Source organism: Hyla sarda, chromosome 7, assembly GCF_029499605.1.
Source record: "Hyla sarda isolate aHylSar1 chromosome 7, aHylSar1.hap1, whole genome shotgun sequence".
NCBI classification, from domain to species: Eukaryota; Metazoa; Chordata; class Amphibia; order Anura; family Hylidae; genus Hyla; species Hyla sarda.
This window is the reverse complement of record NC_079195.1, coordinates 78042432-78330789: the sequence shown is the minus strand read 5'-3', so window position 1 is coordinate 78330789 and position 288358 is coordinate 78042432. Positions and strand designations below refer to the sequence as shown.

Genomic DNA, 288358 nt, shown 5'->3' with positions numbered 1-288358 from the left:
GGTAACTTTTTCTTGGGTTGGAGAACGGCATCACTGATAATTTTTTTGTCTGTTCTGGAGCAAGGATAGTGGCTCCCGTCCCTTTTGTATTTCGGATCAGTGATGCATAAGAGTAGCAGATTATAGTGGCATCATACAAACGGTGGTTGTCACGTTGACACCCTCTTTTGTTTGGTGTTTTAGTATAAATTTTTGGGCCAATCCACAGAGGTTTTTTTTTTGGGTGACTGTGTGAAGGGAAGGATGTATGGCTGTGTGAGAAGTGTGTCAGTGTTGTAAATTTAATTGTTGAGTAGGATTAATTGCCTTAGTGTCCCCTAAAGAATGTTCCTTGCTGGTTTTGTTACATGGTGGTTTGAGTGGACAAATGGCTGTGTGCATTGTGTTGAGGAAATTGGTGTTTTTGGTCCGGTGTGTGCAAGTGGTGGGAGCAGATTGTTGTAAATAGTTTGATAGGATTAGAGAGATTCTTGTCAGAATAGAGATTCAACGTGTTGATTGACAAGCAGGTGATTTGTGAAGGGAAAAGCATGTGAAAATTAAGTTAGTTGAAAGTTTGGAATACGGTATATTGGTGGTTAATGGATAGAGGTAGTCATATACAGCTGTGTTATATACAATATTTGAATACAGTTTTAAGCTGAAAGGCAAAGGAAATGAAAAAAGTGACTGCTGCTGTTTAGGAGGATGATGCTGCAGAAGATGCAGGCTGTTTGAGCAGAGCTGGAAGTGTTTGTGTATGTGAGATGATGGTACAGGAATGTAGTAAGTTCAATAAAGTTGTTGAAGTGATGAAACAGTGTTAATCCTTTAATCCTTTGTTCAGGAAAGTACTGAAGGTGTTAGGGGGGAAACTTGGGGGTCCTCTGGATCAATGAGGGAGATGAGTGAATGGAATGCAGATAAGGTATTAGGTCTCTGGGAAAGTTAGGTGTATGTAGTCATGTGCTGATGTTCATAAAGAGTTCTTGTGATAGAAAGTATGTTGTATATGTGTAATGTGTACTGATGAATCAGGAATGTATGGGAAATGACCAGTGAATGTTTCCACTATGAAGTTGTTTGTGTTGTAATGAATTTTGTTGTCAGAAGTGGAGGATATCCGCGTGGTATTGAATGAACCGTTTAATGATATTTCATTAAAGGGGTATTCCAGGCAAAACCATTTTATATATATATCAACTGGCTCCGGAAAGTTAAACAGATTTGTAAATTACTTCTATTAAAAAAATCTTAATCCTTCCAATAGTTATTAGCTTCTGAAGTTTTCTGTCTAACTGCTCAATGATGATGTCACGTCCCGGGAGCTGTGCATGAGGGAAAATATCCCCATAGGAACTGCACAGCTCCCAGGACGTGAGTCATCAGAGAGCAGTTAGACAGAAAACAACAACTCAACTTCAGAAGCTAATAACTGTTGGAAGGATTAGGATTTTTTATAGAAGTAATTTACAAATCTGTTTAACTTTCTGGAGCCAGTTGATATATAAAAAAAAGTTTTGGCCTGGAATACCCCTTTAATTTCCTTATCTTCACAGTTGTACGGATGGATGCCATGCCAAAAATGAAATGTATTAGAAAATGTGATTCATTGTCTGATTATATTACAGGAGTAACAAAAGAAGTTTGGGCAATAAAAATAAAATGAGACAAAAGGAAAAAAGTGATCACTATTCAATTGATAAATGTTTAAAATCAGCAAATTTTTTTCTTTCTTCCCCCAAAACAGCTCTACTTAACTTTTTCTTTTGCATTTTTTTTTTGGTGTGAATGTAGGCCATGTGTGTTATGTGGGCCCTGTGTGTTTGTATGTCGGTATTGTTACATGTTACATGTGTCTTGTATGTCTCTTGTTGTAAAGTAGCGCAGAAATCCAGTGAGATGCTGGACACTCAAAGGTTTTTGACAAATGAGCTAGTTTTAGGGAAAGCAGAGGGCCAGGCTCAAAGGGACGGTGACTGGTGACATAGAGGTTTGGGAGGAGTAAGGTGCGGTTTACAGTGAGGATGACAGCCCCCTCTTCTGAAAAATCAAGAATCAAACTTGAAGGAAATGTTTATATATATAAACTGAATATGTTTATAGGACCTGCATATACAATGTGATATATTTTCTACGTTGCATTTATTTGAATAATACTGATTTTGAATGGATAACTTTATAATAAGATATATAATATTTTTTCCTCTCTTTCTCCTTCCCCTTTTGTCAGCTTTGCTACTCTCAGATTATGATTAAAATAGTTTTGAATTCATGAGGTTAAGCATTCAAGAGCTATAAAAAAAATATATCAGGCAATCCACGGTTAATGCTGAGTTGTAAATGCAAGTTTGTTCCAAGTAATGTAAAGATGTAATACATAAGACAGGATATATGGTGACCACACGCTGAATGAAGTTCTACTAAAATAAACCACTCAATCTGAGCTGGTGGTTCAGAGAAGTAGAGTTGAAGATATTCACTGATATATGTAAGATATTTGAAGTTATGACAATGAGTATGAATATACTTTTATTACCGCCCACAAGTAGAAGGTTGAAGTTGGAAAGTTTTTTTTAATCCTGGGGCGAACCAATCTGTAGTTGCAATTCAAGTGTTCAAATCCGAGAGCGGCCTGAGGAAGTGGCCATCGTAAAGATAAAACCAACATGAAGCAAGCACCAAAAGCCAAGGGGACTGAATGGTAATGGAGGCTGCCATCTCCCCACAACTCCCCACAACTATGGTACAAAGTGTACAGGTGGATGGGGAGAGTGGATTTTCCTAGTTAGGTCTCATGCAGGAACCGAGAGAAACCAATGGAAGAAGAAGAGAGGTGGTATAGGACAAAGACAGCATCTGAAAGTTGGTAAGAAACTGTGTATGCCAGCAGTCTTGTACCTCATGTTAACATACGCGGCCTCATACACTAAACAGAAGGAATGTGTGTAGTAATGTCCATATATTGGGTGGCCTCAGGATTTAACAAGGCAAAAAGAGAGTTTATACAGACTTCATATATTGGCATCTGTTATAACTTAGGTAAAAATAAAGGTACCCTACTAACACACTCCAGAACATCTTGCCTATCTCAGAGAATATATGAGTAGACTTCAGCTGATTGTCTAAGGTGGACCACTGTAAGTATATTCTTTGTCTGACTGTACTAAACTGTGCTGTCCGGTGGACACAATGGAAATAAGTGTGAGGAAAAAATAGAGGTACATTGTAATATATATTTTCCCTAAATAATTTCTGATGAAGGAAGGAAAAAAAGGGTAGAACTTGCTTGTCACATATCCCCAGGCTTGTGTAAATATTTTCCTTTTCAGCTCACTGTGAAAGTTTATTATCAATATCTCATAGCAGTTTGTACCAATCCAAGGTCAAAATGTAATTCTAAGTAATAATAACTGAATTGTAACTTAAGTGAACATTAGAAGCTTAAGACATTACATCTAAATGCCGGACTAGAGGTTCTGGACTAGCAGCTGAATTTCTTAAATTAATAAGCAAGACATTTTTTCCTACCGTTGTCATTTAAATAATTGTGGCTGCCATTTGTACATATTCATTAATGGTTTACAACCAGTATTGACACGTTAATACACTGGAAGTGAAATTGCATAATTATATTTGCACATTGGTTATGTGTCGTAAAAGTACACACAATTTGTAGTCCATTTATTTTAAATTAAAGGTATGTTCTCCAGAATGTGATAGTGGAGAGCATTTTACCTCTTCTTCATTTCGGGTGAGTCAGTTTCCTGGTGTTTTAAATATGTTGTGCATTTTGATTGGATCAGAATGAAGTGGGGAGGCATGAGTCTCCATTTTTTGATCCTGGCAGCCATGTTTAAAGATAACCCTAAAATACCAAATGATTGAAATGAAATAGTGCATTACACAAACATATTTTATATTCACCTTCTGTATATAAGCTGTACACTGTATAACCCATGACACGTGTTTTTAACATTTAAATTTTAACATTTTTCAAAACAACATGATGTTTTCAAGCCCCATATCAGCTTTGTTTCGGATATCTCTTGTCCTAGCTAGAATGCCCTTTATAGTCAGACATGAACAATATTTACTTTATGCTTTGTAAATAAATCATGGTTTAATAAGTGATATATATAATTTCATGGTAATTCGCAGTAATGCAAAAAAAAAAACTGAACTAATTTTTTTCTTGTTTTGGCTTCTTTTTCCTCAAAGATACTGGAAGTCAAATTTTCTGTTTTGCATAATGTTTTCTTTTTAGCTACTTCATGTTGTGTGTGCTTAACAAATATCTTTTATGGGGAAATTGATAGGGATGACCCTTATGTTTCTGATTACTGACCAATATTTTAATACTAAAATGCCAATATGCCATTGTTGATGCTCGAGGAAAATATTTGTTAAGCTACCCTCAACCCATAAACAGTTATTATTTTGCTTTCAATTGTCAATCGATATATATATATATATATATATATATATATACACTGTATTTTTCGCCGTATAAGACGCACTTTTTCTTCCCCAAAACGGGGGGCGGGGGAAGTTGGTGCGTCTTATACGGCGAATATACGTCCGAGGCTGCTGCTGGCGAGAGCGGGAAGTCAGCGGTAAGTGCAGAGGCTGCTGCGGTGCGGTACAGTGCTGACTACCCGCTCCCTGCCTGCAGCAGCCTCATGACCGCAGGTGAATTTTTCCCCTCACACCGGCTATGTTTATTGCCCTACGCCTGGAACATACAGTTCCAGGCTCCGGGCAGGTGAATTACTAATAACTGAATACTAAAAACCAGGGTGCCTCCAGCTGTTGTGAAACTACAACTCCCAGCATGCCCGATCCGGCAAAGGCTGTCCGGGCATGCTGGTAGTTGTAGTTTCACAACAGCTGGAGGCACCCTGGTTTTTAGTATACATGAATTAGTTTTTACCTGCTCTGGCCGGCCCCCGCCTGCAGCCGCACACCGGAGCCAGCCCGGGCAGATAATCATAGGTTTTCCTATGCCGGACATCCCTGTGTCCCGAAAAATCTTTTAGGGACATAAGGATGTCTGCGGGTCACTAACCATTCCCCGGCCGATGCGCGTCCTCCTCCGGTCCTCCTGCGGTCTTCCTGCGATCCTCCGCCTCTCTATGGTTGTACGCACGGGACCTCAGTGACGTCCCGTGCGTACAACCATAGAGGCGCAGGAGGACCGGAGGAAGACGCGAGCTGGCTGGGGCCTGGTGAGTGACCGGCGGCGCATAATCTTCAGTGTTCTGGTCACCCCTCCTCCGGTCCCGGCACCTACTGCTATGGTCCATAGGCCATAGCAGTAGATTGTGACACTGGGCCAGAGGAGCGGTGACTGGAACACTGTGGGGGCAGCACACAGACATACAGCCTCCAGCCGTACACTGTATATGGCTGGAAGCTGTATGTCTGTGGGGGGAGCTGCCTACCATTGTGGGGGAACTATACTGCCAACTATTGTGGGGGGAGGTGCCTACCATTGTGGGGGAACTATACTGCCAACTATTGTGGGGGAACTATACTGCCAACCATTGTGGGGGGGGGCTGCCTACCATTGTGGGGGAACTATACTGCCAACTATTGTGGGGGAACTATACTGCCAACCATTGTGGGGGGAACTATACTGTCAACTATTGTGGGGGAACTATACTGCCAACTATTGTGGGGGAACTATACCGATCTAAAATATTTTACTACAGTATTTGGTTCAGAATCTTTTTTTTCCTAGATTTTCCTCCTTTAAAATTGGGTGTGTCTTATATGCCGGAGTGTCTTATATGGCGAAAAATACGGTATATATATATCATGCTGGAAAAAGGCTCCAGGAGGAGCTGAAACGTTGTAATGCTGACATGAGATATTAAATCACTTTTTTGTTGGAGTGCTGCGCCTGTATCTGGTTCTTATCTTGGATGGACTCTGATCAAGTCCTTTGGGACGCTGGCACCAATTTTTTGGTTGGACTGGATAAGTAGTGCTGCTTTATTTTGGAATTATATATATATATATATATATATATATATATATATATATATTAATACTGATATATTTATATGTCATTTCTAATGCTGAATGCATTTCTATTTGTTGAACTATGCACCACTTTTCTGAATAACCTTGGATCAATGCCAGACAGCCCAAAATGCTAAATACAAAAATTTCATCCTATCGCTTTGCCTGTAACTGAGATTAACCTTGGAATGAAGATTATGAATACAGGACAAATAAACATTGGACTTCGTGGAAAGATGAAGAAATCTCAAGCTAGAACTCTCACAAGATAAAAGACCTATGTTACGCCACAAATGACTTATCAGCATATAGGATGACGCATATTTTATCCTTCAACCCTATATACTCAAAATATTATCTGTTTGTGTCTCTGGACTGAAACCTTGTAATGGCGTCACTCAGGAGTATTAAGACAAAACATCTGATGAGCAGAGAACTTTTTCCAAGAAATTAATGGACACTAGATATGCAAGAATTTTACGGACGCAATATTTGAACAACCAATCAGAATGTAATATGCTAATTGTGATGTCATAATTTACCCTCCTACTTTGCAATATTAAAACCAACTGTTTCTTCCTGAATAAAGTAGTACTATTTAGGGAGCACCAGAGCTTCCAGCCAAGAAAGAGTGTATACCAACGTATCCTGTGTGGTGTATATCTTTTTGTGTCGACACTTGGCAAAGTGTATAGCAGCCCGGTCAATCACATTTGAAAAGCCCCCACTCGACCCATCCTTAACAATGTCATTTCCTGTAATGTGATGGGGCTTGTGGGTATTTTAAATGTATTGTATGTAAAAATAATGGGAATTCAAGTGGAGAACAAAACAGACATGGTCGCACATTACAACATGCACAGTGATCTAAGGCTTCTCAGCAAAATGTATTAAACTAACAGGTCATTAGTGTACTTTATGATCATGAAGTATAAGCCTGCTAGCCACATCATGACCACCTGTAAGTAGTGGGCCCCTAACATCCCTAGCATAAAATGGTGCCACACTGAGCGGCATGGTTACTGCAGAATGGGCAAAACAAAAATTGGAACAGGACCCTCAGTTTACGCAGAAGATTTTGTTCAGTGATGAGGCAAACTTTTATGTGAATTGGGAAGTTAACAAACAAAACCACCGCTATTGGTCTGACACTAACCCAGATTGGATAGATCCCTCCAAGACTGGAACACAAAAATTGATGGAATGGTGTGGTATATGGGGTACAAAGATAGTGGGGACATTTTTCATCAATGGAAACCTCAAGGCCACTGGATATGCGAAATTGCTACATGCTGATGTGTTTCCCTCTTTATGCACTGAAGCTGGCACGTTCCCTGAGTTTTTCCAGCAAGATGGTGCACCACCACATTATGGGTGTCAGGTCCGAGCATTCCTAGATGAACAGTTTCCTGGAAAGTGGATTGGTCGTCGTGGGCCATTTGAATGGCCCCCAAGGTCTCCCGATCTGACCCCCTTAGACTTTTATCTTTGGGGTCATCTGAAAGCAATTGTCTATACTGTGAAGATACAAGATGTGCAGCACCTGAAACTACGGATACTGGAAGCCTGTGCTAGCATTTCTCCTGCGGTGTTGCTATCAGTGTGTGAAGAGTGGGAGAAGAGGGTTGCATTGACAATCCAACACAATGGGCAGCACATTGAAAACATTTTATAAGTGGTCAGAAACTTGTAAATAACTCATGGAAGAATAAAGTTACGTTAAAACCAAGCACATCATTGTTTTTCTTGTGAAATTCCCAATAAGTTTGATGTGTCACATGACCCTCTTCCTATTGAAAAAAACAAAAGTTGGATTCAAAATGGCCGACTTAAAAATGGCCGCCATGATCCCCACCCATCTTGAAAAGTTCCCCCCCCCCTCACATATCCTAATGTGCCACAAACAGGAAGTTAATATCTCCAACCATTCCCATTTTATTAAGGTGTATCCATATAAATGGCCCACCCTGTACTCTGATCCATGATCCATGCTTGATACATCTTCACAAAGGTCAGTCTCTCCACATTTTTCATGGACAGACAAGTTCTCCTTGGTGTTACTATAGCCCCTGCCACACTAAACACCCGCTCTGATGGGCCACTACTGGCCGGGCAGGAGAGCTTTTCCAGGGCAAACTTTGCTAGTTGCGGCCACAAATCAAGTTTGGCTGCCCAGAAGTCCAGTAGATCTTCAAGGTGTGTAGGCATGGTCATGTCAAGGTATGCCACCACCTGCTGGTTCAGGTACTGCTCCAGGTCTACCTGCTGCTGATGAGTTGCTTCACTATGCGGGTGAAGAAATCTACTCATCAGCGACTGTAGACTCAGGCTGCTGCTGATGGAGCTGGTACTGCTCCTGCCACCCCACCCCTCCCCAGCAGCCATGGCAGTGGAATGTGAGCGCAGAGAGTCAGAGAGTCCCCTAAGTCAGACCTACGAGAGGATGGACGATGGTGAAGATATGCATTGGCCAGCTGATTACGTACGATGTCTCTGTAGTAGGTCAGTTTGTCCTAAATCTCAGTGGGTGTAAAAAAGCCCCCCCCCATTTTGTGCCGGTAGCGAGGGTCCAATAAGGTGGAGAGCCATAAGTCATTCTGCTGCCGAATTGTGACAATTTAGCTGTCACTACAAGCAATTGAGCATGCATCATGCAATTTGTGCAAGTGACTCGTAGGGACTCCCTGCCTCCATTTCCACTGCATACTGCCACGGTGTGTCTGGGTCCTCTATCTCGCCTTCGTCATAACCCTCAAGCTCCTCTGGCTGCTCCTCCTCTTCTGTCAGATGACTAGAAAAACTGCCCATTTCACGAAACCTAAACTGTGCTTCACTGTGCCCCACCCCCTCCTCCAGTTCAGCCCCCACAGGGCTCAGGTGGCCTTGAGATGTAGGTGCCATGTCTCCAGTACCCTGACCAGCCATCGTTTCTAACATCTGTTGCAGAAATGAAGCAGTGGAATGATGTTATTCATCCCATAATTCTGGTGACTGACTAATAATGTGGCTTCCTCAAAGGGCCTGAGCAAACGGCAGGTGTCATGTATGAGCTGCCACTGGTTGACATTGAAATTACACAGGAAAGTCCCCCTATCCTCTTGAATCATCAAGAAATCAGTGAACGCTTTTTTCTGTTCGTATAGTCGGTCAAACATATGAAGGGTGGAATTCCAACGTGTGGAAACGTAGCAAATCATACTATGTTGAGGGATACCGTTCTGATGCTGCAGCTCAAGGAATGTGTGCTTTGCGGTGTACGGGTGGCTGAAGTGCATGCAAAATTTCCTTCCCATTATTAGGATGTCTTTCAGATGGGGGACTACTTCAGGAACCGCTTGACAACCAGATTGAACATGTGTGCCATGCAGGGCGCATGTCTCAGGCTTTTTTGTCGCAGCGCAGACAAGATGTTCTTCCCGTTGTCGGTCACCATTGGTTCCCATTTCCAGTTTTCTTGGAGTAAGCAATGATTGGATTTCTTGATGAATGACTTTTAGCAGTTCCTCCTCTGTGTGACTCCATTTGCCAAGGCAAGCCATATGAAGAACAGCGTGACGCCGCCGTGCCCTGCATACATGGTATGCTGGAGGGGCACTGAGACTTGCCTGTGCAGTGGAGGCTGAAGAGACAGTTGAGGATGAGGAGGCCGAGTCGCACACTGTCACAGGACCAACGGCCTGAGAGCGTGGAGGAGGAAGCAGCGTGACCTGTCCAAGTTGCTGTTGTGGCTGTGCAGGAACCACATTCACCCAGTGGGCGGTAAAGGACATGTATTGTCCCTGAACGTAGTTACAGCTCCACATGTCGGTGCTGCCGTGCACTTTGGTACACACCGACAGGCTCAAGGACTGGCCCACCTTCTGTTCCCCAAAATTGTGCAGGGCTGATACTGCCTTCTTTGGAAAGAAATGACGGCTTGAGACTCTTCACCTCGGCTCAGCACAAGCCATCCGTTCTCTGAAAGGTGCAGAGTCCACCACTTGAAAAGAAAGGGACTGCAGCACCAGCAACTTGGACAGGAGCACATTCAGCTTCGGTGCTATTGGATGAGTGGGTGCATATTGTTGTCTAGTTGGACATGGCTTCACCGATGGATTGCTGACTCGAATGACTGACTCAAAGTAGGAGGAGAAGGAGCATTGAAGAACTTAAATGTGTCTGAAGGAGGAAAATAGAGTTATGGCTATTTGAAGGCAAGGAGGAGAAAACAACAGTGCAAAAATGAAAAAGGGGTTAAAAAGCTTACCATTTTGTGGACTTGGCTAAAAGAAAGCATAACTATAACATGACAGTTGTCAATTGTAACAACAGAAAGGATTATAAAACTCTATTTAGATACAAATTCAACACAGAATGTGGCAAAATATGTAGGCTGTTCCCAGTCTACATAAAATGTGTTACAAGTATTAACAAAATGGTTATAAAAGTAATGAATAAATGGTTAAATAAAGTTATAAAAGGAAAACATATAGGAAGACCAAGGAAGACGCCAAAGTGTTAGGACAGAAAGCTAAAAACAATAAGGGGAGATTTATCAAAATCTGTATATAGGAAGAGGGGAGCTGTTGTCCATGTCAACCAATCAGTAAAAAACTTAAATGTGCTAAAGAGAAGAAATCATAGAGAACCATCACTTTTCATGTCAAGTAAAGGATTAGGGAAGGGGGCGATCATTCCTTCATCAGTCAATGCTTGAGTAATCAAACACATCAAGAAACGTGTCATGACAGACTGGGGGGACAGGGAGAGTGAGCCCTAAACTGACCCTAAAACATTTCTCCCTGCCTACTTGCCCATCCATCCTAAACAATGGATCGACAACTGGGCGCCGGTCCCTTCCTGCGCTAAAGTGCAGTGGCGTAAAAACACATAATAGACATAGTCGGTCACAGGCCAGAAACGGAAAACAACTAGACAACCAGATATACCAGCAGAACACAAATACCAAAGGGTAGAATATAGTGAATTAACAAACAGTTCATAAACCCGATATCAGATAAACGGCAGACATGATAAAATGAACAAGACTAGGCATGATATGAGTATACCGCAGAATCCAGGAGATGAATGTGATAAACAGAAGAACTGAGAGCCAAAACACTAAACTAAACAGGTAACATAGAACACTGTTCACAAACAGGTAAGTACAAAGGACAAAGATCAGATCAACCAAACAGGATATTAATATAGGACACTGTTCACACTGGGACACAGAACATACAAACTGGACTCCCCACTTCACTATAGGAGTAGCCATCAATAATAAAGCCAAATAGACTACTGGCCAGCGGACACACTCCACCATGTGGACAAAATGCTGACCCAGTAGGAAACGGAAATATAATACATGAAACACTAGACTAGAACCGGATGAGTCTGAATAGACTCCAGAATAACAGACAGGAATATAACATACAGAGAACATACAGGGTACAAGCTAGACTCAGACACAGTGTGAACACACACATAGCAAAAAGGATATCCAAATTCTAAAACCGACTAATGTAACACAGACTAAAATACAAGGAGCATGCTATATAACCATGGCTAAAAACCCAGATAAAATGACAACATAAATACAAGGAAAATGCTCAAGCAGACATAGTCAGAATATAGCACAAAGACATAGTAGTATTGCACTCAATAATCAGCACCAGAATGCAGGAGAACTCTGGCTAAAATAGACACACCCGAGTTTCTCATTCGTTCAGAACATTAACCACTCCCTATCCAGGTAAAATAGCAAACTGCTCTGAACAAACTAGTGTGGGAATACACACCTAAACAGAAAAATAAAATAAAAAATAAACGGACATTACAATATGTTTCTAATAATGGTTTTGACTTGTACAGTGAAGGAAAAAAATATTTGCTCCCCTACTGATTTTGTATGTTTACCCACTGACAAAGAAATGATTACTTAGTGTTAATGGTAAGTTTATTTGAACAGTGAGAGACAGAAAAAGATTAAAAAAAAACATATTCCAAATAAGTTATTAATTGATTTGCATTTTACTTAGTAATAAGTATTTGATCCCCTATCAAACAGCAAGATTTATCGCTCCCAGGTGTCTCTTATACTCTCTTGAAGAGAGTGCTCCTAATCTTAGCTTGTTACCTGTATAAAAGTCACCTGTCCACAGAATAAATCAATCAGACTACAGACTCTCCACCATGGCCAAGACCAAAGAGCTGTCCAAGGATGTCAGGGAAAAGATTGTGGACCTACACAAGGCATGGAATGGGCTACAAGACCATTTCCAAGCAGCTATGTGAATGTATAAATTTATGCCTGCATTGTCTAGGGGTTAAAATTCCCCTAAAATAATGTGTAAATTGCAATGCTTGATTTGATAAGAATGAGAGTAGCTGTGGGTATCATGGGCAAAGCTAAACACTTCATAGACCTTCAATGGCTGCCACACTGTTAAGCAGACATATATTCTTCCTGACACCTGTATACCAATGCATGCTTGGATGAGCTTAGGGAAAGGGAAATACACCTCTACAAATTCCATCTGGCACTTGCATAAGTCTGAGCAGCAAGAACCAGGACATGTAGCATCTTATGAACTGAGCTGTAAATAACTTATGTTCACCCAACTGTAAGATAATAGGTAGTGTATTTTGAAGTACAATTTTGTAGTATGTGCTCTACATTCAAAATTCCATCTGGCAGCAGCTCATCTCCTGTGGGAACAATGGATCGGATATATTTGACTAAAGGGGGTTCACTGCATAATGGTTTATTATTAAGTTCAATAGGGGCAGTAAGGATTGCCTCTGTTTCTTTGTTCTTTGTAGTACCAGGGTCATATCATTTGTTAATGGTCTATCCCTCACTGCACAGAGATGTATACTGTTCCTAATGAACCTAATAATAAACCATTATGCAGTGAACCCCCTTTAGTCAAAAATATTCGATCCATTGTAAAGATGGATGATGTAGTACATGTAGAAAGATGGGAGTAAGTGTGGTCAGATGTGGACGTGAACTTATCTCTTAAGTGCAATGAAGGCAGATTTGGAGACCTGGTGCAATGGTCAGACCATCGCCTGGGTCCCATTTGCACCACCCTATTTACCAATATGCATATCCAACTCTCTCCCAGCTCTCCATGATATGGCAGTCCAGACCATGTGACCAATCTGTTTCAGAACTACCGCACATGAGCCATAACTACAGTACAAAGTACAAAAAAGCTATGTTTTTAAATCCTGGATAACCCCTGTAAAATTTCAAGCTTTACCTGGTGTCTAATGTTGCCTTGCCCAAGTGATGGTTATTATCATTAAGGACCATCTGGTCAACATTTTCGTCAAATTTCTACCAAAAACAGATTTTCAATGTGTGTTAGTTACATTCTTACATTCACAGAGCTATCCTATTGTCATAATCCAATTGGCAGGATATCATCTAATTTTCACTTCACAGGTTTCCTGGAACAATTTAGCATGTTGCACCTTAGGCCTTCACTTTATCAATGAACATATGAAAGGTGACTCTAGAGAACAGCGCCTGTCATACACATGAATACATTTATGAGTTTGATTAAGTGAATATAATATTTGCCTCCAGATGTTACATGGAGCTATACAATAAAGAAAAATGAGCAGTGTAGATTTTTTCCTGCAGCACACATGCCCAATTAGCGCCAGCCAATCTGCGTACTATACAGGAAAGGTTGGCTCAAGGAGTACCTCTAGAGGGTTAATGTGGCCCGGAAAATCAACTGTGGGTTCAACAACTCTTTGTTATGCACATTAGGCATGGGAATTATTAGATCTCCTTTTCACCTTCAGTGTCGTAAAGCTTTCTGACAAAAGCTAAGAAGAATCGCTTTCATAGCAGTTTGGCAGCATCCAAGCAGAAGATATATCAGCTTTTGTAGGCTGTTATGCAGCGGCTAGGATAATTTAATGCCGAGTCTTTAATAAGAGTAAAAAAAAAAAGCTTAGTGTTCTATTGGGAAATTATTTCTCGTTGCTTGAAAAACAGAAAGTGAAAATAATTAATGGAAGCAGAGATGGATGGTGTGGAATGTCTTCATAGCAAACTGAGCGGGAACATGCTGCCCGGCACAAGTGATCGCTTAATCCTTGAACACCCGTTTGTCATTTCTAATTGAACCAGTAGGGACTGGATAAGACATTGTAATGTAATAATTTAGCCAAACAGGGCTTAACCCACTAACTACCTGAAATAAAAAATAATTGGTCAGACAATAATGATGAAGGCCGAAAATACATTCCAGATTATTATCAAGTATAACGCACTGCAGTAACACATAACTATTATAAGCTTTACTTTACTACACACATTTGTCATGATCGGAAGCAACCAAGATGATCATAAAGGCATAGTCATTTATCCAAACTCCCAGTTAGACTTCTCTAACACCCATAAGGAGATGTTACGTGAATGTATGGACTTGGCAGGTCCACCAAAGCAGAAGCTTATAAAGAGGACCCATTTAGGTTGTCCTGATGGGTCTTTTAGAAAGGCAGAGGCAAAGAAAGACTAAATCCATATAGAAAATATCTTGTTAACTGGATCTTTAGTTGTGAAGTGGACTTTGATCTGAATCACCGGTAAGTGTCATGTAGGCATGTATGTATAACCTGCAATCTGGTTCAGTCCGAGGCACATAAAGGCGAATCCTACAGTATGTAGCATCTAAGATATTGAGGTTATGGCAGATATGGTTTGTAAAATACAGATGGAGTAGTAGGCAACAAACCTATAAGGTGAGCATCTACTTGACTATGTTTTACATATCTAAACAGTGTTACCCTATGAGGTGCTCTAACTTTTTTCTTTGTTTTCACTGTCTTCTTAGGCGACAACTAAGGAATGGATGTGAATGACATTTTATCTAACCAACATCCGATCATCCAGATATTATAATACAGCCAAAGTCAAGGAAAAGTGTAATTAGCACACATCATATGCTCTACTTTTGTGCATGGACAGCTGGAAGAAAATTTCAGGGTAATACTCTTAGGCTAGACTATCAATATGAGATGGGTCCAATTTAGTCCAGCAAGTCCCATGGATCAGCAGGACAAAAAGGCAATGGTGCTCTCTCTCCTCCACAGAATAGTTACAATGATCCTTTCATCCACATGGCTATTAGTGTTGAGCACGAATATTCGTAATGCTAATTTTTATTGCGAATATCGGCAATTCGCAATTTTGCAAATATTTAGAATATAGTGCTATATATTAGTAATTTTTTAGTTTTTTTTGACATGCAAATTTTATGTAAATTTTTCATGCACATTTTCATGTTTTTTTCACATGCAAATTTTTATGCGAATTGTTATGCAAATTTTTCATGCAAATTTTCGCATGGAAAGAAAAAGTGAATGAACATAGCGAATATGCGAATTTTGCGAACATAGGATGATTAATCGTCAATATGTTCGCAAAATATTGCGAATTCGAATATAGCCGCTGTTGCTCATCACTAATGGCTATGTCTGATACCAGGGCAGTAGCTTCCATAAGGCAACTGAGGCGATCGCCTCAGGCGTGCTGTTGTAAGGGGGCACATCGGCTAAAGATGTCCGGCACAGGGAGTCCAGCTCACATTACATTTGGCAGTGATGCCCAACCAGGGGTTGTGAGTGAGTCACGGGCATGCAGGCCATATGGAAGAGATGCCTGTGCACACTCCCGGGACTGGATGCTGCAGCTCTGATCCCCGTGTATCCTCCTTCTCCTGTGAAGCAGCTGTGGACTCTGGATTCTCCCTGGTCCCTCAGCAGAATGATGCGGATGAAGGGAAGGAGCATGGGCTGCGCTGACAGAGGCCTACTCAGCATCAGGTAGTGCACCCCCACCCTTCTTTCACTCCTCAACACCTCTCTGTATCCTTGGACACCCCTCTGTCACCCCTATAAACCCCTCTGTCACCCCTGTACACCCCACAGTTACCCTGTACACCCCTCTGTGACCCCTCTACCACCCATGTACACCTCTCTGCACCCCTGTCTCCCATGTACACCCCTATGTCACTGTGTAGGGTAAGGCTGGAGGCATTGTGTATGCTAGTGGGGGGGGAGTGGAGGCATTTGAGGGAGGCTGGAAACATTGGGGGAGAGTTATGAAAACCTGTGCAAAGGAAAAGTTGCCCATAGCAACTAATCACGTTGCTTATTACATTTTGCATAGGCCTTGTTAAAAATGAAAGAAGCAGGCTGATGGGCAACTGGGCAACTTTTCCTCTGCACAGGTTTTGATAAATCTTGTGATCTGGGGGGGACTCTAATTGATTGCAAATCAATGATTTATACTAAGTATAGACAATCTGGCCCTCAATATTGTTCTTGGCCCTGTAAAGAGTGTGGTGAGTAGGGTGGCGTGTATGTAGACTATGGGTGAAGTTACCTGGTTAGGTGTTCATGATACCAGGAGTGTTAACTCACCACACTCCAAGGATGAAGCGGTGTCCAGTGACAAGCGCCAGGTAAGGAATACCACAAATTCAAGGTTGGGGATACCTCTTTTGAACTGCAGACAAGGGCTATAACAGGTACAGTTCAGTTTTAGTGCAATTTCACTAAAGGATGTTATAGGGAACCACAGTTGCTTTATTGGCACTGTGGAACTTGTAGTCCTCCTCGACTAAAATGTGACTTGACTGGTCTGAACTTGACGTGGACAGTCTTGACTGAGCTAGCCATGACATGACTAAACTGACTGACTCGGATCTGACTAGGGTAAAGCTTGACTTGACTTGGATCAAGTGTAAGGATGGACTTGTATGACTTGACTTGGATCCAGTGTTAACACCAGGGTGGACTTGTACGGACTAGAGTCGCCGGATGCTTTCACTCACATTTTTCTCTTATTTGTCTATGAAGCCTGTCAGCTCTCTTGGTACTTCTCTTCAAAGCTGACTTATCTGAACTTGACGTGGAGAGAATTGACTAATGGATGACCTGGTCAGTGGAATCCTGGTGAAGGGTTATGTCGCTCAGGAACTGGAATCTTTTCAGCAACTGGGTCTTTTAGGGCTGTCCTGATTAGATGAGATACAGGTTACACAGCAGAGGTCTTGACAGGACCTCCACTCACTCTCCTCTACACAACTAACTACAGACTAACTAACTCCTCCCCGTCTAACATTAATGCTTATGCAGAATTATAAAACGACATCCCTTTCCCTTATCCCCTTACACCCTTCCCTTCAATTCCCTGGTTGGACTTAATGGACGTATGTCTTTTTTCAACCATACTAACTATGTCTAGGACAGACCTGGGGGAGCTGTGCAGGAGGCCCTGATTGGCTAAAGTAGACATGTGATCCCCTAAGCATCCTCTTGCACATACAGTTAACACTCCTGACAATCAAGAATACAAAAACATTAAAGTAATGACAATACATGCTTCAAAATACATTATGAAGCATATGACATGTAACCTGAGCTGTGGGCCAGAGCAGAAAAAATAAAGTGACATCTATCCGAAAGGTCAGGTGGACAAGTATGTTTCACTGGGACACCACAGAGGAAGAAAAGGGGAGTGAGAACTAACCTGGGATTATGGTCATGTAAATTGCATGACCAAGAAAAACATGTTTTGGTGTTAAAGGGGTACTCCGGTGAAAACCTTTTTTCTTTTAAATCAACAGTGGGATAACTGTTAGAGTTTAAACACCCTTTTTAATTTTTTTTTTTTTTTTCTCTGTTCCACCTCTAGGGGGAGGAGGAGTAGATTAGGCACAGGTGTATAAATCTTAGCTTGGGACTCTTATTGAAAGCTTGCTCTTCTGAGTGTTGCTGTGTTAGAGGGGGCGTGAAAGAGGAGTTACAAAAACAGGAGTTTGAAAGCAGGAGGTTGAGATCGCTGTGAGTGTTAATTTCTGAACCCACAAGGTCTACAAAAAATTTTAAGTGTCATTTTGACTGTCTGTTTTTTCCTATACATTTGTGAAATCCCCATAACTAGATGGCCTCCATGTTGGAAAATGCAGTCCAATGTACATCCTGTTCAATGTATGCAATCCTGGAACAACAGTTTGAGGGTGCATATTGTTGTGCGAGATGTGTGCTAGTTGTCCGTTTGGAAGCCCAGATCCTGGATCTAGAGGGGCGACTGGCAACAATGAGAAGCATTAACAACATGGAGAGGAGTCTCGTGCTCACTGAGCAGGCACTCTCGGGAATAGAGGTGGGGCAGGACAGTGGGACGGAGTTGCAGGACAGTCAGGCAGTTAGCTGGGTTACAGTTAGAAAGAGGGGTAGGGGAAAAAGTGTCAGGGAGGCTAGTCCTGAACTGGCACACCCCAACAAGTTTGCCCGCTTGGCAGATGAGGGGGATGCCATTACAGAGCTAGCAGAACTGCAGCAGGATACCGCCTCTGACCGCCAGGGGGGTGTCTGCTCCAGTAAGGAGGGAGGGAGGAGTACAGGGCAGGCCAGACAGGTACTAGTGGTGGGGGACTCAATTATTAGGGGGACAGACAGGGCAATCTGTCACAAAGACCGGGATCGCCGAACAGTGTGTTGTCTGCCTGGCGCACGAGTTCGGCACATCGCGGATCGGGTTGACAGGTTGCTGGGCGGGGCTGGAGAGGACCCAGCAGTCATGGTACATATTGGCACCAATGACAAAGTAAGAGGTAGGTGGAGTGTCCTTAAAAATGATTTCAGGGACTTAGGCCGCAAGCTTAAGGCAAGGACCTCCAAGGTAGTATTTTCTGAAATACTACCAGTACCACGAGCCACACCAGAGAGGCAGCGGGAGATCAGGGAGGTAAACAAGTGGCTCAGAAGCTGGTGTAGGAAGGAAGGGTTTGGGTTCATGGAGAACTGGGCCGACTTCTCTGTTGGTTACCGGCTCTACCGTAGGGACGGGCTGCACCTCAATGGGGAGGGTGCAGCTTTGCTTGGGGAGAAGATGGCTAGAAGGGTGGAGGAGTGTTTAAACTAGGGACTTGGGGGGAGGGAACCTACAGCAAAGAGGGGGAAGATAGTGTAGATAGAGAGGTGGGAATTATAAATGTACCTGGGGGTGGAGCGGAGGGAGGGGTTAGAATAGTTAATAGGAATAGGCTTCATAGGAAAATAAAACTTACACCCTTGAATCCCATTAACCCCAATAACATAAAGGATGGAAATGTAAAGTGTATGTTCACAAATGCCAGAAGCCTAGCAAATAAAATGGGGGAGCTTGAGGCCTTTATACTGGAGGAACATATTGATATAGTTGGGGTCACTGAGACATGGCTGGACTCCTCGCATGACTGGGCTGTCAATCTGCAGGGGTTTACATTGTTTCGCAAGGATAGAATGAACAGAAAAGGTGGTGGAGTCTGTCTGTATGTAAGAAGTGGTATGAAAGTCAGTGTGAACGATGCCATAGTGTGTGATGATTTTGAGGAAGTGGAATTACTGTGGGTAGAATTACAAAAGGAGGGAAATACTGAAAAAATAATATTTGGGGTAATCTACAGACCCCCTAATATCACTGAAGAGATAGAAGTTCGGCTTCATAAACAAATAGAGAGGGCCGCCCGGGCAGGTACAGTGGTAATAATGGGAGATTTTAACTATCCAGATATAGATTGGGGTCCGGGGTTGGCTAAAACTACAAAGGGGCGACAATTCCTAAATTTATTGCAGGATAATTTTATGGGCCAGTTTGTGAAGGGCCCAACAAGAAGTGATGCCTTGTTGGATCTGATCATTTCCAACAACGCAGAGCTGGTTGGTAATGTAACGGTGCGGGAAAACCTTGGTAATAGCGACCACAATATAGTTACTTTTGACTTAAAATGTAGAAAACAAAGACAGGCGGGGAAGGTAAAAACATATAACTTTAAAAAGGCAAACTTCCCTGGGCTGAGGGCTGCACTACAGGACATAGACTGGGGGGAGGTGTTGTCAAATACTGATACAGAAGGTAAATGGGACATCTTTAAATCAACTCTAAATAACTATACATCTAAATACAGGGGAACAAATATAAACGATTAAAACTAAATCCTACATTTCTGACACATGATGTTAAAAGAGCAATAAACAACAAAAAAATAGCCTTCAAAAAATACAAATCTGATGGGTCAGCGATAACATTTAAACAGTACAAAGAGCTTAATAAAATCTGTAAAAATGTAATAAAAACAGCAAAAATTCAAAACGAGAGACAGGTGGCCAAAGAAAGCAAAACTAATCCTAAATATTTTTTTAGATATATAAATGCAAAAAAAAACAAGGACAGAGCATGTAGGACCCCTTAATAATAATAATGGGGAGGTTGTCACGGGCGATCAAGAGAAGGCGGAGCTACTGAATGAGTTCTTTAGTTCTGTATATGCTAGGGAAAAAGGAGCTGACATTGGCCAGGTCAGTGCTGGTAACACATCATGTAATGTACTGAACTGGCTTAATGTAGAGATGGTACAAGGTAAGTTAAGTGATATAAATGTAAGCAAATCCCCAGGGCCGGATGGACTACACCCAAGAGTTCTTAGAGAGGTAAGTTCAGTAATATCTGTACCCCTGTTCATGATATTTAGAGATTCTCTGGTGTCTGGTATTGTGCCAAGGGACTGGCGCAAGGCAAATGTGGTGCCAATCTTCAAAAAGGGCTCTAGGTCTTCCCCAGGAAACTATAGACCGGTAAGTTTAACGTGCATTGTGGGTAAATTGTTTGAAGGACTTATAAGGGATTACATACAGGAATACATAGGTGTTACGCCGAGCGCTCCGGGTCCCCGCTCCTCCCCGGAGCGCTCGCTACACTCTCGCTATTGCAGCGCTCCGGTCAGATCCACTGACCCGGTGCGCTGCGATCCTGCCTCCAGCCGGGATGCGATTCGCGATGCGGGTGGCGCCCGCTCGCGATGCGCACCCCGGCTCCCGTACCTGACTCGCTCTCCGTCGGTCCTGTCCCGGCGCGCGCGGCCCCGCTCCCTAGGGCGCGCGTGCGCCGGGTCTCTGCGATTTAAAGGGCCACTGCGCCGCTGATTGGCGCAGTGGTTCTAATTAGTGTGTTCACCTGTGCACTCCCTATGTATACCTCACTTCCCCTGCACTCCCTCGCCGGATCTTGTTGCCATTGTGCCAGTGAAAGCGTTTCCTTGTGTGTTCCTAGCCTGTGTTCCAGACCTCCTGCCGTTGCCCCTGACTACGATCCTTGCTGCCTGCCCCGACCTTCTGCTACGTCCGACCTTGCTTCTGTCTACTCCCTTGTACCGCGCCTATCTTCAGCAGTCAGAGAGGTTGAGCCGTTGCTAGTGGATACGACCTGGTCACTAGCCGCCGCAGCAAGACCATCCCGCTTTGCGGCGGGCTCTGGTGAACACCAGTAGTGACTTAGAACCGGTCCACTAGCACGGTCCACGCCAATCCCTCTCTGGCACAGAGGATCCACCTTCTGCCAGCCGGCATCGTGACAGTAGATCCGGCCATGGATCCCGCTGAAGTTCCTCTGCCAGTTGTCGCCGACCTCACACGGTGGTCGCCCAGCAGTCACAACAGATAGCGCAACAAGGCCACCAGCTGTCTCAACTGACCGTGATGCTACAGCAGCTACTACCTCAGCTTCAGCAATCATCTCCTCCGCCAGCTCCTGCACCTCCTCCGCAGCGAGTGGCCGCTTCAGGCCTACGACTATCCTTGCCGGATAAATTTGATGGGGACTCTAAATTTTGCCGTGGCTTTCTTTCTCAATGTTCCCTGCACTTGGAGATGATGTCGGACCAGTTTCCTACTGAAAGGTCTAAGGTGGCTTTCGTAGTCAGCCTTCTGTCTGGAAAAGCTCTGTCATGGGCCACACCGCTCTGGGACCGCAATGACCCCGTCACTGCCTCCGTACACTCCTTCTTCTCGGAAATTCGAAGTGTCTTTGAGGAACCTGCCCGAGCCTCTTCTGCTGAGACTGCCCTGTTGAACCTGGTCCAGGGTAATTCTTCCGTTGGCGAGTACGCCGTACAATTCCGTACTCTTGCTTCAGAACTATCCTGGAATAATGAGGCCCTCTGCGCGACCTTTAAAAAAGGCCTATCCAGCAACATTAAAGATGTTCTGGCCGCACGAGAAATCCCTGCTAACCTACATGAACTCATTCATCTAGCCACTCGCATTGACATGCGTTTTTCCGAAAGGCGTCAGGAGCTCCGCCAGGATATGGACTTTGTTCGCACGAGGCGTTTTTTCTCCCCGGCTCCTCTCTCCTCTGGTCCTCTGCAATCCGTTCCTGTGCCTCCCGCCGTGGAGGCTATGCAAGTTGACCGGTCTCGCCTGACACCTCAAGAGAGGACACGACGCCGCATGGAGAATCTCTGCCTGTACTGTGCCGGTACCGAACACTTCCTGAAGGATTGTCCTATCCGTCCTCCCCGCCTGGAAAGACGTACGCTGACTCCGCACAAAGGTGAGACAGTCCTTGATGTCAACTCTGCTTCTCCACGTCTTACTGTGCCTGTGCGGATATCTGCCTCTACCTTCTCCTTCTCTACTATGGCCTTCTTGGATTCCGGATCTGCAGGAAATTTTATCTTGGCCTCTCTCATCAACAGGTTCAACATCCCGGTGACCAGTCTCGCCAGACCCCTCTACATCAATTGTGTTAACAATGAAAGATTGGACTGTACCATACGTTTTCGCACGGAGCCCCTCCTAATGTGCATCGGACCTCATCACGAAAAAATTGAGTTTTTGGTCCTCCCCAATTGCACTTCTGAAATTCTCCTTGGACTACCCTGGCTTCAACACCATTCCCCAACCCTGGATTGGTCCACAGGGGAGATCAAGAGTTGGGGTACCTCTTGTTTCAAGGACTGCCTTAAACCGGTTCCCAGTACTCCCTGCCGTGACCCTGTGGTTCCCCCTGTAACCGGTCTCCCTAAGGCCTATATGGACTTTGCTGATGTATTTTGCAAAAAACAAGCTGAGACTCTACCTCCTCACAGGCCTTATGACTGTCCTATTGACCTCCTCCCGGGCACTACTCCACCCCGGGGCAGAATTTATCCTCTGTCCGCCCCAGAGACTCTTGCTATGTCTGAGTACATCCAGGAAAATTTAAAAAAGGGCTTTATCCGCAAATCCTCCTCTCCTGCCGGAGCTAGATTTTTCTTTGTGTCCAAAAAAGATGGCTCCCTACGTCCTTGCATTGACTACCGCGGTCTTAATAAAATCACGGTAAAGAACCGCTATCCTCTACCTCTTATCTCTGAACTCTTTGATCGCCTCCAAGGTGCCCACATCTTTACCAAACTGGACTTAAGAGGTGCTTATAATCTCATCCGCATCAGGGAGGGGGATGAATGGAAAACGGCATTTAACACTAGAGATGGACACTTTGAGTATCTGGTCATGCCCTTTGGCCTGTGCAACGCCCCTGCCGTCTTCCAAGACTTTGTTAATGAAATTTTTCGTGATCTCTTATATTCCTGTGTTGTTGTGTATCTGGACGATATTCTGATTTTTTCTGCCAACCTAGAAGAACACCGCCAACATGTCCGCATGGTTCTTCAGAGACTTCGTGACAATCAACTTTATGCCAAAATGGAGAAATGTCTGTTTGAATGTCAATCTCTTCCTTTCCTAGGATACTTGGTCTCTGGCCGGGGACTACAAATGGATCCAGACAAACTCTCTGCCGTCTTAGATTGGCCACGCCCCTCCGGACTCCGTGCTATCCAACGTTTTTTGGGGTTCGCCAATTATTACAGACAATTTATTCCTCGTTTTTCCACCATTGTGGCCCCTATCGTGGCCTTAACCAAAAAGAATGCCAATCCTAAGTCATGGCCTCCTCAAGCGGAAGACGCCTTTAAACGGCTCAAGGCTGCCTTTTCTTCTGCTCCCGTGCTCTCCAGACCCGACCGATCTAAACCCTTCCTATTGGAGGTTGATGCCTCCTCAGTAGGAGCTGGAGCGGTTCTTCTACAAAAAAATTCTTCCGGGCATGCTGTTACTTGTGGTTTTTTTTCTAGGACCTTTTCTCCGGCGGAGAGGAACTACTCCATTGGGGATCGAGAGCTACTGGCCATTAAATTAGCACTTGAGGAATGGAGGCATCTGCTGGAGGGATCAAAATTTCCAGTTATTATTTACACCGATCACAAGAATCTCTCCTATCTCCAGTCTGCCCAACGGCTGAATCCTCGCCAGGCCAGGTGGTCTCTGTTCTTTGCCCGGTTTAATTTTGAAATTCACTTTCGCACTGCCGATAAGAACATTAGGGCCGATGCTCTCTCTCGTTCCTCGGACGCCTCGGAAGTAGAGATCTCTCCGCAACACATCATTCCTCCTGACTGCCTGATCTCCACTTCTCCAGCCTCCATCAGGCAAACTCCTCCAGGGAAGACCTTCGTCTCTCCACGCCAACGCCTCGGAATCCTCAAATGGGGTCACTCCTCCCATCTCGCAGGCCATGCGGGCATCAAGAAATCCGTGCAACTCATCTCTCGTTTCTATTGGTGGCCGACTCTGGAGACGGATGTTGTTGATTTTGTGCGGGCCTGCACTGTCTGTGCCCAGGATAAGACTCCTCGCCAGAAGCCCGCTGGTCTTCTTCATCCTCTGCCTATCCCCGAACAGCCTTGGTCTCTGATTGGTATGGACTTTATTACAGACTTACCCCCATCCCGTGGCAACACTGTTGTTTGGGTGGTCGTTGATCGATTTTCCAAGATGGCACATTTCATTCCTCTTCCTGGTCTTCCTTCAGCGCCTCAGTTGGCAAAACAATTTTTTGTACACATTTTTCGTCTTCACGGGTTGCCCACGCAGATCGTCTCGGATAGAGGCGTCCAATTCGTGTCAAAATTCTGGAGGGCTCTCTGTAAACAACTCAAGATTAAATTAAACTTTTCTTCTGCTTATCATCCTCAGTCCAATGGGCAAGTAGAAAGAGTTAACCAGGTCCTGGGTGATTATTTACGGCATTTTGTTTCCTCCCGCCAGGATGACTGGGCAGATCTTCTACCATGGGCCGAATTCTCGTATAACTTCAGAGTCTCTGAGTCTTCTTCCAAATCCCCATTTTTTGTGGTGTACGGCCATCACCCTCTTCCCCCCCTCCCTACTCCCTTGCCCTCTGGTTTGCCCGCTGTGGATGAAATAACTCGTGATCTTTCCACCATATGGAAAGAGACCCAAAATTCTCTCTTACAGGCTTCATCACGCATGAAGAAGTTTGCTGATAAGAAAAGAAGAGCTCCCCCCATTTTTTCTCCCGGAGACAAGGTATGGCTCTCCGCTAAATATGTCCGCTTCCGTGTTCCCAGCTACAAATTGGGACCACGCTATCTTGGTCCTTTCAAAATTTTGTGCCAGATTAATCCTGTCTCTTACAAACTTCTTCTTCCTCCTTCTCTTCGTATTCCTAATGCCTTTCACGTTTCTCTTCTTAAACCACTCATCATCAACCGTTTCTCTCCCAAACTTGTTTCTCCCACTCCTGTTTCCGGCTCCTCGGACATCTTCTCCGTGAAGGAGATACTTTTTTTTTGGTCGATTGGGAGGGCTGTGGTCCTGAAGAGAGATCCTGGGAACCTGAGGACAATATCCTAGACAAAAGTCTGGTCCTCAGGTTCTCAGGCTCTAAGAAGAGGGGGAGACCCAAGGGGGGGGGGTACTGTTACGCCGAGCGCTCCGGGTCCCCGCTCCTCCCCGGAGCGCTCGCTACACTCTCGCTATTGCAGCGCTCCGGTCAGATCCACTGACCCGGTGCGCTGCGATCCTGCCTCCAGCCGGGATGCGATTCCCGATGCGGGTGGCGCCCGCTCGCGATGCGCACCCCGGCTCCCGTACCTGACTCGCTCTCCGTCGGTCCTGTCCCGGCGCGCGCGGCCCCGCTCCCTAGGGCGCGCGCGCGCCGGGTCTCTGCGATTTAAAGGGCCACTGCGCCGCTGATTGGCGCAGTGGTTCTAATTAGTGTGTTCACCTGTGCACTCCCTATGTATACCTCACTTCCCCTGCACTCCCTCGCCGGATCTTGTTGCCATTGTGCCAGTGAAAGCGTTTCCTTGTGTGTTCCTAGCCTGTGTTCCAGACCTCCTGCCGTTGCCCCTGACTACGATCCTTGCTGCCTGCCCCGACCTTCTGCTACGTCCGACCTTGCTTCTGTCTACTCCCTTGTACCGCGCCTATCTTCAGCAGTCAGAGAGGTTGAGCCGTTGCTAGTGGATACGACCTGGTCACTACCGCCGCAGCAAGACCATCCCGCTTTGCGGCGGGCTCTGGTGAACACCAGTAGTGACTTAGAACCGGTCCACTAGCACGGTCCACGCCAATCCCTCTCTGGCACAGAGGATCCACCTTCTGCCAGCCGGCATCGTGACAATAGGGGATAATTGTATTATTAGTGATAGCCAGCATGGGTTTACTAAGGATAGAAGTTGTCAAACCAATCTAATTTGCTTTTATGAAGAGGTGAGTAGAAGCCTTGACAGAGGAATGGCTGTGGATATAGTGTTTCTGGATTTTGCTAAAGCGTTTGATACTGTCCCTCACAGACGTCTGACAGGTAAGTTAAGGTCCTTGGGCTTGGAAACTTTAGTTTGTAACTGGATTGAACACTGGCTCATGGATCGTACCCAGAGAGTGGTGGTCAATGATTCGTACTCTGATTGGTCCCCGGTAATTAGTGGTGTATCCCAAGGTTCAGTACTGGGCCCGCTGTTGTTTAATTTATTTATCAATGATATAGAGGTTGGTATTAACAGCTCTGTTTCTATCTTTGCAGATGACACCAAGCTTTGTAGCACAGTACAGTCTATAGAGGATGTGCATAAGTTACAAGATGACTTGGATAGACTAATTGTCTGGGCATCCACTTGGCAAATGAGGTTCAATGTGGATAAATGTAAAGTTATGCATCTGGGTACTAATAACCTGCATGCGTCGTATGTCTTAGGGGGGATTAAACTGTTAGAGTCACTGGTAGAGAAGGATCTGGGTGTACTTGTAGATCACAGACTACAGAATAGCATGCAATGCCAGGCTGCTGCTTCCAAAGCCGGCAGGATATTGTCATGTATCAAAAGAGGCATTATAAAGCATTGGTACGGCCTCACCTGGAATATGCTGTTCAGTTTTGGGCACCTGTCCATAAAAGGGACACTGCGGAGTTGGAAAGGGTGCAGAGACGCGCGACTAAACTAATATGGGGCATGGAACATCTTTGCTATGAGGAGCGATTAAAGGAGTTACAATTGTTTAGTCTTGAGAAGAGACGTTTAAGGGGGGATATGATAAACGTATATAAGTATATTAATGGCCCATACAAAAAATATGGAGAAAAACTGTTCCAGGTTAAACCCCCCCAAAGGACGAGGGGGCACTCCCTCAGTCTGGAGAAGAAAAAGATTAGTCTCAAGGGGCGACGCGCCTTCTTTACCGTGAGGACTGAGAATTTATGGAACGGTCTACCTCAGGAACTGGTCACAGCAGGAACAATTAACAGCTTTAAAACAGGATTAGATACATTCATGGAACAAAATAACATTAATGCTTATGAAGAAATATAAAACCCCATCCCTTCCCCAATATCGCGCCACACCCCTACCCCTTAATTCCCTGGTTGAACTTGATGGACATATGTCTTTTTTCGACCGTACTAACTATGTAACTATGTAACTGACTCCAGAAAGTTAAACAGATTTGTAAATTACTTCTATTAAAAAATCTTAATCCTTCCTGTACTTATTAGCTGCTGAATACTACAGAGGAAATTCTTTTCTTTTTGGAATGGTCTCTGATGACATCACGAGCACAGCGCTCTTTGCTAACGTTATTATAATAATAATAAGTCTTCATTTATTGTTGCCCTTAGTGGGATTTGAACCTAAGGCCCCAGCACTGCAAGGCAGCAGTGCTAACCACTAAGCCACCATGCTGCTCTTAGCATACATCTGCTATGCATGGTTGCTAAAATGGACAGAGATGTCAGCAGAGAGCACTGTGCTCGTGATGTCATCAGTGTTCCAAAAAGAAAGGAATTTCCTCTGTAGCATTCAGCAGCTAATAAGTACTGGAAGGATTAAGATTTTTTAATAGACGTAATTTACAAATATGTTTAACTTTCTGGCACCAGTTGATTTAAAAGAAAAAAGGTTTTCACTGGAGTACCCCTTTAAGGGCACCACTATTGCAAATGCCTGAATCTCTGTTTATTAAGCGCTTTCACAGTCCCTCCTCTTAGCTCTGAGTGAAAGCTCAGGATCAGACCTCTAGCGCTATCCCTCTGACTGGAGTGGTAAAGTGTTCAGTTCACAGAGCTCTGAGCACTTAGCACGAAGGACTTGCCTCCTAGGCACTAGTCATAATAGTGCCTGGGAAACTAAAACACATTCTGCTTGGTCCTGCAGCCTGCATAATCTTTATTCCAGAAAAGTTTTCATTACTCTCTCTGTCCTATATATAGAGATTTTCACAGCTGAGGGCCAACTGACAGACCTAAGAAATACCTCTAAAACTTAGCACGGTAAGGATGTCTGGTTTTTTGTCATAGCATGTCAGATATACATCCACCGCTGGAAAACCCTGTGTTTATTTTGGGCAGCAAGCTATGTAAACTAAATGCAAAAGAAAATAGATTGCAAAAAGAAATGTGTCTGAGAATGGAGACAAATGAGAATTTATCCTCTAGTGACTCAACGCTAGTTTATAGATACGCTTGCCGCCTCCGTATTCTATTACTAGAATGTCACCTTTATGTGTTTGTAGACACCTCCTTGTGCTCATTCCTATCTGCAGAACATGATGCTTGTCACAACTAGAGGGAAGACTAACGCTCCGAGACACGGTACGGTGTGCAGCAAAATGCCAATATTTCCCTACACTACAAGCCTTCCTTGTTATCCAGAGACTGAAACATATTTTTAATTATATATTGGCCATGGAGAATACACTACATGTCTTTTTACTTTCCTTTATTGCACATTTAATAGAAAAGTAAAAATTCCAGGACAGATTTAGAGAATCTCAGCCTGCGAGTAATTTCAGGATGGAAATTTGATGTTTGTGTGACAAATTTAGTTTGACACAAATTGCACAGAATCAAGCAGACATGTTTCCATACCAAAAGTACAAAGTTTAATGCACTTGAATTTGGGGAAATCAAAATGTGTTTTCTTTTAGATGCCAGACAGTAAGTGGAGAAGATTTTGAGAATAGTCTGCAAGGGGAAAACAAAGTGATGGAAAAACAGAGAAGGTAGTAGATGTCATAGAAGCTGTTGCAGATGTACTCTATTTCAAAAGAACCTGCTGTAAAATGGAGACATGTAAGATCCACAATCCCAGAGAAATTGTAAGTAAAAAGGTGTAAAAATTGGCAAAAGCTGTCAACTTTGGAACCTGAAAACACAAGGAAGATGACACCCATTTTAAATGATGAGGAACTCACGGAATTGAGCGACACTGATACTTCTTGGAGAGTCCATGGAGAAGTAAATTTTTTAATCTTTTCAGTTTTAATGCTGCAAAACATTTATCCTAAGCTGTGATTCCTGTATTTCACTGTAATCTGAGAAACTTAATAAAAATACCATACGTTGTTATCTTCTGAGGTGTGCAAGCATGCTTTAGAACAGGGCTAGCCAAATTACTGTAGACTTTAGGAGTGAGTTGGAAAATCTGATTTTTGTAGTAGTCAGACTATTACGCTCACCACTGACAAAGCCCATCACCACTGGTTAAAAAAGGCCCTGCTCTGCCCCCCTCGACATGTTTCGCTACAAAGTAGCTTTATCAAGAGGTAGCGGGCAGTTATGATAAAGCTACTTTGTAGCGAAACATGTCGAGGGGGGCAGAGCAGGGACTTTTTTAATCGCACAAGCGGAGGCCAGTAAATGGAAGAGCATGTAACTGCAGGCATGCTTCCTTAAAAACAATAATAAGAGAGGAATATTACTCCCCAAAACCACAGGTTTCACAAAACCTATATAACTGGCCCGAGCTGAGTGTAATTTTAAAGAGAGTGTAATTTCTTCATTTGAGCACTTTTCTAATAAAGCTTGTGGGAACACTGATAACACTAATATATGGGAACATAGGGATTTTTGGATTCCAATTAGGAATCTATGGGAAATATTGATTGACCCCTCCATATATATTGGTCTGTATTGGGATTAATAGCAGAAAATACCACCCAAAATTTGTAACACAATTTCTCCCGAGTACGGCGATACCCCATATGTGACTCTAAACTGTTGCCTTGAAATACGACAGGGCTCCAAAGCGAAAGAGCCCCATGTGCATTAGAGGCCTAAATTAGGGATTTGCTTAGGGGTGGACATAGGGGTATTCTACGCCAGTGATTCCCAAACAGGGTGCCTCCAGCTGTTGTAAAACTCCCAGCATGCCTGGACAGTCAGTGGCTATCTGGCAATACTGGGAGTAGTTGTTTTGCAACAGCTGGAGGCTCCGTTTTGGAAACAGTGTCGTTTGGTATAGTTGTTGTCACATATGGGCAGGGAAGAGTGAAGCCCTAAACTCACCCGCTCCAACTTGCCCTGCCTACTTGCGCACCCGACCTAGGCGACAGGTCCACAACCACAGTGACAGTCCCTGCCTGAATAAGTGCAGGGAGTTAAACGTCAACAAAATAAACTATAATACATAGTTACAGATGGAGGTCGGGATAATAAGGATGACCATTATGATTTAGATTTTTTGATTACTGATCAATATATATATATATATATATATATATATATATATATACAGTGGGGATCAAAAGTTTGGGCACCCCAGGTAAAAATTTGTATTAATGTGCATAAATAAGCCAAGGAAAGATGGAAAAATCTTCAAAAGGCATAAAACTACAGATTAGATATTCTTATAATATGTCAACAAAAGTTAGATTTTATTTCCATCATTTACACTTTCAAAATAACAGAAAACAAAAAAAATGGAGTCTGAAAAAGTTTGGGCACCCTGCAGAGTTAATATCTTGTACTGCCTCCTTTGGCAAGTATCACAGCTTGTAAACGCTTTTGTAGCCAAGTGGAATTCCATCAGCAGCAGCCTGAGTCTACAGTCGCTGATGAGTAGCTTTCTTCACCTGCATAGTGGAGCAACTCATCAGCAGCAGGTACACCTGGAGCAGGACTGGAACCAGCAGGTGGTGGCATACCTTGACATGCACATGCCAACACACCTTGAAGATCCGCTGGACTTCTGGGCAACCAGACTTGATTTGTGGCTGCAACTAGCAGTTTGCCCTGGAAAAGCTGTCCTGCCCGGCCAGCAGTGTGCCATCAGAGCGGGTGTTTAGTGCTGCGGGGGCCATAGTCATCCCAAGGAGAACTCGTCTGTCCACAAAAAATGTGGAGAGACTGACCTTTGCGAAAATGAATCAGGCATGGATCAGCCAGGATTTCCACCCACCAATCCCTGATGCATCAGAGTAGATTGACCATGGTGGTGCCACACTAACACTTCACAAATATGATCCCCTGGTTACAAACATTCCTCCACATCAGACCTTATTTCATCCACCTCCGTCACTGGGTACTGGTATTGTCACCCACCGCACCACTCTATCTATCACCGGGTCACTTTCAGGACTCCTGATGCCACCTCCAGGCTGTCTCATTCAGCCTCTATATGGCCTCTTCTCATGCTTCAGCCAACTCCACGCTATGTCATTCAGTCACTATATGGTCTCCTCATGCTTCAGCCACCTCCAGGCTGTACCATTCATCCAATATATGGTTTACTGATGCTTCAGCCAGCTCCAGTCTGTGTCATTCAGCAACTACATAGTTTAGTGATGCTGCTGGGCCTAGGACATTACCTATATATGTTTATGGTAGCACTAGGTACCATACATCTTGAATGGCAATTTCAAAATGAATCTTTCATTCTTAGAGATTGTGAGTCTCTATTGTCTCCTATTCTGCCGCCAACTCCAGGCTGTGCCATTCAGAAACTATATGGTCTCTTCATGCTGACACAAACTCCAGGCTGTGCCATTCAGCCACTATATGGTCTCCTCATGCTTCAGCTTCCTTCAGGCTTTGCCATTCAGCCACTATATGGTCTCCTCATACTGATGCCACCTCCAGGCTCTGTCAATGTGCTGACATGTGACTCCTTGTACCCACACACCGGGGCCCAGGACACTAACACTTGGGAGTAAAAATGTCAATTTCAAAATCCTCAATTTCAATTTAAAAATCTTAAATTTCTATAGTCTCCTCATACTTCTTCCAACTCCAGGCTGTGCCATTCAGACACTATATGGTCTCCTCATGCTTCAGCCAACTCCAGACTGTGTCATTCAGCCAATATATGGTTTACTGATGCTGCTGGGCCCAAAAAATTTTATGGTAGCACTAGCTACCCTAAATCTTCAATTTAAATTTCAAAATTCATCTTTTAATCTTAGGGATTGTGAAGCACTAGTGTCTACTCATGCTGCTGCCAACTCCAGGCTGTGCCATTCAGAAACTATATGGTCTCCTCATGCTTCAGCCAACTCCAGGCTGTGTCATTCAGCCAATATATGGCTTACTGAAGCTGCTGGGCCTGGATCTGGGCCTAAAATTTTTTACGATAGCACTAGCTACCCTAAATCTTCAATTTAAAATTCAAAATTCATCTTTTAATCCTAGTGTCTATTCATGCTGCTGCCAACACCAGTCTGTGCAATTCAGACACTATTTGGTCTCCTTATGCTTCAGCCACATCCAAGCTGTGTCATTCAGCCACTATATAGTCTCCTCATGCTGCCAACACCTCCACGCTGTGTCATTCAGCCACTATTTGGTCTCCTCATGCTGCCAACACCTCCATGCTATGTCATTCAGCCACTATATGGTCTCCTCACTCTGATGCCCCCCCCCCTCAGTCTAAAAGCGATGCCTGAAATCTGCATGTCATACTGAATAACAGTATTATTTCACTACCCCAGCACACTCCATATGCGTGTTAGAACAAAGCAAAGTGTTCTACACCCCTATTGGGGCTCTGTGTGGCCCAGAAACAGCAGTTTTTGTGGTGTCCCGATACCGCATCCTATGTGGTCCCTTTATGTGTATGGGTCCCCATAGCCAGAGTCCCTAGGACGTAGGGGTCCATGTTGTATAGTCTACCCCTTGTCACCTCTATTCCATCTAGTAAACCCGTAACTTATGCAAGGTTTATGTAACTATAGTTATATAAATGTAAATAAATAGTTAATTACCTGTGCGTAGCGTACCAGGACCTGCGGGTCATGTGACTAGGTGAACTTTATGGTATTTCTGCTTGAGGACCTGTGGAGGTCCCTATGACGTATGCAATCCCATCATCCTGTATACGAGTGAATGACAGGTATTCGGACCAATTAGATTCACCCTGCCCATATAAGGTATTGGCGGCCATTATTCTCTCTCTTGTTCCTGGGCTGTCAACCGAGAAGGACCTACGCAGCTATTCCCGCAGTGAGTAAGGCCTGAGCCTTGCGGCAAAGGCTGATCAATACTAAATCGAGAGTGTATCAATTCCCAGACACTCTGCAGCATCCCCGGACCTAATATAACCCCTAAATCCGGACGGATCTGCAATATCTACCCTAAATTCAGAGACTTTCTAAATACCTTAAGGTCCGCAACAACTGTCAGTCACTGAGCAATATAAGGACTGTTATATTAGACTGTTACTGTGCCTTGGATGTACCGTAAGCACTTAAGTAAAGTTGTTCAAGCTCAAGTTAGATCTCCTTGTGGACCTTCAGTCATTTCATGCACCTATCGTTACTGGGAAGGGCGGCGATAGGCCGTAGAATTACCTCAGCATACTAGCCCTCAGCCTGGCGTCACGAACTATAGGGTTAACATTAACCCCTCATATACCGATACAACATCCCCACTACTTTACATCCCCCAAGGGCTACCACAAAGCCTTTTTAGCGTTGCACGAACAGGAAACGGTCGCCATTAGTCGCCTACTACAGTCGCCATTAGTGAAAGTGTACTCCCCCCAGAAAAAGAACTTTATTCATGTGCTGTAAACCATGTTGCTGTGTACAGGAACGGTGCTTGTGGTGCACCATACAAGGGGGCCAAGAGAAAAGTAAGGGGGAGGCAAAAATTCTGTTACAACTAAGATGTGTAAACTGCGCAATGAGTTTATGCTGCGATCCATTGGTCCGGTCGGCACAGGCAGAGCCGAACTGCTGCCGGAAAAGCGCGCGAAGAAAGCCTGCGCTGTGTCACGCCCCGCCCCTGGGCGTGGCCACCAAGTTGCTGTGTCGCAGCCAAAAGGGAACTCAGAGATACAGGAGACATTTCTGGAGGGACCGGAAGTCTGGGCTGCACCGACAGTGTCCTTCCTGCCCAATGCCATTTCCAAGAAGCCCACTATAAAAGACGCCACGCACAGTGACCTCTTCAGTCTGAAGAAAGAGACGGAGAGTACAGACATGGCGGAGAGCAGCGTTCCACGTGGTCAAGTTGGTAAAATGGCGCCGGAAACACGGAAAGTTGTGGTAGTCGCAGCCCAACTTTTTCAAGAGCTTGCTGACCGTCTGCAGAGGTTGTCATTAGATGAAGAGGGGGCCTGCAATCTTCCCCCACTGCCTGATGATGACGACGATTGGCCAGAGACACCTCCAGCGAACAGTGCAGGGACACCTGGAGGTGCATCACCGGTGAGATTGTCCCCTCACCACAGGACCTGGGGCTCGTGGGCCGAGATCCCGTCGGAGGAGTCTGCTGTGAGTACCCCGCCAGAGGTGGCCTATTCTTCCTCCTCCAGCCCTGAGGTCATTCCTCGATCAAGCTTGCCAAGTGCACGACCGTGCTCAACAAAATTGCCGCAATGGGTGTTCGGAGATGAGCCGGAGCTGATCGAGTACATGCACAGAGTATTTCAACCATTACCTGGGAAGCGACTCCCATCAATCCCAACTGCAGAAAGGGAAAGGGCCCGTCAAGAAGCCGAGCTGGCCGAATTGATGGAAAAGCTAAAGGCCCGATACAAAGAACTCTATGCTCCCAAGCACGTGCATTTGCCTTATGAAGAAAGAGTGAAGTATCAAGAAAATACCAAAGAAATGGAGGCATTGTACATCCATAAATGGGATCACCCCTGAGAAGGGGAGGAGCCATTAGAATGAAGAATAGCAACTGTGGCCAAGTTCGACAAGGTCAGAGGTTATGGGACACTCCTTGACTGCCACACTGGGCAGACCATCCTCATAAACCGGCGAGCAGTGCAAAGGCCATATCTCCATAAGAAGTTCTACACCTTGGAGGTGGGTGAGATTGTGAAGTACGCCCCCGTCCGGAGCCTTCGTGGAGAATGGTCTGCAGCGGTCAATAGACCAACAGCCCCAACACAGCTTCCAATCAAATGTTTCCCGTCAACGGATTGGGATTCCGATCCCTTCAACTTGAGGCCGACAAGGTCTGCTCCTAAAGCCTCCACCAGCGCACCCAAGGAGGAGGAGCTTCAACAATCAAGTTCATCATCTTCTATGTACAGCAAAGAGCCAAGTTCTTCATTTTCTACAGATCGTCAAGAGTCAAGTCCTGCTCAAGTTCAAGAAAGCAAGCCCAAATTGCGGGCACCAAAGACCGTACCTAGGCCCTCTCGGAGCAATGAGAGTTTGCCTCCTGCACAGGTACCCACGTATGTACCAAGGCCCTCTTCTGACATGGAGAGTTTGCCTGCTTCCAGGGTACCAACAAAAGAGTCATGGGTCCATCCTGGTTTTGAGATGGTACTCAAGCCCTATTGCCCCACTGTGATTCCGGCTAGTAGGCCTATAACCCCTTCTCAAGCTGCCTTCCACAACTCCATCCTCACCAATGTGGTGTGGCAAAGCTATGTTAAGTCTAATCCTGCCCCTGATGTTGGCAGATATAGAGGAACCAGAAGAGGCACTACAAGAGTAAAGAAGAACATCTTCTAAAGAGACTCTAAAGTAATGTCATATTGTTTTTCTGTCTAACCATTTTTGTCTTCCAGTAACCAAGTTCAAGAATAGTGCCTAGCAGGACTGTGCTATGTTTTGTTCCAGTTCAAAGTTCAGCAACGTAACCACTAAGCTTGTGCCTGACTATTAAGTCAAGAGACTCCTAGCCTGTAGGAGATTCATTAAGGACTGTACCCGGCTGATTTGTGGTAAGGCCGTGTTTACCTTTCCCTTCCCATGAACTCCTTGTGTAGGTGGACTGCTGATCCTTACACGCCATTTTGTATATTTTCTTTGGACTCTTAGTGTAGGTGGACTACTGATCCTTACAAGTCTGCTTTATGTATATACCAGCAGCTTCATAAGAACTCTTATGCTGAATGTTACACTTATCGGGTGAATGCACCTGAAACATGTTGAAGTGTTGATAAATGTATAATAAATATGTATATGGTTCTGTACACAGGAAGGTATTCTCGTGTTTAATGTCTATGCACATAAAAAGTTAGTTAGAGCTGTACACAGAAAATATCGATACACTGCACGTTTACACTCAACACTAAAAACATAACTAATTCTTATACATACAAAGGTATAAAATGCTAAAGGTGTTTAGTAGGTAACTCAACAGGTGACACCCCGGCTTCTCCGTGGGTAGTATTAGTGCTGTCGCCCATCGCTAGCACCTGTCTCAACAAAAATAGTAGGGAGGATTCCCCTTAAAATAGTACTTGTACACATAGTACCCTAGATTACTAACTTAAATGTACTACCTCAAAATTTTCTAGTACATACACCAAAATAAATATCTCACTTAAGAAAACACTTAAGGAATTGTAGCATTGTAGCAGTTCCTGCCACTGTTATGTACATTTCTTCTTCTCTTTTATTGCGTGTGTGAGATGCTCTGCCTGGACAGTAGGTGCTCTTACTAATATAGAATTAAACACGTCATTCTAAGAATAACCTAGATAGGTTGTTTTGTAAGTGCTTTAGGGGTAAGTAGCGTGTAGCCGATAGACCCTAGCAGCCACCCTTACTGTGACCTAGCTTCCGGCTAGCCAGTATAACCTTATGTGTACTTACAGGTAACTTATTGTTGGCAAAGAAATAAAATGTGTGAGATAATAATAAAATTTTCTAGTCAGCTTGACGCTAAAGGTATATAGAGCTGAACTAATATCAAGATAGTCTCATGTGTAGAGAGCTGTGCTAATGTTCAGTTTAGCCTCATAAAAATAGTATGGAGAGCTAATAAAATGTCTTAGGAGCTAGCAACTACATGTCAAATAGCTGCCTAATTGTCTAGTAAACTTCAAAATGTATAATAGGTCTAATAAGGATGTATAGGAAGCTAGAAACTAAAGGATAAATAGCTTTGTTAATGTCTAGATAGTATTAAATTGTCTAGATAGAATTGAAATGTCTAGATAGATTTCTAATCCAGATACTAGGAAAGGTATCAAAAGAATGTAAATGTGTTTAGTTTAATTAGGATGTACACCAGATGTATAGATCATCCTGTTTTAAAGCATCCTGTTCTAGTCCTAGTCCCTCTGTCTCAGGGGACAGACGTCGAGGTCGACTTATCTTAAGTAAGGGGGTTTGTGGTGTCTTGGTACTGCATCCTATGCTGTCCCTTTATGTGTATGGGTCCCCATAGCCAGAGTCCCTAGGACGTAGGGGTCCATGTTGTATAGTCTACCCCTTGTCACCTCTATTCCATCTAGTAAAACACTAACTTATGCAAGGTTTATGTAACTATAGTTAAATAAATTTAAATGAAAAGTTAATTACCTGCGCGTAACGTACCAGGACCTGCGGGTCACGTGACTAGGTGAACTCTATGGTATTTCTGCTTGAGGACCTGTGGAGGTCCCTATGACGTATGCTATCCCATCATTCTGTGTACGAGTGAATGACAGGTATTCGGACCAATTAGATTCACCCCGCCCCTGCCCATATAAGGGAGTGGCGGCCATTTTTCTCTCTCTTGTTCCTGGGCTGTCAACCGAGAAGGACCTGCGCAGCTATTCTCGCAGTGAGTTAGGCCTGAGCCTTGCAGCAAAGGCTGATCAATACTAAATCGAGAGTGTATCAATCCCCAGAAACTCTGCAGCATCACCGGACCTAATCTAACCCCTAAATCCGGACGGATCTGCAATATCTACCCTAAATTCAGAGACTTTCTAAATACCTCAATGTCCGCAACAACTGTCAGTCACTGAGCAATATAAGGACTGTTATATTAGACTGTTACTGTGCCTTGGATGTACCGTAAGCACTTAAGTAAAGTTGTTCAAGTTAGATCTCCTTGTGGACCTTCAGTCATTTCATGCACCTATCGTTACTGGGCAGGAGAATTACCTCAGCATACTAGCCCTTAGCCTGGTGTCACAAACTATAGGGTTAACATTAACTCTTCATATACCGATGCAACATCCCCACTACTATACACCCCCCAAGGGCTACCACATTTTTAATACAGATTCCCTGTGAATACATTTGTATCGAACCAAATATTTTCAAAAAATTTGGCCAATCGGCCGAATCAAATTTTTCAAAAGTTCGCTCCAGTGTACAAGAAAAATATAGTGGAGCTGGAGAGGGTTCAAAGATGGGCAACCAGGGTAATACGGGGAGTGGGAGGACTATAGTACCCAGAAAGATTTTCAGAATTAGGGTTATTTAGTTTAGAAAAAAGAAGGCATAGGGGAGACCTAATAACTATGTATAAATATATCAGGGGGCAGTACAGAGATCTCTCCCATGATCTATTTATACCCAGGACTGTATCTATAACAAGGGGGCATCCTCTACATCTAGAGGAAAGAAGGTTTCTACACCAGCACAGACAGGTTCTTTACTGTAAGAGCAGTGAGACTGTGGAATTATCTCCCGGAGGAGGTGGTCATGGTGAACTCTGTAAAAGAGTTCAAAAGGAGTCTGAATGCATTTTTGGAGAATAATAACATAGCTGGTTATGTATACTAGATTTATAGGGACAGAACATTGATCCAGGGATTTATTCTGACTGCCATATTTGGAGTCAGGAAGGAATTTTTACCTCTAGTACGAGTTTTTTTTTTGCCTTCCTCTGGATGAACTCAGTAGGGACTCATTAGGAATATAGGTTGAACTTGATGGACTCTGGTCTTTTTTCAACCTTATGAACTATGTTACTATATATATATATATATATATATATATATATATACAGGGATGTGGAAATCCTATAGCCCGACGCCCGGGACAAGTAGTTTTGGGCGCCGGGCAGGTGAATTGTTTATAGATTTAGCCCTGTATTGGGCAGGGAGAGACAGACTTTCCCCTTACTTTTCTTTAATGCCGGTGTGAGGCGCAGGAGCCGATGGAAGTCTGCACCTCACACCGGCTCTGAGTGTATGGAGGGGGCGGCGGCCTCCAGCTGACTGCAGAGCCCCCTTATCTCCCCTCCCGGAGGATGGACAGAGCTCAGAAGACACAGCAGGGTGAGAGAGAGGATGTAGACAGCTCCGTGCACAGCTCCATCCCCCGCACACAGCTCCCCCCTCCCCCTCCCTCTCCCCGGCTCTGTCTAGACAGGACCTAATCCACCACAGGGCGGTTGCTAGTTTGCACGGGGAAAACACAGAGCAGGGGGGAGGGGAGAGGACGGAAATCTCACCTCACACCGGCCGGGACTACAGCTCTGATGTCCACTCATGGCGGCTCAGGTGAGGAGACCGAGAATACAGGCGGCGGCAGGAAGGGTGGTTGTATATGTAGGGTGTGAGTGTATGTGTGATGTGTGTATGTAATGTATGATGGGGGGGGCAGCGTAAGGTGTATGTATGATGTGTGCATATGTATGGTGTATATCAGTGTTTCCCAACCAGGGTGCCTCCAGCTGTTGCCAAACTACAACTCCCAGAATGCCCTGGGCATGCTGGGAGTTGTAGTTTTGCAACAGCTGGAGGCACCCTGGTTGGGAAACACTGGTGGATATGTATGGTGTGAGTGTATGTGTGTATGATGTCTATGTGTGATGTGTATGTAATGTATGATGTGTGTATAATGTCTAAGTGTGATGTGTATGTATGTGATGTATGATGTGGGGTGGGCAGCGGTGGGTGTATGTATGATGTGTGCATATGTATGGTGTATATGTATGGTGTGAGTGTATGTGTGTATGATGTATGTGTGATGTGTGTATGTAATGTATGATGTGGGGGGGGCAGTGGCGGGGGTGTGTGTATGTATGATATGGGGGCAGTGGCTGGTGCATGTATGATATGTGTATGCATGAATGTTTTGTATAGGAGCGGACTGTCACATCGGGCATTAGGGCAGTTGTGCCATCTAATTTTATTTATTTTTAGTGGCCCCCGCACTAAATTGCACCCCCAGAATACCGCCCCCTTCATACTTACCCGCCAACCAAGAGCCCCACGGATGCACGCAAACACGCCCCAACCAAAACTACAACTCCCAGCATGTTGGGCCATAACCTGAACTGTAGAACTATAAAGTGTAACATGCTGGGAGTTGTAGTTTTAGTTCGAGTCAGCTGCAGAGCCATAGGCTGCATCAGGGCATGCTGGGTGTTGTAGTTACTAACTGTAATTTCCAGTATTCCTTGACACAGACTATGGCTCTGCAGCTGACACAAACCAAAACTACAACTCCCAGCATGTTACACAATAACCTTAACTGTACTACTATACAGTGCAACATGCTGCAACACCCACACAACCATAGGCTGTATCAGGGCATGCTGGGTGTTGTAGTTATCTAGTACCGTATATACTCGAGTATAAGCCGACCCGAATATAAGCCGAGGCCCCTAATTTCAGCCCAAAATCCCAGGAAAAGTTATTGACTCGAGTATAAGCCTAGGGTGGGAAATACATCATCCCCCCCTGTCATCATCCAGACCCTCATCATCATCACCCTGTCATCATCCCCCTTTCATCATCACCGCCTGTCATCATCCCCGCTTTATCATCCCCTTGTCATCATCCCCACCCCCTTCATCATTCCCTTGTCATCATCCCCACCCCCCTTCATCATCCCCTTGTCATCATCCCCACCCCCCTTCATCATCCCCTTGTCATCATCCCCACCCCCCTTCATCATCCCCTTGTCATCATCCCCACCCCCCTTCATCATCCCCTTGTCATCATCCCCACCCCCCTTCATCATCCCCTTGTCATCATCCCCACCCCCCCTTCATCATCCCCTTGTCATCAGCCTCTTGTCATCATCCTCTTGTGAACTATCTGCCCTCAGTGGTCTTCAACCTGCGGACCTCCAGAGGTTTAAAAACTACAACTCCCAGCAAGCCCGGGCAGCCATCGGCTGTCCGGGCTTGCTGGGAGTTGTAGTTTTGAAACCTCTGGAGGTCCACAGGTTGAAGACCACTGCGGCCTTCGACATCATCCAGCCCCCCCTCACCCCATTTAGTTCTGTACAGTACTTGCCTCCGCTCGGCGCTGGTCCGGTGCTGCAGGGCTGACCGGTGGGATAGTGGTTCCGGGCTGCCATCTTCACCGGGGGCGCCTCTTCTCCGCGCTTCGGGCCCGGAATAGAGGCGCTGCCTTGACGATGACGCAGAAGGACGTTGGTAATGAACATACCTCTGCGTCGTCGTCAAGGCAACGTGACTATTCTGGGGCCGGGCCCGAAGCGCGGAGAAGAGGCGCCCCCGGTGAAGATAGCAGCCCAGAACCACTATCCCACCGGACGACCTCCCCACCGGACAGTCCTGCAGCACCGGACCAGCGCCGAGCGGAGGAGAGTACTGTACAGAACTAAAGGGGGTGAGGGGGGGCTGGATGATGTCAAAGGCCGCAGTGGTCTTCAACCTGCGGACCTCCAGAGGTTTCAAAACTACAACTCCCAGCAAGCCCGGACAGCCGATGGCTGCCCGAGCTTGCTGGGAGTTGTAGTTTTGAAACCTCTGGCGGTCCGCAGGTTGAAGACCACTGAGGGTGGAGAGTTCACTCGAGTATAAGCCGAGGGGGGTGTTTTCAGCACGAAAAATCGTGCTGAAAAACTCGGCTTATACTCGAGTATATACGGTAACTTAATGCAACTTCCAGCATTTTCTGACACAAAATGCACCATATAAACTGGAGAAGCAGAACACCCCCCAGTAACATAAGTCCCTATTGAGACTGAAAAAAAGTGATTAAAATATTTTAAAAAGTGCGTATACATGTGAATAAGCCCCTTTCCTAATAAAAGTTTCCAATTGTCTTTAAATAAAAATAATGTACAAAAATAAACATAAGTGGTATCGCTGCATGTGGAAATGTCCAGACTATTAACATATAATGTTAATTAAACCGTACGGGGAACGGTGGAAATGTAAAAAATAGTCCAGAATTGCTCATTTTTGGTCACTTCATATGAGAAATTTTTTATAAGGTGATCAAAAAGTCACATCTAGACTTTTCTGGGCTTGGCTCAGGCGTAAGAGGAGCTACAGCTCTCCCGCCGCTAATAGCCTGGCGTGATGCGATCGCCTATTAAACCATTAGATCACCGCTGTCAGCAGTGTCTAAAGGATCTTATATCCATCCCTGGTGGTCTAGTGGGGGGGATCAGACTATTTTGGTGAAAATTATTTTATCTGCCAGGACAAGTGGATTTTCTTGAGGGACAAGTAGATTGTGTTCCGCTTTAGTGCCTTGGACAAGTAGTTTTTTTTTAAATTTCCACACCCCTGTATATATATATATATATATATATATATATATATATATATAGGGTCAGTACTTTCCTCAGGGAGAGGACACCTCTTCAGGTGTAACGGAGATTCAGGTTAGGCCAATTAGCACTCCGCAGGCATTCTGGGTAGGGGAATATGTAAAGCAGCTCATTACACAACCTTTTCAGGTAGTGTTCCCTGGTATCAGCTATATATATATATATATATATATATATATATATATAGGGTGCGCCATTTATATGGATACACCTTATTAACCCCTTAAGGACTCAGGGTTTTTCCGTTTTTGCACTTTCGTTTTTTCCTCCTTACCTTTTAAAAATCATAACCCTTTCAATTTTCCACCTAAAAATCCATATTATGGCTTATTTTTTGCGTCACCAATTCTACTTTGCAGTGACATTAGTCATTTTACCCAAAAATGCACGGCGAAACGGAAAAAAAAATCATTGTGCGACAAAATCGAAAAAAATACGCCATTTTGTAATTTTGGGGGCTTCCGTTTCTACGCAGTGCATATTTCGGTAAAAATTACACCTTATCATTATTCTATAGGTCCATACGGTTAAAATGATACCCTACTTATATAGGTTTGATTTTGTCGCACTTCTGGAAAAAATCATAACTACATGCAGGAAAATTTATACGTTTAAAAATGTCATCTTCTGACCCCCTATAACTTTTTTATTTTTCCATGTACAGGGCGGTATGTGGACTCATTTTTTGCGCCGTGATCTGAAGTTTTTATCGGTATGATTTTTGTTTTGATCAGACTTTTTGATCACTTTTTATTCATTTTTTTAATGGTATAAAAAGTGACCAAAATACGCTTTTTTGGACTTTGGAATTTTTTTGCGCGTACGCCATTGACTGTGCGGTTTAATTAATTATATATTTTTATAGTTCGTACATTTACGCACGCGGCGATACCACATATGTTTATTTTATTTTTTTTACACAGTTTTTTTTTATGGGAAAAGGGGGGTGATTCAAACTTTTATTAGGGAAGGGGTTAAATGACCTTTATTAACACTTTTTTTTTACATTTTTTTTGCAGTGTTATAGGTCCCATAGAGACCTATAACACTGCACACACTGATCTCCTATGCTGATCACTCGCGTGTGATCAGCATTATCGGTGCTTGACTGCTCCTGCCTGGATCTCAGGCACGGAGCAGTCATTCGTCGATCGGACACCGAGGAGGCAGGTAAGGGCCCTCCCGGTGTCCGATCAGCTGTTCGGGACGCCGCAATTTCATCGCGGCGGTCCCGAACAGCCCGACTGAGCAGCCGGGTCACTTTCAGTTTCACTTTAGAAGCGGCGGTCAGCTTTGACCGCCGCTTCTAAAGGGTTAATACCGCACATCGCCGCAATCGGCGATGTGTGGTATTAGCCGCGGGTCCCGGCCGTTGATGAGCGCCGGGACCGACGCGATATGATGCAGGATCCCGCTTCATATCGCGGGAGCCGGCGCAGGACGTAAATATACGTCCTGCGTCGTTAAGGGGTTAAAATGGGAATGGTTGGTGATATTAACTTCCTGTTTGTGGCACATTAGTATATGTGAGGGGGGAAACTTTTTAAGATGGGTGGTGACCATGGATACCATTTTGAAGTCGGCCATTTGAATCCAACTTTTGTTTTTTCAATAGGAAGGGGGTCATGTGACACATCAAACTTATTGGGAATTTCACAAGAAAAACTATGATGTGCTTGGTTTTAATGCAACTTTATTCTTTAATGAGATATTTACTTATTTAATTAAGTTTCTGGCCACTTATAAAATGTGTTCAATGTGCAGCCCATTGTGTTGGATTGTCAATGCAACCCTCTTCTCCCACTCTTCACACACTGATAGCAACACCGCAGGGGAAATGCTAGCACAGGCTTCCAGTATCCGTAGTTTCAGGTGCTGCAGAATGGGCAAAACAAAAATTGGAACAGGACCCTCAGTTTACGCAGAAGATTTTGTTCAGTGATGAGGCAAACTTTTATGTGAATGGTGAAGTTAGCAAACAAAACCACCGCTATTGGTCTGACACTAACACACATTGGATAGATCCCTCCAAGACTGTTGGAACACAAAAATTGATGGTATGGTGTGGTATATGGGGTACAAAGATAGTGGGGCCATTCTTCATCAATGGAAACCTCAAGGCCACTGGATATGCGAAATTGCTACATGATGTGTTTCCCTCTTTATGCACTGAAGCTGGCACGTTCCCTGAGTTTTTCCAGCAAGATGGTGCACCACCACATCATGGGTGTCAGGTCCGAGCATTCCTAGATGAACAGTTTCCTGGAAAGTGGATTGGTCATCGTGGGCCAGTTGAATTGCCCCCAAGGTCTCCCGATCTGACCCCCTTAGACTTTTATCTTTGGGGTCATCTGAAGGCAATTGTCTATGCTGTGAACATACGAGATGTGCAGCACCTGAAACTACGGATACTGGAAGCCTGTGCTAGCATTTCTCCTGCGGTGTTGCTATCAGTGTGTGAAGAGTGGGAGAAGAGGGTTGCATTGACAATCCAACACAATGGGCAGCACATTGAACACATTTTATAAGTGGTCAGAAACTTGTAAATAACTTATGAAAGAATAAAGTTATGTTAAAACCAAGCACATCATTGTTTTTCTTGTTAAATTCCCAATAAGTTCGATGTGTCACATGACCCTCTTCCTATTGAAAAAACAAAAGTTGGATAAAAAATGGTCAACTTCAAAATGGCCGCCATGGTCACCACCCATCTTGAAAAGTTTCCCCCCTCACATATACTAATGTGCCACAAACAGGAAGTTAATATTACCAACCATTCCCATTTTATTAAGGTGTATCCATATAAATTGCCCACCATGTATATATATATATATATATATATATATATATATATATTTACTATTAAGAAAGAGAATGACAATTCAGTCACATTTTAGGAACTGTTCATGCAGAGCTCCAACTCAATTTAATATGCTGAGGCTCAAAATGCTTTCTAATAACCGTATATAAAGCAACATATAGGAATGACGAACTATGTAACTGGAGAGGTTAAAGAAGAGTCACACAATAAAAAGAGAACATTGTAAAATGAGATTAGTAGGAAAATGTTATAGTTCATTAAAAACCAATTCCATTTCATTTTGAATCACAGATATTAATAGCAGATTGATACGTATGTAAATGAGATGTACAGTTTTGAAAGTTCATCCTATTAAAATCTACAAAAATACCAATGTCTTTATTACTGACGTTTATCAGCGTATATTGGTATTAACTGTTTGGGTGCCTTGATGTACTGGCAAAAGTGCAGTGCTGGCTTTGGAACCATATTGCCACCTATTTCTCTGTAATGAAGGGGAAACAATAAGAAAACTAAGTAACTTAAAGTAAGGAATAAGGCTATGTTTTCATTATGAACATATGATGGAAAACCTGAGTAGCCCAACTGTAGTTTATTTCTTTCTATGTTTACCATAATATATATTTGTGGAACAAAACCGCACAGTCTACCACACTGTATTCAAACCAGAGTGCCTTCAGATATTTCAAAACAACAACTCCCAGCATGCCCAGACAGCCAAAGAGGCATTCCCAAGAAGCTGAAGTGCAGAGGGCTGGAATACCTCCTTGTTTCTCCTCCCATTTATGTCACTGCTTGATTGACAATCAGGCTACAGTTTCTAGCTGACTGTCAATTTCACTCTTTACTGCCACCTGTAGGGATTGTGTTGTAAGGAGGCATGGAACATTTTTATCATGATTTTTCTCAGCTAGTTTTTATGCAGAAACTACTAGAAGGTCTGTGGGAGGAGTCTCCCAAGTCCACCTCTCTGATCCCAGAGTGCTAGTACCAAATCACTTTAGCCTGGGGATGTGAGGGTGTCTCCCAGCTCTGCTCCTGATGGGTAGACCAGAGTCTAGTCTAGCTTAGGCTAGAGAAAAGACATGGCCTGCCTGGCTTCTTATGGGGCAGGTGAGGTGGAGGGATATGCCTAGTCAGTAAATAGTTTCCAGCAAGACAGCTACAAGCAAGTATCTAGAGTTGGGCAAGCATTTCAAAAGTTTTGTTTGCCAGGCTCAAAGAACTTTCTGAAAAAGTTCTATGCAAACCGGCAATGCAATAACCCTCAAAATGTGTATAATATTGCTTAAGAGCTCCAAAACCATACATAAGATTACTAGGGTCACCTAGAAATGTATTTTTAGTAGTTTTAAAGTGGCTTTAAGGCAAAGTTAATTTCAAAGTTACGGCAAACAGCTCGTTTAAAAACTCACTGCACTAGCAGTATATAGGTGCATAAAGTATCCTTGGTTGTCGGTAGAAGTCTGCCGGTGTTAAAATGCACATCAAGGTATCAGAAGGCAGAATAGCTTTTTCCAAGCCTTCCAAAAAATCATTTTGGGATAGCTTTTCCAAAATAGTAAAGAAATATCTTTTGTAAACATGAAAAAGTAAAAAAAAAAGTTATTGAAAACTCTCTTTGTGGGAGTTACAACAGGACTGGTATCTCAAAATGGTGAAGAAAAAATAGCTTTTGTAGAAAAAAGCTGAAAAAAAATCTCTGGGTTGTCCAAAAATATTCTCTTGTTGGGAGTTGCAGCAGGATTTGTGGCTGGCAACTGGGCACCAGTCCCTCAGCTGGACTACTTCACACATCCTCTTTGTGGGTACCACATATTCAGCCTTATATACAGCAAGTTGTAATGCACTATGTCTTCTGGAACTTTTTCTATCATAGCCAGCAGTAAGTTTTTCAGTAATGTGCTACAATAGGTCTTCTGCAGTATTGGACTAGATGCCTCAGTCTTCACTCCATAGGTGCATCAGTATTGTCCTTCTTGGTCTACTTTCAGTAGGAGTTGACTTTTACATATGAGGAACACCCTAGAAGACCTGCTATTTAGAAGATGCTCTGACCCAGTCCTCTATAGCTATCACAACTTGGCCCTAGTCAGGGTCACTCATCCTTACGTTTGCCTAATATATCCAACCTCTTGACAGATGCCGTTTTGTATATTGACGGTTAATATATACTGGTAACTGTATGGCTAAATATATTGTAAGCATAGGTTTACTCTGTGCAACAATTATCTGGGTTATAATGTCAAACCATTGATGTAGACTTTGATGTAACAAGCCAGGATAGTGTGAACAGCACATCTGTATGAGGCAGAAAGCACATCTGTGTGTATACCATATATTTCAGCCTTATGCTCCAGGCTTACTTCCATCACAGCTTTATAGCAGGATAGTAATATACTATATTGGAATAAGCATAATCTTTTTCTTTAATGAATTACATATTTTTCCCCCTGGTGCCCTGGTTGTATACTTGGACTCTGCTTGCTGATCTGGCTGAGCCCCTCTACATGACTGCCCACCTGCTCCAGCTGTTTGCTGGAGCACTTCCCGACTTGTCACCATCTCCATCCTGCAGCCCCATTATAAATGTATAGGGCCATTCAGATTTGATGGAGATTGCTCATAGTTGGTGAGTGAAGTGTTTCAACATGCTCCTTTCCTGGCTCATTCTGCTTATCAGTGGGGTCTAATCACTGAGATCCTGACTAGAGATGAGTGAATCGAAGCTGACAAACCCAAATTCATTACGAATTTCATGAAAAATATCGATTCACAACGAATGTGAATATTGCCGCGATTCGATCGCGCACATCGCTTCATTAAACTCCATTTTACAGCGTTCCAGGCTAAAGGAGACCTAAAATGGCAGATCCACATGTCAGTACATGGGGCAGGGGATTATGGGAGGGCGGTAAGCTGCAGTGGGAATGAAGGTAGGCGGGATGACCCTGAATCACATGTGAGATGCAGCCTATCAGCATCCATTGACCCCGGTGATGTCATAGCCCTATATAATCGGCAGCCATCTTGCCTCTCTTCATTTCATCCATGCACTCAGAGATAGAGAGGACGGGACTGCGTGTTTGTGAATAGCTTATACCACAGCGGTACACTGCAACTGCTAGTCACATCAGCATTGGGGAAACACAGGAGTGCAGTGCTTTGGTGTTCTCACTGAGAAGGATCTTTGATATATAAACCTCCTATTCACGTTATTATAGCATTGCATCAGAGAGGGGCAGATAGCTGTTAGCTGCCTCATACAGATCAACAAGCTGCCTGAACTTTATGAACCATCTTATCTCCTCACTTTTCAGTGCAATTCAGTGTTTTGTTTTGTTTTTTGCTCCACAAATCATCTGCTGCTCAGAATTGTGTGACAGAGTGCAATTTGGGTTTAATCCCTGTTTTTTTTTTTTTTTTGTGGTGCTGCACTGTTGGGTCCTGCTGCTGTTCACAAATAAGTTATTTTTCAGCGGACTGTAGTGCATTTGTCTGCCCTCATACGTGCATACCACATGCCTACATCAAAGCAGTCTACTATTCTGTATCTGTAACAAGTCTAGATACAGGGAAAGTCCTGACTCCTGGCAAAAATACTGATTTTTTCTGCGTATTGTTGCGCATATTTCTGCCCTCATCAGTGCATACCGCATACGTACACCCAAGTAGTGTTCCATCTTATACCTGTTAATCTGTCAAGAGCCTACATACTGTGAAAGTCCAAACAATAGTATTCACCGACTGGTGTTTTACAAAAATACAGATTTTTTTTCTGTGTATAGTTGTGCATATTACTGCCCTCATCAGTGCACACCACATACGTACATCCAAGTATTGTACCATTTTGTACTTATTAATCTGTCAAGGGCCTACATACTGTGAAAGTCCAAACAATAGTATTCACCGGCTGGTGTTTTATAAAAATACAGATTTTTTTCTGCGTATAGTTGCGCATATTTCTGCCCTCATCAGTGCATACCGCATACGTAAATCCAAGTAGTGTACCATTTTGTATCTGTTAATCTGTCAAGGGCCTACATACTGTGAAAGTCCAAACAATAGTTTTCACCGGCTGGTGTTTTACAAAAGTACAGATTTTTTACTGCGTATTGTTGTGCATATTTCTGCCCTCATCAGTGTATATTGCATACGTACATCTAATTAGTGTACCATTTTGTACCTGTTAATCTGTCAAGGGCCTACATAATGTGAAAGGACAGCCATAAGTAATCACCATCTGCTGTTCTAGACAAATACTGTTTAAAGAGTAGTGTAGCGTATTGTAATACCCTCCTATACGCACTAAGTATGTCAGGCAGAGAAGTGCCAGGACGTGCACAGAGGAGTGGCAGAGGCCTAAATACTTCAGGCAGAGTTGGCAGCAGACTAGGGGCGAGTTACAGCAGGAGTCGCAGCGAGAGGCCTGAGCTCCCGTTATCAGCCAGTGGTCGTGTTTCGACCAGCAACCCATCTGCCGTCGTCGATTGTTAACAAGCTCATCCACTTCATCACAAGTGACATCTGACACCCCCAGTCAACAGTTGGTGAGTTCCTCAGACACAACCCTCAGTTGGCATGGCCCGGGAGCAGTCCCTGTTCTCCCATTGCCTTTGTCCTATGCTGTTCCCTCTCCTAGAGAAGTATCTTATGCTGTGGGTTCAGCTCCACTATTCACTGAGGACTATCTAATAGAGGACAGTCAGCAGCTACTGCCCAGCCAAGTAGGGGAGGAGACATGCACCAGTTGCTCCGCTAGGCAGCCAAGTAGTGATGCGGAGAGTGACAAGGGAGTCGGTGTTGCCAGGGTTAAGGGTCCTGAACCAGACACTGTTGGGGAACCTGAGGAAGACATCAGTGATGTGCAGATAACTGTTGTTGATGATGAAGCCGATCACAATTGGGAGCCGGGTGCAGAAGGGGCTTCATCATCATCAGGAGAAGACAGTTGCAGGTTGCCCTCGAGGCAGCAGCTGAGCCAGCAAGGCGGTAGCATGGTTGGCAGTCAGTGTAGTGGCAGAAGTGGAAATACTGGAGCCAAATGTGCCCGGGGGAGACCACCTGCTTCGCAGCAGCCTACCTTTCCGGGAGGTAGTGGAAAAGGGGTTCCTGGAGACGGCGGCAGGAGCAGACAATTAGTGCGGACTGTAGGTGGAAAAATCAGCTACTTGGCGGTGTGGCAGTTTTTCATCAAGTATCCGGAGGAGGTTCACGTAGCCACATTCAAGATATGTCGGCAGAATGTGAAGCGTGGCCAGGGTCCCAAAGTTGGCACCAAGGCCCTGCATCAACACATGCTTCGCCACCATAAAGTGGCCTGGGAGAACCGTTGCTCCGATGTAGTGGTCCAGCCTGCTGCATCACCCAGTGGCCATCCGCTCCCTTCTTCATCCAGCCAAGGCTCCACCACCTCAGCCGAAGGGAGCTGTGTGTCAAACCCTCCTTCTGTCGCTCCAGATGCTCCTGCTTCTCCAGCTTTTTGTCAGCCATTCCGCCAACAATCCATCGGCAAAGCCATGTCCAACAGAGAACAGTATGCGCCCACTCATCCAACGGCGCAGAAGTTGAATGTGCTCCTGTCCAAGTTGCTGGTGCTGCAGTCCCTCCCTTTTCAAGTGGTGGACACTGCACCTTTCAGAGAATTGATGGCTTGTGCTGAGCCGAGGTAGAGAGTCCCAAGCCGTCATTTCTTTGCGAATAAGGCAGTACCAGCCCTGCATACGTTTGTACAAGAGAAGGTGGGCCAGTCCTTGAGCCTGTCGGTGTGTTCAAAAGTGCACGGCAGCGCCGACGTGTGGAGCTGTAACTACGGGCAGGGACAATACTTGTCTTTTACGGCCCACTGGGTAAATGTGGTTCCTGCACAGCCAAAACAGCAACTTGGACAGGTCACACTGCTTCCTCCTCCACGCTCTCGCTCTCAGGCAGTTGGTCCTGTGACAGTGTGCGACGCCGCCTCCTCATCCTCCACCGCGTCCTCGGCCTCCACTGCACGTCCAAGTTTTGGTGGCCCTTCATCGTACCATGTGTGTAGGGCACGGTGGTGTCAAGCTATTCTTCACATGGTTTGCCTTGGCGAACGGAGTCACACAGGGGAGGAACTGCTAAAATTCATTAGTCAAGAAATCCGAGTATGGCTTACTCCACGAAATCTGGAAATGGGAACCATGGTGACCGACAACGGGAAGAACATCGTGTCCACGCTGCGACAAGGAAGCGTGAAACATGCGCCCTGCATGGCACATGTGTTGAATCTGGTTGTCAAGCACTTCCTGAAGTCTTCACCCCATTTGCAAAACATCCTGAAAATGGCAAGGAAACTGTGCATGCACTTCAGCCACTCGTACACTGCAAAGCACACCCTCCTTGAGCTGCAGTATCAGAATGGTATCCCACAACATAGTCTTATTTGTGACGTTGCCACACATTGGAATTCCACCCTTCATATGTTGGACAGACTATACGAACAAAAAAAAGCTATCACCGATTTCTTGATGATCCAAGCAGATAGGAGTACTCCCCAGTGTAACTTCAATGTGAACCAGTGGCAGCTCATACGTGACCCCTGCCATTTGCTGAGGCGCTTTGAGGAAGCCACATTATTTGTAAGTCGCCTGGATTACGGGATGAACGACGTAATTCCACTCCTACATTTCCTACAACAAATGATTGAAACGATGGCTGGTCACGGCAATGGAGACGTTGCGCCTACATCTCAATGCTACATCAGCCCTGTGGGGGCTGAACTGGAAGAGGAGGATGAGGGGCAGAGTGGAGCACAGTTTCGGTTGGATGAGATGGCCGGTGTTTCTAGTCATCAGACAGGAGAGGAGGAGCAGGAGCAGCCAGAGGAGCTAGAGGGTTATTACGAGGGAGGTGAGACAGAGGACCCAGACACACCGTGGCAGTATGCAGTGGAGATGGAGGCAGGTAGTCCCTCCGAGTCACTAGCGCAAATGGCATGAAGCATGCTAAGTTGCTTGCGTAGTGACCCCCGAATTGTCAAAATTTGTCAGCGGGATGACTTCTGGCTCTCCACCTAATTGGACCCTCGCTACCGTCCCAGAATGGGGGCTTTTTTTACACCCACTGAGAGGGAGGACAAACTGACCTACTACAGCGAGATCCTACTTAGTTGGCCGATGCCTATTGGCGACATGGTCCATCCACTCGCAGGTCTGACTCGGGGGGCCCTCTGCGCTCACCTTCCACTGCCATGGCTGCTGGGGAAGGGAGGGATGGCAGGAGCAGTACCAGCTCCATCAGCAGCAGCCTGAGTCTACAGTCGCTGATGAGTAGCTTTCTTCACCCGCATAGTGAAGCAACTCATCAGCAGCAGGTAGACATGGAGCAGGACCTGAACCAGCAGGTGGTGGCATACCTTGACATGGCCATGCCAACAAACATTGAGGATCCGATGGACATCTGGGCAGCCAAACTTGATTTATGGCCGCAACTAGCAGAGTTTGCCCTGGAAAAGCTGTCCTGCCCGGCATGTAGTGTGCCATCAGAGCAGGTGTTTAGTGCGGCCGGGGCCATAGTCACCCCAAGGCAGTGTTTCTCAATTCCAGTCCTCAGGGCCCCCTAACAGGTCATGTCTTCAGGATTTCCTAAGTCTTTCACAGGTGATATAATTATGGTCAGTGAATCAGGCATCACCACAATTATATCACCTGTGAAAGACTAAGGAAATCCTGAAAACATGACCTGTTAGGGGGCCCTGAGGACTGGAATTGAGAAACACTGCCCCAAGGTGAACTTGTCTGTCCACGAAAAATGTGGAGAGACTGACCTTTGTCAAGATACATAGTTACATAGTTAGTACAGTCGAAAAAAGACATATGTCCATCAAGTTCAACCAGGGAATTGAAGGGTAGGGGTGTGGCGCGATATTGGGGAAGGAATGGGATTTTATATTTCTTCATAAGCATAAATGTTATTTTGTTCCAGGAATGTATCTTATCCTGTTTTAAAGCTGTTAATTTTTCCTGCTGAGACCAGTTCCTGAGGTAGACTGTTCCATAAGTTCACAGTTCTCATGGTAAAGAAGGCGTGTCGCCCCTTGAGACTAAACTTTTTCTTCTCCAGACGGAGGGAGTGCCCCCTCGTCCTTTGGGGGGTTTAACCTGGAACAGTTTTTCTCCATATTTTTTGTATGGGCCATTAATATACTTATATACGTTTATCATATCCCCTTTTAAATGTCTCTTCTCAAGACTAAACAATTGTAACTCCTTTAATCGCTCCTTATAGCTAAGAGGTTCCATGCCCCATACTAGTCTAGTCACGTGTCTCTGCACCCTCTCCAGCAACACAGTGTCCCTTTTATGGACAGGTGACCAAAACTGAACAGCATATTCCAGGTGAGGCTGTACCAATGCTTTATAAAGGGGGAGTATTATGTCCCTGTCCCTTGAGTCCATGCCTCTTTTGATACATGACAATATCCTGCTGGCTTTGGAAGCAGCAGCCTGACATTGCATGCTATTCTGTAGTCTGTGATCCACAAGTACACCCAGATCCTTCTCTACCAGTGACTCTGCCAGTTTAACACCCCCTAAGACATACGACGCATGCAGGTTATTAGTACCCAGATGCATAACTTTACATTTATCCACATTGAACCTCATTTGCCAAGTGGATGCTCAGACACTTAGTCTATCCAAGTAATCTTGTAACCTATACACCTCCTCTATAGACTGTACCGTGCTACAAAGCTTGGTGTCATCTGCAAAGATAGAAACAGAGCTGTTAATGCCATCCTCTATATCATTGATAAATAAATTAAACAACAGCGGTCCCAGTACAGAACCTTGGGATACACCACTGATTACCGGGGACCAATCAGAGTACGAATCATTGACCACCACTCTCTGGGTACGATCCATGAGCCAGTGTTCAATCCAGTTACAAACTAAAATTTCCAAACCCAAAGACCTTAACTTACCTGTCAGACGTCTATGAGGGACAGTATCAAATGCTTTAGCAAAATCCAGAAACACTATATCCACAGCCATTCCTCTGTCGAGGCTTCTACTCACCTCTTCATAAAAGCAAATTAGATTGGTTTGACAACTTCTATTCTTAGTAAACCCATGCTGGTTATCACTTATAATACAATTATCCCCTATGTATTGCTTTATGTAATCTCTTATAAGTCCTTCAAACAATTTACCCACAATGAACGTTAAACTTACCGGTCTATAGTTTCCTGGGGAAGACCTAGAGCCCTTTTTGAAGATTGGCACCACATTCGCCTTGCGCCAGTCCCTTGGCACAATACCAGACACCAGTGAATCTCTAAATATCATGAACAGGGGTACAGATATTACTGAACTTACCTCTCTAAGAAGATGAATCAGGGATGGATCGGCCAGGATTTCCAGCCACCAATGCCAGATGCCTCAGAGTAGATTGACCATGCTGCTACACCAACACTTCCCAATTATGGTTATGAAACCCTCTTGGGTTATCAATTAGGGTAATGAAACCCTATTGGGTAGTGCGAATGCCTGCTCCTGACTCATCCTGTGTCTTTCCGGAACTACTTGCCTCCATGATGCCTCGGGCCTTGGGCCTTTAATTTTTGGATGTTTAGCAGTAGCTAAATACATGCTTAATGCAAATTTCAACATTGATCTTTAAATGTAAGGTGTTATGAAACCCTCTTGGGTACTGTAAATGCCTGCTCCTGACTCATCCTGTTTCTCTTTCAGGAGCTACTTGCCTCACTGATGCTTCTGGCCTTGGGCCTTTAATTTTTGGATGTTTAGCAGTAGCTAAATACATGCTTAATGCAAATTTCAACATTGATCTTTATTGAAGGGGTTATGAAACCCTCTTGGGTACTGCGAATGCTTGCTCCTGACTCATCCTGTGTCTTTCAGGATCTTCCTGCCTCACTGATGCTTCTGGCCTTGGGCCTTTCATTTTTGGAAGTTTAGCAGTAGCTAATACATGCTTAATGCAAATTTCAACAATGATCTTTAAATTCTCAGCGCTCTTCCAGGGCCATCGCCTACCCTGCAGGGGCCGATCCGAGGACCCCACAAAACCATCCAATCGGTAGTAGAGACAGGTGGTGTGTACAAAGGGCAGGGACTTAATGAACACGAGCTCAGGACCCGCACTTTGTTGGAATTCTTCTTTCATGGCAAATAATTGCAATCCCCGATCCCTATCACGAACGAGGTTCAGCGGGTTACCTGCACCTGTCGGTGAAGGATAGACACGCTGTCCGTTCAGTGTAGCATGCGTGCAGCCCCGGACATCTGAGGGCCTCACACACCTGTTATTGCTCGATTTCGCGATTGATCGTGCAATGTAAAGGGTTATGAAAGCCTCTTGGGTACTGGTGATGCCTACTCCTGACTGCTCCTGTGTCTTTCAGAAACTACGTGCCTTCATGATGCTTCTGGGCTTGGGCCTTTAATTTTAGGATTTTTGAAATAAATACATACATGCTTAATTTAAATTTCAACAATCATGGTGCAATGTATAGGGTTATTAAACCCTCTTGGGTACAGTTTTTTTCAAATTTTCTGATAATTTTCTCAGTAATAAACTTGAATTGTCCAGAATAATAACCATTACACCACTGTACGCTTGTTGTGTGTGATTTTTTAAATAACATTTTCAAAAATAATACAGAGAGGGATGCTGTTACGCCGAGCGCTCCGGGTCCCCGCTCCTCCCCGGAGCGCTCGCTACACCCTCGCTACTGCAGCGCCCCGGTCAGATCCACTAACCGGGTGCGCTGCGATACCGCCTCCAGCCGGGATGCGATGCGGGTGGCGCCCGCTCGCGATGCGCACCCCGGCTCCCGTACCTGACTCGCTCTCCGTCGGTCCTGTCCCGGCGCGCACGGCCCCGCTCCCTAGGGCGCGCGCGCGCCGGGTCTCTGCGATTTAAAGGGCCACTGCGCCGCTGATTGGCGCAGTGGTTCTAATTAGTGTGTTCACCTGTGCACTCCCTATGTATACCTCACTTCCCCTGCACTCCCTCGCCGGATCTTGTTGCCCTTGTGCCTAGTGAAAGCGTTCCCTTGTGTATTACATAGTTAGTACGGTCGAAAAAAGACATATGTCCATCAAGTTCAACCAGGGAATTAAGGGGTAGGGGTGTGGCGCGATATTGGGGAAGGGATGGGATTTTATATTTCTTCATAAGCATTAATGTTATTTTGTTCCATAAATGTATCTAATCCTGTTTTAAAGCTGTTAATTGTTCCTACTGTGACCAGTTCCTGAGGTAGACCGTTCCATAAATTCACAGTCCTCACGGTAAAGAAGGCGTGTCGCCCCTTGAGACTAAACTTTTTCTTCTCCAGACGGAGGGAGTGTCCCCTCGTCCTTTGGGGGTGTTTAATCTGGAACAGTTTTTCTCCATATTTTTTGTATGGGCCATTAATATACTTATATACGTTTATCATATCCCCCCTTAAACGTCTCTTCTCAAGACTAAACAATTGTAACTCCTTTAATCGCTCCTCATAGCTAAGATGTTCCATGCCCCATATTAGTTTAGTCGCGCGTCTCTGCACCCTTTCCAACTCCGCAGTGTCCCTTTTATGGACAGGTGCCCAAAACTGAACAGCATATTCCAGGTGAGGCCGTACCAATGCTTTATAAAGGGGGAGTATTATGTCCCTGTCCCTTGAGTCCATGCCTCTTTTTATACATGACAATATCCTGCCGGCTTTGGAAGCAGCAGCCTGACATTGCATGCTATTCTGTAGTCTGTGATCTACAAGTACACCCAGATCCTTCTCTACCAGTGACTCTGCCAGTTTAATCCCCCCTAAGACATACGATGCATGCAGGTTATTAGTACCCAGATGCATAACTTTACATTTATCCACATTGAACCTCATTTGCCAAGTGGATGCCCAGACACTTAGTCTATCCAAGTCATCCTGTAACTTATGCACATCCTCTATAGACTGTACCGTGCTACAAAGCTTGGTGTCATCTGCAAAGATAGAAACAGAGCTGTTAATACCATCCTCTATATCATTGATAAATAAATTAAACAACAGCGGGCCCAGTACTGAACCTTGGGGTACACCACTAATTACCGGGGACCAATCAGAGTACGAATCATTGACCACCACTCTCTGGGTACGATCCATGAGCCAGTGTTCAATCCAGTTACAAACTAAAGTTTCCAAGCCCAAGGACCTTAACTTACCTGTCAGACGTCTGTGAGGGACAGTATCAAATGCTTTGGCAAAATCCAGAAACACTATATCCACAGCCATTCCTCTGTCAAGGCTTCTACTCACCTCTTCATAAAAGCAAATTAGATTGGTTTGACAACTTCTATCCTTAGTAAACCCATGCTGGCTATCACTTATAATACAATTATCCCCTATGTATTCCTGTATGTAATCCCTTATAAGTCCTTCAAACAATTTACCCACAATGCACGTTAAACTTACCGGTCTATAGTTTCCTGGGGAAGACCTAGAGCCCTTCTTGAAGATTGGCACCACATTCGCCTTGCGCCAGTCCCTTGGCACAATACCAGACACCATAGAATCTCTAAATATCATGAACAGGGGTACAGATATTACTGAACTTACCTCTCTAAGAACTCTTGGGTGTAGTCCATCCGGCCCTGGGGATTTGCTTACATTTATATCACTTAACTTACCTTGTACCATCTCTACATTAAGCCAGTTCAGTACATTACATGATGTGTTACCAGCACTGACCTGGCCAATGTCAGCTCCTTTTTCCCTAGTATATACAGAACTAAAGAACCCATTCAGTAGCTCCGCCTTCTCTTGATCGCCTGTGACAACCTCCCCATTATCATTATTAAGGGGTCCTACATGCTCTGTCCTTTTTTTTTTTTGCATTTATATATCTAAAAAAATATTTAGGATTAGTTTTGCTTTCTTTGGCCACCTGTCTCTCATTTTGAATTTTTGCTGTTTTTATTACATTTTTACAGATTTTATTAAGCTCTTTGTACTGTTTAAATGTTATCGCTGACCCATCAGATTTGTATTTTTTGAAGGCAATTTTTTTGTTGTTTATTGCTCTTTTAACATCATGTGTCAGCCATGTAGGATTTAATTTTAATCGTTTATATTTGTTCCCCTTTGGTATATATTTAGCTGTATAGTTATTTAGAGTTGATTTAAAGATGTCCCATTTACCTTCTGTATCAGTATTTGAGAACACTTCCCCCCAGTCTATGTCCTGTAGTGCAGCCCTCAACCCAGGGAAGTTTGCCTTTTTAAAGTTATATGTTTTTGCTTTCCCCGTCTGTCTTTGTTTTCTACATTTTAAGTCAAAAGTAACTATATTGTGGTCGCTATTACCAAGGTTTTCCCGCACAGTTACATTACCAATCAGCTCTGCGTTGTTGGAAATGATCAGATCCAACAAGGCATCACTTCTTGTTGGGTCCTCCACAAACTGGCCCATAAAATTATCCTGCAATAAATTTAGGAATTGTCGCCCCTTTGTAGTTTTAGCCAACCCCGGACCCCAATCTATATCTGGATAGTTAAAATCTCCCATTATTACCACTATACCTGCCCGGGTGGCCCTCTCTATTTGTTTATGAAGCCGAACATCTATCTCTTCAGTGATATTAGGGGGTCTGTAGATTACCCCAAATATTATTTTTTCAGTATTTCCCTCCTTTTGTAATTCTACCCACAGTGATTCCACCTCCTCAAAATCATCACACACTAGCCTAGCCTGTGTTCCAGACCTCCTGCCGTTGCCCCTGACTACGATCCTTGCTGCCTGCCCCGACCTTCTGCTACGTCCGACCTTGCTTTTGTCTACTCCCTTGTACCACGCCTATCTTCAGCAGTCAGAGAGGTTGAGCCGTTGCTAGTGGATACGACCTGGTTACTACCGCCGCAGCAAGACCATCCCGCTTTGCGGCGGGCTCTGGTGAACACCAGTAGTACCTTAGAACCGGTCCACTAGCACGGTCCACGCCAATCCCTCTCTGGCACAGAGGATCCACCTCCTGCCAGCCGGCACCGTGACAGATGCTTCTTTATTTCCGAAAACATTACTTTAGAGAAGAATGTCTTTTTGTGATCTACCGTCCTACATTATAGAGTCTTCTGGACTCTTGGATATGCACTTGTTCATAAACAAAGGAACAAGAAAAAAACAATGGCCGGACGCCAAGAATTTATTTGAAAATGATGGTGGAAAATAAGTATTTGGTCAATAACAAAAGTTAATCTCAATACTTTTGCTGGTATTTTGGCCCATTCCTCAATGCAGATCTCCTCTAGAGCAGTGATGTTTTAGGGCTGTCGCTGGGCAACACAGGCTTTCAACTCCCAAAGGTTTTCTATGGGGTTGAGATCTGGAGACTGGCTAGGCTACTCCAGGACCTTGAAATGCTTCTTACGAAGCCATTCCTTCATTGCCTGGGTGGTGTGTTTGGGATCATTGTCATGCTGAAAGACCCAGCCACATTTCATCTTCAATGCCCTGGCTGATGGAAAGAGGTTTTCACTCAAAATGTCACGATACATGGCCCCATTCATTCTTTTCTTTACATGGGTCAGTTGTCCTGGTCCCTTTGCAGAAAAACAGCACCTCAAAGCATGATGTTTCAACCTCCATGCTTCACAGAAGGTATGGTGTTCTTTGGATGCAACTCAGCAATCTTTCTCCTCCAAACACGACAAGTTTAGTTTTTACCAAAAAGTTCTACTTTGGTTTCATCTGACCGTTTGACATTCTTCCAATACTCTTCTGGATCATCCAAATGCTCTCTAGCAAATTTCAAACAGACCCAGACATGTACTGGCTTAAGCAGGGGGACATGTCTGGCACTACATGATTTGAGTCCCTGGTGGTGTAGTGTGTTACTGATGGTAGCCTTTGTTAATTTGGTTCCAGCTCTCTGCAGGTCATTCACTAGGTCCCCGTGTGGTTCTGGGATTTTTGCTCACCGTTCTTGTGATCATTTTGACACCACGGGGAGGGGGGGGGGGGGTAATCTTGATTGGAGCCCCAGATCGAGGGAGATTATCAGCGGTCTTGTATGTCTTCCATTTTCAAATAATTGCCCCCACAGTTGATTTCTTCTCACCAGGCTGCTTGTCTAGTGCAAATTCAGTCTTCCCAGCCTGGTGCAGGTCTACAATTTTGCTTCTTGTGTCCTTCCACAGCTCTATGGTCTTGGCCATAGTGGAGTTTGGAGTGTGACTGTTTAAGGTTGTGAACAGGTGTCTTTTTATACTGATAACAAGTTCAAACGGCTGCCATTAATACAGGTAATGAGTGGAGGACAGAGGAGACTCTGGCCATGAGTGCTCTCCTCCTTTTTCCTCCAGCACGCCCGCATGCGAATCGCGGGCAGTCACTTACCTTCTGCTCCTGCTGACTTCCCCGCTGGCTCTGTTCTCCGGCACGTGCGTGCCGCAGCTCTGAGATTTATAGGGCCAGTAGTTGCACCTGTCCTTTCCTTATAAGTTTTTGCACCTCCCTCTACCTCTTGCCGGATCTTTGTTTGCCCTAATGCAATTGTGAAAGTGGTTTCCTGTTTTGCCTACCTGTGTTCTGACCTTTTGACCTCCTGCTACGTTCCTGGCCACATACCTGTGCTGCCTGCACTGACCATCTGCTTTCCTGACTACGAGTTGCCAGATCCTTCCTGTGCCACGTACCCCCTCAGCAGCCTGTGTGGACGAGTTGTGTCAGGAGTAGCGACCTGGGTGCAGCCTGCCGCAGCAAGTCCATCCCGTTTTGTGGCGGGCTCTGGTGAAAACCAGCGGCACCTTAGACTCCGCTCCCTGACACGGCCATAGCCATCATCCACACAGGTACAGCGGATCTACTACCTCTGTGACTGTAACAGTAAGATATGGCCATGGATCCCGCTGGGGTGCCTCTGCTTGATGTCTCGGATCTTTCTACAGTTGTGGCTCAACAGTTGCAGCAGTTAGCTTGTCAGGCACAACAACTGACTCAATCGTCCTCCATGATGAAACAACTTCTTGCCGCCCAGCAGCAACAACAGAAACTTCAGCCGCAATCTGCTCCTGTTTCTCCTCCTATACCTGAAGCTCCTTCCAGATCCAAGCTTTGTTTATCCTTGCCCACGAAGTATGAAGGAGATCCAAAGTTGTGTAGAGGCTTTGTGACTCAGTGCTCTATGCATTTGGAACTCATGGCTGATCAGTTCCTGACAGAGCAAGCTAAAGTGGTGTATGTGGTCAGTCTATTGTCCAGAAAAGCCCTGGCCTAGGCTACTCCTCTCTGGGATCATAATGACTCGGTCTCCTCTAACCTGCCGCCTTCCTAGGTGAATTCTGCAGTGTATTTGAAGAACCGACACAAGCCTCCTCAGCCGAGACAGTTCTTCTGAACCTCAGCCAAGGGAACTCCTCCGTTGGCGACTACTCGGTTCAATTCCGCACTCTCGCCTCTTGTTACGCCGAGCGCTTCGGGTCCCTGCTCCTCCCCGGAGCGCTCGCGGCGTTCCCCTCTCTGCAGCGCCCCGGTCAGACCCGCTGACCGGGAGCGCTGCACTGACACTGCCGACGGGGATGCGATTTGCATAGCGGGACGCGCCCGCTCGCGGATCGCATCCCAATCCACTTACTTGTCCCGGTCCCCGGCTGTCACGTCCTGGCGCGCGCGGCTCCGCTCCTTAGGGCGCGTGCGCGCCAGCTCTCTGAGATTTAAAGGGCCAGTGCACCAATGATTGGTGCCTGGCCCAATCAGTCTAATCAGCTTCCACCTGCTCCTTGCTCATATAACCTCACTTCCCCTTCCCAGCATTGCCGGATCTTGTTGCCCTTGTGCCTAGATAAAGCGTTTCCTGTGTTTGCCATACCAGTGTTTCCAGACCTTCTGCCATCACCATTGACTACGAACCTTGCCACCTGCCCTGACCTTCTGCTATGTCTGACCTCGCCTCTGTCTAGTCCTTCTGTCCCACGCCTTCTCAGCAGTCAGCAAGGTTGAACCGTTGCCGGTGGATACGACCTGGTTGCTACCGCCGCAGCAACACCATCCCGCTTTGCGGCGGGATCTGGTGAATACCAGTAGCAACCTAGAACCGGTCCACCGGTAGGGTCCACGCCAATCCCTCGCTGACACAGAGGATCCACATCCAGCCTGCCGAATCCTAACAGTAGATTCGACCATGGATCCCGCTGAGGTGCCGTGGCCAAGTCTCGCTGACCTATCCACGGTGGTCGCCCAGCAATCCCAACAGATCGCCCAACAAGGTCAGCAGCTGTCGCAGTTGACCGCCATGCTACAGCAACTTCTGCCACAGCTACAGCAGCAACCATCTCCTCCGCCAGCTCCTGCACCTCCTCCACAGCGAGTGGCCGCTCCTAACCTCCGCTTGTCCCTGCCGGACAAATATGATGGGAACTCTAAACTCTGCTGTGGTTTCCTGTCTCAATGTTCCCTACATTTGGAGATGTTGTCGGACCAATTTCCCACAGAACGGTCAAAGGTGGCTTTCGTGGTTAGTCTCCTGTCTGGGAAGGCCTTGTCATGGGCCACACCGCTCTGGGACCGCAACGATCCTGTCACTGCCACTGTTCAGTCCTTCTTCGCTGAGGTTCGTAGTGTCTTCGAGGAACCAGCCCGAGCTGTAGGCGAATACTTCTGTAGGCGAATATGCCATCCAATTTCGTACCCTCGCCTCTGAATTATCTTGGAACGAGGCCCTCTGCGCGACCTTTAAAAAAGGCCTATCCAGTAACATCAAGGATGTGCTGGCCGCACGAGAAATTCCTGCCAACCTGCATGAACTTATCCATTTGGCCACCCGCATTGACATGCGTTTTTCTGAAAGACACCAGGAGCTCGGCCAGGAAAAAGACCTTGATCTCTGGGCACCTCTCTCACAGTATCCTTTGCAATCTACCCCTGTGCCTCCCGCCGAGGAGGCTATGCAAGTGGATCGGTCTCGCCTGACCCATGAAGAGAGGACTCGCCGCAGAGATAAAAATTTATGTCTGTACTGCGCTAGTACCGAACATTTCCTAGTGGATTGCCCTATTCGTCCTCCAAGTCTGGGAAACGCACGCACACACCCAGCTCACGTGGGAGTGGCGTCTCTTGGTGTGCAGTCTGCTTCTCCACGTCTCACTGTGCCCGTGCGGATTTCTCCTTCTGCCAACTACTCATTCTCAGCTGTGGCCTTCTTGGACTCTGGTTCTGCGGGAAATTTTATTTTGGCCTCTTTTGTTAATTGGTTCAACATCCCTGTGACCTGTCTCATCAAGCCGCTCTACATTTCCTCGGTCAACGGAGTAAAATTGGACTGCACTGTGCGTTACCGCACAGAACCCCTGCTTATGAGCATTGGTCTGCATCACGAAAAAATTGAATTTTTTGTTCTGCCCAACTGCACCTCTGAAGTCCTCCTCGGTCTGCCATGGCTCCAACGCCATTCTCCTACCCTTGACTGGACCACCGGGGAGATCAAGAGCTGGGGTGCTTCTTGCCTTAAAAAATGCCTCACGTCTGCTCCCAGTCCCGTCAGTCAAACCTCAGTGACTCCTCCTATATCAGATCTCCCCAAGGCCTATCAGCACTATGCCGATGTTTTTTGAAAAAAACAAGCAGAGATTTTGCCTCCTCATAGCCCCCTTCCTGGTAACACTCTGCCCCGTGGCAAGCTTCCCCCTCTGCCCCCCTCCCCATTCCCACTTCTTCTGGACTGTCTGCCATTGATGAATTTACCCAGGACTTCTCTGTCTTCCAGAAAGAAACTCAAGAATCGCTCCCAATGGCCTCGTCTCATGTGAAGCGCCAAGCAGACAAAAAGAGGGGGAGACCTAAGGGTGGGGGGGGTACTGTTACGCCGAGCACTCCGGGTCCCTGCTCCTCCCCGGAGCGCTCACGGCGTTCCCCTCTCTGCAGCGCCCCGGTCAGACCCGCTGACCGGGAGCGCTGCACTGACACTGCCGACGGGGATGCGATTCGCATAGCGGGACGCGCCCGCTCGTGGATCGCATCCCAATCCACTTACTTGTCCCGATCCCCAGCTGTCACGTCCTGGCGCGCGGCTCCGTTCCTTAGGGCGCGCGCGCCAGCTCTCTAAGATTTAAAGGGCCACTGCACCAATGATTGGTGCCTGGCCCAATCAGTCTAATAATCTTCCACCTGCTCCTTGCTCATATAACCTCACTTCCCCTTCCCAGCATTGCCGGATCTTGTTGCCCTTCTAGTCCTTCTGTCCCACGCCTTCTCAACAGTCAGCGAGGTTGAGCCGTTGCCGGTGGATACGATCTGGTTGCTACCGCCGCAGCAAGACCATCCCGCTTTGCGGCGGGCTCTGGTGAATACCAGTAGCAACCTAGAACCGCTCCACGGTACGGTCCACGCCAATCCCTCGCTGACACAAAGGATCCACATCCAGCCTGCCGAATCCTAACACCTCTGAACTGGCTTGGAACAATGAGGCCTTGTGTGCCACATTTAAAAAAGGATTGTCCAGTAGATTCAAGTATACTTTTGCTGCACGAGATCCTCCATCAACCCTGAGTGAACTTACCCATTTAGCCACTCGAAATGATGTGCCGAGAGGCAGGAAGAACTTCGTCTGGAAAGAGAACCTGCCCGAACGCGGCGATTTCCTTTTCTGGCACTTGTGTTACAACGTCCACCTCTACAGTCTTCTTTGCCTCCTGCCGAGGAGACTGTGCAAGTGGATCGCTTTTGCCTAATGCAGCTAGAAAGATCCCGTCAATGCAATGGGAATTTGTGCTTATATTGTACCAGTCTGGAGCACTTTCTCAAAGACTGTACTATATGTCCTCAGCATCCGGGACACGCTCGCACCTAGGAAACATTGGAGAAGAGTCCCTAGGGGTGAATACTACCTCTCCTTGTTTGACCATGCCGGTTCTAGTTTATACTCCTGACAAGACATCTTTCTCCGCTTCTGCCTTTTTGGACCCTGGTTCCGCTGGAGATTTTATTGATGCCTCCTTTGTCCATAAACATTGTCTCCTTGTGTCTTGACTTCCTAAGCCTTTGTACATTTCTTCTGTCATTGGAGAAAACCCGAACTGTACGGTGCTATTTCGCACTGAACCTCTCATTATGCAAGTGGGCGTGTTACATAAGGAAGAGATTGAGTAACATATACTTCCTCATTGTATTTCAGAGCTTCTTCTCGGTCTTCCTTGGCTTCAATGTCACACTCCACTTCTTGACTGGAAATCTGGTGAGGTCACCCGCTTGGGACCTTATTGCCAAAATCACTGCTTAAGTTTGTCTCACCACCTTCTTCTATGCCGGGTCTGCCTCTTCCATATGAAGATTATTCTGACGTATTCTGCAAAAAGCAAGCCGAGATTCTTCCACCACTTCGTCCCTACAACTGTTCCATTGACTTACAGCCTGATCGTCTTCGGGGGGGCCATGGTCTTCTCCAAGTTGGATTTGCGGGCAGCATATAATCTTATTCGTATCCGTGAAGGAGACAAATGGAAGACAGCCTTTAATACCCGAGATGGACACTTTGAGTATCTTGTGATGCCTTTTGGTCTCTGTAACGCTTCAGCAGTCTTCCAAGAATATGTCAACAATATCTTTCAAGATCTTCTTTACTCGTCTGTTGTGGTGTACCTTGATGACATCTTGATCTGCTCATCCAATTTTGAGGAGCATCGCTCTCATGTCCATCTGGTCCTACACGATCCCTATTACAGGGAGACTTCCCTAAAACTTAACTTTTAATGGTGCTCTAATAAAATAGCTTGTGACCAAAACGTTAAAAACTCATGTCAGGGCTCACTGTAATCTGGTAACTGTGAGTAAGATCACTAAGGTAAATGTATAGGGAACTGCAGTTTCCCTTTATCTAAGTGAACCTAGACAGATTTAAAACACTGACATTTTCCCCCCTCTACTAGTTTCGGCGCTGCTGCACCGTCCTCAGGAGGAACAATGGGCAAAATTGTTCCATTGTTCCTCCTGACGACGGTGCAGTAGCGCCAAAACTAGTAGAGGGGGGCAAATGTCAGTGTTTTAAATCTGTCTAGGTTCACTTAGATAAAGGGAAACTGCAGTTCCCTATAAATTTACCTTAGTGATTTTACTTACAGTTACCAGATTACAGTGAGCCCTGACATGAGTTTTTAACGTTTTGGTCAAAAACTATTTTATTAGAGCACCATTAAAAGTTTTAGGGAAGTCTCCCTGTAATAGGGATCTTGTGCCCTGGGCTTTTCCAATTTTGAGGAGCATCGCTCTCATGTCCGTCTGGTCCTACACGATCCCTATTACAGGGAGACTTCCCTAAAACTTAACTTTTAATGGTGCTCTAATAAAATAGTTTGTGACCAAAACGTTAAAAACTCATGTCAGGGCTCACTGTAATCTGGTAACTGTGAGGAACAATGGGCAAAATTGTTCCATTGTACCTCCTGAGGACGGTGCAGTAGCGCCGAAACTAGTAGAGGGGGGCAAATGTCAGTGTTTTAAATCTATCTAGGTTCACTTAGATAAAGGGAAACTGCAGTTCCCTATAAATTTACCTTAGTGATCTTACTCACAGTTACCAGATTACAGTGAGCCCTGACATGAGTTTTTAACGTTTTGGTCACAAACTTTTTTATTAGAGCACCATTAAAAGTTTTAGGGAAGTCTCCCTGTAATAGGGATCTTGTGCCCTGGGCTTTTCCTGCCCGGGCTTTAGTAATTTTTTGTAGAAAGTGATCCCTGACTTCCTTTGGGGACCAGTTGTGTTAAACGTCTGGTCCTACAGCGCCTCTGGGAGAATCATCTTTAAGCCAAACTTGAAAAATACCTATTGGAGAGATCATGTCTGCCGTCCCTGGGTTACATTGTTTCCCATCAAGGTCTTCAGATGGATCCTGACAAACTGACTGCTGTGTTGAATTGGCCTCATCCTACTGGTCTACAGGCTATACAACTTTGCTTTGCCAATTATTATCAGTTCATCCCTCATTTTTCTTCCTTGGTAGCTCCGATTGTGGCTCTCACTAAGAAAAACTGTAACCCCAAGACTTGGCCTCTTGAGGCCGAAGAGGCCTTCACTTGCTTAACCCCTTAACGAAGCAGGACGTAAATGTACGTCCTGGTTTGGTGGTACTTAATGCAACAGGACATGCATTTACGTTCTATACATGACCTCGAGCATCGGAGCGATGCTCGGGTCATGCGTGGCAGGTCCCGGCTGCTGATAGCAGCCAAGGACCCACCGGTAATGGCCGACATCCACGATTGTGCGGATGTCTGCCATTAACCCCTCAGATGCCGTGATCAATACAGAATGGGAGATCCGATCATCCAGAACGGCAGACGGAGGTCCCCTCACCTGCCTCTGCTGCCTTCCACGGGTCTTCTGCTCTGGTCTGAGATTGAGCAGAACAGAGCAGAAGATGCCCGATAGCACTGATCAGTGCTATGCCGAATGCATAGCACTGAACAGTATTAGCAATCGAATGATTGCTATAAATAGTCCCCTATGAAACCGACCTATGGCTGGAGTCAAAACACACACAGCAATTTGATTAGTTTAAAGCACTGAAAAAGGTTCACATTTTTTATTATATTCTTTCTGGGTCACTACTGGTTTCGGTAAGGTAGGTCTAAAATACTGTATGTGCATTGAGCTTAAAGGATAAGTATCATGAAGAAAAACGAATCCCCTATTTGAAGGAAACGGGATAAGTTTTAGATTGTGGGGGGTCCGAGCACTGAGACCACCCGCAATCTCTTGTTTGGAGCGCCGGTTCTCCAGCACAGGAGCACGTCACGACCCCTGTTAGAAGCGGAGGCCGCCACACCCCCTCCATAAAGCTCTATGGGAGAGCCATTCAACAATCTTCGGCTCTCCCATAGAGCTTTACGGAGGGGGCGTGGCGGCCACCGCTCCTGTGCTGGAGAACCAAGGCTCCAAACAGGAGATTACAGGGGGGCTCAGCAATCTTCCAATAGGGGTTGTGTTTTCTTCATGATACTTATCATTTAAAGTAGTATTCTAGCATAACAAAACGTATCTCCTATCCGCAAGAGTAGGGGGCACTCCAAAATAAAAGTGGGAGGGGTTGCACTTTTTGATGCAGTATTTTGTGTCAAGCCAGAATTGGATACAGCTGGAAGAAGTACTGTATAAGACACTGTTCACACTACAGATATTCTACTTGAAAATTCTGAATGGAATCTGTTTATATCACCCTCCAATGTTTTTAATGGGATTCTGCTGTTTGTTTTCCACTGCACAATTTCCATGGCAGAATTTCCATCACCATCACATATCTGGATTCCGGCAAAATAATTAACATGTTGATTTTTTTGTCAGAAAAGCCCATTGGTTATTTGGACTTTAATTTTCAACACTTATTTTTGTGGTAAAATTCAGCACGAAATAAGAACCGATTCCGGGATGGGCAGATCTGCTGAGGAAATGAAGTGGGCACCATCCATTGCGCGGACGTGCACTGTCTCCATGAAAGGCAATGCAGTCAGGTGGAATTTATGCCAAAAGAATGAACATGTTCACTCTTTTGGCGGGTCCTGAATCTTGAACTTCCGCTGTGGAATTCTGCTGCAAGTGGAATTCTGCGGCGAATTTAGTCGCCGGAAATTCAGCAGTGTGGATGGGCCCTAAGTTCTAGAGCTCCAATGCAGATGTAAACCTAGCATAGCAACCAATCACAGCTCAGCTTTCATTTCTTAAACAGCTCTGGTTAAATGAAAGCTAAACTGTGGTTGGCCGCTATGGGCGAATATGACAGTTTTTCTTTAAGGCTGGGTTCACCTTATAATTGTGCATACGCCGACAACCTGTTTGTATACGTGCACGGACAGTTAGTGACTACATTCTGGTCCTTTTCCATATACGTGTTTTGTCTCAGACACAAAAGGGTGGGTAGCAGCAACCAAGAAAATGACCAGAACAAAGGAGGAGATTTATCAAATCCTGTCCAGAGGAAAAGTTGCTGAGTTGCCCATAGCAACCAATCAGATCGCTTCTTTTATTTTTGAAAAGGCCTCTGAAAAATGAAAGAAGCAATCTGATTGGTTGCTATGGGCAACTCAGCAACTTGGAAAGGTTTTGATAAATCTCCCCCAAAGTCACTAGCTTACTATGGTTAGACCATTGAAGTCAAAGGGTGCCTGTACATGTTTGTGTAGGTTGGCATCGCATGTACCAATGTTTTGTACCAATGTTTCCTAACGAGGGTGCCTCCAGCTGTTGCAAAACTACAACTACAAGTTACAGTTTTGCAAGAACTGGAGAAACACTGGTTAGGTATCACTGTCATATACATAAAGGAGTTGTGTGTAAACCCAGCCTTAGACATTATTTTTTATAAACATTGACCCATTCTGCCAAGGTGAGTTTTTCAGAGCTGCAACAAGACGTCAGCAGCTTGTTGACTAACTTTGTGTATGTTGCCCAAAGCAACCAAGCAGGATGTAGCTTTGATCGTCTAACCAGGACTGTTATTATAAGACCATATGGTCTTGGTAGGACATATAAAAGTACATATTGCTCTTTTTGAGTTATGTGAATTAGCACAAAGTACATAAAAAGCTTTCCAAATTCTTCTAACAAAACTGAAATAATAAGTAGATAAAATACTAAAGGAAATGAGAAATAAAGCACTAGTACACAGAATTAAAAGTCATTCTAAAGCAAAGCGCTGCACATACCTCCCTTAACAAAGATGGCCACGGCAGTATCACAGCGCGTGACGTCACGTCTGGCCGGAAGTAGATGCGTGAATCCTTGTCAGGATCAGGAAGTGTCCTGTAAACATGGAGGCCGGGTCCCTGCCAGCTGTCATTTAACTCAGTTCTTCATCCCTGCGGTCCGGCCATGATTCCCTTTACCGTCAATATTAAACTGTCCACCAGGACGCTGACCGGAGCTCTCACCCAGCACAACAAGGGGGCGCTAGACTGGTAAGTGATTGCAGGAGGGAGTGTAACACGTGAAGAACTACAAGTACCAAAACAGCTGATTGGAAGTGTAGTGAATGAGACGCATAATGTGCATCATTAGGGCTGTAGGTGTGATGGACGTTACAGCCTAGATGTTACAGTGTAAAGCAGTGATCCTCAACCTGTGGCTCTGCAGCAAAACTACAACTCCCAGCATGCCCTGACAACTAGAATTTGTTTTACTTGGAGTAATTTTAAATACTTTTTCAGTATGTAACTCACTCCCATAGGCTGCAATGCAGTTTTAGTGAGATTGGTCTTTGAGTGAGCTGCATAACCTGTAGTTGTGAAATGGTAGAGGGTCTTGTGTATGTCTTGTGCTTACCTCTTTTAGGTGATGTGCCAGGCATGGGATAGGCTCCATATTGGATGTAAATTCATCATAGAAATGGTTCTATAATGCTGCCTTCATTTCCCATAAATCTTCTAGCTTTTTTGCATTGATAGGACTTATTGATCATTTTTAAATGATATAAAAAGTGACCAAAAATGCACTATTTTGGACTTTGGAATTTTTTTGCGCGCACGCCATTGACCGAGCGGTTTAATTAATGATATATTTTTATAATTCGGACATTTCCGCACGCATGGGATAGGCTCCATATTGGATGTAAATTCATCATAGAAATGGTTCTATAATGCTGCCTTCATTTCCCATAAATCTTCTAGCTGGGGGTGTAGAGTTTGATCACAGCACCTGGTCATCAAATCATGCTTCTAGTCTATAGGGGAAAGGATAGGGGATAAGTAGCTGATCGTGGGGGGTATCAGCAACTTATCTCCTATCCTGGGGAAAAGTTATTTTTCACCGTAGACCTCCTTTAAGCCAGATGAACACATTAGAACAGTGTTTCCCAACCAGGGTGCCTCCTGCTGTTGCAAAACTTCAACTCCCAGCATGCCCGGCACCAAACATTGCATTAGACTTATAAGTGGTTGAGGTGAGTACACACCACATTCAGTGCTCATGTGTTTTCTTATACAAAGTGTGTGTGCCTTTTAGCTGTAGGCATTGGATTTTTACTGCAATTTGGCTGTTTCTGCTGCAGTTTTCTAAAATCGAGGTAAATATACAATTGCTATAGATGAGTTTCTATTTTTACAAAATTTTGGAAAAGTCACAGCAAAAACAAACACAAAAAAAGGCCAGCAAGAAACACTGGCCCTGATTTACTAAAAATGGAGTGTAGGTTTCTTTTTGGGTTTTAATTCCCTACAATTTATTTTCCACGGTATTTACTAAGGTTTCCCTACATTTTCCACTTTCCCTACATTTTGCTTTTTTTACACAGGCTCTGATCTGTCAGGTTTTCCTCAGCTCAAATCCACCACATTTTCTGTGTAAACCTTAGTAAATAAGTTGTTTTTTGGTGAAAATGTTGGGGACACGGCCACTTTCCCCGACCACCACGCCCCTTTTTTCGGGTCTTCTCAGTAAAATGGAGAGTTAGGCTAGGTTCAGACTACGGAATTTCCGCCTGCAATTTCAAAGAGGAAATTCCGCTTGCTAAAATGTACTGTATAGTGAATGGGTTTCCGTTCATAAATTCACACTTGGAATTTGTGAATGGAAAATCTGCTTGGAAATTTCCTCCTGAAGAAAGGCGGTGCTCTTTCTTCACGCGGAAATCCACGCGGAACACATTACAGTCTATTGGAGCCTGCAGTGTCCACGCGGTCCTAGCGCCGACTGATTCAGTCAGCGCTGGCCGCACTCGTAATCTCCGGGTGGAAATTTTCTGCCCAGAGTTTCCGTAGTCTGAACCTAGCCTTAGTCAGTTTTTTTCCCTATTCTGGTGCAAATTCTGGTGCACAACCCAACTTAACATGTCGAGTTTACAATAGTAAATCAGGGCCAATGTGTGAACAAAGCCTCAGGGAAAGTGTATAACTACTATATATTCTCATCCCATTGAGATAACTGCAGCAGTATACGGATCTAAAAGGGGAGCAATCTGTGAGTTGTCAGAAGGTCACAGGAAGCCAGCTGACCCAAAACTTGACTTCCTTTTTGATGCATGAAGCCATGTAACTTTCTGGGAGCCAAACTGTTGATCACATGACCCAGTTACAGTAAAGAAATTCATAGATGCAGTTGTGCTGGAATAAAGCAAATGGAGCTGTAAGACTAGTCATGGTGAGTGTGCATGATGTGGGCAAAAAAACAAAAACAAACCCAGAGTGCTTCTTTAACCCTTTAAGGACCAAGCCCATTTTGACCTTAAAGGGGTACTCCGCCCCTAGACATCTTATCCCCTATCCAAAGGATAGGGAATAAGATGCCTGATCGCAAGGGTCCCGCCCCTGGGAACCCTCGCGATCTCTCCTGCAGCACCCCTGTCATTTAGTGCACAGAGCGAGCTTTGCTCAGTGCCTGATGACTGGCGATGCAGGGGCCGGAGGATCATGATGTCACGACCCGCCCCCTCAATGTAAGTCTATGGGATGTGGTGATTTGTGGCCTAAAGAGCATTTGAGAGTAGGAATTGTATACATTTTAGATAGGGGGGTTCAACCTATGAGCCAACAGCCAACCAGGCTTATCCCATTGAGATGGACACAATATAGATTTTTTTGTTTTGCAAACTTTGTACTGCTATATTAGTGAAACATATATGAAAGAGGTACACCAGATAGCAAAAAATACTCATATATTGTCCCTTCATGGCCACCAGACCAACTGTATTGTAATATACACTTATTACCTGTACTGGGCCATTTTCCCTGCTGGAATATGCTGCGGCATAATTGAAGAAAAACCTGCCATCCTCTGTCCACTTTGGGGGAGATTTATCAAAACCTGTCCAGAGGAAAAGTTTGAGTTGCCCATAGCAACCAATCAGATCGCTTCTTTTATTTTTGAACAGGCCTCAGAAAAATGAAAGAAGCGATCTGATTCGTTGCTATGGGCAACTCAGAAACTTTTTCTCTGGACAGGTTTTAATAGATCCCCTCATTTGTCTCCAAACCCCTCCCACTCAGAGACAGAGATCATGTGATACTTTGTACTGGCTTTTAACGTCTACGCCTTGTAAGCCACACCTCTTCAGACCTCATACTGACAAGCCACGCCCACTTTCTAATGGATAACCCCTTTCAGTTCAGTCTTACTGGCCTCGATCTTGCAAACCAGATGGGCCCTAATTGAAATTTATCTATCTAATTCCTATTCACAGATGTTTGCTTAGTCTGGTTGACTAGTAAATTGGTTTTATTTTCTTCCTCTCTGTAAAATGTTGAGACCATGATCCAGCCTTCAAGTACTCCAGTGGAAAACTTTTTCTTTTTCTTTTTAATCAACTGGTGCCAGAAAGATAAACAGATTTGTAAATTACTTCTATTAAGAAATCTTAATCCTTCCAGTATTTATCAGCTGCTGAATACTACAGAGGATATTATTTTCTTTTTGGAACACAGAACTGTCTGCTGACATCACGAGCACAGTGCTCTCTGCTGACATCTCTGTCCATTTTAAGAACTCTCCAGAGTAGGAGAAAATCCCCATAGCAAACATATGCTGCTCTGGACAGTTCCTAAAATTGACAGAGATGTCAGCAGAGAGCACTATGTTCCAAAAAGAAAATAATTTCCTCTGTAGTATTCAGTAGCTAATAGGTACTGGAAGGATTAAGATGTTTTTCAATAGAAGTAATTTACAAATCTGTTTAACTTTCTGGCACCAGTTGATTTAAAAAAAAAAAATATATATATATATATATAAATTCCACAGGAGTACCCCTTTAATGTATACAACTGTTTGCCGTGGCAATAAGGAGGGACACTACAAAAAAAATTCTATAGTTACTAAAACTGGATCATGATCCAATCAAGGAACTAAATACATTTTTGCTTTTAGATAAATGAATATGGAGCTGCACAGAGAGGAAAATCTGGTCTATTCTAGTAAAGGAGGAATGAGCTGATGAAAAATAAGTATGATCCCTAGAGGAAGATTTAAAGGGGTATTCCAGTTATTATTTTTATTTGACTATGCTACAGGGGCTGTAAAGTTAGTGTAGTTCATAATATAGTGTCTGTACCTGTGTGTGACGGTTTTCTCACAATTCTTCAGTGATTTTCACCCCAATATTTATTTTTACCAGCATACAAAATTACTGTTGTTTCAGATTTTTCCCAGGTTGCAATGCGGCCGAGACCTGACTCACTAGTCAGCTGATGACAGGGAACCTGTCTGCTTCAATGGGGGGAGTGATAGCTTGGTGGGAGGGAGATCAATCTGCAACTAATGCAACAGCTGTAGGCACCCTGATTGAAAACCATAGGTCTTTTGAATGGATGCAGCTCTTTTATGTTTCAATGGGTGGGGTAGCTGATGTCTGGGAGGGAGGAAAATGGAATTATGGGATTGGTAGTTAAAAAAAGAATACTCAAACAGGAAATACCAGTTCACGAAAAGCTAGCCACAATGTTATGGTAATCTCACAACATAGCCATTTAGCCCCAAGACAAGCACATATCCTTCCTAAGCATGTCCATTACTGTCTGGCAGGTACGTACTAATATCACCTTATGGTATAGTATGCTGAATACTACAGCGGAAATTCTTTTTTTTTTTTTGAAACGCAGAGCTGTCTGCTGACATCACGAGCACAGTGCTCTCTGCTGACATCTCTGTCCATTTTAGGAACTGCCCAGAACAGAATGTGTTTGCTATGGGGATTTCCTTTTACTCTGGGCAGTTCTTAAAATGGACAGAGATGTCAGCAGAGAGCACTGTGCTCATGATGTCAGCAGACAGCTCTGTGTTTCAAACGGAATAGAATTTCCACTGTAGTATTCAGCAGCTAATAAGTACAGGAAGGATTAAGATTTTTTAATAGAAGTAATTTACAAATCTGTTTAACTTTCTGGCACCAGTTGATTTAAAAAAAAAAAAGTTTTTCACCGGAGTACCCCTTTAACCGCTCGCCAAGCACCTAGCATATGATAAGACTGAAGAAGGCTACCTGAACGCAAGCTCTGTCCAGAAGATTTCAATTTTGATGCTCCCCTAAAAGTTTTATCTAGCGAGACATCCAAAGCTGAACTAAGATCACCTACCATAAAAACCTTCCCCTCCAAGTGATTAGCCAAAGTCTGAAATAAGGACTTCAAAATTAGTAGTTGTCCTACAAAATAACGGGCATTATAAGAAATAATTGTAACCGCATGCCTTGTATAGACCTATTGGCCAAGATATACCGTATTTTTCGCCCTATAGGATGCACCGGCGTATAAGACGCACCCAATTTATAGGTGCAAAATCTAAAAAAATAAAGATTTTTAACCCAATAGTGGTCTTCAATCTGCGGACCTCCAGATGTTGCAAAACTACAACTCCAAGCATGCCCGGACAGCCGTTGGCTGTCCGGGCATGCTGGGAGTTGTAGTTTTGCAACATCTGGAGGTCCGCAGATTGAAGACCACTGCATAGGAGGTAATACTCACGTGTCCCAGCCGCTCCGGACCCGTCACCGCTGCCCTGGATGTCACTCCATCGTTGTCGCCGTGTCCCCGTCGCTCCGGAATGTCTCTGCTGCCGGCCGGGTATCCTCGCTCTCCGTCACCGCCATCACGTCGTTACGCACGCCGACGCACGTACGCGACGACGTGATGATGAGGAAGGAGAGCGCCGGCCATACAGGGGATCCCTGAACGGAGAAGACACCGAGAAGGCAGATAAGGTCCCTCCCGGTGTCCTGTAAGCACTAACCCGGCTATTCAGTCGGGCTGTTCGGGACCGCCGCAGTGAAATCGCGGTGGTCCCGAACAGCCCGACTGAACAGCCGAGTTAGTGTCACTTTCCCTTCAGACGCGGCGGTGAGCTTTGATTGCCAAGTCTGAAGGGTTAATACAGGGCATCACCGCGATCGGTGATGTCCTGTATTAGCCGCGGGTCCCGGCCGTTGATGGCCACAGGGACCGCCGCGATAGGGGTGTATTCGCCGTATAAGACGCACTGACTTTTTCCCCCCAGTTTTGGGGAAGAAAAAGTGCGTCTTATACGGTGAAAAATACGGTACCTGCCATAAGAATCACGTATTACAATGTTGGAAACTAAATTAAAAAGAATATGCCCACTCTTTTCTTTTATGATTCCTTAGTTGGCTGGGTTTTCCATCTTGGCCAGAAGATACAGATCTATGGACAGCCTAGTGACAGCCTCTACTAAGGGTCACGTCTGGATTATTGTTTTTTTCAGAAAGAATTACAGAAGCTGCAAGTCAAGACCACAAATTTTTTATTAATTTACACTTAACGTAGTTGTTTGCTTCTTTTTTCTTCTTTTGTGTTGACTCTGACATCACTTTATTCACAGGGGCTGTCAAGGCCTAATTGCTTATGGCTGCCACTCACTGGTCCTTGTGGTGGACCCCAGCACCGCGCAGACACTTCAGGTCTTAGAAAAACACAAATCTGAAGTGGTTAAGGTAAGCAGGAACACTTGTTGGGTTGTGAGATGATGGCTTAGCTCTATACTGTAAAGTGTTGTGTATTGTCATTGTATAAGGAAGGAAACCATTATGAAGCCAGCTTTCTGGATCATATATGCACAGCATGGGAAGTTAGGTCTGTAGAATATTTGGGTTAAAGGTATTATCGAGATATTATATATATAATTTTTGTTAATTTTATTTTTTATAAATGTGCCTATGCTACCTGATAAAATAAAGTAATCAAACAAGCCTGCACTTACCCCTCTTGCTCCATTGCCACTCAGCCAATCACTGGCTGGGACGGGACACTGCCATGGCCAGTATTTGGCTGAGCGGCAGTATGATGTATTGCTTGCAGCTTTGGGAAGTGGAGTGCAGCGCAGACAAAGGGCCCTGATAACTGAGGCTGCAGGGGCAAGAGGAAGGTAAGTAATTTCTTTTATTTTTATTTTATGGGACAGCCTGGGCATATTTTAGTTATCAGCCAAGACAACCGCAACTGTATATACTGGTATAGGGTTTTTCATGGTGTGTAATGTCTGTGTTTTACAGTCTATTTGTTATATGTTCTTTTCAGTTCAACTTGTTTATTGAAGATATGTACATGAATACTTTTGTATGTATGCATGACCTGTTCACGTGTTAAAAACTCTTGAAAAAGAGTGGTGTTTATAACTTTCTGCTTGTATGCTATACAGAAAACTACGGAAAAAAAAATACGGAAAAATTCGCAAATTTGTTTTAACGCCACTTATTTTTAGAGAGGGTACATTAAGAACAGTTAAAATGATTGATAACTCATGACAATTATGAGATTGTGACTAAATATTTTAATCGAATAACAGCTGTACAAGATAACACAATGACAAAATGGGTATCATTGTAATCCTAAAGACCCAGAGAAAGGAGATACTATCCCCCCCCCCCCAAAAAAAAAAGGGGCAAAATTGCATGTAATCATTTTAGTTTGAACTATACATTGTATGGTTAGTTATGGCTCTTAGAAGGTGAGTAGGAGAAAATGACCCAGCTAGTTTTGGTCTCTTTAAGTGGTAATAACTTTGAACTGCTTTTACCAGGCAAAGTGATGATTCAGAGATTGTGAAAAATTTAAATTTTTTTTAATTTCTCTATGTTTGAAACTCTCTACTTGTAAGAGAAATAGTCATGCCCAAAAAATTGTTATGAGTGCACATCCACAACATGTCTACTTTATGCTGGCATAATTTGTTAAACATTCTTTTACTTTTTTACAACATTAGAAGGCTTATATTATTATGAGCATTTTTTTTCAAATTTTCTATAAAAGTTAAAAATCCAATTTTTACTTTGGGAACAATAACATTTTGAATGTGTGTGTGTGTGTGAGAAAATAAATATATACATTTTTTTTTTTTTTTATATATTATTATTATTTTTTTTTTGCTTCTCTACAACAGCTCCCCATAGTGTCTAGTGCCCAAAATATGCAGTATGCAGTACCAAGTTTTGGACACTAGGGAAAGCTGTTGTACATCTGAAAAAAAAAAAAACAAAAAAAAATAAGAAAATTAAAGTGAAAGTAAAGCATGCCGTCGGGCACAGCATCGGCAGCTCCGGACAGGTAAGGGACCCCGGGGGAAGGGGGACACTGGGGTCTCCTAGCAGAGCATTGTGTGTCCTGATCCCCATGATTGGGACACACACACACCATGCTGCTTAGGATTTTTATGTGCGAAACGCTGCCATCAGCTAGTCAGATTTGACTAGTTGATAGGAGCGATCGCTGTGAGGGGGGGGGGGGGGGAACGAAACCCCCCTAGGTCCCGAGGCAAGATGGCTGTCTATCAGTGATAGCCACCATCTTACCGGGTGCAGCACTGCACTTTTAGTGGCGGACAATATAATACATGACGTACATGTACGTCATGGGTCGGGAAAACCTTCCCTTCCATGACGTACATGTATGTCATAGGTCGGGAAGGGGTTAAAGAAAACAAATCTCCTGGCTAATCGCTCATTTTCTAAGCTATTCATACACAGCTTGATACCTGAACTCTTGTACATGTAATGTTCTGATGATGAAGTTGTAGAGTTTGGTTAGGTTGCACTCTCTGCTTGAGTCTATAAAACTGTCAGGTAATACATATCTTGAGCTCTTGAGTTCTTACTTAAAAGTAATTATATGTACATACATAAATATATACACATGCATAAACATATGTATATTTGATGTACTACATTACACGTGGTTATAGAGCAGAGATTCATCAGCATGGTTCTTTGTGTGTTGCATACATAACTTCTCTTCTGCACTTAGCCTCCCTGGAGTGTAAGATGGAGACGCATCCAGCCGTGGCTCCTTCCTCGATCTGCCTATGGCTTTAAGATAATTTAGTATGCGTCTGACAGCTGCTCCTGCATCCCTTCGACAGTCATGTCTTGCATAAAAGTGAACAAATTCCACTTACAGATTTAATGGATTTTATTCATGTAGTTTATTCCCTTTTTAACCTAGGTGGAACACTTGGAAATCATTCTCAATGGTAGATTAAAGTTTAATAGTTGTTTGATGTATCAAAGACTCTTCCTCTTGTTCCATATCATAGCTGAGAAATTGATGACTCAGGTCTGTGCCATGTCCTGATCATTAATCTGTATGGTAAAGGCAGCTGGAATCGAAATAAAATCTTCAACTGGGTCTGCCATTTCAATTTGGTAAACTCAAAGTATTACTATCATTTAAAAAAACTTTTGACTTCTCAGACAGACATGTCAAAAGTTTTGATTTGTCAAGGTCTCAGTGCTTAGACTCCCACCGATTGCTAGAGTTAGCCGGGAGAAGTGCGTTGCTTTGTGCTTCAATCGCCTGCTCGCCGCTCTATGCCACTCATTGCAGGAGATGTAGGTTTATGGAGTTTGTTTCCTGCAATGAGTCAGATCGAGCAATGCACCGGAGCAGGTCATCAATATCAGATCGCCGATCAGCAGTTTGCCAGAGCCTTGGCTCCTGTATATGCAGAGAACAAAGCTCGAAAGATATTTTCCATGTTTTGTTAGACCCAAATGCTTTAAAATGTGGGGCTTGTTGTGTGAATGCTGCTGCCAATCAGCAGTCTCACTTGTCATAGGCCGTACTTTTGGCATAATGGCTCCCATCACTGAGTGGTAATGTCAAAGTGCGGATCACCAAGGCTGACGATTGGCTGTGGCAGTCATGTGAAAACCCCACTAAAAGGAATACCAGGGTGCCAACAGGAGCTTGAACAAGTGATCACTGCGGGATCGGAAAGGCAAATAAGTAACTGCTGGTTTATTTCATAGGACTATTGGACTATTTTTTAAAAATGAATAAAACATGGACAACCCCTTTTTAGCAAACAGCTCTATACATTGTGTAGTTGCCATGCTGGGTTACTGCAACACAGCTTCTATTCACTTTCTGTATATATGGATGCAACAACTCTCGCAAAAAGATGATCGGCAGGCTACACCACAGATTTCATATTGATGGCCTAGCCTGAGGATAGATCATTAATGAATTTAGCCTGGAAAACCTTGTTAAAGGGGTACTCTGGTGGAAAATCGTTTTTTTTTTTTAAATCAAATGGTTCCAGAAAGTTAAACAGATTTGTAACTTACTTCTATTTAAAAATCTTAATCTTTCCAGTACTTATCAGCTGCTGTATGCTACAGAGGAAGTTCTTTTATTTTTGAATTTCTTTTCAGTCTGACCACAGTGTTCTCTGCTGACACCTCTGTCCATGTCGGGAACTGTCTAGAGTAGGAGCAAATTCCCAAAGCAAACCTCTCCTGCTCTGGACAGTTCCTGACATGGACAGAGGTGTCAGCAGAGAGCACTGTTGTCAGACAGAAAAGAAGAACTTCCTTTGGATCATACAGCAGCTGATAAGTACTTGAAGGGTTAATATTTTTTTAATAGAAGTAATTTACAAACCTGTTTAACTTTCTGGCACCAGTTGATTAAAAAGAAAAATGTTTTCTGCCGGATTACCCCTTTAAAATGAACTTTCATGCTGCCCAAACCCTAAGTCATAGAGGCGGATCTCATTGGCTTCTCCACTTCCCACTAGCCTTATAGAATGTGTGGGCAGATAAGAACCATTTGGCCCATCTAGTCTGCCCAATAATCTGAATCCTATGAATAGTCCCTGACCCTGTCTTATATGAAGGATAGCCTTATGCTTATCCCATACATGTTTAAACTCCTTCACTGTATTTAAAGTGACCACTTCTGCTGGAAGGCTATTCCATGCATCCACTACTCTCTCAGTAAAGTCATTCTTTCTGTTATTACTGCAGAAATATTTCCCCTCTAATATATCTATATCCTTCTAAAGATATGGCCTCCAGTAATGCGCACAATACTCCAGTACTTGATTTGATACATTTCTCCTTATTTGTATATAGTGAACCATCTATCGATCAAGGCTCTCCAGCAGGCAGAAGTCACCAAAAACTGCCCCAATAACTCCGGTCAAGGCAGCATAAACATGATGACAGATATCTTTTAAAAGTTCTATTAATGTCAACAGTGTATAGCATTAGAAACTAAAAATTTAATTTTCTTTTTTTTTTTTTCATGCCATCCATTCCATCGTCCTGAGATATGTCCCCAAGAAGATCCTCTGCTGAATTCAGTGAATCAAGCACAGGGGGCGGGACTACCTGACTTCACTTCACTAGGATGTGGAGTCACAGACAATGAATATGTAAATTGAGCTGACGAAGCCCCGCCCTCTGCGTACAATTCCCTGAATTCAGAAAAGGATCTTTTGGGGGACATATCTCAGGATCTACTGGACATATTTAAGTAAATGACCCCTCTTTGGACTCCTGTTCACCCACACTATAACATTGTGTATTGGGTTTAGTGTGGGAGTCCTGGTGGCAGGAAATTACAGTTTTGTATTTTACTTTTATTAAAATATCTTAGATAGTTGTATAGTTTGGTTTTGACTGTTTCTCTACACAGGCAGGAGTTGTCCCTTTCAAGTGACAAAAACATTTCCAAAAAACAATTTGTGATTTGCGCACTAATAAATGAACAGGTTGTGTTGAATGTATCTGTTTTTGCAGGTTAAATGGGCCAGAGAAAACTATCATCATAATTTGGGCTCACCCTATTCCCTACGTTTAGCATCTGCTGATGCCAGTGGAAAAATTGTGGTGTGGGATGTTACAACTGGTACAACTCGATGTGAAATACAAGAACACTCTAAACCCATTCATGGTAAAGTTGTCATTTTTGCAGTTCTTGCTTTCTTTTTCTACTATCTTTTTTCAAGTCTATCAACAAGGCATTGTCTTATAAACATTAGCATTGTTGATGACCTGTCCATTTATCCAGCAGCCCAGCTCAAGTTTACCCAGATGGAAAACTCCATAAAGATTTAAATGGGCACTGTCAGATCCAAAAACTTTTCATATGTTGTTACTGATGAAAATTAAAAACATTTTGTAATATGGTTGTTTGAAAAACTTTGAATATTTAATAAAGAACAGCTCCTGAAAATTTCACCACTAGGGGTTCCCATACCTCCTAGGACACTAACCAGTCCTGCAGCATCAGGCTTGTCCATGAGTCATGGACACGACACAAGAGGACTCCTGAAAAAGTCTGCATAAGTAGACACACATCTAACACTGTGAGCTGAAAAGAATGAAAAGAGCAATTTTTATAATAAATATAGGTGATGGCGGCATAAAAATTTGATGTACATGGTCAGGATTAGGTACTGAATAACATTATTAGTTAGTTATTTATTTTTTTGTGGGATCTGACCGTTACACTTTCAACATTTCCACATTTAAATGCAAGATTTTTTAACCCCTTAAGGACCCAGCCCATTTTCACCTTAATGACCCCGAGCATTTTTTTCACATCTGACCATTTTAAGCATTAATAACTCTGAGATGCTTTTACTTTTCATTCTGATTCCGAGATTGTTTTTTCGTGACATATTCTACTCTGTTAGTGGTAAATTTTCGTTGATACTTGCATCATTTCTTGGTGAAAAGTTTTGCATTTTTTAAAAACTTTGAAGCTCTCTGCTTATAAGGAAAATGGACTTCCAAATTTATATATTGATTCACATATACAATATGTCTGCTTTATGTTTGCATCATAAAGTTGAAATGTTTTTACTTTTGGAAGACATCAGAGTGTTTCAAAGTTCAGCATAAATTTTCCAATTTTTCACAACATTTTCAAAATCTGAATTTTTCAGGGACCAGTTCAGTTTTGAAGTGGATTTGAGGGGCGTTCATATTAGAAATACCCCATTATAAAAACTGCGCCCCTCAAAGTGTTCAAAATGACATTCAGTAAGTGTGTTAACCCTTTCGGTGTTTCACAAGAATTGCAGCAAAGTGAAGGGGGTCCCTGGCTCTCTCTCTCAGCTCTGCCCGCTGACTGAACTTGGTGGACGAGCAGAGCTGAGAGAAGGGGACATTAACCCCGCCTCTGTCGGCCGCTATTGGTCGGCTATCCTGGGGGGGGGGGGTGATTGGATCGCCACCTCCCCCTAGCTACAGGAGATTGGTGGTGAATAGTACACCGCCGGTCGCCTTCTAAATCCGGGTCATCGACCAATAACATAGTAACATAGTTCATAAGGTTGAAAAAAGACCAGAGTCCATCAAGTTCAACCTATATCCCTAATGAGTCCCTACTGAGTTAATTCAGAGGAAGGCAAAAAAAAACTCATACTAGAGGTAAAAATTCCTTCCCGACTCCAAATAGGGCAGTCGGAATAAATCCCTGGACCAACGTTCTGTCCCTATAATTCTAATATATATATATAACCAGAAATGTTCTTACACTCCAAAAGTTCATCCAGAGGCCTTTTAAATTCTTTTACAGAGTTCACCATGACCACCTCCTCCAGGAGAGAATTCCACAGTCTCACTGCTCTTACAGTAAAGAACCCCTGTCTGTGCTAGTGTAGAAACCTTCTTTCCTCTAGACGTAGAGGATGCCCCCTTGTTATAGATACAGTCCTGGGTATAAATAGATCATGGGAGAGATCTCTGTACTGCCCCCTGATATATTTATACATAGATATTAGGTCTCCCCTAAGCCTTCTTGTTTCTAAACTAAATAACCCTAATTCTGATAACCTTTCTGGGTACTGTAGTCCTCCCATTCCCCGTATTACTCTGGTTTCCCATCATTGTACCCCCTCCAGCTCCACTATATCTTTCTTATACACTGGTGCCCAATACTGTACACAGTTTTCTATGTGTGGTCTGACTAGTGATTTGTACAGCGGTAGAATTATTTCCTTGTCGTGGGAATCTATGCCCCTATTGATGCACCCAGAATCGCCGCAAATCGCCTGTGTGAATTCAGGGTTCAGGGACCCCCATTGGCATTGTTACGGAATGCATGCTGAACGATTTCAGCAGGCATCCCAGTTCGATCCCCACCTGGCACGCTGCGGGGACCGAAATTCCCACGGGCATACAGGTACCCCCTAGGTCCTTAAGTGCCAAGGAGCCAGGGTGTACTCTTACGCCCTGGGTCCTTAAGGTGTTAACATCACTTTTAGCTCATGAAACGTTTCAAGGGAGTAAGTAACAGTTTTCACATTTCAAAGGGGTGCTTCGGGGAAGATAAGAAAAATAAAAATGCTCCAAAGCCACCACAATACCTGTTCTGTGTCCACTGTACTTATGCTTGTGATTTTACCAGCTCCTGCGGCCCCTGTTGTCTCCTGAATATATATATTTTTGGGAAAATTTTTTGGGGAAAACAAGCATTTTAGGTAAAATTATAATATTTTTTTTTTTACATTTGCAAAAGTCATGAAACACCTGTGGGGTATTAAGGCTCACTTTATCCCATGTTACATTCCCCGAGGGGTCTAGTTTCCAAAATGGTATGCCATGTGCTTTTTTTTTTTTTTTTTTGCTTTTTTGACACCCTAGGGGCTTCCTAAAGGTGACATGCCCCCCAAAAACCATTTCAGAAAAATGTTCTCTCCAAAATCCCCTTGTCGCTCCTTCGCTTCTGAGCCCTCTACTGCGTCCGCCAAACCCTTTACATAGACATATGAGGTATGTGCTTACTCGAGAGAAATTGGGCTACAAATACAAGTAAAACATTTCTCCTTTTACCACTTGCAAAAATTAAAAAATTTGGTCTACAAGAACATGCGAGTGTAAAAATTGATTTTCATTTTGAATACTTTAAGGGGTGCAGTTTTTATAATGGGGTAATTTATGAGGTATTTCTAATATGAAGACCCTTCAAATCCACTTCAAAACTGAACTGGTCCCTGAAAAATATCAAGTTTGAAAATGTTGTGGAAAATTGCTGCTGAACTTTGAAGCCCTCTGATGTCTTCCAAAAAGTAAAAACTCATCAATTTTATGATGCAAACACAAAGTAGACATTAGAGATGAGCGAACTTACAGTAAATTCGATTTGTCACGATCTTCTCGGCTCGGCAGTGGATGACTTATCCTGTATAAATTAGTTCAGCTTTCAGGTGCTCCCGTGGGCTGGAAAAGGTGGATACAGTCCTAGGAAAGAGTCTCCTAGGACTGTATCCACCTTTTCCAGCCCACGGGAGCTCCTGAAAGCTGAACTAATTTATGCAGGATAAGTCATCAACTGCCGAGCCGAGAAGTTCGTGATGAATCGAATTTACTGTAAGTTCGCTCATCTCTAGTAGACATATTGTATATGTGAATCAAAAAAAAAAATTATTTGTCATATACATTTTCCTTACAAGCAGAAAGCTTCAAAGTTAGAAAAATGCAAAATTTTCTAATTTTTCATCCAATTTTGGGATTTTTCACCAAGAAAGGATGCAGGTTCCCACAAAAATTTACTACTATGTTAAAGAAGAATATGTCACGAAAAAACATTCTTGGAATCGGAATGATAACTAAAAGCATTCCAGAGTTATTAATGTTTAAAGTGACAGTGGTCAGATGTGCAAAAAACGCTCTGGTCCCTCCCCCCCCTCTAATTAATGGATTATCAGCCGCAGCGTGCTGTCCCCACAACTAATCATGTGTCACCAGCAGGCACTGTTCTGCTTCTCTTTCCCTCCCCTGGTTTATCAGCCCAGCACTGCGCTGTCCTCCACTTCGGGGAACTAATCATCTGTCACCTGCGAGCGCTGCTTCTCTCCCCCCCCCTGCCAAATAATTATCAGCCGCTGCTGATGTGGGGGACACATGATGATGGGGGGGGGGGGTAAATACCGTGGAACCGCTATAATTTACAAAAATGCCATGATACACATTTTTGGTCATACTGCCCAACTCTAGCTGATACACATTTTTTTTACTTTAATAGTCCAGTTTGTATGTTGCCTCCTCTGGGACTCTTCATGCGACTTTTGCCCCCGTGCGCCAAAATGTCTGACTCTGTAAACGTACTATTCACAGTCAGTTTTCTAAGCTAGGTCTGGACTGATGTACATTCGTGCCTCATTAGTGCAATTGCGCTAAAGATGTGATAAACTGAGAAGTTAAATTAAGACTTTGTTTTTTTTCTAAAAGAATATACTAAGGACAGAAGAACATCTGTCATCGGTTGGAGAAACCAAAAGAATCGCTTTTCCAAATGTAACTCCTGGAGCAGAAAGAAACTCCAAGCGTTTATTTATAAGCTCTTATAAGGCATTTAGAGTCCGGACTAGAGATGTAACATTTAAACAATAAACAATTCTTGTGATACATTCTCTTTTACAACAGATCACTGGGGATTGTCTCAATGGTTACCGTATAAGATGCACCCAATTTTTAGGGGCAAAATCTAAAAAAAATAAAGATTTTGAACCCAATAGTGGTCTTCAACCTGCGGACCTCCAGATGTTGCAAAACTACAACTCCCAGCATGCCCGGACAGCCGTTGGCTGTCCGGGCATGCTGGGAGTTGTAGTGTGCAACATCTGGAGGTCCGCAGATTGAAGACCACTGCAGGAGATGGTAATACTCACGTGTCCCCGCCGCTCCGGACTCATCACCGCTGCCCTGGATGTCGCTCCATCGCTGTCGCCGTGTCCCCGTCGCTCTGGAATGTCTCTGCTGCCGGCCGGGTATCCTCGCTCTCCGTCGCCGCCATCACGTCGTTACGCACGCCGACGCACGTACGCGACGACGTGATGACGAGGAAGGAGAGCGCCGGCCATACAGGGGATCCCTGAACGGAGAAGACGCCGAGGAGGCAGGTAAGGTCCCCCCCGGTGTCCTGTAAGCACTAACCCAGCTATTCAGTCGGGCTGTTTGGGACCGCCGCGGTGAAATCGCGGCGGTCCCGAACAGCCCGACTGAACAGCCGGGTTAGTGTTACTTTCCCTTCAGACGCGGCGGTCAGCTTTTATCGCCGCGTCTGAAGGGTTAATACAGGGCATCACCGCGATCGGTGATGTCCTGTATTAGCCGCGGGTCCCGGCCGTTGATGGCCGCAGGGACCGCCGCGATAGGGGTGTATTCGCTGTTTAAGACGCACTGACTTTTCCCCCCCAGTTTCGGGGAAGAAAAAATGCGTCTTATACGGCGAAAAATACGGTAGCTTTTTTTCGGGAGATCCATCTGACAATTCCATTATTAAGAATAAATTGGAAGAGCGAAAACTGGTTGCTGGATATTGTATATTTATTTTTATAGAGCCATTTGCTTTAGAACGCTGTACATATCCTAAGGGTTACAATGTATAATACAAATGCGAGTACCATGAATGTGAAACAGCAAATGACAGCCTGATATATATTTATAACTTGGCCTACAGATAGGTGAGGTTTTCAGGGATGGCCAATGATTAGTTGTCCCCTTTATAATATTTTACCTTCTCTACAGACATGCAGTGGCTGTGGAGTCAGGATGCCTCTCGTGATCTGCTGCTGGCGGTTCACCCTCCTAATCTCATTGTGCTGTGGAATGCAGACACCGGAACCAAACTATGGAAGAAAAGCTATGCAGAGAACATCCTGAGTTTTTCTTTCAATCCTTTTCAGCCTTCACAACTTGCCTGTGAGAATTGTTCATAATTTATTACCTATTATTACAGCACTGCGCTTACTGTATTTAAGGCACGCCAATCCCCTTGTACCCAGTGGGGCAGAAGATTTAATTTCCCCAGCTGATTCACTAGTATCACTTTCATAGGAAACCAATTTAATGTATGACTGTATTTTTTTGTATGCAGAAGTAGTCTGTGAAACTCTCAGACACCAGAAAATAATAAAGTATTGGCCCCATGCAGATGTTGCTCTGATTCTGTCCATGTCCTCAGGTGTTTACCGCTGAGCCATTCTGCCAGCCTAAAAGTTGTCAATAGCAGAATGTGCATACATGTAATGGGGACCTGTAAGCTCTTCGGATATGTTTATGTCAGTACTTGCATTGATCAAAAAATAGCAATTACGTAATATTTTTTTATTTTTATTTTTAAAGAAATCTTCATTGCCCGCTTCCTCTGCTAATCCTTCTGGAAATATTTAAACTGTACCTGTCGTTAACAAAAATGTTTGCTATAATGTAGATAATACCATTATATGTATATTTGTAATATACATTGATTAAATTTTTTTTTTATATTTTTGGGTGAAAAAATACTGTCCCTGCAGATATTGCCTGTGTGTCTCTGAGGAGACCAAATACAGAAAGTGTGGGCAGGTTAAGCAGAACTCTGTGCAGGCTCGTGGCTTGTCAATAATTCTGCTGTGTGAGCCGGGAGTGTGACATTGAGCCTCAGTATACAGAGCCCTGCTTGTCTTCAGTATAAAGAGCCCTGCTTGTCTTCAGTGTACAGAGCCCAGCTTGTCCTCGGTGTACAGGGCCCTGCTTGTCCTCGGTGTACAGGGCCCTGCTTGTCCTCGGTGTACAGGGCCCTGCTTGTCCTCGGTGTACAGGGCCCTGCTTGACCTCGGTGTACAGGGCCCTGCTTGTCCTCGGTGTACAGGGCCCTGCTTGTCCTCCCACACTTCCTGTATTTGGTCTCATCACAGAGACCCACATGCAATAGCTGCAGGGACAAAAATATATATATTTTTTAACCAATGTATATTACAAATATTCATATAATAGTATTATCTACATAATATAAAAAGTTTTTGTTAACAGGTACACTTTTTAAATGAATTACGGTAACAGCTCAGTGTTATCTTTCCCTGTGTCAAAGGAGCATATCCCCACATACTCTGATACTGTCAGTAATGACAATGTTGAACTCCATAAGTACACTCCCTGGTAACGCCCAATTGTCAATTTATAAATTTTTGCAAGAATAGCTGAGGAATATCACAAGGCAAGAAAAGTTGTAAGAAAGAGGTGCTTACGATTACATACAGTATATCATCATATTTGCATTAGGTTAGGTGGGTATCTTTGTCTAGTTTTGACTTTTTGCAGTTTTTATCTTGCAGTACTTACAAGTGAGGGCATTGTATTTGTATCCGACTTTTCACCATCTAAACCTCCAGCAAGTAGTGGACGCAAAGTTTATATCTCAAGCCCTCATTCCAGCCCTGCACATGCAAAGCCGTTATCTGCAACAGGTGCTAAGAAAGCGCTGAACAAGGTTAAGATCCTCATCACCAATGAGAAGCCTAGGTAGGTCAAGTTAGTACCCTCAGAAAGCTGTTCTCTCTGGAAATGTTTGTATGTTTTTTATTATTTTGACTTCATGTCTACTGAAAACAAATCATATTCAATAAAATATAAGAAACTTTGTATAATATCTTATTAGAGAAAAATTTATTTTATCATTCAGCTCCATTGGGGAAACAGGAACCTTGGGTATAGCTTGCTGACACTAGGCATACAAAAAAAGAAGTCGGCCCCTCCCGGCAGGGTATACCCCACCTCCTGTCTTAGAGACACTCAGTTTTAGCTTAGTGTCATAGGAGGCAACACGGATCTGGATTGCTCCAGGTCTGGTCTTTATTATTTTTTAGTGTTGGTGTTTAGACTTTTTCTTCTTTTTTATTTTTCTAGGTAGGGTCGACAGGAGCATGGCGCTGCCTTTTTCTCCACATGCGACTGAAGGGCACGGTACCATAGTGTATGATCCGTTAACCCTTCCTCGCCACCTGCCAGAACCAGGTTGTACCTTGGGTCCGGGTCACCTTTTGCCTCTGCTCGCCCTGCTTCAAGAAGCCTGGCATGATGCAGCAGGCTTAGTCTGGTGAAGACTTCTGGGGACAGACCTTCTGGAGGTAAGTATACCTCCATGTTCAGGTAAGTTTCTTACGCCCCTAATCCCCTCTCCCTCTTCTGTATAGGGCTTACCAAAGGGGTGCAGTCTTTATTGGGGGGGAGACCCCTTATAAGTAGGGAGGGACAGTAGTGACTTTGATCACAGTGCGTTTTCGTCTGGGGGTTGCAGCTCCTCACACATAGTGAGTCAGCTGCAGACCCCCCAGATAGTGTGTGCCATACAGTCTCTGGCTGCCGCTCTTGCAGAGGCAGCAGCTGCCGGTTCTGCCATGTCAGGGCGGCGCGCGCGGCCGGGACCGGGCCGCTAATTTAGCCCGCGACTCCGGCTCTGCCCCGCGGGCGGTCTCCAATGCGGGCTTCTCCGGCGCATGATGACCGGGACCAGGCCGCTGCTTGTCAGCATATGCACTGGTCCCGGCTGGGTTCCAGCGCCACGGACAATCCTCTGCCCAGGCAGCAGTCCCAGTAGAGGGTGACGGCTACCGACTTCTGCGCGTCCGTCTCGGCCGGTTACCAGGCCGACACTTTACTCCGCGGCTTCGGCCTGGTCTCAGCTGAGTGTAGCTCCGCCCCCTTCTTTGCGCTCTCTGAGCGCCAACTCTTGGCACCAGCACAGGGAGGGCTGATTCAGGATTCATCAGGATGCAGGCTGTCTCAGCCTCTCCCGTGCAAGCGCGCGAATGGTAGCTCCTCCTCCTCCTCCTTCTCCTTCGGGTCACGTGACCGGAGCCTACCTCACTCCTTCACACGCTGCTGCACGCTGCTCCTGTGGGCTCCATTCCAGCCGACTGTCCTATATCCGTGGGTGTGGGGATGTCCAGGAACCTGGGTGAGCTCATTCCAATTCTTCTGTCACTAATTGGCTGTACTTGGCAATGTCTGCCCCCAGCTTAGAACCTTCCCTCAGACAGTTGGCCCCTGCTTTGGTCACTTACTATGCTTGCACAGTGTGTAGGGTAAAATTTTCGGGGGCTTCGGCTGTACCTACTTGTTCTGCCTGCTCTTCCTCACACCCTACTACCCCCACCCAAGACGCTCCTTCGGGGTCCGTGGCTCCTGAACCGACACCGGTTTGGGTGGCTTCCCTCTCCCAGACTATTTCAGACCTGACGCAGGCTTCTAAGGATGTGGCTAAGGCCTTAAAGCAGTCTTCCCTGCGTCCTTCTCGGGAAGCGAGTTCAGCATCTTCGGACCGCAGGCGCTCCCACAGACGCCCATGGGTCTTGTATCCTGACTCCTCTCCTGATCATAGGTGCCGCTCGTGCTCCAGATCTCCCGCTACTAGGCGGCGTTCCCGGTCATGCGACCGCTCTCTTAGGGGCTGTTCCCCGAACCGCCAGTCTAGATCCCGGTCACCCAGATCAGGAGCCTCCACTACCCGTTCCCGGTCCCCGGGTGAACTGGCAGAACCTCATTCGGATTCTGAGGAACTGTCCTCCATGTCTGACTTGGTGGATGGCCTAGTGTCTGCAGTCAGGGACACTTTCCGTCTACAGGACCCTGGACCCTCGGACCCTGCTCCTGAGGTCTCCTTTGCCCGCACTCCTCGTTCTCCTAAGTACTTCCAGTCTCATAAGGAGTTTGATGTGCTTCTGGAGACAGCCTGGAAACTTCCAGAGAAGCGCTTCCAAGGCTCTAAAAAACTGAAGACTCTGTGTCCATTCCCTCAGGACCTTATATCTAAATGGACTGTTCCGCCGTTGGTGGACCCTCCGGTCTCCCATTTGTCCAAATCTACCATTCTACCATTGTCGGATGCCGCTTCCTTTAAGGATCCAGCGGACAAGCGGGTAGAAAATTTGGCCAAATACGCTTTTGAAGCTGTGGGATCCTCCCTGCTTTTTCTTCCACTTGGGTGGCGAAGGCCTTAGCGGTCTGGGCTTCTCAGGTTCGTCACGGTCTGTTGTCCGGGGCCTCCCCGGATGATCTGGCTGACATTGCCCGTCAGGTGTCGGACGCAGGCGAATATTTATGCCAGGTTTCGTTGGAGTCTGCTCGCTGTGCGGCTGTCGCGTCTGGCAACCTGGTCGCCATTCGGCGTTCTATGTGGCTCAAATCTTGGAAAGCCGATTCGGCTTCCAAGAAATCTCTGACGGCTATGGCCTTTACTGGTGGTCGCCTTTTTGGAAAGCGGCTAGATGACATCATCTCTGAGGCTACAGGAGGTAAAAGTTCTTTGCTTCTCCAGAACAAGGCTCGCAACACTGCGGCTCGTGGGGGTTTTCGTAAGTCAACCTCTTTTCGGTCAACCTCTTTCGGTTACCGAATCGAGTTTGCTTCTTTTCCCCGGGATCGTTTTTTTTCGATCCCGGCCTCCTCGTTCACCTACTCTGGCAAAAGGTTTTCATTCTGCCATCCACACTCTGCTGCAGCAGGGTGTTATCGTGCCCGTCCCGCCCCAAGACCGTTTCAGGGGTTTCTACTCAAACCTCTTTGTGGTGCCCAAAAAGGAGGATTCAGTCCATCCGATTTTGGACCTAAAGCTTCTCAATCGGCATCTTCGCCTTCGCCACTTCCGTATGGAGTCTCTGCGGTCGATCGTGGCATCCATGGATCAGGGCGAATTCCTGTCTTCAGTGGACATTCGGGATGCGTATCTTCACATTCCGATTTTGCCTTCTCATCAACGCAGGGTCACTTTCAATTTGTGGCTCTGCCCTTCGGCCTGGCTACAGCCCCCCGGGTTTTTACCAAGGTCCTGGCGGCTGTCATGGCCATTCTCAGGTCCCGGGGTGTGTCTGTCCTTCCTTACCTGGACGACTTGCTTATCAAGGCCCCGTCACGGATCCAGAACGAGGAGAGTCTCCACATCACTCTGCTGACCCTAACCAGCTTCGGATGGCTGATCAACGAGGAGAAATCCAACCATTCTCCCTCCCGATCTCTGGTCTTCCTGGGCCTCCGGTTCGACACCGAGAGCGCCCGAATCTTCCTCCCTCCGGACAAACGGAGTGCCCTGTTGTCAGGTGTTCGTCTCTTGAGACGCCCTTATCCAGTGTCCATTCGGACATGCATGGCAGTACTGGGCAGGATGGTGGCGGCCCTCACAGCGGTACCGTTTGCACAGTTCCGTTGCCGTCCGCTTCAGTGGGCTATTCTGTCTCTGTGGGACAGATCCCATCTGTCCTTGGACCATCAGATCCGCCTGCCCACCTCGGCTCGCCAGTCTCTTCTTTGGTGGTTCCACTCTCCCCTCCTTCAGAGCAGCCGCTTGTTTCTCCCATTGAACTGGCTGGTTCTTACGATGTGAGCCTCATCAGTTGGGGGGGGGGGGGGGGGGAGTTCTCCTGGACCGGACGGTCGAGGGCCGGTGGTCACCTCGGGAAACCAGGATTCCTATCAATGTCCTGGAGATATATAACTTTTGTCTCCGACACTGGGAGTCTCTTCTTCGGGGTCGCCCAGTTTGCATTTAGTCGGACAACGCCACGGCCGTGGCGCATCTCAACCGCCAAGGGGGCACTCGCAGCAGTACCGCCATGACCGAGGTGTCCAAGATCTTGACCTGGGCGGAGTACATGGTTCCCTCCATATCGGCAATTCACATTCCGGGGGTGGAAAATTGGGAGGCGGACTTTGAGTCGCTCCTCTCCCGACCCCAGGGAGTGGTCCCTTCACTTGGAGGTGTTTGAGTCCATCTCCCGTCGCTGGGGAATTCCGGACGTGGACCTCTTCGCGTCCCGCCTAAACCGGCAGGTTCCAAGCTTCATGGCAAAGTCCAGAGATCCTCTGGCGCTGGCTGCGGACGCCCTCTTCATTCCTTGGTCTCGGTTGACTCTTCCGTACCTGTTTCCGCCGATTCCCCTCCTTCCACGAGTGCTCAGGAAACTCAAGGCGGAAAGCATACCGGCCATCCTAGTGGCTCCGGATTGGCCTCGCCGATCTTGGTACGCCGACGTGGTTCGACTTGTGGCGGACATTCCATTCCAACTGCCAGATCGCCTCGATCTTCTGTCTCAGGGTCCTCTTTGCCACCCCAATTCACAGCCGCTGCGTTTGACGGCGTGGCGGTTGAAACCGCGGTATTGAAGGCTCGCGGTTTTTCATCTAGGGTCGTTCGCACTATGCTCAAGATTCTCCATCAGGACAAGGCAGTACTTCGTCCGGTTCCTTCTTTTCAACCGAAGGTGGTTTCGTCTTTTCATCTGAACGAGGATATCGTTCTCCCTTCCTTCTGCCCTGCTCCGTCTCATCCTAAGGAGCGTTCTCTCCACAATCTGGATGTGGTGCGAGTCTACCTCAAGGCCACTTCTTCTTTACGACTGTCGGAGTCGCTGTTTGTCCTTCCGGAGGGCCGACGCAAGGGTCTGCCGGCTTCTAAGGCTACCATCTACAGATGGATCCGGTCCGCCATTTCTGAAGCATACCGTTCCAAGGGGAAGGATCCTCCCTTTCGGGTTACGGCTCACTCCACTCGCTCTGTGGGGGCCTCTTAGGCGGTCTTTAGCAGGGCTTTGGCCCTACAGGTGTGTAAGGCGGCGACTTGGTCTTCGGTGCACACATTCACCAAGTTTTACCAAGTCCACACTTCTGCATCCGCTGACGCCTCTTTAAGGCGTAAGGTATTGCAGGCAGCGGTGGTTCGGCCGTCTGCTTGATTCTGGGTTACATAGTTTTCCCACCCCCGGGGACTGCTTTGGTATGTCCCACGGTTCCTGTGTCCCCCAATGGAGCTGAATGAGAAAAGGATATTTTTTACACTTACCGTAAAATCTTTTTTTCAGAAGCTCCATTGGGGGACACAGCTTCCACCCTGTGTTGTTAGTTGTGTTCTGAGAGGCGGTCGCCTGTAAATTGGTTGTTTCGTTGTTTTTGACAGGGCGCCCTCTGGACTCTGTATTTTTCAGTTTCTCCTATTGCTTTGGGACTTATAAACTGAGTGTCTGAAAGACAGGAGGTGGGGTATACCCTGCTGGGAGGGGCCGACTTCTTTTTTTGTATGCCTAGTGGCAGCAAGATATACCCACGGTTCCTGTGTCCCCCAATGGAGCTTCTGAGAAAAAGATTTTACGGTAAGTGTAAAAAATCTCCCTTTTCTCTACTCATGAGTTACTCCTCCTCCTGCTTTTAGATCCTACATGCTGTGGTAATTTACCTCAGCTACAAAGTGAACTGAGACTTTTACATGTGTGAGACTTTTACATGTGTGAACTGAGACTTTTTTTTTTTTTTTTAAATCAGAATTTTTTATTGAACATTTTGCATTATACAAACAAACATACAAAACCTTGAACCCCCACCTCCAAGTCCTGCGCCTTTTCCCCATATAGGAATCGGATTAAAACTACAAAATAGAACAATAGTGCGATATCTGTCCGTAGGTTGCATAGACATAATACAAATATAGCATAAAAACGGAGTCAAATAGACCTCTAAAATAGAGAAAGGAGGGTCACCGCCCTAGAGAATCCACGGCATGGATAGGTTGCATAGACATAATACAAATATAGCATAAAAACGGAGTCAAATAGACCTCTAAAATAGAGAAAGGAGGGTCACCGCCCTAGAGAATCCACGGCATGGACAAGTGAGCAAAAACATAAAAAGTTCAGGGGAAACTCAGGTAAGGCTTTGGTAGAAACAAAGCACACACAGAATCATGTAGCTTCCAAATAGAAAAACATTTTGAACAAACACAGGACCACGAGACACAAGACAGAGATGACAGACAAGACAGCAAGACACATTAGCAGGTAGACTATCCCGTTCCCCCTAACAACACCTCCATTGGGGTCCTCCATAGATATATAGATAGCAGACCCGGAGTATCAATCCAAGGTCCCCAAATAAGTTCAAATTTACGTAAAGCCTTTGTGAACTGAGCCTTAGTATCTGAGTGGATTGTGGATATCTTAATGCAGCTGCTAAAAATGTAATTGGTTGGAACTTTACCAGTGACGTCTGTCACACTCCAGTAGAAGACACAGTTCATGTTGTTCAGTATTTGAGATAAATTGGCATCACAGGTCAGCTTAAAATAAAATCTGCAAATTAAGTCACCTGTGGCCTGATTATCCTCTTGTGTTTAAGGCATCACTGTGTATCGTGACCGTTTTCTCTCTCTGCTTCCAGTGCTGAGGCTGTAACCCTGAACGAGTGTTTGCAGTTATCTTACATGCCTTCGAAACGCAACCACATGCTATTGCTCTATCCCAGGGAAATCCTCATCCTGGACCTGGAGGTCAACCAGACTGTGGGAGTTGTAGCGATTGAGAGGACAGGAGTGCCGTTCTTGCAGGTGTGTGTGTAATAGATAGATAGGTGTGTGTGTGTGTATATATATTTCTCACAGAAAAGGATTGCAGTAACACATGTTTTGCTATACACATGTTTATTCCCTTTGTGTGTATTGGAACTAAACCAAAAAAGTAGGGAAAAAAAAGCTAATTGGACATAATGTCACACCAAACTCCAAAAATGGTCTGAACAAAATTATTGGTACCCTTTTCAAAATTTTGAAAAAATAAGATTGTTTCAAGCATGTGATGCTCCTTTAAACTCACCTGGGGCAAGTAACAGGTGTGGGCAATATAAAAATCACACCTGAAAGCAGATGAAAAGGAGAGAAGTTCACTTAGTCTTTGCATTGTGTGTCTGTGTGTGCCACACTAAGCATGGACAGCAGAAAGAGAAGAGAACTGTGAGGACTTGAGAATCAAAATTGTGGAAAAAAAGTCCATCTCCAGAGATCTAGATTTGCCTTTGTCCACAGTGCGCAACATTATCAAGAAGTTTGCAACCCATGGTACTGTAGCTAATCTCCCTTGGCATGGACGGAAGAGAAAAATTGATGAAAGGTGTCAACGCAGGATAGTCCGAATGGTGGATAAGCAGCCCCAAACAAGTTCCAAAGATATTCAAGCTGACTTGCAGGCTCAGAAAGAATCCGTGTCAGTACAAACTATGTGACGACAGTTAAATGAAATGAAGCGCTATGGCAGGAGACCCAGCAGGACCCCGCTGCTGTCACATGAGACATAAAAAAGCAAGACTACATTTTGCCAAAATTAACTTGAATAAGCCAAAATCCTTCTGGGAAGACGTCTTGTGGACAGATGAGACCAAGATAGAGCTTTTTGGTAAAGCACATCATTCTACTGTTTACTGAAAATGCAATGAGGCCTACAAAGAAAAGAACACAGTATCTACAGTGAAATATGGTTGTGGTTCAATAATGTTTTGGGGTTGTTTTGTTGCCTCTGGTACTGGGTGCCTTGAATGTGTGCAAGGCATCATGAAATCTGAGGATTACCAACGGATTTTGGGTCTCACTGTACAGCCCAGTGTCAGAATGCTGGGTTTGCGTCCGAGATCTTGACAATGACCCCAAACATATGTCAAAAAGCACCCAGAAATTGATGGCAACAAAGCGCTGGAGAGTTCTGAAGTGGCCAGCAATGAGTCCAGATCTAAATCCCATTGAACACCTGTGGAGAGATTGCTGTTAGGAAAAGGCGCCCTTCCAATAAGAGAGACCTGGAGCAGTTTGCAAAGGAAGAGTGGTCCAACATTCCGGCTGAGAGGTGTAAGAAGCTTATTGATGGTTATAGGAAGCGACTGATTTCAGTTATCTTTTCCAAATGGTGTCCAACCAAATATTAACCCCTTAAGGACCAAGGACGTACCGGTACGTCCTTGGTCCTGCTCCCGTGATATAACGCGGGGTTACATGGTAACCCCTCATCATATCACGGCGGGCCCGGCGTCATAGTGAAGCCAGGACCAGCCGCTAATAGCGCGCAGCGCCAATCGCGGCGCCGCGCGCTATTAACCCTTTAGCCGGGCGCTCAGAGCTGAGCCGCGCGGCTAAAAGCGAAAGTAAAAGGTGAAATCGCGGCATCCCGAACAGCTTACAGGACAGCGGGAGGGCCCCTACCTGCCTCCTCCCTGTCCGATCGCCGAATGACTGCTCAGTGCCTGAGATCCAGGCATGAGCAGTCATGCGGCAGAATCATCGATCACTGGTTTCCTATGAGAAACCAGTGATTAATGATAAAGATCAGTGTGTGCAGTGTTATAGGTCCCTATGGGAGCTATAACACTGCAAAAAAAAAGTGAATGAATATCATTTAACCCCTCCCCTATTAAAAGTTTGAATCACCCCCCTTTTCCCATAAAAAAAAAAAAAAAAACAGTGTAAATAAAAATAAACATATATGGTATCACCGCGTGCGGAAATGTCCAAATTATAAAAAATATATCATTAATTAAACCGCTCGGTCAATGGCGTACGCGCAAAAAAAATTCCAAAGTCCAAAATAGTGCATTTTTGGTCACTTTTTATATCAATAAGTCCTATCAATGCAAAAATGGTACCGTTAAAAACTTCAGATCACGGCGCAAAAAATGAGCCCTCATACCGCTCCATACACGGAAAAATAAAAAAGTTATAGGGGTCAGAAGATGACAATTTTAAACGTATTAATTTTCCTGCATGTAGTTATGATTTTTTACAGAAGTCCGACAAAATCAAACCTATATAAGTAGGGTATCATTTTAATCGTATGGACCTACAGAATAAAGATAAGGTGTCATTTTTACCGAAAAATGTACTACATAGAAACGGAAGCCCCCAAAAATTACAAAACAGCGGGTTTTTTTCTATTTTGTTGCACAATGATTTTTTTTTTCCGTTTCACCGTAGATTTTTGGGCAAAATGACTGACGTCATTACAAAGTAGAATCTGTGGCGCAAAAAATAAGCAATCATATGGATTTTTAGGTGCAAAATTGAAAGAGTTATGATTTTTTTAAAGGCAAGGAGCAAAAAACGAAAATGCAAAAACGGAAAAACCCCCGGTCCTTAAGGGGTTAAGTTAAGGGTGGCAATAATTTTTTCCAGCCCATTTTTGGAATTTGGTGTGACATTATGTCCAATTTGCTTTTTTCCCCTAAATTTTTAGGTTTAATTCCAATACACACAAAGGGAATAAACATGTATATAGCAAAACATGTGTTACTGCAATCCTTTTCTGTGAGAAATACTTAATTTTCTAAATTTTATAGAAAAATGTCATGTTGCCACCAGTTATGGCCATGACTGTATGTGTGTGTATATATAGATATATATGTGTGTGTGTGTTGTATTTTCTTTTTTCTGTAATGTTATCTACTGGGTGATTTTTTTTATTTTTATTTTTTTTCTTCCTTTCTCTACATGTTTCTACCATATCCAGGTGACCCCTTGCTTTCAGAGAGATTTACTATTCTGTCTGCATGAAAATGGGTGTATCACATTACGTGTGGGCAGGCAAGGCTGTGGAAATTTGGGAGCCCCAAATGAAGAGGGAGGTAAGAGCCGTGATGTGTGTGTAGTCATTGTTTTTACTAGACTAAAGTCTCTGTTAGCACAGTGCATTTGTAGATGTATTTTGGAGTGTAAAACACTTGTATTATACTTCAGAAGACCTGTTTTTGTCCATGTTTCGTGTGTGTGTGTGTTTTTTTTTTATTTTTTTAAAGGGACTTGTTGCTTCTATTAATGTGTAGCTTGTGCATATTGCTTCAAAGAAGTTCCTTAAAAGCTTAAAAACCAAAACAATCTCTTAATTACATGTGTAAAACACATATTAGGAGTGTTTCTACCTTATGCACACACGTGCATTTTTCTTCTGTCTTATACTGTGTAAACATACAGTTTAGATTACATTATTAGGGATTAATGGTGACTTCTACTGCAGAGAGTTCGAGTGAGTGGTATTTCTGATTACTCTTTACACTGCATGTTAGTTTAAGATTTATATTATAATAATGTTATCTCCACTCTTAGTCAGGAAATGTATATTTTTTTGTTACATTCTTCCTCAGATATTCCTCAAACATGTGAAAGTTAATTGTTTTAACCAGTAATTACCAATGAAGTACATGCACATCATGGGGTCTTGCGGAGTGGGCTGAGGAGCTGCTCAGCCTGTCTTGTTCCTCGCAACCGTTGGCTGCTGTTAGCAGCAGAGAACAGTCACTGACCTTCATCAGTACGAACTCCGATCCCAATTATATTGAACCACCTAGATCGCGAGGTCAATGACAGCCATACTATCTAAGTGATCAGAAGCCATGTGCTGGTGTGTGATGACTCTCTTCCCTTTAGCCAGTTTGTTGTCATGGCAGCTAGGGCCTTTATGTATTCCTCTATGGCTGTCAGGGTTCTTCTTCTATTACACACTGGCCCATTGCAGAATGTAATTGAAGGCCATCAATAATTTCACAGTAAACTGTACAAGTGATAACACAAAGTAACACGTGTACAGGCATATGCCTCTTCGACTTCAGTGGTCCAAAGGTAACAAATAGTGACTACATTTGGGTATTTTCCTGAACATATATGTTTTGTACTGTGTTATGTGTTGTTATGTGTTGTACTCAAAAGTGGTTACTAGCTAACTAGGTTTGGACCATTGAAGTCTGTCTGTGTCATATTTGTCAGTATCCCATCACAGCTTATCTTGTCAGAGATAGAATATGCGTAGGAGAATGAGCTCAGGTAAACTGGCTTGTGGTATTGAGTTTTCATGTTCAAATGTGCAAAACTTTCTCTTCCTCATTGACTGGTTTGATTCAGTAGCAGATTTATACACATCATACATTGCAAATCTGGTAAAGATTAAACATAACAGATCATCTGCTGCCAATATAAACTAAGTTCTTCTACATAATCATCTTGGGCAGTAAGATAAGGCAACAAACCAGATGGTAAAAGGTCATATCGGAAAGCGTTTGGAGATTCAAGAATAAAAGTTTTATGTACAATTCCTTGGTCCCAAGTATTATTGTATTCGTACACATCTTTTGGTTGACACAAAGATTAATCTCCTACCTTAATACCAGTGTTTGCGGTCTTTTATCACTATGGCAACAAAAAGAGGCAACTGAACAAAAACTGAGAAACCAAAGGAAAATAAAGGGCAGCAGCATCAATTTTGTACTGTGTAACAGCTGCCGGGTGTCAGGCATCAGCATGGGATGAAATGAGTGCAAGCCATTCTATGAAGAATTAATGAAGATTCGGGGACACCTGCAGATGAGTCTCGCTTGCAGAGCCAGAAACCCAAAGTGTGAATTAGCCGCCTTCTCTCCTGAGCGGTATTTGTATTCCCTAATTCCTGTTCGTACAGCTTTATGAATTGTATTAATTTTTGCTTCCGGGAACAAAAAAAACTAAAACGCAATAGGGATTGAGGTCTGAAAAATAAGTTTGTTTTTCCTTCATAGATTAAATGGTGTAAAGCACAGCTTTAGGCTTGCCATTACATCATGGAAAATCATTGTATTTTGGCTATAGAGGCAAACTTAATAAACTATGCAAACTGCTGTGATTGTGAGCTCCCTAAATGAGTCCCCGGGGGGGTTGTTTTTAATAGCTTTATTCATCATTTTTACATGGAAGTCAAGCTCAACTTCTCCACATTATGTCATCTCTCCAATGGGACATGTCACTTTAACTGAATTAATCGTGTGTGTTTTTCTTTTTTATTTATTTTTTTATTCTTGCCAGAGTCTGATCCAGTGCCGGAGATGACTTATGATTTGCGCTGTCAATGTGATGCTATTCGGGTTACTAAGACAGTGCGCCCATACAGCATAACCTGCAACCCTATTAATGAGAATGCTGTCGCCCTTATTATCAGCGATGGAAGGGTCATGATTTGGGAGCTGAAATCTAGTGTTCCTGGGAGAAAGATGCGCAATACCAGGTTGGATTAAATACATTCTAATATACATTGAACTATTTTGATGTTTAGCTTATGCACTTTGACAGAAGATTGTTTGCAATGGTTTAGGGCTTGTATGAATTTTAAAACATGGCTGATTTATTTTAGAAGCAATATAACTCTTGTCCCTCTATGGACTATGTCTGATAGCAGCAATATTCACTGGTTAGGCTGGGTTTAAAAAAAAGGAAAAAAATCCTCCTTTTCGACTTCCCTGCCACTGCAGTTTTGAAGCTTACCAGATCCTGCTGATGAATTTTTCCTGTTCCTCTTGAACATGTCCATGCAGCCAATCACTGGGCACAGTAGTGAACCACCTCAGCCAGTGATTGGCTGAACAAGCGTTTCCTTGTTTAGAGACAGAGACTAAGAAGCTAGGAAGGAGATCAATAAGGACCTGCAAAACCTAGAGCTGCAGCCGCAAGGGTTTGGTAAGTGAGTATTTATTTTTTTTTTCTTCATTCTATTAAAATAAAAATCCCACTGGACAACCCTTTTGAGAGAGAACTGTGATTTACTGCTGCAAGCAAGATTAAGACTTATACTGTTTTGTTTTTAGCCTAAGTCATGTACTGTAATGTACCTATAGGCTTCTGTTCAGAAATATGCTTCTAGGGTCTCTGTTTGACATTTCCACCAGGGTACATTATAAACATTTATTTTATTGGATTTTTATTGGAGAAAAAAAACTTTATTTTATTGGACTGTCAATGGCAGTTGGATCCAAGAGTTATCTAGAGTTCAAAAACATATGCTCTGTTCACAGAATAGGGGAAAAGGCCCACTCAGCCAATCATTATTTGAGACAGGACATCAGTGCCTGAGATTTTTGCATCCTGTTTTTGCCGAGATGAATCAATCTTGGAAGATGTGGACCATTGCGCTCAACATGAAGAGTTGGGCCCCATTCTTAAAATTGCAGGGGTCCCATAGGATGGACGGACTGCCCTCCTCCCCCCCTCCAGATCAGACATTTGTCCCCTATCCTGTGAATAGGTCATAGGTTTTGAAAGGTGGGTAACCCCTTAAAGTTTGGGAATACTTTAAACCAGTGGTATACCAGTTAAGATGCAGTTGATGTTGTTGTACAGTGGACATATACAATTGTGATGACAAAAAAAAAAAAAAATTAACTCCCCCCCCCCCCCCCCCCCCCCCCCAAAAAAAGAAAAAAGTTCAAAAATGTAAATATACTTATGAGAAAAAGTTGACATTAAAAACAGAGTAAGGTGACTGACCACCCCCAAAAATCTAAGTGTTTGTACTGTGTACTACCTAATATATACTCTGGGTTTATAGTATAGAAAAGCTGACTCCTTTAGGCTATTTAGTAAAAAAAAATATATATATTATATAATTTTTTTTTCTTAAAATAATGTGTTAAAGGCAAATGCATATATTATTCATTACCTAATCAAAAAAATGGACATCTGTATATTTGCTAAGTTACCATAAAAGATTTCATGCATTAAAAAAACCACTACAAAATGTACACTATGAAGACAAAAATAATCTAATTAAAAGAGCAGTCCGCTCTGTATTGCAGGACCTTGTCAATAGTCACTTATACTTAAAGGAATAGTCTAGTGCAGACTCTTTCAACTCCGTTGTGCCCGGGCTGAAAAAAAAGGAAAATAAACTTTCACTCACCTTCCTGCGTTCCCCCAGAGCGCCACTACAGCTGTTTGGTCTTCCTGTCCCATCTTCTGCCTTCTTTCTGTGCACGGATCGGAATGCCTGTCACACAGCACTCAGCCTATCACCAGTGGCAGCGACATCCCGACTCGGCCGGTGATAGGCTGAACACAGTGTGACGATCTGTGCACAGGAAGAAGGAAGAAGACTGGACCGGATCAGCTGTAGCGGCGCTCCAGAGGAATGCAGGAAGGTGAGTGAAAGTTTTTCATTTTTTTTTCTTTTCCGGCTGGGCAGAACGGAGTTGGAATAGTCTGCACAAGACTACTTCTTTTAAGATAGGACTATTGTAATACAGCTGGAGAAGCCTCTCCATTGGCGGTGGGCGCTTCTGGGTCTTTAGGTTGTGCAAATCAAGTATAGTTGGCAGTGGCTGTAGGGAAACATATCTGAAGCTCTGATCCTTATTATCACAGTATCTGACAATTGGTACACTTTCTGGCAGTCCTCATCAGAAATACCTTCCACCTTTCTAGTCTCCTTTGAGAAAGATTAAGGGTCTGAAATGGTATATTTGCTGTATTCACAATGGAGTTAGGCGATAATACCTTTTTTAATATGCTGATCATTATGTACAGTAATGTAAGTTTTATCACAGCTCTCATGGAGTAGCTAACAGAATGTCAAACATACCGCATGCTTATAAGGTTGGTAGATTTATCTAAAGATTCTGCATCAAATCTCTTTTTATAGCACCTCAAAAGATTGCAGTCTCAGCTCTATGGCTTGTATCAGATGCCATTAGAATGAATAAGATAACAAATCTATATTTATCTGTAATGGAACTCAGGCTCTCTATAGAGTATGTATAGGTCTTTTGTTGGTGGTATACCACCAACATCATACCTGCAACAAATGGCTATGGTTGATGTCAAAATTTAAGAATACATATAGCCCCTTGCAGGGAAAAAAGCATATACGATTTTTTTGCAGCTTCTGTTTAGGAGAGAGCTATTTGTTGCTCTTTCCTACATACATTAGTTGAAGTATACTGCCAAAGTGCATTACTTTGTCCTTCATTATGTTAATAGAATCTTATGGATATGTTTTATAGTGCAAATGTCACTTAAAACATTTGACATCTCAATCTTTTTTCTTTGATCGGTCTGGGTCACTAGAACGCACTAGTTAAGTGCGTCTTTCTTCTCTGCAGCAGACTGGTTCCATAGACTTGTATAGATTTTATCTATTGCAGCAAGTAGAGAGACTGGGAGAAAGGCACTAAGCTGAATGCTTCTCCCCACTAATTCTAACCATCAGTGGGGTCTCCGCACCCAGCCTCCGATCAATCAAAACTTTTGACCAGTCTCTTTTCAATGTAAACAAAAAATGTTTAATCAGATTGCGTCTTTCATTTTTTTTTTTAAAAGGCCTGTGAAAAATGAAAGAAGAGATCTGATTGGTTGCTATGTGCAACACAGCAACTTTTCCTCCGGACAAGTTTTGATAAATCTCCCACAATGACTTTTCAGGATAAGCAGCCCTGTCTGTGTACATAAGGAGCAGCACTATCCTTGGCCATTATATTACTTGTATATAGTATTTTTCAGCGGATTTCTGCTCTGCGGGCTTCATCTGTAATTTATAGTTCTACCAGAGATGGTGGCCGGAGTCCCCCCCTCCATAGATTTGTATTGGCTTGCCTTGCAGACACAAGACAAAGTTGAGCTGATTTTCAAAGTGAAATACAATCTCACAAGAGGGAGAGAAGAAGTCTGGAAAAATAAGCATTTTTGTTTGATAAGATATATTACAAGGTTTCTTAAATTTGCTTGTACAGTTAATTGACCTGTGCAAAGTTTGTCCAAATGACAGTGCCTATTTAATGTATATCCTAGGAGCTAATTCCAAGAAATTCCCCAGACGCAGGGTTCAGGCGCAGTCTACTCAGAGCCTTCGAAGGAGGATACTTTTTAACAAGACCCAGTGCAGTATTAGGTTACAATGAATAATGCATTTTAATATAATGGTTCCGATGTGGGCATTTAGGGGTTTAGCATCCCTTTCTGAAGGATCTTTTGTCTGATACCATTCTAATGTACCCATATTCCCATGGCAACAAGACTTGTTAAACTCTGCCTTAAACTTGTATGGAGCGTTTCATTAGCATATAATTTGTTTTATGTGGTATCCAAGATGTGTGCAGGATAAGCTACGCATTTAAAAAGTGCCGCTGGTTACATTCCGAAGAAAGGCGACCTTATAGAAATGTTTCACAGAATCTCCTCCAGCTCTTTTATAATGTGAAGATTGTACAAAATGTCACTATTACTACCTTAGCTGCTATATAAGCAAATGTATCTCTTACCCTGCCCTCGCTCCCATAGTATTTAACATTCTCGGCTGGTGTATTTATTGAGTTCATCCGCACAGTGTTTATTCTGGATTATTAAACTCCAGCTTGTAGGCATAATCAAGTAATTATCTGTCATTTCACGGAATGCTGCCATTTGATAAGACGCAGAAGGATTCCCTGCAGCAGTCCATGTTATTAGCCTCCTGTATCTCCCTTACAATTACCATATGTTCTGCATTGGAGTATGTTCTGATGGGGAAATAAAGCCAGCATCATCTTTGGTAATAGAGCGCCTAAAAGTGCCTGACTTTGTGGAGAATGTGATGCGCTTTGCATTGTGGCCTTTCCTAATCCTCAATGCTCCGTTACATCCGTTGTGGTTGCTTCTTGTGATTGAAAGTCTGACATTTTTAAATGGGGGGGGGAAAAATAATCAATTATGTTAAGTCCTGATCCTGTTTTATAATCTGGAAATTAGGGATCGACTGATATCGTTTTTTTAGGGCCGATACCGATAATCGGTGGAGGTTAGGGCCGATATTCCGGTATAAGTTATCGGCTATTTAACCCCCTGCGACACCGCTGCAGATCATTGATTTAAAGCGGGCGCTTTAAATCAATGATCTGCAGTGGCTTTTGCGGGGCCATAGGCCGCCGCCGCCACCCGCTTCTCTCCCCTACCTGTCAGGGTGGTCCGGGCCTTCCATCCATCGTTCCTGTAGTGTCCGGGGGCGTTCCAGGTGGAGGGTGAACCGTTCCGGGCTGTCCTTCTTCTCCGGCGGTCATCTTCTCCACTCCGGGCAGGCTCCGGCCTAGTACGCTGCATAGACGCCGCTGCGCAGTGACGCCCGTGCGCAGCGGCGCACCTGACGTCACGGCGTAGCGGCGTCTATGCAGTGTACTAGGCCGGAGCCTGCCCGGAGTGGAGAAGATGACCGCCGGAGGACAGCCCGGACCGGTTCACCCTCCACCCGGAACGCCCCCGGACACTACAGGAACGATGGATGGATGGCCCGGACCACCCCCATTACGAGTGAGTTAAATTTTTTTATTGACCTGGGGAGGGTGGGGGAGGGGCAAAAATCCATAACTGTATACCGCCGAGCATCACGATGGGGGGTGCAACGCGGTGCGGTGGGTCGGGGGGGTGGCGGTCGCGGTGCGGTGGGGGCGGTGCGGGGAGCGGGGCATTATCGGCTTATCGTTAAGATAATTGCCGATACCGATAATGCCCAAAATCGTGATTATCGGACGATAATATCGGCCATACCGATAATCGGTCGATCCCTACTGGAAATCACTGCTTTGCCTAGTTTTTATAGCTCTTCAACAATTTCATCTCTTAGTACATTGGAAAGGTTGGTGATACACTAAACCGACTTTAATTTTATTTAAAACAGATTAAAGGGGTACTCCGGTGAAAAAATGTTTTTTTTTTTTTTTTTTTATCAACTGGTGCCAGAAAGTTAAACAGATTTGTAAATTACTTCTATTACAAAATCTTAATCCTTCCTGTACTTATTAGCTCCGGAATACTACAGCGGAAATTCTTTTCTTTTTTAAACACAAAGCTGTCTGCTGACATCATGACCACAGTGCTCTCTGCTGACACCTCTGTCCATTTTAGGAACTGTCCAGAACAGCATATGTTTGCTATGGGGATTTCCTTTTACTCTGGACAGTTCCTAAAATGGACAGAGATGTCAGCAGAGAGCACTGTGCTCATGATATCAGCAGACAGCTCTGTGTTTCAAACGGAAAAGAATTTCCACTGTAGTACTCAGCAGCTAATAAGTACAGGAAGGATTACGATTTTTTAATAGAAGTAATTTACAAATCTGTTTAACTTTCTGGCACCAGTTGATTTAAAAAAAAAAATAAAGTTTTTTTCACTGGAGTACCCCTTTAAGGCTAAAAACATAATATTCAAGTCAAAGTAAAAATAATTCAGATTTCAGACCCCACTATTTATTGACCCCAGACATAGAGTGCCACAATATATTTGGACTCCAGACATTGTGTCTCACAATTTATTCAGACCCCATGCGTCAGGCCCTACAATTTGTTTGGACCCCACAATTTATTCATACCCCATTTTGTCCTCAATTAATTTAAATCTCAGACATTAGAGCCTACAGTTTTAGACCCCCGGCATCAGACTCCACAATTTATTCAGAAACCAGAAATCAGCCTAATTCAGACCCCAGTTCAGAGGAGACAAAAAAGAAAACACCAATTTATTTATTTTTTATCTCCCTTGTGCCTGACTTTTCTTGTTTTCAGGACCCTACACACACAGATTCTGACATCAGCTGCCACTATGATCTTAAAGGGGTACTCCGCCTCTAGACATCTTAGGAAATAAGATGTCTGATCGCGGGAGTCCTGCCGCTGGGCCCCCCCCCCCCCACGAGGAGTGGTGGTATTCCGGCACTTGCAGGTCTAAGGCAGCATGCACAAGCAAGGACAGGTGTGAATGCCGGTAAGGTAGGAAGTGGATCTAGGCGGCGCAGCTTCAGTAGTAGTAAACGTGATATTGAGTCCAAAACGAAATTGCACTCATCATCCACTGGTTTATTCAGTACTGTACAGGCATAGATAAGCTGAGGCAGGGGTACACCGGGACAAGTTGGCAAGTTGTTTCGCGCTGGTTTGCGCTTCTTCTAGCCGGAGAAGAAGCCAGCTTGAAGAAGCGCGAAACAACTTCCCAACTTGTCCCTGTGTACCCCTGCTTCCGCATATCTATGCTTGTACCGTGTTGAATAAACCAGTGGATGGTGAGTGCAATTTGGTTTTGGACTCTTTCTTTGTAAATCATATAGTTATGGCAGGTTTAACAATACATGTCCCCTAATGGCACCGGTGCATGTGCATTACAAATAATCACAAAATAGGTCTGGAGCCATGGACAGTACATGGCATCTCCGACTGTAGGCAGGGTTTAGTTTAGTGTAAAGAGCATCTGTTATCTCTTTCGGTTTTATTAACCCCTTAAGGACTCTTAAATCATAACCCTTTCAATTTTCCACCTAAAAATCCATATTATGGCTTATTTTTTGCGTCACCAATTCTACTTTGCAGGGATATTGGTCATTTTACCCAAAAATTCACGACAAAACGGAAAAAAAATCATTGTGCGACAAAATCGAAGAAAAAACGCCATTTTGTAACTTTTGGGGGCTTCCGTTTCTACGCAGTGCATATTTCGGTAAAAATGACACCTTATCATTATTCTGTAGGTCCATACGGTTAAAATGATACCCTACTTTATATAGGTTTGATTTTGTCGTAAAATCATAACTACATGCAGGAAAATTTATACGTTTAAAAATGTCCTCTTCTGACCCCTATAACGTTTTTATTTTTCCACGAACAGGGCTGTAGGGGGGCTCATTTTTTGCGCCGTGATCTGAAGTTTTTATCGGTACGATTTTTGTTTTGATCTGACTTTTTGATCACTTTTTATTCATTTTTTAATGGTATAAAAAGTGACCAAAATACGCTTTTTTTGGACTTTGGAATTTTTTTGCGCGTACGCCATTGACTTTGTGGTTTAATTAACAATATATGTTTATAGTTCGGACATTTACGCACGCGGCGATACCACATATGTTTATTTTTATTTACACTGTTTTATTTTTTTTTATGGGAAAAGGGGGGTAATTCAAACTTTTATTAGGGAAGGGGGTTAAATGACCTTTATATGGCGTGTGTTAACATGCCTGTGATCAGCGTTATCGGCGCTTGACTACTCCTGCCTGGATCTCAGGCACGGAGCAGTCATTCGTCGATCGGACACCGAGGAGGCAGGTAAGGGCCCTTCCAGTGTCCTGCAAGCTGTTTGGGACGCCGCGATTTCACCGCGGCGGTCCCGAACAGCCCGACTGACTAGCCGGGATACTTTCGCTTTAGAAGCGGCAGTCAGCTTTGACCGCCGCTTCTAAAGGGTTAATACCGCACATCGCCGCGATCGGCGATGTGTGGTATTAGCCACGGGTCCCGGCCGTTGATGAGCGCCGGGACCGACGCGATGCTTCATATCGCGGGAGCCGGTGCAGGACATAAATATACGTCCTGCGTCGTTAAAAAGTTAAAAGGGTATTTCTGGATTTTTTTAAATTTGACTATGCTACAGGGGCTGTAAAGTTAGCGTAGTTCATAATATAGTGTCTGTACCTGTGCGTGATGGTTTTCTCACAATTCTTCTGTGATTTTCACCCCAATATTTATTTTTAACACTGTTGTCTCAGATTTTTCCCAGCTTGCAATGTGGCCGAGACCTGACTCACTAGTCAGCTGATGACAGGGAGCCTGTCTGCTTCAATGGGTGGAGCGAACGCTTGGTGGGAGAAAGATCAATCTGCAACTAATGCAACAGCTGTAGGCACCCTGCTTGAAAACCACAGGTCTTTTGTTTCAATGGGTGGGGTGGCTGATGTGTGGGAGGGAGGAAAATGGAATTGTGGGATTTGTAGTCAAAAAAAGAAAAGTCAAACAGGAAATACAAGTTCACAAAAAGCTAGCCAATGTATTTTTGTAATCTCACAACATAGCCATTTAGCCCCAAGACATGCGCAGATCCTTCCTAAGCATGTCCATTACTGTCTGCCAGGTACATACTAAAATCACCTTATGGTGGATCACCCCTTTAAATACTTGCATTCCTCATGAAATAATTCTGAAACTTAGACATACATTTTATTGTAATCTATTAAACTTTGTTATTTTGTACTGTTCCTGTGCTGCTGGTACCCACCTGTCCCTGGTCCTCTGTCATCTGTACAGGATGATGCTATCTCCTGATTAAAGCATGATCCTTTATGGTGTTTAAGACTTAAAGCATTAATAAAGAGAACATGGCATCACAGCATTGCTCAGAGGAATGTCCAAACATTCTTTCCAAATCTTTATATAAGGAAATCCTAAGGATGTATTATAATATTGTTGCGCAATGAATATAATATTGTGATTAAGTACTATTTAAGCATCTATACTATAAGTACCCTGTACATTAGGGTGCCATACATTGCTGAGAGTCTTTTTATGGGTAACCCCTGAGGACGCTGCATTATTGCGAGTACCTCTTATTGCTTGATAACTTTATTATTCTTGGTGCGACACTAGATACATGTAGCTGTATGCACTAAATGTTAAATCAGTGCGGTGACATTTGGTCCTCTGGTTATGGGCGACTCTATTTATGAAGTATGTTGTTGATATACAATTAAAATAATATACAACATTTTGTATTCAGTATAGAGCATCTGTATATGATCTGGTGGACTATCAATTTGGTCCAATCCTAAGATTAGATACTGGAAATCCGGCATATACCAGAATTTGCATTAAGCATCTCCTGGTATATTTTAAACACTTCACATTGGGTGTTTTTATCTTTTTGGTTTGATTCTTATTAGACTAATAAAGGTTAAGTTTTAATTTCTCCCCGCTCTAATCTGTATTGTTGTTTAGGCATAATTTTCCAAATCTCTATATAAGCAATTCAATTCTCGTTTCAAGCCATTTACACATTGCCATTGGCACTGTATAATTGTTCAGAGATCACACTTCTATCTTTAAGTAGTAGCAGTATGATCACCTTCTGAAAACTCTAAAGTTGACAGAATACAGTACGGTATTTTGGGGCAAGTGTGATACTCCAGGGACTCAACAAATCTTTGACATTTAATAAATTAGATTTCCATGTTTTCTTTACACGGCAGTATAACACAGCAGACAATGCTATTCTGCTTATCATTGGCAACATAAGTCTGAAAGAATTGAGTGTGAACATGGTCTAAACATAATCCCTTTTGGTCAGTTTTACATGTTCTGGCTTCTAGAGTGAGAGAAAAATGGCTACCATCACTAGGAACCTCTTATAGAAGCTTTCTGGCCATTTTTGCCCATGGCAATAACTATGCCATATTGAAGGGGTTATCAACCATAAGATGATTATAGTACGTACCTGCCAGACAGTAATGGACAAGGCTCAGGAAGGATCTGCACTTGTCTTGGGGCTAAATGGCTATGTCATGAGATTACCATAACACTGTGGCTAGCTTTTTGGGAACTGGCATTTCCTGTTTGAGTTTTTCTTTTTTTGCCTACAAATCCCATAATTCCATTTTCCTCACCCCCACACATCAGCCACCCTACCCATTAAAACATAAATGAGCTGCATCCATTCAAAATACCTGTGGTTTTCAATCAGGGTGCCTACAGCTGTTGCATTAGGTGCAGATTGATCCCTCTCCCACCAAGCGATCACTCCACCCAGTGAAGCAGACAGGCTCCCTGTCATCAGCTGACTAGCGAGTCAGGTCTCAGCTGAATTGCAACCTGGAAAAAATCTGAGACAACAGTCATTTTTTATGCTGTTAAAAATAAATATTGGGATTAAAATCACAGAAGAATTGTGAGAAAACCATCACACACAGGTACAGACACTATATTATGAAGTACACTAACTTTATAGCCCCTGTAGCTTAGTCAAATAAAAAAATTCCTGGAATACCCCTTTAATGCTAACTAAAACTAAGGGCATCTGCCAAAATAAAATTTTGGTACCACAAGGACACCTATCTTTTAAACCTGTTAAATGTAATGGTCCACAGTATTTTCTAATTCCTTTAAGTGCCCATACTTATCTATTCATTTTTGCTGTCAAGTGAACACTTTATGATTGGTGAATTGCTGTCAAAGAAGACTGTTGTCAGAATGCCCTGCAGGCCATGTGTATAGGGTGTTTAAGCTCGTGTGACAGCTATTCTGCTGATTAGCAATTGCTGGGTAAGAGCTGTCATGCAACGTCTCCATCGAAGTAGACTTGTGCTTATCGCTGCTGTCGGCAGCAGGAGGCTTAGTTACAAAGATTTGTAATCCGTCTGTTTGAGAGATGGAATAAAATAGGAAGGTTCAAACAAGAAAATGACACGGGTGTCATTTTGTGTGTAGGTCTAGTTAGTGTAAATACAAAAGGGAATGATGGTGGTTGCCAATGTCAGAATGTTTCTTTTTTTACAGAACATTCCAATTTAAAATCTGTAAATGGTGGCTCTATGTCCTGCAAAATGACTGAAGTGACAAAACTCAGCAAGAGACTTTATAGTGCTGTCTTGAATGGGAGGCCCATAAATAAGGGCCGGTATTTGCATTTTAGAAAATACATGGTTATGGGGATATCATGTTATAATTTTTTTTTACTTTATTTTTATGATTTCCGGTTTATTTGTGTATGTTAGGCATGTACAAATTGTCCCGGAAGTGAAAGGGTTACAGGGAAAGTCCACCTTCGCAAGCATTTTCTATTGTTTAGTGCATATACAGTAGATTTACTTTATTTTAACTATAGTACTGTTTCATATCTTCAGCTTCTCTGTAGACCTGTGTGTCACTATGGTAACAGACTACAAAGTGTGTAGTCTGATATTGCTTCCCTGCCATCTCCTAATAAATTTGCTAATTAACCAAATGTATGTTAGGAAGAAGAAGGGAACAGATGGAAGGTAATATGACAAAAAAATTGAACTACACAAGGTTTATTTGTTTTCTGTTGGGAAGAGGCATAGGAGCTGTAGACACAAAACAGTAGGATATGTTTAATGAAGACTATTTGCAGAGTTGCTTCATTTTATGTGTATTCGAAAAATAAAATAAATAGCTTGCAATTGTAAACATAATCTGTCCAGCTTGATATGTGAGTAGAAGGATCAGTGGCTGTCCACCATTTTTTCCTCTCTATTATAATAATCACACCTTTTGGTGCTATGGATATGTTTTGCCCCACAGCGGCTATACAATGCTAATCTAATGGGTCCCTGCTAGACCATTAAAAAATTGTCTGAAAAATCATATAAGATTTGATTAGTGGCAGCGCTATTGAGGACTTAATGAATCTGCTTGTCACACACATGGCAGCAAAATGGGCAGATCGCAGAGACCACGTCTCCCATATTCAAAACTTCTTTCAGATGACTAGAGAAAAGCAAGAGATACATCAAGGAGCAATAGATGAGGATCTAAATAAAGCCATAAATGATTAAAAAAAAAAACTGGAAGGACTTTTAATCTGTGAAATGAGGGATTTATGGGAAATAGCTACATTAGAAAAAGACTTAGAGTGGGATTTAGTACCAAAAGGATTACAAGTACATAAAGCCCTATCAGGAGACTTGGGGGATCCAGACACTTTGGAGGAATGCAACGGTATGTCTCATAATTTCTCAAAACAGGCTGTATTGTTTATTATACAACAAAGGAAAAACAACCTTTTGAATGCAAAAACAGAAATAGCACACATTTTTTGAAACCTACAGCCGTTTAAGGATTACCAAGAAATAATCCATCTATCCGGTAGTATCAAACATTGTATTAAACTAAAAGAAGATGAAATCTTAAAGAAAAAACTGAAGAAATTTGTGAGGGATGCAGTACCCAATGACTCACACCTATTTGTGGAAAATGCTCAGTCAAATGGGAAACTGTATACTGTGGATGAATCAAAAGGGGATACCAAAAGAGGCTCACAGTATGATTATAATTTTTTTTTGGAAAAAGAGAACAAAAAACAAGAAAAGAGGCACAAGGGGTGGGAAATTCACCCCAAAAAAAAAACTAACAACGAATGTGGACAAGGGAAGTCAATATGGGGATCAGGAAAATACGTTTGCTAAATGATTGGCAAACATGTAAACAACTTCGTCCCAACCCTACCAAAAAATTAAAAAAGAGCTATTCAATTTAACTATGGAGGGTTTAAAAAAAAAAAAACAGAGATGGATTTTATTTATATAAAAAATCCCCAAATTTCCGCCTTCTACCATATACCCAAGATTAATAAGTCAACAGAGAATCCTCCAGACAGGCCAATTATATCTGGAGTGTAATATCTAACTTCTAACCTCTCCAGATACGTAGACACGCACTTACAAAAATGTGTATCAAAATTACCTGCCTATCTAAAAGGTTCAAAGCATAGTTTACAAATTTTACAAGGTATTAAATGGGAGTCTGATTTTATTTTAGGGATTTTGGATGTCACGTCCCAATATACGGCAATTAAACATCAAAAGGGCCGAGCTGCTTCAGAATTCTTTTTAAATCAAGAACCCGAATTTTTAACCCCTCAGGTGGATTTTATTGGTCAATGTATTGATTTTATTCCCCATCATAACTATTTTATTTATGATGCACATTTTTACTTACAGCAATTGGGCACCACCATAGGGACCAGATTTGCGCCAAGTTATTCTAATTTATATATGGGGTAATGGGAACAACTCTTTATACATCCTGGTGCCCACTTGGTGACAAATCTGGTCCTATGGCGACGCTTCATAATTGACATCATTTTTATATGGAAAGGGGATGAACTCAGTCTGACCGAGGTTTTTAACTAATTTTAATAAAAATGAATTTTATCTTAATTTTACTCCAGTAATAAGTTGGACAGAGATTAATTTTTTAAACCTGACTCTTTATGTGGAAAATGGGTGTTTGCGTACTAAAACTTACCAAAAAAATTACCAATAGTAACAGCTTTATCTATGCCACAAGTTGTCACCTCCCCATATGGCTTGAAAACATCACCAGAAGCCAATTTGTGAGACTCCGTAGGAATTGCACACAGGACTATGAATAAAAAAATTTAAAAAAAAGAAGCCAAGGAGTTACAGAAAAAAAAATAATGATATTGATACCCTCACTCAGACCATAAATGATAAGAATATGAGTAAGCCAGATGCCAGTGAAAGTATAGGGGAAACAACAGTCAAAATACCAATAATCACCACCTATAATTCTTAGTGTCCTTCTTTAAAAGATCATTAAAAATATATATATATTTGTACCGAATGTATTTTACAGGGTGGTAGAACAATTGGAGAACTGCTGCCAAAAAATCCATCTTTTGTGTTCAGAAAAACACAAAATATAGGGAACTTGGTGGCGCTCACAGTAAAAAAAAAATCCTAAATAGAAAAAAAAAAATTCCCTTCAAAAAACAGGTTTCTTCCCCTGCCGTATGTGTAAAGTGTGCACACTTACAGGAATACCTACACCAAAACTGACAGTAAAAAATAGAGATGGGACTTTTGAGATGAAAATAAACACCCATATCAACTGAAAATCAAGGGGTGTTATATATGGTATTAATTGCCCATGTGGTAAAACATATATAGGATGTACTAAAAGATTGTTATCCAAACGTATTGGGGACACCTGTATAATATAGAGAGAAAATATCAGGGACACCCCTTGTCCAAGCACTGCATGGATAATATATATATATATATATATATATATATATATATATATAAAATCAATTATCTAAAGCTGAAGGCAGGTGGATATTCAACCTTAACACATTGGTCCCGTTTGGCCTTAATGTTGATTTAGAAATGTTTGCCGTTTTAGCATAAAAGGTAAATCATCGTCATGATCCCTATAACCATGTTCACATGGTGCATCTTTTTTTATATGCATTTTTTTTTATATCAAGACATTCAAGCTTTTTGGATTTCATTCAACATGCATGATCTATTATGATATAAATACATATATGACCGTATTGCCCAATATAAGTACAAGTCTGCAAACTAAAGTGAAGGTTATATATAGCTAAGTCTCAGGAGGCCAGGGTATCCCTGAGGAAGGAAAACACTTTTTCCGAAACGCCGTTGTAGTAACATTTTGGCCCAACCAACTATCTGTAGTGACGTACTATCAGTTATGTACTTATGCATGTGGATTACTACCGAGCAGATTCATTAAGTCCTCAGTAGCGCTGCTGCTAATCAAATCTTAAGTGATATTCCTCTATATTGTTGTGAATGTATAAGCATACGCTGCTATAATACTTGTTTTATCTCTACAGTGGCTCAAATGCATGCACATTATATGCTCCACTGTCATTCTGTGGGAAACCAGTGGAGCTTCTGCTGAAGAAACGTCCAGATCTCTCACTCGACAGTATGATTGGTAAGAGACTATTATAAGCTGAGACATCTCCCTGTATCGTTTACTGCATCACACAACATCTGACAGACCCCATTTTACTGTTAAAGGGAACCTGTTACAAAGTTTAACCCTATATAACGAGTGGCGACACATAATAGAGGTTAATATCAAGTGTCCTACAATGCCTGGATGTCTGCTGCCACATCTATAAATGTGGAGAAAACAACTTTTATAAATGTCACACGCGGTATGTAAATGAGGCTTAAATAGTTAGGCATGTGGCTGCTGAAGTAGTCATGGCTCCTCGGGCTGTAATCACTGAAGTAATCCCAGGGTGCCGTGACTGCTTCAGCAAGCTGCATGCTTTGTGACTACTTGAGCATGCCTGGTGACTACTTAAGACTCATTTACATACTGCATGTGACATTTATAAAAGTTGTTATCCCCATTTTCAGACATGCCAGCAGACATTCAGGCATGGCAAACACATATTACCTCTTTTACGTGTTGCCACTTATTACAGTATATAGTGTAAAACTTAGTGATAGGTTCCCTTTAAATGTGACAGAATTGGTAGAACAGCTTTTCTAATAGGATGGCAATATACCGTATATACTCGAGTATAAGCCGAGTTTTTCAGCACGATTTTTCGTGCTGAAAACACCCCCCTCGGCTTATACTCGAGTGAACTCCCCCACCCGCAGTGGTCTTCAACCTGCGGACCTCCAGAGGTTTCAAAACTACAACTCCCAGCAAGCCCGGGCAGCCATCGGCTGTCCGGGCTTGCTGGGAGTTGTAGTTTTGAAACCTCCGGAGGTCCGCAGGTTGAAGACCACTGCGGCCTTCAACATCATCCAGCCCCCCTCTCACCCCCTTTAGTTCTGACTACTCACCTCCGCTCGGCGCTGGTCCGGTCCTGCAGGACTGTCCGGTAAGGAGGTGGTCCGGTGAGGAGGTGGTCCGGGCTGCTATCTTCACCGGGGAGGCCTCTTCTAAGCGCTTCGGGCCCGGCCTCAGAATAGTCACGTTGCCTTGACAACGACGCAGATACGTCGTTGTCAAGGCAACGGCTCTATTCCGGGCCGGAAGCGCGGAGAAGAGGCGCCCCCGGTGAAGATAGCAGCCCGGACCACCTCCTCACCGGACCACCTCCTTACCGGACAGCCCTGCAGGACCGGACCAGCGCCGAGCGGAGGTGAGTAGTCAGAACTAAAGGGGGTGAGAGGGGGCTGGATGATGTTGAAGGCCGCAGTGGTCTTCAACCTGCGGACCTCCGGAGGTTTCAAAACTACAACTCCCAGCAAGCCCGGACAGCCGATGGCTGCCCGGGCTTGCTGGGAGTTGTAGTTTTGAAACCTCTGGAGGTCCGCATGTTGAAGGCCGCAGTGGTCTTCAACCTGCGGACCTCCGGAGGTTTCAAAACTACAACTCCCAGCAAGCCCGGACAGCCGATGGCTGCCCGGGCTTGCTGGGAGTTGTAGTTTTGAAACCTCTGGAGGTCCGCAGGTTGAAGACCACTGAGGGCGAATGATGAGAAGAGGATGATGAAGGGGGGGGGGGGTGTGGGGATGATGAAGGGGGGTGGGGATGATGAAGGGGGGGGGGGGATGATTACAAGGGGATGATGAAGGGGGGATGTGTGGGATGATAAGGGGATGTGTGGGATGATGACAAGGGGATGATGAAGGGGGGATGTGTGGGATGATGACAAGGGGATGATGAAGGGGGGATGTGTGGGATAAGGGGATGTGTGGGATGATGACAAGGGGATGATGAAGGGGGGATGTGTGGGATAAGGGGATGTGTGGGATGATGACAAGGGGATGATGAAGGGGGGATGTGTGGGATGATGACAAGGGGATGATGAAGGGGGGATGTGTGGGATGATAAGGGGATGTGTGGGATGATGACAAGGGGATGATGAAGGGGGGATGTGTGGGATGATAAGGGGATGTGTGGGATGATGACAAGGGGATGATGAAGGGGGGATGTGTGGGATGATGACAAGGGGATGATGAGGATGTTAATGACGGGTCTGGATGATGACAGGGGGGGGATGAGGTATTTCCCACCCTAGGCTTATACTCGAGTCAATAACTTTTCCTGGGATTTTGGGTTGAAATTAGGGGTCTCGGCTTATACTCGGGTCGGCTTATACTCGAGTATATACGGTAGTCAAATGTTTCTTTGCTGCAACTCTGTGGAACAAATTTGTCAGGTTTATACAGTATATACATTTTTGGTAACTTTATTAAAATTCTAAATCTTAATTGAATTTCGATTTGGATCAATGTTCTACTAAGCATTTAAGGGTATATTCACTTTGAAAGTTGCTTTTGTAAGAAGGGTCACCCCAAGGATAAACTGATCATGGCTTGTCCCACAGTTGGGACCTTCAGTAATTGGATGTACACTGTAGGAGAAACAGCAAGTGTCCATTTCCCCTACAGCAACACTACAGAAAAAAAAGGGAATCATGCTGCTCCAATTAAAACCAATGACTTGTCTGTGTTATGCACGGGCATGATGGGTCCTTCAGTGTGGAAAACATACTTTGTAGTTATTCTCCACTAAGGCTTAAAGATGAGCATATATGACAGGGAAATTCTCAAGTACGGTATCTCCAGTTATTCTATTGAAAGTGTGTTTCCTCAGACAGGCTATGCCTGTAAAGCTCTTCTTCAATTTATTTCAATTAATTGTTCATGTGTTTCAAATTGTTTTTATTTCTCTTCCTGTTAAAGATAATGGTTTTATATTTCCCCAATCCTTACCTGTTGACTTCTGTCTGCCTGCACTCACACACCTTTGCTTCTTTGCAGCAGGCCAGAGCCTTTCTGACTCTCAGCAGTCTGTGAGTCCTCAGGAAGTGCACCTCAAGTTTCTGCTCACTGGCCTCCTCTCTGGATTGCCTCAGCCCCCGTTTGTGGTGAGAATGTGCCCTCCCCTCACCACAAAAAATATCACACACTACAAACCCCTCCTTGCTGTCGGTAAGTTGTAGTTTTTATTATCAGCTTTAAATATATTGAGCAGTAATAATGTCTTTTTGTAGATTTTTTTTTTTTTTTTTTTTTTAAGATATCATCTCCTGAATCCATTTCCAACAGGTGGAGTTCACATATTACATTTTCAAAAGCCTATGGACCTATTTACATTGAATTCTGCAGAAAAAAAATAACTTTTTTAGTTGCTTAAAGTCTGTGTAACTGTACATAGATGGCATAGATCTGCTTATGGCATAGATCTGAATGCATACTAGCTGTGTCTTTTTCTCCTCATCTTCTCCTTCTGTTTTTCCCTCCCCTTCCTTTTGCCTTCTACTCTCCCATTCCTGTAACTTTCCCTCTTCCTTACAATGTTAGAGAAAGCATGTTCAGATCTCTGTGAAGAGAGAAAGTAAAGCATCCAATTCTTCTGGGGAGAGCAGATCACACAGATTGTATTGGGAGTATAAATCGGGAAGAAAGCTCACACACTTGAAGGTCTTCTAGGGGAGAGAGGGACATCAGACAGACTGTGTTTGACTTTAGAGAGAAAGCAGAGTACCCAGAGCAGACAGAGGGGTGGGGGTATTACACACTGCTAATCAGAGAAGAAGGAGAGAGATACGTTGTGGACCCTAAAAGAGAAAACTGTGCTTAGAACTGGTGAAGGCCGCACCATCTTTGACACACAGACCCCATTTTCTTTCTTTTACCTTTCTACACCACAAAATAATTTAAAGACTGACTCCAGATAAAAACTGTTTCTCCATATTTTTTTCCCAACTACAAAACCTTCCATACCACTCTCTTTTTCCCTCTTGGCCACGTCTCAATTGAACCGCTTGCATAGTGACTGCCGATTTGTCACCATTTAGCAGCAGGATGACTTCTGGCTCTCCACCTTATTGGACTCTCACTACTGGCACAAAATGGGGGGGCTTTTTTAAACCCACTGAGAGGGAGGACAAACTGACCCACTATAGAGACATCGTACGTAGTCAGTTGGCCAATGCCTATTTGCACCATCGTCCATCCTCTCGCAGGTCTTACTCGGGGGGCTCTCTGCGCTCACATTCCACTGCTATGGCTGCTGGGGAAGGGTGGGGTGGCAGTAGCAGTACCAGCTCCATCAGCAGCAGCCTGAGTCTACGGTCGCTGATGAGTAGCTTTCTTCACCCGCATAGTGAAGCAACTCATCAGCAGCAGGTAGACCTGGAGGAAGACATGAACCAGCAGGTGGTGGCATCCGCTGGACTTCTGGACAGCCAAACTTGATTTGTAGCCACAACTAGCAGAGTTTACCCTGGAAAAGCTGTCCTGCTCGGCCAGTAGTGTGCCATCAGAGCGGGTGTTTAGTGCGGCGGGGGCCATAGTAACCCCAAGGAGAACTAGTCTGTCCACAAAAATGTGGAGAGACTGACTTTTGTGAAGATTAATCAAGCATGGATCAGCCTTTCCACCCACCAATGCTTGATGCATCAGAGTAGATTGACCATGGTGCCACACCAATACTTCACAAATATGGATAGGGCAAAACATATTTAAGGTGCTACTTCCCAGTTAGACATTCCTCCGCATCAGACCACAAGTAAGTATTGAGGATATGCATTAGCTAAAACTTAGCTTTTCTTAGGATAAAATATGTGTACCCAATTATTTTTTTTTAAATCAAACAAAAGGAAAGATGTGCAAAAACACCATGTGCCACCTACACCACCAAGTATTGATGTGATGCAAAGACCTCTAAAAGGTGGAAGGGAACAACGTATGGTTCATTTAAACCGATGGGGGTAAAAACTTCCCCTGTAGGGCCCTACTCGAGTATTATTAATTCCCTTCTTGGTAAGTGTTACTCGCCCTAAAAAGGGTGGCTTCACACAGGAACCTCTCCCTATTTCCTCCTAAAAACCCTGTGAAATGGCAGTGTTGTAGGTTCCTGTCTGGGGCCACCCTTTTTAGGACAAGTAACACTTGCCAAGAAAGGAATTAATAATGCGAGAGTACCACCCGAAGACTCTCAACAGAGAAGCAAACTGGTAAAATCTCTCATTTCAGTTTTTGTTTTTTTTCCAGCTTCTTTCAACATATTTAATCTATCAGTTCCTCATGGATTCTAAGATTTTTGCTTTCTGTCTTTTAAAAACCCTGATTACTTGCCGTATTTTCCAGCATATAAGACTACTTTTTAACCCTGGAAAATGTTCCAAGTCAGGATACGCTGGGTGTCGTCTTATACGCCGGGTGCTACAGTCGGCCGGGACTGCCTACTTTGCCCCCCCCCCCCCCCCCAGATTAATTTCCCCCATCACATTCGGGACATCCCTGTGTCCCGAAAGATCTTTTAGGGACACAAGGATGTCCCGGTTACCTTTCTGCGGCCCTGCGTTAACTTTAAAAACACAGGGGGCGCCGGGAGGTAACTATACTGCCAACGTAATGTAGGGGGAACTATACTGCCAACCTAATGTGGGGGAACTATACTGCCAACCTAGTGTGGGGGAAACTCTGCTGCCAACCTAATGTTGGGGGAACTATGCTGACAACCAAATGTGGGGGGAACAATGATGCCAACCTAATGTGGGTAGTACCTCGAGGGGTAGTCTTATACGACGAGTATATCCCAAGCTCTATATTGTAACTGTTGGGGGTCGTCTTATACGCCCAGTCTTATACGCTGGAAAATACAGTACTTAAAAAAAAAAAAACATTTATTTACTAATACCGGAATACCCCTTTTAACTTACGTTTCTGCCTTAGTGACTTGACTGCTGGAATTTTTCCAGGGATTAATGTGAAGGCAGAGAGTGTGCGGGTAATGAAGCCTTTTAATAAACAAAGCCTGTACTCTGAGGTAGAAATTATGGTTAATGATGGGTATTTATTCTGTCCGTAGACAATGTAGTAATGAAATGGGAGGATGGTGCATTCAGCTGTTGGTAGAAAACTAATGCACCAAAGCAGTCATTCCAACGTAAGCTGCCAGTGCAAATGAAAAATCTTTTTTTTGCCTTGATAATGTGATTAGAACATCATTATTAAAGCACAAGACAAGGAACTAGTGCACTCGTTTATTGTGCAATCATCATGTATGTAAAAGCCGGCTTGTAGTTCAAGAATGTTTTTTTATTTACAGGTACAAGCAATGGTTCAGTCTTTGTGTATAATCTAACCAGTGGACTGCTTCACAAAGAGTTAAACATACATTCCTGTGAGGTCAGGTGAGTTGTATGGTAATGCCACACAGTGGAAAGTTAGGCAATTCACATAGTCTTAAAATGCTAATGGGGGCACAGCAAACAGACTGTACAGCTTTTACAGATCCACTGATCAAAGTCCACTTTTACTTCAAGTGACACTCCCAGGGGTTTAACATAGATTGGAAAATTCCTTAATATTGCATCCCATATGGAACATCTGCACCAAAAATAACTGGTATTGATCAGAGTATTATGATATCTTATATACTTGGAACATTTTGGGAGGCAATGATAAGCAACACAGAAAGAAATACAGCTATGACACATGGCTCTTTGATTTTAACCACAAACACATACAAACTTTGCAGGTTTAAGAGAAAGAAGGGTTTAAAAATGTTAGGAAACATTACTCTTAAGCTGACCATAGACATTTAAGGGGTTGTCTGAACTTATATTTTTTTGTGCAGACTGCCTGCTTAAAGTAAAAAATAAAACAAAAAACCCCAGTACTTACCTTTCCTGTTCCTCAGCAGCCTGCTGGGGTTTTTTGTTAAATTTTTTACTTTTAGCAGGCAGTCTGCACAAAAAAAAATTCAGACAACTGGCTGTGGTGGGACACTACTGTGGCCAGTGATTGGCTGGAGTGGCAAAATGACGTGTTGTCTACAACATAGGGAAGTGAAGCATGGATGAGATCGGGCACTGTGATAACGGAGGTTGTGGGGGAGTACAGGCTTTTTTACTTTTAGCACACTTACCTAAAAAAAATAACTACTGGCTTGACCCATTTGTTAAATCAAGAAAATATATCCCTTTATAAAAACATTAACTGCCCCATCCCTGCAATCTTCAACAAACTAGCAGGCAACAATGTGCATAATCCACAGTATACAGAAAACATGGCTTGCACTAGGGACTATGGGGGAGATTTATCAAACCTGTCTAGAGAAAAAGTTGCCGAGTTGCCCATAGCAACCAGATTGCTTCTTTCATTTTTGAAAAGGCCTCTGGAAAATGAAAGAAGCGATCTGGTTGGTTGCTATGGGCAACTGGGCAATTTTCTCTCTGGACAGGTTTTGATAAATCTCCCCCTATATCCCTCCTACACACCTTTTATGCAGCAAACTGAACAGAGTTGCTTTCAAAGACGAAAAACAAACTGGCACTTCCCAGTGCCACGGAAAGGTGACTGCTGTTTTGCACTTGATTGCACTTCTACACGTGTCTGTAAAGTGTGTGAGGGTCTAGAACTTTGAAGGAGTGCTGGTAAAGCAGGTTTTCTGAGAGCTAATTCTCTTGCGTTAGCTACAGTCATGGCCGTAAATGTTGGCACCCCTGAAATTTTTCTAGAAAATGAAGTATTTCTCACAGTAAATGATTACAGTAACACATGTTTTGCTATACACATGTTTATTCCTTTTGTGTGTATTGGAACTAAACCAAAAAAGGGAGGAAAAAAAGGAAATTGGACATAATGTCACACCAAACTCCAAAAAAAGGATGGACAAAATTATTGGCACCCATTGAAAATTGTGGAAGAATAAGATTGTTTCAAGCATGTGATGCTCCTTTAAACTCACCTGGGGAAAGTAACAGGTGTGGGCAATATAAAAATCACACCTGAAAGCAGATAAAAAGGAGAGAAGCTCACTTAGTCTTTGCATTATGTGTCTGTGCGTGCCACACTAAGCATGGACAAAGAAAGAGGAGTAGACAAGTCTGAGGACTTGAGAACCAAAATTGTGGAAAAATATCAACAATCTCAAGGTTACAAGTCCATCTCCAGAGATCTATATTTGCCCTTGTCCACAGTGCGCAACATTATGAAGAAGTTTCCAACCCATGGCACTGTAGCTAATGTTCCTGGGTGTGGACGGAAGAGAAAAATTGATGAAAGATGTCAATGCAGGATAGTCCAAATGGTGGATAAGCAGCCCCAGACAAGTTCCAAGGATATTCAAGCTGTCCTGCAGTCTCAGGAAGCATCAGTGTCAGCGCGAACTATCTGTCGACATTTAAATGAAATGAAATGCTATGGCAGGAGACCCAAGAGGACCCCACTACTGACACAGAAACATAAAAAAGCAAGACTACATTTTGTCAAAATGAACTTGAGTAAGCCAAAATCCTTCTGGGAAAACGTCTTGTGGACAGATGAGACCAAGATAGAGCTTTTTGGTAAAGCACATCATTCTACTGTTTACCGAAAACGGAACGAGGCCTACAAAGAAAAGAACACAGTACCTACAGTGAAATATGGTGTAGGGTCCATGATGTTTTGGGGTTGTTTTGCTGCCTCTGGCACTGGGTGCCTTGAATGTGTGCAAGGCATCATGAAATCTGAGGATTACCAACGGATTTTGGGTCGCACTGTACAGCCCAGTGTCAGAAAGCTGGGTTTGCGTCCGAGATCTTGGGTCTTCCAGCAGGACAATGACCCCAAACATACGTCAAAAAGCACCCAGAAATGGATGGCAGCAAAGCGCTGGAGAGTTCTGAAGTGGCCAGCAATGAGTCCAGATCTAAATCCCATTGAACACCTGTGGAGAGATCTTAAAATTGCTGTTGGGAAAAGGCGCCCTTCCAATAAGAGAGACCTGGAGCAGTTTGCAAAGGAAGAGTGGTCCAACATTCCGGCTGAGAGGTGTAAGAAGCTTATTGATAGTAATAGGAAGCAACTGATTTCAGTTATTTTTTCCAAAGAATGTGCAACCAAATATTAAGTTAAGAGTGCCAATAATTTTGTCCAGTCCATTTTTGGAGTTTGGTGTGACATTATGTCCAATTTGCTTTTTTTCCCCTCCCTTTTTTGGTTTAGTTCCAATACACACAAAGGGAATAAACATGTGTATAGCAAAACATGTGTTACAGCAATCCTTTTCTGTGAGAAATACTAAATTTTCTTGAAAAATTTCAGGGGTGCCAACATTTACGGCCATGACTGGATAAGGCTATTTATCAATGATGGTAAAGAAGGGGATGGTGGGTGCAGGCTGTGAGTGAATAAAACTTAATAACCTGCATAGAGCTTTAAATTAAGTTAATTAAGAGTTTTAAATTCTTGGTAAGACACTGGAGTTTATGCTTTGAGGTTCTTAAACTGATCACTGGTTACACACTTTAAATGATGTAAATCAATAAGCCAGTTTACTACGAAGATGCTTGGGTAGATTAACACGTGTGGTAATCCTGCTGCACTTATCCATAGCTGAGGACATCATTTTATCAGATGTAGCTAGAATTTGTATTGCAGAACTTTTTCTTTTACACAATGAAGAAGATGTAACCAATTCGCAGGATAGCAGACATAGAGATATCTTCTAAACTTCACACCTGGATTATTTAACTTGGAGAATATATGTGTGTGTATATTTATAACAGTTTACCATGTGGTTGAAGGAAAACTAACCATTTTAGTAATGCTTTAAATGCTTCTTTGACTTGGACACCACTATTATTCCCAAATGTAGATGCAGATCTCTGTATGTATAGGATGTGATATGTGACAAGATGCAGGCAATAGGGTAGTAAGCAACTGTCTACATTTCACACACATACAAGCCAAGAATGCCATGATCGACAGGGTGCCAACAGCCTTTACTCCCGACCAATCTGTGATGATATCAGGTAACTGCAGGTCAGCTCCCATTCATCAGTGGGTGTTGAGCTGCAGTTACCTGGCACAACCACCATACAATGAATGGCGCAGGGTTTTCTGCCACTTTCACTGTGTAGCGCAGTGCACCGACCAGCTTATCTGCAAGTTTGACTGGTGGATAAGCCGTCAATCATATAGTCCCGGAAAACCCCTTTGGGAATTAAAGAGTAGGTTTTTGTTTTTCTCCGAGATGTCACATATAGGCCCGACCTTAATTTGAATTTTTGTCTCTGTGCAGAACCTTCTATTAATGATTTCTCCTACTATGATGTACAATATAATATTATCATTCCCTGTCCAAATAACCCTGCCAGACATTTGCCAAACCCTTAAAGTTTTCCATTCACCTGAGATGAGTAAAGAGGGTATTGTAAACATTGGCTTACTCTCATCTCCCAATGTCAAGCACATGTGTTATACAGAAACGTCTGTCGGCTTGACCAACAGTAGCCTTATGTATGGCCGGCTCAAGGCTCATTTTGATATTTACTGTTAATAACTGACGCTTATCCTTTTTTAAAAATTATTATTCTATGGTTTCAGAGGCATCGAATGGACCAGTCTCACAAGCTTCCTGTCATTTGCTACTTCAACCCCAAACAACGTGGGGCTGGTGAGAAATGAGCTGCAGCTCGTTGATCTTCTTACTGGTGAGTCTGTGCCTAAGACTCAATGGTCTGTAATAGTTACCTACAATGCTTCTATGTATCACATGCATGTCCAATGAGCATTGTGGTCAAGTTAGATATGCAAATAAGGTTCTTTGGTGCAGTGGGGGGGGGGGGGGGCGTTACCTAGACCCCAAGTGCAATGCTATGCATGCCAACCAGGCCCTGTACCAACCCCTGCTTATATATATTCATAGGCCACCCTGCAGTGATGTAGGTAAAATCAGCTTGGATTTTTAAGCTCATTTTAGCTATGTCACTGCAGGGAAGTCCTATGAATATTTAGAAGCAGTCTGCATCCCCTTAATTGTTTACCAGGCACATTTCTGTATGTTTGGCACCGACTGGTACCAAAATATTGCAGTTAGTCCCATTCACTTGAATAGGTCTGTACTGCAGTACCATGCATAACTGTTACAATATGTACAGCACTGTGCCTTGTTAATAAAAAGTGGACTAGGTGCTCGTAGGAGTGCTGCAGCCTCTTTGGTCAGCTGGTTGATGGAAATGTTGGGTAAGACACCTGTTGATCTGATATTGGTGGCCTATGCTATGGGTATGCAAAGTCCTGGTAAAATGCCTTTAATAACATTTTGCGAGGTCATGCTACTCGTGTAATTCCGCACAGATCCCCAAAAGAAAGGGGCTGCAGCTCATAGTAGGTAGATCCCAGTGACCCCTTCAACGTTTCTTCTACACAGCACCAATTCTGCCCCACTATTGTGTAGAAGTTAAATGGAGCTGCATCTCAATACCAGACTTTGTGACTAGTGTCAGACAGAAGCTGAAAGAGAAAAAAATGAAAACACATGCTCCAAGGATTTCTAGTCATTTCAATAGCCTGTGGGAAAACAGCTATAAAATATAGTTAAAAAGGGAATTTTTAAGGAAAAATGTTGCATTATGATATAATAGTGCACCCCAAGGCACAGCTCTGCAAAGAATTTAAACAAATAACTGGAAATATGTTTTATTTGCTTAGTGTCGTCAGCTGTTTTTGCAACATTTTGGCTTAAGTGCTGTTTCCTAAGGAACATTTCCAGCATACTAAGCAATGTATGAAACTAAATAATTGGCTTTCTAATTTTAGGCTACATAGTTATCCTGTTGCACAGTCCAATAGGCCAGACATGTATGTGTGCACGGTCAATCCCTCGAGCTGATTTAAAGAAACTATAAAGATAGAAACAGCTGATCACACAGAAGAAAAATGTTAATCCATGGCGTGGGGGACAGGGGATTATCGGCAAGGTAATTGCCGGTACCGATAACGTCCAAAATCGTGAATATCGGCCAAACCGATAATCGGTCGATCTCTAGTGAATACACACTTATTGCATCCGCTGCGTATTTTGCACTACTGTAAATACGCTGTGGATTCTGCTACGAGCACACACTCAAGGATACCCGGTCGCAGCCCTGTTTGTACAGTAAGGTTTGGTCCCAGCAAGCCGAAATGACACTAGCGCACAGGCCCGCCTCCAAACTATACTGCACATACAGGGCAGCTGCCAGGTAGCCCTGTGTGTCTGCTCATAGTCAAATGCACAGCGTATTTCCTGCAGTGTGACCCTACCCTTAAGGGAGAAATCACTTGGATTTTTTATTTAGTTTTCCTTTAACTGATCATAGCAGACTACATTTCAGTATCAGGTAGCCAACCATATAAGTAGCCTGATGGGGGCTTTGGTCTCCAAGTTTATTACTAAATCTTTTGTCCTGTCCTAAAAACAACCCCCTTAATTTTATTGCAGAAGAAATATTACATGCTAAGTCAATGTCTTAAAGCGTACCTGTCAGATTCCACACAAAAAATGTTGCTCAGTACCTTATCTTCCCCATGTAAATCTCATTTTTATTTTTCTATTACCTATATTTATTATAAAAAATACCTCTTTTCATTAGCTCACAGTGTTAGAAATTCTCTCAGGAAGGGGGCGTGTCCCTCCCTTGTGGTGGTGGGAGGTGAATGGTGTGTGGTGGGAGAGGGTGTATCCTTCCCTTGTGGGGGTGGGAGTTGATTGGTGTGTCTGCTCATGCAGCCTTGTTCTGCTCTGTCCGTGACTCATGGACAAGCATGATTCCGCTTCGGGACTGGTTAGTGTCCCAGTAGGGATGGGGACCCCTAGTGGTGGGATTTTTAGGGGCCGTTTTCTAAATTAAATATTTAAAATGTTTTAAACAAACATCGGTCTGAACTACCCCATTGATACATGATAATCTTTCATTGTGGGGGAAAAAACCTTTTAAACTCTTTGCATACTGTTACAAAATCCTATATTTCAGTTACGGTAAAGACAGGGATTCATTGAGTCACCAAGCGATTATTCTTTTCTAATGAAAACTGTATAATGTGTACAAGAGCATGGTGGGAGCTCATAAAATAATCCCAATGTATAACTTCGTCCTATAGAGCGTTCTCTGATCTTCCTGCAGTAGTGAAATGTAATCCTCATTAGGAGCGCGGCAAACTCTGGTGACTGCTCTACTAAGTAAACCTTTCTTTGTCTCCAGCATTTTAAGTAATGTGGATTCACGCTGCGCTTGGCAACAGATTCGGCTTTCACAATGTGAATTATTTAACACAGGGGTGATATGCGAGGCTGCTGTTTTTTTGTAACACAGAAAGCAGTGAATGTCAGGCTGATTCTGTACTCCCCGAGGTGCTGGAATGAAATAAATGGTTCTATATTACCTGGACTAAGTGCTTATTGACCAGTAATATAGTGTTTATTAGCCAGCATATCAGCATTTCTTCAATACTTAATAGGATTCATCATTCCTTCAACAATGATTCATCTCATCATTACTTTGGCACATTGAAGTTATCATTGGAATAGTAAGTTTTAGGAGTAACATAAGATTAGTCCCATGACATCACATATCTGCACTGACTGCCGCTGAGTAATTTTTCTGGGAAATGCAACCTAAATGGGCACTGTAAGATCAGATACCTTTTTATATGTTGTTACGGATGAAAATTAAAGACCTTTTGTAATATGGTTGTTTGAATTTTTTCTTAATGTTAAATAAAGAAAACTGTTCCTGAAAATCCCACCACTAGGGGCCCCCATACCTACTGGGACACCAGCTAGTCCTGCAGCAGCCTCAGGCTTGTCCATGAGTGATGGACAAGAGATGATTCATGGACAAGGCTGCATGAGCAGACACACCAATCACCTCCCACCACCACAAGTAAGGGACACACCCCCTTCCCCTGAGAGGATTTCTAACACTGTGAGCTAATAAAAAAGAGCTATTTTTATAATAAATATAAGTGATAAAGGCATAAAAATTAGATGTACATGGCCAGGATTAGGTAGTGAGTAACATATGTATGTACGTGTGTATATATACGGTGTGTGTGTATATATATATATATATATATATATATATATATATATTTTAATGAAGAACAAATAAGGTTCTCTTAGTATGTATTAGTAGCCCCTGTTACCCAATGGAGGCCAAAATATTGTCATTTTAGTTGGTTGAAGATGGAGTTTATATTTATTCATTATATGGAGAAGCGCAGACTGCTGTTTAATTCTGTAGAGCTGTGGAAAGCACAAAGACTTTTATATCACTGGTCTGACAGGTGCAACCCAAAGGAAACTCCTAACAGACACTGCACAATGCAATATGAAAAGAGCCTTACATTTTATTGGATTTGCTTTACAGGTGCCCAAAATATCCACTGCAAACTACAGTGCTATGCAAGAAAACGGGTTTTCAAGATCACATTGACACATTGGCCCACATTTACTAAAAATCAGCTTTCTTAGACAGTGTAAACCTAGACTAGACAGTCTAGAACAGTGATTCCTAACAAGAGTGCCTCCAGTTGTTGCAAAACTGCCAGCCAAAGACTGTCTGGGCATGCTGGGAGTTTAAGTTGTGCAATAGCTAGAGACCTGTTTAGAATATAATTTAGAACAATTTTTTTTCCAACAGTGTGTCTCCAGCTATTGCAAAACTAAAACTTCCAGCATGTTGGGAATTGTAGTTTTTCATCAGCTAGAGGCACCCTGGTTGGGAAAAATTGTTCTAGACTGTCTAGTCTAGGTTTATAATATCATTTAGAACATATTTTTTTTCAAACCTAGACTAGACCTTTCCCAACCAAGGTGCCTTTAGGCTGTCCAAGCATGCTGGGAGTTGTAGTTTTGCAACAGCTGGAGGCACCCTGGTAAGGAAACACATGTCTAGAAAATATGCCAGGCTGTTTGATAAATCTGTTGTGTTATTTGACTGTCTAGTCCAATTTAAAACCAACTTTTAGTTGGTTTTCAGTGTGCAACAATTTTGCACCAAAATTCTGGTGCATTTTTGGTGCACAGTCTCACACTTTTGCCAAAGCCACATATCGTTTTTGAAATGTCCACAACATTTGCAATAGTAAATCTGCCCGTGTGAAAAAATTATATGGCTTGCTTTTATCCTTTTTATTACGCTTCACCCTTTCCATTATAAAGCGTGAAATCCACAGTCACCTTGGGGGGGATTCATCAAAATCTGCCCAGTGGAAAAGTTGCCCATACCAACCATTAGCTCGCCTCTTTCATTTTTAACAAGGCCTCTGCATAATGAAAGAAGCGATCTGATTGGTTGCTATGGGCAACTGGGTAACTTTTGATCTCCCCACTTAAGTCTACCACACATAAATTTGGTGTAGATTTCCTGGAACAAATCTACCGTGTGTTATCTAGGGGTTAACGGAGAAGCTGTTGGAGTGTGTCAGACATGTATTTTTCTCATCCTATTCATACAAAGCAGACTACCATTAGCAGTGGCTTTATTCTTCATCCAGCCACAGGAATTGTTTTTGTTTTATCTAGTAAAATAATTGGCAATGGGAGTAATAATTGTTGGCTTCATTTGAAATAATTTGATCTTTGTCATAAAACATACATTGTTCTATGTATAATACAATAATACATAAATTTAGGTGCACTACTGTGGTAGATGTAATAAATGACATTGGCTAACCCTCAACACTAATGTTAAAATTGAGACATTAGCCAGTATATCCTTATATGGAGGACATACCTGAGCCCGCACACCAACGCCAAGGTTTCTCAAGTGGTACCTAACACTAAACCTATCTGTGCAGTATGGGCAAAACCAGGGGCCAGTGGGCAATTACAGCAGCATTGTTCTATGTATGTCAGCTTTTCCTTGTTATTTCAGGTAGAAGTATGGCTTTTAGAGGAGAGAGGGGCAATGATGAACAACCAATGGAAATGATTAAAGTATCTCATCTGAAGTAAGTGCTCCTGCATCAAAGAAACTTAATGTTTAAAAAAATTAAAATAAAAAAAGAGTAATCCCTTTCTTTCCCTGAGTCATTGCAAATAGTGGTAGCAAATGTGTGCTTCTTCGGCATGGGAAATGTGTTTACTATACTGTAGCTGTAGCACTCCTACATCATGTGAAGGGGATTCAGAACTGACATCTGTCCTTTGTGCTTTTCAGGCAATATCTGGTCGTGGTATTTAAAGACAAGCCAATGGAATTGTGGGATATCAGAACGTGTACCCTGCTGCGGGAAATGTCCAAGGTCTTCCCTACTGTAACAGCCTTGGTATGTTCAGTTAACAAATGCCAACAGCATTGTTTCTCCTTTTACGAATGGTGATTCATTCAAATTAAAGGGGTTCTCCTGTGAAAAAAACATAATTTTTTTTCTATAATTATAAATTAACTGGTGCCAGAACATTATACAGATTTGTAAATTACTTCTATTTAAAAATCTTAATCCTTCCAGTACTTATCAGCTGCTGTATAATACAGAGGAAGTTTTTTTCTTTTTGAATTTCTTTTCAGTCTGACCACAGTGCTCTCTGCTGACATCTCTGTCCGTGTCCGAAACTGTCAAGAGAACAGGTTTGCTATGGGGATTTGCTCCTACTCTGGACAGTTCCTGAGACAGACAGCACTGTGGTCAGACAGCAAAGAAATTTAAAAAGACAACAACTTCCTCTGTAGCATACAGCAGCTGATAAGTACTGGAAGGATTAAGATTTTTAAATAGAAGTAATTTACAAATCTGTTTAACGTTCTGGCACCAGTTGATTTAAAAAAAAATGTTTTTCACCAGAGTACCCCTTTAAGGTATTGAAACAGTTGGATGGTGGTTAGTAGAGGTCTCATGTAAGCCATTAGTTACTGCACAACCTGTTCCAAATCCAACAGTTTTCCCTTTTTCTCTTCAAACATGACTGTGCCCTAAAGAGGAATTTACTTGAGTAATTCCTCTTGAATTCTCAGCTTAGAAATAATTAACATCTGTTTTGCCATTGACTTCAATGTATTTTACTCTGCACTGTTCACACTGTGTAAATTCCACTCGTGGAATTCTGTTCCGTTAGAAGAAAGAACATGTTAATTCTTGCAGAATATACGAGCAGAAGTCCATTGAAGTCAATGGAAATCGTTTCAGCGCGGAATTTGCGTGGAATTCGCACAGAAATTCAGCGCAAAAGTAAAAAAATAACAAGGGAATTTATAATTGATGGTTGTAGTCCAGCAAAAGGGAAAAAAAAGGTTGCTCCTATATTCCGCGCGGAAAATCCGTGCGGAATTCTGTGCTAATTCCTCACGAAAAAAATGTTAATTCCTCAGCGGAATTTTTACGCGAGGATTCCTCTCCAATACCTCAGTGTGAACGCACCCTAAAGGTATGTTTGGGAGAGTGTGGAAAAACCTGCCTGGCTGCACAGAGCCCTGACCTCAACCCCATCCAACACTTTTTGGATGAACTAGAACAGAGACTGCAAGCCAGTACCCCTCATCCAACTTCAATGTCTGACGTCATAAATTCTCTTCGAAATGAATGGCAGACACCTCCAAAGTCTTGTAGAAAGTCTTCTTAGAAGAGTAGAAGCGGTTTAGCTGCAAAAGGGGGACCCACTCCATATAAATTCTTGTGGGTTCATATTGGGATGTTCCTAAAGCTCCATAGGTGTCCCCGTACTTTAGTCCAAATAGTGTATACATGCAAAATGTAAAAGTGTGCTTTATTTAAATAATACCATGATCTGGACACTTGTGAACTATATTTGACATACTTTGTAAGTCTTACAATCATCCTTGCGGATGAACAAGGTCTGCGTTCCACATTTTCCCAATGTAAAATAAAACTGTGTCATAACGAATTAATTTTTTTCTTGACGAGGTTTTAAATCTCTCCTATGCTTACACATAAGTTATGACAGACCAGACTTAAGGAGGTATTAAAGGGTTACTCCGGTGGAAAACATTTTTTTTTTTTTTTTTAAATCAACTGGCGCCAGAAAGTTAAACAGATTTGTAAATTACTTCTATTTAGGAATCTTCCAGTACTTATCAGTTGATGTATACTACAAAGGAAGTTATTTTCTTTTTGAATTTCTTTTCAGTCTGACCACAGTGCTCTCTGCTGACACCTCTGTCCATGTCAGAAACTGTCAAGAGCAAGAGCAAATCCCCATAGCAAACCTCTCCTGCTCTGGACAGTTCCTGACTTGGACAGAGGTGTCAGCAGAGAACACTGTGGTCAGACAGAAAAGAACTCCAGAATGAAATACAACTTCCTGTGGAGCATACAGCAGCTGATAAAAACTGGAAGATTAAGATTTCTAAATAGAAGTAATTTACAAATCTGTTTAACTTTCCAGCACCAGTTAATTTAAAATAAATTTGTTTTCCACCTGAGTACCCCTTTAAGAGAGAAAACTCATGCAGAGACTTGGCTTAAAAATGACTGGGCTCGCTCTCTTTCTGTCGCTCCGCCATGTGTTATCTAGGATACTAGAATAGCCTAAGGACCCATTTAAAGCACCAAAGCCAGAAGGCAGCTTCGACCCCTGTGGCTGTTTTTCTGTCTTTCGAGGTTGCTCGCAGCAGAAACTAGATTAGTAGATGTGAACAGTTTATGTGCTCATTGAGCAGCGCTGTATTTACATCTATAGTATACCCATGGATTAAAAACAATGTGGATACGTGTACCCCACTTACTCTTTTAAACCATGAAGGCAATTTTGCAGCAGTTTCATTTAAAGGGGTACTCCACTGGAAAACATTTTTTTATTTTTTTTTTTATTAACTGGTGCCAGATTTGTAAATTAGTTCTCTTAAAAAATCTTAATCCTTCCAGTACTTATCAGCTGCTGTTATTATCCACATCAAGTTCTTTTCTTTTTGAATTTCCTTTCTGTCTGACCGTAGTGCTCTCTGCTGACACCTCTGTCCATTTTAGGAACTGTCCAGAGCAGGATAGGTTTGCTATGGAGATTTGTTCCTACTCTGGATAGTTCCTAAAATGGGCAGAGGTGTCAGCAGAGAGCACTGTGGTCAGGCAGAAAGGAAATTCGAAAAGAACTTCCTGTGGATCATAACAGCAGGTGATAAGTACTGGAAGGATTAATATTTTTTAATAGAAGTAATTTACAAATCTCACAAGAAAGACAGAGCAATTCGGCAGAGCTTACTTCTGATCCTCTGGACTATATAGCTCAATAGCGGGTATAGAAGTGAGGGGTGTGTGGTGCTCAGACTGATGAATAGATAAATCCAAACAATTCATGTAGAAGAAGAATGAAGAAGTCGGCAACTCACCAATCCTCGGTTCAGCAAAGTTCTTTATTGCACATACTCAAAATCTGGGTTGCCCAGGGAGAAGACATAAAAGATGGCAAACGCGGGGGGGGGGGGGGGGGGGGTACCACAGAGAGACTACAACGTTGTTTCGCACTACATAGTGCTTCAACTGGCAACTGGCCAGTTGAAGCACTATGTAGTGCGAAACAACGTTGTCGTCTCTGTGGTACCCCCCACCCCCGCTTTTGCCATCTTTTTTGTCTTCTCCCTGGGCAACCCAGATAGTGAGTATGTGCAATAAAGAACTTTGCTGAACCGAGGATTGGTGAGTTGCCGACTGCTTCATTCTTCTTCTACATGAATAATTTACAAATCTTTTTAACTTTCTTCCACCAGTTGATTTACATTTTTTTTTTTCCAGTGGAGTACCCCTTTTAAAGGTGTAACAGTAAAGTGAGTGCACTTGGATGTGTCTCTTATAGAAGTCTATAAATCACCATTCCTTTCAACCTTTGTGCCATCATAATACACAGGACCATTGTTCTCCCTATCCTGTAGGTGTGTTATATATGTTATTTGTCTCAATACTCATTAAACACATGAAGTCCCCATTCACCTAACATTTTAGGGCTTTGTCACTGTTCTACATAAGGATTCTGGAAGAGAGAAAGCAGCATGCGCAGCGAAACGCGTTGCATCTCTGCACATTAAACAGACCTGGTTTTACTCTCGTGGTTTTGCTAATTTCATCCGTCCGGCGCCAAAGATATTCCTGCTCAGCTTATAGTCACTCCTTTTGAACATAAGAATTCTGACATGCAGCGTACCTGCAACGTCGCCATAGACTTTCACAACCCAAACATAGTGTGCTATAAAAAATGTATACATGATGAAATAGACCAAATATATTTACTAGTAGACTAGTGGCCATACTGCGGGTATGAGGGAGTATCTGGAAATGTGAGGTAAAAATGCTTTCTTCTTTACCTTATCTTTATAGTGCACAAAGATTAAAGGGGTATTCCAGGAAAAAACTTTTTTTTATATATATATATATATATATATCAATCCTTTTAACAATTTTCAGCTGCTGAAGTTGAGTTGTTGTTTTCTGTCTGGCAACAGTGCTCTCTGCTGACATCTCTGCTTGTCTCTGGAACTGCACAGAGTAGAAGAGGTTGGCTACGGGGATTTGCTTCTAAACTGGGTGGTTCCTGAGACACGTGATCAGAGGGCACTTAGACAGAAAAGAACAACTCAACTTCAGCATCTCATAAGTAATTTACAAATCTGTTTAACTTTCTGGAGCCAGTTGATAGATAAAAAAAAAGTTTTTTTTCCTGGATAACCCATTTAAGAATTAATATTAAAGCATATAACCTGACCCAAAATCTACAGTTTCCACTTTTCCAGCCTGGTTGAGGGCTCTTGTCTGGTATATATGTTGTTTTTTTTTTTTTTTTTTTTCACCATTTATTATTTCTTGTTCTGTAAACTATATACGGTACGTACTGATTGTTTTTTATTTTATGTTTTTTTTTTTTTCTGTGATCATTGAATATCTGATTTCTTGGCGTTGAAACACAACAGCTTCCTCCTTCTTTGTCTCTCAGGAGTGGTCGCCTTCTCACAATCTGAAGAGTCTTCGCAAGAAACATATGGCAGCTCGCGAGGCAATGGCACGTCAGACAGTCTCTTCAGACAGCGAAGTGAGCGGCGTTGAGTCCTCAGTCATCAGGTAAGACATCTGGCGGCTCTCTAGCACTGTAGCAATAGTTCAAAGACTACTCACCATATTTTGTGTGTCACATTTGAAATGGTGAAGAAAACTGCATTGGAAATTAGAATGAGCTGGGAAAATGTGTAGATCTTGCTGAGCGCTTCTAATACGAACACATTTCATAACAGCATAAAAAACTTGGAAACTGCTGTATAAATGTAATATTGCAGGCAGCTAGGACTTCTCAGATCAATAGAATACAGATCTTTAAGGCTACTCTCACACTGCTGCTGGGCTCTGCCACAAACGGCCGTAAAGGCTCCCTTTTTTTTATTTTTGCCTTTAACGGCTGTCCAACGGGAGGCATAATGTCACGGAGGATCCCATTCACTTGAATGGGATTCTCTGATGTCCGTTACTGTGGCCATTATTCCACCCCACAAATTTTTCTCCTGCTGTCTCACGAAATCTGTCTCACGAACTGTCCAGAGCAGGGGAGTAGAGATGAGCGAACTTACAGTATATTCGATTCGTCACGAACTTCTCGGCTCAAAGGCTGGAAAAGGTGGATACAGTCCTAGGAAAGAGTCTTCTAGGACTGTATCCACCTTTTCCAGCCCACCAGGGCACCTGAAAGCTGAACTAATTTATGCAGGCTAAAGTCAGCAAACGCAGAGCCAAGAAGTTCGTGACGAATCGAATTTACTGTAAATTCGCTCATCTCTACAGGAGAGGTTTGCTATGGGGATTTGCTCCTACTCTGGACAGTTCCTTAACACAGACAGAGATGTCATGAATAGAAATGGAATGAACAGCTCTACAACAAAAACTGTACGAGGTTAACTGGGCACACCTGTATCCACAGGTGTGATAAAAATTTTGAATAAATAGAAAAAGAGAATCCCAGTCCTCAAGTACCTCAACCAAAATGCATGTACAATGGATAATTGGTAGAAATGTATTTTATTATTAAATTATCACATATAAAGTTAATCACAGGGCCCATGTGATGTACAGATAACCAATTCAAACATAAAAAAAGGAAAATAGGGGCCTGGATACAATCTGCAAAGGAAAAAAAAGACCTAAAATGTCCAAATTTACAATAATATAGTCAGTAATGCAAGAAAAAAAATCCTATGCTAGCATTATAGTCTTAAATTACTGTAAAGTGACCGTACTGGAGAATCCAAATACAATCCAATGATCTGTAATGAGATATGACCTGCAGCAGTGTCACCGCATATGATGTATATCGATTGGTACTAAGTACCGCTCACCACCTGGACAGTAAACCTTTTTCTACTTGTCATTAATTAGGACTATTGCAACTTGCTATAATCCACAGATAACAGTGTGTTTATGTATCATATAGAGCCTTGCTTTTAAGTGAGTTGTCTTCTAGTTTTATCCCCTTCAAAAAAATAAAGCTGCCCAGCCCTAATCTGATCAATTTGGATCTAGAAAACACCCAGCAGTCATCTGTTGTTGCAAAGAGAAGTTTCAGCCTAACTTTACATTAAATGTAGTATTACATGTGCACCCACTCAAGTGAATGGGCATTTATGTCATTCAGAAATGACTTGGGTCTGCCAAAGATAAAGCGTACCCACACCAATCATGTCTTCAATTTTCTGAAAACTGACTGCAGCACTGTGCACAATAGCCATTTTTCTATATAACTATGCAGTAGGAGACTAAGCTTTCCCACTTTGTCTACACAGCTCATGTCTCCAGTACAAGATTCAGTGTATTGTGATTCTATGGCACTGGATCTACTGGCGCTGGGGACTGTTATAGAGATGAATCGGGAAGCTCTGTCTCTTAAAGGGGTACTCCGCTGCTCAGCGTTTGGAGTGTTCCGAACGCAGGAGTCGGTGCCGGGAGCTCATGATGTCATAGCCCCACCCCTTCATGATATTACGTTACGCCCAGCCCCCTCAATGCAAGTCTATGGGAGGGGGTGTGGCAGCCATCACGCCCCCTCCCATAGACTTGCATTGAGGGGTTGTAGTGTGACGTCATGAAGCGCTGGGCTATGACGTCACAAGCTGCCGGCTCCAGCATTCAGAACAGTTTGTTCCAAATGCTGAGCAGCGGAGTACCCCTTTAAAGGGGTAGTCCAGTGGTGAAAAACGTATCCCCTATCCTAAGGATAGGGGATAAGTTTGAGATCGCGGGGGGTCCGACCGCTGGGGCCCCCTGCGATCTCTCTGTACAGGGCCCCGGCTCTCCGGCCAGATAGCGGGTGTCGACCCCCGCACAAAGCGGCGGCCGACACGCCCCCTCAATACATCTCTATGGCAGAGCCGGAGATTGCCGAAGGCAGCGCTTCGGCTCTGCCATAGAGTTGTATTGAGGGGGCGTGTCGGACGCCGCTTCGTGCGGGGGTCCACACGCCCCCTTCACGCGGGCTCTCGGGGCTCGGTACAGGAGATCGCAGGGGGCCCCAGCGGTCGGACCCCCCGCGATTGCAAACTTATCCCCTATCCTTAAGATAGGGGATGAGTTGTTCACCACTGAGTCACCACTGGACTACTCCTTTAATGCATAGCAAAATACAGTGGAGATAACAGCGCCCCATTCAGAGATTTAGGCACCAAATTTGAAATGCATATCCTTTAGACAAATGACTCTCGTGCACAGTGCTGCCATCTAAAAAGCATTAGAGGTACCCTTTAAAGACTGTAATACTAAGTGCCATTCCACTTTGACTCTGATTGGGGGGTGAGGAGGGGGACCTCTCACTGACAAAAGAAATTGTTCTTGTTGGTTAATAGATAACATGACTCCCACATGCTGTTGCATTATATTGCTTTCCTGCTCCTCATCCAATCACTGTCCAGGTGGGTGATTTGATAGAAGGAAGACACAGACTTCTAAAAGAATAAATAACATTAGTCTGTAGAGCTGATCACGTAAGCTGCTGGTTTGCTCTTTTTTAAGTGTCTCGCTTTATGGTTTCTGGCTGTGCATTAATGCTGCACAAATGAGGCCATTAGACGGAAGGGAGGGAAAGAGAATAACAGAGTAGCTGGTGCCAACATTCACCTGCCCTATTAGTCTGTTACAGGAGGCCGAGAGCAAGTCGGAGCTGAGCCAGAATATCTCTGCGCGGGAACACTTCGTGTTTGCAGACACAGATGGGCAAGTTTATCACCTTACTGTGGAAGGAAACAGTGTGAAAGACAGTGCCAGGATCCCTCCGGATGTGAGTGCATCTCTGTGGTTGTTGCCCTACAGGCATGCTAAGGGAATAGTGTCACGTTTAAACTGCTGTTTATTGTCATTTTTTTTTAATTTATATTATGACTGATGATGTAGCGTTATTTAGTACAGTAAAATGCTGGACACGCGGCAAACTCTATTATAGTCAGTGGAATCCATTGGGTGCCATTGTTGTCTGGCTTGCAGCAGATCCAGCATCAGCATCATTTTCATTGTTCTGCTTCAGTGATTACTTTAGTGATTACTATTACTAAGAGACTTTTTTTGGACTTTATAATCACAAAACCCTTTGAGGCCGTGGCCCCTCTGGGACTAAATCCCTTTAACTAGGGAACCCCCTTTTTTTTTTTTTTTAAAGTATTTATATCCTTATTATATCTCCATTAGAATATTCTCCTATATACAGTGCAGTAATCTCTAAAATTACAAAGGGATGCGATCCTTGTATAAATATGACTCTTGTCATTCATCTATTGCAATGGAGATGATAGTTATTTCACTCTGCATGAGATTGCCTTAATCAAACTGACTTCATATAGTTGAACAGTGCCCTTTTATTTTTAGAACAAGATTTATTATCTCTTCTTCCTAAATCAAGGTCGCTCCCTTTGCATGCTTAAAGCTCACAGCTGTACCTCCCCAACGTTTCGCCAGAATTGGCTGGCTTAGTCATGGACCGAGGTGACAGCCTCGGCAGCGTTTTTCCTGCAACGTGAAATATGCTGCGGATTCTCTGTGTGAACCTATCCTTAAAAGCAAAGACTTTTTGAGCTGTAAATTATGGTCCAAAAATCATTGTGCGTACAAAGCTCAATTCATCACCATTTCTTCTGGGAAAGTAATAATTTTAGGAACTCAATGGATCATATAAGTGTAAATGTCACAGGCTGAATATTACTAATACAAGTACAAAATTTGTATAAATATAAAGCTGTATTGTAAGGTTAGAAATGAAAAGACGGCACTCACCAGATCTTCTTATTTTCTTCTTTATTGGAGATGTATATTCATCTCACTTCAGGAGGGAGACATACAGGGGGTATATCAAGATGAGGCTACAGCAGCCGTTTCGCACAATCTCGAGCTTTGTCAGGCCTCTCCAGGCCTGACTAAGCACAAGATTGTGCGAAACGGCTGCTGTAGCCTCATCTTGATATACCCCCTGCATGTCTCCCTCCTGAAATGAGATGAATATATTTCTCAATAAAGAAGAAAATAAGAAGATCCGGTGAGTGCCATCTTTTCATTTCTAACCTTACAGTTTGGATTGTATCTATATGGACTGAGCACCACTATATATCTTCTTTGATAAGCTGCTAGCAACTCAAAGTATAATACCTGCTCCAAGCGCTCACAGCAGTGCCAGACGCATCATTTCTATCCAGCAGTGATATAAAGCTGTACTCTGTAAGTGGCCAATCCAACAACAGGTCCCATGAGGCCAGAGAAATATCCAGTACTCTTGGAACTTCATCCTCATGGTCGGTGGGGATCCCACCTCACTAAATATAATGTTATAGCATATGTTAGAAATGTGCCATAACATTATCAGATGGAATGAGCCTAGATCATTTTTGGCACTTTTGCAGACATATACCCCAGCTCTCAGGTAGGGGAGGTTCATCCTCAAAACCCTGTTACACTGTAGATAGAAATACACCTGTCAATCAGTGGGCAGATAAATCGGCTTGGCACCAGGTCTCCTGCATTTTAGGAGATAAATATAACCATGCCAAATAACAGTGCATGCCTGATGGTTGGTGGCCACACATAAAGACATTGCAGTCCTTTGCAATCTGTAAAGGGGTTGCCTCAAAGGACAACTTTTTTTAAAAATGGAAGGTAATCCCCACTTGCCCATCTTTTCTGTCCCTTGACAAGTGATGGCCATGGTAAAGATATAGGAGTCTGGCTGGCTGTCTTTGTTACCCATTAGGAAATGAAATAGTCAGTCTAGTTTTTCTGAGGGGCGCTTTTATCTCCTCCATCACGTGTTGTGAAGTGGAATCATCTGTATTTATATGTATTGATGATGTTCTTGACAACATGACTGCCTTTAAGAGCCGGCAGCCAACCCATTTGTCATAGCCTAAGGTTTCAATGCTCTTCTTTATTTAGCTGCTGCTGATCCTTTTCAGTGCAGTTAGCGGTGAGATTACTACTTGAGAGCCTTGTGAATCACACATTGTTCAGCCGCTATTGTCACTTTTATGGCAAGACCCTGATGTAACCACTACCGAATATTGTGTTAATGCTGTATCCGCTGGGTCAGCTGCACATTAACCAAGTGTGAAGATTGTGTTTAGTGGTGCACAGGGGATTTTTTTTGTATCCTATATGCTGCATATATTCCACTCAATGTACTTTAGTCATAACTTACATCCACTGCCGTGCTGTTTGTCATCAGTGGCTGACACAAAAACAGGTTTCATCTTGAAGGTAGAAAGCAAAGAAGATGAATATCTACATGTATTATCACACTTGTAATGTAGTGTTATCATAATGATGTGTATGCTACACAATGGAAGATTAGTGCATCATTTTGATTCATTGCTATAGGAAACAGCTCCACTTTTCCTTTTGTGCTATTTCTGATATCTTATATTCTTTGTTCTCATTTAGCTCTTACAGCACATCTCTTAGAGGACTGGTAGTCTCCCATGCCTCCAGTGCCTCTAAACACAACATTCAATAGACATTGTTAAAGGAAATCTGTCATCAGTGTCACCTGCACTAACCTGTCAGTACAGACAGGTAGTGCTGCTGACCCTGATGACAACTATACTTACCTTGTCCCGTTCTTTGCTGTCGTTCTCCTGCGATCCTCTTCGGTATCTTCAGCTCCAGGCCTGCATGGGGCGGAGCTTAGTGACGTTCGCTGATGTTCTCTGTTGGGTCCTGCTGCTAGCAAACAGCAGCGGAGATGTCATGAAGCTCCGCCCATGCTCCAAGTCGAGCCCGGAGCTGAAGATACCGAAGAGGATTGCAAGAGAATGACATCACGGAACAGTACAAGGTAATTATCATTGTCATCAGTGACTGTTAGGCTGGGTTCATACTACGTCTTAAGCAATACGGGCCCATATGCGGCCAATGCGGCCCATATGTAATGTATTTCAATGAGCCGACCATAGTGAAGAGCTGACTCCGGTCGGCTCATTTTTGCGGATTTTTGCGGATTTCCCAACGGACCTAAAATCATGGTAGAAATACATTACATACGGGCCGCATTTGGCAGGGATACGGGAGCACCTGGTTTTAGCTCCTCCCCCCAGCCGTATGCTGTCCCGTATTGCATAAAACATAGTGTGAACCCAGCCTTATCTGAATGGTGCAATGGCATAAAAACTGCAGAAAAAAACTCACATACTAAAATGTGCAAGTGCAAACAACAAGCTAAACAGCCATAAAGTACATGTGCATGCAGGCAAAATTACGATCTGGCAGGGAGCCACGAGAGCGCCGCCCCCTACATATGTTTCGGTAAGTAAACCTTTTCCCCGGAAGGTTTTGTGCCATTACACCTTCCACACAACTAATACTTGCATGGTGTCTATTTAGTGCAACTTATTTACACCATAAATACCAAGTTATGCTGGAACTTTTCCCACAAAACTTCTTCTCCGCTTTTCCTGCTTTATAACATGATGCCTGCAGATTGGACAGTGTGACAGCTTCCCATTAAAGAGAATCTGACAGCTAGTTTACACGCACTAAAGCCAGTATACTGGGTTATAATACAGTTGAAGAGCTGTAAAATGAGGGGTTACTCACTAAAATCCGTTAGGTGCTGCGTTATGCTTGTAAATAGTTTTATTACTAATGCACCCCAGCACACATTGGAGGCAGGAAGACAGCTGACCAAGCTCGCCTGTCTTCTCCTTATTCTCCTGTTGGCCCCGCCCTCTTCATTATTATGCTAATGAAGGCCGCCGGTTAGCGCACAGAGAGCACAGTGCTCACCCGCGATCTTCATTAGTAGTTCCACAATAGCCAAAGGTTGCAGTACACTCTCTAAAGTCCCAGGACCCCTTCTTAGCCATAAGTTAAATTACTTTTCATAAGGAGCTATGTTACATTTTGTAGAATATCAGACCAAGAGGAGTTAACAAAATGGTGAGGATACCATGAACGAGGCCATTAACAATAGATGTTGGTTATATACAATATTTTTTATTTGAATGACATTGTGGTGTTATTTCACTTTATTTATTTATTTTGTTAATCGACTAAGTTAATAATTCTGACCTGTAATTCCCAGGGCAGTATGGGAAGCATCTCCTGCATAGCTTGGAAGGGGGACACATTGGTCCTGGGAGACGTGGATGGAAACTTAAACTTCTGGGACTTGAAAGCCCGCGTTTCAAGGTGAGTCGTCTGTGACTGCTGTCCTAGTAAATGTAGAGCTGATTAACATTTCTAACATAGTGATGATGTTGCAAAATAAAGTTTATTGTGAAAGTCATTGTGGTTGTTTTTTTTGAGAATTTAGATTACCCATTTGAATTTACTGGAAAATATAATACCATTTTTTATATGTTATTTTGATTTCAGCAGTGTTAAAGGGGTATTCCTGGATTTTTTCTTCTTCAGCCTTTGAGCCCATAATGGCAAATTATAATACTGTGTAATTTGCTTCCTGTGCCGCTTTGTCTTGTTTTCATGCACAGGGCATACACTTGGAAGTACTGTAGTTCAGGTCTTTTCTCTGACCTTTCCCAGCATTCCATGCAGCAAGAGACAATATGTCATAAGTCACATTGTCTCCAGGGGGCGTGGCTATGGTGCAGTGGGTGGGAGGATAGCAGCTCGAAAGGGATTTACTGAAGTAATGCTATCCACCCAGCCACTGCAGCATAGCCACGCCCCCTGGAGACCATGTGACTTATGACCTATTGTCTCTGGCCATATGGAATGCTGGGAAAGGTCAGAAACAACCATAAAATAAAAAGGCTTGCAAAACTGCCATTCCAGGTGTGGATCCCGTGCATGAAAATACGGTAGGACATAATAGAAGCATATTACATGGTATTAAAATTTGGCATCATGGGCTCAAAGACTAAATGTGGTTGTTCTCCACATTCATGGACTGACTGACCCTTTTATATGTGCATAGTAAACCTCTCCCACTGACCCCAGTTATAACCGTTTGCTGTTTAAGAGTTAAACAATTTCTAATGTTACCTTTTCTCCATGACCTATTTGTTTCAGAGGAATACCAACCCGCAGGAATGGTGTATGGAAAATTCGCTTTGCTCCAGGCAAAGGCAACCAGAAGCTTATTGTACTGTACAATGATGGGGCAGAAGTTTGGGATACAAAGGAGGTAAGTGTCTTAATAGTATTTTTTTTATAGCCGAAGAGTCACAGATTTTATGATATTTAGAACAGTGGTTCCCATGCGAAAGCTGGGTAACCATATTTGACTCTATAACACTCAACATGAGGCTCCTTTGCTGTTGGCAACTAGACCAATAGATAGAGGGTTGTCAAAAGCACCACTGACACTTGGCACCAGAGTCCGAACAATATCACAGGCAGTTCTGAGCCAAGAGATATGTCACTGTCTCTTGTTGTAGAAATCGGTTACCAGAGGTTTACTGTAGATGCCAGACATGCAGCAAATAGCATCTGCTATTGGGCTCATATTCAATTTACCATCCTATAGCCCAGTGTATGTGACCAGTTGTTGCATAGTGTTGTGCCCAGCAGAGGTCACTGTTGCTTATGTTATTTATCACTTGGCTTTTTCTGCAGTCCAAAAGTAACGTTGGATTTGCAGTAAATTATTTATTTTAAACATCAAAGTGCAAAGGGAAACATAAGGAGCTTGAAAATACATGACAAGGAAATATAGATACTACCAGCAATATTGCATTAACCCCATAGTTTGGCATTATGTTGAAAAAAAAGAACATTTGAATGTTTTTAATTACTCCTGTATGACATTGTAATTCTTCTGTACAGTCCTCTGTGTCATTGGTCAGGACTGATTCTCCAACTCTTGTTTAGGTTTTCCTTCTGTGGCCCCCTCTCATTGGATCAGGTTGTTTTGCTTTTGCGAAGGTCCCCTAGCCTATACTGACCGTTGAAGTGGCACTAAACTCTGCCGATGGCCTCTGTCGGGTCTTCTGCATCTTGAGAGATCCCTCAGTTTGGGGTCCCTGGACCACGTCTGTTCATCTTTGTTTTTTCTTCACGAAGTTTCCAACCTTATCTCATTGATGCATTGATTTCTCATCTAGTATGGACTCCTCCTTCCTTGGGGCACATACTTTGATGTCCTTATTTTTCCTGCTTAATTTACCTAATCCTTTTTTCTCTGTACAGTGCAAGCAATGCACTGATGCTCTGTTGGTAAAAAGGTGCCTCCAGCTGTTGCAAAACTACAACTCCCAGCATGCCCGGACAGCCAACAGCTGTCCGGCCATGCTGGGAGTTGTAGTTTTGCAACAGGCACCCTGGTTGGGAAATACTAGGCCAGAGAATAGGTATTAGCTTAGTGTTGCCTCCTAGTGGCAGCAGTCTATACTCACGGTTTTCTATGTCCCCCATTGAACTCAGCAAGGAAAAGTTTTCTGGATAGAGTAATACAGCATGCTGTGCTATAGTCAGCATCAGATCCAACAGAAGCACCTAACCCATATTAAACAGATTTTTAACCTTATAAAAACTTCAAAGGTTTATTACAATAGCAGTAAGTAAAGATTATTGTTATATGCTTCTTGTTATTGTTATTCAATTTACCAGTATACTGTCTATATTATTACAAGCAGGTTTCAAGATCACTTCTTGCTGTCATTTAATGGGGACGTTCATTGTTTACTCCCAAAGGATCGAAAATCTCTCCTTTTCATGTCAGGTACACAGAAAACTTCTCTTGGATGACAGCAAGAAGAGATCTTGAAAACTGCTTGTAATAATATAGACAGTATACTGGTAAATTAAATAACAATAATAAGTATATAACAATAATCTTTACTTACTGCTATTGTAATAAACCTTTTGAAGTTTTTATAAGGTAAAAAATCTGTTTAATATGGGTTAGGTGCTTCTGTTGGATCTGATGCTGACTATAGCACAGCATGCTGTTACAGTCTACTAGTGAACATTCAACACTTTAACACTATTAACTATGTTGGGTGCTTTACTATGTGAGTCGCACATGAACAGTGCACGCTATGACGATAGTGTAAAGATGGTGCTCGCTAAATCTGTACATCAGATATATCTATAAGCCCTGGATCACCTAGCAATAGCCAAAATAGTGTATTATGATATACACAAGTATCCAAACCCTAATGCAATTATTATTAGTATTATTATTATTTGTTATTTACATTTTTTTGTAGTAGCAGTAGTATTATTATTAATAATAATAATAATTGTATTTTTATTTTATCTATTTCTTTATTTTTTTTACTGTAATTTTTATTAAATAATTTTCCATGGATACAGATCCAAATATAAGAAAAACATACAAATGATGCAACAGGGGCCGAAGCCCAATAACAGTCGGCATAATACAAATGACCTCACAGGGGCAGAAGCCCAATAACAGTCAGCGTAATAGAAAGTAGGAAACATGAAATGGTAGGGCAAGCTAATAAAGTCAAAGGAATTCCTGGAAAGGCCGGATTTTAAGTCCTATCCTTAGCAAAGGCGCCTGCCTCTCTATATCTTCAACATGCTTCAAATACAGTGTAAATCGGCCCCAGTGGTGTGTGTTTTGTGAATGCGTTGGTTCATCTTGTCTACAAACCTTTTAGCATTTTACATTCAATAACAGCTCAAGGAAATTGCCAGTTCAAATTGACATCTCATTACAGCCTGGAACTAATGTAGCATTACAATATAATTATATGGACGTCAGCTAATGTTGACATGGTAGCCTTTTATCCAGCTCTCCAGTTCCAGAAGACCACTTACTAAAAGGTCAGATTGGCAGTGTCCAAGCTTTACTATTTTGTCGATGTAAAATATTTTTGAAGTAATAAGTAGTCTCATCACATTCCCCCCCTGCTTGTAGCTACTTTTTCTCTGATGGCCAGAGTAAAGTCAATCTGGTATAATCTATTCTTGCTGTGTGTGGAGAATGGTATAACCTTTAAAGGAATACTGTAGTGGAAAAAAAAAAGTTATCCCGTATCTGAAGAATGGGGGATAAGTGATAGATGATGGGAGAACTGACCCCTGGGATGCCCCGCAATCTCTTTGCAGTGCGCTTGAAGGGAGCGTTCCATCCCTGCATGGCCCAGCAGCTGACACGCCCCGTCCATGTATGTCTATGGGATACATGAGGGGGCATGTCGGCCACCCTGTCATGATGGGGTTGGACACGCCTCCTTCCTACAAACTGCCGGGGCCGCGTACAGGAGATACCGGAGGATCCCAGCAGTCAGACCCCCCGCAACCTATAATTTATTTTCCACTACAGTATTCCTTTAGGAAAAAGTTTTTCTTAAGGGGGCGTGGCCTGCATGCAGAGCAGAGCAGACGTGAGTGCACCGAGCTCCCGCTCACCGCTTCATTCACCCTGTAAATTCCCACCCTGATTCGCTGTGACACATACCGGAGAGTGCCTCTGGACTCCAGGATCCCTTGTGCCGGCGGCGGTGAGGCTTGCAGCTCCGTTTCGGTTTTGGCTGCAGAGTGCGGGACACTGGTGGGACCGGATTCGAGGGAGAAAGTGGGGCAGCTGGGCTCCGGGGCAGGCGGCCTCTGAAGGTGACCGGAGGGGCTGCGCTGGAAAGTGGGCCTGGTTGTCCCGAGCCGATTGGTTCGCCCTGAGAGATATGAGTGGCGCTTCTAGCTTCTGGTGCCTTACTATGCTCATACTTGCCCAGTTCAGTGTCTGTGTGCTACCATGGTAGGCATGAGGGGCAAATCCAAGTGTAATAAGTCAGGGCTTGGCGTGGCTCGTCCTTCCTCGGATGATGATGTTTCTTCAGATGATGGACACTCTGAGGCTAGTGGTCATTCCCAACGAGACTCTGTGGCCCAGACACCTCTCTCTACTAAAGTGGTGGCAAACGCTGCTAAAAACTGAGTCAGTTTTCCAGGTCTGAGGATCCGTCGGGCAGCGCTTTGCCTAATCAGTTTGTGTCCTTAGCTGACCGTCCTTCTGATCCATCACTTCTTCCTTCTCCTGATCAGCTGTAATATGATTGGGCCCTCATGGACCTTCACTTTACGGACATATTGTCTACTATAACCTCTTAGACAGGAGTTTGTCATCCTGCGTCATGAGACTCAAAAGCTGAGAGAACGCACCACGGAGGTGGAAAACAGAGTTTCTACGGTGGAGGACACTCTTTGCCCTATCCTTCAACAAATTGCTGAACTCCAGTGGCAGTTTCGGGGAATGGTAGACAGAGCTGACGACTTTGAAAATCGTCTACGTCGCAACAATATTAGGCTGGTGGGCCTTCCTGAAAAGGCGGAGGGTGACGATCCTGTGGTGTTCCTAGAGTCCTGGCTGAGGGAGCTTTTGCCTGTGGATCCTTTCTCTCCCTTCTCTGTACAAAAAGACCACCGGGTCCCTGCCAGACATCATGTACCTGGGGGGCCTCCTCGACCATTCCTGGCAAAGATTCTTCACTTTAAAGACAGAGACGCTATCCTGAGAGCAGTGAGGATTAAAGGCGAGGTGCTTTTTGGTGACAGCAGAGTTTCCTTCTACCCGGACTTCTCAGTGAAATTGAGAAAACAGCGCACCCAGTTTACGGATGTTCGAGCCCAACTTCGCTCCAAAGGATATCGCTACGCCAAGCTGTACCCGGGTGGTGGATGGACGCACTACCAAATTCTTCACTTCACCTGCTGAAGTGATGCAGTGGGCGGAGGCTGCCCCAAGGCGGCTCAGCCACCAGACTGATATCCCTGCTGGACTGCTTACTCCCTTCTTAGTTAGTTAGAGGGTAGTATTAGCTGGCCGAGGTTCGAGTTCCCCCTAGGATTTCACTGGTTAGAAGGTCAAGGGGGTGTTGACCTTAGTTTACTCGGTTGGCAGGAGGCGGTCGTTGGTGGATTGTAAGTAGCTCCTGCTCTCGCCTGATATGGTTATCTTGTTAGGGGAACAGGTCTGCTCTGGTTTAGTTAGTGTTAGACAGGGACTTGTTTTGGGGATGTTTTACTGTTATTATCTGTTTTTGCTGTTCTGTGGTGTCTTTGTTGTATGTAGGAGTTGGTTGGCTGTCTGTGGTGTGCATGGGAGCTCCTCTAGTTGATTGGTTCTTGTATGACGTGGTGGGCCCTGTTTGTGCTTCTCACGGGCTTCATGATGGGGTCCCTTTAAGATATTTAGTTGGAATGTCCGTGACCTTAATTCCAAGTTTAAGAGAGCATTGTGCCTGGATTTTGTTAAGAGACATTCCCCGCATATTATTTGTTTGCAGGAAACTCACCTCACGGGTCAAAAGGTGTTGACCCTTAAGAGGGTTGCGAAGGGTTACCACTCTTCCTACTTGTCTCTATCTAGAGGGGTCTTTCTAGATAGAGATGACACCTCTCTCCTGACATGGACAGAGGTGTCAGCAGAGAGCACTGTGGACAACACAAAAAAGAAATTCAAAAAGTAAAGAATTTCCTCTGTAGAATACAGCTGCTAAAAAGTACTAATAGGATTAAGATTTTTTAATAGAAGTAATTTACAAATCTGTTTAACTTTCTGGCACCAGTTCATAAAAAAAAAGTTTTCCACCGGAGTACCCCTTTAACACATATTACCCTACGGTAATTAGTGCCCGAGATATGCTCATTCAATCCAGGTTTGTCCTTCATTTGTATTATACTCCTGTTAGACTACATCGCATGGGGGTCTCGGGGTCGGATGTCTGTTTAGCGTGTGAGCGGCAGAGATGCACCTTTCTACATCCTGTTTGGACTTGCTCCTGTGTTGTGGCCTTTTGCAGAGAGGTAATGACATTCCCGAAATGCCCCAAATTTTTTTATAAGGTCTGGGTACCGTGGTTGTTGTTGGACGTTTCTGCTGATCCTCCAGTTTGTGGGCCCTCCCAGACTTAGGGTGGTTATGTGGAAAACTGGGAAGCTCCTAGGATATGTTTTGATGTGTGAGTGAATGGCCTTGTCTGTAGTGTGATCTTACTGTGTTGTTGTTCTAGGTGGGATTACCCTTCCCTCTTGCACTTATAGAAACCTATGATTCTGGACTACAGACTACCCATTTATTTCTTTGTGCATCTGATCCTTTGGAATGATTGCCAATTGGGCGCGGATGGGGAGGGTCTACCGGAACTTTTTATTTGTAGGTTGGTCTAGGGCTGGGCGGTATGACAAAAAATTCATATCACAGTATTTTTGCAAGCTATAGCAGTTCCACGGTATTTAACTGTATTCTCCCCCCCCCCCCCCCCCCGAGGAACTAATCATATACGACCCTGTGCTGCGATATTTCTCTAACACCCCCCCCCCCCCCCTCTCCTCCAGGCCGTGGCACTTTAAAATGAACGACTTGCGGGCCGCGGCGCTGGAAACGTTTAAAGGAAAACTGTCAAATATTTTCTCCCACACTATCCACAGGTACTGATGGATAGTGCGGGAGACGCTGATTGAAACGAGCCCTACCTTGCCCAGATCCGCCCGGCCGTTCGCCCGCAATTCGCCCCGTACTTTTATTCTATGTGTATAGAGCTGCAGCTCTATCTAGCAGGCTGGCGCGTGTTGAATATCCGGCCCGGTGATCACATGACGGCTCTGACGGGGACTTCTGCTACATTCGGGGGTTTTCCCTGGCCATTGCGCTCACGCTGACAAGCGTTTTTATCATTACTATCAGGTGTGTACCTTCTCTATGACTTCTTCCTATTGGCTATCCTAACTATATTAGCTGTGCTTCCCCAGTCCCACACCACTCCTGAATAATGCCTCTCCCTGCGAAACGCGCCTGAGATCTGGTGTGGAGCTGGGGTGAGTCCTGATCACTGCATGGGTCTGTCGCTACTTTTTCTTATACTTTGTCTCTCCAGGTGGTGTTTGCAATTTAGCATATCACACGATTTTCGCACCTTATGTTCATTTGAGCCCCATTGGGTCTTTCTGTTATCACATATTGAGAGCGGTTTCAGCCTCCATCTTGGCATATACTTGAGCACTATAGCACTTTTCTATACACATGCCTTTTTGTATGTGACTAAATTCTCCTCTTTGTAGCATGACTATTCTAGAGACACACAGGGGGAGATTTATCATTGCTTTTAGAGCATTTTTTTTGTCTATGTTTTGGCGCAGTTCAGGCGCAAGAAGCATATTTAGCGACTTTTATGCGTCTTTTGATATAGACAGTTTCACTCTTTTTGCCTACCAGTAGAACTTTGTCTTTTTGACCATGCAGTGGTCACGTATTTATCATTTATCATTATTTTGTGCGCAAAGGTACGGGTAGGCGTGAGAATCACTTCATCCTTCTGCAATTCAACCTTTAACCTCTTGTGGGTGACAGCATCCCACTCCCCTTCTATGACACATGCTCAGGAGCTGAATGCAGGTCATAGCTTGGTGGACCCATCTCTAATGCCAAACATCACCTATCACGGTGATGCCCGGCTTTAACCCCTTAGACACCGCAATCAAATTTGATTGTAGCGTCTAAAATGCAAGTAAAAATGTCCCTGCAGCTCTGTGAATGGAAGTAAACCCCTAACCTGCCAAATTCAGGACCTTAGAAAGTGTCTACTTCCCTCCCTCACAAGTGCCTAGATAAAGTGTATGTGGTAGAGCTTTTCCCACCACAGCAGAGCTGCGCAAAATTCATCATCCTGCTGCACCTTCTTGATATATAAGATGCACGCTAGTCAAACCCACCACCCAAATAAATGTGGGAAAAAGAGCTCGACCTTAGACATTCTTTGATAAATCTGGGCCACAGTGTACTATCTTATCAGGACTTTCATCGCAGTATCCCTGTTTATATATGTATTTTTCCCATCTCTTGTGCGGTCCTTTATATGTTTTTAAATATTTTTGTACATGAATAAAGAGTCTACATTTTGTATACCACTTTGTCTGGAGGTTTTTTGGTGCTGTTGCGTAAACTGTATGTATCTATATATATATACATATATATATATATATATATATATATATATATATATATATATATATTAGAATATAAATTATTGTGTTCTTTACTAAACCTCCATTGTATATTTTCTAACATTTTAGCCAATATTGGGGAAGGGCTATATAGGTTTATTATTTAAGGTATATGTCATAGCTATCTGTCGGTATCATTCCAAGAATGTATAGTATGGTGTACAGCAGTGGGCGCTATTTATTTTATTGGCTGGTCATAGTTACCTAGTGACTTCATTCAGGCCACTTTACGCTGGTATATGTTAGCACAGAAGACAGCACTATTTACTCCCTTTACGTTTGTGTGTACCCTTAGGAAAGTCACCCGAACATAGGTGTATTTGTCAGTAGGTGTATTAGTATCAAACACTGAATGATACTCTAGATTTATCAAAACCAGTCCAGGGGGAAAGGTTGCTGAGATGCCCATAGCAACCAACCAGATCGCTTCTTTCATTTTTCAGAGGCCTTTTCCAAAATGAAAGAAGCAATCTGATTGGTTGCTATGGGCAACTCAGCAATTTGTCCTCTGGACAGGTTTTGATAAATCTCCCCCATAGTATGGGATTTTCTTGGTCCTTACCTCATTTAAGATAGAAATGCTTTTTAATTCCTAATGCATCATAATTGTATTACTTGCACACTTATGTTTAGGTCGGTGCTGATGTAATGTAACTTGTAATGATTTCTTTAAGCAGCTTCAGATGGTGAGCTCCATACGCACTGGAAGAAATATGAATTATCGTGTAATGGATGTGGACTGGTGCTCTTCGGACAAAGTCATCTTAGCTGGCGATGATGGTTGTATCAGAGTCCTGGAGATGTCCATGAAATCTGCTTGCTTCAGAATGGATGAACAAGAGCTGCTGGGTAAACTAATATGTATCTAGAAATAGTACAGGCAACTTCACCTCTATGTAAAAAACAAACAAAAAAAAAAATTTTTTTTCCCTTAACTACCAGAATGTTTTGGTCCTAAATGACCAGACACTTTTTAGTGATTTTGCGGGGGTTTAACTGCCCTAATTTTTTGTGATCCCAAAATAATTTCTGCAGCATTTGTTTTGTTGTTTTTAGGGATGCACCAAAAGGGAAATTTTGGGCCGCAAATGTAGGATGTGCTTGGCCAAAAAAACGAAACTGAAAATGCATTGCCCTGCCCACTTTTTTATATAGTTTTTGTAAAATTGTATTATCAGAATTTTTTTTTAAATAAATTAGTGAATTTAAGTAATCTAAAATAAAAAATTCCATGCTAAAAATAACAAAAGAAATATCATGCCCTGTACACTAAATCGGCCCTGGCCCCCTTATAAACTAAGGGCCCATGTGGGAAAAATGCAGCAAGCATTACATACTGGCCCTGCTTCAGACGTGCCGATCCTAGGGGAGATGTGGTGATCCTGCTGGGCCAACTGCGCTTTTCTGCCAGACTTGCAAGCCAAGCCCCTACTTTAGCCCCTTAAAGGGGTACTCCAAAGGATAGGGGAAAAGATGTCTGATCGCGGGGGTCCCACCACTGGGGACCCCCGCAATCTCTCCTGCAGCACCCACTTGTCATCAACCTCACGGAGCGGAGATCGCTCCATGTCTGGTGACTCATGATACAGGGGCCCAAGTATCGTAATGGCATGAAACCGCCCCCTTGTGATGTCACGCCCTACCCCCTCAATGCAAGCCTATGAGAGCGGGCGTGGCAGCTGCCACGCCCCCTCCCATAGGCTTGCATTGAGGGGGTAGGGCGTAACATCACGAGGGGCGGAGCCGTGACATTACAATACTTTGGCCTATGTATCGTGAGTCCTTTGGATAGGGCAGTGTTTCCCAACCAGGGTGCCTCCAGGTGTTGCAAAACTACAACTCCCAGCATGCCTGGACAGCCGAAGCAACATCTGGAGGCACCCTGGTTCGGATACACTGGGATAGGGGATAAAATGTCTAGAGCTGGAGTACCCCTTTAAGGACACATCTTATTTTGGCCTTGAGGAGACAGAAAAATTCCAACTTTTCATTTTTGCTTTTTCCTCCTCGCCTTCTAAGAGCCATAGCTTTTAAAAATTTCCCCCCACAGACCCATATGAGGGCTTGTTATTTGCGTGACCAATTGTACATTGTAATGATACATTTAATTTTACCAAGAAAATGTATGGCGAAACAAAAAAAAAGTGTTATTTGTGAGGGAAAATTTAAGAGAAAACCACAATTTTGAAACTTTTGGAGGGTTTTGTTTTTAACCTCTTAAGGATCAAGAACGTACCGGTACGTCCTGAGTCCGCTCCCATTCTATAACGCAGGGCCACGGCATCATAGCGGGTCGGACCCTGCCTCTAACAACGGCCAAGACACGTGGCACTGGTCGCGGTGCCGCGCGCTATTAACCCTTTAGACACCGCATTCAAAGTTGATCGCCGTGTCTAAAGTGAAACTAAACTACCCCCGGCTAGCTCAGCGGGCTGCTCGGGATCGCCGCAGGTCTCCCACCTTGTCCGATCGCCGAATGACTGCTCAGAGCCGGAGATCCAGGCATGAGCAGTCAAGCGGCAGAATCATTGATCAGTGGTTTCCTATGAGAAAACATTGATCAATGTAAAAGATCAGTGTATGCAGTGTTATAGCCCCCTATGGGAGCTATAACACTGGGGGGAAAAGTGAATAAAGATCATTTAACCCCTTCCCTAATAAAAGTTTGAGTCACCCCCCTTTTCCCATTTAAAACAAAAAACAGTGTAAATAAAAATAAACATGTGGTATCGCCGCGTGCGGAAATGTTATAGTTATAGTTATAGGGGTCAGAATATGACAATTTTAAACACATAAATTTTCCTGCATGTAGTTATGATTTTTTCCAGAAGTACAACAAAATCAAACGTATATAAGTAGGGTATCATTTTAATTGAATGGACCTACGGAATAAATTTAAAGTGTCATTTTTACCGAAAAATTTACTGTGTAGAAACGGAAGCCCTTTTTTTTTTTTTTTTTTTTTTTTTTTTTATCAACTGGTGCCAGAAAGTTAAACCGATTCGTAAATCACTTCTTAAAAATCTTAATCCTTCAAGTACTTTTTAGGGGCTGTATACTAAAGAGAAATCCAAAAAAGAAATGCATTTCCTCTGATGTCATGACCACAGTGCTCTCTGCTGACCTCTGCTGTCCATTTTAGGAACTGTCCAGAGCAGGGGAAAATCCCCATAACAAACATATGCTGCTTTCACAGTTCCTAAAATGGACAGCAGAGGTCAGCAGAGAGCACTGTGGTCATGACATCAGAGGAAATTTATTTTTTGTATTTCTCTTTAGTATACAGCCCCTAGAAAGTACTGGAAGGATTATGATTTTTTAATAGAAGTAATTTACAAATCTGTTTCACTTTCTGGCACCAGTTGATAAAAAAATAAAATAAAAAAATAAAAAGTTTTCCACGGGAGTACCCCTTTAACCCCTTAAGGACTCAGCCCATTTTGGCCTTAAGGACTCAGACAATTTAATTTTTACGTTTTCATTTTTTCCTCCTTGCCTTCTAAAAATCATAACTCTTTTATATTTTCATCCACAGACTAGTATGAGGGCTTGTTTTTTGCGTGACCAGTTGTCCTTTGTAATGACATCACTCATTATATCATAAAATGTATGGCGCAACCAAAAAACACTATTTTTGTGGGGAAATTAAAACGAAAAACGCAATTTTGCTAATTTTGGAAGGTTTTGTTTTCACGCCGTACAATTTATGGTAAAAATGACGTGTGTTCTTTATTCTTAGGGTCAATACGATTAAAATGATACCCATTATTATATACTTTTATATTATTGTTGCGCTTAAATAAAATCACAAACTTTTTAACCAAATTAGTATGTTTATAATCCCTTTATTTTGATGACCTCTAACTTTTTTATTTTTCCGTATAAGTGGCGGTATGGGGGCTCATTTTTTGCGCCATGATCTGTACTTTTTTTTGATACCACATTTGCATATAAAAAACTTTTAATACACTTTTTATAATTTTTTTTTTAATAAAATGTATTAAAAAAGTAGGAATTTGGGACTTTTTTTTATTTTTCCGTTCACCGTACGGGATCATTAACATTTTATTTTAATAGTTCGGACATTTACGCACGCGGCGATACCAAATATGTCTATAAAAAATGTTTTTTACGCTTTTTGGAGGTAAAATAGGAAAAAACGGACGTTTTACTTTTTTATTGGGGGAGGGGATTTTTCACTTTTTTTTTACTTTTACTTTTACATTTTTTTACATTTTTTTTTACACTTGAATAGTCCCCATAGGGGACTATTCATAGCAATACCATGATTGCTAATACTGATCTGTTCTATGTATAGGACATAGAACAGATCAGTATTATCGGTCATCTCCTGCTCTGGTCTGCTCGATCACAGACCAGAGCAGGAGACGCCGGGAGACGCACGGAGGAAGGAGAGGGGACCTCCGTGCGGCGTTATGAATGATCGGATCCCCGCAGCAGCGCTGCGGGCGATCCGATCGTTCATTTAAATCGCGAACTCCCGCAGATGCCGGGATCTGTATTGATCCCGGCACCTGAGGGATTAATGGCGGACGCCCGCGAGATCGCGGGCGTCGGCCATTGCCGGCGGGTCCCTGGCTGCGATCAGCAGCCGGGATCAGCCGCGCATGACACGGGCATCGCTCCGATGCCCGCGGTTATGCTTAGGACGTAAATGTACGTCCTGGTGCGTTAAGTACCACCTAACCAGGACGTACATTTACGTCCTGCGTCCTTAAGGGGTGAAGGTAAAAATTACATGTTTTTCTATTCTGTAGCTCAATGCGATTACAATACTCAATTTATATAGTTTTTCTAATATTGCTCTACTTTTATAAGAAGTCAAAACTTTATTGAACAAAATTATTATATTTAAAATTGTCCCCTATAACTTTTTTTATTTTTCTGTATACTGGGCTAATTTTTGCTCTGTGATCAGATTTTTATCGGTACCATTATTATTTTGATGGGTTATTCTTTGATCGCTTTAAGAAGAAATTTTTTTTTATGTCATTAAAAATCAATATTTGTGGACTTTGGTGTTTTTTTTTATTTTTATTTTTTATGTTTATGCTGTTCACCATACGGGATCATTAACATAATATTTTTATAGATCGGACATTTCCGCACCCGGCGATACCAAGTATGTTGATTGTTATATTATATTTTTTTACTCTTTTTTTTATAGTCCACACAGCACTGATCAGTGTTATCTGTGATCTACTTCTCTGGTCTGCTTGTGGCAGACTAGAGAAGACGACTCCATGATTACAGCAGGAGGCAGGTAAGCAGACCTCTGGCCGCCATCTTAGCTGATCTGATCCCCGCGGCCATGCCGAAGGTGATCAGCTCAGCCACCAAAACCGCCGCAGACGCTGTGATAATGTTAATCACGGCATCTGAGTAGTTAATGGCGAACATCTGCGCGATCGCTGATGTCCGCCATTACCAGCGAGTCCCTGGCTGCTGATATCAGCCGGGGATCCATGGTCTATGATACAAGCGCAGATCCTGCAGTCGTGTCATAGCTGTGCAGGGACTCGGGGCATACAGGTATGTCCTGGTGCGTTAAGTCCCTGGTGCCTAGGACATACTTGTACGCCCTGCTTCTTCTAGGGGTTAAGCCACACCAACTGGGAGTTGTCAGCGCCGGTGAGCCAGGGGCGGGAGAGGTCTGCTTACCGGCATAGTGATGGGATGCTTCATGCGCTGTGTGCACCAGGAAGGTCAGCGTGTCTTGAATGCCCACCAAGAGGCTGTGAAGTGCTGTGGCTGACTGTAGATTGCTATATACAGTGGGTATTGTGTCTAGACGCATTTCGAGATCAGCTGGATCTCTTTCAATAGCAGTGTGATTAGCACTTGTTTACAGAGCACATTGGCCCATGTAATAGGACCCTTAGATTCAAAAAAAAGATTCCCCCCCAGAAACTGCTGTCCATGTAATAGTTGGCCGTGCCTATTATTACTCCTTAGCTCCATTTATGCAAAAGCTCAGAGGTAGGCTGCTTAGTTTAAGAGCTGACAAAAGCTGGCCCATAGACATTAGTCTGACAATAATCTAATATGTATAAGTGCTAAAAACATGTTGCCAGATCAGTTTATGTCTATCCCAAAAATGACCAGTGTTCACACCCCAGCCGCTCCCTCTCCAGTAGAACTGACCTAAATGCTTGTTAATGGAAAGGATGAAGTGTGAGAGCTGCTGGCTAAGCAATTCACAGCAAATAAACACAGTGCAGTTTCAGATCGGAGAGAAAATCAACTTCTGAGTCCCCAAATAATATTACATTTATTTCAGATCCCGTGTGGTGTCCTTACCTACTTCTTCCAAGAGCGTCCCTTGTCCTTAAAGCTTTCCTGCTGCACCAGCCCTGGGGGGAAAAGCACTCCTTAGATATTTCCAGCGTGTAAGTTTTTTTTTTAACGTTTTATGTTACTACAAAATGACTTTATTTCTACATTATAAAGCTCACATCTGTTGATATGAGTTTAAGTATTAAAGCCAGCATGGCGCTTTGTATTTCTAAAGATTGTCCTGTAAAACATGTTAGCAGATTGGAATAGCTTGTGTCTGCGGAGGCATAACAACCTTTGTTGTCTCCATACACATTTCATAACTTGTTATGGGGCAGAATAGCTGCATTTGACAACTGGGAAAACCAGAATCGCGGGGGGGGGGGGGGGGGGGGGGAGCTTCTATGATGATAATAGAAATACTTATAGCAGTGTTTCCCAACCAGAGTGCCTCCAGCTGTTGCAAAACTACAACTCCCATCATGCCCGGACAGCCGAAGGCTGTCCGGGCATGCTGGGAGTTGTAGTTTTGCAACAGTTGGAGGCACCCTGGTTGGGAAACACTGACTTATAGCACCACCATTGGACACATAGGGAAACTGTAGCCTGAAACCACTTCCATAGACTGTGCTGAAGTCTAATTTTAGATATCATCACAGTCCCCTCTATGGAAAGAATAGGCAGAATCACTCACCATCCTCCAATGTGAGGAATCATGGAGACTCATAACTACACAAGGAATGCAATGGTAAATGAAAGAAATTGTATTTGTGTGTGATGCTTTACTGGGTTAGAGAAGGAATTCAATCCCAGACACAGCTCTTGAACAAGGCCAGATAATCATTTTATAATAGGTTCTTGCAACATCTGTCCGCTGTGTTCTTTCCAGTTCCAGAGCTAGTTTTGCCAAACTGTATTACTAGAAAGTATGATAATTGAGAGATAAGTAGAATAAACATCATCTTGTTATGTGGATTTCCATTAAAGTGACTACCCAGAGCACGATGACATCAAGAACCTGATCCAGCAACAGATCAACGCCTTGACCAAGTGAGTCTTGCCAATTTTTTTCCTGATAGATTGAGTTAAATGCATGGAAAAATGAACAGAGTAAACAATGTGCAGTTATGGAAAGACACAATGTAAAGTAACCAAAATATGAAAATGTGTACCATGACAAAATGTATAGGTCCAATTGAGGTTTTCCTTTCTATGTGGGATCTGCCCCACACTCAGATTGAGGACATAGACCAGTGTTTCCCAATCAGGGTGCAAAACTACAACTCCCAGCATGCCCGGACAGCCGTAGCCCTGGTTGGAAAACACTGCTATAGACTGATGTGAATGGTGACCATTTCTTTACTAAGCTGTAGAATATGTTGAGGCTACATAAGCAACAGGAAATAAAGAAAAAATATCAGTTAATACAACTCTTACCATACATACATAATGCATAATTACAATATTAGTTGGTACCAGGATGTCCATTGTATGTTGAAACCTTTATATATGGAAACCATCATTTTATGGAAACCTAATAATTGGTTTTGGAGCCCCAACATGTCATCCAAAAATAGGAAAAAGTGAGGATTAAATAGAAATAAGTAGATAACTAATATAGATAAAGCAAGTCCTTATATATAAAAGTAAGAAAGATCTGCTGGGAGCTGTAAATCACTTTCTTTGTAGAGGACAGGAGCTTCTTGAGGGCCCTGTTTGGTACACTGGAATAAAGAGCAGCTAACCCTGGTAGAGGTAAAGAGTAGTACAGAACATGTAATACCTCCCTGTATTGTAGGGGGCGCTACCAGACAGCCAGTCAGTGCATGCACTTCAGTAATACAGGTGTTTTTCCAGTGAAATGCCCATTCTATTTGGTCAGTTCTTCCAGCCATTGACATGTTTCACAGATCTGGACTGTCTGTAGCATTGTATGTTGAGTCTGGTTTCATGTTACAATGGTCCAGAAAAGACCACTGTATGTTGAGGCCATTGTAGGTTGCTGGACCACTGTAAAATAATATATATTAACTATTGAACTTGCCTTCACAGTGATATCAAGGATCTTATTTTGGACACAGATTTTACTCTTCTGCAGAGGTGCCTACTTGTTGCAAGGTATGGTAAAGCATGTGTTGATGTGTGAACAATTATGTATTTCAGCTGTAGGTTATATTTTATTTGATCAGTATTTAAATAAATCTAGTGAAAACTATCCTGGGTTTGCTTTAAATGACTCCAATTATTTCAAACCAGGGGTCTATTATTTCAAACCAGGGGTCTCAAACTCAAATTATCTGGGGGCCACTGGAGGTATTGGCTGTGTGAGGCTGGGCCGCATGCGCCCCTCACGTATAATGCCCCCATCATGCGCCCCTCACGTATAATGACCCCCATCATGCACCCCTCACGTATAATGCCCCCATCATGCACCCCTCACGTATAATGCCCCCACCATGCGCTCCTCACGTATAATGCCCCCATCATGCACCCCTCACATATATTGCCCCCATCATGCGCCCCTCACATATAATGCCTCCATCATGCGCCCCTCACATATAATGCCCCCATCATGCGCCCCTCACATATAATGCCCACATCATGCGCCCCTCACATATAATGCCCCCATCATGCCCCCCCTCATCATCCACCAGCAACACCCCCCACCAGCAGTAGCACCCCCATCAGCATTAAGTAGCCCACCACATATTCCTCACATTAGGTAGCGCAGCACAGATACCCCACATTAGGTAGCGCAGCACAGATTCCGCACATTAGGTAGCCATAGCACAGATTCCCCACCTGGACTATAAGTGACGTCACTCACCGTGCGCACCTCCGCCAGGAAGTCCCCGCAGGCAGATGTAAGTAGCAGTTTAGTGACGGGGCAAGACTGATTTCCCCATCATATGTACACCAGAGCCCGAAGGGCTAAATGCCTGGAGAAATCCCCTGCTCGGTGCCCAGAACTGCATGTCCACGGGCGTGGGGTGATACAGAGTCCAGATCCCTGGTGTGCGCCACAAAATTTCGTTCCACGGGCCGCGAGTTTGAGACCCCTGTCTTAAACAATAGCAATCACAGCATCTAGACTGGTACTTGCTAGAAGCCACATCTGCAGCACCCCCGTGCCAATCGGTTGTCATAGCAGATCTTCCATCTGCCTCAGCCAGGCTGCACCAGAAGATCACCGATTTAACAGATTAATGCAATAGCATTGCTTTCAGTATTCTAACCAGTCTAATGATTGCATATACAAGTCTTCACCCCCCCCCCCCCCCCAATTTAAAAAATCTAATTCTCCCCCCTTTTTTTTTTTTTTTTTTTCAAATAAAGTCTAATCACACATAAAATTAACATATTTGTCCAAGCTATTACCATTGACACTGCATAGTGAATGGGATAAAAAAAATGTTTTCTATATTTGTCATTACAAAATACAATTGGTCCCTCTGAAAAACAAGCCTTCATGTGGCGCTGTAGATGAAAAAATAAAACTTGTTTAATGTCTAGTGTATAAATAGCATTTTTATATTTTTAATGCATTGTACATGACCTGTACAGAAACTTGAATACGTTGTATATGCATAGTGTATAATTTAGTAGATTTTTCCCTTTTTCAGGTTATATGGCGATGAGTCAGAGCTGCACTTTTGGACTGTGGCATCCCATTACCTTCAGGTTTTCCAAAGTGACGCACCTCATGTTAACATTTCACCAAACCCCTTGGACATCTGTTATGACCTCCTGTGTGAAAATTCCTACTTCCAGGTAACACAGTTAGAAAATGAAGCTTATTGTTTTTATTTTTCTACAAAATGCAATAAAAAAGGCAATTTGGTAAAGCAGAAAATCAATACGTATCTGCAGATCTGTATTGTGGAGATTGGGACCAGGGCATGAACATGGGTCGACCAGGAGATGTATCATGGAGATCCAAATAGCAATGCATTACAAATGTCACAGAAAATTTTCCAGATTTTTGTGCCACCTTACTATTCTGATCAGGGGCTGAACTAGAGTCTTGTGGGCCCCAGGGCAGATTCTAGACCTTTTACCCACCCCAAACAGTTACAAGGTTTATTAAAGGGGCACTCCACTGGAAAACATTTTTTTTTTTTTTTTTTTTTTTATATCAACTGGTGCCAGAAAGTTAAGCAGATTTGTAATTTACTTCTATTTAAATATCTTAAAAGGGTACTCTGGTGGAAAACTTTATTATTATTATTATTTTTTTTTTTTTTTTAAATCAACTGGTGCCAGAGAGTTAAACAAATTTGTAAATTACTTCTGTTAAAAAATCTTGTTCCTTCCAGTCTTTATTAGTGTCTGTATACTACAGAGGAAGTTCTTTTCTTTTTGGATTTCTTTTCTGTCATGAACACAGTCCTCTCTACTGACACCTCTTTCCATTTTAGGAACTGTCCAGAGCAGCATAGGTTTGCTATGGGGATATTCTCCTGCTCTGGACAGTTCCTGAAATGGACAAAGGTGTCAGCAGAGAGCACTGTGTTCATGACAGAAAAGATATCCAAAAAGAAAATAATTTCCTCTGTAGTATACAGACAAAGTTCTTTTCTTTTTTAATTTTCTTTCTGTCTGACCACAGTGCTCTCTGCTGACACCTCTGTACATTTGAGGAACTGTCCAGAGTAGGAGCAAACCTCTCCTGCTCTGGACAGTTCCTGACATGGACAGAGGTGTCAGCAGAGAGCACTGTGGTCAGACAGAAAGGAAAATCAAAAAGAAAAGAACTTCCTGTGGAGCATACAGCAGCTGATAAGTGGGTTAAGATTTTTAAATAGAAGCAATTTACACATCTAGAGAAAGTTCAATGTCCGGCACAGCTGCTGACAACCAGTAGGACCAGGGTCTAGGGATGAATTGGAGTAGTCCCCGAAGCTAAGGTAGTGCTCTGACTTGGAAGACGAGTCGAATATAAGATGCAAGGAGAAGGTGAAAAAAGTCGGCAGACTCACAAAGGCTTCTTTTTCAGGGTTGCTTCTTTATTATATACTCACATATCAAACATTGTGCAGAAGGGGAGAGAGGATCACAGTGTGGGGTATTCACTGTCAGGCGACAGAATCTGTTTCACTTGGTATTTGAGCTTCTTCTGGCCATGGCCAGAAGAAGCTCGAATACCGAGTGAAACAGATTCTGTCGCCTGACAGTGAATACCCCACACTGTGATCCTCTCTCCCCTTCTGCAAATGGTTTGATATGTGAGTATATAATAAAGAAGCAACCCTGAAAAAGAAGCAATGGTGAGTCTGCCGACTTTTTTCACCTTCTCCTTGCATCTCCAATTTACACATCTGTTTAACTTTCTGACACCAGTTGAATAAAAATAAAAAATGTTTTCCAGTGGAGTACCCCATTAATGAAAAAATGGGGCCAACCAGTTATCTGTTAATGAACCCAATCTGAATATTGTGTGTCTTTATATAATGTGATCAGGGAGCTAAATCTTAACTTCTGTATTTCCAGAAATTCCAGTTGGATAGAATTTGTCTACAGGAGGTGAAGCGTTCAAGCTATGACCATACAAGAAAGTGTGCAGACCAACTTCTTCTCTTAGGACAGGTACAGATAGATAAATAGGTTGCTGCAAAGTAGCACTGTCATGTTTTATCTATGTATAAGAGCAGGTTACAGTTAACCATTATGGTTATACTATAAGTTTATCAAAACTAAGTACTGAAGAAAGTTAACAAAATTGTTAAATCTTATTCAGTGAATCTTTTCTGGCGCCTTTCCTTTATCCAGACCAGATACACTTTGTATATGCCATTTCCCTGGAGAGGACCACCCCTCTAGTAATCACTTTATAGCATAATTGTGGGTGTTTGTGCATTACTTATGATCACATTATATTATCCAAATCTTCAGATGTCAATAATGTCTATCCCTGACTACAGGCCCTTATTATTTGTTTCTCAGTCTATACTACATTATCCAATGATCAGTCCATTTGGATTAGTATTAAAGGAGTACTGCGGCGCACATCAATAGGTATTCATATACAGTCAAACCAAAAGTTATAAAGGTGTTCAATATACTTGTAAATATTGGACCGTTAGTCTACTTTGTAATCCTCTGGGTCTGCCGGATGCTCCGTAGTCCTAATGAATAGCATTAATTTCGAGCCCATAGAGAAGCATTAGGACGCCATTTTAGGCTTGAATCGTCATCATTCTCCCACAATGCTGCAGGAGGTTTTTCTCCTCCATTCACTCTCCTGCTCTCTTGATGACACGCCACTCCTCCTCTTGAATTTTCATAATTTATTAGCCTACTCAGCCCTGAAATGCTGATCTGTTATGGCGCTTCATCACAAGCGCTGGCAGTGTACTGCTGACTACTGCTGACTACTCTAGCAAATGATGCGGAGTACGCATTGTACGCTAGCCCTATGCTAACTACGGAGTCCGTTGTAGCTTGCGCATGCATTATTGGGGCATGACTGTATAAGGCAGAGCGGGAGGCATAAGGCACCAGGAATGAGTGGGCGGGTCAGTGAATAATTAGGGGCATGGCTTACACAGACTTCTGTGGAGTATACACGTCCAGCTGGCTGCGTGGTGGCCCAAGGGAGTTGTCGTCTCAGACACCGCTGCCAGGAAGTACGGAAAATGTACATGGCGGTAATGGGAGCAGCCAGACACCAACCAAGCACATTTGGTGGTGAGTCGAAACTACAGTGATGCTATGCGTTCATTTTTTAAAATATGATTTCCACATATCTCTTTTAAGACTTTGGAAGTGAATTACTAATGTTGGTGCAACCTAAGCTGTTAAGGATATTTCAGCCATCGGCATTTATCACCTATCCACAGGATAAGAATTACATATTAAATCTGAGGGGATAGAAACACTGGGACCTCTGTTATTCACCAAAATGGAAAACCCAGTCCTCAATATATCCTGCTCCCTAATACAACTGTATGCCAGGTTGAAAAACATCCAATACAATGAAATCGATGAGCACTGAGCATTTTGGCCTCCTCACTTATGAACCATTCCCTTACATCGGTGACACATGTTGATGGCTGGAATACTCCTCGATCAGTCAGAATGTGTCTGCAGGAAATGCTTTTTTTGCCAGTGTATTTATGTATGTATTCTACAGACAGACCGAGCTGTACAGCTACTTCTAGAAACCAGTGCTGACAATCCACAGTATTACTGCGATTCCTTGAAGGCATGCTTGGTTACTACAGTAACTTCCTCCGGACCCTCCCAGAGCACAATTAAGTTGGTAGCAACCAACATGATCGCCAATGGGAAACTGGCAGGTAGGGCATGAAGGGTCTGTAATTTGTCTTATGTGTAGTGAAATAAATGTAGGTTCAGATAAAAACAACTAAGTGAGTTTAAGTAGTAAAATCCAGTTATTGATTAAAATGATGCTTATTCCCCACTGATATCTTGGCATAGGAAATGATATCAGTCTCCAGACCTTCGCCCAGTTGACAGAAGCATATAGTAATGTTCTTCTCAGGTTTGGATACTTTCCAAAGTGTCAATTGGAAATAATAAACCATATTAGCTAAATTCAGTGGAACATTATTATTAATCCTTATGATTATCTTAAAGTAATGTCAGTTGAGAAATGTTGTAGGATACCTGGAATTGTTTTATTTTTTTATTTTTTAAATAGCATAAACCTTTTTGGGAGGTGATGCTGTATACACTGCAGTTTAGATAAATGGCTTAAAGGGGTATTCCAGGCCAAAACTTTTTTTTATATATCAACTGGCTCCGGAAAGTTAAACAGATTTGTAAATTACTTCTATTAAAAAATCTTAATCCTTCCAATAGTTATTAGCTTCTGAAGTTGAGTTGCTGTTTTCTGTCTAACTGCTTTCTGATGACTCACGTCCCAGGAGCTGGGCAGCTTCTATGGGGATATTTTCCCATCATGCATAGCTCCCGGACGTGACATCATCATTGAGCAGTTAGACAGAAAACTTCAGAAGCTAATAACTATTGGAAGGATTAAGATTTTTTAATAGAAGTAATTTACAAATCTGTTTAACTTTCCGGAGCCAGTTGATATATAAAAAAAAGTTTTTGCCTGGAATACCCCTTTAAGATTCCAAAACTAAAGAGCCTCTTACTGATTATTAGCCAAACTGGCTGACTAGTGTCCTATGTAAAAGACCCACTGACCGGCCGATGAACAAGCAATTGCTCATTTGACGGCCGATCTCTGGGATTGTGTGTCCATAAAAATCATCACTGGTCCAGTGCACATCTCCCTGTATAAACAGATGTATGCAGGGGTGTGGAAAAAAAAAAAAAAAATACTTGTCCAAGGGACTAAAACGGAGCAGAATCTTTGTCCCTCATAATGATCCACTTGTCCTGGTACAAAATAATATTTACCAATATTGTATGTTAGGGATCGACCGATTTTCGGTATGGCAGATATTATTGGCCGATAATCACGATTTTGGGCATTATCGGTATCGGCAATTACCTTACCGATAAGCCGATAATGCACCGCACCAGGACCGCCCGACCCGCCCCACCGCGTCGCACCCCCCACTGCACCGCCCCGGCCCCATTGCCTCCCCCATCCCTGGTTTTATAATTACCTGTTCCCGGGGCCCACGCTTCTTCTTGCTCCTGCTGCATCCTCCGTTACGCTGTGCGCAGTGACGTGACGTGCGCGACGTGACGTCACAGTCAGTGCGCACAGTGACAGTTCAGGAGGATGCCACCGGAGCCAGATGTAGAGTGGACCACGGGAACAGGTAATTATAAAACCAGGGAGGCAATGGGGCCAGGGCGGTGCGGCGGGTCGGGGGGCGACTGTCGCGGCGGGGCGGTCGCGGTGCGGCGGGGCGGTGATAGGTCTCAGGACCCCCGGCCAGGCAGGGAGAGAGAAGCGGGTGGCGGCGGCGGTCTATGGCACCGCAAAAGCCACTGCAGTGCATTGATTTAAAGCGCCCGCTTTAAATCAATGATCTGCAGCGGTGTCGCGGGGGGATAAATAGCCGATAACTTATACCGGAATATCGGTATAAGTTATCGGCTATCGGCCCTAACCTCCACCGATTATCGGTATCAGCCCTAAAAAAACGATATCGGTCGATCCCTATTGTATGTATCTAAGGTCCTTATTAATAAAAACTTGATAGGCAGACCAGTATGTCACCCCATTAGGTGGATAGGGCTCCTGATAAGTATGTCTGCCCCATTAAAGGAATACTGCAGTGCAAAATAACTTATCCCGACCGCTGAGAAACCCCTTGACACCCCTTCCCCGATCTCTTGTAAGAGGCCCCGGCAGGAAGGGGGCTTGTCCGCATGACACTGCAGCCGACACGCCCTCCCCCCTTGTATCTCATAGATAACATTACGGAACATTACCTTTATGCCGACTGCTGAGGCCCTGTACAAGAGATTGGGGGGGAGGGTTGTCCCAGTGGTCAGACCCCCTCTGTCAGGCCTCCGCAATCTATCACTTATAGAGAGAAGTTATTTTGCACTACAGTATTCCTTTAAGTAGGTTGTCCCCCCTTTAGGTAGGTATGTCCTTTTATCAGGTAGGGATCAGGTAGGACCCCCTGTGCTATTATATTACCCCCCTCTGATGCCCCTTGTGCCATTATATTCTCCCCCTCTCTGATTCTCCCTGTGCCATGCCTGAAGAATGCCCCGTGCTAAATGCCTGAAGAATTCACCTGCCCGGCACCCAGAACTGCATGTCACGGGCGTCAGGCGATACAATTTCCGCAACACTGATGTAAGCGAAGGGGCACGTGAACGATCCAGTGATGGTCCTGGCCAAACAATTATTGCGCTGTGTTAAAGGCTTATAATACTGGAACAATAAAAGTATTGTTTTCTCTGTAGACGTCTGATGTAACTGTTTTATCCTTCACACAGAGGGGGTGCAGCTGCTCTGCCTTATAGACAAGGCTGCAGATGCCTGCCGCTACCTCCAGACATATAATGAATGGAACCACGCTGCCTGGCTTGCAAAGGTTAGTACTGCAGAAGAGAACATGAGCAAGGTAGATTTATAAGAGAATATATTAGCATATAATCTCATATAATCTGTGTGAGGTCACAAGCATGTGCAAGTGCATTAAATTGTCATCCTTTTGTGGTTCTAGTGTACCATCCATGGTTCTAGTGAGCCAGACTTTCATATTTATAGGATCTAATGGCAATCCTTAGTCTGGTTTAGTTGAACAGCAGTAGGTCAAAGCATTGTGACCCTAATACAGTGATATGATTTACAACAAGCCTCATGGAAATAGTAACAAAATATCTTTTCTACTATGGGAGAGGATTCTAGGCATGACCTGTGCAGAGGTCATTCTACAAGAAGGGGAAAGCTGAGCTTTAACCCCTTAAGGACATGCGCCATAAATGACGGCGAACCACATGTTTTCCAGGCTGATCAGGTTTCTGCCTGGCACCTCCTCCTACCCCCGGCCAATCGCAGGGGCGGGGGGTTAAAGTTGAAATCCCCCGCTCTGGAAGTCCAGGCAGAGCGGGGGAAAGATGGCGGTGAAGGTTGCCGGCCCCTGTTGAAGAGGGTGGCAATCCACAAAGTAGTCAGGTCGGCACTGTAGATATATGCGGGTGCCAGGTATCCAATGTAGGTGAATAAATCCCCGCACACCAAGATCTGCTGTTGGGTAACCTAACAGCAGATCTTGGTGTGCCGGGATTTCCTCACCTACGCTGTTGAAGAGGGGTCGGCGGCAGGCAGAATGCAGGTGGCGGAGACAGAGGCTGCAGTGAAGATCTGGTAAGTGATTTTGACTGCTGCCTTGTAGTTTCACAACTACAACTCTCGGCATGCCCAGACAGCCTTTGGTTCAGCATGCCTGGACTGTCTGGGCATGCTGGGAGTTGCAGTTTTGCAATATCTGGAGGGCTACAGTTTGTACACCACTGTATAGTAGTCTCCAAACTGTACACTTCCAGATGTTGCAAAACTACAACTCTTAGCATGCCCAGGCATGCTGAGCATTGTAGTTCTGCAACATCTGGCCCTTCAGATGTTGCTGAACTACAACTCCCACCATGCCTGGACAGTCTCGGAAGGGCACAGTTTGGAGACCACTAAACATTGGTGTTCAAACTGTGGCCCTCCAGATGTTGCAAAACTACAACTCCCAGCATGCCTAGACAGCCCAGGCATGCTGAGCGTTGTAGTTTGGCAACATCTGAAGGGCCAGATGTTGCAGAACTACAACTCCAAGCATACCTGGGCAGTATAGGCATGCTTGGAGTTAAAGTTTTGCAACATCTGGAGGGCCACAGTTGAGACCACTACACAGTGGTCTTTAAACTGTTCTCCAGTTGTTGCAAAACTACAACTCTCAGCATGTCCTTTACATTTCCAGGCTACAACTCTAAGCATGCATGGTCTGTCAGTGCGTGCTGGGAGTTGTAGTTTTGCAACATCTGGAGGCACACTGGTTGGGAAACACTATGTTTCCTAACTCAGTGTTTCCTTACCAGTGTTCCTCCAGCTGTTGCATAACTACAACTCCCAGCATGCACGATCTGTCAGTGCATGCTGGGAGTTGTAATTTTGCAACAGCTGAAGGTTTGCACACCCCCAAGTGAATGTAGAGGGTACACTCACACAGGCGGGGGTTTATAGCAATGAACTGCGCCAGCTGAAACTCGCAGAGGGAAACTCGCTGCAAACCCCTGCCTGTATGAATGTACCCTAAAAACACTACACCTACACAAAATAAAGGGTAAAAAACCACTACATATACACACCATTACGCTCCCCCCCCCCCCCCCAAAATAAAAATTAAAAATGTCTCGTATGACACTGTTTCCAAAATGGAGCCTCCAGCTGTTGCAAAATAACTCCCAGTATTGCCGGACAGCCATTGACTATCTGGGCATGCTGGGAGTCTTGCAACAGCCGGGGGCACCCTGTTTGGAAAAAACTGCCGTACAGTATTTTTGATGGAGGCGGCAAGCGCCATGCTTTCATCCGGGTCCGTCCCTTGCAAATCCCTAATGTTGGCCTCAAATGCGCATGGCGCTCTCACTCCGGAGCCCTGTCGTATTTCAAGGCAACAGTTTAGGGCCACATATGGGGTATTTCCGTACTCGGGAGAAATTGCGCTACAAATTTTCTGGGATTTTTCTCCTTTTACCCCTTATGAAAAGGTAAAGTTGGAGTCTACATCAGAATGTTATTGTAAAAAAATTAAATTTTTTACACTAAAATGCTGGTGTTGCCCCATAATTTTCATTTTCACAAGAGGTAAAAGGGGAAAAAAAATTTGTAACGCAATTTCTCCCTAGTACGGAAATACCCCATATATGGACCTAAAATGCTCTGCGGGCGCACAACAAGGCTCAGGAGTGAGAGCATACTATGTACATTTGAGACCTAAAATGGTGATTTGCACAGGGGTGGCTGATTTTACAGCAGTTCTGACATAAACACAAAAAAATAAATACCCACATGTGACCCCATTTTGGAAACTACACCCCCCACGAATGTAAAAAGGGGTATAGTGAGCATTAACACCCCACAGGTGTTTGATGAATTTTTGTTAAAGTTGGATGTGAAATTGAGAAAAAAAAAGAATTTCACTAAAATGCTGGTGTTACCCTAAATTTTTCATTTTCACAAGGAAAAATAGGAAAAAGGCCCCCCAAAAAGTAACCCCATTTCTTCTGAGTATGGGAATACCCCATATGTGGATGTAAAGTTCTCTGCAGGCAAACTACAATGCTCAGAAGAGGAGCGCCATTGGGCTTTTGGAGAGAGAATGTGTTCGGAATTGAAGGCCACATGTGTTTATAAAGCCCCCATAGTGCCAGAACAATGGAGCCCCCCCCCCCCCCCCATGTGATCCCATTTTGGAAACTACACCCCTCACGGAATGTCATAAGGGGTACAGTGAGAATTTACACCCCACAGGTGCCTGACAGATTTTTGGAACAGTGGTCTGTGAAAATGAAAAATGTAATTTTTCATTTGCACAGCCCACTGTTCCAAAGATCTGTCAAATGCCAGTTGGGTGTAAATGCTTACTGCACCCCTTATTAAATTCTGTGAGGGGGTGTAGTTTCCAAATGGGCTTGGTCCTTAAGGAGTCAAGCATTAGCTAATGTGAATGGTGTTTTTCCATATACTGGTTTAATCTTTTACTGTAATAATCCTGTATGTGATGATAAGGAGGAGACACTCGATAGTGATCAGTACAGAACAGGAAGTCTCAGCTTAATATTAGGCCTAGTGGCCAGAATGATAAGAATTTAGTATTATTTTATAATGTAGAAGGTAAAATAAAAAATAAAATAACAATCACCAAAAATTCTTTAAAAATATGGTTAACATAAAAACTTAAAGGTAATTTGTTATGAAAAATAACCTATCACTTAAATTAACTGGACAACATGGTCATGTGGTGATTGCATTACTGAGGTCTAGTAAACATGGAGTAGCTGAGCTGTGAAGCTGTGTGCATAGAGCACAAAATGTGTATGCCTTAGTATGAAATCTCAAACATACTTAACTTGCATGTTAAAGTTAGACCTGTCTGTAGCCATGTGCATGAAAAAGGAAATAAAAACATGCAGTAAAACAAGAATGCATCAAAATTTTTTGTGGGATTCCAGCCTCACAGTGCTCGACCTATCTCTTTATCAGGTGCGACTGAATCCAGAGGAATGTGCAGAGGTCATGAAGCGATGGGTTGACCATCTCTGTTCACCGCACATCAACCAGAAATACAGAGCAATCCTTGTTCTCCTTTCCCTTGGCTGCTTCAAAAAAGTTATTGAGATGCTACACAGGTAAAGTTATATACATATAGAGTATCACGTAGGAAAAGAAAGACAGAGTCAAGCATGTCTACCTGTTATTTCTTTGTTATGCTGTACCCTGGACAGTAAAACAGTAACACAAGCATAGACTACCCGAGAAGATGGTATTAACCCCCTTACTACCCTAGAACTCAAACTTTTTTTTTGTTACTTGTTGAATAAACTTGGACGTGTCGTCTAATGCATTTTTTAATCTGCAAATCTCTTGCAAACTCCTGGAAAATGTCTTTAAAGTGCTAAAACCTGTACCTTTTTAAAACCATTTTGGCTTTAGATTATAGTATTCATTTCTTATCCTGCTCTACTTTAAATTGACCATGGGCTTAAAGAGATTTTCTGAGATCCATTACTGTGCAGAACATCAAGAAATAAATATTCCTTACAGTACATTTCGGTGGAAGTGATGTCACTACCTGGAGATCTGGCAGTGGGGGAAGAAGCAGACAGACTGCTCTTATGTATTATTGGGGAAATACGGGAAAACCTTGAGTACAGCTTGTTATGACTAGGAACAATTTGACACCAGGAAAAAAAAAAAGTTGTCTCCTCCTTTGCAGGTCAAAGCCTGCTCAATTTACATATGACTGGCATATGCTGGTCACGTGAGTGCTCAGTTGGTGCTTGCGCTCTATGCAGAAAGCAGAGCGCTCACATGACCAACTACGGAAGTCACTAGGATGTGGAGACACAGAACATGCATATATATGAGCCGGCAGGGCTCCGCCTTGTGTGCGCAGTTCAGGGAATAAAGAATGGGATTTTATAGGGGACATATCTCCATACCTACAGAGTGGATTTTAGAAAGTGACCCATCATCTGACTCCTGTTCACCCGCACTATAACCCAGTGTATTTAATGTTGATGAAGAGGCTGACTGTTTTTCTTTAAGCTTCACAGGCAGTGGTGTTTTGGCTATCGCCCCCAGACAATCTCCTTCTCTGTTTAGCATCCCAGGCACTGCTTATGAACATACTGTTGTTATTCTTTGTCCCCAGTGATATCTTCAAAAAAGAGAATTATAGTACTCATAAGCCCTGATTTACTAAGAGTGTCGGGTTATTTTCAGAGTGTTCTTTTTTTCAGAGTATTCTTTTTTTCTCACACGTATTTTTCAATGTTTCGCACAAGTCGGCAATTTCAGTAATTCACAATTTTTCTGGTGGGTTTTTAAATACAACTGTCGGGTTTTCAGGAAAATGTCGGGAACACGCCCCTAATTATGCAAACCACGCCCATTTCATTGGGTTAAAAAATACTCCAAGTAATTGGGAAAACTGTCGGTTTTTTACCAGTAAAATGTGTCGCACAAAGTGTCGCAGAGGACCTGCGACACAAATTGTGTTGCATAACCCGATAGTCGTTATCCCGTTAGTAAATCAGGGTCTTTATGTTATTTTTGTCCGATTGTTCATCTCACAGCTTACCGTCACTTTGTTCCGAAGTTATGTTTCCTTCCTGACAGTGTTTTGCTCTGTGTTTGTTTTTGTCAACATTTGTCCCTTGCTTTTCCCGCTTTTGGGGATCTCTGTGCTCATAGATCCGGTATATCTTGCAGCGTTGGAGACGTCATGCTTTTGTGTCTTAGTGTCTGTTCCCTAGTGGCAGCACTTTTTTTCTAAACTGTAAGTGTATGGAAAAAGTTTTTGTTATATCTTGATATCCTGCACATTAAATAGCTTTTTCTGAATTTCAGCTGGATCTTGGAAAACCTCTTTTATAAATCTTTGGCAGCAGTATGTGTGCATACTTTTAGAACAGGTGGAAATAAAAATGCCTTACAGGATGAAAGACCTTGAGACTGCAGCGACCTGTTTAGCTTCTCTCTGACAGTGCCACTCCCAACCAGATGCTGTCTTTAGTATTGCATCACAGCCATTTTCAGTTGAATTGGGATTTGTTTCATTTCTTGCACAGCTTGGGGTTGGGAATGATGCTGTATTGGCAAAAAATGGAAACAGTTGTTGTAGGCATTGAATCCAGCTTGGCTTTGGATTGCTACGTTTTAATGTAGTTCCTTAATAGCAGCTGGAGAAAAACAGGGTATCAAAGAGCTCGTTCACACAGCCATCTGCCCCCATTAATAAATGCCCGTTATCAATCCATTTCATAATTTTTCAAACAGCTTGCAAACGGCTGTAAAATAATCCCATTGATGTCAACGGGATTTTTTTACAATCCGTTATCACCCTTTTACTTCCTGTTCCGTTTTATGTGACGTGGGAAAAGACGGTGCATGCAGTATTTTTTCTCCCATCAAAAATAACGGTATATAAACGGATATTATAAATTTAACATTGAAGTCTATAGCAAATGAATAAGCCTTTAATGTCATCCATTTTCACTCTGTTTATAATATCCGTTTTTGAACCGTTCTTACTTCTGCTGAAGAGGTGACATCAGCAGTCTTCTGCAGTGCTGAGGGACCACTACTACTCCCATCATGGAACAGACTTGTTTCCATGATGGAAGTAGTCATTCACTGGCTGTGGGAGTCTGCAGACAGCTGGGGAGGCTACTTTAGTGTTTGTATTACTACCCCCATCATGGAACAGAGTCTGGTTCTGCGATGAGCAGTGGGGAATAGACTGACATATCCCCGCTGTGCACTCTGGTTGTGCTTGGAGCAGGGCAGCAGCGGGGACATGTTGGGGACTGGCGGCAGTGAATGAATGAAGTAGCGCACAGGGGGACTGGTCCCTCCATTCCTGGCTGCTCATTTCTGTCAGGTACAGAGATGAGCAGCGGGAATGGACTGACATGTCCCTGCTGTACGCTGTGATAGCGCTAGAAGACCGGGCAGCAGGGAAATAATTTAGAATACAATATATACATGGGGGAATAAAAGGATTATACAAAAGTCGGGGGGATGATTATATGGTCGTTATGCACACTATAAGTTTAAAAACCCCGCCGGGAGCCCTGAATGGCTCCTTGGTGCCAACCATTTAGGGCTCTTGGCGGGGAATTTAAAAATGAAAGTAAAAGTACACTGTACATCGCAGGGTTGCGAAGCATGCTCCCCTGTTTAATAACTTGTGATTGCATCTGGTCTCAGAAGTGAGACCCAGTGTGATCAATCACTCAGCCCCGGAATTACTACCCCCATCATACAACAGACTCTGTTCCTTGATGGGGGTAGTAGTACAAACACTAATGTAGCCTCCCCAGCTGCCGGCACACTCCTGCAGCCAGGGAACTACTACTCCCATTATGTAAACAAGTCTGTTCCATGATTGGAGTAGTAGTAGTCCTGGCTGAAGGAGTCTGTAGGCAGCTGACTTTTCATACTAACGGATTAAAAGCGGATGCAAAAGGATGCCACTAAATGGCATTCTTTTGCATCAGTTTGCATCCGTTAGCAGTGTAGTACGTTTAGGGGGCAGTGACGGAAGAAAAGCGGGACGGAAGACTACGGCCATGTGAACGTAGCCTAAGTCTGAGACTGATGTTTGCATTTCAGAGGATATGGTTCTATGCATAAAGTCAGAGAATGTTTCTATTGTTTTTCAGCATGAGGTGTTTTGACCGTGCTGCCTTGTTTTTGGAAGCCTGTCTGCAGAACTCCGCAATTGAAATCAGCGATGAGACCAATATCCTTTTCTTTCTTTCTAAGGCTAACTGTAAGTCTACATACATTGTAATCCGGTAAATACCGTAAGTATGGAGACATAAAGACTTGTTAATGTGTACATTTTGCTTAAGGTTTGGTGACTAAAAACAGATTCTTCATAACTGTCATGGCTTTATTAAATACAAAAGCTATGCTGCTAGCGTGAACAGATCTTCTGCTTAAAAAATACCTGTCATTAGCAAAAACTTTTTATATAATGTAGATAATGGCATTATATGTATATTTCTAATATACATTAGTTAAAAAATGTGTTTATTTTTAGGTGAAGAATTGCTGTCCCCTCAGCTATTGCCTGTGTGTCTCTGTGCGGGGACTAAATACAGGAAGTGAGGGCAGGACAAGCAGGGCTCTGTGCAGGCTCCTGGATTGTCAATCAGCCTGCTGTGTGAGTCTGGACATGGCACGCCTTAGTGCACAGAGACACACAGTCAATAGCGGTAAGGGCAAAAATATACACATTTTTTTTAAACCAATGTATATCACAAATATATATGTAATGTTATTTTCTACATTATATCTCAGCCCCACCCTCTTGAGAGAACCAGATTTCATAGTTTGTGCCTTCACTGGTGAGTAATTCTCCCTTTAGTGTTGAGAGCTGGGAGGTGTGTGCAGCTTCAGCCAATCGCACACTGAATCTCTCTCCTAACAGAGCAGGAGGGTGGGGGCTGCTGTCAGAGAGGGAGCTGTGAGGAGCTGGATGACAGCGAGAACAGAGCTGCAATTGCTTCCGTAAAATTTAGTATTCGTGCTGAAGAGGGAGTGAAGGAGGGCAAAGAATATCAGGCAGTCATAGAAGACAAACCTCAAGGACAGTAATAAGAATAATAATAATAATAATAATAATATATTTGATACAGAGACTGTGCTTCAATTAACAATAACAATTATTTATTTAAAATAGTATAAAAACACATGTCATTTCCTCTCACAGGGCCCTTGTGTGAGGAATACTTTAATAAAATTCACATACAATAGGCAAATTAGTATGCACACTCCTATGGTGAATTTTAAATGAATATTCTGTAACTATAATAGTACATAGTCACTCGCAGATCGCAGACTGATGGTAATACGCTTGCAGAATGGGAAAACAACATTCCTAAACATCATAGGTTGACCTATATTCACACCTAGTGGGGGTGCGCATTTGTGTGAAACTCTTATTTGTGATATAAATACGCACCCCACTAGGTGTGAATATAGGTCAACCTATGATGTTAAGGAATGTTGTTCTCCCATTCTGCAAGCGTATTACCATCAGTCTGCGATCTGCGAGTGCCTGCCGGCACTCTCAACTCAGCGGGAGGGGATGGGACTATTCCATAGTGAAGCTGGTAATATTTCCTCTTTTTCACAGATGACAGGACTGTATACTGCAGTATTATCAGTTCAGTATATGGACCATTCTATCATTTATTTCATCACCATTGCACCATAATTACTATTCCTGGATAAATCAATGCCAGACTATGTATTATTATAGTTACAGAATACTAATTTAAAATCCACCATAGCAGCGTGCATACTAATTTGCCTATTGTATGTGAATTTTATTAAAGTATTCCTCACACAAGGGCCCTGTGAGAGGAAATTACATGTATTTTTATACAGTCTCTGTATTAAATATATTATTATTATTATTATTACTGTCCTTGAGGTTTGGACTACGCTTTTTTTCTTCATAATTCAATTTTATTATACTACACCTTGGGTATAGGTCTCTGCCCAATTAACCTCAGCCAGTGACTAATTGTGAGCTGCACAATTATTAGTTGTCCATAGAAGACAGCAGGGGCCACAGGAGCCATTCATATCAGGCAGGATCATTTACAGGGAAACTATCCAGGCAGTGTGGTTGGTTTTGGATCTTTTTATTTAAATTTTTTATTTTTTTTGTGAGCTGCACAAATATTAGTTAGCCATAGAAGACAGCAGGGGCCACAGGAGCCATTCATATCAGGCAGGATCATTTACAGGGAAACTATCCAGGTAGTATGGTTGCTTTTCTGAATCACCCCTTTAAAGGACATCTGTAGTGCTCTGAACTTTATCCCCCAAGGATAGAGGATAAGTTTTAGATTGCGGGGGGTCCGAGCGCTGGGGCCCCCCGCGATCTCCTATACAGGGCTGCGGCAATGTACTGGAAAGGGGGCGCTCTGTCCCCACATGACGCAGCAGCCGGCACGCCCTTCCATGAATCCCATAGAGATACATGGAGGGGCGTGCCGGCTGCCGCCTCATGCGGGGACAGAATGCCCCCTTTCCTGTACATTGCCACGGCCCCATACAGGAGATCGCGGGGGGCCCCAGCACTTGGATCCCCTGCGATCTAAAATGAAGGATAAAGTTCAGAGCACTACAGATGTCCTTTTAAGTGCCTTTTACATGGGGCAATTGTCCATTTTTTTCTTTAATTTTTTTTTCAAACAGATCTGTCAGGATGCCTTTACATATTTGGGATAACAATGATCAATGTAAAAGATCAGTGTGTGCAGTGATATAGTCCCCTATGGGAGCTATAACACTGCAAAAAAAAAGTGAAAAAAAAAGTTAATAAAGATCATTTAACCCCTTCCCTAATAAAAGTTTGAATCACACCCCCCCCCCCTTTTCCCATTAAAAAAAAAAAAACTGTGTAAATAAAAATAAACGGGTATCGCCGCATGCGGAAATGCCTGAATTATAAAAATATACCATTAATCAAACCGCATGGTCAATGGCGTACACGCAAAACAATTCCAAAGTACAAAATAGCATATTTTTGGTCACTTTTTATATCATGAAAAAATTTATAAAAAGCTATCAAAAAGTATGATCAATACAAAAATGGTACCACTAAAAACTTCAGATCACGGCGCAAAAAATGAGACCTCATACCGCCCCATACGCGGAAAAATAAAAAAAGTTATAGGGGTCAGAATATGACAATTTTAAACATATAAATTTTCCTGCATGTAGTTATGATTTTTTCCAGAAGTACGACAAAATCAAAGCTATATAAGTAGGGTAGCATTTTAATCGTATGGACCTACAGAATAAAGAGAAGGTGTCCTTTTTACCAAAAAAATGTACTGTGTAGAAACGGAAGCCTCCAAAAGTTACAAAATGGCATTTTTCTTCAATATTGTCGCACAATGATTTTTCTTTCTGTTTCGCCGTCGATTTTTTGGGTAAAATGACAGATTTCATTATAAAGTAGAATTGGTGGCGCAAAAAATAAGCCATCATATGGATTTTAAGGTGCAAAATTGAAAGAATTATGATTTTTTTAATGGTAAGGGGGAAAAAATGAAAGTGCAAAAACGGAAAAACTCCGGGTCCTTAAGGGGTTAAACTAAAAAATGAACCATCTCCAGAAAGCTCCCATGCTCTCCCAGTGGCAGATGCGTGCTGCCAGAAATTATATTCTCTGTAGTTGTATGAAGGAAAGCTTCATCACCTAATCTATACAGGTCTAAAAACTGATTTATTTTAAAATGTATATTAAGAGTGAAACAGTAGAAACAGTTTATGCTGTACAGATGTGTGTGTTTAGTCTATGGACATGCTGTGTACATTGAAACATATGGATATTTATAATGAAACAGAACACAGCCTTGTAACCAAGGTTCCCAAGATCTCTGTCGTAGCTTTCAGTAAAGAGAACTCCTCCATAGACTGTGCTGTATTGATTGGTGTGTAAATAACCTAACTAGATATCCATATGGCTATCTCCAAGATATCAGCACTGGGATGTGACTGAAATATACAATCATAGCCGTAAATGTTGGCACCCCTGAAGTTTTTCAAGAAAATTAAGTATTTCTTGCAGAAATGGAATGCAGTAACACATGTTTTGCTATACACATGTTTATTCCCTTTGTGTGTATTGGAACTAAACAAAAAAAAGGGAGGAAAGAGAATTGGACATAATGTCACACCAAACTCCAAAAATGGGCTGGACAAAATTATTGGAAGGTAGAAAAATGTCCAGCATCTATTTATTGTAGATTCACACAGCAAACAGCAACACGGATCATGGAGTAGAGTGACGCGTTTCAGCAACCTTAGTTGCCTTAGTCATACCAAGGTGTACTCGGATCCATCTGGCCCTTATAATGGGCAGCTCCGCCCTCCCCCACCAGGTGAAAACACCTGAATGGACCAGGGCGGCGCATATCCATACACAAGGACCAGACTGACGCCTGTGTTCACACTAGACAAAGAAGAACACAATAAACAATGTAGATCACAAGTAAAAACTAACTGTGAGATATCACAGACAGACCAAAATACAATCAAAATTCCTAGGGATAAAGAATGACAAACTTGTGTAAGAAACATAATAATAAATCAATGACTTAAAATTACACAGTAATATACATTGTCAGTCACACCCTTTATGTGTTCAAGTTTATCAATGCTGGACACAGTATAGAACCAATACCAGCATTAATGAAACATTAAGCCAAGTCGCCAAATACTTATAAATGATGTTAGTGTATTAGAAAAAAGGAGGGACTTGACACAAATAGGCTGGTAAGAATACTTAAAAATGTATGAACCAATTAAAAACTAGTCCCGTGGATTTGGCCCACATCCGAAAAAGGTAAATACAGAAAAATTCATAAGCTGATATTAATTTAAATGTAGATGCTAACAATCGGTATGAACGGGTGTGGGACAATCCATGAGGCCACTAATCCAAAGTCTATATGTCACAAAACCACATATTATTGGATATGATACATTTATAGTATTGAATTAGAGAACATATGTTGTGGCAGATATAGAACTGAGGAAGATACCAACTAAGAGGACGAGAGGACTATAAACTATAGAGAACTGAATTGTTAAGCCTAATATGTAGAAGGGAACATCCGAGATTGCTATATTGTATAAGGAGCAGTAACGTCCCTATGTATATAGGTTTAGCAAGGGGATAGGAACAGGGGCAGCACATCAAGTAACAGATTCAAAAATAAGATGAACTGTTAGTACTTATGCCTTATCATATATAAATCTAATAGTATAACATGGTGTCCTGCCTTTTGTTCAGACCCCTCGGAGACCTAGTATCAAGTTTTAAAATCCAAAAGACCTCGCGGTCAAGTAACTTTTTTCTATGGTCTCCGCCGCGCAAAGGCATAGTAACTTTTTCTATGCCCTGAACATATAGGCTATGAATTGACCCAGAGTGTTTCTCTGCACAATGTCTGCTCACCATGGATACGTGCCGGGAGTTAAAGTGGGGGATGTCAACATGGTTCCCAGAGGACTACGACTGAGAAAGTTTCCCACTACTTTGTTTGGGGATCAATTTAAGGCTGATTGGGAACAACTTATGACAGAATCATCACTTAAATTCATGAATCTAATTATTGCCTATGAAGAACAAGCTCTGTTGGAAGCTGGCGAAAATATTACAAAATTACAACTGTCACTGCAACAATATGAAAATCACCCTGCTTTCATGGAACATGACAGTAAAATTAAAGATAATATCGCTAAAGCTGAGTCAGTCATCACAGAGGTTAAACAGAAAAAGTTCATGAGGGACCTGCAGGATTATCAAACCAGTGCGGTTTATCAGTGGCCAACAATGGATAACAGATCCAACCCTAAATCCATCTTAAAAAAGGGTCGGGGACGTAAGCATACCTCCAAGAACAAGAATTCCACTTCCATTAAATATTCCAAAGTCAGTTTTACATGTACTGATGGTGACTCTATGGACTCTGGAGATCAGACCGATGCCTCTGGACCTGTCACTCCGGTGGCTTCCTCCTCCCCTTTACCAACGTCATCTAAGGTATCGGTGAGTCGCTCTACGTCATCAAAAAACGCCGAGCGGGGATGAAGCACCGGGCGTCCAAGAAGGAGCCTGCGGTCTTACAGGAGGAGGTGAGCACAATACCCGTTTTCAACTTATCGGCAAAGACATTATCTCCTTATGAACTGAGTGTCCTTTGAAAAGGGCTTACCTTTGCGCCATCCTGTCGCTTCAACTTATTCAATACTTTGTTGGACATAAATAAGTTAGTAAGAGACATTACGATCAAAAAGCACTTTCATAATATGTCTGATAGTCATGTTAATGCCGATATAAGTAGTGATCTGAATACAATTAATTCGCATGAAAATGAGGCTATGTCTGTTGATTACATTACAGGTACTAGTGCGTTCCCTTCTAGGTCTAATACCCGTCAGCATGTATATACTTTCAGTGATCAATGTATTGCTTCTGAATTACAACAACTGTATAATATGTCTCATGCTGATGGGGTACCGGATTATGTCGAGGACTCCCGTCCTTGACCACTTCCAAGAGGTAGTGGAACGGGAGTTATTGACGTTATCAAAAAAGAAAAATAGGAAATTAGCTGGTGATCTATCCCCCCAGGTGAAGATAGCTCTCGACCATCTCAGCAAGTCGGACGATATCATCGTCCGGCAGGCTGACAAAGGGGGGGCGGTTGTAGTCCTTGACAAAGGACTATACCGCAAACTGAACATGACCATGTTGCAAGATACCAACACCTACAAAACATTATCCGGTGATCCCACCTGTTCCTTTAGACCTATGCTAGACAACCTTGTGGACCTTGGGGTAGCCAATGGATTTATTGATCAGCGTCAAGCTGAGTATATTAAAATTAAACATCCGGTTATTGCTATATTCCATTCGCTCCCCAAGGTTCACAAGGGTGTATTCCCCCCACCCATGAGACCAATTGTGGCAGGGATATCTTCCCTCAATGAAAGAATGTGCTCATGGGTGGATAATCTGCTACAACCACTGATCGGACAAATTCCGGGTTATATTAAAGACACCGGACACATTTTGACTATGTGTGAGGATATAACTTGGCAAGATAACTATATATGGATAACTGCTGATGTCACCTCCCTTTATTCAGTTATACCTCACACATTAGTCAAACCTGCATTGGACTGGTTTTTGAAAACATATTCGCAATATTCTGCTGATTTATGCGAATATGTTATCTTAGTGGTAGAGTTTCTACTAACACATAATTTTTTCAAATCTGACCAGCATTTTTTCCTGCAAACAACTGGAGCGTCGATGGGGGCGAAGTTCTCCCCCTCTCTCGCCAACATTTACATGTGTTGGTGGGAGAGGGAGATTATCTTCGCCCCCAGCAATCCTTACTCTTCATCTATTTTATTTTACGGCCGCTACATCGACGACCTCATATTCATATGGGATTCGGATGTGGCGGCCGTGGAACCATTTTCAGATTATTTAAATGACAACGCTCTCAACTTGAAATTCACTGTGTCATCTCATGTCCCCACTGTCTCCTTCCTGGACCTGTACTTGACTGGTGATATCATTACCAGAAAGATTGTGACGTCCACATACAGAAAGGAGACTAATGTGAATTCCATCCTACGAGCTGATTCGTGTCATCCCGCCCACGTGACCAAGAATTTACCCGTGGGGGAGATGATACGTGCCAGACGTAATTGTTCTAGACAGGAGGACTTTGATCGTGAGATCGGAGTTAGCTCATCCCGTTTGAGATCAAGGGGCTACCACGATCGACACATCCAACGGGCGATAAATATTGCCCGCGACCGTGATCGCCCAAAACTTCTGTCTGGTGGGAGGAGACAGTCTTACCCCACCAGCGATGATGATGTGGTGATACAAAGACATCATCCAATTACATTTGTGACCCAGTATAGTGATGACTTTCATGCTATCCGCAATATAGTACAGAAATACATTCCCATGATCTCAGGTGATCCCTCTTTCTCTGAAATATTTAGCGGTGGGTTCAGATGTATATCTAAGAAAGCCAGAACTATATCTAACAAAGTGTCTACTAGTCTCTTTTTGAATACTAGGAGTCACAAGACCAATTGGTTGCGACACCAGGGCTCGTTTGGATGTGGCCATGGCAGGTGCACCTGCTGTTCTGTTATGCTCAACAGCACGAGCTTTGTGTCAGCATCCAATGGTGAGCAATTTAATATGACACAATTTGTCAATTGCAACACGCACCATGTCGTATATCTCATTACGTGCCGGGAGTGTAACATCCAATATGTGGGGTGCACGACGGGTGCCCTGAAAGTGAGAATTCGGAGGCACCTGTCGGACATCCCCCACTTTAACTCCCGGCACGTATCCATGGTGAGCCGACATTGTGCAGAGAAACACTCTGGGTCAATTCGTAGCCTATATGTTCAGGGCATAGAAAAAGTTACTATGCCTTTGCGCGGCGGAGACCATAGAAAAAAGTTACTTGACCGCGAGGTCTTTTGGATTTTAAAACTTGATACTAGGTCTCCGAGGGATCTGAACAAAAGGCAGGACACCATGTTATACTATTAGATTTATATATGATAAGGCATAAGTACTAACAGTTCATCTTATTTTTGAATCTGTTACTTGATGTCCTGCCCCTGTTCCTATCCCCTTGCTAAACCTATATACATAGGGACGTTACTGCTCCTTATACAATATAGCAATCTCGGTTGTTCTCTTCTACATATTAGGCTTAACAATTCAGTTCTCTATAGTTTATAGTCCTCTCGTCCTCTTAGTTGGTATCTTCCTCAGTTCTATATCTGCCACAACATATGTTCTCTAATTCAATACTATAAATGTATCATATCCAATAATATGTGGTTTTGTGACATATAGACTTTGGATTAGTGGCCCTCACTTTTTCCTCCATTATATGTTTTTCTATAGAACCTAAACATCCTTTCATGGATTGTCCCACACCCGTTCATACCGATTGTTAGCATCTACATTTAAATTAATATCAGCTTATGAATTTTTCTGTATTTACCTTTTTCGGATGTGGGCCAAATCCACGGGACTAGTTTTTAATTGGTTCATACATTTTTAAGTATTCTTACCAGCCTATTTGTGTCAAGTCCCTCCTTTTTTCTAATACACTAACATCATTTATAAGTATTTGGCGACTTGGCTTAATGTTTCATTAATGCTGGTATTGGTTCTATACTGTGTCCAGCATTGATAAACTTGAACACATAAAGGGTGTGACTGACAATGTATATTACTGTGTAATTTTATTGATTTATTGTTATGTTTCTTACACAAGTTTGTCATTCTTTATCCCTAGGAATTTTGATTGTATTTTGGTCTGTCTGTGATATCTCACAGTTAGTTTTTACTTGTGATCTACATTGTTTATTGTGTTCTTCTTTGTCTAGTGTGAACACAGGCGTCAGTCTGGTCCTTGTGTATGGATATGCGCCGCCCTGGTCCATTCAGGTGTTTTCACCTGGTGGGGGAGGGCGGAGCTGCCCATTATAAGGGCCAGATGGATCCGAGTACACCTTGGTATGACTAAGGCGACTAAGGTTGCTGAAACGCGTCACTCTACTCCATGATCCGTGTTGCTGTTTGCTGTGTGAATCTACAATAAATATCATCTTGCATCGTGCTTTTGTGCTGGACATTTTTCTACCTTCCATTTATCCGTCCTCGTGGTGTCCGCACGAGTCCGTGCACTGAGGTGGCGGTGGTGAGCTGGACGACCTTTCATTTCTCATGACAAAATTATTGGCACCCTTAACTTAATATTTGGTTGCACAACCTTTGGAAAGAATAACTGAAATCAGTCGCTTCCTATAACCATCAATAAGCTTCTTACACCTCTCAGCCGGAATGTTGGACCACTCTTCCTTTGCAAACTGCTCCAGGTCTCTCTTATTGGAAGGGTGCCTTTTCCCAACAGCAATTTTAAGATCTCTCCACAGGTATTCAATGGGATTTAGATCTGGATTTATTGAACTCTCAAACACTTTGTTGCCATCCATTTCTGGGTTATTTTTGAAGTATATTTGGGGTCATTGTCCTTCTGGAACACCAAAGATCTCGGACGCAGACCTAGCTTTCTGACACTGGGCTGTACAGTGCGACACAAAATCCATTGGTAATCCTCGGATTTCATAATGCCTTGCACACATTCAAGGCACCCAGTGCCAGAGGCAGCAAAACAACTCCAGAACATCATTGAACCTCCACCATATTTCACTGTAGGTACTGTGTTCTTTTCTTTGTAGGCCTCATTCGGTTTTCGGTAAACAGTATCTTGGTCTCATCTGTCCACAAGACATTTTCCCAGAAGGATTTTGGCTTACTCAAGTTCATTTTAGCAAATGTAGTCTTGCTTCTTTATGTCTCTGTGTCAGGAGTGGGGTCCTCCTGCGTCTCCTGCCATAGCGTTTCAATTCATTTAAATGTTGACGGATAGTTTGCACTGACACTGATGCTCCCTGAGCCTGCAGGACAGCTTGAATATCTTTGGAACTTGTTTGGGGCTGCTTATCCACCATCCGGACTATCCAGCGTTGACACCTTTCATCAATTTTTCTCTTCTATCCACTCCCAGGGAGATTAGCTACAGTGCCATGAGTTGCAAACTTCTTGATAATGTTGCGCACTGTGGACAAAGGCAAATCTAGATCTATGGAGATGGACTTGTAACCTTGAGATTGTTGATATTTTTCCACAATTTTGGTTCTCAAGTCCTCAGACAGTTCTCTTCTCCTCTTTCTGTTGTCCATGCTTAGTGTGGCACACACAGACACACAATGCAAAGACTAAGGCTGGGTTCACACTACGTTTTGTCCCATACGGGAGCGCATACGGCAGGGGGGGAGCTAAAAGCTCGCGCTCCCGTATGTGACCGTATGCGCTCCCGTATGTCATTCATTTCAATGAGCCGACCGGAGTGAAACGTTCGGTCCGGTCGGCTCATTTTTGCGCCGTATGCGCTTTTACAACCGGACCTAAAACCGTGGTTGACCACAGTTTTAGGTCCGGTTGTAAAAGCGCATACGGCGCAAAAATGAGCCGACCGGACCGAACGTTTCACTCCGGTCGGCTCATTGAAATGAATGACATACGGGAGCGCATACGGTCACATACGGGAGCGCGAGGTTTTAGCTCCCCCTGCCGTATGCGCTCCCGTATGGGACAAAACGTAGTGTGAACCCAGCCTAAGTGAGCTTCTCTCTTTTTATCTGCTTTCAGGTGTGATTTTTATATTGCCCACACCTGTTACTTGCCCCAGGTGAGTTTATAGGAGCATCACATGTTTGAAACAATCTTATTTTTTCACAGTTTTTAAAGGGTACCAATAATTTTTTCCAGCCCATTTTTGGAGTTTGGTGTGACATTATGTCCAATTTTTTTTCCTCCCTTTTTTGGTTTAGTTCCAATACACAGGGAATAAACATGTGTATATGAAAACATGTGTTACTGCAATCCTTTTCTGTGAGGAATACTTGGCCATGACTGTAATGTAATTGCAGTGTATTAAAACTTAATAGCTCTTTGATTAAAGAACATAACTGTAATAAACGTATGACAACCTCATAATTAAGTTACATGAAACCCTGGCCTACAGAGGTTTGCTGTCTGAATACAGAGACACTTGTATATTCAGAAAAGGTAAGTATCACATCAGGTTGTAATGGCAATATGTGGTCAGCCTCAAATGTCTCTGGACTTAGCGGATCAACACTAATACTTGTTAAGGAGAACCTATGGTCTCAACTGACCTGTCTGTTTTAGTAAATACAGTGACCCCCCGACCTACGATGGCCCTGACATACGATCATTTCAACATACGATGTCCTCTCAGAGGCCATCGCATGTTGAAGGCAGCATCAACATACGATGCTTTTGTATGTCGGGGCCATCGCATAAACGGCTATCCGGCAGCGCTGACTGCTTCAGCTGCCATCGGATAGCCGTTTAAGGTGCCCCGTGTGGTTCGCTGACAATCACTTACCTGTCCTCAGGGCTCCGGCGCGTCCCTTTCGGGATCCCCTGCATCGTCTGCGCTCTCCATCGTCGTCATCACGTCGCTGCGCACGCCATCCCGTCATCCAATAGGAGCGGCGTGCGTAGTGACGTGATGGCGGCGACGGACAGCTAGGATGCCGGGAAGCAGAGGCCTTGCCGGAGCGTCGGGGACGCGGCAACAGCGATGGAAGGTGACATCCAGGGCAGGGGTGACGTTCCAGAGTGGCGGGGACAGGTGAGTACAACCTTTAATACCAGTGGTCTTAAACCTGCGGACCTCCAGATGTTGCAAAACTACAACTCCCGGCTTGCTGGGTGTTGTAGTTTTGCAACATCTGGAGGTCCGCAGGTTGTAGACCACTGTCCTATACCTTACATTGCACGGATACCTCAACATACGATGGTTTCCACAAACGATGGTCCATTTGGAATGGATTACCATCGTATGTTGAGAGACCACTGTACTTGTATTCCCTATGACCCTATGAAGTAACAACTCTAGAACATCTTTGCTTCGGGTCCATGCACAGTATGGAATATCTGCCTGGAGAATTTCAGAGCAGACATCTTGTGTTTAACCCCTTAACCCCTTAAGGACCAGGCCATTTTATACCTTAAGGACCGGAGCGTTTTTTGCAATTCTGACCACTGTCACTTTAAACATTAATAACTCTGGAATGCTTTTAGTTATCATTCTGATTCCGAGATAGTTTTTTCGTGACATATTCTACTTTAACTTACTGGTAAAATTTTATGGTAACTTGCATCCTTTCTTGGTGAAAAATCCCAAAATTTGATGAAAAAAATGAAAATTTTGCATTTTTCTAACTTTGAAGCTCTCTGCTTGTAAGGAAAATGGATATTCAAAATATATTTTTTTTGGGTTCACATATACAATATGTCTACTTTATGTTTGCATCATAAAATTTATGAGTTTTTACTTTTGGAAGACACCAGAGGGCTTCAAAGTTCAGCAGCAATTTTGAAATTTTTCACAAAATTTTCAAACTCACTATTTTTCAGGGACCAGTTCAGTTTTGAAGTGGATTTGAAGGGTCTTCATATAAGAAATACCCCATAAAAGACCCCATTATAAAAACTACACCCCCCAAAGTATTCAAAATGACATTCAGTAAGTGTATTAACCCTTTAGGTGTTTCACAGGAATAGCAGCAAAGTGAAGGAGAAAATTCAAAATCTTAATTTTTTACACTCGCATGTTCTTGTAGACCCAATTTTTTAATTTTTGCAAGGGGTAAAAAGGAGAAAATTTTTACTTGTATTTGAAACCCAATTTCTCTCGAGTAAGCACATACCTCATATGTCTATGTTAATTGTTCGGCGGGCGCAGTAGAGGGCTCAGAAGGGAAGGAGCGACAAATGGTTTTTGGGGGGCATGCCGCATTTAGGAAGCCCCTATGGTGCCAGGACAGCAAAAAAAAACACATGGCATACCATTTTGGAAACTAGACCCCTCAGGGAACGTAACAAGGGGTAAAGTGAACCTTAATACCCTACAGGTGATTCACGACTTTTGCATATGTAAAAAAAATATATATTTTTTTTACCTAAAATGCTTGGTTTCCCAAAAATTTTACATTTTTAAAAAGGGTAATAGCAGAAAATACCCCCCAAAATTTGAAGCCCAATTTCTCCCGATACAGAAAACACCTCGCATGGGGGTGAAAAGTGCTCTGCTGGCGCACTACAGGTCTCAGAAGAGAAGGAGTCACATTTGGCTTTTTGAAAGCAAATTTTGCTCTGGGGGCATGCCGCATTTAGGAAGCCCCTATGGTGCCAGAACAGCAAAAAAAAACACATGGCATACCATTTTGGAAACTAGACCCCTCGGGGAACGTAACAAGGGGTAACGTGAACCTTAATGCCCTACAGGTGTTTCACGACTTTTGCATATGTAAAAAAAAAATTTTTTTTTTACCTAAAATGCTTGTTTTCCCAAAATGTTTACATTTTTAAAAAGGGTAATAGCGGAAAATACCCCCCAAAATTTGAAGCCCAATTTCTCCCGATTCAGAAAACACCCCATATGGGGGTGAAAAGTGCTCTGCTGGCGCACTACAGGTCTCAGAAGAGAAGGAGTAACATTTGGCTTTTTGAAAGCAAATTTTGCTCTGGGGGCATGCCGCATTTAGGAAGCCCCTATGGTGCCAGGACAGCAAAAAAAAAAAAAAACACATGGCATACCATTTTGGAAACTAGACCCCTCGGGGAACGTAACAAGGGGTAATTTGAACCTTAATACCCTACAGGTGTTTCACGACTTTTGCATATGTAAAAAAATATATATATTTTTTTACCTAAAATGCTTGTTTTCCCAAAAATTTTACATTTTTAAAAAGGGTAATAGCAGAAAATACCCCCCAAAATTTGTTAGACAATTTCTCCCGAGTACGGTGATACCCCATATGTGGCCCTAAACTGTTGCCTTGAAATACGACAGGGCTCCAAAGTGAGAACGCCATGCGCATTTGAGGCCTAAGGGACTTGCATAGGGGTGGACATAGGGGTATTCTACGCCAGTGATTCCCAAACAGGGTGCCTCCAGCTGTTGTAAAACTCCCAGCATGCCTAGACAGTCAACGGCTATCTGGCAATACTGGGAGTAGTTGTTTTGCAACAGCTGGAGGCTCTATTTTGGAAACAGTGGCGTACCAGATGTTTTTCATTTTTATTGGGGAGGGGGGTTGTATAGGGGTATGTGTATATGTAGTGTTTTTTTACTTTTTATTTTATTTTGTGTTAGTGTAGTGTTTTTAGGGTACAGTCACACGGGCGGGGGTTCACAGTAGTTTCTCACTGGCAGTTTGAGCTGCGGCAGAAAATTTGACGCAGCTCAAACTTGCAGCCGGATACTTACTGTAATCCTCCGCCCATGTGAGTGTACCCTGTACGTTCACATTGGGGGGGGGGGGGGGACATCCAGCTGTTGCAAAACTACAACTCCCAGCATGTACGGTCTATCAGTGCATGCTGGGAGTTGTAGTTTTGCAACTGCTGGAGGCTCCGTTTTGGAAACAGTGGCGTACCAGACAGACATTTTTCATTTTTATTGGGGAGGGGGGCTGTGTAGGGGTATGTGTATACGTAGTGTTTTTTACTTTTTGTTTTATTGTGTGTTAGTGTAGTGTAGTGTAGTGTTTTTAGGGTACAGTCGCACGGGCGGGGGGTTCACAGTAGTTTCTCGCTGGCAGTTTGAGCTGCGGCAGAAATTTTGCCGCACCTCAAACTTGCAGCCGGATACTTACTGTAATCCTCCGCCCATGTGAGTGTACCCTGTACATTCACATTGGGGGGGGGAACATCCAGCTGTTGCAAAACTACAACTCCCAGCATGTACGGTCTATCAGTGCATGCTGGGAGTTGTAGTTTTGCAACAGCTGGAGGCACACTGGTTGTGAAACACCGAGTTTGGTAACAAACTCAGTGTTTTGCAACCAGTGTGCCTTCTGCTGTTGCAAAAGCTACAACCCCCAGCATGTACAGACAGCGGAAGGGCATGCTGGGTCTTGTAGTTATGCAACAGCCGGAGGCATACTACTTTGGCTGGGGATGCTGGGGATTGTAGTTATGCAACAGCTGGAGACACACTGGTTTGCTACTTAACTCAGTGTGCCTTCAGCTGTTGCAAAACTACAACTCTCAGCAGTCACCGACAGCCAACGGGCATGCTGGGAGGTGTAGTTATGCAACCACCAGATGCACCACTACAACTCCCAGCATGCACTTTAGCTGATTGTGCAAACTGGGAGTTGTAGTTATACAACAGCTGAAGGTACACTTTTCCATAGAAAGAATGTGCCTCCAGCTGTTGCAAAACTACAAGTCCCAGCATGCCCTTTTTGCATGCTGGGAGCTGTTGCTAAGCAACAGCAGGAGGCTGTCACTCACCTCCAACGATCCAGCCGCACAGGTCAGTCCCTCGTCGCCGCCGCCGCTGCTCCTGGGGCCCCGATCCCAACATTAACGCCGGGGATCGGGGTCCCCAGCACCCGGGGTGCACGTCCCGCACCCGCTCACGTCCTCCGGAAGAGGGGCGGAGCGGGTTGCGGGAGTGACACCCGCAGCAGGCGCCCTGATTGGTCTGCCGGTAATCCGGCCGACGAATCAGGGCGATCGTGAGGTGGCACCAGTGCCACCTCACCCCTGCTGGCTCTGGCTGTTCGGGGCCGTCTCTGACGGCCCCGATCAGCCAATAATTCCGGGTCACTGGAGACCCGATTGACCCGGAATCCGCCGCAGATCGCTGGACTGAATTGTCCAGCGATCTGCGGCCATCGCCGACATGGGGGGTCATAATGACCCCCCTGGGCGATATGCCCCGATGCCTGCTGAACGATTTCAGCAGGCATCGGGCACCGGCTCCGCTCCAGATGGTTGCGGGGGGCCGGTAAAACACATGACGTTCTCATACGTCATGTGTCCTTAAGGACTCGGAAATGGAGACGTATGAGAACGTCATGTGTCCTTAAGGGGTTAAGGACCAGGCCATTTTACACCTTAGGACCAGAGTGTTTTTTGAACATCTGACCACTGTCACTTTAAACATTAATAACTCTGGAATGCTTTTAGTTATCATTCTGATTCCGAGATTGTTTTTTCGTGACATATTCTACTTTAACATGGTGGTAAATTTTTGTCGATACTTGCATCCTTTCTTGGTGAAAAATCCCAAAATTTGATGAAAAAATTGAAAATTTTGCATTTTTCTAACTTTGAAGCTCTCTGCTTGTAAGGAAAATGGATATTCAAAATAAAAAAAAATGTATTCACATTTCCAATATGTCTACTTTATGTTTGCATCATAAATTTTACGTGTTTTTACTTTTGGAAGACACCAGAGGGCTTCAAAGTTCAGCAGCAATTTTCCAATTTTTCACAAAATTTTGAAACTCACTATTTTTCAGGGACCAGTTCAGATTTGAAGGGTCTTTATCTTAGAAATACCCCACAAATTACCCCATTATAAAAACTGCACCCCCCCCCCCCCCCAAAGTATTCAAAAAAACATTCAGTCAGCGTTTTAACCCTTTAGGTGTTTCACAGGAATAGCAGCAAAGTGAAGGAGAAAATTCACAATCTTCATTTTTTTACACTTGCATGTTCTTGTAGACCCAATTTTGAATTTTTACAAGGGGTAAATGGAGAAAATTTATACTTGTATTTGTAGCCCAATTTCTCTCGAGTAAGCACATACCTCATATGTCTATGTAAAATGTTCGGCGGGAGCAGTAGAGGGCTCAGAAGCGAAGGAGCGACAAGGGGATTTTGGAGAGTACGTTTTTCTGAAATGGTTTTTGGGGGGCATGTCGCATTTAGGAAGCCCCTATGGTGCCAGAACAGCAAAAAAAAAAGAACACATGGCATACCATTTTGGAAACTAGACCCCTTGAGGAACGTAACAAGGAATTAAGTGAGCCTTAATACCCCACAGGGGTTTCACGACTTTTGCATATGTAAAAAAACAAAAAAAAAAATTCACTAAAATGTGTTTCCCCCCCCAAATTTCACATTTTTGCAAAGGTTAATAGCAGAAAATACCCCCCAAAATTTGTAACCCCATCTCTTCTGAGTATGGAAGTACCCCATAAGTGGACGTCAAATGCACTACGGGAGCGCTACAATGCTCAGAAGAGGAGGAGTCACATTTGCAAATTTTGCTGAAATGGGGGGGACATGTCGCATTTAGGAAGCCCTATGGTTCCAGAACAGCAAAAAAAAAAAAACACATGGCATACTATTTTGGAAACTGCACCCCTCAAGGAACATAACAATGGGTACAGAGAGCCTTAACACTCCACAGGTGTTTGATAAATATTCATGAAGTGGGATGTGAAAATGAAAAATTTTATTTTTTTTACACTAAAATGCTGGGGTTACCCCAAATTTTTCATTTTCACAAGTGGTAAAAGGAGAAAATGTCATTGTCAATGTGTAGATACATTTCTTTGGAGTAAGGACATACCTCAAGTCTGGGCGTAAACAGCGTGCACACCGGTCTCAGAGGTGCCGGAGATCAGTCAGGGTCCTTGAGCTTTGGCTTTCTCCTATGGAGCCAGAACTGTGGGACCCCCCCTCAAGGGGCATTACATGGGGTAAATAACTGGGGTACACTAAGTAACTAAAATGGGGTTCAGTGGGACCTAAAATTATAAAACAGATTATGTTCCCAGAATGATGACCCAGAGCATAGCCAAAACAAAAAAATATGTCCGCCCCAAACCCTATGCTCTGAATCATCATTCTGGGAATGTGATGTGTGTGGCCATCCCTAACCTGTTGCCTCAAATGCGCACCCCACTCAGATGGAGAGAGAGCGCTGTGCATTTGAGGCAACATAAAAAGTCCCCGATGATAGTGACTCAGTGACCCATGACCCATTTTTTTTATAAAAAATACCCCCAGAGGTCTTATCAGTTTATTTTTTTTGTTTGTTTGTTTTTTTTGGATTAAATATTTTTTGGGGCAATTTAGTGGTTTTATGGGGTTAAAACTTGGAATGTACTCTGGACTTGGTACATTTGGGTCAAATTGTGGAAAATTAAAATGAAGACTGAAAATTTTGAACTCCATGGAAGTGTGATACTCCCTGAAGCAATCCTTAATGCAGAGGCCCGGATTATCTGGGCAAGTGTCACATTGAGTGGTGGTGTCCTTCCGAATCCCCCTCTTGTAACACACACTGCATCTTTTCTGGGCTCGTCCCTTCTTTCCAGTGTGGGGGACCTCACCTGGAAAGTGTTGGCCTGGGACGATCCTGGCACCTATTACTTCAGTTCCTTGGGAAGTCCGGCCTGCTCTTTCCCGGTCGCCAAAGATCAGGACCTTTAGGACTTCTTCTTGGAACTGGAGGAATGTCCCTGTGTTGCCAGCGTACTGGGATAGTACAAAAGAGTTGTACATGGCAACCTGTACCATGTAGACCGCAACTTTCTTGTACCATACCCGTGTTTTCCGCATGGCGTTATATGGCTTGAGGACTTGATCAGAAAGATCAACTCCCCCCCCCCCCCCATATACCGATTGTAGTCCAGAATACAATCAGGCTTGATGACCGGTGTTGTGGTACCTCGCTCAGGGACAGGTGAGCTGCCGTTGCCACGAATAGTGGTCAGCATATGGACATTCCTCTTATCCTTATACTTGACCAGCAACAGGTTTTCATGGGCAAGGGCACGGGACTCACCCTTGGGAATAGGTGTTTTAACAAAATTTAGGGGGAGGCCTCTCTGGTTTTTCCACACAATCCCACAAGCGGACGTGGATCTGGCGGCAAGGGATGTGAACAGAGGGATGTTGGTATAAAAGTTGTCCACGTACACGTGGTAACTCTTATCCAGCAATGGGTGCACAAGCTCCCAAACGATTTTCCCGCTAACACCCAGAGTGGGGGAACAATCTGGGGGTTCAATACGGGAATCTCGTCCCTCATACACTATAAACTCTAGAGTGTACCCGGAGGTACTCTCACAAAGTTTATAGAGCTTCACGCCATACCGCGCCCGCTTCGAGGGAATATACTGGCGGAAGATGAGTCTCCCCTTAACCTCTTAAGAACCCAGGGCGTATGGATACGCCCTCACACCCTGGGCCTTAAGGACCCAGGGCGTATCCATACGCCCTGGCGTTTTCCGGTCTCTGCCGCGCGCCGGGCAGAGATCGGAACTGGATGCCTGCTGAAATCCTTCAGCAGGCATCCAGGGCAAACGCCGAGGGGGGCCATGTAGGCCCCCCATGTCGGCGATCGCCGCAAATCGCAAGGGAAATCGAAAGTCTCTGGGACCCGATCGCCCGGTAATTTCGCATGATCCCGGCTGTCACAGACAGCCAGGACCATGCTGGAGTATAGGAGCGAGGTGGCAAACCTGACACCTCCTCCGATCCCCTGCGATCTGTCGGTTAGTTAACCGACCAATCGCAGGAGGGGGGGCGGTTACTTCCTCCCGTCCTGCCCGGCCCCTTGAAGTCTGGAGAGGACGGGAGGAAGACGGGAGGACGCGGCGGGGGACGGGGGAGTGCTGGGGACTGGCCCCGGTACTTACCTCGTCCCTGAAGACCTGGATCCCAGCGGCGGAGACGGTGGCAGCGGCGACAGGTGAGTTGATCTTCAGCCGCGGTCGGGCCCTTTACAGCAATGCACGTCGCCGTAAAGCGACATGCATTGCTGTAATGGGACCCTGTAAACTACAACTCCCAGCATGCTCAGACAGCCCTTGGCGTCTGGGCATGCTGGGAGTTGCAGTTTTGCAACATCTGGAGGTCCACAGTTTGGAGACCACTGTGCCCTTCCAGATGTTGCAAAACTACACATCCTCAGCATGCTCTTACTGTCCAGGCATGCTGGGAGTTGTAGTTCTGTAACATCTGGCCCTTCAGATGTTGCAGAACTACAACTCCCAGCATGCCTGGACAGTTTTGGCATACTGGGAGTTGTAGTTTTGCAACATCTGGAAGGGCACAGATTGGGAACCACTGTATTAGTGGTCTGCAAACTGTAGTCCTCCAGATGTTGCAAAACTACAACTCCCAGCATGGCAACATCTGGCTCTAAAAACTACTACTCCCAGCATGCCTGAGAATGTTTGGGAGTTGTGGTTTTACAACAACTGGAGGCACACTGGTTGGGAAACATTGTCTGTTTCCTAACTCAGTGTTTCCCAACCCGTGTGCCTCCAGCTGTTGCAAAACTATAACTACCAGCATGCACTGATAGACTGTGCATGCTGGGAGTTGTAGTTTTGCAACAGCTGGAGGTCCCCCCCTGTGAATGTACAGGATACATTCACATGGGCAGGGGCTTACAGTGAGTATCAGGCTGCAAGTTTGCGATGCAGCAAATTTTGCCGGCAGCTCAAACTCGCTGTAGCCCCCCGCCCGTGTGACTGTACCCTAAAAACACTACACTACACTAACACAAAATAAAATAAAAAGTAAAAAACACTACATATACACATACCCCTACACAGCCCCCCTCCCCTCCCCAATAAAAATGAAAAACGTCTGGTACGCCACTGTTTCCAAAATGGAGCCTCCAGCTGTTGCAAAACAACAACTCCCAGTATTGCTGGACAGCTGTTGACTGTCCAAGCATGCTGGGAGTTTTGCAACAGCTGGAGGCACCCTGTTTGGGAATCACTGGCGTAGAATACCCCTATGTCCACCCCTATACAAATCCCTAATTTAGGCCTCAAATGCGCATGGCGCTCTCACTTTGGAGCCCTGTCGTATTTCAAGGCAACAGTTTAGGGTCACATATGGGGTATCGCCGTACTCAGGAGAAATTGCCTAACAAACTTTGGGGGGCTTTTTCTCCTTTCACCCCTTATGAAAATGTGAAATTGGGGTCTACACCAGCATGATAGTGTAAAAAAATAAATTTTTTACACTAACATGCTGGTGTTGCCCTATACTTTTCATTTTGACAAGAGGTAAAAGGGAAAAAAGCCCCCCAAAATTTGTAATGCAATTTCTCCCGACTATGGAGATACCCCATATGTGGGCGCAAAGTGCTCTGGGGGCGCACAACAAGGCCCAGAAGGGAGAGTGCACCATGTACATTTGAGGTGATTTGCACAGGGGTGGCTGATTGTTACAGCGGTTTTGACAAACGCAAAAAAACAAAACCCCACATGTGACCCCATTTTGGAAACTACACCCCTCACGGAATGTGATGAGGGGTGCAGTGAGAATTTACACCCCACAGGTGTCTGACAGATCTTTGGAACAGTGGGCTGTGCAAATTAAAAATGTTGTACAGACCACTGTTCCAAAGATCTGACAGACACCAGTGGGGGTAAATGCTCACTGTACCCCTTGTTACGTTCCTCAAGGGGTCTAGTTTCCAAAATGGTATGCCATGTGGGGGTTATTTTGCTGTCCTGGCACCATAGGGGCTTGCTAAATGCGACATCCCCCCCCGAGCAAAATTTGCTCTCAAAAAGCCAAATATGACTCTTTCTCTTCTGAGCATTGTAGTTCGCCCGTAGTGCACTTCAGGTCAACTTATGGGGTACATCCATACTCAGAAGAGATGGGGTTACACATTTTGGGGGGTATTTTCTGCTATTAACCCTTGCAAAAATGTGAAATTTGGGGGGAAACACACATTTTAGTGAAATTTTATTTTATTTTTTTACATATGCAAAAGTCGTGAAACACATGTGGGGTATTAAGGCTCACTTAATTCCTTGTTACGTTCCTCAAGGGGTCTTGTTTCCAAAATGGTATGGCATGTGTTTTTTTTTTTTTTTGCTGTTCTGGCACCATAGGGGCTTCCTAAATGCAACATGCCCCCCAAAAACCATTTCAGAAAAACGTACTCTCCAAAATCCCCTCGTCGCTCCTTCGGTTCTGAGCCCTCTACTGCGCCCACCGAACACTTTACATAGACATATGAGGTATGTGCTTACTCGAGAGAAATTGGGCTACAAATATAAGTATACATTTTCTCCTTTTACCCCTCGTAAAAATTCAAAAATTGGGTCTACATGAACATGCGAGTGTAAAAAATGAAGATTGTGAATTTTCTCCTTCACTTTCCTGCTATTCCTGTGAAACACCTAAAGGGTTAAAAGGCTGACGGAATATCATTTTGTATACTTTGGGGGGGTGCAGTTTTTATAATGGGGTCATTTGTGGGGTATTTCTAAGATGAAGACCCTTCAAATCCACTTCAAACCTGAACTGGTCCCTGAAAAATAGTGAGTTTGGAAATTTTGTGAAAAATTGGAAAATTGCTGCTGAACTTTGAAGCCCTCTGGTGTCTTCCAAAAGTTAAAACTTGTCAATTTTATGATGCAAACATAAAGTAGACATATTGTATATGTGAAAAAAAATTTAAAATATTTTGAATATCCATTTTCCTTACAAACAGAGAGCTTCAAAGTTAGAAAAATGCAAAATTTTCAAATTTTTCATAAAATTTTCAAATTTTTCACCAAGAAAGGATGCAAGTTACATTTTTTTTTTAGCACTATGTTAAAGTAGAATATGTCACGAAAAAACAATCTCGGAATCAGAATGATAACTAAAAGCATGGTATAGGATGTCCCCGCTCCAGTACTGTCTGACACTGGGCTTTTTGACCGGGCCCATATGCAGCAAGAGGCCGCAAAATGTCCTCATTTCTGCTGCATCAATGGCACACCATTCATTGGACCTGGCCAAAAAAGAATCAGGGTGGTGGGCGCTGAACTGCCTGGCGTACAGATTCGTCTGCTCCACCATTAGATTGACAAAACTGTCACTGAAAAAATAACTGAAATAGTCAATTTCAGTAAATCCAGAATTGTCAATCCGGATTCTGGAGTCGCCAACAAACTCCGGAACCCGTGGCTGATAACCCTCTGGGGGTCTCCAGACAGGTTCACCGGAAGGGGGGGGGGGGTCGGACTCCTAGTACGAGCGGAATCACCACTCGCACTAGTGCCGGCCACTGGGCCACTATCATAGGGGGGTGCGTGGCCTCGCCTGGCGGCGTCTCCGTCGCCGTGCAGGGGGCTCATCATCATTACTAGATGATGAGGAGGACGATGAAGAACACTGAAATGTTGGATCTTCATCGTCCTCACTGACAGATTCGGAGTCGGAGGCAAGAAAAGCGTATTCCTCCGCTACCGAAAATGCCCGGCGAGCCATCGCCTTTTTTCTACGGGGGGGGGGGGGGGGGGGGGGGGGGGTAGTGTGTGTGTGTGTGTGTGTGAGGGGGGGGGGTGTTTATGTACTGTGTGTGTGCTCGGTGTATACTATATATAACGGTGTGTGATTAGAAATCACACACCGTTATATGGGGGGGAAAAAATGCTGGAGCCCAAAAAAAAAAATGGGGGGGCTAACGCAGCGCCCTGAACCCCTTGGGGACCTATTAGGGGGTCGAATTTTTTTTTTAACTTAATTTTGTACTATTTACCCTACCTTTCCCTGGGCTGTATGCTTTCCCTGATCTATGGGGGGGCTTTTTTTCTTCTCTGGGGGCTCCGATCTCGGCAGAGGGGGGGGTCCCCGGCTTCCTCCAGCAGCTCTGACCGCTGACTGAACTCAGCCAGCCGCGGGAGCTGCAGGAGGATGCTGTTAACGCCTCCCCTGCCGGTTGCTATTGGCTGGACGGTCCAGCCAATAGCAGCGATCCTGGGGGGGGTGGCGAAATCGCCACCTCCCCATAGATACAGTGGGTGATAGGGGGTGTATCATACACCCCCGATCACCTTGTACCTCCGGGTCAGCGGGTCACACGTGACCCGCATCGCCGGAATAGCCGCAAATCGCATGTGTGAATTCACATGCGATTTGCGGCGATCGCCAACATGGGGGGGTCTAATGACCCCCCCTGGGCATTTGCACGGGATGCCTGCTGAATGATTTCAGCAGGCATCCTGGTCCGATCCCCGCCCGGCGCACGGCGGGGACCAGAACTGCCCATGACGTAACTGTACATCCTTGGTCCTTAAGACCCAGGGTGTCGGGACGTACCGTTACGTCATGGGTCCTGTAGGGGTTAATAGGCACCGCCTTAGGCATCGTTGCTATGATTGCGCTGACATGAGCTGTCCATATTAACAACAATGCAGTTCCTTGCAGTAGTCCACCGAAATAGTGAACATGTACATTTTTTCAGTTGAGTTTAAATTCAACATTGTACAGAATTCTTTTAAAGACCATGAGAGGCTGCAGCATCGGAATCTTGAATTCCAGGTGGATTTTCCATAGTGTGCACGGTCCCTTTAACACCTTAAGGATGCAGGGCATACAGGAACTAAGCGGGCATCGTAGCCGGATGGTCCTTTCCTGGCTGTTGTCAGCAGCCTTTACCCGTGGCTAATTTTGGACATCACTAATTAGGGTTATGTCCGAAATTAACTCTTTAGACGCCGTAATGGTGGTGCAAAAAACAAGCCTCATATAAGTGGAAAACTGTAAGTGGAAAACTGAAAGCTTTATGGCTATTAGAAGGTGAGGAGGAAAAAACAAAAGGGCAAAAATGAAAAATCCTGATGACTTTAAGGGGTTAAAGCTCTGTGTTGTGCCATTCCTCTGATATAATTAGAATGACCACAAAGCTACCTGGCTAGTGTCCCTTCACTGTCTGACATTGTCAGTCTTGACTGGACAACCTCAGGCAATGTAAGACCCCCCCCCCCCCAAACTGGTAACACCCAGTTTATTGTTACTAGACATGTATGACTACACTACACTACATGACTACTCTTATCAGTTGGGGCATGCCCCTTTACTGTCTGAGACTATCCACTCAAGGCTGACAAACACTGCAGGGACACCCCCTACTGGTAACACCTAGTTGGCCTTGTAATCTTTTCTAGTGATAACAAAGGAATGGCACAACACAGAGATATATCAAAAGATGTTCTAGAATTATTTCATAGGTAATATAAGTACTAAAATATGCAAGTCAGGACATGCAACAGGTCCTCTTAACCCTTGGGGACCAAGCCCATTTTGACCTTAAGGACCAGGCTAATTTTCGTTTTTGCACTATTGTTTTTTACCTCCTCCACCTCTAAAAATCTTAACGCTTTCAATTTAGCACCTACAGACCCATATAAGGGCTTTTTTTTTTTGCGTCACCAATTGTACTCTGTAATGACATCACTTATTTTATAACCTAATCTGCAGCGAAATAAAAAAAAAATTATTAGTGTGGTGAAATTAAAAAGAAACACCATTTTGTAACTTTTGGGGGCTTCTGTTTCTACGCAGTACACTTTTCGGTAAAAATTACATCTTGTGGGAGATTCTCAAAGAATTTTGCGCCCAAAAAAAAGTGCAAAAAGAGTCGACCATATTTTCAAGGAGCTTTTTGGCGCAGTTTACACTGTTCATGTCAGTTTTGTAAAAGTGGGCGTGTCCATGTATATTGTCTGCTTTACATGATATTTTCAAAGGGGTGAGAGTCCAGTTTACATAAAAAATTTCACACCAACTTTTTGATAGTGTAGAAATCACAGAAATGGTTGTAGTTTTATTGTTTTAGTTTTTTTGTAAATTTTTGGGAAAAGATTTTATTTAAGTAATTATTAAAAAAATAAATAATTATTATTGAAAAATGTTATTAAAAAAAAAAATATATATATATTTTTTTCTTGGCACACACTTTTAAGCTCAGAAATGTTTTATTTATACAGTTATCGCTTGTCTGGACAGTAGTAACCATGGAATATTTTGTGAGATGTTCGTGAGTATTTTCTTGGAAGTAAAATTTTGCAAAAAAATTGACGATTTTGGCCCCAACGGCAATTTTGACGCAAAATAATCCATTATGGCTACAACAAAAAAATTGCGCAGAAATGAATTTTCACATATTTTCATATTTTCAAAGCAGCACAAAAGACCTTTGGAAATGTGAGGAGAAAAAAAAAAAGGTGTGAAATATATTGCTGGAACAGAAATTACAGTAGTTTTTGAGAACCTCCCCCCCCCTATCTTTATTCTGTAGGTCCATACGGTTACAAGGAGATCCAACCCATTTAAATAGTCTACTGGGTTCCGCATACAGCATGGAATTTATTTTATTGACTGTCTTTTAAGGTAGGGATGGGTTCACACTGAGCTTTTTTCACTGTTTCCGTTAGAGTACTTTTAATTTTGTTGTATACAAAAACATAGTCAACTATGCTATTGTGTTTTTAAATATAAGACAATGGGAAACGAATTCTGTTGTATGGCATACAGCTGCATTTGTTCTTAAAACCCTTTTAACCTATACTTTATTGGAAACGTATTGTATAAAGTGTATACGTAATTGGGGAAAAACCACAGTGTGAACCCACCATAATCTGTATTTCTCACTTACCGTATTTTTCGCCATATAAGACGCTCCGGCATATAAGACGCACCCAATTTTAAAGGAGGAAAATCTAGAAAAAAAAGATTCTGAAAAGATTCTGAACCAAATACAAAGTATAGGACAGTGATCTTCAACCTGCGGACCTCCAGATGTTGCAAAACTACAACTCTCAGCATGCCCGGACAGCCGTTGGCTGTCCGGGCATGCCAGGAGTTGTAGTTTTGCAACATCTGAAGGTCCGCAGGTTGAAGACCACTGGTAAAGGAGGTAATACTCACGTGTCCCTGCCGTTCCGGACCCATCACCACTGCTCTGGATGTCGCCATCCATTGCTGTCACCGCATCCCCGGGGTGTCCCCGTCGCTCCGGAACGTCTCTGCAGCTCGGTATCCTTGCTCTCAGTCGCAGCCATCACATCGCTACGCACGCTGCTCCTATTGGATGACGGGACGGCGTGCGCGACAACGTTATGACGACAGAGAGCGACGGCCATGCAGGGGATCCCGGCACAGAGCAGTCATTCGCCGATCAGACACCGAGGAGGCAGGTAAGGTCCCTCCTGGTGTCCTGTAAGCTGTTCGGGACGCCGCAATTTCACCGCAGCCTTCCCGAACAGCCCGACTGAGCAGCCGGGTTAGTTTCACTTTCGCGCGGTCAGCTTTGATCGCCGCGTCTGAAGGGTTAATACATGGCATCACCGTGATCGGTGATGTCCTGAATTAGCCGCGGGTCCCGGCCGTTGATGGCCGCAGGGCGACTGCCGCGATAGGACAGGGTTTTAATGTGTATTTGCCCTATTAGAAGCACCAACTTTCCCCCCCAGTTTTGGGAAAGAAAAAGTGCTTCTTATACGGCAAAAAATACGGTAATTCAGTTGACTGATTTGTTCTTTACTGCCTGTATTGGATGCCATAAGTTTGGAGACACAGATTAAGTGCTTCATCATTTGTGGGTGACTTTTCCTTAACCCCGTCTCACATAAACTGATCTCAGCAGTGTTTGCAGATTATGCACGCACCCTCCGCTCTATAGGTTTCACCCAGGGAGCTCTGCGATTTGCTCAAAAGTCAGGAGATGCTACGGCCTATTTAGTTTCTGAGCTTCAAAGCAACAAATCTGAAGATGAAAAATGATATAATAATTGATCTATTGCACATCTACTGAAAATCAACAGAATGAAGAAAACCTGGAAGAGTGTTCCTCACAATTTCGACAGGTTGTTGCACTAAATACTGTATTTGTTCACACCATGCTTGTTACTTTACGCCAACATTGAATATGGAACTTCACCATGCAGTCAATTATTTATAAATGACAGGACCAGACACCTAGACATTCCAGTATGACACAGTATGCAGGAGATTCAGGGCAATTGCTATAGTCTCCAAGCAGTATAGTGCTGAGACATGGGGCAACCCTGCTTAGTCCTGTGCAGGTGGGGTACCTGATTTTCAGTAAAGGTTGGCTTAAATAGTAACTATAATTTAAGGTTTATATGGAAAAACAGTGTTCTAAAAAAAGTTGCAGTTTCCCATAGCAACACATAGATTCCAGCTTTAGTTTCTCATAGGAAATATGATTGGTTGCTATGGGCAACTGATTCACAGGTCCTCTGCACAAGGTTGTATAAAGCTCCCCCCAAAAGTACTGTATATAGTGATAATAAAGGAAATGCACCCGATATGTGATTATAAAATGTATCCACACAGGGTCTACACGAGGCACGTCACTGAGCAAGCCTCTCTTAATCTTATATGCAGATTGAGCAAAGTTCCATTACTTATACTGAAATTGCCAGGGAAGGGAGTTACAATTGTGCTAAAATATACTGTACAGCTGTTTTCCCCATCTAGGACAATGTGGCCTTCTCTACCTTCAGTTTCCTTAGCTCAAATAATACATAAAACACTATAAAAATGCTATGTACATCTTTGCAAACCTTTTTATTGTTCCAAAGCCTCTAAAATAAAAATAAAAAGATATTAACTTTGAGATAAATTACACTTCCCTTCATCTGTCCTCTACATAGATCCAATAACTTATTAAAAAGCAGTGAAAAGATGGAGTATGACTGCACAATCAGACTACACGTGGTGTTTGCAGTCTGTTACCATGGAGACAGATAGGTCTGCCTGGAAACCAAATGATAGTACATTTTAAATCAAGACTATTTGCTTCATGGAGGATGCTTTGGAACAGCATCAAAAATTGTTGTAAAGGTGATATGGCATTTAAATATATGTTGCACTAGTAATCGTAGCGCCCTGGTACCTGGAGGAATTTGTATAGCAAAGAAAGACCTTATATTATTGTACAGCAGAGTCTAATGTGCTAGCCAGTTAGATAGCAGCCGTATCAGATGCCGCAAAACTAAAATTGTGTAATATGTCTAGTGTACATACAGTGGGGCAAAAAAGTATTTAGTCAGCCACCAATTGTGCAAGTTCTCCCATTTAAAAAGATGAGAGAGGCCTGTAATTTTCACCATAGGTATACCTCAACTATGAGAGACATAATGAGAAAAAAAATCCATAACATCACATTGTCTGAATTTTAAAGAATTTATTTGCAAATTATGGTGGAAATTAAGTATTTGGCCAATAACAAAAGTTCATCTCCATACTTTCTTATATACCCTTTGTTGGTAATGACAGAGTTCAAACGTTTTCTGTAAGTCTTCACAAGGTTTTCACACACTGTTGCTGATATTTTGGCCCATTCCTCCATGCAGATCTCCTCTAGAGCAGTGATGTTTTCTGGCTGTCGCTGGGCGACACAGACTTTCAGCTCCCTCCAGAGGTTTTCTATGGGGCTGAGACCTGGAGACTGGTTAGGCCACTCCAGGACCTTGAAATTATTCTTACAAAGCCACTCCTTCATTGCCTGGGTGGTGTGTTTGGGATCATGATGTCATGCTGAAAGACCCAGCCACGTTTCATCCTCAATGCCCTTGCTGATGGAAGGAGGTTTACGCTCAAAATCTCACAATACATGGCCCCATTCATACTTTCCTTTACACAGATCAGTCATCTTGGTCCCTTAGCAGAAAAACAGCCCCAAAGTATGATATTTCCACCCCCATGCTTCACAGTAGGTATGGTCTTCTTTGGATGCAACTCAGCATTCTTTCTCCTCCAAACATGAAAAATTTAGTTTTTACCAAAATGCTCTACTTGGTTTCATCTGACTATATGCCATTCTCCCAATCCTCTTCTGGATCATCCAAATGCTCTCTAGCAAACTTCAGACGGGCCCGGACATGTACTGGCTTAAGCAGGGGGTCACGACTGGCACTGCATGATTTGAGTCCCTGGTGGCGTAGTGTGTTACTGATGGTAGCCTTTGTTACTTTGGTCCCAGCTCTCTGCAGGTCATTCACTAGTTCCCCCCCGTGTGGTTCTGGGATTTTTGCTCACCGTTCTTGTCATCATTTTGACACCACGGGGTGAGATCTTGCGTGGAGTCCCAGATCGAGGGAGATTATCAATGGTCTTGTATGTCTTCCATTTTCTAGTTGATTTCTTCACACCAAGCTGCTTGCCTATTGCAGATTTACGCAAAGAAAGAAACACTTGGTCATAAAAGCATAATTTTATTAGTATACAATTTAAAATATAAGCACATATTTTATAATGATAAACAGGATACAAGAATTTTACAGTTCTATCAAACACAGCTATTCCTAGGTGCTAGGTAGGTCACCAGGGTTGGGCTGCACTGGCCCTTCTAGTCCACTAGGACCCCCTACCTGTTACTGCAGGGAGGCCCTCCTAGAGAGTGCCAACCTGCAACAGGAACCTCCTATCTCTCCCTCATTCTGGAGGGAATGGAGGCACCGAGTGCAGTATGTACAGCAAGCCACCAGTAACAACTTGGCTGGTCTGCAAAACCTCCGCAATTTATTCGGTGAGTATATAGTTTGCAAGCACATAGGTATCAGTAAAACACTTGCATACAATATTGATACAAATCAAGCCACATATTTCCAACACGTGTTGATACTATCTATACCTCTGTTCGTCGTATCACGACTAGATAAATTTATTCAGTGAGATAAGTGACAGGAAATACTACGCTCCTGCTTAAATACACTTGTCCCTGAAGAGTTGTGCCGCCATAAAAAATGTGCCACAACGAAACGCGTTGGAAATATGTGGCTTGATTTTGTATCAATATTGTATGCAAGTGTTTTACTATGGATAGGGAATAAGATGTCTAACAACTGAGTACCACTTTAAACCTCATTTAGAAGAAGTTACAGGTCTGTGAGAGCCAGAAATCTTGCTTGTTTGTAGCTGACCAAATACTTATTTTCCACCATAATTTGCAAATAAATTCTTTAAAAATCGGACAATGTGATTTTATGGATTTATTTTTCCTCATGCTGTCTCTCATAGTTGAGGTATACCTGCCTCTCTCATCTTTTTAAGTGGGAGAACTTGCACAATTGGTAACTGGCTAAATACTTTTTTGCCCCACTGTATATGTTCAGCTAAGCTGAAAGTGCATATTAATTGGGAAATCCGACACTGTAGTACTCACATAAAAGATCTTCAACCATCCTTTATAGCATGGGTATGGCGGACTTTATTGTAAGAAAAAACTAATAGGCTTTAAACCAAGACATCCAAACCTGAGCTTTTGCATAGGACTCTATGTTCCATAGTAGCGGTAGTAGTGTTCTGCAGATCTGTATTTTTGTACTATGTTAGACCTCTGTAAAGTTGACCTAAGGGAGTGTTTTACCTTCCTATGAATGAGTGTTCTTAATAAACTGATGACATTATTTACCATTCTGTAAGATATATCAGTGTCTTGTCAGTGGATGCTGTGTAATATCTGAATACTGTAAGTTGTGATATTTTTTATTGGGTTGTGTATATAGTTGCTTGGATGTCACTTTTCACCTTGTTTGTTCCTGTACTTTATGCTATAGTTTATTTTTGGAGTTTGGAAACCAGTACAGAACAATCATCTATGTGGCTTTCGCTTCTCTCTGAATGAGACTCATACCAAGGCTCTGTCCACACTATCTTTAATACTGCCTCGGTCAATACTGCAGTCAGATTCCAAAAGGTCCAGCTAGCTCCTTTTTGGTATTACCAGCTTATACCAGTACCCCACCTCCACCATGCTTGCATCTGAGTTGAATTGAAACTTTGTGCCCATTATTGATCCAGCCAAGGGCCCATACAGCGTCAAGAATCATTCTCATTTCATCAGTCAATAAAACCTTTGAAAAATCTGTCTTCGGATATTTCTTGGACCAGCCTTGAAGTTTCAACATATGTGTCTTGGTTAGTGTTGGTTTTGGTCTCTGAAAGACGTTTTTTGACAATTTTTTACTTTTCACAGTAAGTTAACATTTATTTTTTTGGCCCATTGTGGAAGATAAGCTGCCTTATAAATTTGCACACCTTGATATAGGGTGTTTTTTTCCTTAGGCCACACCCTCCATTATTATAAAAAAATACACATCTCCTGATATGCCTATATCCAATAAGAATTTGAATTCCTAAAGATTGCTGTTGGAAAATATGCAAGAAAATGATGACATGATCAAAAAACCTGCCTAACAAATAAACCTGTGTGTAGATTTCTGTCTCTTTGGTTACAGACTACAACCAAAAACCCAGTGTGTAGTCAGATCTTGCAGTCATGCATTTAAAGGGGTACTCCGCTCCTAGACATCTTAGCGTTGCCGGAAGCCATTGCGGTGGGTGCTGCAGCCGAGATCCCGCGGGTCCCCAGCAGCGGGACCCCCGCGATCCGACATCTACTCCCCTATCCTTTGTAAGATGTCTAGGGTCAGAGTACCCCTTTAATCCAGTCTCTTTGCAGATAGATAAAAGACCATGCTACATACATTTTGGATGTTGGTTTGCTCAAATGCTATTTATACACACATACCAGTATAAAATTTCTAGGTAAAAGAAGTTACATTGCTGCTTACTTTTTTATTTTATTTATTGGAGAAATAAAAATAATTCAAAAGTGCACAAGAATTTGTATGTATTAGGGAATGTGGAAATAATGTGCTGCTTGTCATTCTCCAGTGGCAACTCATTACTTCAGCTGTCCCCTGCACACAACATCTTCTGTCATGGAAAAGTCTCTTGGGGTCGCTTACTAAATAGATTTTTGCATGATCTGCTCCAGTCTCATCTAAACAAATATCGGAAGAATCCTACCTGATTAGTTTTCCAAATTTACAATACAGGGTGGACCTCCCCTGGAAGTAAATCTTCTCTGGGGATGTAACCTAAAAACAAGATTAGATAGGTATTTATTTTTACAGAGAAATGATTGGCTGGGAGAGGTTCCTTGGGGTCAGCCAGCTGCACAGATCTCCAGGAATGTTGCCTGTATGTGAAGACTGTCTGGATGTATGCTGTGATTTCTATCCATTCCATACTCCATCCTTGTCTTTTTGTTGACTAATGTAATAAAGATATAAAATAGTCGATAAATGTTTTGTCTTTATGGAATGAAACAAAAGCAGTGACTTATGTATTATTATGGCTGCTTATTTATTTATTTTTTTTAAAGATACAACGCTACTCTTGCCCATGAGTTGTTACTGGTATTGCAGTTAAAGGGGTACTCCATTGCTAGACATCTTACCCCTCCATAGGATCTCCATGCAGACACCCAGCGTTCTGAACATTATGTTCAAAATGCTCAGTTTCGGCGGCCGTGGTGGAGATGCCATGCCCCCTTCATTCGTGTCTATGGGAGGGGGCGTGATGTCACGGCCCCTCCCATTGACATAAATGGAGGGGGCGTGGTGGGACGTCACGACCAAAGCCGCCCAAACCCAGCATTCTGAACATAATGTTCAGAATGCTGGGTGTCTGCATGGAGATCCTATGGATAGGGAATAAGATGTCTAACAACTGAGTACCACTTTAAACCTCATTTACTTGTTTTCAATCAAATGAATAGGGCAAAGCTGCAATACTAATCCTTAAAGGGGTACTCCGCCCCTAGACATCTTATCCAGTATCCAAAGGATAGGGGATAAGATGTCAGATCGCCGGGGTCCCGCGGCTGGGGACCTCGGGGATCGCCTCTGCGGCACTGCGCTATCATTACTGCACAGAGTGAGTTCGCTCTTCACGTAATGACGAGGAGTACAGGGGCCGGGAGCATCGTTACATCATGGCTTCCGCCCCTCGTGATGTCACGACCCGCCCCCCTCAATACGTGTCTATGGGAGGGGGCGTGGCAGTCGTCACGCCCCTGCCATAGACTTGTATTAAGGGGGTGGGCCGTGATGTCACAAGGGGCGGAGCCATGATGTCACACTGCTCCGTCCCCTGTATCGCCCGTCATTATGCACAGAGCGAACTCGCTCTGTGCAGTAATGACAGCGGGGTGCCGCAGCGGCAATCCCGGGGGTCCCCAGCAGCGGGACCCCGGCGATCTGACATCTTATCCCCAATCCTTTGGATAGGGGATAAGAAATCTAGGGGCGGAGTACCCCTTTAATGATGCCTTTAAGATGTGGGTTCTTGTAAGTTTATGATTAGTTGTGAATGCCAATCTTTACTAAGTTGACTTGGCTTTTAGAGCAATGTCATGCAATTAATATTACTCCTACAAATAGCACAGACAGGTTGCAGCCATGCCTGATTTATTTTAAGGTAAGTGCTGGCAAAGTTGCATACAACCTGCAACCAAAAATCAAACTAGTTTGGATTTTTTGTTTTGTTTTGTGCCAGTTGCTGGTAGTATTAGGTTAATGGGGTATTCCATTTTATTTGACTGTGCTACAGGGGCTTTAAAGTTAGTGCAGTTCATAATATAGTGTCTGTACCTGTGTATGATAGTGTACTTTCAATTCTTCCTTGATTTGTGCCCCAAAGTTTATTTTTAACAGCATACAAAATGAATGTCGTCCCAGGTTGTCCTGCTTCAATAGGGGGAGCAAATCCTTGGTGTGAGGATTCTGAAAGTAATTTTTTTTGCAAAAGCTGGAGGCACCCTGGTTGGAAAACACTGGTCTTTTGCATGGAATGCAACTTCTTTGAGCTTCAATGGGTGGGGTGGCTGGGAGAAAAGTGACCTTACACTTACAAACAGGAAATCATGGAACTTGTAGTTAAAGGGAGGAAACTCTAACAGGAAATAGCCAGTTCACAAAACGGTAGCCATAACACAGTTCTCTTGATCTGGGCCTCCACATAATCCTGGCTCTGAACTCTACAGTCATTTTATGTCTTCCTCATGGCTTGGTGTTTACTCTGATGTACATTGTCAGCTGTGAGACTTTATATAGACAGGGCAGTGTTTGTGCATATCCTGTGCAATAATCTGAAGTGACTACAGGTAACTCCAATCAAGGTGTAGATACATCTCATAGATGATCAAGAGAAATGGGAGGAGCCAGAGGTAAATATCAAGTGTCATAGCAAAGGGTCTGAATACTTAGCCATACAAAATTGTAGTTTGTACTATGTAATAAATTCACAAAAATGTCTGAAATTCTCATTCTGTTTTCTTATTATAGGGTATTAAGTGCAGTTAGATGGGGATTTTTTTATATTTTTATTACAAGGTAAAAAAATGGGGGGGGAAGTCTGAAAACTTTCCAAACACAATGGCCCTTATTTACTAAGAGTGGAGTGTAGCTTTCTTTGTGGGTTTTAATTCCCTACAATTTATTTTCCACGGTATTTACTAAGGTTTCCCTACACTTTGCTTGTTTTTTTTTTTTTTTTTTTTTACACATGCTCTGATCTGAAATCCACCACATTTTCTGTGGAAACTTTAGTAAATATGTTGGGATTTTGTGAAAATGTCGGGAACACGCCCCTTTCCTGTGACTACGCCCCCTTTTCCCGACGGCCATGCCCCTTTTTTGGATTTTCTTAGCAAAATGGTGAGTTAGTTGGGTATTTTCATTTCAGGCACAATTTCAGGCGCAGACAGAATTTCAGGCACAAATTCTGGCGCCTACAGAATTTCAGGCGCAATGCGCCCGAAAATGGCGCACGACCCGACATAACATGTCGGGTTTGCAATAGTAAATGAGGGCCAATGTGTTATTCTAGGAACACACTATTAATAGAGAATTATTCTGAATGTTCTTGCATAATAAGGAAGATTCATCAAAGAGTAATACAACCTGTACCTGTACCTTGCTAAAATTTCTGACACAGGATAGCAACATGTAAAACACTTCGATCACCAGAAATCAAAATGTCTGATACCCCTAGCTTTACTGCAATAAAGGGCAAAAACCTGACCTAAAAGCAAAGCTGATGAGGGTAAAATGACAGATTGGTCAGCTTAGTACATTGGCCTCTTTATTTCAGAGATTAGTGGGAGTCTCAGCATCCAGACTCCGAAACATGAAAACCTCCACCATCTCTAAAGCTTCATAATAGATAACCCCTTAAGGACCCGGCCATTTTTTGAACATCTGACCACTGTCACTTCAAGCATTAATAACTCTGGGATGCTTTTACCTTTCATTCTGATTCCGAGAGTCTTTTCGTGACATATTCTACTTTATGTTAGTGGTAAAATGTTGTCTACTTGTATAATTTCATGGTGAAAAATTCCAAAATTTGATGAAAAAATTGAAAATTTTGCATTTTTTTTTTAACTTTGAAGCTCTCTGCTTATAAGGAAAATGGACATTCCAAATAAATGATATATTGATTCACATATACAATATGTCTAATTTATGACTGCATCATAAAGTTTACATGTTTTTAATTTTGGAAGACATCAGAGGGCTTCAAAGTTCAGCAGCAATTTTCAAATTTTTCACAAAATTTTCTAAATCGGAATTTTTCAGAGACCAGTTCAGTTTTGAAGTGGATTTGAAGGGCCTTCATATTAGAAATACCCCACAAATGACCCCATTATAAAAACTGCACCCCTCAAAGTATTCAAAATTACATTCAGTAAGTGTGTTAACCCTTTAGGTGTTTCACAGGAATAGCAGCAAAGTGAAGATGAAAATTCAAAATCTTCATTTTTTACACTCGCATGTTCTTGTAGACCCAGTTTTTGAATTTTTACAAGTGGTAATAGGAGAAAAAGCCCCCAAAATGTGTAGCCCAATTTCTCTCGAGTAAAGAAATACCTCATATGTGTATGTCAAGTGTTCGGCGGGCGCTGTAGAGGGCTCAGAAGGGAAGGAACGACAATGGGATTTTGGAGAGTGAATTTTTCTGAAATGGTTTTTGGGGGGCATGTCACATTTAGAAAGCCCCTATTGTGCCACAACAGCAGAAAACCCCACATGGCATACCATTTTGGAAACTACACCACTCAAGGCACGTAACAAGGGGTCCAGTTAGCCTTAACACCCCACAGGTGTTTGACAACTTTTCGTTAAAATCGGATGTGTAAATTTTACATTTTTACAAGGGGTAATAGGAGAAAATGACCCCCAAAATGTGTAACCCCATTTCTTCTGAGTATGGAAATACCCAATGTTAGGATGTAAAATGCTCTGCTGGTGAACTACAATGCTCAGAAGAGGAGTGCCATTGAGCTTTTGGAAAGTGAATTCGTTTGGAATGGTAGTCAGGGGCCATGTGCGTTTACAAAGCCCCCCGTGGTGCCAGAACAGTGGACCCCCCACATGTGACCCCATTTTGGAAACTACACCCCTCACAAAATTTAATAAGGGGTGCAGTGAGTATTTACACCACACTGGCGTTTGACAGATCTTTGGAACAGTGGGCTGTGCAAATGAAAAATTTAATTTTTCATTTTTACGGACCACTATTCCAAAAATCTGTCAGACACCTGTGGGGCTTAAATTCTCACTGTACCCCTTATTACATTACGTGAGGGGTGTAGTTTCCAAAATGGGGTCACATGTGTCGGGGGTCCATTGTTCTGGCACTATGGGGGCTTTGTAAATACATGTGGCCTTCAATTCCGGACAAATTTCCTCTTCAAAATCCCAATGGCGCTCCTTCTCTTCTGAGCATTGTAGTTCGCCCGCAGTGCACTTTAAATTCACATATGGGGTATGTTCTTACTCAGAAGAGATGGGGGTTACAAATTTAGGGGGCTTTTTTCCTATTTTCCCTTGTGAAAATGAAAAATTTAGGGTAACACCAGCATTTTAGTGAAAATGTTTTTTTTTTTTTCATTTTCCCATCCAACTTTAATGAAAATTTGTCAAACACCTGTGGGGTGTTAAGGCTTACTATACCCCTTGTCACGTTCCGTGAGGGGTGTAGTTTCTAAAATGGGGTCACATGTGGGTATTTCTTTTTTTTTGCGTTTGTCAGTACCGCTGTAAAATCAGCCACCCCTGTGCAAATCACCAATTTAGGCCTCAAATGTACATGGTGCGCTCTCATTCCTGAGCCTTGTTGTGCGCCCACAGAGCATTTTATGCCCACATATGGGGTATTTCCGTACTCAGGTGAAATTGAGTTACAAATTTTGGGGGTCTTTTTTTCCTTTTACCGCTTGTGAAAATAATAAGTATGGGGCAACACCAGCATGTTAGTGTAAAAAAATTTAAACGTTTACACTAACAGGCTGGTGTAGCCCCCAACTTTTCCTTTTCACAAGCGGTAAAAGGAAAAAAGACCCCCAAAATTTGTAGTGCAATTTCTCCCGAGTTCGGAAATACCCCATATATGGCCCTAAACTGTTTCCTTGAAATACGACAGGGCTCCAAAGTGAGAGAGCGCCATGCACATTTGAGGACTAAATTAGGGATTGCATAGGGGTGGACATAGGGGTATTCTACGCCAGTGATTCCCAAACAGGGTGCCTCCAGCTGTTGCAAAACTCCCAGCATGCCTGGACAGTCAGTGGCTGTCCAGAAATGCTGGGAGTTGTTGTTTTGCAACAGCTGGAGGCTCCGTTTTGGAAACACTGCCATACAATACCTTTTAAATTTTTATTGGGGTTGACAGTGTAAGGGGGTGTATATCAAGTGTTTTACCCTTTATTATGTGTTAGTGTAGTGTTTTTAGGGTACTTTCGCACTGTCGAGTTACAGTGAGATTCCCGCTAGGAGTTTGCGCTGCGGCGAAAAATTTGTCGCAGCCCAAACTTGAAGCAGGAAATTTACTGTAAACCTGCCCGTGTGACTGTACCCAGTACATTCACATGGGGGGGGGGGGGGGGGGCAAACCTCCAGCTGTTTCAAAACTACAACTCCCAGCATGTACTGACAGACTGTGCATGCTGGGAGTTGTAGTTTTGCAACAGCTGGAGGCACACTGGTTGGAAAACCTTCAGTTAGGTTCTGTTACCTAACTCAGTATTTTCCAACCAGTGTGCCTCCAGCTGTTGCAAAACTACAACTCCCAGCATGTACTAATCACCGAAGGGCATGCTGGGAGATGTAGTTATGCAACAGCTGGAGGTACCCAACTACAACTGCCAGCATGCCGAGACAGCTGTTTACAACATCTGGAGGGCTACAGTTTTTAGACCAGTGCACAGTGATCTCCAAACTGTGGACCTCCAGATGTTGCAAAACTACAACTCCCAGCATGCCCAGACAACAAACAGCTATGTGGGCATGCTAGGAGTTGTAGTTTTGCAAGATCTGTAGGGATATAGTTTAGAGACCACTGTATAGTGGTCTCAAACTGAAGCCCTCCAGCTGTTGCAAAACTACATATTCCAGCATGCCCAAACAGCTGTCTGGGCATGCTGGGAGTTTTAGTTTTGCAACATCTGGAGGGCTACAGTTTAGAGACCACAGTCTCAGACTGTAGCCCTCCAGATCAACTTTCCGGTTTCCATAGGATCCCGGGAGCCATCCTCTTCAGACGCACGTCACACCGCCCGCCAATCACCGTCGCCGCAGCCTCCGGATCGGTAAGTGGACGTCGGCGCCCGGTCCCCTTCCATTCCTCATTCTGCCCCGCCTATTGTGGGTGGGCAGGACGGGGAAAAAGAAAGTTAACCCCCCCCTGCCCCTGATCTGCTATTGGTCGTCGGCCCCAGTCCGGTCTCCGCGCGGCGGAAATTCCCCTTAAGTACCAGGACGTCAAGGCGTATCCATTCGCCCTAGGTCCTTAAGTGGTTAAAGGGGTACTCCGTTGGAAAACTTTTTTTTTTTTTAAATCAACTGGTACCAGAAAGTTTAACAGATTTCTAAATTATTTCTATTAAAAAATCTTAATCCTTCCAGTACTTATTAGCTGCTGAATACTACAGAGGAAATTATTTCTTTTTTGAACACAGAGCTCTCTGCTGACATCATGACCACCGTGCTCTCTGCTGACACCTCTGTCCATTTTAAGAACTGTCCAGAGTAGGAGAAAATCCCCATAGAAAACATATGCTGCTCTGGACAGTTCCTAAAATGGACAGAGATGTCAGCAGAGAGCACTGTTTTACAAAAAGAAAAGAATTTCCTCCTTAGTATTCAGCAGCTAATAAGTACTGGAAGTATTAAGATTTTTTTTTTATAGAAGGAATTTACAAATCTGTTTAACTTTCTGGCACCAGTTGATAAAAAAAAAAAATTATAATTAAATGGGCACTTTCAGATACAAAAACCTTTGATATGTTGTAAAGCATGCAAAACCAATAGGTTTTGCAATTGCTTTCATTAGAAAATTTTCAGTATTTCATACTGAAAAAGCCAGTCAAACAACTGCCCCACCCCCCCCCCCCCTGCCTGTTTGGATACGTGGGAAGCCTATCAGGCTGAATTTGTGGGAGGGGCTTTGGCTATTTAACATCCATCGGCCCCTCCCTCTGGGCGTATGCTGGGTTGGCGAAATTGCGGGGGTTCTTTCGTTGCGTACGCTGGGTCAGGTGTGTGGTGGTGCAGGTAAGTGCCGGGTGACCGGCAGGTTTCTTTACTGGGGCCCTGGTCTGTTGCTATTGCTCCCCTCGTTTGGCGGGCAGGCTCCGGCACCCAGCGTGTTATGTAGGCGGCGGTCCGTCGGTGCAGCGCATGCCCGGGCTGGCCGCAGCGTACACGGTCTCTGAGTCCAGCGGCAGCTGGCGGCATGGCAAGCGCGGGGAGACGCGACCCACGTGGGTCTCCCTGTGCCGGCGTCTCACGTGCAACACGGGGCTCTGAACGGGCGGAGTCACAGCATGCCAGTGAGCCGACGGTATAGCTCCACGGATGGCCAGCAGGTGGCGCTGGAAAAAAAAAAAAAAAAAAAAATGTGTGTGTGTGTGTGTGAGGAAATGTTAGGCTTACAGAGAGTATTGGTACCATACAGTAATAGGGGCTGGCTCATGGTGCACCGGTGTCAGGCCACGGTTCCTGACACATGCACTATCGCAGACAAGGGGCAGCTTGTAAAGTTTATAATACGATAATTCATATCACTGTGGCTCGGTTTAGGGGGGGGGTGGTCATGCATATCGGGGTAACGGGTCAGAAGCGTGGGGTTGGGGTAGTTTCAGGCATAGGGGGGGGGGTAAGGGGGGGTCAGCATGTATGGGGTCAGAGGTAGTAGGTGGCGCGTAAACCATATGGTTAGTACACTGTTAGTTTCTCTTGCAGTTTAGGTGGGCTGTATCCAGTTAGGTGGTCGTTACGTTCCTGGTTATTTGCAAATTCGGCTACGGTCAGTACCAACCGTACGGCGGTTGTTCATGTTATTCATTCACGTTTCACGGTGGTCATCACTTTCGCTAGCAGACGCTAGTTCACGTCATTTCAGTCAAATGCTTAAATACTCCTGTTACATTAGTTAATGTTACGCACTACCGCTGTTACACATAGGCCCTGAATCACTGTATATCTGACTCGACACGTCAGATAGGGTTCAAGGCGTCATGGTTACTGTCACGCATACAGAGCATTTCGTTTACATGGGTAGTGGTCACTGCGATCTTGACTCTTCTTCAAGGGTGACCACTCGCCTGCGGTGGTTGCTGACACGTCTTCAGAGCCATCGCTAGTTAGTTAGAAACGGTGCACACTGTAATCTTGACTCGCAGTCAGGATGTGTTCACGGTTTAATAATTCATGACTATACGCGTCATGCACACATTCTCGGTCAGACACACGGTCAGGCCTCGTTTCAAACTATTCAGGTGGTACTCTGGGGTCGCACTGGCACTACGGTCAGCACTCTTGGGTTCGGCCACATTTCACGGGCAGTCTGCAGCTGTAAGCTAACATCAAGTATGTATTCGGTTGTTTGCAGGGTTACAGTCGATTTGCTGTTCGTTCAGACGTCTTACTGTTGTGTTACAGTGGTGGTAAGGTCAGTCAGTACTCAGCGAGGGGGGTACACGTTTCTCATATCTGGTGACTCACGATTACCGTTTTGTTTCCCCGGCACCCGTTACGGCCCGGACAGGTCATGTCTCACGTGTCAGACATAGAGGACCCGATGTCCATCCCTGATACACCAGCTAGAAGCTCCGTGCGAGGGACGCCCTCCTCTGCAGCTTACAGGGCTTGGACGATCCCCAAATTGATGGAGGAGTTGCGCAAGAGAGCAATTCCATTTCCAGCAACCGCCCGAAAAGCAGAGTTGTACAAACTCCTCATAGCGGATCAGGGGGCTGGCGACAGTCAGGAGGGGACCTCGAGCCAGTCCACCCTCTCTGAACTGCATGCAATGATGACTTCCATGTTGGGCAGGCTGGATTCTCTGGAGAGAAGGGGCATTCAGGGGCCTCCAGCTCCAGCAGCATTGCAGGCGCCAACGCCTACACAGATGTCTGCCCCTGTTCCGGTAGGCAACCCAGGTAGGCGCTCTGGGCCACCAAGGGTGTCACCAGTCCATTTTGTCCCAGCGGCCCTGAGAAAAGACATACTGGAAGGGAAGGACATCAATTTGGCGGCCCTGTTGCTATCTGCCTTTGACGTTGAGGACACTAGAACGGTAGCATGCGCTGACTTATCTGTTGTCCTTAAGAGTAAGGACACCAGGCTGAAACGGAAGCTAAATATCCACGAGTTTGTGATTGCCTTCAGCAAATACAGGGAGGTGATATGCTCAGCCAGGCCGGAGCGCAGAGAGGAGCTCGACCTGTATTTGCTGAGGGTTACGGAATACGCTTACAAATACGGTGGTACCCATTTCTACGATTATCATAGAAGTTTCTCAGCCATGGCAGCGGCGGCCTTCAGCCAAGATGGGTATCTCACAGACTGGAGCATCGAAGATTCACAGATGTTCTGCAGCCACTTCGCAAATCTCAAATTCCCCGCATGTGCCGCCTGTCAATCAATCACGCATACTACGGCGTGGTGTGTAGGGCTGGCTCAACAGGGCGAGCAGGGCACTATCAGACCGTCCACTTCCACGGACAGTTTCAGCAGGTCCGCACCTGCCGTGGATAAGTTGGGCCGTCCAGTACACTACCTCGGAGGCTCACAAATTTGTAACAACTATAACATGTCTTCGTGCAACTTCAGCAATTGCAGGTTATTACACGTCTGCTTCTATTGCTTCAGGGCACATCCGGGCTCTGCATGTAGGCAGAAAGGGCCAGCATGACTAGGCGGGGTACGTACCCCAGTCCTGGCCGCTCTGCTCGCGGATCACCCGGACCCAGATTGGGTCCAATGGTTGATTAATAGTTTTGATAGAGGCTTCCACGCCGGCATGGTCACACTGCCGCAGGCCACATTTGAATGCGACAATCTGTTGTCTGCCGTAAACGATCCCGCTGTTGTCACTGAATTAATAAATGCTGAGCTAATGAAAGGTTATATGATTGGCCCCTTGTTAGTTTCTCCATTCAGGTCTTGGAGGGTCAGTCCGGTAGGGGTGGTAACAGGCAAGTTCAATGGGAAAAAGAGACTGATATTTGACTTGTCGGCTCCTCATGGGTCACGTATTCCCAGTATCAACTCTCTCATTCCATCCGAGGAGTTTAGCATGCATTATTCTTCCATAGACCAGGCTATTCAGGTCATCTTGGCGCTCGGCCCAGGGACTTGGATGGCGAAGGCGGATATCACTGACGCCTTCAAGTTGCTGCCATTGCACAGGGACCAGTGGCAATGGTTTGGGCTCAAATGGCAAGGGGCATATTACTTTGCTTCCAAGTTGACGTTCGGATGCAAGAGCAGCCCGTGGCTGTTTGACCAACTGGCCCAGGCATTGCACTGGCTGCTGGTTAATGTCTCTGGATGCAGCCAGGTCATCCATTACTTGGATGACTTTCTTCTGCTCAGTCGCCCGAGGGAAGAGCCGGACCAGTTGGTCAGATTGCTAAAACTGTTCACTGATATTGGGGTGCCAGTGTCTCCCAAGAAAACGGTCGGTCCAACTAAGTGTCTCACCTTTCTGGGAGTAATCCTAGATTCAGTCGCAATGCAAGTCAGCTTGCCCACTGACAAACTCAACCGTATCAGAGACACTATTCATAAGTACACGGTCTCCCAGGTCACGTCCAAGGGCGAGTTGCAGAGCTTGCTGGGAATGCTGGCATTTGCTATGCGAGCAATCCCGCAGGGTAGAGCGTTTGTATCCAGAATATTGTCTTTGCTGCATGGTGTCCCTCATCAACACAGTAGGGTTTGGTTAGATTGCCAAGCCCTGGCTGACCTGAACATGTGGGATAGGTTCATGGCACAATGGAATGGGACGGCCATGTTTGTCCCGCCAGCCTCCGAGTTGTCCCCCAAGATCTGCACCGACGCGTCATCTTCCATCGGTTATGGTGCAGTGTGGGGCAGCAGGTGGATGGCGGGCCAATGGTCCAAGCAGGTAATGGCTCTGGCAGGCTTCAGCAGCACCTCGGCACTCTTTGAGGTTTTCCCCATTGTAGCAGCTGCAGTGACATGGGGCGACAAATGGTCAGGGCAGACGGTGGAGTTTCAGTGTGACAATCAGGCGACAGTTGCCATAGTCAACAAGGGCAGTTCCGGGCATGCTACCGTCATGTCATTCATGCGCAGACTAGTCTGGGTATCCTTACAATACAACTTCAATTTTGTAGCCAGACACATACCGGGGGTAGACAACACGGCCGCAGATGCTCTGTCCAGGGCTAATTTCCATCTCTTTTCACAGGTGGCTCCGCAAGCAGACGCAGTAGGAACACAACCCCCTTGCCTGGCACAATCAATCTTGGACTGAACCATTACACACAGGTGGCCCGGGAGTTAATGTCGGACGCCTTAGCCCCCAATACCAGGAAGGCCTATCATGCGGCACACGACACCTTCAGGGCATATCTGTCGCAGCATAGCATCCCCTTTTCTTACGACACCACTATCATTCTATCTTTCATCGGTTTCTGCCACTCTTCTCTGCACCTGTCTCATAGCACTATCAAATCTTACCTTTCGGGCATTCAGCATTTCATTTCTTTATCCCACCCAGACAGGCTATCTATCTTATCATCTCAGGCTGTCAAGGCTGCGCTCAGAGGGGTGGTGGCTCGTAGCGCCTCAACGCCAACTCTCAGGAAACCGATCAGCGGCGAGCTGTTCCGAGCCATGTCTGACGCATTAGCCAATAACCCGTTTGGCTTCGAGCGCAGTCTGATAATCAAATCTGCCATTTATCTAGCCTTCTATGGCTTCCTCCGGCCGGGTGAATTTTCATGTGTCAGGCGGGGAGCGACACATCCACAGAAGGCTCATTTAAGGTGGCAGGGTTCTTGGTTCGAAGTTTCACTGTCTGTCACAAAAACTTGTAGGTGGGGGGCGGTGGTTAAGTATTTTCCTTCAGGCAATAACTGGTGCCCGGTGGCAGTGTTGGCACAACTGGTTGAGTTCCTCCATGATAAGCCTCCGGAGTCGCCACTGTTGCCTTTCGGTGGAGGTGCTCTTACCACTTCTCTTTTCACATCACATGTCCGCACGCTGCTTGGTAATTTAGGACACAACCCCAGAGAGTTCTCAGGTCACTCATTCCGCATAGGAGCAGCATCGGCGGCCTCCAGGCACAAAGTGCCTGTACATGTCATCCAGAAGTTGGGGAGGTGGCGGTCTGATGCATATACCACTTATGTCCCAGATCCCTCAAGGGAAATGGCAGAGGCATTTCAATTTTTGGCACTATAAATAAATGATACTTAATTACCCTAACTGGTGGTGTATTTTTGCCCTCTATAGGCTGACCCTCGACGCGGTTTTCAGGCACACCTCAACCGCTGTTCTATGTTACAAGCAGAGTTTTGGGTTTAGGTCTTGGTAAATCTAGTTTCTTGCAGGTGGCCTTGGCAGGAGATAACAGGTAAGCCCATGCACGGTTCAAAGTCCTGACCACAAGTGGGAAGCCTATCAGGCTGAATTTGTGGGAGGGGCTTTGGCTATTTAACATCCATCGGCCCCTCCCTCTGGGCGTATGCTGGGTTGGCGAAACCCACCCTCCTCACCCTTTTCTTCATCACCATACATAAGGGAATGCCCTCTATAGGCTGACCCTCGACGCGGTTTTCAGGCACACCTCAACCGCTGTTCTATGTTACAAGCAGAGTTTTGGGTTTAGGTCTTGGTAAATCTAGTTTCTTGCAGGTGGCCTTGGCAGGAGATAACAGGTAAGCCCATGCACGGTTCAAAGTCCTGACCACAAATACCAGTACTGCTGTGTCCATGCATCATCACCTATGTCATGGACACACTTCCTTGATTGACAGCTGTGAGCAGAGGGCTCAGAGCTGGAGGAAAAATCCTCCCACTGTCAGCGAGGACAAGCTGGGAGTTGTAGTTTTGCTAATGCTAGGGGAGATGTGAGCAGACAGCAAACTGAGGGAGGGGGCGGAGACCTGAACAGTGAGGCCACACCCCTCCCTTTGAGAGGAATTCTGACTAGTGAGCTCAAATAAAAGTGTAATAAAAAAATAAAGGTGCTAGACACATAAAAAAAATAGATGTACATGGTCAGGATTAAGTACTGAGTGATATATTTAAAAAAAAGTGTTGCATCTGACGGGTACACTTTAAAAAGATGAGAGAGGCCTGTAATTTTCAGCATAGGTATACCTCAACTATGAGAGACATAATGAGAAAAAAAAATCCATAAAATCACATTGTTCTTTTTAAATAATTTATTTGCAAATTATGGTGCAAAATAAATATTTGGTCACCTACAAACAATCAAGATTTCTGGCTCTCAGAGACCTGTAACTTCTTCTTTAAGAGTCTCCTCTGTCCTCCTCTCATTACCTATATTAATGGCACCTGTTTGAACTTATCTGTATAAAAGACACCTACCTGTCCACAACCTCAAACAGTCCCCCTCAAAACTCTACTATGGCCAAGACCAAAGATCTGTCGAAGGACACCAGAAACAAAATTGTAGACCTTCACCAAGCTGGGAAGACTGAATGTGCAATAGGCAAGCAGCTTGGTGTGAAGAAATCAATTGTGGGAGCCATTATCAGAAAATGGAAGACATACAAGACCACTGATGATCTCCCTCGATCTGGGGCTCCATGCAAGATCTCACCCTCCCTGTGGTGTCAAAATGTTCACAATAATGGTGAGCAAAAATCCCAGAACCACACGGGGGGGGGGGGGGTTGGGCCTAATGAATGACCTTCAGAGAGCTGGGACCAAAGTAACAAAGGCTATCGTCAGTAACACACTATGCCACCAGGGACTCAAATCATGCAGTGCCAGATGTGTTCCCCTGCTTAAGCCAGTACATGTCCTGGCCTGTCTAAAGTTTGCTAGAGAGCATTTGAATGATCCAGAAGAGGATTGGGAGAATATCATATGGTCAGATGAAACCAAAGTAGAACTTTTTGGTAAAAACTACATTCGTGATTGGAGGAGAAAGAATGCTAAGTTGCATCCAAAAAGAAAAGAAAGAGTGCTCCATAGTGTAAAACCGCCGGTCTGGGGTCCAATAAACATGGATTTTTTTTTCTCATGATGTGCCCCATAGTTGAGGTATACCTATAATGAAAATTACAGGCCTCTCTCATCTTTTTAAGTGGGAGAACTTGCACAATTGGTGGCTGACTAAATACTTTTTTGCCCCACTGTATCACTTATTCAAAACCGCAGTCCTGTTCCAGGCATACCCATTGTATTAGTCTCAATTGCTAGTAGCCGGCATTACGCAATGGAGGCAGGACCCAGTATACCCACCACGCCCATTGTGCAAAGCCGACTATTAGCAATGAAGGCTAGTACAACGGGTATTACTGAAACCAGACCGCATATCCAGGTAAGTGATACCTCATTGTAACCCAGTTCACCTGCTCTATAACCCTGTGTATTGAGCTTAGTGCAGGTGAACAGGATGTTAGTTTCCCTTAAATCTCAGTACAAATACACTTGTTCTATGGAGGCCTTAGAGTTTGTTAAAGATCAATACTGAACAAACAGCAGCATGAAGACCAAGGAGCTCACCAAACAGCTCAGGGATAAAGTTATGGAGAAGCACAAAGCAGAGTTACGTTATAAAAAAAAAATCCCAAGCTTTGACCATCCCACCAAGCATCATAAAATTCATCATCAGAAATTGGAAAGAATATTTCACAATACAAAACCTACCAACATAAGGCTGTCCACTCAAACTGACAATCCAGGCGAATAGAAAATTCATCAGAAAAGCAACCAAGAGGCCCAGGTGGGAGAATTTATCCACAGGACAACTATTAGTCATGTACTTCATAAATCTGGCCGAGCCACAAGAAATCCCGTTGGCTGTCCGGGCATGCTGGGAATTTTAGTTTTGCAACAGCTGGAAACACTGTTTGGAAAACACTGGTCTAGAATAAGGTTGACAAGTAAGGGTTCATTCATATTACCGTCTGTACCTGTATTCTCATGCCCGTTATTAAATCCGTTATTGACATGTTCGTATGGCTTGCAAATGGCTGTAAATGAATCCCATTGATATCAATGGGATTTTTTTTTTTACAATCCTTTGCAAGCCGTTTGCACCTATTTGCACATATTTTTGATGGAAAAAAAGACGGTGCATGCAGTATTTATTTCCCATCAGAAATAATGGAATAGAAATGGATATTATAAATTTAACATTGAAGTCTATGGATAATGGATGAGCCTTTAATGCCTCGGTTTGCACCCGTTTTTTCTAATCTGTTTTTGATCTGTTAATACCTCTGAGCATGCTCAGAAGAGGAGTGAGGAACCAGGAAGTAGCCGCACAAAAATAAAAATGGAAAATAAACGGATTAAAAACTGATGCAACAGGATGCCACTTAATGGCATCCTTTTGCATCAGTTAACATCCATTTGTTAGTATGGTCCGTTTAGCAGCAGTGATGGGAGAATAGCAGGACGGGAGACAACAGCCATGTGAACCTAGCCAAACACATATACTAAACTGCACCTTGGGCTTTCCTGTCCTGCACCTCACGTTCATAGCAGTTATAGAGAGATATGATGGAGTATTCTTAGTAACAAGTGACAAGTTTAGGTAAACACCATGAAGCTGAAGAGGAGGAGGCGGTGAATCTAGCTGGAGAAGAGCTATCGCTTCCCTATCTTGTGAACAGGAAAGCTGATGAGTAGACATTCTCCTCCAGGCCAATTCCCCAAGACAAAATCAAACTCTAAAACTAGAACAATATGTGCTGAGATGTATGTAAACTACACGTATTTATCCCTTAAAGGAGTTCTCCAACTGAAATCTTTTATCCCCCGCTGTGCCCGGGCTGTAAAACTATACATAATAACCTTTCACTTACCTGCCTACGATCCCCCGTTGTTCCGATATCGCCGCCCGTGCTCCGCTCCCGGTCTCTTCCTCTTCCTGTGGGTCGGTGACTTCACTCTGCGCTCAGCCTATCAGCGGCCATGACGAGACATTGCTGCGGGCGCTGATAGGCTGAGCGCAGAGTGAAGTCACCGACCCGCAGGAAGTGGAAGAGACCGGGAGCGGAGAACGGGACAGCGATATCAGAACAACGGGGGATCGTAGGCAGGTAAGTGAAAGGTTATTATGTATAGTTTTACAGCCCAGGCACAGTGGGAGTTAAAAGTTTTAGCTTAGAGAACTCCTTTAACTTATGTACCAGAATGGCATAATTTATTGGTATTTCCCTGACCGATCCAGATGTAGAAGAGCTCAATTTGTCATTTGAACGGGTACTCCAGTGGAAAACAATTGTTTTTAAAATCGACTGGTGAAACAGATTTGTAAATGACTTCTATTAAAAAAAAATCTTAATCCTTCCAGTACTTATCAGCTACTGTAATCTCCAGAGGAAGTTGTGTAGTTTTTTTCCAGTCTGGCTACAGTGCTCTCTGCTGACACTTCTGAGGAAGGGGAAGCATAAAGGGGGTATCTTATCCACAGGATAGGCCAGTTGATCGGTGCAGCTCTGGAGATAAACAATGTACGAGAGCCTGAAGTTTTGGCGGTGGTGATGGGTAACTGCAGAGCAGCTCCCATTTACTTCAATGGTTGGTAACTACTAGGAATTTCATTTCTAACCCTGTCCATAAGACTACCAAGGATAAAATTTATTAACCGCTAAGTCACCCTAGACTGCCAGAAATATTTACTCTTACTAACCAATGCAAGACTAGTATATGGAGGGTTACCTCTCTATTATATACCCATAGACCACCTGCTTTAGATAGCCCTAAAGGACCCTTTACTCCCATAAACTATAAAATACCCATATGCCTCATAGAATTACTGCACACATGTATTGAAAACTTTTGCTATAGTCCCCTTATGGTATAAAGTGATGGTAAGATAAAGAGATACTGTAGTGGGGCACCCCGCAATTTGTATGGGGCAGCCCACTTAAGGGCTGGTCCTGGAGGACTCCTGCCAATGGGAACAGTTTTCCTGCTGTGAAAAAAGTGCAGGAACTCCGTTCCCATGTGTTCCTGCAGGACTTGAGCCCTGCCTAAAACTAACTGGCTGTGTTTGCAAATTTGTAAGGAAAAAAAGAAAAGCCCAAAGGATCGAGCCTCACGTGTTACCCGAAACAAAGGGGTCTCCTAAAAAGGGGTTTCACAGGTTTTATAAATAAGCCACTGACCTTGAGCATACGGAGAGTATGCCTATCACACAGCAGAATTTCCGCAGCAGGAATTCCAGTGAAGTGAATTGGCTATAAATTCATGCAGAATTCCGTGCAGAAATTCTGCCGTGTGAACATAGCCTAAGGCTGTGTCCACACAACAGAAATTCTGCCTATCTGCATGAATTCTGCATCCGCATTGGTTTGGTGCAGAATGCTGCAGATTTTGAACACATGCGAAATTGGTGCGGAATACGTGTGGAAATGTTCACACAGATGCTACATGATTCTGCATCTCATTACATTACTCTGCAGCCAACCGGGACTCCTGCAGTTCTGCAGTACTATTACTACTACTCCCATCATGGAACAGACTCATTGCCATGACAGTGGCGGATCCAGGGGGGGGGGTAACGGGGCAATTGCCCCCCCCTGAGATTGTTTCCACCCCTCCCGTACTATAGCATGGTGGAGCGGGAGCTGTTAGCTGTTCCGCTACACCAATCCCTAACCTTTGTCACACGCTGGGGTTGCTCCATATATGCAGTCAGTGAGAGTCGCGGGGACGCCATCCACGGCATTACGCCCGGAAATCACGTCCCCGCGGCCCTCACTGGCTGCAAGAATGGAGCGGCCGCAGCGTGTGACAAAGGTGACGAGAGAGAGAGGTGACGGGTGAGAAAGGGGGGGGGGCAAGGCGGGGCAGGGGGTGGAGCAAATTATAAGTGAGAGGGGCAAAAGTGATGGGTGAGAAAGGGGGGGGAAGCTAATTATAAGTGAGAAAGGCAAATGATGAGTGAGGGGCACATGTCAGGGGGGGGATTATATGTGTGGACAAATGACAGGGCCTCCCCTGTCATGTGCCCATATAATGCCCCCCTGTCATGTGCCCCTCATATATAATACCCCATGTCCTGTACCCTGGGGCATTATATGTGAGGGGCACATGTCAGGGGGCATTATACGTGAGAGGCACATGTCAGGGGGTATTATACGTGAGGGGCACATGTCAGGGGGCATTATATAAGGGGGCACATGACTGGGGGCACATGACAGGGGCCCCCCTGTCATGTGCCTATATAATGCACATATAATGCCCTCCTGACATTTGCCGCTTACTTATAATACCCCCTGAAATGTGCCCCTCACATATAATACCCCCTGTCCTGTGCCCCTCATATATAATGCCCCCCTGTCATGTGCCCCCACATATAATGCCCCCTGTCATGTGCCCCCACATATAATGCCCCCTGAAATGTGCCCCTCACATATAATGCCCCCCTGTTATGTGCCCCTCACATATAATGCCCCCTATCCTGCCGCCTCAGGGGGCATTATATGTGAGAGGCACAGGACATGGGGCATTATAAGTCAGGGACATATGTCAGGGGGGCATTATATGTGCATTATATGGGCACATGACAGGGGGGGCTGTCCTGTGCCCCCACATATAATGCAAAATGTCCTATGCCCCCACATATAATGCCCCCTGAGGGGGCAGGACAGGGGGCATTATATCTGAGGGAAACATGACAGGGGCATTATATGTGAGGGGCACAGGACAGAGGGCATTATTTATGTGGGGGGGAGCAGGACGGGTTATAATTATTATATGTGAGGGGCACAGGATGGGGCATTATTACTATATATGAGGGGCACAGAGAGTTTTGCATTTCAGAGGTATAGGCCGGCATTTATCTTTGTAGGTGTAAGTGATGTATTTTTCTACACCTTTTTTTGTGTGTGCTGGTAATGTGTAGGAGCACCACATTTATTAAAAGGTAGCAGACCATGTGATAAATTTTGTGCAGGTCACATTTTCTAAAATTTCACTCTTCACCTACACCAGAAAGCTAAGTCTGGGCTGGTGTAGTTTTAGAGACTTTTCAGTGGCTTTGCGCCTTTTTTGCACCTTTTCACAAAAAGGCGCAGTTCATAAAACCCGTCCATATCATGTGTATTGCCAAAATCAGTGGATTGCAACTGAAGCGCAAAAAAGGCGCAAATAAACCCTGCTTGCGCTTTTTTTTTCACAATTTTTAGACACAAAAAACTGTCTAAAGACAATTATACATGTCGGCCATAGTGTATATTATAAGGAATTTTTGGGGTTGTATGGTTTTTATGGGCCACAATACATTATGGTATTGTATTCAAAGGGTGCATGGCAAGGTTATATTCAGAGAGCACAGTATGTGGTAGTATTATATTCAGAGGGTTCAGTGTGTTGTAGTAATATAATATATTCAGAGGGCTCAGTGTGTTGTAGTATTATTTTCAGAGGTTATGGTGTGTGGCGGTTTTATATAAAGAGGGTACGGTGTGTGGGCGGTATTATATATTCAAAGAATACAGTGTTTGGCAGTATTATAATAATTATTGTTTTCATATAGAGGATCAGAATCTGCTGACATAGAAACCATCTGGGTATCAAGTTCTGCTGAGTGAATATTTAGCTGGAACAAGTCCTGGCGGTATGTACCATCTGAATTAGATAAGGAAAGACTATAGAGAAGACGTCACCTATAGTCACTGATATTATTGTGTATTCTCCTCATTATGTCCTATCAGAGCTGTAGTCACTTGTAAGTTCTGCAGTAATGATGGGTGAAACAACAACTCCCAGCATAACCTCACCACATATTTAAGGTCATACTGGGAGCTGTAGTTTTAAATGGTAAAAAAAACTTTAGCACTTTCCCATTCTGTGGCAATTGGTATATTTGATTATTATACTAGAAATAATTTTCTGCAACATGCTACAGCGCGGGCCTCACAACATGCTGCAGCATGGGCATCACAACATGCTACAGCGCGGGCATCCCAACATGCTACAGCGCGGGCATCCCAACATGCTACAGCGCGGGCATCACAACATGCTACAGCACGGGCATCACAACATGCTGCAGCATGGGCATCACAACATGCTACAGCGCGGGCATCCCAACATGCTACAGCGCGGGCATCCCAACATGCTACAGCGCGGGCATCCCAACATGCTACAGCGCGGGCATCACAACATGCTACAGCGCGGGCTTCACAAAATGCTAAACAAATCAGGGCCTGTATCCCTTAATGTTATGTTTTTGTAAATATTCATCCAGTTGCTGTTAAAACGTCTGTACAGACTAATAGAATGCGGTTCTGCAGAGGATTCCACATCTTTATTGTTCTTAGTGTAAAAACCCCTTACCTTTGCCTTAGACAAAATCTCCTTTCTTCCAGTCTAAAAGTTGCTGAGTTGCCCATAGCAACCAATCAGATCGCTTCTTTCATTTGTAAAAAGGCCTTGGTTGCTATGGGCAACTGGTCAACTTTTCCTCTGGACAGGTTATGATAAATCTCCCACTAAATGTGTGACCGTGTCCTATGTGTAGTCCTGTTTATGTAAACATTCTAATATATTATACGTAAACTGCTTAAAATGTCTTATGATCTTTGTAATATTGATATATCTGTTTAAACATATCCTATCTGTCCGCAGGGAAAATCTCTGTGTGGACAGCCATCTCCTAGATGGCTAAGCGTTCCGTGCGGTGTCTGCAGAATGAACGTGTTCATTCTTTCTGCGGAGACAGAAAACGGAATTTCCGTGCTGGAAACATCTGGCATGGATATTCTGCCGTGAGCACAGTGCAGCAGAATCCTGTTGAATTAAATGGGACTCTGCTACAGCGGAATGCCCGTGCCGAATTCCGCATTGGAAATTCTGACGTTTAATATTAAAAATACCTTATTTTCTGTCCGCCAACACAAAATACTCTAATAGTGCCCCTCCTGAGACTAGACTCTGGATCCGCCCCTGTGCCATGATAGGAGCAGTAGTTCCCCCGGCTGCGGGGAGTCTGCAGGCGACTGGGGTGAATACTGTAGTGCTGGTACTACTACTCCCATCATGGAACTGAGTCTGTTCCATGTTGGGGGTAGTACAGGGGCTGAGGGATTGATCGCATTGGGTCTCATATAAAAAGTCTGTCTCTCAACAAGTCCCATGGTACATTTCTGTGAAACAAACACATTTGCAAATGTTTAGTTGATTTAGCACTTGGTCTCCACTAGGGGTCAGTCTTCCAGAGTTAGCCCTGTGGCCACAGATTGTCATATAGTTTGAGACAGATTATATTTGCCGTTGGCGACGTAGGTTGTGAAATCTGTCAAGTTTAGATACATAAAGAAAGCCAGATCTAGTGTGGTCCAAGCCGTCTGGGTAAAAGGTGTTATATCACAACATTCACCTCAATGTATAGGTTGTTCTTTGTTACATTCACAATGCAGCCATGGAAGAGCAGTGACCTATGAAGGGGTTAATGGAGAGTCTGTACATGCTACCTGCGTGTTATGTCTGCTGGATGAAATCAGCTCATGGCTTTGGAGATGAGTAAATAAAGTATCAGATTCTAACAAGCTGAAACTTCTGTAACTTGTTCATTCTGTAAAGCTCCCGGCTCTTTGTTACAGTTACAGAATGTAACGTATAGAGTGTGAGTCTAAACCGTACAATGAAGTTTATTTACCATAGGAAGTCTGTCTTCTCCTGAGTATCGTAAGTAAACACAGCCTTATACATTGAAGGAAACACTGAATATAAAATATCAAAGCCCTGGAACATTCCTCTTGTCGTGTCTTGTTCTCAATTCATACATTTGGTATATATATATATATATATATATATATATATATATATATATATAGGTTATAGCATATATTCTACACAAAGTTTAATAGTGTTAGTAAATTCTTAGGCCCCTTTCACACTACAAAATTACTCCGTTTTAAAGATCCGTACGAAGTTCTGTCTGAAAATCAGCTGTAAAACGGCAGTTACAAAATCCTATACATAACAAACGTTAGAAAATCCCATTATAGTCTATGGGATTTTTCTAATAGCCGTTTTAACCTGTTATAGCCCGTTATCAATAACGGCTGTTATTTTGTGACGGAAGATAGTAACGGGAGAAATAGTGCATGCACTATTTCTCCTGTTACTATCTTCCATCACAAATTAACGTCCGTTATTGATAGGAGCAGTATATATGTGATAGACGGTCATAGGGAGCAGTATATGTGATAGGGGGTCATAGGAGCAGTATATATGTGATAGGTCATAGGGAACAGTATATATGTGATAGGAGGTCATAGAGAACAGTATATGTGATAGGGGGCCATAGGGAACAGTATATATGTGATAGGGGGTCATATGAGCAGTATATATGTGATAGGAGGTCATAGGGGACAGTATATATGTGATAGGAGGTCATAGGGAGAAGTATATATGTGATAGGAGGTCATAGGGAGCAGTATATATGTGATAGGGGGTTATAGGGAGCAGTATATATGTGATAGGGGGTCATATAGAACAATATATGTGATAGGGGGTCATAGGGAACAGTATATATGTGATAGGAGGTCATAAGGAGCAGTATATATATGTGATAGGGGGTCATAGGAGCAGTATATATGTGATAGGAGGTCATAGGGAACAATATATATGTGATGGAGGGTCATAGGAGCAGTATATATGTGATAGGAGGTCATAGGGAGCAGTATATATGTAATAGGGGGTTATAGGGAGCAGTATATGTGATAAGGGGTCATAGGGAAAAGTGTGGTGTCCCGATACCGTATTGCATACTGTACCTAGTGTGGTGGTCCCCAAAGTCAGAGTAACTACGCTCAGGTAGGGTCCCCCAGGTGGGACAGCCCCTAGTCGCCTCTTCTCTACTAATTCTATAATGTTAATACATGTACATATTTAGTAATAACGTATATTTAATGTAATGTATAGTGCTTACCTTGTTTAGCGTCGCATTTGACCATGTTAATATCCTCTATGGTATGTTGGAGAACCTTTTGAGGTCCTTGGGTCACATGTTACCCATAATCCTTTGTAATGGTGATTGACACAAGTATTGGACCAATTAGCACTAGTCCAGCCCCTGCCCATATAAGGGAGCTGTAACCAATTATCGCTCTCTTGGGTTGCTGCTCTCATGGATGCCAGACTAGCAGGATGGATCTGCGCAACTTGCAAATACAAGCTAGGCCTGAAAACCTACCGGCCTCAGTGGAACTAAACTGTGAGTTCTAAACTACCCCCGCTAAAGCTAGCATGACTGCTGGACCGCAACTAAATCCCCTAAATCCAGTGGAACTCTAAATTGCTGAAGTCCCAACCTTTGCCAATCTCCAAAGAAAGCTTGCATGTATAGCAACTGTTCCGGTTATAAAGCTTGCATAAAATCTTCAGTAAAAGTTACAACTATTTCAGAAAACTCTCCGGTTGTGGACATTCCTATATTATCTACCTCCCTATCGCTCTTGGGAAGGGTGGCGGTAAGACAAGCATTACTGAGGAGCCTCACCCTATCGTCAGGAATAGCAAGGGTTAACCAAACACCCTTTAGTCACCGCACAGCTATACTCCCCATACCCTACTCCCCCAGGCTATCACAACAGTATATATGTGATAGGGGGTCATAGGAGCAGTATATGTGTGATAGGAGGTCATAGGGAACAGTATATATGTGATAGGAGGTCATAGGGAGCAGTAAATATGTGATTGGAGGTCATAGGAACCGTATATATGTGATAGGGGTCATAGGGAGCAGTATATATGTGATAGGGGGTCATAGGGAGTAGTATATATGTGACAGGGGGTCATAGGGAGCAGTATATATGTGATAGGAGGTCATAGGAACCGTATATATGTGATGGGGGTCATAAGGAGCCGTATATATGTGATAAGGGGTCATAGGGAGCAGTATATATGTGATAGGAGGTCATAGAGAGCAGTATATTTGTGATCGGGGGTCATAGGGAGCAGTATGTATGTGAAATATGGGGTTATAGGGAGCAGTATATGTGAGATAGGGGACATACGGAGCAGTATATATGTGATAGGAGATCATAGGGAACCGTATATATGTGATAAGAGGTCATAGGGAGCAGTGTATATGTGATAGGAGGTCATAGGGAGCAGCATATATATGAAATACGGGGTCATACAGAGCAATATATGTGAGATAGGCGGTCATCCGGAGCAATATATGTGATAGGAGGTCATAGGGAGCAGTATATATGTGATAGGGGGTCATAGGGAGCAGTATATATGTGATAGGGGGTCATAGGGAGCAGTATATACGTGATAGGGGGTCATAGGGAGCAGTATATACGTGATAGGGGGTCATAGGGAGCAAAATATATGTGATAGGGGGTCATAGGGAGCAGTATATATGTGATAGGGGGTCATAGAGAGCAGTATATATGTGAAAGGAGGTCATAGGGAGCAGTATATATGTGATAGGGGGTCATAGGGAGCAGTATATATGTGATAGGGGGTCATAGGGAGCAGTATATATGTGATAGCAGGTCATAGGGAGCAGTATATATGTGATAGGAGGTCATAGGGAGCAGAATATATGTGATAGAGGGTCATAGAGAACAGTATATATATAAGATAGTGGAAATATAGAACAGTATATGTGAGATATGGGGTCATACAGAAAAGTATATATGTGATAGGTGGTCATAGGGAGCAGTATATATGTGATAGGGGGTCATAGAGAGCAGTATATATGTGATGGGGGGTCATAGGGAGCAAAATATATGTGATAGGAGGCCATAGGGAGCAGTATATATGTGATGGGGGGGTCATAGGGAGCAGTATATATGTGATAGGGGGTCATAGAGAGCAGAATATATGTGATAGGAGGTCATAGGGAGCAGTATATATGTGATAGGGGGTCAAAGAGAGCAGTATATATGTGATAGGAGGTCATAGGGAGCAGTATATATGTGATAGGGGGTCATAGGGAGCAGTATATATGTGATAGCAGGTCATAGGGAGCAGTATATATGTGATAGGAGGTCATAGGGAGCAGTATATATGTGATAGGAGGTCATAGGGAGCAGAATATATGTGATAGAGGGTCATAGAGAACAGTATATATATATATATATATATATATATAAGATAGGGGACATAGGGAACAGTATATGTGAGATATGGGGTCATACAGAAAAGTATTTATGAGAGAGGGCCATGGGGAGCAATGTGTGGAGGGGGGAGGGTCTTTTGGTCCATTTTGGGGTTTGTACACCAAAGGTCATCACCAATACACAGAATACCTGATCGGTAAGACCTGACCCCTGGGACTACCACTAATCATGAGAAGAGAGTGTGGTAGCCCTTGGGGGGATATAATACAGTGGGGGTGTTGCTTCGGTATTTGAGATGTTAATTTAACCCCTGTCACTCGTGACGCCAGGGTGCGGGTTAATACGCTGAGGTAAATCTTCGGCCTATCGCCACCCTTCCCAGAAACGATAGGTGTGTGCTTAAATGAATGAAGGTCCACAATAGGGATGAACTTGAACTTGCATAAACTTTACTGAATTACTTGCAGTACATCCAATTAACAGCAACAGTCTTAGTAATACAGTCTCTACACAGCTCAGCAATGATTGACAGATGCTGTGGACCATTGACTTATCCAAGGATTAATAGAATTAGGATGTGCAGAGATCCGTCCGGATTTAGGGGTCTGTTTAGGTCTGGTGATCTTGCGAAGTTAACAGGGATTGAGATAACTCACAGTTTTGTATGAATGGCCGTTGCTGCAAGGCTTGGGCCTTGTCACTGCGAAAGATAGCTGCGCAGATCCGTCCTCATCAGCAGCGCAGGAACTAGAGAGCGATTAATGGCCGCCACTCCCTTATATGGGCAGGGCCGTTTTGGATTGGTCCGTGTCAGCTGTCACTCACCGTTACAAGGCATGGTGGGTCAAAACGTCACTGGGACTTCCTAAGGTCCAAAAGCAAAACCATAGAGTTTTCCACCTGATCACATGACCCGCAGGTCCTGTTACACTACAAACAGGTAGACAATTCAATATATACACTTTTTATACTTATTACTGTATAAATATCAGATAGAACTACTATACATTTAGTGGCTAAGTGAGAGGTGACAAGGGGAAGACTATAAAAGAGGGACCCCAACGTCCTAGGGACTCTGACTATGGGGACCTCTACATAGGTACCGTATAAAATACGGTACTGGGACACCGCAATCCCCCTTACTTAATATAAGTCGACCTCGACGCCTGTCCCCTAAGGCAGAGGAACTAGGACTAAAACAGGATTATATATATTTTTTTCTATACATCCTGACAAAACCTAAGTAAACATTAAACACATTCTCTGGATACTCTTACTAGTATCTTGACTAGACAATAGGAATCTATCTAGACATTTTGATGCTACCTAGACAGTGATGAAGCTATCTAACCTTTAGTTTCTAGCTCCTTAAACATTTATTATAGCTCTCTATAACATTTATGAGGACAACTAGACATTAGTACAGCTCTCTATACATTTAGCTTCAAGCTGACTATACATTTTGAAATCTCACACATTTTTTCCTTTTTGCCAACAATAAGTTACCTGTTAGTACACAAGCGGTATACTGGCTAGCCGGAAGCTAGGTCACAGTAAGATGGCTGCTAGGGTCTATCGGCTACACGCTACTTACCCCTAGAGCACCTCCAAATAACCTACCTAGGTTACCTTTAGAAATACGTGTTCAATTCTATACTTGCAAGAGCACCTACTGGCCAGGTAGAGCATCTCACACACGTAATACAGAGAAAAGACATATGAGTGTACCAAACAGTGGCAAAAATTGGACATCAATAGGCTACAATTCCTAAGTGTTTCTTGAATGTGAGATATATTTTATTTTTGTGTATGTACTGAAATAGATTGAGGTAGTACATTTAAGTGAGTAGTGTAGAGTACTGAAAAGTTATAGGTAGGGCATTTAAATGGGTTATCAAAGGTACTATGTATGCAGGTACTGAATGTGAATCCTGGTACCTTAAGGGTAGTTTGCCCTGTGTAGTCCTTTGAGACCACCGCATCACCACCTCCGAGTCATCAGGAATCCCTTCACTTGATGATTCTGCAAGAACTTTAGTCCCCGAGGGACCAGCTGGAGAGCTGGAAACGGAAGCAATATCTTCGGTTGGACTAAGGTTCCACAGGAGTTGGGCTGATGCTTGGTGTAGAAACCAATGGTGATTGATGCGGGGTAACAACTATTGATAATTGGTTGGGTGGAACGGCTACTGGCACCTGACTGGGCGGAGCAACCAATGGCGGCTGGCTGGATGCAGCTGGAAACGGTATACCCCAATACATGGTAGGCTGCTGAGATGGGAACAAAGGAACGTCCATAGTGGGGTGAATTCCTTCTCCCGGTACATATTCTCTCACTGGCCTTGCTGGAGGTGGAGTAGAAGGAGTAGAAGGAGGTGGGTCAAGCATGTCTTCTTTCAGGCACACTTTTATTCTGTTTCTGTGAACCACCTGTGGCTCGAACCCTTCTTTCTGTATCTCAAAAATATATCCGTTTCAGGGTAAGGGACTGCAGTGATGGTATATGGTTCCGTTTCCCACAGTGAGTCCAATTTATGGGTTCTAGGGAACTTTCGGAGCCACACCTTATCTCCAAGCTGTAAGGGCTGAGCCAAAGCATGCCGATTATAGTCTTTCTGCTGGCATACATGAACTTCACCCAATTTCTTCTCAACAATGTTTTTGGCCTCCTCGATTCTTCGTTGATGCTCCGACACCCAACCTTGGGAAACCTGAGGGGAATTGTTGAAAGGTGCCTGCAGCCCGAAGGTTCGATCTTTTGGTAATTGGCCGTGTCGACTCGTCATTAGGAAAAAGGGCATATACCCTGTAGAACAGTGGACGGTGTTGTTGTAAATTTCTAGAAGTTCAGGCAACAACTGGGGCCACTCTTCGTGTTTTGAGACAGATGCAGCTCTGAGCATTTGGATGAACACTTGATTGATCCTCTCGCAGAGCCCATTCCCTTGGGGATGGGAGGCCGTCGTCCGGAGCTTCTTGCAGTCATGCAACTGGCAAAGTTCTTGGAACAGCTGTGCTTCAAAGGTGGTTCCCCGATCTGTAAGGAACGATTCGGGACACCCCAGAGGTTGGATCCAATGCTGATAGAAGAATTGAAAAGCAGCAGTCTTGGCGGAAAGGTCCTTGACAGGGACCACGACCCCCCCTTTGGAGTAATGATCCACCATAGTCAGAGCATGACAGTAGCCCGATCGAGTGGGGGCCAATTTTACATGATCTAAGGCAACAATCTGGTTCGGCCTCTCCGTACAGATAGGATGTAAAGGGGCCCTTGCGTCCCTTCGGGGATTTTTGATAACGTTGCACACGGAGCATTCAGCGCACCACTTCTCGATGTCTCCCCGCATCCCTATCCAGTAAAATCTTCTGATGGTGGCTTCAGTCTTCTGGACCCTGAAATATCCTGACTGGTCATGATAGGCATTTAGGACCATGGCTGCATCTCTCCTGGGGACCACAATCTGATGTATGCAATCTCCGGAGACTAGGTCTAAAGAATTTCGGTAGACCAACCCCTTGTGCAGTAACAGGCGATTCCTCTGTCGCCACAGCCGCTTCAATTCAAAGTCCCCTTGGGTCTTGTGCAGCCGAGTGGGCACTTTCTTGTGGAGGCAATAGTCCAAGAGGTCCCCAATAACCCGGCTTTCATCCATGAAGTGTCTTCCATGTGGATAAATCTTCAGGGACTTTGGGAGATTCAGGTCCGTCACCCTCCTGGACAGTTAGAGCACTCTGGCTCACGAACCTTCGGTAGAACATCTTCCCACACATCTTCAGCAGGAGGTGCTTCTCCTGGGGCCATGCGAGAAAGTACATCCGCATTAACGTTAATTTTTCCACTGTGGTACTTGATGTTGAAATCATAGTTGGCCAACTGAGAGGCCCAGCGCTGTTCAAGAGCTCCCAACTTAGCAGTGTTCAAATGAGCCAAGGGGTTGTTATCAGTGTAGACCGTGAAGGGAGTAGCAGCCAGATAGTCTTTAAACTTCTCAGTAATGGCCCAGACCATGGCCAGGAGCTCCAATTTGAAGGAGCTGTAGTTAGCGTCATTCTTCTCGGCGCCTTGGAGATGTCAGCTGGCGTAGGCAATCACCCTCTCTTTTTTCCATCTTGTACCTGAGATAAGACTGCTCCCAGACCTTCGAAGCTAGCGTCTGTATATAAACGGAATGGCAGACTGTAGTCAGGATACGCCAAAATGGGGGGTTCCGTGAGGAGGTACTTCAGGGCTCTTCTTGTTCTTCAGCCCACTGTATGGGTAGCCTCCCATTATAATTCTCCCGGGCAGTCCCTCTCAGTAACTCGGTTAAGGGCCCAGCAATTTGAGCAAAGTGGGGGATGAAGCATCGGTAATAACCAGCAAATCCCAGGAAACTTCAGACGTCTCGCACTGTCCTGGGGGTAGGCCACTCCTTCACAGCACTCACTTTGTCCGGGTCAGGCTGAACTCCTTGAGCACTGACGAAATGTCCCAGATAGTGTACTTGCGGCTTTAACAAGTGACATTTGGAGGGTTTAACCTTGAGCCCATGTTGGATAAGGACTTGGAAAACTTCTTTCAGGTGGTCCAAATGTTCCTGATATGTCCGGGAATAGATGATGACGTCATCTAGATACAACAGAACACTCTGGAAGTTAAGATGTCCCAAACATCGTTCCATTAAGCGTTGGAAAGAAGCCGGTGCATTGCACAGTCCAAAGGGCACATGTCTTGAACTTTGTTACTGTAAAACAAAAGTGGTTAGCACAGAAAAGCAATAAACATTACTTTACAGTCCTTCAAAAGACATTTCTTCTGAATCTTCTTGTGCCTCTTTTAGATCCTCTATATCTGCTAACATCTGGAGCAGGAAAGGAGTTAATGTAACTCTTCCACACCACATTGGTGAGAGTAGAATGGTTAACAGTAGGATTTAGAGTGGCCAAAGGCTTACTGGCCGGAATGTAAGTGGGGCAATAGGGCTTGAGCACCATCTCCAAATTAGGAATGGGGCAAAACACTTTTGTCGGTACCCTGGAAGCTGGCCTTGGTAGATGGGTTGGTACCTGTGCAGGAGGCAAACTCTCATTGCTCCGAGAGGGCCTAGGTACGTACGTTGGTACCTCTGGAACAGACAAACTCTCATTGCTCTGAGAAGGTCTAGATACGGTCTTTGGTGCCCGCAATTTAGGCTTACTTTCTTGAACTTGAGCAGGACTTGGAACTTTACTGTACACAGAAGATGGTTGATGTTGTAGAGGCTCCTCCTCCTTGAGTACTTTGGTGGAGGCATCAGGAGCAGACCATTTCGGCCTCAGGTTGAAGGGATCTAATTCCCAATCTGTAGACAGAAAGTATTTGAAGGGAAGCTGTGTTGGGGCTGTTGGTCTTGTGACCGCTTCAGACCATTTTCCACGCAGGCTCTGGACGGGGGTGTACTCCACAATTTCACCCACCTCCAAGGAGTAGAACTTTTTATGAAGATATGGCCTCTGTACTGCTCGCCGGTTTACGAGGATGGTTTGCCTAGTGTGCCAATCAAGAAGTGTCCCATAACCTCTGACCTTGTCGAACTTGGCCACAGTTGCTCTTCGTCGTTCTAGAGGCTCCTCCCCTTCTTGGGGATGGTTCCACTTGCAGATGAATAAAGCTTCCATTTCTTTAGTATTCTCCTGGTAGCAGATTCTTTCTTCAGGAGACAAATGTACATGCTTAGGGGCATACAGTTCTCTGTGTCGGGCCTTTAATCTTTCCATCAGTTCAGCCAGCTCGGCTTCTTGATGGGCCCTTTCCCTTTGTGCGGCTGGAATTGGTGGCAGTGGCTTCCCAGGTATAGGTTGTAGAACCGCGTGCATATACTTGATGAGTCCCAGCTCGTCCCCAAAGATCCACTGGGGTAAATCTGGTGCACTTGGCAAATTGTATCAAGGTATAGATTCAGGGCTGGAGGAGGAAGAAAAGTCCGCCTCTGGCTGGGTTCTCACTGCAGACTCCTTCGATGGGATCTCGGCCCACGAACCCCAAGTTCTGTGGTGAGGGAACAGTCTTACCGGCGATGCACCTCCAGGTGTCCCTGCGCTCTCCGCTGGAGGTGTCTCTGGCCAATCGTCGTCATCATCAGGCAGTGGGAGAAGATTGCAGGCCCCCTCTTCGTCTAATGACAATCGCTGCAGACGGTCAGCAAGTTCTTGGAAAAGTCAGGCTGCGACTGCCACAACTTTCCGCTGTTCCGGCGCCATTTTGCCATCTTCACCACGTGGAACGCTGCTCTCCGCCATGTCTCTACTTTCCTGCTCACTGCGCTGAATGAAGAAGTCGCTGTGCGTGGTGTCTTTTATAGTGGGCTTCCCCAAAATGGCGGCCGGCAGGAAGGACGTCATTGGTGCAGCCCCGACTTCCGGTCCTTCCAGAGACGACTCCTGTATCTCCAAGTTACCTTTCGGCTGTGATACAGCAACTTGGCAGCCACGCCCAGGGTCGGGGCGTGGCGCAGCACGGGCCTTCTTCACGCGCTTTTCCGGCAGCAGTTCAGCTCCGCCTGTGCTGACCGAACTAGAGGATCGCAGCATGAATTAATTGCGTAGTTTACACATCCTAGTTGCAGATAAATTTTCGCCTCCCCCCTTACTTTTCTCATGGCCTCCTTGTATGGCGCACCACGGACACCGCTCCTGTACACAACAACACAGTTCACAGCACATGAATAAGGTTTGTTACTTGGGGGGGGGGGGAGTACACTTTCACTAGTGGCAACTGTAGTAGGCACACACCCGAATCCTGTTCGTGCGACGGAATTACTGGCTGATCGGGGCCTTCAGAGACGGCCCCCGAACAGCCATAGCCAGCAGGGGTGAGGTGGCACTGGTGCCACCTCACGATCACCCTGATTCATCGGCCGGTTTACCGGCCGACCAACCAGGGCGCCTGCTGCCGGTGTCACTCCCACAACCCGCTACGCCCCTCTTCCAGAGGACGTGAGCGGGTGGGGGAAGAAGGCCCCAGGAGCTGGGGACCCCGATCCCCGGCGTCAATGGTGGGATTGGAGCCCCAGGAGCAGCGGGGGCAGCGAGGGACTGACCTGTGTCCCGGAGAAGCAGCAGGAGCTGAGTGACAGCCTCCTGCTGTTGCTTAGCAACAGCTCCCAGCATGCAAAAAGGGCATGCTGGGAGCTGTAGTTATGCAACAGCAGGAGGCAGACCACGACAACTCCCAGCATTCCCTTATGGGCATGCTGGTACTTATAGTTTTAATTTAGCCAAACAACAACACGGTAAACATTAAGCGCCGTATGTAGGTCCCGGGGGTAAAAAATATATATCCAAAAACAAAGAGACCCACAATATTAATATTATTTGAAAAAGTATAACAATCTTTATTAGACAATATAAAACAAACAATTAAAAATAATTAAAAGGCAGAGGATGACCTTAGGCAGGAGACAACAAGTGCCAGTGAACCTGGTATGGGCGATGTAGGTATTCAGTCAAGAGCATACACAATGTAAAACTGGCACGGCTGCAAACTCGTAATATAGTATAATATAGATATAACATCTAACATACATCAGTATAACATGGGGAGCAGCAATGCAGTATAACAGACATGAATAGGGACCCAAAATGAGTAATACCTAAAGAGACTACCTGTCATATACCCACAAGCCAGGAACACCAAGCACCAACACCCCAACGCACGTTTCGCGTATGGGCTTCGTCAGGGGGCGTGTCCTAATTCCCAAAAGAGGCAAGTATATAAGGGCTAACATGCCCAATCAAAACCCGCAGGTCATGATAATGGACAATCATCAAAGCCAATGAGACCCAACCGATCCACTAAGATCAGACCGGATAGGGCAAGTAAAAAATGCTCGACTACCTGTAGGCCGGAAAAAGAGCCTCCCTCGTCGTGAGCCGGAGGTCCGGTGCTAGAGAATGACGGCACTTACAAATGGAGAGAGAGTAGGGGATGAAGGGAAACCCCCGCACGTGAAAAGAGTGTGAAAATAAGAAAGAATAAAAAATTAAATAAAAACACCTACCACCAGAGAATGATGAAAACAAAAATGAACACCTATAATGGACACAAAAATGAATTAAAAATAAAGCATAAATGAAGTTAACATATACACGAATTGGGTGTTGATATAAGCAATTCATTAAAAAGGATAATACTCAAATTAGATAGCATGATTAATGCAAACACAGAAAAAGTGAATATAAATTATAAAATAAATGAACTATATGAAAAAATGTGATTGAAAGTGCATACAAAATATTATTATAGTGCATGTGGACGTACTAGAAAGTGACATGTGCAAAAAGCAAAAAATGTATGACAAATGTGATCCAAACTAATGGGGGTAATGACCCCATATAGCAACCAAGGTGAAACATTACTGGATAATAGTGATACGAGGACATAAGTGTAAAGGATGTGCGTATATGGGCAATTATAGCCAAGATTAGAATACAAAGTGACATAAGTGTAAAAACATGTGCGTATACGTGTATATATAGGCAATAGTGGCCAAGATTGAAATGAAAAGTGACATGTGCAGCATAAAGATATCAAATGCAAATGTGCAAAATAAATAAGGTAATGATAAGTGATGAAATGAATAATAATTTTATAAATATTAATAGTAATGATAATAAAATCTATGAACAACACCCCCTACGAAGTATATATCAATTCATAATCAAATTAAGCCCCAATATTAGTGGAAAATAAACTAAACAAAGATAAATATACAGATAGCAGTGCTTGGTCGTATCGGCCTATGGGTATATGACTAGAAGAGCGAGTACATCATCATGACCTAACGGAGAGAAGAAAAGAACAGAGAATATAAAACCAATTAAAACCAAAAATAAAATAAAAACATAACACAATACCTCAAAAGAGGGATAGGATCATGATCTAGAGTATAATACATGTAATAATACAATAAATAAATTAAGGAGAATCGAAATTAAATGAAAGGTGCAAAGCTAACATGATCATTAAGTCCCAAGGGTGCCAATGTTTTTATACGATAGATCCAGCGGGTCTCTAACTGTGCCAAGCGTAGTTTCCAATTACCTCCTCTGGAACCCACATAGACCATGTCAATCCCTCTTACCATAAGTCCACTTGGATCGCATGCATGGAATTGCTTGAAGTGATGTGTAATAGTGGTAAGTTTATGTGGGTCCATTTCATCCTTTGCAGCCACGATCCCAAGGATATGTTCCCGGATCCTACGACGGAATTCGCGAGAGGTTATACCCACATAGATCAAGCCACATGGGCAAGTGGCATGGTAAATGACACCTGTAGTTTGACAATTAATCTTATGGGTGATGGAGAAACGACGTGTCCCATTCGAGTCAGAGAATTCATGATCCGTACAGATATTGGGACATGTGACACATTTACCACATGGGGCACATCCCCATTTGGGAGGTTTTGAATCGAAGGGACATGGTTTCTTGGGAACTCTATGATAACTCCTCACTAGCATATCACGGAGGTTGGGAGATCTCCTAAACGTGATGGATGGTTGGGGAGGTAAATAGAGTTTCAGGGTAGGGTCCAGTAACAGTATATCCCAAAATTTACTCAAGATGTCACGAAACTGTGGAACCTGTGCGTGGTATGATATGATGGGCCTACCTGGTGGAATAATCAGGTGAGACTTATTTCGGCATACCACGCACAGGTTCCACAGTTTCGTGACATCTTGAGTAAATTTTGGGATATACTGTTACTGGACCCTACCCTGAAACTCTATTTACCTCCCCAACCATCCATCACGTTTAGGAGATCTCCCAACCTCCGTGATATGCTAGTGAGGAGTTATCATAGAGTTCCCAAGAAACCATGTCCCTTCGGTTCAAAACCTCCCAAATGGGGATGTGCCCCATGTGGTAAATGTGTCACATGTCCCAATATCTGTACGGATCATGAATTCTCTGACTCGAATGGGACACGTCGTTTCTCCATCACCCATAAGATTAATTGTCAAACTACAGGTGTCATTTACCATGCCACTTGCCCATGTGGCTTGATCTATGTGGGTATGACCTCTCGCGAATTCCGTCGTAGGATCCGGGAACATATCCTTGGGATCGTGGCTGCAAAGGATGAAATGGACCCACATAAACTTACCACTATTCCACGTCACTTCAAGCAATTCCATGCATGCGATCCAAGTGGACTTATGGTAAGAGGGATTGACATGGTCTATGTGGGTTCCAGGGGAGGTAATTGGAAACTACGCTTGGCACAGTTAGAGACCCGCTGGATCTATCGTCTAAAAACATTGGCACCCTTGGGACTTAATGATCATGTTAGCTTTGCACTTTTCATTTAATTTCGATTCTCCTTAATTTATTTATTGTATTATTACATGTATTATACTCTAGATCATGATCCTATCCCTCTTTTGAGGTATTGTGTTATGTTTTTATTTTATTTTTGGTTTTAATTGGTTTTATATTCTCTGTTCTTTTCTTCTCTCCGTTAGGTCATGATGATGTACTCGCTCTTCTAGTCATATACCCACAGGCCGATACCACCAAGCACTGCTATCTGTATATTTATCTTTGTTTAGTTTATTTTCGACTAATATTGGGGCTTAATTTGATTATGAATTGATATATACTTCGTAGGGGGTGTTGTTCATAGATTTTATTATCATTACTATTAATATTTATTAAATTATTATTCATTCCATCACTTATCATTACCTTATTTATTTTGCACATTTGCATTTGATATCTTTATGCTGCACATGTCACTTTTCATTTCAATCTTGGCCACTATTGCCTATATATACACGTATACGCACATGTTTTTACACTTATGTCACTTTGTATTCTAATCTTGGCTATGATTGCCCATATACGCACATCCTTTACACTTATGTCCTCGTATCACTATTATCCAGTAATGTTTCACCTTGGTTGCTATATGGGGTCATTACCCCCATTAGTTTGGATCACATATGTCATACATTTTTTGCTTTTTGCACATGTCACTTTCTAGTACGTCCACATGCACTATAATAATATTTTGTATGCACTTTCAATCACATTTTTTCATATAGTTCATTTATTTTATAATTTATATTCACTTTTTCTGTGTTTGCATTAATCATGCTATCTAATTTGAGTATTATCCTTTTTAATGAATTGCTTATATCAACACCCAATTGGTGTATATGTTAACTTCATTTATGCTTTATTTTTAATTCATTTTTGTGTCCATTATAGGTGTTCATTTTTGTTTTCATCATTCTCTGGTGGTAGGTGTTTTTATTTTATTTTTTATTAATTTTTTATTCTTTCTTATTGTCACACTCTTTTCACGTGCGGTGGTTTCCCTTCATCCCCTACTCTCTATCCATTTACTCTCTATTTATATATTAAACCCCTCCAGTTTTCTCTTCTACATGATGGTGAATGCTGCTATTTCTTATAGTGATTTGGCCTTCAGAGTGTTCCCTCCCATCGTCGCCATCTATTGCATTATTGTCTCCGTCTACCGTTCCGGCGCCATCTTTGTGGAGTTCATTCCTATCGCGCGTGCGACGATGCCTGCGCACGGCTAATAGAACGGCCATTTTTGCGGAGTTATGCACACGCTGGCGGGCGCCATATTTGTGTTGCCCGTTCTGATCGGATGACGCTTCGTGCGTCATCTTGAGACGCCGGAAGTGTAAGTGCCGTCATTCTCTAGCACCGGACCTCCGACTCACGACGAGGGAGGCTCTTTTTCCGGCCTACAGGTAGTCGAGCATTTTTTACTTGCCCTATCCGGTCTGATCTTAGTGGATCGGTTGGGTCTCATTGGCTTTGATGATTGGCCATTATCATGACCTGCGGGTTTTGATTGGGCATGTTAGCCCTTATATACTTGCCTCTTTTGGGAATTAGGACACGCCCCCTGACGAAGCCCATACGCGAAACGTGCGTTGGGGTGTTGGTGCTTGGTGTTCCTGGCTTGTGGGTATATGACAGGTAGTCTCTTTAGGTATTACTCATTTTGGGTCCCTATTCATGTCTGTTATACTGCATTGCTGCTCCCCATGTTATACTGATGTATGTTAGATGTTATATCTATATTATACTATATTACGAGTTTGCAGCCGTGCCAGTTTTACATTGTGTATGCTCTTGACTGAATACCTACATCGCCCATACCAGGTTCACTGGCACTTGTTGTCTCCTGCCTAAGGTCATCCTCTGCCTTTTACCGTAATTATTTTTAAATTGTTTATTTTATATTGTCTAATAAAGATTGTTATACTTTTTCAAATAATATTAGTATTGTGGGTCTCTTTGTTTTTGGATATATACTTATAGTTTTGTAACAGCTGGAGGCACATTTTTTCTATGGAAAAGTGTACCTTCAGCTGTTGTATAACTACAACTCCCAGCTTGCACAATCAGCTAAAGTGCATGCTGGGAGTTGTAGTGGTGCATCTGGTGGTTGCATAACTACAACTCCCAGCATGCCCGTTGGCTGTCGGTGACTGCTGAGAGTTGTAGTTTTGCAACAGCTGAAGGCACACTGAGTTAAGTAGCAAACCAGTGTGTCTCCAACTGTTGCATAACTACAATCCCCAGCATCCCCAGCCAAAGTAGTATGCCTCCAGCTGTTGCATAACTACAAGACCCAGCATGCCCTTCCACTGTCTGTACAAGCTGGGGGTTGTAGCTTTTGCAACAGATGAAGGCACACTGGTTGCAAAACACTGAGTTTGTTACCAAACTCGGTGTTTCACAACCAGTGTGCCTCCAGCTGTACCCTAAAAACACTACACTACACTAACAAAAAATAAAATAAAAAGTAAAAAACACTACATATACACATACCCCTACACAGCCCCCTCCCCTCCCCAATAAAAATGAAAAACGTCTGGTACGCCACTGTTTCCAAAATGGAGCCTCCAGCTGTTGCAAAACTACAACTCCCAGCATGCACTGATAGACCGTACATGCTGGGAGTTGTAGTTTTGCAACAGATGGATGTTTCTCCCCCCCCAATGTGAATGTACAGGGTACACTCACATGGGCGGAGGTTTACAGTAAGTATCCGGCTGCAAGTTTGAGCTGCGGCAAATTTTCTGCCGCAGCTCAAACTGCCAGCGAGAAACTACTGTGAACCCCCGCCTGTGCGAGTGTACCCTAAATACACTACACTAACAAAAAATAAAAGGTAAAAAACACCACATATACACATACCCCTACACAGCCCCCCTCCCCTCCCCAATAAAAATGAAAAATGTCTGGTACGCCACTGTTTCCAAAACGGAGCCTCCAGCTGTTGCAAAACAACTACTCCCAGTATTGCCAGAAAGCCACTGACTGTCTAGGCATGCTGGGAGTTTTACAACAGCTGGAGGCACCCTGTTTGGGAATCACTGGCGTAGAATACCCCTATGTCCACCCCTATGCAAGTCCCTAATCTAGGCCTCAAATGCGCATGGCGCTCTCACTTTGGAGCCCTGTCGTATTTCAAGGCAACAGTTTAGGGCCACATATGGGGTATCGCCGTACTCGGGAGAAATTGTGTTACAAATTTTTGGGGGTATTTTCTGCTATTACCCTTTTTAAAAATGTAACATTTTTGGGAAAACAAGCATTTTAGGTAAAAAAAATAAAAATGTTTTTACATATGCAAAAGTCGTGAAACACCTGTGGGGTATAAAGGTTCACATTACCCCTTGTTACGTTCCCCGAGGGGTCTAGTTTCCAAAATGGTATGCCATGTGACTCCTTCTCTTCTGAGACCTGTAGTGCGCCAGCAGAGCAATTTTCACCCCCATATGGGGTGTTTTCTGAATCGGGAGAAATTGGGCTTCAAATTTTTGGGGGTATTTTCTGCTATTACCCTTTTTAAAAATGTAACATTTTTGGGAAAACAAGCATTTTAGGTAAAAAAATTTTTTTCTTTTTACATATGTAAAAGTCGTGAATCACCTGTGGGGTATTAAGGTTCACTTTACCCCTTGTTACGTTCCCCGAGGGGTCTAGTTTCCAAAATGGTATGCCATGTGTTTTTTTTTGCTGTCTTGGCACCATAGGGGCTTCCTAAAAACCATGCCCCCCAAAAACCATTTGTCGCTCCTTCCCTTCTGAGCCCTCTACTGCACCCGCTGAACAATTAACATAGACATATGAGGTATGTGCTTACTCGAGAGAAATTGGGTTTCAAATACAAGTAAAAATTTTCTCCTTTTTACCCCTTGCAAAAATTGGGTCTACAAGAACATGCGAGTGTAAAAAATGAAGATTTTGAATTTTCTCCTTCACATTGCTGCTATTCCTGTGAAACATCTAAAGGGTTAATACACTAACTGAATGTCATTTTGAATACTTTGGGGGGTGTAGTTTTTATAATAGGGTCTTTTATGGGGTATTTCTAATATGAAGACCCTTCAAATCCACTGGTCCCTGAAAAATAGTGAGTTTGAAAATTTTGTGAAAAATTTCAACATTTCTGCTGAACTTTGAAGCCCTCTGGTGTCTTCCAAAAGTAAAAACTCATAAATTTTATGATGCAAACATAAAGTAGACATATTGTATATGTGAACCAAAAAAATTTATTTTGAATATCCATTTTCCTTACAAGCAGAGAGCTTCAAAGTTAGAAAAATGCAAAATTTTCATTTTTTTCATCAAATTTGGGGATTTTTCACCAAGAAAGGATGCAAGTTATCATAAAATTTTACCACTAAGTTAAAGTAGAATATGTCACGAAAAAACAATCTCGGAATCAGAATGATAACTAAAAGCATTCCAGAGTTATTAATGTTTAAAGTGACAGTGGTCAGATTTGCAAAAAACGCTCTGGTCCTTTAAGTGTAAAATGGCCTGGTCCTTAAGGGGTTAAATGAATGAAGGTCCACAATAGGGATGAACTTGAACTTGCATAAACTTTACTGAAGTACTTGCGGTACATCCAATTAACAGCATCAGTCTTAGTAATACAGTCTCTATACAGCTCAGCAATGATTGACAGATGCTGCGGACCATTTAGGGGTCTGTTTAAGTCCGGTGATTTTGCGAAGTTAACAGGGATTGAGATAACTCACAGTTTTGTATGAATGGCCGTTGCCACAAGGCTTGGGCCTAGTCTCTGCGGAAGATAGCTGCGCAGATCCGTCCTCATCAACAGTGCAGGAACAAGAGAGCGATTAATGGCCGCCGCTCCCTTATATGGGCAGGGCCGTTTTGGATTGGTCCGTGTCAGCTGTCACACCTGTTACAAAGCATGGTGGGTGAACACGTCACTGGGACCTGATCACATGGGCAGGGCGGGACTGGGGCTAAAAACCAGCCCTGGAAAAATTGTCATACCAGCCCCACAGCATTGTGTCATTGTAGCAGTCACTGGCTGCAGGAAAGGGACAGGGAAGCCTGGCATTTGATTTGCATGCCTCTATAAGAGAACTATGCTATGGCTGTGCCCTGAAGTCAAAGGGGTGCAGCCTCAACATACAAGACAGTAATGTGGTATTAACGCTATGTAAAATCCACTTGGGGAAAACAGTAAAAAAATAAAATAAAATAAAAGCAACCCTCTCTTTTTTGCTTTTTCGCTACCACCAGAATCATGGAACTCAGTTCCCAGTGTCCAGCACTTCTGGGTTAGGTTACCTCATCTCCAACAGCTGCTCACTCAATTACAGTCCGAAGCAATGTCCAGCCTCAGGCACTGATTGGATGGCTGGCCATGTGACGTCACGTCACCTAACCAAAAGTGCCAGATTCCAGGAACAGAATTCCGTCATTTCAGTGGCAGTGTAAAAGCGAAGAATTTTAGAGAGGTTTTTTTTTTTTTTTTTTTTTACTGTCCCCCCTCCCGTAGTAGATATTGCATAGGGTTAAAATGCCGTGGGAAGCATAACACTGGTGCGGGCATTGAGACATAGTTTGAAAATGCTACCAGAATACAGGTAAATAGTCACAGGTGCGGGTCCTGCCCAGCTGGCTTGATTGACACGTCTCTCTTGTCAGTGTATGGCGAGACCCTGGAAGACAGTGCTCAGCACTACAAAATCCAACACTACACCTTTCCCCGACTTTGCAGGTTCCTGCATACAGACTGGGTGCTCAATCCCAATAGTTTATAGCAGTAAGCATAACAGTCTCACAGTAGAACATTATTGGAAGCACTCACCAATCAACTGGGCAACATTTCCTTTGCACAGGCTTTGATAAATCTCCCCTAGGTTTCGAAACTGTGGACTGTTAGGTGTTCCAACTACGGTCTGTGCATGCTGGGAGTTGTCATTTTGCTGGGAGTTTTCGTTTAGCAACAGCTGGAGATCCACAGTTTGGAGACCACTGATACAGGGAGAGATGCAGGGGCGGACACACTTGTTCAGCCGGTTCGGCTGCACAGGGGCCCAGCGTGTTAGGGGGCCCACCTAGTGGCCCAGGTCACAGCCTGGGCCCCTGCAGGGCCCCCTGCCAGTACTTCATACTAAATGCTGCAGCAACAGGTCCCGGACCTGCCGCTGACAGCAGTAATTTACTTTTAAACCGGCAGGGCGAGACGGACAGGCAGGGCCGTCATCAGGGGGGTACAACCGGTACCCCAGTAAGGGGCCCGGACCCTCATGGAGGCCCGACTGGCCCCAACACTCTTTCTTTTTTCTTATGTTCCAGCCCTGCCCTGTCTGTTGCCCAGACTGGCCAGCGGGGGCTGGAGCGAGAGGGAGTGCCGTCCGGAGGGCAGCACTCTGTCACTTTAAAATGTCAGGGGCTGCAGTTGGTATGAGACAAGCCTGTGCGCGGCTCTCAGTTACCAGCAGGGCCTGCTAGTAGCAGCTGGCCAGTGACGTCAGCTCACGTGTCCCTCCTCTTCCTGCCCAGTTCCTGCAATAGAGGAGCGGAGCAGCAGGCTACACTGCACACAGGTACTTATTTGTATGGGGGCAGTGTATGATTTGTGTGTGTGTGTAGAGTGTGTGTGTGTGTATGATGGCTGTGTGTGTATAAAGGGGCAGTGTGTGTATATAGGAGCTGTGTATGTGTATATAGAAGCTGTGTATGATGGCCATGTGTGTATACAGGGGCAGTGTGTGTATATAGAGGCAGTGTATTTATTTTTGGCCATGTGTGTATGATGGCAGTGTGTGTCTATATAGTGGCAGTGTATGTGTATATAGTGGCTGTATATGTGTGTATGATGGCAGTGTGTGTCTATATAGTGGCAGTGTATGTGTATATAGTGGCTGTATATGTGTGTATGATGGCAGTGTGTGTCTATATAGTGGCAGTGTATGTGTATATAGTGGCTGTATATGTGTGTATGATGGCATTGTGTGTCTATATAGTGGAAGTGTATGTGTATATAGTGGCTATATATGTGTGTATGATGGCAGTGTGTGTCTATATAGTGTCAGTGTTTGTGTATAGTGACTGTATGTGTGTGTATGATGGCAGTGTGTGTCTATATAGTGGCAGTGTTTGTGTATAGTGGCTGATATGTGTGTATGATGGCAGTGTGTGTCTATATAGTGGCAGTGTATATGCATATAGAAGCTGTGTATGTGTATGATGGCAATGTGTGTATTAAGGGGCAGTGTGAGCATATAGAAGCTGTGTATGTGTGTATGATGGCTGTGTGTGTATATAGAGGCAGTGTATATATTTATGATGCATGTATGTATATAGAGGCAGTGTATATGCATATAGAAGCTGTGTATGTGTATGATGGCAATGTGTGTATTAAGGGGCAGTGTGAGCATATAGAAGCTGTGTATGTGTGTATGATGGCTGTGTGTGTATATAGAGGCAGTGTATATATTTATGATGCATCTATGTATATAGAGGCAGTGTATGTGCATATAGAAGCTGTGTATGATGGCCATGTGTGTGTGTATATAGGGGTAGTGTGTGTGCATGTGTTATGGCCGCCATCATCGTCGTGTCATATGCACGCTAAGCCACATATTTATGACTGTAAATACTGTCACATCAATTCCTGATGACAGGCCACCCGGAAACGTATAGAGTCTAAAGAAAAAGGAAAGCCAATTAGGAAGCAAAATCAGGATAACAGCTTTTGTTTCACATTAATGTGGAGGATTGTTTGTTTACTTCATGTGACTAATCTTAGAATGTGGGCATTGGGTAACTAATAGTACCTGCAGATATGAAGATGTCCTAAGAACAGTTATGTTGTATGCACTATATGGATTAAATGCCATTAATTTGATAGCATCCAGTAAGAGACTGAGAATGTAGTCTGCCAGAGAGAGGATTTATGCATTGATGTTTTGGAGTGTGCTAAAACTCTCAATAATATACTAACAATGAGTGTGACTACAAAACTAACACTACTAATTCTGAATACATGCAAATACATAAAATAACTGACAAGGATTCCTGCGATGGACATGGAACACATGATTGTATAAGAATGTATATAAGACTAACACATTGATGTTGAAAATTGGATGTTCACTCAGGCAAGTGTGCATATATGGTCGGTGTGAACAGGCGGCTAGTATTAATATGGCTACTAAGATGGTGGCCGGAAATAGATGCAGATATGTATAAATACAGTTCTATTCACTTTCTTTTTTGATATATGATTTTTAGAAGAAGTATTAAAAGTGAGGTTTTAAAGTCTCAGATTATGTATTCAGTGCCATATACAGTCATAATGGTAAATGTTGTCACCCCTGAAATTTTTCAAGAAAAAGAAGTATTTCTCACAGAAAAGGATTGCAGTAACACATGTTTTGCTATACACATGTGTATTCCTTTTGTGTGTTTTAGAACTAAACCAAAAAAGGGAGGAAAAAAAGCAAATTGGACATAATGTCACCAAACTCCAAAAATGGTCTGGACAAAATTATTGGCACCCTTAACTTAATATTTGGTTGCACACCCTTTGGAAAAAATAACTGAAATCATTGTCTTCCTATAACCATCAATAAGCTTCTTACACCTCACAGCCGGAGTGTTGGACCACTCTTCCTTTGCAAACTGCTCCAGGTCTCTTATTGGAAGGCGCCTTTTCCCAACAGTAATTTAAGGATCTCTCCACAGGTGTTCAATGGGATTTAGATCTGGACTCATTTCTGCCACTTCAGAACTCTCCAGCGCTTTGTTGCCATCCATTTCTGGGGGCTTTTTGACGTATGTTTGGGGTCATTGTCCTGCTGAAAGACCCAAGATCTCGGACGCAAACCCAGCTTTCTGACACTGGTCGGTACAGTGAGACCCAAAATCCGTTGGTAATCCTCAGATTTCATGATGTCTTGTACACATTCAAGGCCCCCAGTGCCAGAGGCAGCAAAACAACCCCAAAACATCATTGACCTTCACCATATGTCACTGTAGGTACTGTGTTCTTTTCTTTGTAGGCCTCATTCCGTTTTCGGTAAACAGTAGAATGATGGGCTTTACCAAAAAGCTCTATCTTGGTCTCATCTGTCCACAAGACGTTTTCCCAGAAGGATTTTGGTTAATCAAGTTCATTTTGGCAAAATGTAGTCTTGCTTTTTTATGTCTGTGTCAGCAGTGTGGTCTTCCTGGGTCCCCTCCATAGCGTTTCATTTCATTTAAATGTCGACTGATAGTTTGCGCTGACTCTGATGCTCCCTGAGCCTGCAGGACAGCTTGAATATCTTTGGAACTTGTTTGGGGCTGCTTATCCACATCAGGACTATCCTGCGTTTACACCTTTAATTAATTTTTCTCTTCCATCCATGCCCAGGGAGATTATCTACAGTGCCATGGGTTGTAAACTTCTTGATAATGATGCGCACTGTGGACAAAGGCAAATCTAGATCTCTGGAGATAGACTTGTAACCTTGAGATTGTTGATATTTTTCCACAATTTTGGTTCTCAAGTCCTCAGACAGTTCTCTTCTCCTCTTTCTGTTGTCCATGCTTAGTGTGGCACACGCAGACACACAATGCCAAGACTAAGTGAACTTCTCTCCTTTTTATCTGCTTTCAGGTGTGATTTTGATATTGCCCACACCTGTTACTTGCCCCAGGTGAGTTTAAAGGAACATCACATGCTTGAAACAATCTTATTTATTTACAATTTTGAAAGGGTGCCAATAATTTTGTCCAGACCATTTTTGGAGTTTGGTGTGACATTATGTCCAATTAGCTTTTTTCCTCCCTTTTTGGGGGGTTAGTTCCAATACACACAAAGGGAATAAACATGTGTATAGCAAAACATGTGTTACTGCAATCCTTTTCTGTGAGAATTTTATAGAAAAATTTCAGGGGTGCCAACATTTACGGCCATGACTATATGTGTGTATTGGCACTGTGTATGAGTATATAGAGGCTGTGTACGCATATGAGGCTGTATATGTGTATTTCCTTAAGGTTGCAGGGTGTAAATGTACGTCCTGCCCCCCTCCAGTTCTATGCTTCATAACCGGTTGGTTAGAGCTGGGACATGTGGCTAATGCCAGAGTTCACCAATCAGGGTTATGTCCAGCATTAACCACATTAGATGCCACAATCAAAGTTCATTGCAGCATCTAAAAGTATGAAAATAGGTTGCCAGATAGCCCAGAGGAGCTGATCAGGACCACAGCAAAATTGTGGTGTCCCGATCAACTCAGCGGAGGGTACCTATCTGCCTCCGGCTCGTCTGATCTGTGCTCCATTAGTGCAGAAAGCTTCAACAGCCTGTAGTAAGGTAGCGCCAATAACACTGATCAATTCTGTGCTATGGCACAGCATTGGTAAGTATATGCAATCTAAAAATTACCTGGGGGCGGGGAGGGGTTGAAGGGGGCCTTGACCGGTGTAAGGGGCCCCAAAATTTCTGACGGCAGCCCTGATGAGAAGGACCGGGGGGGGGGGGTGTCAGCTGTGTAATAATGATGAGGTGCTTAAGGTATATGGGGTGATGAGGAGACTGAGGATGGAGTGCGTGGGGTGTATGGGGGTGTTGAGGAGACTGAGGATGAAGTGCATGGGGTGATGAGGAGACTGAGGATGGAGTGCATGGGGTGTATGGGGTGATGAGGAGAATGAGGATGGAGTGCATGGGGTGATGAGGAGACTGAGGATGGAGTGCATGGGGTGATGAGGAGACTGAGGATGGAGTGCATGGGGTGTATGGGGTGATGTGGAGACTGAGGATGGAGTGCATGGGGTGATGAGTAGACTGAGGATGGGGTGCGTGGGGTGTATGGGGTGATGAGGAGACTGAGGATGGAGTGCATGGGGTGATGAGGAGACTGAGGATGGGATGCATGGGGTGATGAGGAGACTGAGGATGGAGTGCGTGGGGTGTATGGGATGATTCAGTGGTTGGTACAGTATTTGGCAGTATTATATTCATGGAGTACAGTGGTTGGCAGTATTATATTAATGGAGTACAGTGGTTGGCAGTATTATATTCAGGGGTTCAGTGGTTGGCAGTATTCAGGGGGTACAGTGGTTGGCAGTATTATATTCAGGGATACAGTATTTGGCAAGGTTATAATGATTATTGTCATCATACAGAGGATGAGGATCTACTGACAAATTAAGGAACCAATGATGTCCAGGTGTCAGACTCTGCAGAGAAGATGGAAGAAATCCTGGTGTCCGGACCAGATGAAGAAGAAAAGTAAAGACAACAGAGAAGACGTCACTCAGGTCAGTGATATCATTGTGTATTTTCCTAACTGTCCCATCAGAGCTGTAGTTACTGATATCATTGTGTAGTCTCCTGACTGTCCCATCAGCTGTAGTCACTTCAGACAAGATGGGAGTTGCAGCTTTCCAACATCTGGGGAGCCACTTGAACCAAGGTGATTGGTGGGGGTCCCATGAGTCAGACCCCCACTATAAAAATGGGCTGTTTATTTTAAAATGCCTGGGCCTATTTCTGGTCCAAGTCTGGCCCTGCCTGTAAGTCACTTCTATTACTAAGGAGCCAAGGAACCAGGGGGTGCCAAGGGGTGTCGTGCTAAGTCAAGGGGTGCGAGTGTAAAGGGGAGCACTGCCCTCTGCCTCCCAGCTAGATACGGGTCAGGCTGACCCGAGGGAGTACTCATGGGGCCTGGTCCGCACACTGAGAGGGACAGGGGCCAACCGGAGCCCACCTCAGGAGCCGTTCCATCCACCTGTGGTGGACAAGGCAAGTGGCGACACTACACGGGCGGGGTAAGTGGAGGCACTCCGGTGGGGTCTAGGTACATGAGGGGGCACAGTGCTGGGGGGGGGGGGGGGGGGCAGGCACATTCTTTGCACAGGGGCCCTCTGCTGTCTGTGTCCGCCCCTGGAGAGATGCGTCACCTGCCCTGCTGAGACCCGCCCCGAGGACTAATCACCGATTCCGGTGGCATTTACAAACTAAGATTCCCTTGAATGACTGAGTGTCCTGGGATCGTGATGCCTGCACCAGTTTTATTCTGCCCGCTGTTTGGGCAACATAAAACTGATAACAGGTTCCCCTTACCTGTAGTTTTAAATATAAAAAATATAGTTATTTTGAAATAATGAATAAACAACTTAAACTGCAAAAAAAAAAAAAAAAGAGAACCAAAGTGCCCCTCCCTTACAAAGTAGTAACAGCAGGTCTCCTCTACCCAGAACCTACCCCCTACCCCACATTACAGGTCCCCCCTCATTACAGGTTCCCCCAATCTTCAGCCACCCACATCAAAGGCATCCCCTCTTCTGCCCCCCACATCACAGGTCCCCCCTTTCCAGCCCCCAATATCACAGGTCCCCCCTCTTCAGCCTCCACATAAATGGTCTCCCCTCTCCACCAGCACCCACCAACATTACAGCCCCCTCCTTGCAGCCCCCCCACATCACAGATCCCCCCTTTGCAGCCCCCCACATCACAGGTCTCCCCTTTGCAGCCCCCCACATCACAGGTCCCCCCATTGCAGCCCTCCACATCACAGGTCCCCCCTTTGCAGCCCCCCACATCACAGGTCCCCCCTTTGCATCCCCCCACATCACAGGTCCCCCCCTTTGCAGCCCCCCAACATCACAGTCCCCCCCCCACATCACAGGTCCCCCTCTGCAGCCCCTAACATCACAGGATCACAGGTCCCCTCTGCAGCCCCTAACATCACAGTTCTCCCCCTCTGCAGCCCCTAATAGAGCTGGGCGGTATGACCAAATATGTGTATCACGGTATTTTTGTAACTTATGGCGGTTCCACGGTATATAACGGTATTTCTTTCACCCCCCCCCCCCAAATCATGTGACCTGCCAGCGCTGTTCTGCTCCCCCCCCCCAAATCATGTGACCCGCGAGCTCTGTTCTGCTCCCCCCCCCCCACCAAATCATGTTACCCGCCAGCGCTGTTCTGCTCCCCCCCAATAAATTATCAGCCCAGCGGGGTACTACTCACATATGTCACCCGCAAGCACTGCCCTCCTCCTCTTTGTTGGGGGTGTGAGTTGAAAAGGGGCAGTCCGATTTTTTCACGGGTTTGAATTTTTTCACCTCACACCGGCGCTGGAACTCTATACTGTACACCAGTGGTCTCCAACCTGCGGACCTCCAGATGTTGCAAAACTACAGTTCCCAGCATGCCCGGACAGTCCGGGCATGCTGGGAGTTGTAGTTTTGCAACAGCTGGAGGTCCGCAGGTTGGAGACCACTGCTGTACGCTATATCCCTATGCCCGGGCTGCAAAAGATAAAGAAAATAAACTTTAACTTATCTACGTCGGCCTTACGCTGGGGACGGGAACGTCAGACAGCCGTCAGCCTATCAACGGCCGGAGTGATGTCCCGCCCCGGTCAGTGATAGGTTAAACGCACTGTCATGTAAGAAGCCGGCCAGAGCTCCTTACATGACAGTGGTCTCAGCCTATCACTGGCCGGGCGGGACATTGCTGCGGACGGTGATAGGCTGACAGCTCTCCGACGTTCCCGTCCCCAGCGTAAGGCCGACGTAGGTAAGTTAAAGTTTATTTTCTTTATCTTTTGCAGCCCGGGCATAGGGATCCAGCGTACAGCAGTGGTTTCAAACCTGCGAACCTGCAGCTGTTGCAAAACTACAACTACCAGCATGCCCGGACAGCCGCATGCTGGGAGTTGTAGTTTTGCAACATTTGGAGGTCCGCAAGTTGGAGACCACTGGCGTACAGTATAGAGTTCCAGTGCCGGCGGCCCCCAACAAAGAGGAGGGCAGTGCTTGCGGGTGACACATGTGAGGGGGAGCAGAACAGCGCTGGCGGGTCACATGATTTGGTGGGGGGAGCAGAACAGCGCTGGCGGGTCACATGATTTGGTGGGGGAAGTAGAACAGAGCTGGTGGGTCACATATGATTAGTTCCCCAATGTGGGGACAGCGCAGCGCTGAGCTGATAATTCATTCCCAAGGGGGAGGGGCCCAACCGGTATTGTGGTATGGGGCAAAATTAATATCGTGCAGCCCAAAAATTTCGGTATTCGGTATGAACCGGTATACCACCTAGCCCTAGCCCCTAACATCACAGGTCTCCCCCTCTACAGCCCCCCCCCCCCCATCACAGGTCTCCCCCTCTGCAGCCCCTTACATCACAGGTCTCACCTCTGCAGCACCTAACATAACAGGTCTCCCCCTTACCCTTACCAGACCCCCACACACCACATAACAGGTCTCCCCCTTACCAGACCCCCACACACCACACAACAGGACTCCCCCTTACCCTTACCAGACCCCCAAACACCACATAACAAGACTCCCCCTTACCAGACCCCCACACACCACATGACAGGACTCCCCCTTACCCTTACCAGACCCCCACACACCACATAACAGGACTCCCCCTTGCCAGACCCCCCCCCCCCCCACACACACCACACAACAGGTCTCCCCCTTACCCTTAGAAGACCCCCACACACCACATAACAGAACTCCCCCTTACCAGACCCCCCCACACACCACATAACAGGTCTCCCCCTTACAAGACCCCCCACACACCACATAACAGGTCTCCCCCTTACCAGACCCCCCACACACCACATAACAGGTCTCCCCCTTACCAGACCCCCCCACACACACCACATAACAGGTCTCCCCCTTACCCTTACAAGACCCCACACACCACATAACAGGTCTCCCCTTACCCTTACCAGACCCCCACACACCACATAACAGGTCTCCTCCTTACCAGACCCCCACACACACCACATAACAGGTCTCCCCCTTACCAGACCCCCACACACCACATAACAGGTCTCCCCCATACCAGACCCCCCACACACCACATACCACATAACAGGTCTCCCCCTTACCAGACCCCCCCACACACACCACATAACAGGTCTCCTCCTTACCAGACCCCCCACACACACCACATAACAGGTCTCCTCCTTACCAGACCCCCCCACACACACCACATAACAGGTCTCCATCTTACCAGACCCACACACACCACATAACAGGTCTCCCCCTTACCCTTACAAGACCCCACACACCACATAACAGGTCTCCCCCTTACCCTTACCAGACCCCCACACACCACATAACAGGTCTCCTCCTTACCAGACCCCCCCACACACACCACATAACAGGTCTTACCCTTACCAGACCCCCCCACACACACACCACATAACAGGTCTCCCCTTTACCAGACCCCCACACACCACCTAACAGGTCTCCCCCTTACCCTTACCAAACCCCCCCCCACACACACCACATAACAGGACTCCCCCTTACCAGACCCTCACACACCACATAACAGGTCTTCCCCTTACCAGACCCCCACACACCACACAACAGGACTCCCCCTTACCCTTACCAGACCCCCACACACCACATAACAGGACTCCCCTTTACCAGACCCCCCCCCCCCCACACACACCACACAACAGGTCTCCCCCTTACCCTTACAAGACCCCACACACCACATAACAAGACTCCCCCTTACCCTTACTAGACCCCCACACACCACATAACAGGTCTCCCCCTTACCCTTACCAGACACCCACACACCACATAACAGGACTCCCCCTTACCAGACCCCCCCACACACCACGTAACAGGTCCCCCCCCCTTACACCACACAACAGGTCTCCCCCTTACCCTTACAAGACCCCACACACCACATAACAGGTCTCCCCCTTACCAGACCCCCACACACCACATAACAGGTCTCCTCCTTACCAGACCCCCCCCCACACACCACATAACAGGTCTCCCCCTTACCAGCCCCCCCCCCCCCACACACCACATAACAGGTCTCCCCCTTACCAGACCCCCACACACCACATAACAGGTCTCCCCCTTACCAGACCCCCACACACCACATAACAGGACTCCCCCTTACCCTTACCAGACCCCCACACACCACATAACAGGTCTCCCCCTTACCAGACCCCCCCCCCCCCACATGACAGTGGTCTCAGCCTATCATTGGCCGGACGGGACATTGCTGCGGACGGTGATAGGCTGACAGCTCTCCGACGTTCCCGTCCCCAGCGTAAGGCCGACGTAGGTAAGCTAAAGTTTATCTTTTGCAGCCCGGGCATAGGGATCCAGCGTACAGCAGTGGTTTCAAACCTGCGAACCTGCAGCTGTTGCAAAACTACAACTACCAGCATGCCCGGACAGCCGTTGGCTGTCCGGGCATGCTGGGAGTTGTAGTTTTGCAACATTTGGAGGTCCGCAAGTTGGAGACCACTGGCATACAGTATAGAGTTCCAGTGCCGGCGGCCCCCAACAAAGAGGAGGGCAGTGCTTGCGGGTGACACATGTGAGGGGGAGCAGAACAGCGCTGGCGGGTCACATGATTTGGTGGGGGGAGCAGAACAGTGCTGGCGGGTCACATGATTTGGTGGGGGAAGTAGAACAGAGCTGATGGGTCACATATGATTAGTTCCCCAATGTGGGGACAGCGCAGCGCTGAGCTGATAATTCATTCCCAAGGGGGAGGGGCCCAACCGGTATTGTGGTATGGGGAAAAAATAATATCGTGCAGCCCAAAAATTTCAGTATTCGGTATGAACCGGTATACCGCCTAGCCCTAGCCCCTAACATCACAGGTCTCCCCCTCTACAGCCCCCCCCCCCCCCCATCACAGGTCTCCCCTTCTGCAGCCCCTTACATCACAGATCTCACCTCTGCAGCACCTAACATAACAGGTCTCCCCCTTACTCTTACCAGACCCCCACACACCACATAACAGGTCTCCCCCTTACCAGACCCCCACACACCACACAACAGGACTCCCCCTTACCCTTACCAGACCCCCACACACCACATAACAAGACTCCCCCTTACCCTTACCAGACCCCCACACACCACATGACAGGACTCCCCCTTACCAGACCCCCACACACCACATAACAGGACTCCCCCTTACCAGACCCCCCCCCCCCCCACACACACCACACAACAGATCTCCCCCTTACCCTTAGAAGACCCCCACACACCACATAACAGAACTACCCCTTACCAGACCCCCCCCACACCCCACATAACAGGTCTCCCCCTAACCAGACCCCCCCCACACACACCACATAACAAGACTCCCCCTAACCCTTACTAGACCCCCACACACCACATAACAGGAGTCCCCCTTACCAGACCCCCACACACCACATAACAGGACTCCCCCTTACCAGACCCCCACACACCACATAACAGGACTCCCCCTTACCAGACCCCCCACACACCACATAACAGGTCTCCCCCTTACCAGACCCCCCCCACACACACCACATAACAGGTCTCCCCCTTACCCTTAGAAGACCCCACACACCACATAACAGGTCTCCCCTTACCCTTACCAGACCCCCACACACCACATAACAGGTCTCCTCCTTACCAGACCCCCACAAACACCACATAACAGGTCTCCCCCTTACCAGACCCCCACACACCACATAACAGGTCTCCCCCTTACCAGATCCCCCCACACACCACACAACAGGACTCCCCCTTACCCTTACCAGACCCCCACACACCACATAACAGGACTCCCCCTTACCCTAACCATACCCCCACACACGACATAACAGGTCTCCCCCTTACCAGATCCCCCCACACACCACACAACAGGACTCCCCCTTACCCTTACCAGACCCCCACACACCACATAACAGGACTCCTCCTTACCCTAACCAGACCCCCACACACCACATAACAGGTCTCCTCCTTACCAGACCCCCCCACACACCACATAACAGGTCTCCCCCTTACCCTTACCAGCCCCCCCCCACACACACCACATAACAGGTCTCCCCCCTTACCAGACCCCCACACACCACATAACAGGTCTCCCCCTTACCAGATCCCCCCACACACCACACAACAGGACTCCCCCTTACCCTTACCAGACCCCCACACACCACATAACAGGACTCCCCCTTACTATAACCTGACCCCCACACACCACATAACAGGTCTCCCCCTTACCAGATCCCCCACACACACCACACAACAGGTCTCCCCCTTACCCTTACAAGACCCCACACACCACATAACAGGTCTCCTCCTTACCAGACCCCCCCCCCCCCACACACCACCTAACAGGTCTCCCCCTTACCCTTACCAAACCCCCCCCACACACACCACATAACAGGACTCCCCCTTACCAGACCCTCACACACCACATAACAAGTCTTCCCCTTACCAGACCCCCACACACCACACAACAGGACTCCCCCTTACCCTTACCAGACCCCCACACACCACATAACAGGACTCCCCCTTACCCTAGCCAGACCCCCACACACCACATAACAGGTCTCCCCCTTACCAGATCCCCCACACACACCACACAACAGGTCTCCCCCTTACCCTTACAAGACCCCACACACCACATAACAGGTCTCCTCCTTACCCTTACCAGACCCCCACACACCACATAACAGGTCTCCTCCTTACCAGACCCCCCCCCCACACACCACCTAACAGGTCTCCCCCTTACCCTTACCAAACCCCCCCCCCCACACACACACCACATAACAGGACTCCCCCTTACCAGACCCTCACACACCACATAACAAGTCTTCCCCTTACCAGACCCCCACACACCACACAACAGGACTCCCCCTTACCCTTACCAGACCCCCACACACCACATAACAGTACTCCCCCTTACCCTAACCAGACCCCCACACACCACATAACAGGTCTCCCCCTTACCAGATCCCCCACACACACCACACAACAGGTCTCCCCCTTACCCTTACAAGACCCCACACACCACATAACAGGTCTCCTCCTTACCCTTACCAGACCCCCACACACCACATAACAGGTCTCCTCCTTACCAGACCCCCCCCCCACACACCACCTAACAGGTCTCCCCCTTACCCTTACCAAACCCCCCCCCACACACACCACATAACAGGACTCCCCCTTACCAGACCCTCACACACCACACAACAGGACTCCCCCTTACCCTTACCAGACCCCCACACACCACATAACAGGACTCCCCCTTACCAGACCCCCCCACACACACACACCACACAACAGGTCTCCCCCTTACCCTTACAAGACCCCACACACCACATAACAAGACTCCCCCTTACCCTTACTAGACCCCCACACACCACATAACAGGTCTCCCCCTTACCCTTACCAGACCCCCACACACCACATAACAGGACTCCCCCTTACCAGACCCCCCCACACACCACGTAACAGGTCTCCCCCTTACCAGACCCCCCCGCACACACCACACAACAGGTCTCTCCCTTACCCTTACAAGACCCCACACACCACATAACAGGTCTCCCCCTTACCCTTACCAGACCCCCAAACACCACATAACAGGTCTCCTCCTTACCAGACCCCCCCCCCCACACACCACATAACAGGTCTCCCCCTTACCAGCCCCCCCCCACACCACATAACAGGTCTCCCCCTTACCAGACCCCCACACACCACATAACAGGTCTCCCCCTTACCAGACCCCCACACATCACATAACAGGACTCCCCCTTACCCTTACCAGACCCCCACACACCACATAACAGGTCTCCCCCTTACCAGACCCCCCCCAACATGACAGTGGTCTCAGCCTATCATTGGCCGGACGGGACATTGCTGCGGCCGGTGATAGGCTGACAGCTCTCCGACGTTCCCGTCCCCAGCGTAAGGCCGACGTAGGTAAGTTAAAGTTTATTTTCTTTATCTTTTGCAGCCCGGGCATAGGGATCCAGCATACAGCAGTGGTTTCAAACCTGCGAACCTGCAGCTGTTGCAAAACTACAACTACCAGCATGCCCGGACAGCCAACGGCTGTCCGGGCATGCTGGGAGTTGTAGTTTTGCAACATTTGGAGGTCCGCAAGTTGGAGACCACTGGCGTACAGTATAGAGTTCCAGTGCCGGCGGCCCCCAACAAAGAGGAGGGCAGTGCTTGCGGGTGACACATGTGAGGGGGAGCAGAACAGCGCTGGCGGGTCACATGATTTGGGGGGGGGGAGCAGATAAGCGCTGGCGGGTCACATGATTTGGTGGGGGAGCAGAACAGCGCTGGTGGGTCACATGATTTGGTGGGGGGAGCAGAACAGCGCTGGCGGGTCACATGATTTGGTGGGGGAAGTAGAATAGAGCTGGTGGGTCACATATGATTAGTTCCCCGATGTGGGGACAGCGCAGCGCTGAGCTGATAATTCATTCCCAAGGGGGAGGGGCCCAACCGGTATTGTGGTATGGGGAAAAATTAATATCGTGCAGCACAAAAATTTCGGTATTCTGTATGAACTGGTAAACCGCCCAGCCCTAGCCCCTAACATCACAGGTCTCCTCCTCTACAGCCCCCCCCCCCCATCACAGGTCTCCCCCTCTGCAGCCCCTTACATCACAGGTCTCACTTCTGCAGCACCTAACATAACAGGTCTCCCCCTTACCCTTACCAGACCCCCACACACCACATAACAGGTCTCTCCCTTACCAAACCCCCCCCACACACACCCCATAACAGGTCTCCCCCTTACCAGATCCCCACACACCACACAACAGGACTCCCCCTTACCCTTACCAGACCCCCACACACCACATAACAGGTCTCCCCATTACCAGACCCCCACACACCACATAACAGGTCTCCATCTTACCATACCCCCACACACCACATAACAGGACTCCCCCTTACCCTTACCAGATCCCCACACACCACATAACAAGACTCCCCCTTACCCTTACCAGACCCCCACACACCACATAACAGGACTCCCCCTTACCCTTACCAGACCCCCACACACCACATAACAGGACTCCCCCTTACCAGACCCCCTCCCCACACACACCACACAACAGGTCTCCCCCTTACCCTTACAAGACCCCACACACCACATAACAAGACTCCCCCTTACCCTTACTAGACCCCCACACACACACCACATAACAGGTCTCCCCCTTACCCCTACCAGACCCCCACACACCACATAACAGGTCTCCCCCTTACCAGACCCCCCACACACCACGTAACAGGTCTCCCCCTTACCAGACCCCCCCACACAGCACGTAACAGGTCTCCCCCTTACCAGACCCCCCCACACACACCACACAACAGGTCTCCCCCTTACCCTTACAAGACCCCACACACCACATAACAGGTCTCCCCCTTACCCTTACCAGACCCCCACACACCACATAACAGGTCTCCTCCTTACCAGACCCCCCCCCCACACACCACATAAAAGGACTCCCCCTTACCCTTACCAGACCCCCACACACCACATAACAAGACTCCCCCTTACCCTTACCAGACCCCCACACACCACATAACAGGACTCCCCCTTACCCTTACCAGACCCCCACACACCACATAACAGGACTCCCCCTTACCAGCCCCCCCCCCACACACACCCAACACAACAGGACTCCCCTTTACCCTTACAAGACCCCACACACCACATAACAAGACTCCCCCTTACCCTTACTAGACACCCACACACCACATAACAGGACTCCCCCTTACCCTTACAAGACCCCCACACACCACATAACAGGACTCCCCCTTACCAGACCCCCCCCCCCCACACACCAGGTCTCCCCCTTACCCTTACCAGACCCCACACACCACATAACAGGTCTTCCCCTTCCCCTTACCAGACCCCCACACACCACATAACAGGTCTCCCCCTTACCAGACCCCCACACACCACATAATACGTCTCCTCCTTACCAGACCCCCCCCCCCCACACCACATAACAGGACTCCCCCTTACCAGCCCCCACACACCACATAACAGGTCTCCCCCTTACCAGACCCCAACACACCACACAACAGGACTCCCCCTTACCCTTACCAGACCCCCACACACCACATAACAGGACTCCCCCTTACCGGACCCCCCCACACACCACATAACAGGTCTCCCCCTTACCAGACCCCAACACACCACACAACAGGACTCCCCCTTACCCTTACCAGACCCCCACACACCACATAACAGGACTCCCCCTTACCGGACCCCCCCACACACCACATAACAGGTCTCCCCCTTACCAGACCCCCCCCCCCCCACACACACATGACAGTGGTCTCAGCCTATCACTGGCCGGGCGGGACATTGCTGCGGCCGGTGATAGGCTGACAGCTCTCCGACGTTCCCGTCCCCAGCGTAAGGCCGACGTAGGTAAGTTAAAGTTTATTTTCTTTATCTTTTGCAGCTCGGGCATAGGGATACAGCGTACAGCAGTGGTTTCAAACCTGCGAACCTGCAGCTGTTGCAAAACTACAACTACCAGCATGCCCGGACAGCCGTTGGCTGTCCGGGCATTCTGGGAGTTGTAGTTTTGCAACATTTGGAGGTCCGCAAGCTGGAGACCACTGGCATACAGTATAGAGTTCCAGTGCCGGCGGCCCCCAACAAAGAGGAGGGCAGTGCTTGCGGGTGACACATGTGAGGGGGAGCAGAACAGCGCTGACGGGTCACATGATTTGGTGGGGGGAGGAGAACAGCGCTGGCGGGTCACATGATTTGGTGGGGGAAGTAGAACAGAGCTGGTGGGTCACATATGATTAGTTCCCCAATGTGGGGACAGCGCAGCGCTGAACTGATAATTCATTCCCAAGGGGGAGGGGCCCAACCGGTATTGTGGTATGGGGGAAAATTAATATCGTGCAGCCCAAAAATTTCGGTATTCAGTATGAACCGGTATACCGCCCAGCCCTAGCCCCTAACATCACAGGTCTCCCCCTCTACAGCCCCCCCCCCCCCATCACAGGTCTCCCCCTCTGCAGCCCCTTACATCACAGGTCTCACCTCTGCAGCACCTAACATAACAGGTCTCCCCCTTACCCTTACCAGACCCCCACACACCACATAACAGGTCTCCCCCTTACCAGACCCCCACACACCACACAACAGGACTCCCCCTTACCCTTACCAGACCCCCACACACCACATAACAAGACTCCCCCTTACCCTTACCAGACCCCCACACACCACATAACAGGACTCCCCCTTACCCTTACCAGACCCCCCACACACCACATAACAGGACTCCCGCTTACCAGACCCCCCCACACACACCACACAACAGGTCTCCCCCTTACCCTTACAAGACCCCCACACACCACACAACAGGACTCCCCCTTACCCGACCCCCACACACCACATAACAAGACTCCCCCTTACCCTTACCAGACCCCCACACACCACATAACAGGACTCCCCCTTACCAGACCCCCCCCCCCCACACACACCACACAACAGGACTCCCTCTTACCAGACCCCCACACACCACACAACAGGACTCCCCCTTACCAGACCCCCACACAACAGGACTCCCCCTTACCCTTAGGATCTCCTCACCCTGTGATAGCTGAAGCTGTACGGAGCTCTCATGGCCTCTGTGGCCCGACAGAAGCTCACACATGTACGCAGCTCATACGGCTGCCTCATATACATTTACTGTTGATCCACAGCGCTATCGGGATCCCTATGCCCGATGGCGCTGTCATCAGGATCCCCACGCCCGCAGCTCTACACCCCGTCCCCCGCAGCTCTACTCCCCGTCCCCCGCAGCTCTACTCCCCGTCCCCCGCATCTCTACTCCCCGTCCCCCGCATCTCTACTCCCCGTCCCCGCATCTCTACTCCCCGTCCTACGCATCTCTACTCCCCGTCCCCCGCATCTCTACTCCTCGTCCCCCGCATCTCTACTCCCCGTCCCCCGCATCTCTACTCCCCGTCCCCCGCATCTCTACTCCCCGTCCCCCGCATCTCTACTCCCCGTCCTACGCATCTCTACTGCCCGTCCTATGCAGCTGTACTCCCCGTCCCCCGCATCTCTACTCCCCGTCCCCCGCAGCTCTACTCCCCGTCCTACGCAGCTCTACTCCCCGTCCCCTGTGAACGCTTAGGGAGCGATCCACAGCGCTATGAGGATTCCTACGCCCGATGGCGCTGTCATCAGTGTGCGTCCCCGCGAGCGCCCCATGCCCGCAGCTGTACTCCCCGTCCCCCGCAGCTCTACTCCCCGTCCCGTTAACGCTCAGGGAGCGGGGAACAGAAAGTAGAGCATCGGGCGCAGGTAAAGTAGTACTGCGCATGCGCAGCACTACGCGAATAACTTAACCTGCGCCCGATGCTCTACTGTGCGCATCGATGCGTGACGTTTAAATATGTCACGTGACAAGAGAGAGCCAATAGGATGTGATGGAGGCGGACCATCTCATTCTATGGCAAATCTCATTCCACGGCAATGCACCGGCCCACAGGGCAGCTGCCTACCGGGAATATTCCCGGTATCCCGCTAAGCCAGTCCGGCCCTGGGCAAGAGTAAGGAGTCTGAGAAGGGGGAGGGGTTGTATATGTATGATTGATAAGGGGGGGAGATGTTGGGGGTTGTTACAGAGTTATCACTGTGTTATCTGCAGTGTTACATAGGACTGCAGGTCACATTTACTACATTATCTGTAGTCAGAGAGTTATCAATGTGTTATCTGTGGTGTTACATAGGACTGCAGGACACATCTACTACATTATCTGTAGTCAGAGAGTTATCAATGTGTTATCTGTGGTGTTACATAGGACTGCAGGTCACATTACTACATTATGTGTACTCAGTTATCACTGCGTTATCTTTGTTTTTACATAGGACTGCAGGTCACATTACTACATTATCTGTACTCAGAGAGTTATCACTGTGTTATCTGTGGTGTTACATAGGACTGCAGGTAACATCTGCCACATTATCTGTACTCGCGTGTGGGAGTTCTGGTTGCCGTGGATGGAGGGTGGGGGTCGACTTGGGGGGGGGGGGGGTGGCGCCAATATGGAGTTTCGCTTGTGTTGGCAGAAATCCTTTCACCAGCCCTGGCTAGAGGTATATTGTCATCCTCTATTCATAGAATGTGTTGGCAGATAAGAACCATTTGGCCCATCTAGTCTGCCCAATAATCTGAATCCTATGAATAGTCCCTGGCCCTATCTTATATGGAGGATAGCCTTATGCTTATCCCATGCATGCTTAAACTCCTTCACTGTATTTGCAGCAACCACTTCTGAAGGAAGGCTATTCCATGCATCCACTACTCTCTCAGTAAAGTAATACTTCCTGATATTACTTTTAAACCTTTGCCCCTCTAATTTAAAACAATGTCCTCTTGTGGTAGTTTTTCTTCTTTTAACCCCTTCCTGCTACATGACGTATGCATACGTCATGAGCGGGCTCCCACTATAGAACACGGGGTTGCACCCTGACCCCGCGTCATATGGCGTTGGTCCCGGCGGCCATCAACGGCCGGGACCCCCGGCTAATACCGGACATCACCGATCGCAGTGATGCCCGGTATTAACCCTTCAGATGCGGCGATCAAAGTTGATCGCCGCGTCTAAAGTGAAAGTAAACTTTGCCGGTTAACTCAGTGGAGCTGTTTGGGACCGCCGTGATGAAATCGCGGTGTCCCGAACAGCTTGCAGGACAGCTGGAGGGTCCCTACCTGCCTCCTCGCTGTCCGATCGCCGAATCACTGCTCCGTGCCTGAAATCCAGGCAGGAGCAGTCGAGCGGCGATAACACTGATCAATTCCTGGCTATTGCCTGGCAGTGATCAGTGTAGAAGATCAGTGTGTGCAGTGTTATTGCCCCCTATGGGAGCTATAACACTGCAAAAAAAAGTCTTAATACCGTATATACTCGAGTATAAGCCGAGTTTTTCAGCACGATTTTTCGTGCTGAAAACACCCCCCTCGGCTTATACTCGAGTGAACTCCCCCACCCGCAGTGGTCTTCAACCTGCGGACTTCCAGAGGTTTCAAAACTACAACTCCCAGCAAGCCAGGGCAGCCATCGGCTGTCCGGGCTTGCTGGGAGTTGTAGTTTTGAAACCTCCGGAGGTCCGCAGGTTGAAGACCACTGCGGCCTTCAACATCATCCAGCCCCCTCTCACCCCCTTTAGTTCTGAGTACTCACCTCCGCTCGGCGCTGGTCCGGTCCTGCAGGGCTGTCCGGTGAGGAGGTGGTCCGGTGAGGAGGTGGTCCGGGCTGCTATCTTCACCGGGGAGGCCTCTTCTAAGCGCTTCGGGCCCGGCCTCAGAATAGTCACGTTGCCTTGACAACGACGCAGATACGTCGTTGTCAAGGCAACGGCTCTATTCCGGGCCGGAAGCGCGGAGAAGAGGCGCCCCCGGTGAAGATAGCAGCCCGGACCACCTCCTCACCGGACCACCTCCTTACCGGACAGCCCTGCAGGACCGGACCAGCGCCGAGCGGAGGTGAGTACTCAGAACTAAAGGGGGTGAGAGGGGGCTGGATGATGTTGAAGGCCGCAGTGGTCTTCAACCTGCGGACCTCCGGAGGTTTCAAAACTACAACTCCCAGCAAGCCCGGACAGCCGATGGCTGCCCGGGCTTGCTGGGAGTTGTAGTTTTGAAACCTCTGGAGGTCCGCATGTTGAAGGCCGCAGTGGTCTTCAACCTGCGGACCTCCGGAGGTTTCAAAACTACAACTCCCAGCAAGCCCGGACAGCCGATGGCTGCCCGGGCTTGCTGGGAGTTGTAGTTTTGAAACCTCTGGAGGTCCGCATGTTGAAGGCCGCAGTGGTCTTCAACCTGCGGACCTCCGGAGGTTTCAAAACTACAACTCCCAGCAAGCCCGGACAGCCGATGGCTGCCCGGGCTTGCTGGGAGTTGTAGTTTTGAAACCTCTGGAGGTCCGCATGTTGAAGGCCGCAGTGGTCTTCAACCTGCGGACCTCCGGAGGTTTCAAAACTACAACTCCCAGCAAGCCCGGACAGCCGATGGCTGCCCGGGCTTGCTGGGAGTTGTAGTTTTGAAACCTCTGGAGGTCCGCAGGTTGAAGACCACTGAGGGCGAATGATGAGAAGAGGATGATGAAGGGGGGGGGGGGTGTGGGGATGATGAAGGGGGGGGGGGGGTGTGGGATGATTACAAGGGGATGATGAAGGGGGGATGTGTGGGATGATAAGGGGATGTGTGGGATGATGACAAGGGGATGATGAAGGGGGGATGTGTGGGATAAGGGGATGTGTGGGATGATGACAAGGGGATGATGAAGGGGGGATGTGTGGGATGATGACAAGGGGATGATGAAGGGGGGATGTGTGGGATGATAAGGGGATGTGTGGGATGATGACAAGGGGATGATGAAGGGGGGATGTGTGGGATGATGACAAGGGGATGATGAGGATGTTAATGACGGGTCTGGATGATGACAGGGGGGGATGAGGTATTTCCCACCCTAGGCTTATACTCGAGTCAATAACTTTTCCTGGGATTTTGGGTTGAAATTAGGGGTCTCGGCTTATACTCGGGTCGGCTTATACTCAAGTATATACGGTAATAAAAATAAAGTGTTAATAAAGATCATTTAACCCCTTCCATAATAAAAGTCAGAATCACCCCCCTTTTCCCAATAAAAAAACAGTGTAAATAAAAAATAAAAATTAAACGTGTGGTATCGCCGCATGTGAAAATGTCTGTGATTTTTTCCAGAAGTACGACAAAATCAAACCTACATAAGTAAGGTATGAATTAAACTGCGGAGAAACAGAAGCCCCCAAAAGTTACAAAATTGCACTTTTTTCTTCAAATTTGTCGCACAATGATTTTTTTTTTCCTTTTTGTCATGGATTTTGGGGTAAAATGACTAATGTCTGAGCAAAGTAGAATTAGTGGCGCAAAAAATAAGCCATAATATGGATTTTTAGGTGCAAAATTGAAAACATTATGATTTTTTAAAGGGGATGAGGAAAAAATGAAAAAGCAAAAACTGAAAATACCCTGCATCATTAAGGGGTTAAATATGCTCTCATTTACCGTGTTCATATCCCTTCTGTCTCTTCTTTCTTCTATACATGTTAAGGTCCTTTAACGGGAACCAATCATCAGATTTTACCCTATATAACGCTTGGCAAACGCTCCTGCCCCCAGGGATGGTGAAGATATGAAGTTATAAACTAGTCACCGCCGCCGCCGTAAGTAGTCACCTGGGCGGGGAGCTCTTCTCATCTACTCCCGTTCTTCGGCCGGCAGCGACGCCCCCTCCGCTTGATTGATGGGCCGCATCATCGCTCTCCTCCGTCTGTTCAGTGAGCGGTACAATGACGCGGCCCATCAATCAAGCGGAGGGGGAGTCGCTGCCGGCCGAAGAATGGGAGTAGGGGGAGTAGGTGAGAAGAGCTCCCCGCCCAGGTGACTACTTACGGCGGCAGCGGTGACTAGTTTATAACTTCATATCTTCACCATCCCTGGGGGCAGGAGCGTCCCCCGGGGATGGTGAGGACAACAATTTTACCCAAGCATTATATAGGGTAAAATCTGATGATTGGTTCCCTTTAAGCTTTCCTGGTAAGTTTTATCCTGCAATCTATATACTAGTCTAGTATCTTCTCTGAACTCTCTCTAGAGCAGTGGTTCTTAAAGGACAACTGCAGCGGAATTACACTTATCCCCTATCCACAGGATAGAGGATAAGTGTTTGATCGCGGGGGTCCGACTGCTGGGACCCCCCTCGATCTCCCTAACGGGGCGCCGGCATTAGCGCCCATGGTGACGTAGCGTCGACCTAGAGGTCAACGGTGACGCCCAGTCTCCTCCCCATCCCCATACAGTTGTATGGGGAATGCAGGGAGGCACGAATGCTGCCTCCCCGCCTCTCCCATAGAGATGCATGGAGGAGGCGTGCCGGCCGCAACGTCATGCTGCGGCTGGCACGCTCCCTGCACGGGAGAGCCACGGCCCCGTACAGGAAATCGCCGGGGGCCCCAGCGTTCGGACCCCCCGCGATCAAACACTTATCCCCTATCTTGAGGATAGGGGATAAGTGTTTGTACCGCTGCAGATGTCCTTTAACCTTGTTGGAGGTACTGAATCCCACCAGTTTCATATGCGCATTCACCGAACCCCTCTTAATTGGAAAAATAAAATATGATTTTTTCAAATTCAAAACATAGGAGGTATATATTTAAGTATATATTTATACATAGGTGCACAAAATGAACAAAACCATTAAAGAACAAAACCATTAAGAACAAAGAACAAAACCATGAAAACATGATTTTCACACAAAAACATAATGAATATTTACAGGTAGTGTTCCCCCACACATTAGGCCCTAATTCAGGGGTCCTCAAACTTTTTAAACAGGGGGCCAGTTCACGGTCAATCAGACCATTGGAGGGCCGGACTATAGTTAAAAAAAAAAAAACTATGAACAAATTCCTATGCACACTTATATATCTTATTAGTAGACTACACCTTTAAGTACGCAGCACAGTTACCCCCACATTAGGTTGGCAGTATAGATCCCCCACATTAGGGTTGGCAGTATAGTTCCCCCACATTAGGTTGGCAGTATAGTTCCCCCCCACATTAGGTTGTAGTTCCCCCACATTAGGTTGACAGTACAGTTCCCCCACATTTAGTTGGCAGTATAGTTCCCCTACATTAGGCTGGCAGTATGTTCCCCCACATTAGGTGCAATATAGTCCCCTACATTAGGCTAGCAGTATGTTCCCCCACATTAGGTGCAATATAGTCCCCCAAATTAGGCTGGCAGTATGTTCCCCCACATTAGGTGCAAAATAGTCCCCCACATTAGGTGCAGTATAGTCCCCCCACATTAGGTGCAATATAGTCCCCCATATTAGGCTGGCAGTATGTTCCCCCACATTAGGTGCAATATAGTCCCCCACATTAGGCTGGCAGTATGTTCCCCCACATTATGTGCAATATAGTCCCCCACATTAGGCTGGCAGTATGTTCCCCCACATTAGGTGCAATATAGTCCGCCACAATAGGCTGGCAGTATGTTCCCCCACATTATGTGCAATATAGTACCTCACATTAGGCCGGCAGTATAGTCCCCCCACATTAGGTGCAATATAGTCCCCCACATTAGGATGGCAGTATGTTCCCCCACATTAGGTGCAATATAGTCCCCCACATTACGTTGGCAGTATAGTCCCCCACATTACGTGCAACATAGTCCCCCACATTAGGCTGGCAGTACGTTCCCCCACATTAGGCTTGCAGTATAGTCCCCCACATTATGTTGGCAGTATAGTTCCCCCCACCTTAGGTGCAATATAGTCCCCCACATTAGGCCGGCAGTATGTTCCCCCACATTAGGTGCAATATAGTCCCCCACATTAGGCTGGCAGTATGTTCCCCCACATTAGGCTTGCAGTATTGTCCCCCACATTACGTTGGCAGTATAGTTGCTCCCACATTAGGTGCAGTATGTTCCCCCACAGATATACAGCCTCCAGCCATACAGCCTATGTACTGCCCCACTTCAGTGTTCCGACCACCGCTCCTCCAGTCCGGCCATAGCAGGACCGGAGGATTGGTGGTAGGAACACAGAAGCTAACGCGCCGCTGGTAAACACATACCAACTGCCAGCGGGCATCCTTGCTTCTTCTCCGCTCCTCCGCGCTCCGTTGCCATGGGCGCACGCATGGGACGTCAGTGACGTCCCTGCATGCGCTAGCTCCCAGCAGTCCCCGCATTTTTAAAGTAAACGCGGGGCCGCAGGGACTTAACAGAGGCGTCCCTGTGTTCCAAAAGCATCTTAAGGAACACAGGGATGTGCCGAGGCAAAAACACCTGGCAGGCCTCCCCCACCAAACCCCCGAGACTGACTCACCAAACCCCTGGGGTTCGATCGAACCCAGGTTAAGAACCACTGCTCTAGAGTATCTATATCCTTTTGGAGATACAGCCTCCAGTACTGTGCACAATACTCCAAGTGAGGTCTCACCAGTGTTCTGTACAGTGGCATGAGCACTTCTCTCTTTCTACTGCTTATACCTCTCCCTATACCTCCATTCTTCTATCTCTTGCTCCTCATACATCCAATAGGATGGCTCATTTTTCCACTTTTTTCTCTGACTGAACCCTAATACCTGGCAAAAGATGTCTACCCATTAGGACAACTCATGTGCAAAATTTAGTTGTGAATGGACAATATCTTGTCTCCAGTACGAGCTTCATGTTTAACATGGGAAATGTGCCCTGAATGGTGCACAAAATCATTCTCATGCAGCTCCTCGCCCACTTGATGATGTAGTGTATCAAGTGACCCAGAGCCCACCACGTGGAGGTGGCTGCATTTCGGGCTCCTCCCCACCCCCACCCCCAACCATATGTAGAGCTTATGTGGCCTAATCCAACTCTTCAGCAGGAAAAATGGTAGTACATTGGCCCTTATTGATCATCATCAGCTTCTGGTCTTATACTTCCTAGATGACTATACAAAAAGTAAAAGGGCATCTTGAAAGCGGCCATCATGCTGGATGCTGATCTGTTGGCCATAGTCCATGCTCCTGCCCACATATCCAATACAGAATTGGCCCCCCACAGTTTGCTCTTAGCATACAACCATGTCTGCTGCAGCCAAGACACTTTAGGTTCCAAGGGGAGTAAGTTTGTAAGAGTGTATGTATCTATGTATATATAGTGTTTCTCTCTTTATTTACACATGGTCAGGTTTACGAGTTTCCAGCTACAAGTTTGAGCCATGGCAGATTTTCCGCAACTCAAACTCTGAGCGGGAAACTTACTGTAAAACTGCCTGTGTGCTCTAGCTGTTGCATAACTACAACTCCCAGCATGCCCTGACAGCCAAAGAGCATATTTGGAGTTGTAGTTATGCAGTAGATGGCGGTAACAAACTACAACTCCCAGCTTGCTCTTTGACTTTCCATGCATGCTGGAAGTTGTAGTTATGCAACAGCTGGAGGCACATAACTACAACTCCCAGCATGTCCTTTGGCTGTCTGTGCATTCTGGGAGTTATAGTTATGCAAAAGCTGGATCCACTTTTTGAAAAAAAAGTGTGCCTTCTGCTGTTGCATAACTATAACTCCCAGCATGCACGGACAGCCAAAGGACATGCTGGGAGTTGTAGTTATGTGCCTCCAGCTGTTGCATAACTACAACTTCCAGCATGCATGTTTGCCGGGCAGATTTCAAACCTAGTGTAGCAGGGAAAATTAACCCCGAGTCACGCTCGGGATTACCGCTCAGGAGGTTAACATAGTGGTAACTTTGAACCTCTGCTTGTAAGGAAAATGGACATTAGAAATAAATTATATATTGATTCACAAATACGATCATACAAATATGATGTTGTCATCATAAAGTTGACATGTTTTTACTTTTTGAAGACATTAGAGGGCTTAAAGTAAAGCAGCAATTTTCCAGATTTTCACAAAAAATACTAAATCAGATTTTTTTAAGTGACCAGTTAAGCCAAAAGTGGATTTGAGGGGCCTTTCTGTGAGAAATACCCCATAAATGACCCCATTATAGAAACTGCACCCCTCAACGTATTCAAAATGACATTCAGAAAGTTTGTTAACCCTTTAGTTGTTTCACAGGAACAGCAGCAAAATGAAAGAGAAAAATCTAAATCTCATTTTTTGACACAAACAGGTTCATGTATCCCTATATTTATTTCATTTTTACAAGGGGTATAAGGAGAAAAAGCCCCGCCAAAACTTGTAACCCAATTTCTCCCAAGTATGGCAATACCTCATATGTTGACATAAAAGTGCTCTGCAGGCTCGCAACATGGCTCAAGAGGGGAAGAGCAACTGTGGGATTTTGGAGGGCAAATTTTTTTGCTGTCATGGTTTTTGGGGGGAATGTTGCATTTAGGAAGAGCCCATGGTGCCAGAACAGCAAAAAAAACTGCACATGGCACATTATTTGGGAAACTACACCCCTCAAGGAACATAACAAGGGGTATAGAAAGCCTTAACACCTCACAGGTGTTTGACAGGGTTGGATTGAAGTTGGACATGTGATAGCCTGGGGGTGTAGGGTATGGGGAGTGTAGCTGTGCGGTGACTAAAGGGTGCTTGTTAACCCTTGCTATTCGTGACGCCAGGGTGAGGGCTCCTCAGTAATGCTTGTCCTACGGCCACCCTTCCCAAGAGCGATAGGGAGGTAGATAATAATGGAATGTCCACAACCGGAGAGTTTGCTGAAACAGTTGTAACTTTTACTGAAGATTTTATGCAAGCTTCATAACCGGAACAGTTGCTATACATGCAAGGTTTCTTTGGAGATTGACAAAGGTTGGGACTTTAGCAATTTAGAGTCTTTAGGATAATATACGCTGTTCCACTGGATTTAGGGGATTTAGTTGCGGTCCAGTAGTCACACTAGCTTTAGCGGGGGTAGTTTAGAACTCACGGTTTAGTTCCGCTGAGGCCGGTAGGTTTTCAGGCCTAGCGTGTCTTTGCAAGTTGCGCAGATCCATCCTGCTAGTCCGGCATCCACGAGAGCAGCAACCCAAGAGAGCGATAATTGGCTACAGCTCCCTTATATGGGCAGGGGCTGGACTAGTGCTAATTGGTCCATACTTGTGTCAATCACCATTACAAAGGATTATGGGTAACATATGACCCAAGGACCCCCAAAGGCCCTCCAACATACCATAGAGGATATTAACATAGTCACATGACCGAAGGTCCTGCAACGCTAAACAAGGTAAGTACTATACATTTTATTAAATATACATTATTACTAAATATTTACATGTATCAACATTGTAGAATTAGAGTATAGGAGAGGCGACTAGGGGCTGTTCCTCCTGGGGGACCCTACCTGAGCGTTGTTACTCCGATTTTGGGGACCACCACACTAGGTACGGTACACAATTCGGTACCGGGACACCACAGACATGAAAAATTTTTTTTTGATTTTTAACACTAAAATGATGGTGTTATCCCAAATTTTTCATTTTCACATGAGGTAATAAGAGAAAATGGATCCCAAAATTGAATTCTCCCAAGTAAGGAAGTGCCCCATAAGTGGATTAAAAGTGCTTTGCTGGCGCACTACAGATCTCAGAAGAGAAGGAGCGCCATTGGGCTTTTGGAGATAGAATTTTGCTGGAATTGAGGTTGGGGGCCATATGCATTTACAAAGCCCCCATGGAGCCAGAACAGCAGAAACCCCCCACATTATAGAAACTACACCCCTCAAGGAATGTAACAAGGGTTACAGTGAGTACTTACACCTCAGGTTTTTTGAACAGTGGGCCGTAAAGATGAAAAATGTGATTGTTTTAAATCTAAAATGATGGTGTTACTCCAATTTTTTCATTTTCACATGGTATAATAGGAGAAAATGGACCCCAAATTTGAAGCCCAATTTCTCCCGATTAAGGAAATGCCACATATGTGGACGTAAAGTGCTCTGCTGGCGCACTACAGGTCTCAGAACAGACGGAGCACCATTGGACTTTTGGAGAGAGAATTTAATCAATTCAGATCGGCCATTTGCGGCAATTCCGGGCTGATGGGGTCTCTGATGACCAGATCGCCCGGAAAATAGGGATGATCGGAGCTGTCAGTGACAGCCCCGATCATCCTAAGGGATAGGAGCGAGGTGGCAGTGATGCCACCCCCTCCTATCCCCTATCATTAGTCAGTAATAACTAGCAGTTGAAGGCGGGGGCTTACCATGGAAACCCCCCGCTCTGCCCTAGATGTCGGGCAGAGCGGGGGGAGAAGATGGCGGCCTGTACCTGGGGACTTGCGGCGGACCCCGCCGATCATCTGTGGCATTAACGGAGATCGGCGGCGGAGGTAGGGAGACGACGGCGTGGAGCAGCAATGAAGGTAGCAGTAAAGCGATCTTTACTGCTGACTTCTAAGGGTTGCCAAACTGCAAATCCCAGCATGCCCAGAAAGCCAAAGGCTGTCTGGGCATGCTGGGAGTTGTAGTTTTGCAACATCTGTAGGGCCACAGTTTGGAGACCACTATACAGTGGTGCCCAAACGTTAGCACTCCAGATGTTGCAAAACTTCAACTCTCAGCATGCCCAGACTGCCGGCATGCTGGGAGTTGTAGTTCTGTAACATCTGTCCCTTCAGATGTTGCAGAACTACAACTCCCAGCATTCCTGGACAGTCTCAGCATGCTGGGAGTTGTAGTTTTTCAACATCTGGAAGAGCACAGTTTGGAGACCACTATACAGTGGTCTCTAAGCTATAGACCTCCAGATGTTGCAACTCCCAGAATGCTGTCGGCAGTCTGAGTATGCTGGGAGCTGTAGTTTTGAACAACTGGAGGCACACTGGTTGGGAAACATTGTCTGTTTCCTAACTTAGTGTTTCCCAACCAGTGTGCCTCCAGCTGTTGCAAAACTATAACTCCCAGCATGCACTGACAGACCATGCATGCTGGGAGTTGTAGTTTTGCAACAGCTAGAGGAACACTGGTTGGGAAACACTGAGTTAGGAAACAGACAATGTTTCCGAACCTAACTCAGTGTTTTGCAACCAGTGTGCCTCCAGCTGTGGCATAACCACAACCCTCAGCATGCACGGAAAGCCAAAGGGCATGCTGAAAGCTGTAGTTTTTCAACAGCTGGAGGTTTGCCCCCCCCCCCCCCCAGGGCGGGGGTTTACAGCTAGTCTCTCGCTGCAAGTTAGAGATGCAGGAAATTTTCCGCTGCAACTCAAACTCCCGCTGTAATCCCCCGGCAGTCTGAATGAACCCTAAAAACACTACACTACACAAAATAAAGGGTATAACACTACATATACACATACCCCTACATAGCTATTTCTCCTTTTATTCCTTATGAAAAGGTAAAGTTGGGGTCTACACCAGCCTGTTAATGTAAAAAAAATAATAATTTACACTTACATGCTGGTGTTGGCACAAGAAGGAAAAGGAAAAAAAGGCCCCCAAAATTTGTACCGCAATTTCTCCTGAGTATGGAAATACCCCATATGTGGGCGTAAAATGCTCTGTGGACGCACAACATGGCTCAGAAGGGAGATCGCACTATGTACATTTGAGGTCTTAAATTGGTGATTTGCACAGGGGTGGCTGGTTTTACAGCGGTTCTGACATAAATGCAAAAAAATAAATACTCACATGTGACCCCATTTTGGCAAGTATATACCTCACGGAATGTAACAAGTGGTATAGTGAGCCTTAACACCCCATAGGTGTTTGACGAATTTTCGTTAAAGTTGGACGTGAAAATGAAACATTTTATTTTCTTCACTAAAATGCTGGTGTTATCCCAAATTTTTCATTTTCAAAAGGGGTAATAGGAAAAAAGCCCCCCAAAATTTGTAAACCCATTTTTTTCTGAGTATATAAGTACTCCATGTGTGGACGTAAAGTGCTCTGCAGGCGAACTACAATGCTCAGAAGAAAAGGCAATAAAAACACACATAGAAAACAGAGTCCGGTGTCTTGAGAAATTCTGTGTCTTGATAAGTTCTGTGTCCCGATCAGCTGATGAAAGTGCTGAGTCAGCAGAGCTGCCAGCACAGACACTGTGATTGCACTGTGATTGGTTGATGGAAGGGTGTGTCTGCTCACTGCACAGATCACACTGTTGCCTCTAGACAAGCATTGACACAGATTTTTGCAAACCCTAATCCCTTATGTATTCCGACTGGACACATATCTTTTCAAACCCTAAACTCTCATGTACCCAGCTTTTCCAAGACACATCTTTTCAAACCCTAATCTCTCATGTACCCAGCTGTTCCAAGACACACATCTTTTCAAACCCTAATCTCTCATGTACCCAGCACACATCTTTTCAAACCCTAAACTCTCATGTACCCAGCTTTTCCAAGACACACATATTTTCAAACCCTAAACTCTCATGTACCCAGCACACATCTTTTCAAACCCTAAACTCTCATGTACCCATCTTTTCCAAGACACATCTTTTCAAACCCTAAATTATCATGTACCCAGCTTTTCCAAGACACACATCTTTTAAAACCCTAAACTCTCATGTACCCAGCACACATCTTTTCAAACCCTAAACTCTCATGTATCCAGCTTTTCCAAGACACATCTTTTCAAACCCTAAACTCTCTTGTACCCAGCTTTTCCAAGACGCATCTTTTCAAACCCTGATCTCTCATGTACCCAGCTTTTCCAAGACACACATCTTTTCAAACCCTAATCTCTCATGTACGCAGCACACATCTTTTCAAACCCTAAACTCTCATGTACCTAGCTTTTCCAAGACACACATCTTTTCAAACCCTAATCTCTCTTGTACCCAGCACACATCTTTTCAAACCCTGAACTCTCATGTACCCAGCTTTTCCAAGACATCTTTTCAAACCCTAAACTCTCATGTACCCAGCACACATCTTTTCAAACCCTAAACTCTCATGTACCCAGCTTTTCCAAGACACATCTTTTCAAACCCTAAACTCTCTTGTACCCTGCTTTTCCAAGACACATCTTTTCAAACCCTAAACTCTCTTGCACCCAGCTTTTCCAAGACACACATCTTTTCAAACCCTAATCTCTCATGTACCCAGCACACATCTTTTCAAACCCTAACCTCTCATGTACCCAGCTTTTCCAAGACACACATCTTTTGAAACCCTAATCTCTCATATACCCAGCTTTTCCAGGACACACATCTTTTCAAACCCTAATCTCTCATGTACTCAGCTGGGTACATGAGAGATTAGGGTTTGAAAAGATGTGTGTCTTGGAAAAGATGGGTACATGAGAGGTTAGGGTTTGAAAAGATGTTTGCTGGGTACATGAGAGATTAGGGTTTGAAAAGATGTGTCTTGGAAAAGCTGGGTACATGAGAGTTTAGGGTTTGAAAAGATGTGTCTTGGAAAAGCTGGGTACATGAGAGATTAGGGTTTGAAAATATGTATGTCTTGGAAAAGCTGGGTACATGAGAGGTTAGGGTTTGAAAAGATGTGTCTTGGAAAAGCTGGGTACATGAGAGATTAGGGTTTGAAAATATGTGTGTCTTGGAAAAGCTGGGTACATGAGAGTTTAGGGTTTGAAAAGATGTGTCTTGGAAAAGCTGGGTACATGAGAGTTTAGGGTTTGAAAAGATGTGTCCTGGAAAAGATGGGTACATGAGAGTTTAGGGTTTGAAAAGATGTGTGTCTTGGAAAAGCTGGGTACATGAGAGGTTAGGGTTTGAAAAGATGTGTGTCTTGGAAAAGCTGAGTACCTGAGAGTTTAGGGTTTGAAAAGATGTGTGTCTTGGAAAAGCAGGGTACATGAGAGATTAGGGTTTGAAAAGATGTGTGTCTTGGAAAAGCTGGGTACATGAGAGATTAGGGTTTGAAAAGATGTGTGTCTTGGAAAAGCTGGGTACATGAGAGTTTAGGGTTTGAAAAGATGTGTGTCTTGGAAAAGCTGAGTACCTGAGAGTTTAGGGTTTGAAAAGATGTGTGTCTTGGAAAAGCTGGGTACATGAGAGTTTAGGGTTTGAAAAGATGTGTCCTGGAAAAGCTGGATACATGAGAGATTAGGGTTTGAAAAGATGTTTGTCTTGGAAAAGCTGGGTACATGCGAGGTTAGGGTTTGAAAAGATGTGTCCTGGAAAAGCTGGGTACATGAGAGATTAGGGTTTGAAAAGATGTGTGTCTTGGAAAAGCTGGGTACATGAGAGATTAGGGTTTGAAAAGATGTGTGTCTTGGAAAAGCAGGGTACATGAGAGATTAGGGTTTGAAAAGATGTGTGTCTTGGAAAAGCTGGGTACATGAGAGATTAGGGTTTGAAAAGATGTGTGTCTTGGAAAAGCTGGGTACATGAGAGTTTAGGGTTTGAAAAGATGTGTGTCTAGTCTGAATACATAAGGGATTAGGGTTTGCAAAAATCTGTGTCTGTGCTTGTCTAGGCTTGTCTAGAGGCAACAGTGTGATCTGTGCAGTGAGCAGACACACCCTCCCATCAACCAATCACAGTGTCTGTGCTGGCAGCTCTGCTGACTCAGCACTTTCATCAGCTGATCGGGACACAGAACTTATCAAGACACAGAATTTATCATTACTCCGGCAATACTGGGAGGTGGCAATACTGGAGTCTCCGTTTTGGAAACACTGCTGTATGAGACATTTTTCATTTTTATTGGGGGGGGGGGGGGGGGGGGGGACGGGACGTGTAAGGGGGTGTATATGTAATGATTTACTTTTTATTACTTGTTAGTGTAGTGCAGTGTTTTTAGGGTACATTCTCATGGACTGGGGTTCACAGTGAGTTTTCCGCTGGGAGTTTGAGCTGTGGCGGAAAATTTGCCGTAGCTCAAAATTGTAGAAGGAAACCCACTGTAAAAACCCGCCCGTGTGAATGTACCCTGACATTCACATTGGAGGGGGGGGGGGGGGGGGGCCCAAACCTTAAGCTGTGGCAAAACAAAAAAACAACTCCCAGAATGCACTGACAGACCGTACATGCTGGGAGTTATAGTTTTGCAACAGCTGTAGGCACACTGGTGGGGAACCACTGAGTTAAGAAACAGACTCTGGGGGGGCGTGGCTTGGTGCGCTGAAGATGAGCAGCGTGGTGTGAGTGCTCCTGCAGGGCTGCATCTTTAGAGGCACGTTACCGGGATATGGGAGGCAGAAATAGGGTTAGGAACTGTAAACCGACTGCCCCAGCACCCGGGGAACACACCAGTGACATCGCCACTTACTTCAGAGCACCGCCGGGACCCGGCATTACGGTGCAGCCTCCTCCTCTCTACACGTGGCCGCCATTACAGCCTACAACAGCACTGTCTCTTTCGGTGCCTGGTGTCCTGCAGCTCCCCCCTCACAGGCATGGACACACATCTGCCTGCTCCTGTCTCCTCACCCGCCTCACAGCAAGCTCCGGCTGCGACCGCTGACCTCCCCCTGTTGCTTCAACGGGAGAAGCCCCGGCTGACACCCTCAGAGAACCTGCTCTCATAGAGTAACACCGCTCCTGGCTGCGGTGCCACCACTCAGAGCGCGGCCTCCTCCCGCCCCGCAACAACATCTACAGGGAGTAGAGGCCCCTCTTCTACACTGAAGGTAAATGGCCCTCCTTTATCTCTCTCAGAAGACCTAGCACCACCGCAACACCCGGCTCCCCTTATGTCTCCCCAAAGAGGTCAGATGCAGCATGCTAGTCCCGCACATCATGCCTCCTCATCGCCCACCCAACCAACATCCTCCAATAAGCTCCATGAACTTCACATCTCTGCTGCACCTCCTGTTAACCCTTCTGGGACCCCTGAGGTACTCTCCAATGCCTCAGCTGCAACTACACCCCCTGCAGAGAAAAGACCCAGGGAGACTCCTGATACCTGTCACCTGCTAGCTACTAGCCCCGCTGCCATTGATGTTACAGATTGGTCCACTGCCATGGACTCAGATAGCAATGATGGCTCCCAAGATTCGGCAGCCGACAGTGATACCCAGAATTACTGGGGAGCAAGTCCACCTGCAGAAAAGACTCTTTAAAACACCTCTAAAATCACATCCTCCTGATCACTACATCTCGGGCCACTTTAACCTTCATTTATTCCTGTGTATGGACACATCCTCAGGATGCCGCCGGAGATTTAGGAGCACGCTTATCGTGGCGCGCGGTATCCATCGTTGATACTAGGCGGACATGAGATAGTTTCTTCTATGGAGATGCAGTGCAATAGACTGTCCATAGTTTACCGGTCATGAGAGTGGTGTCAATCAAGTGATAGCACCTACTGGATCAGAGACAATTTAAAAGCACCAGAGACAAGTTAATTTTTATGACTGATGATTGTATCCTATTAGTTCCTTGAGAAACCCCACAAGTTGGGGGGAAACGCGTCGGTACGGATACCAAACTGTAACATTTTACCTTATCACCTTTCTCACGTGGTGTGGGGAGAGGTCCTTGATTATTAATAGCACCATGGAGTATATATGAGAATGCCTTATGAGTGGAGGATTATTAATTGTGCCACCGATATAACCGCAGTGACTGATAATTGTGGTAAGAGGTACATTATCTCTCTCCTAGGGTGCTGTCTATCTAACAAAGGACCTTTGTCTCATTATTTGATATGATTTTTCACCTTTAGGTCACAAATTATAGTTTATTTTGCCTAATTAATACTTATTTTAAAGCATATCATTAAAGTATATATATTTTAGAAAAAGGTTATTTTCAGCTGCTGTGATTTATTAGAGAGGAATCTTTAATCTGACAGTTTTTTTGTTGCTGTGATAAACATCCTCAGGTTCCTCTACTTTATCCCATAGTAAATGATGTGCCCTACGACAGAAGCTGCACTCTATTTAACTGTGTGAAGCCTGGAGGGTCTTTCATCCCCAAGACAAAGACTATACGTTCTATTCCTCCCCAAGGCAGTCCTACAGTCTCATTGACTATATCTTTTGTCCACACTACTTACTCCCTTCTATCACCTCCACTACTATTGGCCTCAGAGTCCTTTCAGACCATGCCCCTGTTTCTTGTTCGCTGACGCTCCCCTCTCTGTCCAAAAGTTGATCTTCCTGGCGCATAAATGAGTCATTGCTCTCTGACACTGTGTGTCTCCAAGATCTCAAGGACTCCATACACAACTTCTCTCTGGACCATGCATCCGATGACTCCTCCCCCATATTCAAATGGGAAACTCTTAAATGTAGCCTTGGATTGGGGCGTGGTTAGCTGGCAATGTGAGCGGACGTGTGCTCCGGAGCTCCTGCACTTACCTCCTGGATAATATCCTGTGGCCGCCTGGATTCGGGTCCATCCTTTCTCCTATTGCCTCCTGTGGTCTGCTGCTGGCACCGGACTCTCCTCCCAACACGATTATGGGCCGCACCAGATGAAATAAGCAGAGCGCAGCCTCGGGCCTGGCTACGCCACACTCACAAGATGGCGCCTCCTCACCTCCTCCCTTATCAGATGTCGCACACCCTCCGCTGCGCGCCACGATCCAGGGGAAGCTGCTGCCGTGAACTGGGAGGCCTCCTCAGATGCCTCGGAAAATGTTTTGGGGGCACAGGACTATACTTCTGCTTCCCAGGCTGCCTCTACCAGGCAGCCTGATCAGGTTAGTGGTGGGGTAGCAGTGGGGACGCAGGCCACAACATCTGCAGGGCGTACCGCTCCCCCCCTACTGCTGAGCCCACCATGAGGGATATCTATGTGGCGGTTCTGGCTCCAATAAGGAAGAGGTCTCCTTTATTAGATAGGACTTAAGGTGTACTAATGAAAGAATTACGGCCCTGGAAGACAGATTGGGA

At 44.4% G+C, this 288358-nt stretch overlaps 1 protein-coding gene across 3 annotated transcripts; it reads left to right on the top strand.

Annotated features, from left to right (window-relative positions):
• The first annotated feature begins 70117 nt into the window (after positions 1–70117).
• Positions 70118–206683, top strand: WDR11 (WD repeat domain 11). Of its 3 annotated transcripts, none has more exons than XM_056529750.1 (29): positions 70118–70362; positions 76721–76832; positions 81918–82071; positions 87657–87830; positions 89225–89411; positions 96090–96255; positions 99194–99308; positions 101512–101710; positions 116596–116699; positions 119501–119671; positions 122799–122883; positions 127064–127170; positions 132379–132454; positions 132664–132772; positions 137382–137506; positions 140552–140699; positions 144978–145084; positions 145928–146042; positions 154504–154678; positions 160131–160239; positions 161114–161176; positions 162179–162244; positions 163750–163897; positions 165617–165712; positions 167259–167424; positions 170027–170124; positions 173787–173932; positions 177473–177582; positions 203864–203912. In XM_056529750.1, exons 1-29 carry the CDS (start codon positions 70277–70279, stop codon positions 203896–203898), a joined length of 3552 nt encoding a protein of 1183 aa, XP_056385725.1. In that variant the 5' UTR covers positions 70118–70276; the 3' UTR covers positions 203899–203912. The 3 variants fall into 3 exon arrangements, with proteins under 3 accessions (XP_056385725.1, XP_056385723.1, XP_056385724.1); XM_056529748.1 differs by lacking the exon at positions 203864–203912 and adding an exon at positions 205196–206683 and having other exon boundaries at positions 70119–70362; positions 177473–177555; XM_056529749.1 differs by lacking the exon at positions 203864–203912 and adding an exon at positions 205196–206683 and having other exon boundaries at positions 70120–70362; positions 154507–154678; positions 177473–177555.
• The last annotated feature ends 81675 nt before the right edge of the window (positions 206684–288358 follow it).

Coding starts and splice junctions, on each gene's coding strand:
- WDR11 (XM_056529748.1), top strand. CDS start 70,277: ATGATTCCCTTTACCGTCAATATTAAACTGTCCACCAGGACGCTGACC. Junction 87,831..89,224: donor TCAGCCTTCACAACTTGCCT/GTGAGAATTGTT, acceptor TTTATCTTGCAG/TACTTACAAGTGAGGGCATT. Junction 146,043..154,503: donor AAGTTTGGGATACAAAGGAG/GTAAGTGTCTTA, acceptor GATTTCTTTAAG/CAGCTTCAGATGGTGAGCTC.